The 288358-nt window shown below is 36.2% G+C and overlaps 1 protein-coding gene across 2 annotated transcripts; it reads right to left on the bottom strand.

The window, feature by feature from the left end:
* Positions 1 to 44432: 44432 nt before the first annotated feature.
* RPS6KA6 (ribosomal protein S6 kinase A6) lies at positions 44433 to 179495 on the bottom strand. Of its 2 annotated transcripts, none has more exons than XM_012738662.2 (22): positions 179139 to 179495; positions 153782 to 153841; positions 125439 to 125555; positions 114366 to 114447; positions 113608 to 113688; positions 112074 to 112153; positions 99184 to 99290; positions 98878 to 98915; positions 92377 to 92519; positions 89659 to 89729; positions 89353 to 89441; positions 88493 to 88551; positions 87645 to 87747; positions 86887 to 87017; positions 86007 to 86129; positions 85442 to 85531; positions 84182 to 84340; positions 78734 to 78895; positions 73142 to 73218; positions 71249 to 71366; positions 45437 to 45577; positions 44433 to 44870 (listed from the first exon to the last, which is right to left on the bottom strand). In XM_012738662.2, exons 1-22 carry the CDS (start codon positions 179220 to 179222, stop codon positions 44745 to 44747), a joined length of 2241 nt encoding a protein of 746 aa, XP_012594116.1. In that variant the 5' UTR covers positions 179223 to 179495; the 3' UTR covers positions 44433 to 44744. The 2 variants fall into 2 exon arrangements, with proteins under 2 accessions (XP_012594116.1, XP_020140520.1); XM_020284931.2 differs by lacking the exon at positions 179139 to 179495 and adding an exon at positions 177378 to 179119.
* Positions 179496 to 288358: the final 108863 nt, after the last annotated feature.

The following is a 288358-nucleotide window of genomic DNA, read 5'->3' on the forward strand; positions in this document are numbered from 1 at the left end:
GCAGTGACTGTTCAAATATTGACTCATATTTTTCAGCCTTTGCAATGAATAGCATCTACTTGGCCTCCTAGGCTAGAAAGTAGTTTTACATCTAGATGATATAGTAATATATTCCATATATATATTATTGTATAAACCTCTAATAGGACAGTCCAAAGCAAACAGCATAGCCACCATCTCCATGTAAATCCAGTGAAGTGGGTACTTGGTCAGATTTTTGTGAGTATAACTTTTTATTTTCCACATAAGTCTGATTTTATTTAACAATTCATTTTTTAATGATTGACACATAATAATTGTATATATTTATAGGGCACAACATGATGTTGCAATATTTATATGCATTGTGTAATGATTAAATCACATGGACAAACCTAGAGGACAATATGTTAAATGAAATAAGCCAGGGACAGAAATGCAAATACTGCACAATCTCACTCATATGTGTAACCTAAAAAGTTAAGCTCACAGAAGTAGAGTTGAATAGTGGTTACCAGAGAATAAGGAGGGAATAGAGTAAGGGAAGTGGTCTGGATATAACTTTTTACCAAGAAATCTGGGTGATTATGGTAAGATACCACCTTACTTTCACTAATGCAAGAGCCACAACATATATTCCAAATGTCCTAGTCTTTGAAATTTACTCAGTGTTATGTCAGCTTGAAAGAACATAGACCAACCTCCTAATAGAAGGTCATAGATTAATTTTTTGGATTTGGTTATGGCTGAGGCATTTGAAATGTCAAAGGTGATCTTCACTGTATATCATTTGATACTATAACTAACATTCATTGAACATTTACTATGCATCAAATTTTATGTTTCAGACTTTAAATGGATTATCTGATTTAATCCCCAAAACAACCCAATAAAGGGTATTATTATTATCTCCATTGTACAAGTGAAGAAACCAAGATTTGGAAAACTTTGGTAATTTTCCTAAGGTCAAAAAGCTAGAAAGTGATAAATCAGACTTTGAAATTTGACAGTCTAACTTCAAAGTCTACATTTTTAATTACTGTGCTACAAACCCTACCTGCAATCTAAATTACAGCATCTATTCACAGCACAAATTGAAGCCACTAGTGAACCTGTTGGTCTGAAGAAGAACCTTGAACCAAGGCAAGATACTTTTGAAGTTATTCCTTCACATTAATCTTAGCCAAAATGAACAGAAAAACTTGGAAAATAAAATACAATTAAGGTGACCTTTGAAAAGTGGACCTGTGGGAATAAGCAGATTCATTGTACATAACAAATTAAACTCCTGTAACTTAGATGATTTCATATGGTGGCTTTTTCTAAGAGAAACTTTTAAAATCCTGGAAATATAAAAAATGTTTCAATATTTACATGTGGGTGAGTACAGTAAAATAAGTAAATAAATAAGTTTGTATAGGTCAAACTAAACCTGTATGGGAGTACTTTTCAGAATGCAGACCATTGCTTTGCAATCTACAACCAATATGTTCATGTTTTAAATGAATTTTCTCATTTAATCCTCAAAAATGACCCAAAAAGTGTGTTATTATCTACATTTTATAAAGTAAATCACTAAGATTCTGCGAAGTTTAGCAGTTTGCCAAAATTGCCAAAGCTAGCAGAGGATATGCTTTTTGTATATGTTTGATTACTTATTTTATGTCCTACCAAAGCCATGACACTATCTTCAATCTGGTGGACACACTGCCTAAGGTATCCCAATAAGTGTTTGATCATCATCAAACATGGGTGGTACAGTCTGGATTATAACTGATGTCTTCCAGCTTCACAAACAGACCAAGTATAATGATTAAGACTGGAGCTCTAAAATATATCTTAATTTTCAGGAACCTTGTTTAGGTCATTGTGAATGTTTTCTTGTTTTGTTTTGTTTTCCTTTTAGCATATTTTTATATTTTTCATTTTTTAATTTAAAATTTTTTTATTTCAGCATATTATGGGGTTATAAATGTTTAGGCTATGTATATTAGCTTTGCCCAAACTGAGTCAGAGCTTCAAGTATGTCCATATCCCAGACAGTGTACACTGATCCATTAGGTGTGTACACCCATCTCCTCTACCCCCCCCCATCTGCCAATACCCAATGAATGTTATTACTATAAGTGTACTTAAGTGTTGATAAATTAATAGCAATTTGATGGTGAGTACATGTGGTGCTTGTTTTTCCATTCTTGGGATACTTCACTTAGTAGAATGGGTTCCAGATCTATTCAAGTTAATATAAGAAGTGCTGTATCAACATATCTTTGGGGGGCTGAGAAGAACTCCATGGTATACATATACCACATTTTATTAATCCACTGATGTATTGATGGGCAATTGGTTGTTTCAACATCTATGCAATTGTGAATTGTGCTGCTATAAACATTTGAGTGCAGATGTCTTTTTTACAGAATGTCTTTTCTTCATTTACAATTGTAAATCCACATTTTCATTGTACATTAATCTCAAATGAACAATTAGATGTGGTGATAAATTGTGTCATGTAGGAAGACACATATGTGCTTCATTCATTCATTCTTTCTTTCATTCATTCATTCACATGAACACATTAAATGTCAAGCACTGTGCTGGGCAATAGCTTAAAAAACATGATCCAAATATATACTGTTTGCAAGAAACTTACCTTATCCATAAACACATATATAGATTGAAAATAAAGGGGTGTTTAGACATGAGGGTCTTGTGTAAAAAAAAAAAAAAAAAGAAAAAGAAAATAAAGGGGTGGAAAAAGATATTCCATACAAATGGGGGGAAAAGTGAGGAGAATTAGTTATATTTATGTCAGATAAAATGGACTTTATATCAAAAACAGTAATAAAAAAAGAAAATAAGGTCATTATATAATGATAAAGGATTGACTCAGCAAGGGGATATAACAATCCTAAATATATATGCACCCAGAATGGGGGACTTCAAGATTCCACTTACAGTACTAGAGAGATCATTGAGATAGAAAATCAACAGACTAACATTAGTCTCAAATTGGATTTCAGACCCAGTGGACTTAACAGATATTTACATAAAATTTCCCCCAAAACTACAAAATACACATTCTTTTTTTTATGTCAGCATATTATGGAGGTACAAATGTTTAGGTTATGTATATTGCCCTTGCCCAAACTAAGTCAGAGCTTCAGGCTTGCCCATCCCCCAGACAGTGTGCACCACACCCATTAGGTGTGTATATGCCCATTTCCTCCCCCCATCTCCCTGACACCAGATGAATGTTACTACTATATATGCACTTAAGTGTTGATCAATTAAAACCAGTTTGATGGTGAGTACCTGTGGTGCTTGTTTTTACATTAATAGGATACTTCACTTAGTAGAATGGGTTCCAGCTCTATCCAGGATAATACAAGAGGTGCTAGATTACCATTGGTTTTGTGGCTGAATAGAACTGATGGTATACATACACCACATTTTATTAATCCACCCATGTATTGATGGTCACTTGGGTTGTTTCAACTTCAATACAATTGTGAATTGTGTTGCTGTAAATATTTGCGTACAGATGTCTTTTTTATAGAATGTCTTTGGCTCTTTTGCATAGATGTCCAGTAATGGGATTACTGGATCAAATGGTATTTCTGCTTTTAGCTCTTTGAGGTATTTCCATATTGCTTTCTACAGAGGTTGTACTAGTTTGCAATCGCACGAGCAGTGCATGAGTGTTCCTATCTCTCTGCAAACACACCAAAATTTATTGTTTTGCGATTTTTTGGAAAAGGCCATTTTCACTGGAAATAATATCTCATTGTGGTTTTTATTTGCATTTCCCTGATGATTAGAGATGTTCAGCATTTTTTCATATGTTTGTTGGCCATTATTCTGTATTCTTTTGAAAAGTTTCTGTTCATGTCCTTTGCCCACTTTTTTATAGTTTTTTTTCTTGCTGATGTTCCTGAGTTCTATATTCTATATAGATTCTAATTATTATTATAGATTCTAATTATTAGCCCTTTATTGAAAGTGTACCATCTGAATATTTTCTCTGATTCTGTGGGCTGTCTGTTTGCTCTAGTGATAGTTGCTTTGGCTGTACAGAGGAAGTTTTTCATTTGATCAGATCCCATTTATTTATTTTTCTTGTTGCTGTGATTGTCTTTAGTGTCTTCTTCATAAATTCTTTGCCTAGGCAAATGTCCATAAGAGTTTTTCCAACATTTTCTTCTAGAATTTTTACCGTTTCGTACCTTATGTTTAAGTCTGTTATTCACCATGAGTTGATTTTTGTGAATGGTGAAAGGTTTGGATACTGTTCCAGTCTTCTACATGTGACTATTCGGTTTTCCCAGAAACAATTATTTAATAAGTACTCTTTTTCCCAGTGTATGTTTTATCTGCTTTGTCAAAGATTAGGTGGCTATATGAGGCTGTTTTATATCTGGGTTCCCTGTTCTGGTCCATTGGTCTATGTCTCTGTTCTTGTGCCAGTCCATGCTGTTTTACTTACTATAGCCTTGTAGTATAACTTAGTATAATGATGCCTCCCAATTTGTTCTTTTTCCTTAAGGTTAATTTTGTTATATAGGTTCTTCTCTGGTTCCATATGAAGTGTAGAATTATTTTTTCTAGATCTGTGAAAAATGATGTTGGTATTTTAATAAGGATTGCACTGAATCTTGTAGATCACTTTGGGTAGCATAGACATTTTTTTTTTATTTCAGAGTATTATGAAAATAAAATCATTTTGGTTACATTTTATGTCTTTGCCTCTCCATAACAAGGGTTAGAGGCATGTGCTTCCGCTCTACAATGCTTCACCGTGTCCTTTAGTTGTGAGTTTATACCCCCCAAACCCCTAATCCCTGGAGAATAGACATTTGAACAATGTTGATTCTGCTGACCCACGAGCGTGGTATGGTTTTCCATCTGTTTACGTCCTCTGCTATTTCCTTCCTCAGTGTTTCACAGTTGTCCCTGTAGAGGTCTTTTACCTCCTTAGTTAAATATTTTCCTAGGTACTTTATAATTTTTGTTGCTATTTTGAAGGGTATTGAGTCTTTGATTTGGTTCTCAATTTGACTGTTGTTGGCATATAGAAATGCTACTGATTTCTGTACATTGATTTTGTAACCTGAGACTTTGCTAAATGGGTTTATCCATTACAATAATCTCATGGCATTATCTTGGGGATTTTCTGGATATAAAATCATATCATCATTTTATTTAGGATTTTTGCATCTATATTCATGAGGGATATTGGTCTGTAATTTTCTTTTTTTGTTGTGTCCTTTCCTGGCTTTGGTATCAAAGTGATATTGGCTTCGTAGAATGAATTTGGAAGGATACCATCCTTCTCAATGGTGTGGAATAGTTTCTGTAGTATAGGTATGATTTCATCTTTGTATGTTTGGTAGAACTCTGAAGCATAGCCGTCTGGCTCGGGACTTTTCTGTTTGTGGAGGTTTTTGATTACTGCTTCAATTTCTAAGCTTGAGATTGGTCTGTTCAAGAATTCTGATACCTCCTGGGTGAACTTAGGGAGGTTGTATGAGTCCAGGAATCTGTCCATTTCATCTTCATTCTGTAGTTTTGGGGCATATAGATTTCTATAGTAGTCAAACATAATGTGTTGTATTTCTATGGAGTCTGTTGTGATCTCTCCTTTTTCATTTCTTACTAAGTTTATTATAGTCCTTTCCCTTTGAGATCTGATCAGCCTAACCAGAGGACCGTCAATTTTGTTGATCTTTTAAAAAAAAACAGCTTCTGGTTTTGTTAATCTTCCATATAATTCTCTTGTTCTCCATTTCATTTACTTGAGCTTTGATCTTAGATATTTATTTTATTCTGTTAGGATTGGAATTGGTTTGCTCTTCTTTTTCCAATTCCTTGAGTCTATTCATTAGGTTGTTGGTGTCTAATCTTTCTGTTTCTTGGATGTGAGCATTTATTGCTATTAGTTTTCCTTTCAGATATGCTTTTTCTGTATCCCACAGATTTTGGTACGATGTGGCTCCATTGTAATTTTGTTCAAAGAAACTCTTGATTTCCCTCTGAATTTCTTCCATGACCCAATAGTTACTCAACAGTAGATTGTTTAGTTTCCATGACTTAGTGACCTGGTGTGTATTTATGTTAGAATTGAACTCTAATTTTTTTTTATTTCGGCATATTATGGGGGTACAGATTTTAATGTTTCAATAAATGCCCTTCCCTCCATCCCCCCACAAGTCTGAGTCTCCAGCGTGACCATCCCTCAGATGGTGCGCCTTTCGCTCGTTATGTATGTATATACCATCCCCCCACCCCCCTCCCCAATACCCTATTACTGTAGTACCTATGTGTCCACTTAGGTGCTACTCAGTTAATACCAGTTTGCTGGAGAATATATCTGGTGCTTGTTTTTAGATTCTTGAGATACTTCAGTTAGTAATATGGGTTCCAGCTCTAACCAGGAAAATATAAGATGTGCTATATCACCATTGATTCTTAGAGCAGAATAGTACTCCATGGTATACATATACCACATTTTATTAATCCATTCTTGAATTGATGGGCACTTGGGCTGTTTCCACAGCCTTGCAATTATAAATTGTGCTGCTATGAACATTCGAGTGCAGGTGTCTTTTTTGTAGAGTGTCATTGGATCATTTGGGTAGATGCCCAGCAATGGGATTGCTGGATCAAATGGTAGATTCACTTGTATCGCTTTAAGGTATCTCCATATTGCTTTCCACAGAGGTTGAACTAGTTTGCAGTCCCACCAGCAGTGTAGGAGTGTTCCTCTCTCTCCACATTCACGCCAGCATTTGTTATTTGCAGACTTTTTGATAAAGGCCATTCTCACTGGAGTTAAGTGATATCTCATTGTAGTTTTGATTTGCATTTCCCTGATGATTAGGGATGTTGAGCATTTTTTCATATGTTTGTTGGCCATTCTTCTGTCTTCTTTAGAAAAGTTTCTGTTCAAGTCCTTTGCCCACTTTTTAATAGGGTTATTTGATTTTTTCTTGCTGATTTTCGTGAGTTCTAAGTATATTCTAGTTATCAGTCCTTTATCAGATGCATAGGATGCAAAAATTTTCTCCCATTCTGTAGGTTGTCTGTTTACTTTCATGACTGTTTCTTTGGCTGTGCAGAAGCTTTGTAGTTTGATCATGTCCCATTTATTTATTTTTGTTGCTGCTTTGATTGCCTTTGGGGATTTCTTCATAAACTCTTTGTCTAGGCCGATGGCTAGGAGAGTCTTTCCAACATTTTCCTCTAGAATTCTAATGGTTTCATACCTGGGATTTAAGTCTGTTATCCAGCGTGAGTTGATTTTTGTGAGAGGTGAAAGGTGTGGGTCCTGTTTTAACCTTCTACAAGTGGCTATCCAGTTTTCTCAGCACCATTTATTGAAAAAGGATTCTTTTCCCCAGTGTATGTTTTTGTCTGCTTTGTCAAAGATTAGATGGCTATATGAGGATGGTTTTATAACAGGATTCTCACATCTGTTCCACTGGTCAATAATCTTATTTTTGTGCCAATACCAGATTGTTTTAATTACAACAGCTTTGTAGTATAGTTTGATATCTGGCATATTAATGCCTCCCAATTTGTTTTTGTTGCCTAAAATTGCTCTTGATATTCGGGGTCTTCTTTGGTTCCATACGAAGAGTAAAATTATTTTTTCTATATCTGTGAAGAATGCTGATGGGATTTTAATAGGTATTGCATTGAATCTGTAGATCAGTTTGGGTAGTATAGACATTTTAATGATGTTGAGTCTGCCGATCCACGAGCATGGAATGGATTTCCATCTGTTTATATCCTGTGCTATTTCCTTCCTCAGTGTTTCATAGTTCTCTCTATAGAGGTCTTTTACCTCCTTGGATAAGTATACTCCTAGGTACTTTAATTTCTTTGTTGCTATTGTGAAGGGTATTGAGTCTTTAATTTGGTTCTCGATTTGATTGTTGTTGGCATATACGAATGCCTCTGATTTCTGTGTATTGATTTTGTATCCTGAGACTTTGCTAAATTCATTGATCAGTTCCAGGAGTTTCCTGGTTGAATCTTTGGGGTTTTCTAGATATAATATCATATCATCCGCAAACAGTGAAAGTTTGATCTCTTCTGCCCCTATTTGGATACCTTTATTTCCACTTTCCTGTCTGATTGCTTTAGCCAGGACTTCCAGTACTATGTTGAATAGAAGTGGAGATAGTGGGCAGCCTTGTCTGGTTCCAGTTCTAAGTGGGAATGCTTTCAGTTTTTCCCCATTCAGTATGATGTTGGCTATGGGTCTGTCATAAATGGCTTGTATCATTTTTAGGTATGTCCCTTCTATGCCTATTTTCTTCAGTGTTCGTATCATGAAAGGGTGTTGAATTTTGTCAAAAGCCTTTTCTGCATCTATTGAGAGAATCATGTGGTCTTTGTTTTTGCTTCTGTTTATGTGGTGAATTGCATTTATAGATTTGCATATGTTGAACCATCCCTGCATTCCTGAGATGAAGCCCACTTGGTCATGATGAATTATTTTTTTGATAAGCGTCTGGATTCGGTTAGCTAAGATTTTCTTGAAAATTTTTGCACCTATATTCATTAGGGATATTGGTCTGTAGTTTTCTTTTATTTGTTGGATTCTTTCCTGGTTTTGGTATCAGAGTAATATTCACTTCATAAAAGGTGTCAGGGAGGTTACCATTCTTCTCAATGTTGTGGAATAGTTTCTGCAAGATAGGTATTAGTTCTTCTTTGTAAGTGTGGTAAAATTCGGGTGTGAAGCCATCTAGACCGGGACTTTTCTTTTTAGGGAGATTTTTAATTGTTGTTTCTATTTCACCTGTTGAGATTGGTCTGTTCAGGGAATCTATTTCTTCCTGGTTGAGCCTAGGGAGGCTGTGTGTTTCTAGAAATTTGTCCATTTCCTCCACATTTTCCAGTTTGTGTGCATAAAGATTTTTGTAGTATTCATAAATTGTATCTTGTATCTCTTTGGGATCAGTTGTGATGTCTCCTTTTTTATTCCTGATGGAGCTTATTAAAGATTTCTCTTTCCTCTTTTCGTTAGCTTAGCCAGTGGCGTGTCAATTTTGTTTATTTTTTCAAAGAACCAACTTTTTGTTTTGTTAATCTCCTGAATAGCTTTCCTGTTTTCAATTTCATTTAGTTCTGATTTGATCTTGTTGATTTCACTCCTTCTGCTGGGTTTGGGGCTGGTCTGTTCTTCTTTTTCCAGCTCTTTGAGTCGTTTCATTAGATTGTCTATTTGTGATCTTTTTGACTTTTGGTTATAGGCATTTATGGAGATAAACTTTCCTCTCAGAACTGCTTTAGCTGTGTCCCAGAGGAGTTGATAACTTGTCTCTCCATTGTCGTTTTCTTCATAGAATTTTTTTATTTCTGTCTTGATTTCTTCATTTATGAAGTAATCATTTAGTAGAAGGTTGTTTAATTTCTACGTTTTTGTGTAGAAATGTGAGTTTCTGTTAGGGTTGATTTCTACCCTTATTCCATTGTGATCTGAGAAGATACATGGTATGATTTCTATTTTTTAAAAATTTCTTGAGGTTTACTTTGTGTCCTAGTATACGGTCAATCTTAGAGAATGTCCCGTGAGCTGATGAGAAGAACGTATATTCAGTGGCTTTGGGGTAAAATGTCCTGTAGATGTCAGTCAGACCCAATTGTTCTAGAGTTTTGTTTAAGTCCATTATTTCTTTATTAATTTTCTCTTTGGAGGATCTGTCTTGAGCCGTCAGTGGGGTGCTGAAATCTCCGGTGATTATGGAGCTGCTATTAATCCATTTGCTTAGATCCAGTAAGGTTTGCTTTATGAATCTGGGTGCACCTAAGTTGGGTGCATATATATTTAAAATTGTTGTCTCTTCTTGTTGAACTGTGCCCTTCACCATTATGTAATGACCCTCTTTGTCTTTCACTACCTTTGTTGGTTTAAAAACTAAATCATCTGAGATTAGAACTGCCACACCAGCCTTCTTTTGGCTTCCACTTGCCTGGAATACTGATCTCCACCCTCTTACTTTTAGTCTATATGCATCCTTGCAGGTTAGATGTGTTTCCTGAAGACAGCATAGACTTGGCCTGTATTTTCTTATCCATTCAGCCAGCCTATGTCTCTTGAGTGGAGAGTTTAAGCCATTCACATTTATTGAGAGAACTGATAGGTAAGGTAGATTACTGATCATTCTGTTGGGTTGGATGTTGTTGCTTTGATTTCTCTCTTGAGCCAAAGAGATATCTGGCCTTTAATCTTTGGGTGTTTTTTTTTAATTTTTTTTTATTTATTTATTTATTTTTTTATATTCGTGAGTTTCTATTATGGTGTTCCATGTGTAACACTCTTTTGAGAACTTCTTGTAGGGCTGGTCTTGTCTTGGTGAATTCTCTGAGGCTTTGCTTGTCTGGGAATGTCTTTATTTTCCTTCATATATGAAGCTTAGCTTTGCAGGGAATAATATTCTAGGCTGGGCATTGTTTTGTTTCAGAAGAGTGAGAATGGGGCCCCAGTCTCTCCTTGCTTGTAAAGTCTCATTAGAGAAGTCTGATGTTATTCGAATTGGCTTTCCCTTGTATGTCACTTGCTTCTTTTGTCTTACAGCTCTTAGAAGGGCCTCTTTAGTTGATACTTTGGTCAGTCTGATGACTGCATGATGTGACGTCTTCCTGTTTGCAGTGAATCTCCCAGGGGTCCTCTGGGCTTCTTGAACTTGTATATCGAGATTTTGAGCAAGGCCTGGGAAATTTTCCTCTATTATGTCTTCAAAAACTTGTCCAGCCCTTGAGTGTTGTCTTCCTCCCCTTTGGCTAACCCTATGACCCTCACGTTAGGTTTTTTCACATAATCCCACAGCTCTGGTAGGCTTTGGTCTTTTCTCTTGTTTCTCTGCTGTATTTCTGTGACTGTTTTATTTAATTGGAAGGTGTTACCTTCAATCTCTGAGATTCTTTCTTCTGCTTGATCTACCCTGTTCTTGAGACTTTCCACAGTGTTTTGTAGTTCCCTGAGTTGATTCTTCATCTCCAGGACTTCGGTTAAAGTTTTCTTCACTGTGTCAATCTCTTTGTTGAACCTTTGTTCCATTTCCTGGAGGCTTTTTGTGGTTTCTTGGTGTTGGGTATTGAGTTGTTGTTGCAGGTCAGTGAGTGTTCTTATGATCCACATTCGAAATTCCTCTTCTGTCATTTTAGTTGCTAGGTTTTGGTTGTTGTCTCTTTCTAAGGGGCAGGTGCTCCTCTTTGGGGCTGTGTTTTCCATTTGTTTCTTCATATTTCCAGAGTTCCTTCGCTGATTTCTTCCCATTTTGCTCGGTTGTTGTTTGTTTCCTTTAGGTTTTCGTTTGGGTATTCACACGTCTTGTTTAGTTTCTGAGCCAGTAGATGGAGTTGCTCTCTGTCAGCAGCCTTCGCTGGGGTGGTGTCTGCAGGTCTCTCAACCCGCTGGGGAGCCAGCAGTCCGAGGTGTAGCTCTGGGGAGCCAGCAATCCGAGGTGTAGTGGGGGGGAAACAGCTAATTACCCTACCCTTCCTGCTGGTCTCCTTAATTACACAGGTGGAAATAGATGGCAGGAACCGGAGCAGTTCCTCTCTCAACTCCATCCCCAAGGCGGGGCTAGAGACTTTGGAGTCACCAGAGTGTGTGGGTTGTAATGTCTCTCTGTCTAGTATTCACCAAGGGCTGCTTCCTACAAGGCTCGGCTGTGCCCAGGCAAACTCCAGGGCCTGGACACCGAGCGCAGAAGACCTGTGCAGACAGAGATTGGCCTGAAGCCAGCAGGCCCGTAGCCAAACCCAGGGAACCCCGTCTTCTGTCTCTTTAATTGCACAGGTGGAGGTAAGCGGTAGGAATGGGAACAGTTCCTATCTCAGCTTTGCCCCCAAGGAGGGGACAGAAACTTTGGAGCCAAGGCTCAGCCACAAGAAACAGGATGGTGGTAGACGTAAAGACTCTCTGCCTTATAGCAGCTAAGGGCAGCTTCTTTCATGGGTATCTTCTGCCAGATGGGCTCTGCACTCTGGACACAGAGCGCGAGAGACCTGTGCAGTGAGAGATTGTCCTGAAGCCAGACCCACCAGGTCTCTTGTTCTGTCTCTTTAATTCCATAGGTGGAGATAAGCGGCAGGAAAGGGAGCAGTTTCTATCTCGGCTCCACCCCCAAGGCGGGGATACAAACTTTGGAGCCAAAAGCCTAGCCCCAAATCCCCGGATGTGGGGGTCGTAAAATATCTCTGCCTTATAACCACTGACAGCTGCCTCCTGCAAGGCCCAGCGCTCCACACTCTGGGCACAGCGTATGCGCCGGAGACCTGTGCAGGGTGAGACTGACCAAAAGTTGGCAGGCAGTCAATGGGACCCACCTGTCCCTGCCTTTTGTCTCTTGAATTACCCAGGTGGAGATAAGCGGCAGGAATGAGAACAGTTTCTATCTCAGCTCCGCCCCCAAGGCTGGGGCAGAGACTTTGGAGCCCAGGGCAGGGCTCCGGGTCACAGGAGAGTGTGGAAGGCACCCTTTCTCTGCCTTAAATTCGCCAAGGGCAATCAATCTCCCCTGTAGCTCTGCCCCGTCCAGGCAGGGTCCACTCTCTGAGCACAGAGTCAGTGCCGCTTGTGCAGCAAGTGACGGTCCAATATCAAATTGGTGGAGCAGCGGCGCGTACTAGCGGTTTCTCTGCGCCTCCTCTCCAAACCCCCAGCGCAAGTCAGCGCTGGAATGCTGAGTCAGCGCCGGAAAGCAGGGGCGGAGCGGTGCCGGAGGGGCAGAGGGAGGGGGGGGTCCTAATGGATCAAGGAGTCTAACTTTGCGCACTCTGACCTCTCAGTGCTATCCCAAACCTCCTCCAAATCCAAAGTCAAAGCCTCCTGCTGTGTAAACTCCCCTTACCCTTGACCTGGGAGTGTTCGGTAGGGAAATGCCCGAGCGGGCTCTGGTTTCTGATGCGTGGAGAGTGGTTGCTGCGCGTGAAGACCCTCCCCCGCCTTAAACCGCGGCCGCTGTGTGCTCTGGCGAACTCAGCTCGTTCCCTACCCTAGTCTCTTCTCCACACAGCTTAATCCCGCGCTGCCACTTCTCACCAACTTCAGGCACCTCCCAGCCTACGTGGGAGTGGAGCTCGGTGTAGGAAGGGGTGTTTCTCAGCGCCAGTTAGGGCTGGTGCCACTGCCCGCCGGCAATGGCTTAATCTGCGCCTCGCTCCCTCCCTGATGTGTGCCTCCGAATCCCCGAGTTTTGCGGAAGAATGATCGGTTCACCTTTGCTTTAGGCTGTAAATGGTCTTATCCCTCCATTTCCTGTTGGATATTCTGCAGGCTTGCAAAGCTGGTCTCGTGGAAGTGTAGATCGCTGGAGTGTGGCTATCCGCTTTCTTCACTATTTGCTCTGGGAGCAGAGAGCCAGGAGGGCACCTCTACTCCGCCATTTTCTCCGACCTCTGAACTCTAATTTTATACCACTATGGTCAGAGAAGACACATGGTATTATTTCTATTTTCTTGAATTTTTTGAGATCTGCTTTGCGGCCTAGTATGTGATCAATTTTGGAGAAGGATACATAGGCTGCTGAGAAGGATGCAAATTCAACTTTATTGGGGTGGAATGTTCTGTGGAGATCTGTCAAACATTTTGGTCAAGAGCTTTGTTTAAGTCCCTTATTTCTTTACTTAATTTCTGTTTGAAGGATCTATTCAGTTCGTTTAGTGGTGTGTTGAAGTCTCCTGCTACTATGGCAGTATTGTTTAAAGTGGTATTTAGTTCAGGTAAGGTTTGCTGTATGCCATTGGGTGCTTCTGCATTGGGTGCATAAATATTAATAATTGTTACATTTTCTTGTTGGATCTTCCCTTTTGACATTATAAACTGGCCATCTTTAATTCACCATGACCAAATGGGCTTTATTCCCAGGATGCAAAGCTGGTTAAACATACACAATTCTATAAATGCAATTCACTTTATAAATAAAATCAAGAACAAAGATCATATGATTATGTCAATAGATGCAGAAAAAGCATTTGACAAAGTCCAACATACCTTTATGATAAAAACTCTTAACAAAATAGGCATAGATGATCCATACCTTAAATTTATCAAATCCATTTATGACAAACCAACTGATAATATCATTCTAAATGGGGAAAAATTGAAATTATTCCTTCTTCGAACCAGAACTAGACAAGGATGCCCACTATCTCCCTTCCTATTCAACATAGTGCTCGAAGTTCTAGCTATAGCAATCAGGCAAGAGAGGGGTATCAAGGGCATCCAAATTGGGGCAGATGAGATCAAACACTCACTCTTTGCCGATGATATGATCTTATACCTAGAAAACCCCATGGATTCATCAAAGAGACTCCTAGAATTGATAGCTGAATTTGGTAAAGTTTCAGGTTATAATTTCAATATACACAAATCAGAAGCATTCATATATGCCAAGAGCCATCAAGCAGAAACTCAAATAAAAAATGCAATATCCTTTACTATATCCCCAAAGAAAATTAAATACCTAGGAGTATACTTAACAAAAGATACGAAAGATTGATACAAGGAGAACTATGAAACACCAAAAAAAAAAAATTGCAGATGATTTAAACAGATGGAAAAATCTACCATGCTCATGGCTTGGTAGAATCAATATTGTTAAAATGTTAATATTACCTAATTTGATGTATAGAATCAATGCAATCCCCATCAAAATGCCATCAGCATTCTTTACAGATCTAGAAAAAAATAATTCTTCTCTTTGTATGGAACCAAAGAAAATCATGTATAGCCAAAGCAATCTTAAGTAAAAAGAACAAACTGGGAGGCATCCATCTTCCTGACTTCAAACTGTACTATAAAGCAATAATAGTTTAATCTGCCTGGACTGGCACAATAACAGAAGCATCAATATCTGGAATAGATCTGAGATACCAGAGATGAAACCATCAATATATGGTAACCTAATCTTGGATAAAGCAGACAAAATTATACTATAGGGAAAAGATTCTCTCTTCAATAAATGGTGCTGGGAAAACTGGTTAGCAACATGCAGAAGAGTGAATCAGAATCCCAACCTCTCACCTCTCACAAAAATTTACTCAAGACGGATAACAGACCTAAACCTAAGGCATGAAACCTTAAGAATCCTAGAAGAAGATGTTGGGAAAAACCTATCAGATATTGGCCTAGGCAAAGAATTTTTGAGGAAGACCCCCAAAACAATCGCCACCGCATCAAAAATAAACAAATGGGATCTGATCGAATTAAAGTTTCTGCACAGCCAAGGGAACTATCATTAGAGCAAATAGACAACCCACATAGTGGGAGAAAATATTCACTCTTTACACTTCTGATAAAGGTCTAATAACAAAAAAATCTATCTAGAACTTAAAAGAATAAACAAGAAAAAATCAAACAACCCCATCAAGAAATTGGCAATGGAAATGAATAGAAACTTCTCCAAAGAAGACAGAAATGGCCAGCAAACATATAAAAAAATGTTCAATATCTCTAATCATTAGAGAAATGCAAATCAAAACCACAATGAGATACCACCTAACTCCAGTAAGAATGGCCTGTATCAGGAAAACCCAAAACAACTAATGCTGGTGAGGATGTGGAGAGACAGGAACACTCTTACACTGTTGGTGGGACTGCAAATTAGTACAACCTTTATGGAAAAGAATTTGGAGATGGCTCAAACAGCTAGAAAAAGAAATACCATTCGACTCAGCAATACCATTGTTGGACATCTACCCAAAAGAACATAAGTCACTCTATTATAAAGACATCTGTACCCGAATGTTTATGGCAGCATAATTCACTGTTGCACGGTCATGGAAACAACCCAAGTGCCTGTCAATTCATGAGTGGATAACTAAAATGTGGTATATGCTCACAATGGAATACTACTCAATTATAAGAAACGACAGCTAGCACCGTTTATGCTAGTTTAAGCCCATTATACAAAGTGAGGCAATAGAAGTTCTTGAAAATGGGCTACCCATCTACTCGCTATCAAATTGGTACTGACTGATTAAAACTACCGTGCTCAAAAGATGGTAGTGTCCACCAGGGATTGGGGGGGCAGACCCACATCTTACGGATGTGGCAAGCATTGTGGGGGGGAAGGGATTACCTCTAATCCTTTTTAGGGAGAGGCAAAGATATACATTGTAACCAAAATGTCTAAAAAGAAACCTGTTATCGGGAGGTGGGCAGGCAGAAGGGGGGAGTAGGGGAAGGTTGTGTACTTACATAATGGTTGTGGTGCGCACCACCTGGGGGTTGGACACGCTTGAAGCTCTGGCATGGCAGGGTGGCGGAGGGGCAGCAGGGGCAATATATGTAACCCTAACAATATTTGTACCCCCATAATATGAGGAAATAAAAGAAAATTTATTTAAAAAATCATATCATCAGCAAAGAACGATGGTTTCACCTCCTCTGCCCCCATTTGGAAGCTTTTGATTTGTGTATCTTTTCTGATTGCTCTGGCTAGAGCTTCCAGCACTATGTTGAATGGAAGCCATGATAGAGGGCAAACTTGAGTGGTTCCAGTTCTAAGCGGGAATGCTTTCAGCCTTTCTCCATTCAGTGTGATGTTGGCTGTGGGTTTGTCATATGTAGCTTGTATCATTTTAAAAAAAATATATTTTTTTCCTTTTATTTCCTCATATTATGGGAGTACAAATATTGTTAGGGTCACATATATTGCCCCTGCCACCCCTCCCCCACCCTGCCATGCCAGAGCTTCAAGTATGTCCAACCCCAGGTGGTGTGCACCTCACCCATTATGTAAGTATACTCCCTTCCCTTCCTCCCCCCTCCAACCTGCCCAACTCCCGATAACAGGTTTTTTTTTAGACATTTTGGTTACATTGTATATCTTTGCCTCTCCCTAAAAAAGGTTAGAGGTAATCCCTTCCTGTATCAAGAAAGGACAAATGCTGGCAAGGATGTGTAGAGACAGGAACACTCTTACACTGCTGGTGGGACTGCAAATTAGTGCAACCTTTGTGGAAAAGAATTTGGATATACCTCAAACAGCTAGAAATAGAAATACCATTTGACCCAGCAATAGCATTGCTTGTATCATTTTTAGATATGACCCATCTATGCTTAGTTTGTTAAGCATTCTTAACATAAAAGAGTGTTGAATTTTGTGGAATGCTTTTTCTGTCTATTGATAGGATCATATGGTCTTTGTTTTTGCTTCTATTTATGTGGTGAATTAAATTCATAGATTTGCATATGGTGAAACATCCCTGCATCTCTGGGATGAAGCTCACTGTGTCATGATGGATTATTGTTTCAATAAGCATGTAAATTCTCTTTACTAGGATTATGTTCAGAATTTTTGCATCTATATTCATAAGGGATATTGGTCTATAGTTCTATTTTTTGGCTATGTCCTTTCTGGGTTTTGGTATCAGGGTGATGTTGGCTTCATATAATGTGTTTAGGAAGATTCCGTCATTCTCAATGTTATGGAATAATTTCTGCAGGATAGGTACCAGCTATTTTTTGCAGTTCTGGTAATATTTGGGTGTGAAACCATCCAGACCAGGACTATTCCTTTCAGGAAGGTTTTTTATTGCTGTATCAATTTCAGTACTTGATATTGGTTTGTTCAGGAATTCTATTTCTTCCTGATTGAGTCTAGGGAGTCTGTTTGTTTCTAAGAATTTGTCCATTTTCTTCAAGTATTCCAGTTTATGTGCATAGATTTTTTTTACAGTATTCATATATGTTACTTTGTATTTCTGTGGCATAAGTTGTAATTTCTCATTTTTCATTCTTGAGCTCATTAGACTTCTTTCTTTTCTGCTTTTCATTGATCTAGCCAGAGGCATGTCAATTTTGTTTGTTTTTTCCAAGAACCAACTTTTGTTTTATTAATCTTATGTATAGTTTTCTGTTATCAATTTCATTTAGTTCTGCTCAGATCTTGGTTATTTTATTTCTGCTGGGTTTGGGGTCAGTTTACTCATCCTTTCCAGTTCTTTGAGATGATTCACTAGATTGTTTATTTGTGATCCTTCGGTCTTTGGGGTGTAGGCATTCATAGATATAAATTTGACTCTCAGGACTGCTTTAACAGAGTCCCACAGATTTGGATAACTTTTGTCTCTTTTCTCATTTATTTCAAAGAATCTTTTTTATTTCTATCCAGATTTCCTTCTTAATAAAATAATTGTTTAGCATAAGCTTCTTTAGTTTCCATGACTTTGTTTAGAGATGGGACTTTCTGTTGGAGTTGATTTCTAATTTTATTCCAGTGTGGTCTGAGAAGATGCATGGCATAATTTCTGTTTTTTAAAAACTTTTTGAGACATACTTTGTGAACTAAAATATGATATGATTAATCTTAGAGAATACTCCTTTAGCTGATTAGTAAAATGTATATTCGGTGGTTTTGGGGTAGAATGTTCTGTAAATGTAAGCAGGCTGAATTGTTCTAGGGTTCTGTTTAAATACATTGTTTATTTGTTAATTTTCTGTTTTGAGGATCTCTCCTGTGCTTTCAGAGGGGTCTTGAACTCCCTGGCTCTTATGGTGTTCCTGTTTATCATTGTCTTTAGATCAAGTAGGATTTGCTTTATGAATCTGGGTTCATCTGAGTTAGATGAATAAATATTTATAATTGTTATGTCTTCTTGTTGAAATATACCTTTCACCATGATATAGTGACCTTCTTTGTTTTTCATTACTTTTGTTTTGAAGACTAGTTCATCTGAAATCAGAACCAACATGCCGAATTTCTTTTGCCTTCCGTTTGCTTGAAATATTGTTTTGTCCATGTCTTTACCTTGAGTCTGAGTCATCCTTGTGGGTTAGATGTGTTTTCTGAAGAATGCAGATACTTTTCTTGTGTATATTTAACCATTTCACTAGCCTATGTCTCTTGAGTGGACAGTTCAACTCATTCACATTTATTGAAATAACTGATAAATGGGGCACATTTCTGTCATCCTGTTGAGTTGAACTTTACTGCTTTTTTTTTTTATTTCAGCGTATTATGGGGGTACAGATTTTAAGGTTTCAATAAATGCCCCAACCTCTTCACAAGTCTGAGTTTCCAGCATGACCATCCTCCAGATGGTGCACATCTCACTCATTATGTATATACACGCCCCGTCCCCCTCCCCCCTGCCCAATACCCTATTAATGTAGTACCTATGTGTCCACTTAGGTGCTACTCCGTTAATATCAGTTTGCTGGTGAATATATGTGGTGCTTGTTATTCCATTCTTGGAATACTTCACTTAGTAGTATGGGTTCCAGCTCTAACCAGGAAAATATAAGATGTGTTATATCACCATTGTTTCTTAGAGCTGAACAGTACTCCATGGTATACATATACCACATTTTATTAATCCATTCTTGGATTGATGGGCACCTGGACTGTTTCCACAGCCTTGCAATTATGAATTCTGCTGCTATAAACATTCGAGTGCAGATGTCTTTTTTGTAGAATGTCATTGGACCTTTTAGGCAGATGCCCAGCAAAGGGATTGCTGGATCAAATGGTAGATTCACCTGTATCGCTTTAAGATATCTCCATATTGCTTTCCACAGAGGTTGAACTACTTTGTAGTCCCACCAGCAGTGTAGGAGTGTTGTCTCTCTCCGCATCAACGTCAGCATTTGTTATTTGCAGACTTTTTGATAAAGGCCATTATCACTGGAGCGAAGTGATATCTCATTGTAGTTTTGATTTGCATTTCCCTGATGATTAGAGATGATGAGCATTTTTTCATATGTTTGTTGGCCATTCTTCTGTCTTCTTTAGAAAAGTTTCTGTTCAAGTCCTTTGCCCACTTTTTAATAGGGTTATTTGATTTTTTCTTGCTGATTTTCGTGAGTTCTAAGTATATTCTAGTTATCAACCCTTTATCAGATACGTAGGATGCAAAAATTTTCTCCCATTCTGTAGGTTGTCGGTTTACTTTCATGACTGTTTCTTTGGCAGTGCAGAAGATTTTTAGTTTCATCATGTCCCATTTATTTATCTTTGTGGCTGCTTTGATTGCCTTTGGGGACTTCTTCATAAACTCTTTGCCTAGGCCGATGACTAGGAGAGTGTTTCCAACATTTTCCTCTAGAATTCTAACAGTTTCATACCTTAGGTTTAAGTCTGTTATCCACCATGAGTTGATTTTTGTGAGGGGTGAAAGGTGTGGGTCCTGCTTTAGCCTTCTACAAGTGGCTATCCAGTTTTCCCAGCACCATTTATTGAAAAGGGATTCTTTTCTCCAGCGTATGTTATTGTCTGCTTTGTCAAAGATTAGATGGATGTATGAGGATGGTTTTATATCAGGATTCTCTCCTCTGCTCCACTGGTCAATATTCCTATTTTTGTGCCAATACCAGATTGTTTTAATCACTACAGCTTTGTAGTATAGTTTGATATCTGGCATATTAATGCCTCCCATTTTGTTTTTGATGTCTAGAATTCCTCTTGACATTCAGGGTCTTCTTTGGTTCCATACAAAGAGTAAAATTATTTTTTCTATATCTGTGAAGAATGCTGATGGGATTTTAATAGGCATTGCATTGAATCTGTAGATCAGTTTGAGTAGTATAGACATTTTAATGATGTTGAGTCTGCTGATCCACGAGTATGGATTGGTTTTCCATCTGTTTACATCCTCTGCTATTTCCTTCCTCAGTGTTTCATAGTTCTCCCTGTAGAGGTCTTTTACCTCCTTGGTTAAGTATACTCCTAGGTACTTTAATTTCTTTGTTGCTATTGTGAAGGGTATTGAGTCTTTGATTTGGTTCTCAATTTAATTGTTGTTGGCATATACGAATGCCTCTGATTTCTGTGTATTGATTTTGTATCCTGAGACTTTACTAAATTCATTGATCTGTTCCAGGAGTTTCTTGGTTGAATCTTTAGGATTTTCTAGATACAATATCATATCATCAGCAAACAGTGAAAGTTTGATCTCTTCTGCCCCTATTTGGATACCTTTAATTCCACTTTCCTGTCTGATTGCTGTAGCCAGGACTTCCAGCACTATGTTGAATAGAAGTGGAGATAGTGGGCAGCCTTGTCTGGTTCCAGTTCTAATTGGGAATGCTTTCAATTTTCCCCCATTCAGTATGATGTTGGCTATGGGTCTGTCATAAATGGCTTGTATCATTTTTAGGTATGTCAATTCTATGCCTATTTTCTTAAGTGTTCATATCATGAAAGGGTGTTGACTTTTGTCAAAAGCTTTTTCTGCATCTATTTATTGAAAGAATCATGTGGTCTTTGTTTTTGCTTCTGTTTATTTGGTGAATTGCATCTATAGATTTATGTATGTTGAACCATCCCTGCATCCCTGGGATGAAGCCTACTTGGTCGTGATGGATTATTTTTTTGATAAGCGTCTGGATTCATTTAGCTAAGATTTTGTTTAAAATTTTTGCATCTATATTCATTAGGGATATTGATCTGTAGTTTTCTTTTTTTGTTGCATCCTTTCCTGGTTTTGGTATCAGAGTAATATTCGCTTCATAAAAGGTGTTGGGGAGGTTTCCGTTCTTCTCGATTTTGTGGAATATTTTTTGCAAGATAGGTACTAGTAATTCTTTGTAAGTGTGGTAAAATTCGGGTGTGAAGCCATGTGGACCGGGACTTTTGTTTTTAGGGAGATTTTTAGATGCTGTTTCTATTTCAACTGTAGAGATTGGTCTGTTCAAGGAATCTATTTCTTACTGATTGAGCCTAGGGAGGCTGTGTGTTTCTAGAAATTTGTCAATTTCCTCCATAGTTTCCAATTTGTGTTCGTAAAGATTTTTGTAGTACTCATAAATTATATCTTATATCTCTTTGGTATCAGTTGTGATATCTCCTTTTTTGTTCCTGATGGAGCTTATTATAGATTTCTCTTTTCTGCTTTTCATTAGCTTAGCCAGTGGTGTGTCAGCTTTGTTTATTTTTTCAAAGAACCTACTTTTTGTTTTGTTAATCTCCTAAATAGCTTCCCTGTTTTCTATTTCGTTTAGTTCTGATTTGATCTTGTTTATTTCACTTCAACTGCTGGGTTTGGGTCTGGTCTGTTCTTCTTTATCCAGCTCTTTGAGTCGTTTCCTTAGATTGTCTATTTGTGATCTTTTTGTCTTTTGGTTGTAGGCATTTATGGAGATAAACTTTCCTCTCAGAACTGCTTTAGCTGTGTCCCAGAAGATTTGATAACTTGTCTCTCCATTGTCAATTTCTTCATAGAATTTTTTTATTTCCATCTTGATTTCTTCATTTATGAAGTAATCATTTAGTAGGAGGTTGCTTAATTTCTACGTTTTTGTGTAGAAATGTGAGTTTCTGTTAGGGTTGATTTCTAATTTTATTCCACTGTGATCTGAGAAGATACATGACATGATTTCTATATTTTTAAATTTCTTGAGGGTTACTTTGTGTCCTAGGATATGGTCGATCTTAGAGAATGTCCCGTGAGCTGATGAGAAGATCTTATATTCAGTGGATTTTGGGTAGAATGTCCTGTAGATGTCAGTCAGACCCAGTTGTTCTAGGGTTTTGTTTAAGTTCATTATTTCTTTATTAATTTTCTGTTTGGAGAATATGTCTTGTGCCATCAGTGGGGTGCTGAAATCTCTGGTGATTATGGAGTTGCTATTAATCCATTTGCCTAGATCCAGTAAGGTTTGCTTTGTGAATCTGGGTGCACCTAAGTTGGGTGCATATAGATTTAAAATTGTTATCTCTTCTTGTTGAAGTGTGCCCTTCACCATTATATAATGACCCTGTTTGTCTTTCACTACTTTTGTTGGTTTAAAAACTAAATCATCTGAAATTAGAACTGCCACGCAAGCCTTCTTTTGGCTTCCACTTGACTGGAATACTGATCTCCACCCTCTTACTTTTAGTCTATATGCATCCTTGCAGGTTCGATGTGCTTCCTGAAGACAGTGTATACTTGGCCTATATTTTCTTATCCATTCAGCCAGCCTATGTCTCTTGAGTGGAGAGTGTAAGCCATTCACATTTATTGAGAGAACTGATAGGTAAGGTAGATTAGTGTTCATTCTGTTGGGTTGGATGTTGTTGCTATGATTTCTGTCTTGAGCCATTATAATATATGGCCTTTAATCTCTAGGTTTTCGTTGTTTTTATATTCGTAGGTTATTATTATGATGTTCGACGTAATGCTGCTTTGAGTACTTCTTTTAAGGCTGGTCTTGTCTTGGTGAATTCTCTGAACCTTTGCTTGTCTGAGAATGTCTTTATTTCTCCTTCATATACAAAGCTTAGTTTTGTAGGGAATAAGATTCTAGGCTGGGCATTGTTTTGCTTCAAGAGTGAGAATGGGGCCCCAGTTTCTCCTTGCTTGTAAAGTCTCATTAGAGTAGTCTGGTGTTATTCGAATTGGGTTTCCCTTGTATGTTACTTGCTTCTTTCATCTTACAGCTCTTAGAAGGGCCTCTTTAGTTGATATTTTGGTCAGTCTAATGAGTGCATGTCGTAATGTCTTCGTGTTTGCATTAATTCTCCAGGGGGTCCTCTGAGCTTCTTGAACCTGTATATCGAGATTTTGAGCAAGGCCTGGGAAATTTTCCTCTATTATATCTTCAAACAGCTTGTCCAACTCTTGATTGTTGTCTTCTTCCTCTTCTGGTAACCCTATGACCCTCACATTAGGTTTCTTCACATAATCCCACAGCTCTTGTAGGCTTTGCTCTTTTTTCTTGTTTCTCTGCTCTATTTCTGTGACTGATTCATTTAATTGGAGGGTGTTATCTTCAATCTCTGAGATTCTTTCTTCTGTTTGATCTACCCTGGTCTTGAGACTTTCCACTGTATTTCATAATTCCCTGAATTGATTCTTCATTTCCAGGAGTTCGGTTAAACTTTTCTTCATTGTGTCTATTTCTTTAGTGAATTTTTTTCCAGATCCTGGATGCTTTTTGTGGTTTCTTTGTGTTGGTTATTGATTTGTTCTTGCAGGTTGGTGAGTGTTCTTATGATTCACATATGAAATTCCCTTCTGTCATTTTGGCTAGCTGATTTTGATTGGTGCCCGTTTCTAGGGGGCTGAGGCTCCTCTTTGGGGGTATGTTTTCCGTTTGGTTCTTCATATTTCCTGAGTTCCTTCGCTGATTTCTTCCCATGTTGATCCATTGTTGTTTCTTTTCTTTAGGTTTTTGTTTGGGTATTCACACACCTTGTTTAGTTTCTGAGCCGATAGGTGGTGTCTGTGGGTGAGATTCGACCACTCCCTGTATAATGAGTCAGTAGGTGTCGTGAAAAGGGTGTGCAGGATGCTCTCCCTGTCAGTAGGTGGCCCTTGCTTGGAGGAACAGGCTATGCTGTTATTTTTATGTCCTGTCATCAGCTCTTGTTCCTGTAGAGAGAACTCTTTTGCCTCAGGTGGTGGGTGGGGCCCTGGGACTTCCAGGTGTGTCCTTTTCTACCCTTCAGTGAGGACTGTTCTAGGAGAGAGTCTGGGTGGAGCTGGGTTGGGTAAGCCTGCCCACAGGCACCACAAATGTCATTAGCAGGGGTTAAATTTCTGTTCTCTGCTTCCAGGCAAAGCTGACAAAGAGGGGCTGGAATGGCCCAGCTAAATAAGAGAGTTTGCGTGGTCGGGGGCGGCTGTTTTAGACTCGCAGTCGGGAGCAGGCCTGGCTTCTTTCCACCGTCCCCAACTCTGCAGCTACTCCTGGGCCTCTGCTAGCAGGCCAGACCACACACCACCAGGCCTCCCCTGGCTGTGATGCCGGCGGGGAGGTTCCCTGTGCAGGAACGCCACCTAAGCTGGGCGCACGGCCTCCCTTTGGGGGGAGGGTTGCCCTCTAGCTTTTGCTTGAATATCTCTAGTATTGGAATACTCACCTTAGGTGACTTCTCTATGATATTATATGTCAGGTCTAAGTTGTATATCTATAAAGAAAAGATCAAGAGGAAAAAAACAACAGATAATAATAATAGTAATAAATATGTGGATTATGATCAAAGGAAAACCCCAAGTTATAGTAATACACTAGAGCATAGCCAACCTAACCATAGGTACTGGTGTTGCTTTCCCATGATTACAACTATAGATACACAGGAAAGATTTAGTCCTGACAGAGAAGGTCATCCCCTCTCACAAAGTCTTCAAACATGAAGTCTCAGTTTGATAAGAAAAGTGCTCCTAAAAAATGTCTTTACTTGCCCTGCTCAAAATTTCATCTTTCAGAAGACAGAAAAACACAAGAAAACTGACACTCTAAATTAAAATTTGAAATACAGGAAAAGATCACCACTGATATTAAGTGATAGAGGCAGAGGACCAAAATGACTAACTATAGAAGCAGCCCACACACTGCTCAGTAGGAGAGGATGAAAAACTGCGAGTGAATGCCCACCTATGGATGGATCCTGTTGGAGAGAGCATTGTAAATCATAGAGAACTGAGAGGAGACACACTCAGAGTGAAGGAGACAGGAATGGGGCTATTCACTCACCAAGATCAGGTACCTGGGCGATCCCCTTACATGTGGGGAAGTGATAAAGGAGAGAACCCCAGGTTTCCACACTCCCCACATGGGAACTACAACTCGAGCTATAAGGGCCACCTTGCACTACTACCATGGGCCTTTGTACTGATCAGGTAACTGCTTGGAGATAGTAAAGTGAAGTTGCATCAGAGAACAGGCTCAGCAGTGACCTGCTGGCCTTGGTTCCCAGGTTGTCACAGCCGACAGCACTCTGAGAACTTGTGTCTAGAGCACTCAGTCTACACCAGGATCAGTTTCACTGCAAAATGCCCCCTTTCTGGGGATGAGAGGGAGCAGGTAGAGCTTATACTCTCACACTCCCTTCTCTAGAAGCTAGGTGTCTCCACAACAAGGAGCTCAAACTGCCATGGTAGCAGCCTCAGCTGGACATGTGTGACAAGAAAGCCCCAGCCCTCCAGCAGCATAGCTCCCAGGACCCCATGTTCTGATCAATGAAGCAGGCACATCAGCCACATGCACCAAGATCCATGCTATCACAGATCCTGATGCCCTCATGCCCCCCTGTACCCATATGCCAAGCAGAGGCCCATATCCCTCACTCTGCATGCCAGTGGGCAGGCCACAGCCCTTCAGACACATATGCTGGGTGGGGGACCAACTCCCCAGGGTTTATGTGCCAGCTGGCAGGCCATACCCCACGGCCCTGCATGCCTCAAAGCAGGCCATGCTCCCTGGCTTTGTACTCCAGCTGGCAATCCATGCCCTCATGGCCCTGAGCACCAACTAGCAGAACAAGCCCCTTACCCTGCATGCTAGCTGGTCAGTGAAACAGGCACCTAAGCCCCATGCACCACTGCACCAAGACCCATGCCTTCACAGACTATGATGCCCAGCACAGGTCAATGCCACAACATATCCATGTGGCCATGCCCCCACAACTATGAAATGCCATGCCTGTGATCCAGCATTCCACCATACACCCACTAGCCATAAGCTGCCCTCTGCCACATATTGCCATTACACCTAGGCCTGGATAAAGTGAATGCTTGTAGCCCTAATACCTGTGGCCACTGCCTATATAGCATTACCAAACAGCCACTGCCCCCACCACTGGTGACCCAGGCAGGACAATTTCCTGTAAAAACCACCTCAGTGGAGACAGACTCACCCAGCCCCCTTCCCAAGCTTCCAAAATTGGCCAATGGACCAAATCATCACTGCACACAAAGACCCCTCAGCAGTGGCCCAGGTCTCATGACCCACCCAGGTACTTGGTGAGGTCAAGTGATATATCTAGGCACCTGCTAAGGTCCCACAACCAACCTCCATGGATAAGGATTTATGCAGCCTTTTGCTTGAGTTTCCAACAGTGGCCTAGGGACCATCTCATCAATCTGAACAAATATCCCCCACCACCAGATTAGACTGTGACAACTAGAGAGGATCAAGATGATGTAGGAGAACAGCGATGTTACAGACTCACAGTGTATCTGCTCCTCTCACACCAGGTCAATCCTCCAGAGTAGGACACAAAAGCATTATCTAGGGATCTCTCCTCATTTTCACTGAATAGGAGAGTTCCCAGCAAAGAACAGGTGTGCTGTAAACCTATCATGCCAGAACTGAGAGAAAAGGTATCAGATGAGAAGAAACCAGCATAAAAATCCTTTCAAAATGATAAAACAAGCTAGTTTGACACCCCCAAAGTTTCAAAATAGATCCACAGTAATAGACCCCCAACCATAAGGAAATTATAGAAATGTCAGAAATGGAATTCAGAATATGGATGGCAAACAAGATGAATGGAATTGAAGAGAAAGTTGAAAACCAACACAAACAAACCAAAAAATATTTCAGTATATGTATGAAAAATATGAAAAACTTGCTAAACAGAAAAACAGCATAAGAAAAGACATAACAGAACTTAGAGAAATGAAAAAATCATTTAGAGAACAAAATACAGCAGAAAGCTTCAACAACAGGCTAGACATAACAGAAGAATTACTGAGCTTGAAGACAAGGCTTTTGAACTAACCCAGACAGTCAATGATGCGGATAAAGAATAAAGAAGAATAAACAATCACTCAGAGAAATAATGGCACTACATGGAAAGAGCCAATATACAAATCATAGGTATCCCAGAGAGAAAAGAAGAAAAGCAAAAAGCATGGAAAATCTATCCAAGGGATGAGGAGAACTTCTTTGGTATGGCCAGAGATTCAGATATCCAGATAAAGATCATCACTGAACACGAGGAAGATTCATAGCACATTGGACATAGCCAAGACACACAGTCATCAATCTTGACAAAGTCAAAATGAAGGAAAAAATTCTATTTCATTTTAGTTTCTGCAAAACGAAAGCAACAACTAAACTACAAGGGAAAACCCATCAGGCTAATAGCAAATGTCTCAGCAGAGATCTTACAATCAAAAAGTGACTGGGACTCCATTTATACTCTTCTCAAACAGAATAATTGTCAGCAAAAAACTGTGTATCTTGCCAAACTAAGATTCGTAAATGATGGAGAAATAAAGACTTTTCAGATAAGTAAACACTAAGGGAATTGGTCACTACTTGACCTGCCCTTAAGGAAATGCTCAAAAGTGCATTATACATGCAAAAGACAAAAAGATATCCACCAGTGTAAAAGCACCCAAAAGTTATAGCTCAAACTCATGTAAAAGAATAGCAGAAGATGGAAAAGAAAACAAGAAGATATCATCCAACCTCATGAGCAGAAGAGGATCCCACATATTGATACTAATACTCAACATGAACAGTCTTAATGCCCTACTGAAAAGACATAGACTGGCTGAATGGATTAAAAACACAACACAAGTATTACCTAGCTCCAAGAAACACATCTAAACCACAAGGACTTACCCAGACTCAAGGTTACAGGGTGTAAAATGTTTTAGGCAAATGGAAAACAGAAAGAAAGAAAGAAAGAAGAAGAAAGAAAGAAAGAAAGAAAGAAAGAAAGAAAGAAAGAAAGAAAGAAAGAAAGAAAGGAAGGAAGGAAGGAAGGAAGGAAGGAAGGAAGGAAGGAAGGAAGGAAGGAAGGAAGGAAGGAAGGAAGGAAGGAAGGAAGGAAGGAAGGTTATTCTTACATCAGAGAAAATTTACTTTAAATGAACAATGGTAATAAAAGACAAAGATTGTAAAGAAAGCAATTCAACAAGAAGAAATAACAATCCTAAGTATATATGCACCTAACACAGGAGTTCCCAGTTTCATAAAGGGAATGCTTCTAGATCTAATGAAAGAAATAAACAGTAGCATCTTAATTGTTGGGGACTTCAACACTCAAAGACAGAACTGGACATTTAATTAAAGCAGAAAATAATGAAACAGTATACTTAAACAGGACTCTAGAATAAACGGACCTAACACATATTTACAGAACATTCTGCCCCAAAACTACTGAATATGCATTCTTCTCATCACCATATGGGACATGTTCCAGGATTGATTATATCTTAGGCCACAAAGCAAGTCTCAGAAAAATTAAAAAAAACAAAAAATAAGTCATACCATGTATCTTCTAAGACCACCATGGAATTAAACCAGGAATCAATTCCAAAAGAAACTCTTTAATCTACACAAAGTCATTGAAATTAAAGAACATGCTGCTGAATGATCATTGAGCCAAGGATGAAATTAAGATGGAAGCCAAAAGATTCCTTGAACTGAATGAAGAAGGTGACACAAACTTTCAAAATCCATGGGATAAGCCAAAGGCAGTCCTAAGGCAAAGTTCATAGCCTTAATTTATTGAAACCAGAAAAAAAAAAAAAAACAACACTAGAAAGGAGCAATGAAAAAAAGAGTTAGTTCTTTGAAAAGATAAACAACATTGATGGACCACTAGCCAGATTAACCAGAAATAGAAGAGAAAGACATGAGTAAGCTCAATCAGAAATGAAAAAAAGGATATTACTACTGATGCATCAGAAATGCAACATTACATCTGTGAATACAACAAAAATCTCTATGCACAAAAACTAGAAAACATACAAGAAATGCATACATTTCTGGAAACACACACTTATCAAGCCTGAATCAGGAAGAAACAGAAATCCTGAACACACCAATAACTAGCAGTTAAATTGTATCAGTAAAAAAAATCTGAGCAACAACAACAAAAAAACTCAGAACAGATTCACAACAAAAGTCTATTGGACCTACAAAGAAGAACTGGCCCCTATCCTACACAAATTGTTTCATAATATTAAGAAGGTGGGAATCCTCCCTAATTCATTCTACAAAGATAATATCACCTTGATACCAAAGACAGGAAACAATTCAACCAAAAAAGAAAACTACAGACTAATATCCCTTATCAACATAGATGCAAAAATTGTCAAGAAAATACTAGCAAACCAAATCATCAAGTGAGTTTCATACCAGGGAAGCAGGAATGGTTCAACATATGCAAATCAATGAATGTATTCACTACATAAACAGAAACAAAAACAAAGATCATATGATTATCTCAATAGATGCAGAAAAAAGCATTCAATGAAATCCAGCACTCTTTCATGATAAAAACCCTCAACAAATTAGGCATAAAAAGAACATACCTAAAAATGATAAAAAGCCATATATGACAAACCCACAGATAATATCACACTGAATGAGGATAAGTTGGAAGCATTCTCCCTAAGAAGACAAGGGTGTATATTGTCACCACATCTATTCAACATAGTATGGTAAGTCCTACACAGAGCAATAAGGCAAGATGAAAGAAATAAAGGGCACCCAAATCACAAAGGAGGAGATCAATCTATTTGTGACTGTTGATGATATGATCTTTAATATAGAAAACCCTAAAGCTACCACAAAAATAATCTTGGAATTGAAAAATAGATTCAGGAAAGTCTCAGGTTACAACATCTATGTATACAAATCAGTAGCATTTCTATATACTAATAACACTCAAGATGAGAATCAACTCAAGGACACAATATCATTCACACGGGGTACAAAGAAAATAAAATACCTAGAAATATACTCAAAAAAGGTGGTGAAAGATCTTTACAAGGAGAACTACAAAACAATGATGAAAGAAATTGCAGATGACACAAACAAATGGAAAAATATCCCTTGTTCATGGATTGGTAAAATCCACATAGTTAAAATGTCCATATTGCCCAAAGTGATTTACAGATTCAATATAGTACCCATCAAAATACCAATATCATGTTTCAAAGATCTAGAAAAAATAATACTAAGTTCCATTTGGAACCATAAAATAGCCAAAGCAATCTTAAACAAAAATAACAAATCTGGTGGCATCGCATTACCTAACTTCAAATTATACTACAAGGCAAAAGTAACCAAAACTGCATGGTACTAGTATAAATTTAGAGACATTGACCAATGGAACAGAATAGAGAACCCAGATATAAAACTATCTACAACCACAGGATCTTCGACAAAGCAGACAACAACATTCACTGGGGAAAATAAGCCCTATTCAGTAAAGGTTCTTTGAAAATTGGATAGGCATATGCAGAAGCATGAAACAGGGCCCATATCTCTCACCATATACAAAAATGAATTCAAGATTGATAAGAGACTTAAATTCAAGGCATGAAACCATAAAAGTTCATTGTGAAAATATGGAAAAAAAAAAAACTCTTTATAGACATCAGCCTAGGCAAGGAATTTATGACTAAGACCTCAAAGGCAAATCCACCACCAACAAGAATAAATAAATGGGATTTAATTAAATCAAAAAGCTTCATGGCCAGGCATGGTGGCTCACACCTGTAATCTTAGCACTCTGGGAGGCTGAGACGGGTGTATCATTTGAACTTAGGAGTTTTAGATCAGCCTGAGCAAGAGCAAGACTCCAGCTCTCAAAAAAAAAAAAAAAGAAAAGAAAAGAAAAGAAAGAAAGAAAGAAAGAAAGAAAGAAAGAAAGAAAGAAAGAAAGAAAGAAAGAAAGAAAGAAAGAAAGAAAAAAGGAAAAATTAGGTGGACAACTAAAAATATATATAGAAAAAATTAGCTGGGCATGGTGGCGCATGCCTGTAGTCCCAGATACTCAGGAGCCTGAGGCAGAAGGATAGCTTGAGCCCAGGTGTCTGAGATTGCTGTGAGCAAGGCTGATGCCACGGCACCCTAGCCCAGGCAACAGAATGAGACTCTGTCACAAACACACACACACACACACACACACACACACACACACACACACACACACACACACAAACACGGAGAAGATAAAGAAAAAAAAAAGCATAGCAAAGGAAATAATCAAGAGAGTGAATAGACAACTTACAGAATGGGAGAAAACATTCATAAACTATTCATCCAGCAAAGGACTGATCTCCAGTAACTAGAAATAACTCAAATAAATCACCAAGAATAAAACAAACAATCCCACCAAAAGGTGGGCAAAAGACATTAACAGAAGTTTTGAAAGAAGATAGACAAACAAATGTCCAACAACCATATGAAAAAATGCTAAACATCACTAATCATCAGGGAAATTCAAATTAAAATTACAACGAGATACCACCTTACTCCTATCAGAATTGCCATTATTAAAATATCAAAAAATAGATACTGTTGTGGATACAGAGATAAAGGAACATTAATACAATGTTGGTGGGACTGCAAATTCGTACCTCTATTGAAAACAGTATGGAGATTCCTCAAAGAGCTAAAATTAAACCAACCATTCGATCTAATATTCCCACTGATGGATATCTATCCAAAAAAAAAAAAGTATGTCTTGTTAAAAAGACACCTGCAGTCTAATGTTTATTATAACACAGTTCACAATTGCAAAGATGTGGAATCAATCTTAGTCTCCATCTATTCATAATTGAATAAAAAATGTGAGATACACACACACACACACACACACACACACACACATTTCAGTAATGGAAAACCTAACAGTGTATGTTCTCACTAAGTGAGAGCTAAACAATGGCTACATATTGGCACAAAGCGATACGAAGAACATAAGAAACCAAAAAGGGGTGAGGGTTGGTGGGTGAGGGATAAAATCTTACCTATTGGGTACAATGAACACTATTTTGGTGATGGACACAACAAAAGCCCTAACTTTAGCAATATAGAAGGTAACCATGTAACAAAAACACATGTATCTCCTTAATATTTTGAAATTTAAACAAAGTAATAAAAAGAAAGTGATAGGAACCTTGACCAAAAGGGATTATTATCATGTTAAGTTTGTGATAGCAAATTAAGAGAATACTGGGGATAGTCATGCACATAACTCCAGATTAAAGGAGAGTCAACTTGGAAAATTTCACAAATCAGATATTTGTAATCCAAAGCTTATAACAGGAAAATAATTCAATACATACAATTCAATCAATAACATAGGCTAGATTCATCCAAAATAATACAAAATAAAAAGGGATTTGATTGCTGAGAGGGAGCTTCTGGAAGAGCTTAAATATAAACAAAATGACAAACTGAATTTTTAAAAAATAATAAAATGTTAATTATTTCTGTGGTATCAATAACTAGAGATATTATCTACTCAGGCTAAAATGAACCAAAGTTTATAAAAATGCTAAAACAACAAAGGGAATCTTCTTTTGTTTTCCAGTAGATGTTAATAGAAAAATAGGAAAGGGACAGAAACATTTTTTTATTACCTCATATTATGAGGGTACAAATATTGTTAGGGTTACATATCTTGCCCCTGTCCTCCCTCCCCACCCCGCTATGCAAGAGATTCAAGCGTGCCCAGCCTCCAAGTGGTGCGCACCGCACCCACCTTGTAAGTGCATACTCTTCCCCTCCTCTCCCCTCCCACCTGCACACTTCCCGATTATAGATTTTTTTTTCAGACATTTTGGTTACAATGTATATCTTTACCTCTCCCTACAAAGGGGTAGAGGTAATCCCTTCCCCCACACAATGCTCGCCACTTCCTTAGGGCCCCCCCCCAAAAAAATCCCCGTTGAACACTACCATTTTTTGAGCACCATAGTTTTAGTCTGTCAGTACCAATTTGATGGTGAGTAGATGTGTAGCACATTTTCCAGGTCTTGTGTTGTCTCGCTTTGTATTATGGGCTTAAGCTTAATCCAGGATAGCATAAACGGTGCTAGCTCACTATCATTTATTAGGATTGAGTAATATTCCATTGTGAGCATATACCACATTTTAGTTATCCACTCATGAACTGATGGAAACTTGGGTAGTTTCCATGACCATACCATGCAATAGTGAATTGTGCTGCCATAAACATTCAGGTGCAGATGTCTTTATAATAGAGTGACTTATGTTCTTTTGGGTAGATGCCCAACAATGCTATTGCTGGGTGGAATGGTATTTCTATTTCTAGTTGTTTGAGCTATCTTCAAATTCTTTTCCATAAAGGTTGCACTAATTTGCAGTCCCACCACCAGTGTAAGAGTGTTCCTGTCTCTCCACATCCTCGCCAGCATTTGTTCTTTTGGGATTTCTTGATACAGGCCATTCTCGCTGGGGTTAGGTGGTATCTCATTGTGGCTTTGATTTGCATTTCTCTAATGATTAGAGATGGTGAGCATTTTTTATATATTTGCAGGCCATTATTCTGTCTTCTTTGGAGAAGTTTCTGTTCATTTCCATTGCCCATTTCTTGATGGGGTTAATTTTTTCTTGTTTATTCTTTTAAGTTCTAGATAGATTCTTGTTATTAGACCTTTATCTGAAGTGTAGAGAGCAAATATTTTCTCCCATTCTGTGGGTTGTCTATTTGATCTAATGATTGTTTCCTTGACAGTGCAGAAACTTTTTAATTTGATCAGATCTCATTTGTTTATTTTTGATGTGGTGGTGATTGCCTTGGGGCTCTTCCTCATAAATTCTTTCCCTAGACCAATATCTGATAGGGTTTTCCCAACATCTTCTTCTAGGATTCTTAAGGTTTCATGCCTTAGGTTTAGGTCTGTTATCCATCTTGAGTGAATTTTTGTGAGAGGTGAGAGGTTGGGATCCTGATTCGCTCTTCTGCGTGTTGCTAACCAGTTTTCCCAGCACCATTTATTGAAGAGAGAATCTTTTCCCCATAGTATATTTTTGTCTGCTTTATCCAAGATTAGGTTACCATATACAGATGGTTTGATCTCTGTAATCTCAGATCTATTCCAGGTATCGATGTTTCTGTTCTTGTGCCAGTCCAGGCAGATTTTATTATTGTCTTATAGTACAGCTTGAAGTCAGGAAGACTGATCCCTCCCAGTTTATTCTTTTTACTTAAGATTGCTTTGGCTATACGTGGTTTTCTCTGGTTCCATACAAAGCGAAGAATTATTTTTTCTAGATCTGTAAAGAATGGTAGTGGTATTTTGATGGGGATTGCATTGATTCTGTAGATCACCTTAGGTAATATTGACATTGTAACAATATTCATTCTACCAAGCCATGAGCATGGTAGATTTTTCCATCTGTTTAAATCATCTGCAATTTTTTTTTTTTTTTAGTGTTTCATAGTTCTCCTTGTATCAATCTTTCGTATCTCTTGTTAAGTATACTCCTAGGTATTTAATTTTCTTTGGGGCTATAGTAAAGGGTATTGAATTTTTTATTTGAGTTTCTGCTTGATGGTTCTTGGCATATATAAATGCTTCTGATGTGTATATTGATTTTATATCCTGAAACTTTACCAAATTCATTTATCAAATCTAGGAGTCTCTTGGATAAGTCCATGGGGTTTTCTAGATATAATGTCATATCATCAGCGAAGAGTGAGAGTTTGATCTTATCTGCCCTGACTTGGATGCCCTTAATACCCCCTTATGCCTGATTGCTATAGGAAAGACTTCAAGCACTATGGTGAATAGGAGAGGGAAAAGTGGGCATCCTTGTCTGGTTCCAGTTTGAAGGGGTAATGATTTCAATTTTTCCCCATTTAGAATGATGTTAGCCATTGGTTTGTCATAAATGATTTTGATAAATTTAAGGTGTGGGCCCTCTATGCATATTTTGTTAATAGTTTTTATCATAAAGGTATGTTGGACTTTATCAAATGCTTTTTCTGCATCTATTGACAGAAACATATGGTCTTTGTTATTGTCTTTATTTATAAAGTGGATTGTATTTATAGACTTGCGTATGTTGAACCAGCCTTGCATGCCAAGAATAAATCCCACTTGGTCACGGTGAATTATTTTTTTGATGTGCTGCTGAATTCTATTTGCTAAAATTTGTTTAGGATTTTTGCATCTATGTTCATGATGGATATTGGTCTGTAATTTTCTTTTTTGTTGCATCCTTACCTCGCTTTGGTATCAAGGTGATATTGGCTTCGTAAAATGAGTTAGGAAGAATACCATCCTTCTCAATGGTGTGGAAGTTTCTGTAGTATAGGTATGAGTTCATATTTGAATGTTTGGTAGAACTCTGGAGTGTAGCCATCTGGCCCAGGACTTTTCCATTTGGGGAGGTTTTTAATTACTGCTTCAATTTCTGAACTTGTGATTGGTCTGTTCAAGAACTCAGTTTCCTCCTGGGTGAACTTAGGGAGGTTGTGTGATTCCAGGAATCTGTCCATTTCATCTTCATTTGGGACAGAAACATTTTTAAAGGAAGATTACATGATTTTAAGAAATGATGGTGAGAAAACAGAATTTATTAACTCATATTACTTATATTTTGTCCACCAGAGAAAATAAGCTTCAGTTTAGGAACCTGAAGTTAATTACAGTTTAGGAGACATAAAAATAACAATAAAAGAAGTAAAAATTACTCCCAGGCTGTATTGTATGTTGTATGTTCTAGTCATAATTCTAAGATTATGACTTATCAAAGTCTCTAGGTTTGATTCTAATTCTAGGTGTTCAGCAAATGAAAATAAGCAAAAATAATGTTAAACTTTTAAAGGTGCTATTTTGTCAGAGAATCCCCGAACCAGGTAAATAACTTGTGCTTAATCAACCCCTAAAATAATAGTTCTCAAATTTGAACATGCCTGCAAATCACCTGAAGAATCGCCTTGTTAAACTACAGATTTTTTTTGGTCCCAGTATTAGTTTCTGATTCAGTAGATCTAAAGAGGGCCCCAGAATCTGCATTTCTAATAAGTTCTCCAATGACATGGATGCTGTTGATCCAGGAGCCAGAATTTGAGAAACACTGACCCAAGTGTCTCTCTCTTTTGCCTAGGGACACTGAGAGAAAGTAAGCTGCTAATGAGAACACTTCATTAAGGTCTTCTAAATACTGGAAATTATGTGTCAAAGGATAGGAGTTTGGTTGAATAAACTATAACACAAATACACAATTACCTACTATATAGCTGTAAAAAGGAATATGGAGAATATGAATCAATATGAATTTACAAAATATATTAATTAAAAAAGCAAAGTGTAAGAGAACACATAGAGTATGCTACCTTTTGCATAAGATAAAGGGGAAAATAAGAAAGAATACATATATACATTTACCTTTACATAAAGAATCACAGAAAGTATAAACCAGAAAACAATGAAGTTGGTTAACTACAAGGGATGTGGAAAAATGGGGTGAAGTATTTCCATATATTTTGGACTTTTGAAAACATGTTAATATTCTACATATTTAAAAAATAAAATTAAATCAGTAAGAATAGGAGAATAAACTTGAAAGCAAGTTGAAACAAATAAGCCTAACTAACTTTCAAATGAAAGACATAATAATATTGAAGAGAAACAACAACAAAAACTTAGCTATAAGTCATCCATCATCCTTCCCTGAGGCAATTGTACATCATGTAGAGATTTTGGTCATGAAGATACATTACAGAAGTGGAGGAGACCTCAGGTATTCTCTGTTTGGGGAAGGGTAATATATTCATTTTATGTAGGCATAGGCATTTTAAAAAGTGTATTATAAGGAGGATATTGGGTAGCCAGAAGGAAAATAGGAAACATAATTTGCTACCCACCATCTATTTGCTCTTATCTGGGTTACAATATATTACTTTTCATCAGAATGATTACTTCTCTTCCCACTTTCAAGTCAAGAATTTCTTATGGAGTTGACTCTACCCCCAGGAGCTAGATATAAGAGAGGATGTAAGGTTTGGACTTGTTACTGCCATCTTGCCATTGTAGAACCTGAGAAAGGGCCAGCATTGAAAAGATATCCGAGAGAGAAGAAAATGTCTCTATGACACTAAGACATGAATGTAGCCAACAAATTCCCTTTGGGTAAGCCAGTTTGGCTTAGGTACTAGCATTTGCAATTAACAAGGTCCTAATTGATTTGCTGCAAAACCAAATACATCCAGTTCACTACCCCTTGTATAAGTACCTTCTGTTAAATATTTTGTTTTAAATTTTAGTATCAGCAACAAAGTATCTCTTGAAGAATTAGCATGCTTTCTGCCACATAATTATTATGTAAACTGATGAGTTTCTCTTCTTGCCTGTTGTGTCAAGAAGCTCAGAGCTAAATTTAATGTTCAAGTAAATTACCTGTTAACCCTGGATGTTGGCATATTTTTTTAAATAATTTTCATGATTTTATTTTTATATTTCAATTTTAACATCCTTTTTATATGCATGCATGTTACCACAAACAATCTTGACTCTCTTTTAAAAGAATAAAATCAGTGTCTGGCACAACACTGCACTCATTTATTGAGTAAAAACATGCATGTATTAATGAAGAGAAAATGTTTTTGTCAGAAACTGTATAACAGATGATGTCAAATACAGTAGCTTACTTTAAAATACTTTCTGTAAAAAATTAAAAAATCAAGAATACTGTACCTACATTCAGAAAATATACTAAATATATCTGAGAGTCTTGAAGCAGAAGGAGAGAAATGGCAAGGCCTGCGTCCTAACCTGTGCTTAGGCAGGGAGGTGGGGCAGAGGGCAGCATTTTCAGTTAATTTATTTCTTCAAGTAAAGAGGACACTGGAGATTATCATGGAAGACACAAATTGTAGTCTTGATTCTTCTATCCCTCATGCTACCCTTAAAGTCACTCAAAGAAGATTAAGGCATGTTTAGCTTTGTAAACCTAAATTATTTCAGGGCCACACTGATCAAAAAATGCATTCCCTATTTTGAGAGATAATGCTTAAAAGACACCAGCAGAATGAGGTATCAATACTTTAGTGAGAATAAGTTTCTTAAAGTATTATAATGTATAAATGGTGATAAGATATTTTATTAAGGGGTTGGAAGATAGGAGGTATGAAAGAAGCAGAAGCAGAAGAGAGATTAAAAAGAGATGGACAGTGGGAAAGTAGTTTCTGCAAACTTTCCAAAGTTAGCCTAGGGTCTGTCTGTCCTATTTACCTTTAAAAAGCTGATTGAGAAAAACAGAAAAAGTACATGGAGATTTTGATCTCCAGGCTCCAAATGCATTTCTGAACTTCACATGAAATCAAGTTCCTATGTGTGTATGTATAGCCATTATAAATTAACATGGCCTACACATGTGTGGCTTCTTTTTGGCTAAATTTGTTATTCTACTTGATTCTATGCTTAAAACAATTTTGCCAATCCTCAGAGACTAAAGTTTTAATTTGTTTTTAATGCAGAAAGGGTTGTCACTTTAATTTGCAGACAAATGCATTTTCCTGGAATGTCCTAAAAATATTGTAAGTTTTTAAACTCATTTTATTGAATTTCCTTGCCTTATAAGAACAATAGAAATCAAAGTGAGAAAAATATTACAGTTCATAAAATTATCAAAGTATATGCATAAACAATATCCTGAAATGCTTGTTAAATCTGGCTCCTGAACAACGTTTATCATTTCCAGTGAATTCTGCAATTAGCTGTACATGTTCAATAAAAGCAGACACAAAGATTTATATCCATAAATGATCAAGCAAGGTCAACTGTAAAATGTTAGAAAGTTGCAGACTTTTTATTTAGTATCCAGAGAATGCTAGTCATTTAAAATGATATCTTGATAATTGTTGCTCACAGAGTTTTAACAAGAACAAAAATAAATATAATTTCTATGTAATCTTTGGCATGTTGTAAATTCAAAATGATAGCCATTTCCTTAGCAGCACTGTGAGGGGAAAAGCACTGCAAAATACACTACTGGATTTGGTCTTACATGATGAAAAATTTTAGTACAATGAATGAAAACTTTAATGTCAAAAGGAAGAATGCTTTAAAGAAAACATTTATAAAATAAATGATGGTATAAAATCCATAATATAGTCAGAAAAATATAGTTATCAGAACACTGGGACCTTTTCTTTCAATTGCATCTTTTAAGTACATGTGAATCAAATTTACATACAACTGCTATTTAGCGCCATTTCAGACTTGAGAAATGCAATGAAATGCCAGTAAATATATTTTCTATATTCAAAAATAAGTTTAGGAATTCAAAAGTGCTTGGAAAGTGTTGGCAATCCAACTGTTTACAAAGGTGGCTATAGCAAAGTATACTCTCTCTGCATAAACCCTATGTAATTCACAACTACCAACACTACTTCCTATTTAAAATAAAATCAAACACAGAAAAATACATTATCCTATTTTTTTGTACTATGGAATGCAAGATGAATTCTCATTTCCAAATCATGCTGGTATTTGGATATTTAATTAAGATTTATGTATAACTTTTAAAATGGCTGTTTCTTGCTAGACTGCTTTTCAGCTGTTAAAAATCATTTTATCATACTGAAAAACTTACATTATTTTTTTGCTATAAGTGGTATCAATTTCAGAGGGAATGAATTTTAAAAGGGAAATCAAATGTGACCTGAGCAATATTAGTTGATAGTAAAGGTAAAAGCAAATAATCTAATTGGTCACATTATGACAACTTACTATGAAACTAATATACTTAGTACATTCTCTAGAACTGTCCACATAAAATTAGTGCTTAATAAATACCTTTTGAAGAGTAGTTTCCACAATTAAACAACTAGAATGAAAGCAAAATAGTCATCCAAGGAAGCTCTATTGTTCAGGGTTTAGAAATGTGAATACAAATCAAACCTTAAGTTGGAAATTACCTACATATTTATTTCTAAGCATTTAAGCTAAAGTTTCTTGCTGATCAATAATTGAAATTTGCTAATATAATGTAAGTAAGCTTGGATTTTTGTACTCTAAAAATACTTTTCCTTTATATTTTTCTTCATATTTCAAAGAAACTCATGCCTATTATTAAGAAGTTACTATATCTTCAAATATAATTTCCTCATGTCTTAGCAACCAAATAGAATTTTAAGTGATCAAGCATTATCATTTTATTCAAATTATATGATGGACTTCATTATAAGACTAAAATCAGGAACAGTGCATTCATGAGTATAATCTATGTTGTGAATAATCACTACTAATGCCACTACATTCCTGCATAGGAAGGCAAATAGCACACTATTGATTCATTCTAATATCAGAAATCATTGATCTTGAGATACACGCCAAAAATGCCTGAATAAGCTTTAAAATGTACAGCACTGTTCTAAAGAATTTTAATTGCAATGGCCAATTTATACTTAATATGGCTTGCGTTCTTGTTGAAATAACATTGTGATAAATAGGATCTCTAGGTCTTGAAATCTAGACAGAGGATCTGGACACTTGACTCCATGAATTGTTTACATTCAACTTTTCTGTGCTTTTCTCTATCAATACAGTAGGAACAGGGGCAGAGGGAATAAAACTCCTTATGTTACATAGGTCATGTACTGTGAGAAACAAGAATGCAGATAAATATGGGCTTAACAACATCTATGGAAACAATTGCCAATCTCTGCCTCCCTTTACACCATTTCATCACAGAAGTTAAATGTGATTAAAAAGTTTGCAAGTTTTTAAGAGAAAATGTAGATTAAGAAGTAGAAAGGAAGGAACTGTGCAAAGCGTTTTAGATAATCTGACCTTGGGACATACTGTGTAAATTCATTCCCCTTAAAATACTTTCCCTGATAATAACTGAATTTAAAATTATTCTCATTTGGTCAGATCGCTGGAAGCTCCAGCAACTAGAAATTTGATTGATTAATGGACATCTTCCTTGAAAAAATGCCAACTATCTATTAGACACTGACAGAAAAATGTGAATTAATTTAATGTGATAGCCTTCCTTTTACCTTTTACATGAAAAGAGCTGCTCTGAAGGATGGATATTCTGATATGGGGAACAGGAAGGGAAAGGTAGTAAGGCCCTTTTGATGTATAGAATCCTCTGGGGATAGCATAAACCTTAATGATGGAGTACTGCTAGGAGGTGCTCAAGTAGGATAGATAGCATGAGGGGGCTGGAAAGCCAGGAGAAAGATAATGTAGAGAATGCCAAAGATAAACTTTGCTCGGTTTAAAGCCTAAGTTTTCCAGTGGGTCTTAGGGCCAAGGTAAGCATTTCTTTTCCTTCTTTATACATGAAGGGCCTCTTACTGTCTGGAAAATACTATTAAATCTCCATGAATAAATTTCTGTGGGCAATACTATTTTAATACGTTGTTTCAATGGGGAGACATTATAAACACCAAACATCTGTTCTTAAGTTTGTGGGTTGCCTAAACATATGGAATCCCTTTGAGCTAACCAGAGGTGCTATAAAAAATGTTTTATTATGTTTAATTACCAATGGTATTAATAAATTATAAAAATCAATGTTTAGGCATTCTTGTGTCTAACAAAATAGGCTTAAGTTTGATCTTCATGAAAGGACTTAAACCATTGCTTTTCCCTACAAAATCACTTTTGCCCAGCACTGCATTCTAATTTTCTTCCAAATAGTCTGAGTTTATTCATGGTAATATGTGCTTTAGGAAAATAGATTGTTAGTCTATTTGAGCAAACCTGGTTTTTTTTTCTCTTTGAGAAAAATAAGTTCAATATCATCTCACTTCCAGAACAATAATATCCTCAAACTGTGCTATCATTAAATACTACACAAAACCATGAACTAGAGAGAAAAACAATGCAAATAAATGTTCATGAATCTATGAAAAATCATGGTATTCTAAAGTCTTATCGAAAGGATTTTTTTTTTACTGGTTAAGCATTTATAGAAGCCCCATCAAAAAATATGTTCCACTCAAATTTGCATTTGTGGCTAATAGAGTTCTAGGCAAAATTGACATGATTGGGCATCCGTACCTGGGGTCCTTCTACAAAATGGTGGCATAGTTTAAAGCTTTCCCTTATAAAAAAGTTGCCCTCTACTACTATTATGCTAGCATATTTGAATTTTTCAGCAGAAAACGCTCACACAATTATTGAGTACATCTACTAGCATACCTGTGTCTGTTACACACTGTCAATCCTCATTGGTTGATAAGGAGTCATACTGTTTATTGTTTTATTCTTATAGTGTTCCTTTCATGATAGGACTGTATGACATGATCCTTCTGAGCATGCTAAATGAAAATTAAGACTGTCTACTTTTTAAAGCTATTGATTATTGAAACCCTAAAGATTATTTTGTGATTATTTTAATTTTCCAATTTAACTTCCCCTAATTTTACTACTTAAAAGCATACATGGATATAGTATCTCTGTCCTGAAAAGCTCAACACCTCAGAGTTTGACATATCAATTCTGATAGGAAGAAGGTATAATAGCTAAACAAGATAATGACAGGAGGAAAATAAGTCATAATATATGGACACACATTTTTACATGCAAATGCTTATAGTAATAAAGCAAAATGAGGAAAAGAAAATGCCAATTTGGAACATAGAAAGCCATAAGACATGATACCAGTCTATTTCTAAGTATTTTTTTACATGTGGCATTAGATGTTCTTTAAGCTCTTTCAACTATATCAAAAAGACATCTCAAAATAAGAATACATACTTTATGTATCACATCCAAGAAACAGATCTTTGTGCATGGGGTATAGATCACTTACATTATAAAGAGAATATATATAGCTTCTTTTATTAAATACCAAAGTTACAAGTCTCCTAGCCTAAATTGTATACTTCAGCACTCAGTAATCAATTCTCTCTCTCTGAACTAAGGAAAATAAAACACACAGCAAACAGTACACCTAGCACTCACAAGTAGTTCACGAATATTGACTAAACAAAAATTGTGATATCCTCAGGTTTACATTCATGAATTCTGTCAGTAGTAGCAGTAGTAGTAATAGCATTTTCTTCAACAACACAAAACAATTCTTTAAAATTTCATCATTTAGAGAAAACAATACATATTACACAGTGGTTCTGAAATCATAAATTTAATAAGACCAATTTGGTCAGATCTTTTTTATAAATATGGTTTTAAAATATGCTCAAATTTTACGTAGACCATGTATATTATTCCTATTTAAAATGTTAATCTTCTTGAAGTATAACTATCATGTAGCATTGTCTAAAGTTCACTGTAATACATTATACTATATCCTGTGTGCTAAGTGCACAAGTCTACTATAGTAACATTTCAACTATATTACCATAAGACTGAAGGTAGATTAATATGCTACACTGTAACTCAAAGCACATGGAAGTCATAAAAATAGTGTAATTCATTTATAAAGGGGACAGATAATAATTAAATCCAATTGGTTAACCTGAAATTCAGCTTACATAACATCAAGATAGTGTCAACACCATGTACTTTATTTTCAAAGGCTTAACTATGAACTATTTAGAATATTACACCTCCAATGTAAAGCCGTTGGCTAAAAAATTCTTCACCTGTACCACAATTTAATTAGATGTAAAATGTACAGAAGCCATATGGAAACCTGTATTTCTAGATGAGGCCATATATGGGTCACATACAGGTCTGTCTATACACATTATGTGTGATTTAATTCTTCTCTAAAAACTTTGGCACCAACCATAACAGAAATTAATATATTAGCACAAATGTATTTTGTTCTGGCACCAAAGTACTATGTCTACATTTTAGTAACTACAGACACTCAAATAAATGGAGTCCTTTGGTTGTGCACAACAAGCTTCTACAATACTTTTTTTGTTTTTGTTTGGAAAAAAAGAGAGCTTACTCTTCAGGATCTGAAATTTAAAAAAAAAAATACTGATATTGTTTGTCATTATATCGTCATATATGCATCTTGATTGTTGGTAATTTTTCCCAAAACCATTATTATATGAAACAAGAAATACTTTTAAAGTAACTTTATTTGAAATAAACTTAGAAGTTAGTGTGCAGAGTTGTTATGACCTTGTGGACACCAATTATATGCTTAAATGAACACTTGGACACTACTGCAAAACAACATAGTATGAATATTGTGAACTTGTGTATGTTTTTTTTTTTTTTTTTTTGAAAATCTCATTCCCCCTAAAAATGGGGACTTAAACAGAATATTCAAGTAATGTAGCAGAAAAAAGATGCCTTTGATATAAGATTAGGCAGAAAACCACACATTTAATTTTATCTTCATCCAGTTTGGTTGAGGAACACTACAAATCTTACAGGCCAGTTGATGTTCGCTTTTTCATGCTTCGTCGCTGAGCTAAGCTTGAAGCAGCAACAGGCTCTAGGAGTGGTGGAAAGGTCTTGTGAGTCAGGGCAGAATATGTGGCAACCACTGCTCCCTAAAATAATAAGAAAATGTCAAAAATTGAGTAACAATCTGTGGAGATAAGAAAAGAAAAAGTTCACATTATATCATAAGACATTTAACTAGAACAAAACTTTTCTGCTGGATAATAAGTCAATATACTTGATCTGTACATTGATGTTCCCTTGATGAATTAATATCTGGTTAATTATATATTTCTCATTTCAATAACTATTCTTCTTATAAAATTTGTTAAAACTTTAACATTTAAAATCTAGGTTCAATATCTGTGAATATAAGGAACTGGTATGAATGATTATAATTTAGAAACTAAGAGAAATCTTTTGTTTCCACATGACAATTGCATTTAGTCCACTCCTACCCCAGTTTCTCTCAAGAGCAAGACAAGTACAATCAAGAAATTTTTATTTTAGAGAGGTAGTAGGAAAGAAAGTTTAAAAAGAGTACATGGTTGTTATTAAAACAAAACAAAACAAAACAAAAATCTATCTTTAAAAATCTATCTTTAATCAGTGAACGGCATACGATGGCTTTACTAGGTATCAAATATTTAGAACACAGGTAAAAGGTTTCTTTTACCTTAACAACATGCACTGCATCATTTCTCTTTGGCTGATCATTTGGCAACTGGTCTCTGTGGATTATCCATGCGTGCTTTAATACTTGTTCAGTGGTGTACCTCTGATGTGGGTCCATATGAAGCATATGGGAAAGCAAATCCTAAATTAAAATGAAATGTGTGTGTATATGAAACATTTCATTTCACATTTTCTCAAAATATGAAATCATCAGTAGTTTCTCAATTTTTTTATTTGGCATACACTTAGGGGAAAAAAAACAACCTATAACCTGCACAGTTAACTGTCAAAAGAGAATCTTGAAATGTCTAGGGGATGGACACGCTTGAAGCTCTGACTTGGGGGTGGGGGGCAAGGGAAATATACGTAACCTAAACATTTATACCCCTATTATATGCTGAAAGAAAAATTTAAAAAGTATAAAATATACAGTAAATCCTTACTTGTCACTTTTAAATTGGGGATGCCAAATCTGTGGAACTCTCTCCTACTGAGGGAGAAGGAAATGTAAGTGGCAGGAGTTATCCTGGAATGTGCTAAATAGTCAGGAGGAGAAAGGATCTATTGAATTTTGCTACTAAGCTGGGCTCTAAAGTATAAGGTTATGTGTATACAGACATAACATAGAAGAGAGGGTTCCATGTTGTTAATCCACTCAACTGGGGGCTTGCTGTGTAACATACCAAAGAGAGCAAGACATAAATCCAACATTAGAAACTGGATTCTAGGATAGTCAGGTCAGAGCATCATAAGTTTTTCATCAGTGTAACTATGATATGCTTATTTTATCTCTGTTATAATAAAAAGTTGTGAATTTAACATAATCTCACAATAAAACACTATTTTAAATATATTAAATGATGTAATACATTTAAATAAGCTCTCTCTACCAAGTACCTTTTAGAGAAAGGAGAAGTAACTCTCCTTAACAATCATTTTCTAATGTAGAAACAAAATCACCATTTGTAAACTTTTCATCAATAGCAGCAGCAGTGAAATTAAAGACTCTAAGTAGTACTATCAGATTCTGAGGAATAACATAATTGGTTGAAACTATGCAAAGGAGCAGGGCAGCCATTCAAAAAATCTGGGAAAACAGTATATGTATGAAAATAAATGAAAAATATTAAAAAAAATATAACAATGAATTATTTTGATACAACAAACCTAAATAGTAATTATAAAAATGATAAAGTTTCAACAGTCCAAGTATTTCTGTTTCTGGTCAAGATGGAATAAGAGAAACTAGATTTACCTGCCTACCTGAAAAAGCAAGAAAAACAAACAAAAACCATAAGTTACATGAAACAATAATTTTTAGGAGATCATATGTTAAGCAATGAAGGAGAGTGATTCGTAAGAGATGGGAAATGGTAAGCCTAGCATTATGATTGTTTCAGCTTACCACCTTGATAAAGTTTTCAGGCTGTTGTGCAGGTAAAGGAACCCAGGCAGAGCCTGGTGAATTTAAACTGAGGAGACAGAACTGAGAGTCACGGTAGACAAAGGCAGTTAGAGATGGCAGGGCAGAGTACCAAAGGGATAAAAGGAGCAGAGAGAATTACAAAAATTTGTAAAGAGTCTCCCTCAAGTATTTAGCAGATTACTACTAATAAACACATGTGTGAGGAAACAACTGAAGGCCTGAGAAGAACTATCTGGAAGAATTGGAGGGAAATAAAAACTCATGCAGGGTGGGGAATATTGCCTGTTATGACCAGACAAAAAGGGGAAAACCTCATAATTCATGAAGTATTAGATAGAGTACTTAGTAGCATCTTTCTTCAATAGTGAGTAGTCTAAATACGTCTCTGGTCCCCCCCTAGCAAATCTTAAAAGGAAGACCCAAAAGTATCAAACTGTTTCCAGTAACTCAACTATTGCTAAGAATAAAAAGATCAAGAATGTTTAAAGCAGGGGTACCCTACATATGGTACGATGTATAACTATTTCATTATATATTACAATGTAATAATAATAGAAATAAAATACACAATAAATGTAATGCGCTTGAATCATCCAGAAACAATCCCCCCACACACGGTCTGTGGAAAAACCATCTTCCATTAAAATGGTCCCTGGTGCCAAAAAGGCTGGGGACAACCGGTTTAAATGAAAAACAAGAAGAAACTTAAGAAGAACAGGTGCCTATTCTGCAAAATTACTTCACAATATCCATCATGACAAACTGGGCTTCATCACAGAGATGAGGGGATGGTTCAACATACGCAAATCTATAAGTCTAATTCAAGACATAAATAGAAACAAAAACAAAGACCGTAAGATCCTCTCAATAGATGCAGAAAAAACATTCGACAAAATTCAGCACCCTTTTATGATAAGATGCATAACAAAATAGGCATAGGCAGGACTTACCTAAAAATCATACAAGGCATATATGACAAACCAACAGCCAACATCATACTGAACTGGGAAAAATTGAAAGCATTTACACTTAGAACTGCAACCAGACAAGGTTGCCCTCTATCACCACTTCTAGTCAACATAGTGCTGGGTGTCCTAGCCATAGCAATCAGACAAAAGAAGAAAAGCAAAAGGCATCCATATGGGGCAGAAAAGGTCAAACCATCGCTCTTTGCTGACTATATGATCGTATATCTAGAAAACCCCAAAGATTCTGCCATGAAACTACTGGAATTGATAAACAAATTCAGCAAAGTCTCAGGTTACAAAATCAAAGTACAGAAATTAGTAGCATTCCTATACACCAGGCATCCTCAAACTATGGCCTGCAGGCCACATGCGGCCCGCCAAGGACATTTATCAGGCCCACCGGGTATTTTTGCCACCTGCCTGTCCTGCTTAGCAGCCAACTCGTCCCAGGCTCACAGTGCACATGTGTGGAATGTGTGCCGCACTCTCCAATGGCCCTCCAACAGTCTCAGGGACAGTGAACTGGCCCCCTGTTTAAAAAGTTTGAGGACCCCTGCTATACGCCAACAACTATCAAAGTGGTAACCAAATCAAAAACTCAATACCCTTCACAATAGCAACACAGAAAATAAAATACCTGATAATATATTAACTAAGGAGGAGAAAGACCTCTACAAGGAAAACTATGAAAAACTGAGGAAGGAAATGGCATAGGATTTAAACAGGTGGAAAACCATATCATGCTGATGGGTTGGCAGAATCAACATTGTTAAAATGTCTATACTATCCAAAGTGATCTACAGATTCAATGCAATTCCTATTAAAATACCAACATAATTTTTGACAGATTTTGAAAAAATAATTCTATGCTTTGTATGGAACCAGAGAAGATGCCTTATAGCAAAAGCAGTCTTAGGTGAAAAGAAGAAATTGGGAGGTATCAATTTACCAGATTTCAAGCTATCCTACAAAGCTATAGTTACTAAAACAACATTGTACTGACACAAGAACAGAACCACAGAACAATGGAACAGAACTGAGAACCCAGATATAAAACCATCCTCATATAGCCATCTAACCTTTGACAAAGCAGACAAAAACATACACTGGGGAAAAGAATCCTTATTCAATATATGGTGCTGGGAAAGCTGGATAGCCACATTTGGACGACTGAAACAGGATCCACACCTCTCACAAAAATCAATTCATGGTGGATGATAGACTTAAATCTAAGGCACAAAATCATAAGAATTCTACAAGAAAATGTTGGAAAAACTCTTTTAGACGTTGGCTAAGGCAAAGAATTTATGAAGAAGACCCCAAAGGCAATCACAGCAACAACTAAAATAAATAAATGGGATCTGATCAAATGAAAAACCTTCTCTACAGTCAAGGAAACTATCATGAGAGCAATCAGACAACCTACAGAATGGGAGAAAATATTTGCATGCTACACATCTGAGAAAGGGCTGATAACTATAATCTATATAGAACTCAGGAAAATCAGCAAGAAAAATTCAAACAACCCTATCAAAATGTGGGTAAAGGACATGAACAGAAAATTTTCAAAAGAAGATAGACTAACGGCCAACAAACATATGAAAAACTGCTCAACATCTCTAATTGTCAGGGAAAGGCAAATCAAAACCACAATGGGATATCATCACTCATCTCTAGCGAGAATGGCCTTTATCCAAAATTCCCCAAACAATAAATGTTGGCATGGATGCGGAGAGATAAGAACACTCATATACTGCTGGTGGGACTGAAAACTAGTACAACATCTGTAGAATGTACTATGGAGATATCTCAAAGAGCTAAAAGTAGAAATATCATTTGAACCAGCAATCCCATTACTGGGCATCTACTGAAAGGAAAAAATAAGACATTCTAAAAAAAAGACATCTCCACTAGAATGTTTATAGCAGCACAATTCACTATTGCAAAGATGTGGAAACAACCCAAGTGTCCATCAATACATGAGTGTGGATTGATAAAATGTGGTATATGTATACCATGGAGTTCTACACAGCCACAAGAAACAATGGTGATCTAGCACCTCTTGTATTACCCTGGATTGAGCTGGAGCATATTCTACTAAGTATCACAAGAATGGAAAAACAAGCACCACATGTACTCACCATCAAATTGGTATGAACAGACTAAATTGACCAACACTTAAGTGCACATATAGTAGTAACATTCATAGAGTTTTGGGCAGGTGGGGGTGGCGGAGAAGGGGATGGGTATATTCACACCTAATGGGAGCAGTGTGCACCATCTGGGGGATGGACATGCTTGAAGCTCTGACTCATGTGGGGCAAAGGCAACATATGTAACCTAAACATTTGTACCCCCATAATATGCTGAAAGAAAAACAAATAATAAATAAATAAGAACTCAATGTAAAATTAGTAGAAAATAAATATCAGAGAAGAAATAAAGAAAATAAAGACTAAAAAATAAAAAAAGATCAATGAAATAAAGAGTTGGTTTTCTTGAAGATGAAATTGACAATGTATAACTAGACTAAGAAAAAAAGAGAAAACACAGATAAATAAAATCCAATGAAAATGAAGACATTACAACTAATACCACTGAAATATAAAGAATCATAAGAGACTATTAGGAACAACTATATGGCAACAAATCGGAAAACTTGGAAGAAATGAATAAATTCATGGACATATAAAAATACTAAAATTGAGTCATAAAGAAACAGAAAATCTAAAAGGATAAATAATAAGTCAGAAGACTAAAGCAGTAATAAAAATTCCTGTATTAAAGGAACGCCTATGACCTGATGTCTTCACTGCTAAATTCTAAAGAGCTAACACTCATCCTTTCCAAACCATATCAAAAAAAAAAAAAACAAATGAAGAGGAGCAAATTCTTCCAAACGAATTCTACAAAGCCAGCATCACTCTAATGCTCAAACCAGATAAGAACACAACAACAACAACAAAAAGAAAACTAAAAGCAAATATCCCCAATGAACACAGACACAAAAATCATCAATAAAATGTGAGCAAACTGAGTTTAACAAAAAATTTTAAAAGATCATTTACAATGACCAAGTGGGGTTAATCCCAGGAATGCAAAGATGGTTCAACATATGCAAATCAATAAACAGGATATATCACATAAGCAGAATCGAAGACAAAACCATATAATTATTTCAATTGATGCAGAAAAAGCATTGGATAATATTTAACATCTATTCATAATAACAACTTTCAACAAATTAGGCATAGAAGTAACATACCTTAACACATCAAAAGTTATATATGACAAACACAGAGCTGAAATTATAATGAATGTGGAAAAGTCAAAAAGCTTTTCCTCCATGATCTGGAACAAGACAAAGATGTCCACTTTTACCACTTTTACTGGATAAAGTACTGGAAGTTCTAGCCAGAGCAATCAGGCAAAAGAAAACATAAAGGGCATCCAAATCAGAAAAGAGGAAGTAAAATTATCACTGTTTGCAGGCAACACGATGTTATATATAGAGAACCCAACGACTTCACCAAAGAAGATTAAAACTAATAAACTAAATTCAGTAAAGTTGCAGGATATAAAACCAACATACAAAAATCACTAACGTTTCTATATGCCACCGTGAACTATGTGAAAAAGATATCAAGAAGGCAATTCCATTTACAAGAATACAAAAAGACCAAAATGGTTACTGATAAATTTAACCAAGGAGGTAAAAGATCTCTACAATGAAAACTGTAAAACACAACTGGATAAAACTGAAGAAGATACAAATTCAAAGATACTCCATGTTCATGAATTGGGAGAATTAATATTGTTACTCAAGGTGTTCTACAGATTCAATGCAATCCCTATGAAAATATCAATGACATTCTTCACAGAAATGGAAAAAAAATCCTAACATTCATATAGAATCACAAAAGACCCTTAATAGCCAAAGTAATTTTAAGCAAAAAGAACAAAGCTGGAGGCATCACACCACCTAACTACAAAATATACTAAAAAGCTATAGTAACCAAAACAGCATGGTATTGGCATAAAAATAGGCACATAGACCCAACGGACAGAATAGAGAAAACAGAAATAAATATAACCACTTACTGCCAACTGATTTTCAAAAAAGGTGCCAAGAACACATGCTGGGGAAAGGACAGTATATTTAATAAATGTTGCTGAGAAAACTGGATATCCATATGAAGAACAAAACTAGAGCCCTATCTTTCATCATGTACAAAAAAATCAACTCAAAATGGATTAAAGACTTAAATGTAAGACCTCAAACTATAAAACTACTAGAAGACAACATGGGGAAAATGCTTCATGTCATTGGTCTGGGTAAAGATGTTTCGGATAAGAATTGAAAAATCCAGGGAACAAAAGCAAACATAGAGAAATAGAATTACATAAAACTAAAAAGCTTCTGTACAACAAAGGAAACAATCAACACAGGGAAGAGACAGCCTACAAAGTGGGAGAAAATATTTGCATGTTATTCATCTGATAAAGGGCTGATAACTGGAATCTAAAGAGCTCAGGCAAACCAGAAAGAAAAAATCAAACAACCCCATTAAAAAGTAGACAAACAATATGAACAGAAACTTTTCAAAATATTTTCAAAATAATGGCCAACAAAAATATGAAAAAATGCTCAACATCTTTAATCATCAGGGAAATATAAATCAAAACCACAATGAGATATCACTTAATTCCAGTGACAATGACTTTTATCAAAAAGTCCCAAAACGATAAATGTTGGCATGGATGCAGAGAGATAGGAACACTCATACACTGCTGGTGGTACTGCAAACTAGTACAACCTTTAGAGAAAGTATGAGGATACCTCAACAAACTTAAATTGGAACTACCATTTGATCCAGCAATCCTACTGCCGGGTATTTCACCAAATGAAACAAAAAAAGACATTCTATAAAAAGATATCTGCACTCAAATGTTTACAGGGGCACAACTCACAATTGCAAAGATGTGGAAACAACCCAAGTTACCATCAATACATGAGTGGATTAATAAAATGTGTTATATGTATACCATGGAGTACTATTCATCCATAACAATGGTGAACTAACACCTCTTTTATTATCTAAGATGGAACTTGAGCCCATTCTTTTAAGTGGGGTATCACAAGAATGGAAAAACAAACACCATATGTACTCATCATTAAATTGGTACTAATGGGTCAACATTTATGTGCACATATGGAAGTAACATTCATCGGGGATCAGGCATGTGGGGGTGGAGGGGATGGAATTCACACCTAATGGATGCTATGCACACTTTCTAGGAGATGGGCCCGCTTGTAGCTTTGATGTGGGTGATGCAAGAGAAATTTATGTGACCAAAGCATTTGCACCCCTGTAATATTCTGAAATAAAACATAATTAAAGTAAAAAATAGAAAAAAAGATATACAAATGGCCAATAGGTACATAAAAAAGTGTTCAATAGCACTCATCAGGTAAATACAAATCAAAGCTACAGTGAGCTATCACCTCACCCCAATTAGAATGGCACTTATCAAAAAGACAAAAAACAGTAATTGCTGACCAGGATGTGATGAAATAGGAACCCTTATACACTGTTGGTGGGAATATAAATTAATACAGCCACTAGAGAAAACAGCATGAAGGTTTATCTAAAATTAAAGATAGAACATATGATCCAGCAATCCTGCTACTGGGTATTTACCCCAATGGAATGAAATCAGTAAGTCAAAGAGTATCTGCATCTCCATGTTTACTGCAGCAATATTTATAATAGCTGAGACAAGGAATCAACCTAAGTGTCCTTCAATGGATGAATAAATAAAGAAAATGTGGTATATCTACAGATGTGGTATATATACATATTATTCAGCCATAAAAATAAAATTATTTCATTTGTACCAACATGGTTGAACCTGGAAGACACTATACTAAGTGAAATAAGCCAGGGAGAAAAAAATGACAAATACCAGATGATCAAACTCACTTGCATAATTTTAAAAATCTGATCTTATAGAAGTACAGTGCAGAATAGAAGTTACCAGAGGCTGGGGAGGTTAGTGGGGAAGAGAAAATGGGTAGATATTGGTCAATGGATGCAAAATTACAGGTAGGAGGAATAAGGTCCAGTGTTCTATTGCACAGTAGGGTGAATATAGTTAACAATATTTTATTGCATATTTCAAAATAAGTAGAAGAGAGGATTTTGCATGTTCCTCCCACCAAGAAATGATAAATGTTAGAAGAGATGGATAAACTAATTACCCTGATTTGATCATTACATAAAGTGTACATGTATCAAAACATCACAGTGTACCCTATAGATATATACATTATGTGTTAGATTAAAATAAAATAAAACTTAAACAACAAAGATGACATTTTATAAAATATATACATACAGGAATACAAAAGTATGTAGCAATTACCAAAGTAAAATTCACTATGTCTGGTATCTTATCAAAAATTAACAGGCAAAAACATAGGAAAATAAAATAAAGAGAATAAAGGCAATCAATCGAAACTAACCCAGAACTGACACATATGTTAGAATAAGTAGAGAAGTACATTAAACAGCCATAATAACTGTATTCCTGATGTTAAAAAGCTAAGTAGAGACACAGAAGTTATAAAAAGACTGAAATCATACTTGAAGATATGAAGATTAAAATGAGAGATAAAAAATAAACTGAATGAGATTAACAGTAAATCTGGCCTAAAAAGCAGATTGGTGAAGACAGAGAAATAGACACTAAAAAGAAACAGAGGGCATAAAACCATTAGCAAAAGATTAGAGCATCGTTGAGCTGTGGAACAACTTCACATTGCTCAATACATATGTGCAACTGGAGTCCCAGAAGGAAATGGGAACAGATAAGAAATATTTGAATAAAAATGTCCCCCAAATTTTCCAAATTTGAAGAATACCATAAATCTACAAATCCAAGAATCTCAATGAACCCCAAGTACAAGGAAAATCAATAAAATTACCTCAAGGCACATCAAAACCAAATTGCTCAAAACCCAAGATACAAAGAAAACCTTAAAAGCAGTTAGGGTAAAAAAAAAAAAATTATATATATATAATGAAATAAAGACAATTACAAATTTCTTGTAGGAAAAAAAATCAAAGGAGAATACTGCAGAGCAGTATATTTAAAGTATATTTAAAGTACTGAAAGAAAAGAATTATATACCTAGAATTTTATAATGAATTTTATAATGAATGCACATATCTTAAAGCTGGGGATAAAGAAGGTCATTTCATAAATGATAAAGGGGACAGTTAAGTAAAATGACAAACTTACAAACATTTATTCATGTAAAAACAGAGCTTCAAAATACATGAAGAAAAAATGTTTTAACTGTAAAGAGAAATAAACAAATCCATAATTATAGTTGAAATGAGAAAGTAGACAACACTACAGAGTCTATAGACACTAACTATATAAGAAAATATTATGAAAAATTTTATGCCAATATAGATGCCCAAGACAAATCCCTTGAAATAAAAAAAAAATGCCAGTGCTCACTCAAGAAGAAACAGGTGACCTGAACAACCATATACCTATTTAGGAAATTGAATTTATAGTTTTAAACCCCCAACAACATCAACAACAACAACAAAAAACTGTAGGCCAAGATGGCTTCATTGGTGAATTGTAACAAACATTTAAGAATAAGTAACTCCAATTCTAAATAACTATTGTAGAAATTGAAGAGGAAGTTATGTTTCTCAACTTACTTAAGGCCAGTATTACCCAATACCAAAATCAGATAAAAATATTACAAGAAAATAAAACAAGATCCCTCATCAACACAGATGCAAAAATTATCAACAAAAATTTAACAAATCAAATTCAGCTATGTATAAAGTATAATCTATCGTGATCAATTGATATTCATCCTGGGAATAGAAGGTTGGCTTAACACTTGAAAATCAGTATAATTCAGATGTATATCAATGTAACCAAAAAAGAAAAACCATGTGATTACCTAAATAGACAAATAAAAGCCTTTGATGGAATCCAACATTCATCTCTAATAAAAATTTTCATAACACCAGGAACAGAATGAAATTCCCTCAACTAATTAAAAGCATGTATGTAAAGCCTACAGCTAACATTATCCTTAATGGTGAAAAATAAATGCCATATATTCCATAAATATCAGAAACAAAACAAAAATGTCTACTCTCCACTTCTATAGCACTCTACTGGGAGTTCCAGGCATTGAAATAAAGACAGACATTCATATCACAAATAAAGAAGTAAAACTATCTTTATTACAAATGATATATTATCATCTATGTAGAAAAACTGATGGAAGAATCAGAAAAGGTTTTTATTGAATGTATAATTGGTAACACACCATCATAAAGTCAAAAAATCATAAGTTGAATCATAATAACTTAGGCACCACAAAAAGCTACTTGAATTAATAAGTTTAAAACATACTATCGACAAAAATTGGAAAATGAATTTTAAACAATGCCATTTACAATAGTATCAAACACAGAAAAAACTTTTGGAAAATATGCAATAAAATATGTGTGTACCCTGAAACCTGTAAAACTTTGGTGATAGAATTTAAAGAAGACTTAAGTAATTGGAGAGAGATAACTGTCTTTATAGATGAGAAATTTAACATTGTTAAAATGCCAATTATCCAAAAATTAATCTATAGATCCAGCACCATCTCATTCAAAATCCTACCAGGCTTTGTTTTTTTGGTAGAAATTGACAAGCTGATTCTAAATTTCATATGGAAATGCAAAGGACAGGGAATAGCTAAAAACCAAGCAATGAACCAACTGACCAATCAGAAACCCCACAAAATTCTGAAAAAAATAAAACAGTTGTAAGACTAACAATACCTGATTTCAAAACTTAATTATAAAGCAACAGTAATGAAGACAGTGTTTAAACACAGATAAGTATATCAATAGAACAGAACAGACAGCATAGAAATAGAAACATGAATATTTGGACAGTTGATTTTTGATAAAGGTAGAAATGCAATTCAATGAAGAAAGGATAGTATTTTCAACAAGGAGTATTGTAACAATTAGATATTCACATGGAAAAATGAACTTTGACCATATCTTGTCCCATATACAAATGTTAAACTGAAATGGATAATAGACCTAAAGGTAAAACCTAAAACTATAAAAACTTCTAGAAGAAAACACAGGAGAAAATCTAGATGCTTGACTTATGAGGAGGTTACATCCCAATAAATCATAAGTTGAATATATTGTGAGTGGAAAATACGGAGTATCAGTTGTATACCCTTGCAGTCACAGGAATGACTGGGAGCTGAGGCTGGCTGCTGCTCCCAGCATCACCAAAGAATATTGTACTGCATATCAGTACCCTAGGAAAAGATCAACATTCAAAACTTAAAGTTTCCATTGAATACATATTGGTTTCAAAACATAAAGTCAAAAAATGATAAGTTGAACAATCATAAGTTGGGGAACACCTATATTTGAAATCATGTGAAAAGAAAAATATTTCTTAGCTATCACACACAATACATAGAGGAAGAAAAAAATGACCTTTATCAAATTAGAAACATCTGCCCTTCAAAACACACTTAGAGAATTAAAAGACAATCCACAGATGGAAAGAAAATACCAGCAAAGCATACATCTGACTGTGGACTTGCATCCTAAATATTTTATGAATTCTCAAAACTCAATAAAAAGAAAACAAACCAATAAAAGGGGGAGGGCAAAATATAAATGGATGGCAAATAAGCACATGAAATATGCAGAACATAATAGTTACTAGGGAAATGCAAATTAAAACCACTATGAAATAGTATTACATACTTTTTAAATAGGTAAAATTTAACAAGAATGGCAATATGAAGAGGTCATTGGCAAGGATTTGGAAGAACTAAACTCTCATACACTGCTGGTGGGAATGTAAAATGATGCAGGCAATTTGAAAAACAAATGGGTCTTTTCTTAAAACACTAAACATATAATCCAATTATTCTGCTCCACAGATGAAAGATATACATCAATACAAATAACTGTACATGAATATTCACAGCAGCTTTACTGGTAATATCAGAAAACTTCAAACAACTCAAATGTCCATTAGCAGATGAATGGATGAACTGTGGTGTATAAATACAAAGAAATACTATTCAGCAATGAAAAGGAATAAACTATTGATATATTCCAACAACATGAATGAACCTCAAAAATAATTATGATGTGTGAAAGGGATAAAAAAAGAGTACAACTATATGAATCTACTTATAAATATTTCTAAAAAATTAAAAACTAACTTATAGGGTTACATAGCAGGTCCATGGTTGCCAGGGAATGAGGGGGGCAAGACATTATAAATTGGGGATGTAGGGCAGTAGGGAAGGATTACGTAGGACTACATGGGAAACTTTTAGGGGTGATGGATATGTTCATTATCTTGATTTTCATGATGGTTTCATGGGTGTGTACACATGTCATTATATACTATAAATCCATGTATTTCATTGTATAACAATTACATCCCATTACAGTTTTTTTAAAAAAATAAATTGTCTAGCTCATAAGAATAGGTCCCTCTACTCCCACTCATCAAAGTATGTTTCAGCATATAAATCATCAATACGTACTAAAAGTTCATAAGGAAAAAATCATACTTTGCTCATGACTAAACCTTATATGATCTTTTCTGAGTGATTATTGAAAGGTACAGATAATGATAAAGGTGAGAGAATAAAGAGGAATTTAGGAGACAGGCCTCTACAAGTATTGAAATATACTTTTATGTCTTACATTTTATACCTGAGGGTCTCTACTACTAATAGGAAGTCCAAAAATAACATGTGATTGTTTGTCAGGGTGCTTTATGCATTCTTAATAATATCATCTAACACTTACTGAACACTTACTATGTGCCATATAATCTTTTTTTATACATACACACATACTTATATAACACAAATAAGCTGTTTAATCTTTCTAAAGACTCTGAGAGGTAGGTACTATTACTATCTTCACTTTACAGATGTGGAAACTGAGGCACAAAATGGTTAAAGAACATTCCCAAGGCACAAAAAGGTTAAGCAATATCCCCAAGGCATGAAAAATTTGAGCAACACACAGAAGCCTGACTAAAAAGTAACAGAGCCAGGCTGTGCATTTAGGCAGCCTCACACATAAGTCATGATCTTAAGTGCTACACTATATTCCCTCTCATTCTTCCCCCTTTAAACTCAAATGTGATGCCTGGGAAGATGGCTGACTAGAGACACAGCTTGACCAACCATCCTGGCAAAAGAGTTGAGGGTTGGATTGAGGAGAATGGAGAGTGATCACTGCTTGGAAGCAGACCACAGGGACAACAGTGGATTCCAGGGACACCACCAGGAAAAACTGTGCAGCTGAGAGAGGGGAGGACAGAAGAGAGAAATCAGTAGTGTGAACCAAATCCAGGGAGTTCTGGAGCCCAGGGAAAGGGTAAGGGTCTTTCTTTTCTCCACTCTGGTGTCTCAAGCCAGCAATGGGACACAGGACTCTCATTCCACAGGGGAGTGCTGGGAGGGACCAAAGAGCTGTCATCCCTGCATCTGGATGCCTCCTCCTCTGCACCTCCTCCACTCCTGGCATCCCAGAAAGTAACTTTGGCTCAAGCAGGCTCGGAATGATGTGGTCGCACACTCCATATAGCAACTTCCAAAGTGCATTGCGCTGAGAGAGACGGTTCCCCACAACCTGGGTGGATTTCTAGCCAAACCTGCCTTGGAGAGGAGGGAAGGACCTGGTACCCCAGGGACAGGAGAGTGGTGCAGTGAGACCACAGCCCCTGTCCCTACCATAGCAGCTGATAGAGTTCCTGTGCTGAGTGACTGGCTTTCACCACTGGGGGTACGTTTGTGCCTAAGCCAGTGGGACAGCTGCAGTTTGCAATCTCCCTGCTCACAGGAGTTTAGTGTGTTCACCTACTGACAGCACAGACAGTGGGGTAGAGAGGGATAGGGAATAGGTATTGGTTCTAGGGTCAGATGGCAAGAGAGAGCTCTTACCCATCAGAAGGGTGTGGAGGAGCACAGGAGAACAAGGGGATGTAAGCATGCCCCATCTCCCACCACCCCCTGCTGTAGAACCTTCATACGGTATTAGGCTGAGGCAAAGAGACTGAATTTGCATAAGTACTGATTCCCATGGAAATAAAAAAATCCTCAGGCACCACAGACTGAATCAGAGTAGCTGCCCCTCTCAACACCACTGATTTCAACAGGGCGGACGGCTTGATCCAAGAGTTTCCTGAGCTGCCACTATGTCCCTGGAAGAAGGGTCCCCCTGGTGCAGACTTCTGTGGATAGAGAGGTCCTCCTGTCTCACCTTGAGGTCTAGTGGCGGAAAAGGGGTGCATAATTGGAGGTTCCACTAGCCACCAGCATCACGTGGAGATGCAACCAAGCAGGTCAGACACACAAAATGTGGGGAAGCTCAAGAGCCTACCTTGGGCAGAGAGAGGAAACACAAGTGCACCAATCAGAGGGGGAAATGTCCGGGCTTGTGGACAGGCACATATAAAGTCTGACTAGGGGCCTCAGTAATCACACTATTAGACTCCTCTCATTAGGAGGAGCCCTCCAGGTTTAGAACCACAGCCAAGAACTCCATATGGGAAGCTCCTCCTAGCGTCCAGATAACCAACTTCTAAGCTCCACAGAGGCTCAGCAAAGCCCCACACCCAGGCTCTCACACTCCAGCTATGATCATTTTTGTTCCTACCCTCCACCTAAGTGGGGATCAGGGTCCAGGCAACCCCTAGGAGCTACAAGGACCCTCCCAAATCTTGGGGTCTTTGTATACCCCAAATGGGGTACCAGAGCCTATCACAGGCACAACAGATTATGTCAGTAACTGGCTCCTCCAGGCAAACTCCAATCAATGACAGTGGGAACAACCCCATAGCTTAACATACTGCCTACCATCTCAAGCTATTAGAGAGCAATAGATTTATTCCCATGAGTAAAAGCCACCAGCTCAGAGCTTAACCTGGGGGACCAAACTCACTAAACTCCAGTGGGAAGAGATGAAGACGACAGGTCAGAGGTAACCCAAGAGGTTCAATAAACCTGTTAAAAACACCACAAAGGCAATTCATGACCAGTACCCTCTCCCCTGCATGGTCAGAGATAAATCTTTGGGGACTCAGAGACAGGGCCATAAACCGGCCCTAACACCACCAGCTCTTGACCAAGAGGCCACAAGAGAAGGAATCAGTGAAAAAATTCTGGAAGCATGAAAAATCAGAGTGAAAATTTGCCTCCAAAAGAAATCAATGGCTCCCGAGCAATGGATACCAAACTAAATGAAATTGTTAAAATGACAGATGAAGAATTTCAAATATAGATTGTAAGAAAGCTCAATGAAACACAAGTGAAAATAGGAATACAACACAAAGAAGCCACAATAACAATGTGAGAAATGCATAAAATAGTCTCTAAAGAAATCAAAGCATTAAGGATAAAACAAACAAAAATTCCAGAAATGAAAAATATATTAAAGGAATTATAAAACACAGTGGAAAGACTTAAGAATAGGCTGGATCACACAGATGAAAGAATCTCAGGGCTTATAGATAACAACTATGAGCTAAACAAATCAGTCAAGGAGAAAGAACACAGAAACAAGAGGTTTGAACAAAGCATACAAGAAATGTGAAATTATGTAAAGAGTCCAGACATAAGAATCATAAGCATCCCTGAGAGTGAAGAAGAAAATACACAAGAGATGGATACTATACTTCCCTGGCCTTGCTAGAAATATATATATATATATATATATATATATATATATATATATATATATCTCCAAGTATAAGAAGCACACAGGACTCCTGGGAGATTCAATGAGAAAAGGCAATCACCAGATCATATAGTTATTAGGCTGGCCAAAGTAAACACTAAAGAGGCACTTCTATGAGCAATAAGGCAAAAACAGTAGGTGACCGACAAAGGAAAACCTATCAGACTAACTGCAGAATTCTCAATGGAAGCCTTCCAACCCAAAGGGACTGGGGACTCATCCTCAGTCTTCTAAAACATAATAATGGCCAACCTAGAATTCTGTATCCTACAAAACTAAGTTTCTTATATGATGGAGAGATGAAGAGTTTCCCAGACAAGAAAGCACTGAGGAAATTTGCAAACAACAGACCTGCCCTGCAGGAAGTTTTAGACCTACATTATACACTGACCAGCACAACAGACACCCACCAGTGTAAAATCACCTAAAAACTAAAGTACAGAACCCAGATTACATAATGGCTCAGGAGAAAAATAAGACATTAACAGTCTACCCAAAAGGATGACCAGAAATCTCCCTCTAATATCAATTCTCTCAATAAATGTGAATGGCTGGAACTGCTTAGTGAAGAGACATAGGATGTCTGAATGGATAAAAAGAAAAACAAAACAAAATAATACAAAAAACAAGCAAAGAAGCTACTGTCTCCAGGAAACACATCAAGGACTCATTCAGACTCAAGGTGAAGGGATGGAAAACAATATTCCAGGCAAACTGAAACCAAAAGAAAGCTCGTATGGCCATTCTCATATCAGCTAACATAAACTTAAATCAACAAAACTAAAGAAAAACAAAGATGGTCACTATATACTGGTGGAGGGAAAAATTCAACAAGAAGACTTAACAATCCCAAATAGTTATGCACCTAAGACAGACGTGCCCAGATACATAAAACAAATACTGTTTAATGTAAACAAAATTATAAACGGTAATGCAATAATAGCCAGAGAACTGAGCAACCCACTGACAGAAAGGGACAGATATTCCAAACAGAAAATAAGCAAAAAACAATGGACTTAAATTGAACTTTAGAACAAGTGGGCCTAATATCTACAGAACATTCCACCCAAATAACACTGAATATACATTCTTCTCTTTAGCTCATGGAACTTTCTCTAAAATTGATAACATCCCTAGTAACAAAACAGATCTCAAAAAACAGAAATTATACCATGTATCTTATCAGCCAACAGTGGAATAAAATTGGAAATCAATTAAACTAGACACTCATCTCTACACAAAGTTACAGAAGCTAAAGAACTTGTTGCTGAATGATTATTGGTTCAAACAGGAAATTCAGATGTAAATCCAAAGATTCTTTGAACTAAATGATAATGGGGACCCAAGTTATCCAAATCTGTGGGTTACAACAAAACCAGTCCTGATAGGAAAACTCATAGCCTAAATGACCACATCTAAAACACAGACTACAAATCAACAATGTAATGAATTATCACAAGGAACTCGAAAAGGAAGAGCAAACCAATCCCAAATCCACCAGAAGAAAAGAAAATAACCAAGATCAATCAGAACTAAATGAAATTGATAACAAAAGAACTAAACAGAAGATTAATGAAACAAAAAGTTGGTCCTTTGAAAATATAAACAAAACTGATAGGCCTCTTGCTAGATTGAGAAGAAGCAGAAAGGAAGGGACTATAATAAGCTCAAATACAAATGAAAAAAAGAAGTCGCAACTGATATAATGGAAATACAAAATATGACCTTTGAATATTATAAAACTCTCTATCCCCAAAAACTTGAAGACAAAGAGAAAATGGAACAATTCTTTAAAAAAAAAACACAACCTTCTTAGGCTCAATCAGTAAGAAATAAAATTCCTGAAAATACCACAATATCAATCACTGGAATTGAATCAGCAATAAAATGTCTTCCAAAAAGAAATACTTCTGAACTAGACAGGTTCACACCTAAAGTTTACCAAACCTATAAAGAAGAACTGGTAACTATACTACAAAAATTATTCCACAACATTGAGAAGGAAAGAATCTTCCCCAACTCATTTTACGAAGCCAATATCACCTTGATACAATAGCCTGGAAAGGACACACACACAAAAAAAGAAACCTAGAGACCAATATCCCTTATACATGGAAAATTTTCAATAAAATCTTACCAAACCAAATTTAACTGCATATCCTCAAAATAATTATTCATCACCAGATGGCCTTCCTCCCAGGGATGCAAGGATGGTTCATTATATAAAAATCTACACATGCAATTCACCATCTAAGTAAACGTAAAATCGAAGATTATATGATTCTCTCAATGGACACGGAAAAGGCACTGACAAAATTCAGCACCCTTTTATGATAAGAACTAGTAATAAAACAGGCATAGATGACACATACCTCAAAATTATTAAAGATGTGTATGATAAACCCACAGTCAACACCACACTGAATGGGGAAAAATTGAGAGCATACTTGCTTAGAACTGGAACCAGACAAGGTTTCCCACTATCACCACTTCCATTAGTATTGGTAGTCCCTGCCAGATCAAACAGGCAAGAGAAGGAAACCAAGGTTATCCAAATGGGAAAACAAGAGGTCAAACTATCACTCTTTCCTGATGATATGCTGTTATATATAGAAAAGCCCAAAGATTCAACCAAGAAACTCCTGGAATTGATAAAGGAATTCAGCAAATTCTCAGGCTATAAAGTCAATGTACAGATATCAGTAGCTTTCATATATGTGAATAAAAGTTAAGTGGCAAATAAAATCAAAGATGCAATGCCTTTCAAAATAGTATAAAAATACTTAGGAATATATTTAACTAAGGAGGTGAGAGAACTATATAGGGAAAACTGCAAAACACTGAGGAAAGAAATTGCAGAGGATATAAACAGATAGAAAAACATACCATATTCATGGATTGGCAGAATCGATATTGTTAAAATATCTATACTACCCAAAGTAATCTACAGATTCAATGAAATCATACTAAAACACCAATATCATTATTTGAAGTTCTAGAAAATATAATTCTATGCTTCAGATGGAACCAGAGAAGACCCATATAGTCGATGCAACCTTAAGCAAAAGGAATAAATTGGGATGCATCAATCTATCAGACATTAAGTTCTATACAAGTCTGTAATAACCAAAACAGCATGATACATGCACAAGAACAGAGACACAGAACAATGGATCAGAACAGAGAACCCAGATATAAAACCATCCTCTTACTGTCATCTGATCTTTCAAAAAGCAAACAAAAACATACAGTGGGAAGAGAAACCCTATTCAATAAATGGTGCTAGAAAAATTGGATAGCGACAGGTAGAAGACTGAAACAGGATCCACACCTCTCACCTCTCACCAAAATTAATTCACAATGGATAACAGACTTAAACCTAAGGCATGAAGCTATAAGAATTGGACAAGAAAATGTTGGAAAAAAAACTCTTATAGATATCAGCCTAGGCAAAGAATTTATGAAGACCACAAAGGCAATCACAGAAACAAGATAATTAAATAAATGGGACCTTATAAAGTTAAAAAGTTTCTGCACAGCCAATGACAAAATCAATAGAGCAAATAAACACCCTACATGATGGAAGAAAATAATTTACATGCTATAAAGCTGATAAAGGGCTGATAACCAAAATCTACAGAGAACTCAAGCAAATCAGCAAAGAAAAAAACCAAACAACACAATTAAAAAGTGAGAAAAAGACATGAAGATAAACTTTTCAAATGAAGATAAGACTAATGGCCAAAAAACACATGAAAAAATGCTCGCCATTAATCATCAGGGAAATGCACATCAAAACTACAATGAGATATCACATAAATCCAATGAGAATGGCTTTTATCAAAAAGTTCCAAAACAACAGATGTTGGTATGGATGTACAGAGGGAGAAAAACTTATACACTGTTTGTGGGACTGCAAACTAGTACAATCTCTATGGAGAGTAGTATGGAGCTTCCTCAAAGAACTAAAAGTAGACTTACCATTTGATTCAGCAATCCGACTAGTGGGTATTTTCCCAAAGGCAAAAAAAAAAAAAAAAAAAAAAAAAAGAAAAGGATATTTTATGAAAAAAGACACTTGTACTGGAATATTAATAGCAGCATAGTTCAAAATCACTAAGATGAAGAAACAACCCAAGTACCCATCAATACATGAGTGGATTAATAAAATGTGGTATAGAGAGAAAAAAATGACAGAATAAAAGGTAACACCATGAATTCCTGTACCCAGAGAAGGAGACACAGATCTTGGTCTCCTACATGCAAGTGTAACTCCCACGTACAAGGAAAGCATTGAGAATCTGCAGAGGTTCAGCACGGATTCTCAAAAAAGGAAAAAAAAAAAGCAAGGTTATCAGGAAATAAGATCGCATTCTCTGGAGAGAAACAAACCAGAGAGCATAGAGGATGGGAGGGTGCCAGCCTGCAAGGCCAGGGGGTTAAGTGGTAGCAGACCCACAGGAGAACTCCTTGCTTCCCCATTGAAGCACCCACACCCACCCAGCCAGGGACCTGTCTAAAGTTGGTGTGAAATCACAGCAGGAGAAGAGGGTGCTGGAGAGTTGGTCATTAGAGCCCTGTGAACTCCCTGGAGCCTCGTGCTAGGACAGCTCCAAGAGGGGAGGAAACCGGACTGAGCTGATGAGGGGGCAGTTAGATATCTTGCCTCTGATAACCAGCGGGGCCAGTCCTACAGAGCTGTTCACTAAGTCAGGGACTCTAAGCTGGAACTGCCTCAGGCGAACAGGCATGCACAGGGTGGGTCAGTAAGAGTGAGAACTATGGCTGAACAGGCGTGAGTCAATGGGAAGGTGGCACAGAGGGGGCAATGGGGCGTCCTGATGACCCAGAGCCCTAACCTGGCACCTGCCACTCTCACCCTGACCTAGGGTGAATCCACTGGGCCTGTGCACAGATTGAAAGCGGGCAGCCAAAGGACATTGCTTTCCAGAACAGTTTAGGTCAGCCAGTTGATAAAAACCCTGGGGCTGGATGTCCTCCTCCTGTCAGTGGCCAACAGTCAGAGCCTTGGTCAAGGAACAAATCCTCCACAAGTGGCCACAATAGACTCCACAATTAACCCCTCGCATCAGATGTACCTTCCAAGTGTGGTGGAAGATCAAGAGACCACACATGAGAGGAACCCTGGGCAACATAGGAAAAATACATCAGCTGATCCAGATGGGTAAGGCTCAGTGAAAGAATTCTGGAACTTCGAAGTATCAAACTAAAAACACTCCCCCAAAGAGATACACTAGCTCTCAAGAAATGGAGACTGACCACACCCAAAACACTAAAATGACAGAAGTATTCCAAAATTGGATTGTAAGAAAGCTCTATGATATGCAAGAAAAAAATGGATAACCAACACAAAGAAACCACAAAGAAAATTCAGGAATTGGAACAAAAATTCACTAAGGAAATTGAGATCTTAAAGAAAAATCAATCCGAACTCCTAGAAATGAAGAATTTCTTAAGGTAAATAAAAAATACAGTGGAAAGCCTCAAAAATAGGGTGGACCAAACAGAAGAAAGAATCTCAGAGACTGAAGATAACACCTTCAAATTAAATAAGTTAATCACTGAGATAGAGCAGAAAAATAGGAGACATGAACAAAGCTTATGAGAATTGTGGGATTATATGAAGAAAAATAACCTGCAGCTCCACTGGATTCTGGAGAAAGAGAAGAAAACACCCAAGGGTTGGATACATTATTTGAAGAAATAATTGAGGAAAATTTCCCAGGTCTGGTCAATAACTAAGAATTAGAAATACAAGAGGTCCAAAGTACTCCTGAGAGATACAATGCAAACATAAAAACATCACGACACACAGTCATCAGACTGACCAAAATATCAACAAAAAGGAACCTCCTAGAAGTTGTAAGGTAAAAAAAGCAAGTTATATATACAAAGGAAAACCAATGCGAATAACGCCAGATTTCTCAACTGAAACATTAAAAGCAAGGAGAGACTGGGGCCCCATTCTCACTCTTTTGACACAAAATAATGCCCACCCTAGAATCTTGTACCCTGCAAAACTAAACTTTATATATAAAGGAGAAATTAAGACATTCTCCTATATATCTGAGGGAATTTATCAAGATAAGACCAGCCCTACAAGAAGTACTCAAAACAGTGTTACACATGGAACAGCAAAATAAATACTCACAAACATAAAAAAAAAACAAATATAAAGATTAAAGGTCAGATATTACAGTGGCTCAAGAGAGAAAACAAAGCAACAGTACTGAACTCAAAAGAATGAACAGTAATCTGCATCACCTGTCAGTTCTCTCAATAAATGTGAATGGATTAAACTCCCCACTCAAGAGACATAGGCTGGATGAATGGATAAGAAAATACAAGCAAGTATCTGCTGTCTTCAGGAAACACATCTAAACTGCAAGGATGCATATAGACTAAAAGTAAAGGGTTTAAGATCAGTATTTCAAGAAAGTGGAAGCCAAAAGAAGGCTGGAATGGCAGTTATGATCTCAGATCATTTAGTTTTTAAACCAACAAAAGCAGTGAAAGACAAAGAGGGTCATTATATAATGGTGAGGGGTACGGTTCAATAAGAAGATATAACAATTTTAAATATATGTGCATACAAATTAGGTACACCCAGATTCATAAAGCAAACCTTACTGGATCTAAGTAAATTGATAAAGAGCACCCCCATAATAACCAGAGATTTCAACACCCCACTGACTGTACAGGATGGATCCTCCAAACAGAAAATTAATAAAGAAATAATGGACTTAAACAAAACTCTAGAACAATTGGGTCTGATTGACATTTACAGGACATTCTACCCAAAATACACTGAATATACTTTCTTCTCATCAGCTCATGGGACATTCTCTAAGGCTTACCATACCATAGGACACAAAGAAAGTCCCAAAAAATTAAAAAAAATAGAAATCGTACCATGTATCATCTCAGATCACAGTGGAATAAAAGTAAAAATCAACCCTAACGGAAACTCACATTTCTACACAAAAATGTGGAAATTAAACACCCTTCTACTAAACGATTATTTCATAAATGAAGAAATCAAGATAGAAATATAAAAATTATTTGAACATAATGACAACAGAGAGACAAGTTATTAAATCCTCTGGGACACAGCTAAGGCAGTACTGAGAGGAAAGTTTATTTCCATAAATGCCTATAAGCAAAAGTCAAAAAGATCACAAATAGACAATCTAATGAATCCACTCAAAGAGCTAGAAAAAGAAGAATAGAACAACCCCAAGCCCAGCAGAAGAAGGGAAATTAACAAGATCGAATCAGAACTAAATGAAATTGACAACAGGGAAGCTATACAGAAGATTAATGAAACAAAAAGTTGGTTCTTCAAAAAAATAAACAAAATTGACATACTTTTGGCTAGACTAATGAAAAGCAGAAAAGAGAAATCTCTAATAACCTCCATCAGGAACAAAAAAAGGAGATATCATAACTGATCCCAAGGAAATACAACATATAATTTACGAATACTACAAAAACCTTTATGCACACAAACTGGAAAATGTGGAGGAAATGGACACATTTCTAGAAACACACAGCCTCCCTAGACTCAACCAGGAAGAAATAGAATTCCTGAACAGACCAATATCAAGAGCTGAAATAGAAACAGCAATTAAAAATCTTCCTAAAAACAAAAGTCCCAGCCCAGATGGTTTGACACCCAAATTTTACCACACCTCCAAAGAAGAATTGGTAGCTATACTGCAGAAATTATTCCACAACATCAAGAAGAATGGGAACCTCCCCAACACCTTTTATGAAGTGAACATAACCCTGATACCAAAACCAGGAAAGGATGCAACAAAAAAAGAAAACTACGGACCAATATCCCTTATGAATATAGATGCAAAACTTTTCAACAAAATCCTAGCTAACCAAATCCAGATGCTTATCAAGAAAATAATCCATCACGACCAAGTGGGCTTCATCCCGGGGATGCAGTAATGGTGCAACACATGCAAATCTATAAATGTAATTCACCACATAAACAGAAGCAAAAACAAAGACCATATATATGATTCTTTCAATAGATGCAGAAAAAGCTTTTGACAAAATTCAACACCCTTTCATGATATGAAAACTTAATAAAATAAGCATAGAAGGGACATACCTAAAAATGATAAAAGCTATATATGACAGACCCATAGCCAACATCATACTGAATGGAGAAAAATTGAAAGCATTCCCACTTGGAACTGGATCCAGGCAAGGTTGTCCACTATCTCCACTTCTATTCAACATAGTGCTGGAAGTCCTGGCTATAGCAATCAGACTGAAAGAGGAGTTAAAGGTACCCAAATTGGGGCAGAAGAGATCAAACTTTCACTGTTTGCTGATGATATAATATTATATTTAGAAAACCCCAAGTTCAACCAAGAGACTCCTGTAATTGATAAAAAATAGATATTAAAAAGAAAAAAAAAGATCCAAACACAATCCTTTCATTTCTTTAATATTTAAAAGGTTTATTTATTCTGATAATGATCAAGATATTACACTTACTTCGAAATATACTCTACAGATTGGCTAATGTTCTTGAGATAATTAGCATTTTTTATCATTAGCATGTATAATAACTATGAGAAGTTACTTTTGCCTTTAAAATTTATTATAATTTAAATCATAGCTTAAAAGCTTCAGGGCATAGAAAGCTATATGCTGATAATCTTTGGATTTTTCATTTTAAAACTTCAGATTTAAAAATTACTAGTTTAAGAAATTATTATTCAAGCCTTGATTATTTTTTCCCTAAATTAAATAAGGTCAGTTACTCTGAAACTGCCTTAATTTGGCAGTCACTAGCCACATGGCTATTAAAATGTACACAGTTCCATTCACATGACATGTATTTGTAAATTACACACCATATTTTGAAGACTCAGTAAGAAAATAGGATATAAAATATCTCACTAATATTTTTACATTGGTTAGATGTTGAATGGATATTTTGGATGTAGTAGATGAAATAACATATTAAAATTAATTTTACTTTTTTAGTTTTTAATGTAGCTACTAGAAAGTTTAAAATTACATATCTGGCTCACATTATATTAGACTATTATATATTGGACATTATCTTGCACCTATTGGACTGCTCTAAGACATCAATAATAAATGTCTAGGTGCTACTGATAAATAGTCCATATATATTCTTTAAGAATATCATTATAAAAATTACCTACACACTCATTTATTTCTGTGCTAAACAGAAAAATTTCTGTATAAAAATACACTACATGTAGACAAAAACTTTAGTTGCCTTTAAATATGTATTGTTACATTTTTGGTGTTGGTTAATACAGAAACTAGTTTATACTCCCCACACATATATACACAGACAAGAAAGAACGGTGGCCCAGAAAAATGGCAGAAGCAAAAGTCAGTCTTTGCCTTGATCAATCCACACACAGATATTGACTTAATTAAAAACAAATACTGACATATGACACCATCAGATATTTGGCAAAGAAACATCAGGCTATAACTTAAAGATTTTAGCAATTTCACATGAATGCAACAGAACAAAGCATATTTACAATTTATACCTTCGCTCCATCTGAAATATTGTCCCAATTTCCACCACTCAAAGAGAACTTTCCATTGCCTATACGCAGCAGTATCTCTTCAGGAGTATCATTGGGGCCATTAGCAAATGGAGTATAGCTATTAATAAAATAGATTTTTAACAGATATGAGAGGCTAACATACATATAATTAAAAGTGATGAATATAAGACTACATGAAACATTTACTACAGCAAATTAAGAATAGCATCTAACATTTCCCCTCATTGTTAATAGCAAATTTTATATTTCAAACGATGAATTTAATCTTAACAAATTATTTGATAAAATGGAAAATCTTGCCTACATCAATTCTTTCTTTTGTCTTTGATCCATGTAAAATAAAATAAAGGTGGGTTTTCATGTAAAGCTACAGTCTTAGAACCAGTCCAGAATAAAACATACAAATTTTATATTGTCCTACACATAAGTTAGCAAATAAATATAACTACTAAGGAGAAAATGTTAATTTTATATATTTATAATGTATTTATTGTATTGGTTTGATTTATTCATTAATATTTTATGAATAGTATCAGTATAAACAGGTTAATAATACTTTTAATTAATATCTATGAAAGTGGGTTGGTTAAATATGTATATTAAAAAATTCCATAGCCACTGAAATTATATAGATTAACATTCATGGCTGAGAAGATGAATACATAAAGTTAAACAGTTTTTAAAAATTAATTATAGAAAGACAAAAAATATTCATTTTTGTACCATTTTTAACAGATGGAACTGAAATTGCTATTCAAATTTGGGAATGAGAAGACTGATTATGGTTAAAAGTATGAGGAACATATCTTAATGTGTTAATGTCTTAATCTCCTTATGTAACAATTAAAGTGAAATAACACTAAACACACATTTATACATATATAATCACTTTTTGTTTCATCATAAAGTAAATATTTGAAAGTAACAAGGGAAATCGTATCCCATGGTTTAAAACCAATAATGTTAATTGCACTTGGAATGCAAACTTTAGCTACCATTAATTTCAGCACTTGCTGTGGTCTATAACTAAATATTCTGCATACGTTTGTATTATCTAAAAGTGCATGAACTATACTGACATATGTAATTATCACCAAGCCAATAAATAATTTAGAGTCACCATTTTTATAACATAAAGCTTTTGGTATGCCAAACATACTAAAATTATACTAAATGCGCTCTTTAAAACATTACACCTGGGTACATTATAAATACTTGCTAAACCTGGCCTTTTTCTCTATTACAATTCTCTTAGAATAATGTCTACAGTCATAAGTTTTCACTTCTAAATATAATAAAAGTGCTACTCATTACTAAGACTAAGATAGTACTTGTATTATTTGTAAATTACCAACATTAACAAAGTCTAATTGTTATTACATTTGGAGCTTTTCTTTATCCTTTTAAGGGACAGCAGCTGTGTGAGTTTCTGCAGTTTATCATTGTTATTACTCATATTTGTACAATCTTACTAAATCTCTATTCCCAAGAGAGCCAGCATTCAAGTACTTTAAAAAAAAAATTAACTCAATATCAACGAATTCAGTGAGCAAGTTCCTGGTGAAACATGCAATTATTTTATGACTGAGTAAACATTTTCTAGAAATAATGCACTCAATGTAAAAAATCAAAATAAAAATGCATGCTTTAGTTTTAAAGTTTTAGTTCTAGTTGAAAACAGCCTTTTAATTACTATATCTTAAAAGTGCCTCATTATGTATCTTACTTTATGTTTTTTAATAAGTAAAAATATATATTTTAAAATGTTAGCAAAGCATTTCTCTTCAAGTTATTTTAATCTGTCCACTTTCTAGATGAAGGTATACAGGTGAAATTCAAATAACGATATGAACACGTTTATAAGCTTCTTACCCAGCCAACATTGTGTAAAAAAGGACTCCTAAACTCCAAATATCACAAGCAGCATCATATCCCTGTTGCATAAGAACCTAAGAAAGAAACAGTCATTATGTGGTATTACTCAATATAAAATCAATTTTCTCATGTAAAAGAAAGTTGTTTTGCTTCTAATAATTTAACAAATGTTCACAATATAACAACTAACATTATTTTATTTACTTAATGTTAAAAGTAAAGCCTTCTGCAATTAGCAAGCATTGAATAAATGGGTATTATTATGAGGTGATTAACTTGAGCCATGCCAAAAAACAACCTTGTAAGACATGATCTCTGACCTCAATGCATCTTTCATTCCTTCTCTTAGGAAACCAGCTATACAGATATGTACAGAGAGCTTAATATATATTATAAACAGTAATAAGGCTTTCAATTCTGACACTGACTCTGTAAGGTAGAGATTATTATTCTAATTTTGAAGATGATAAAACTGACATGAATGTTAAGTAACTGGCCCAACATCACAAAACTAGTAATAGAGCAGGCATTTTTACTCTAGAGGCCATATTTTGAATATTTATGATAATTGCCTCCTTACTACAAAAGAGATAGTAAGATAATATATGATTTTACCAAAGCAGTATGAATTTATATTTTACATACAAGGCTGATGTCCTGAAAAGAGCAGTGTATTTTTGGACCACAGACACATATTTCATAAATTCTAAATGACTCCATTAATTTTTCATACAATAATTTAGGTAGCTGTTTTTAGTTCTTGAGGCCAGTCTTAATAAAAATCAAATGATATAATTTTATTATATATTCACATAATATTATGAAGTTAATAGTTTGTTAGAAAAATAAAGAGATGAAATGAGGCCTTTTGTCATTTAGAAAAACAAGCCAACTGCTAAAGCCTCTAGGCATAGAAACAAAATAGAAACATTATTAATGTCTTAACACTGGGGAACTGCATAATCACCAGCATGGACTGTTCATCTGTAAAAGGCCCAAAATATTAATGTTTGGCTTTGACAATTGTCAGGCATAAATAATGAATCTGTAACTAAAGATTTGAGATATGATGCTTTTTCCTAATCAAAGTGTATTTATAAAAACACCATGTGCACAAGATTGAGAAGCTAAAGAGGATATCAAATACATATATTCATTGGTGGTCCCTAACATTTTTTTTACCATGGATCAGTTTCATGGAAGATAATTTTTCCACATACTGGGGGCGGGGGATGGTTTTAGGATGATTAAAGTGCATTGTAATTATTGTGCAGTCAAACCTCACCTATCTGCTAATGATAATGTGTATTTTCTGCTGCTTCCCAGCGCTAGCATCAGCACCTCAGCTCCACCTCAGATCATCAGGCATTAGATTCTCTTAAGGAGTGTGCAACCTAGATCCCTCACATGCACAGTTTACAATACAGTTTGTGCTCCTATGAGAATCTAATGCCACTGCTGATCTGACAGGAGATGGAGCTTATGTAGTGACATGAGCAACGGTGAGCGACTGTAAATACAGATGAAGCTTTGCTTACTTGCCTGCCACTAACATCCTGCTGTGTGGCCCAGTTTCTAAAAGGCCACAGACCACTATAGGTCTGTGGCCCAGGGACTAGGGAGCACAGATATATATAATTGGCTTATGTAAATAATACCAGTAGAGACTACAAAAGGACCTAATAAATAACAAAGTACAGCTAAAGCAAAACTGTACTGTAAAGTAATACTGTAGTAAAACACAAACTTCTACTATTTTATTCCCCTATCCTTTTCTCATCACCTCTTACACTTCTGGGCATCACCATGTTTTCTCTGGTTCCCTTAGTAAGCATTTATTATTATTATTATTTCAGGGTACTATGAGGGTACAAACATTTTGGTTACATTTTATGTCTTTGCCTCACCCAAGCAAGGATTAGAGGCATGCCCTTCCCCTCTACAATGCTCACCATGTCCTTTAGTTGTGAGTTTACCCCCACAACCCCCTAATCCCTGGAGAATATTACTACCATGTGAGCACCATAGTGTTAATCAGTCAGTGCCAATTTGATGATGAGTACAAGTGGAGCCTATTCTTCCGATCTTGTGATACCTCACTTCGGATAATGGGACTCAAATTCAATCCAGGAAAATATAAGAGGTGCTAGATCACTGTCGTTTCTTATAATTGATTAATATCCCATTGTATACATATACCAAATTTTAATAATCCACTCATGAATTGACAGGTACTTGGATTGTTTCCACATCCTTGCAATAGTGAATTATGCTGCCATAAACATTCAGGTAAAGATGTCTTTTTTATAGAATATCTTTTGTTCTTTAGGGTAAATGCCTAATAGTGCTAAAGCTGGATTGAATGGTATTTCTACTTTTAGCTCATTGAGGTATCTCCAAATTCTCTTCCACAGAGGTTACACTAATTTGTCTCACCAGCAGTGTAAGAGTGTTCCTGTCTCTCCACATACTTGCCAGCATTCGTTGTGGGATTTTTTGATAGAGGCCAATCTCACTGGGGTTAGGTGATATTTCATTGTGGTTTTGATTTGCATTTCTCTAATAATTAGAGAATGTTGAACATTTTTTATATGTTTACTGGCCATTATTCTGTCTTATTTTGAAAAGTTTCTGTTCATTTCCTTTGCCCATTTATTGATGGGGTTGTTAGATTTTTTTCTTGTCGATTTTTTAAAGTTCTAGATAGATTCTTGTTATCAGCCCTTTATTGGATATGTAGAGAGAAAATATTTTCTCCCATTCTGTAGGTTGTCTGTTTGCTCTCATGATAGTTTCCTTAGCTGTGCAGAAGCTTTTTAATTTGATTAGGTCCCATTTATTTATTTTTGTTGCTGCAGTGATTGCTTTAGGGGTCCTTTTTCAAAAATTCTTTGCCTAGGCTGATGTCTGAAAGGGTCTTCCCAGTATCTTCTAGAATTCTTAAGGTTTCATGCCTTAGGTATGTCTGTTGTCCATCTTGAATTGATTTTTGTGAGAGGTGAGAGGTGGGGGTTCAGGTTCATTCTTCTGCATGTAGCTATCCAGTTTTCCCAGCACCATTTATGGAAAAGAGATTATTTTCCCTAGTGTGTATTTTTGTCTGCTTTGTCAGAGATTAGGTTACCATATGCAGATGGTTTTATCTCTGGATTCTCAGTCTTGTTCCAAAGGTCTATGTCTCTGTTCTTGTGTCATTGTCATGCTGTTTTAGTTATTATAGCCTTGTAGTACAGCTTGAAGTCTGGTAAACTGATATCTCTCAGCTTGTTCTTTTTACTTAAGACTGCTTTGGCTATACGAGTCAGCTGTAGATATTTTATATTCCCATAATCTTCCTAGTTATGAGAAGGACAAAGTTTCACAGGAAGTATTACATTGCTTATATGGTTGACCATGAAAAAAATTGTTTTAGATTTACCACATACTTAAACATATTTTGTATGGGTGAAGAAGAGGCAGTCCACTTTTGTTATAGATCTAGTCTCAACACCCTATAATATGAGAACAGTTGTCGGAATTTTCCTAACACAAAGTAGTGAAAAATTGTTGAGGTGATGGATATCTCAATTGCTCTGATTTGATTATTATGCACTGTATGCTTGTATCCAAATATCACATGTGCCCCATTAATATGTACAATATGTATCCATAATAATTAAAAAAAACATCAAAAATATAAAAATGGGAGTGGGTTAGTTATCACAAGAGTAGAATTGCTATAAAAGTGAGTCTGGCCTCGTCTTGTTCTCTTGTGTACTCTCTCTTGCCATGTGATGCTTTTTACAATGGGATGATGTAGCAACAAGGCCCTCACCAGACATGGTCACTTGATCTGACCTTGGATTTCCCAGCCTCCAGAACCATGAGCCAAATAAATTTCTATTGTTTATAAATTATTTAAAATTAAAAAAATAAAGAAATAAGTCAGGGTGGTGGGATGAGTGAAAGAGCACAGAGGGAATGGTTCACACCTTTTTACTTGCATCACGTTAAATACAAAGATAGAGGTCATAATTAAAGTAGTCAATACCATAATATCTTTTACATTTGGCTCCCCAAATCAGCAGAAAGTAACATACACAGAGATTCTCATTCTCTTTGCTCAAAAGTTCAAATTAATTCATATTACTTGTGGCAAAATATATGATAGACCACAGCAAGAGCAAAGAAAGGTAACTTCAAAATCACTTTATCAAGAGCTGCAGACAAAGCATCCTTTAACTTTACTATAAACTCCACTAATTCAGAAACATTCTTAGAATTAAGTAGGTACTAAATATCTATTGAATAATAAAACAATGGTACAATGGAATACTACTCAATTATAAAAAAAGATAGTGATCTAGCACCTCTTATATTTTCCTGGATGGAGCTTCAGCCCATCCTCCGAAGTGAGGTATCACAAGAATGGAAGAATAGGCACCACATGTACTCGCCATCAAATTGGCCCTGATTGATCAATACTAAGGTGCTCACACAGTAGTAATATTCGTTAAGGGTAGGGGATTGGGCGTGGGTAAACTTACAACTAACGGATGCAGTGAGAGATGTGGGGTGGGGGAGACCACGTCTCAAATCATGGTGGGGATGTGGCAAAGTCATAACATGTAACTAAAATGCTTAAACTCCCATAATTTTCTGAAATAAAAAAAATAAAAATAACAATAAAATTGCCTTTATAAAAAATAAAACATTTTAGAGATATAGTACCTTTTACAACACACGTATAGTAGAAAAACACATCTACTAAGTAAACCTTAATAGGTTGATTGAACTGATGCATATCCTAAAAAGTGAATGAATATTCTCTCCTTATTGCTAAGCTAAAATTTCAATAATCTGTTGATCTTTTAAATCACCAACCTTACTTTCACTACTATGAAGTTGATACTGTCAAAGTGCCCATTCCCATGGTCAGAACTGACTGCTGTAGCTTCCCAGATGTGAAATCTGTACCTCTGAGCCCCTCCGTCTCACCTTTCCTGGCTCTTCCTCCTAAGATATATGTATAAATATTATTTGCCAAGGAAAGTCCCTAATGCTGATAAAAAAAGAAAAGAAAAATCAGTGAGGGTATTTTCTCCAGTAATTAGAAGATCCTAAAAACAACAGGGGATGGCACTGCCCCATATGTTGTTATGTTTAATGCTAACTGATATAAATTATCTCCTGTTCAGCACAAACTAAAACATCTGATACTCTATCCTAGCTTTGTTATTAAGTGAATGCTGAGTCTTGAATAAGCCATTTAAGTAATTTGAACCTTAGTTTCCTCCTACAGAATATGTAATATATTGAAGTTGTGGCTGTCTTTACCCTACTTTCCAGTTCTAAAATGGTCATGTTCTCTAAATAACTCAATAGAAAAATAATAGTCTGATTATTACATTCAGGCTGGTTTTAGATGCCAGTTACTAGTCTGCATATTTATATTAGGTGTTACTAGAATTCACTGATTTAAAGAGCTTTATAGTTGGGAAAGGACAAGATAACTCAGCTTTTACCTACCTACTATAACATATACATGGTATCATATACATTCAACTAAAGGAAAAGACTGAAAGAAAATATTGACGTTTTAAAGAATACCTCAGGTGCTACAAAGTTTGCAGTATAACATGGAGTTAAGAGAAGTCCATTTTCTCCTCGAAGTTGTTTTGCGAACCCAAAGTCACAGATCCTAATTGAATCTGCATTGGCCAATTCATCCATATATAAAATATTACTAGGTTTAAGATCACGATGAACAACCTTGAACATAAAAGAAAAAAAAACATTAAATTTCCATAACTAAATATTTACAAAATAAAACATTTTAAATATATTTTCCAGAAAAGAAACTTTCCTAATAAGATTTTGAAAATTACATTTTATCCAATCTTAACAGCCAAAAATGTACACAGGAAATTACCTCTATCAGATTGACACTCTAATTTCTATTAAGATACCAGTTTTATTAACCACTTCCAATCTCAAAAGTCTCCAAACTCAATTCTCAGATCCACTTTTGGATATAATAGACTAAGACTCTACCCAATACCCACTTCCCTGCAGCAAACAATTATAAAACCTGGATATATAATTTAAAAAATCAACTACCTGAAGGTACTGGAGAATGAACAGAAGCAGAGAGACTCTGGTGAGAAGTACATATTTGGTTGAAAGAGGGAATACAGGGAGCTATACAAGTAGGTTCCCATATATGTGGCTTTTGGCCTGAGGTTAAGTGCATTTCCTATGGTACACAGTGGTGGTAAAGACACTTGTGGAAAAACCCAGAGTTTTTCTGGCCTGGAGGACCACAAAAGAGATACTGCAAAATTGTGAATGATGAATGGGTGAAAAATATTGCAAAGGAAAGAGCCAGAACTGATCCTTGTATCAAAAATGTGTGGAAAAGGGTCAAAACAGTTCATATAAAGACAAATGATATGAACAATGATCAGAGCTCTGCCCCCAAAAAGAATCAAGCCAAGAAAATTAGCAACTTAAACAAAACAAACAATAACCATTGGAGAAAATTAACAGAATGCAAAAATCTCCATAATTTACTATTATAATGTTAAAAATGTAATCCAAAATTATCTGATATACAAACAGCCAAGAAAACAGAAGTCTAAAAAAAATCAATAAATTCTGACTCTAAGATGAACCATGCTGGAACTAACAGACAAGGATTTTAAAGTAGCTATTACAACTATCCCCAATAAAGTAAAACCAAACATGCTTTCACTGCACAACATTCTCAGCAAAATTGGGAAGTCTCAGCAAAAAATAGAAATAATGAAAAATAACCAATTGAGGCTGGGTGTGGTGGTGGATCACGCCTGTAATCCTAGCACTTTGGGAGGCTAAGGCAGGAGGATCACTTGAGGCCAGGAGTTTCAGACCAGCCTGAGCAATATAGTAAGGCCCCATCTCTACAAAAGATAGAAAATTAGCTGGGCATGATGGCACGCCTGTAGTCCCAGCTACTGGAGAGACTGATGTAGGAGGATAGCTTGACCCAGGAGTTTGAGCTTGCCACTGAACTGCAGCCCAGGCAACAGAGCAAGATTTTGTCTCAAAAAAAGAAAAGAAAAGAAAAGAAAAAAAGATGTAGAACCAGAAAAAATTCTGAAATTCCCTATGTGATGATTTTCCTGCTACAACTACCCACTTCATTTAATTTAGCCTTACCTTTAATCAGAGTTTACTACTCTGAAAACACTTTAAGGACAAGAACCAAGTCTTACTCATATTTGATTCTGTAACACCTTTTACAATGGTTGGCATGTAGAAATGCTCAATATATGACTGCTGTTAATTGATGTAAGAACTGGAAGATTTACAAAATAATATAGAAGATATGCTTATTACTTTCCTCCTTTCAAAAATTTTGGTCTTGCTTTACTTTACAGAGTGTTGCTAGAGACAACCAAGAAATTAAATTATAATAGAACTACTCCTTTAGCACTACATAATTCATTTCAAAATACTGAAAATGTACTCCATGAAACCACACACAAAACTGAATACCAGCTGATTTTTATTAATTATAAAAGAGGCCCATGTAGACTTTTCTGTTTCAATTCTGAATTGTCATTTTTTAATTGTTTACTGTTAAGTGGGCACTATCCACTATTATGACTGATTCAAATTTTAAAATTTTTAAATTATTTGCTACATTGTTTCCTTTTACAACTATATATAATAAAAGTTTACTTTTTTATTTCACCATATTACAGGGGTACAAATGTTTATGTTACATATATTGCTTTTGCCATACTTTAGTCAGAACTTAAAGCATGTCCATCTCCCAGACGATGTGTACCACACCTACTAGGTGTCAATATACCCATCCTCTTCTCCCCATTCCCACCTGCCCGACACTTGATGAATGTTACTACTATATGTGCACATAATACCAATATGATGGTAAGGACATATGGTGCTTGTTTTTCCATTCTTGTGACACTTCACTTAGTAGAATGGGCTCCAGCTCTGTCTAGAATATACAAAAGGTGCTATGTCACCATTGATTTTTGTGGCTGAGTAGAACTCCATAGTGTAGGTGTATGTATGTGTATGTGTATATGTGTGTGTGCATATCACATTTTACTAATCCACTCATGTTGATGGGCTCTTGGGTTGTTTCCACATCTTTACAACTGTGAATTGTGGCGCTATAATCATTCTAATGCAGATATCTTTTTTATAGAATGCTTTTTTTTTTCCTTTGGGTAGATGCCCAGTAACAGGATTGCTCAATCAAATGGCAGTTCTACTTTTCTCTCTTTCAGGTATCTCCATGTTACTTTCCACAAAGGTTGTATTCATTTGCAGTCCCACCAGCAGTGTATGAGCATTTCCGTCCCTCCACATCCACACCAACATTTATTATTTTGGGACTTTTTGGTAAAAGCCATTCTCACTGGAGTAAAGTGATATCTCATTGTGGTTTTTATTTGCATTTTCCTGATGATTACAGGTATTAAGCATGTTTTCATATGTTTGTTGGCCATTAGTCTGTCTTCTTTTGAAACGTGGAGGAAATGGACAAATTCTTAGAAACAAACACACAGTCTTCCTAGGCACAATCAGGAAGAAACTGAATTCCTAAACAGACCAATATCAAGGACCGAAATTGGGGCAGCAATAAAAATTCTCCCTAAAAAGAAAAGTCCCAGGCCAGATGGCCTCACACTCAAATTTTACCAGACGTAAAAGAGGAATTGGTGCCTATCCTGAGAAATCCTCCACAACATTGAGAAGGAAGGGATCTTTCCCAACAGGTTTTATGAAGCCAATATCACCCTGATATACCCAAACCAGGAAAATATGCAACAAAAAAGAAAACTACAGACCAGTATCTCTTATGAATATAGGTGCAAAAATTCTCAACAAAATCCTAGCAAACCGAATTCAGGTGCTTATCAAAAAATAATCCATCACGACCAAGGGGCTTCATCCCAGAGATGCAAGGATGGTTCAACATATACAAACTGTAAATGTAATTCAATACATAAATAGAAGTAAAGATAAAGACCATATGATCCTCTCAATAGACTCAGAAAAAGCATTTAACAAATTTCAACAACCTTTTATGATAAGTACGCTAAACAAAATAGGCACAGAAAGAAGTTACCCAATAATGATACAAGGCACATATGACCAACCCACAGCCAACATCATACTGAACTGGGAAAAACTGAAAGCATTCTAGAACTGGAACCAGAAAAGGTTGCCCTCTATCACCACTTCTATTTAACATAGCGCTGGAAGTCCTAGACAGAGCAATCAAACAAGAGAAGGAAATCAAGGACATCCAAATGGGGGCAGAAGAGGTCAAACTATCACTCTTTGCTGAAAGTATGATCTTATATCTAGAAAATGCCAAAGATTCCTCTATGAGACTACTGGAATTGATAAGCAAATTCAACAAATCTCAGATTACAAAATCAATGTACAGAAATCAGTAGCATTCCTATATACCAACAACAGTCAAACTGAGAACCAAACCAAAGACTCAATACCCTTCACAATAACAACAAAGAAAATAAAATACCTGGGAATATATTTAACTAAGGAGGTGAAAGACCTTTACAGGGAGAACCATAAAACACTGAGGAAGGGAATAGCAGAAAACGCAAACTGGTGAGAAATCATATCCTGCTCATTGGTCGGCAGAGTCAACATTGTTTAAATGTCTATACTACTCAAAGTGATCTACAGATTCAAAGCAATCCCTATTAAATTACCAACATCATTTTTCTCAGACCTAGAAAAAATAATTCTACGTTTTGTATGGAAGCAGAGAAGACCCAATATAGCAAAAGCAGTCTTATCAAAAAGAACAAATTGGGAGGCATCTATTTTCCAGACTTTATATTATACTACAAGGCTACGGTAACTCAAAGAGCATTAAATTGGCATAAGAACAGAGACAGACCAATGGAACAGAACAGAGAACCCAGATATAAAACCATCCTCATATATATAGCCATCTAATCTTTGACAAAGTAGACAAAGACATACACTGAGGAAAAGAATTCTTATTCAGTAAATGGTGCTGGTAAATTGGATAGCCACATGTGGAAGATTGAAATAGGATCCACTCCTCTCACCTCTCACAAGAAACAACTCATGGTGGATAACAGACTTAAACTTAAGGCGTGAAGTCATAAGAATTCTAGAAGAAAATGTTGGAAAAACTCTCACAGACATTGGCCTAGGCATAGAATTTATGAAGAAGACCCCAAAGGCAATCACAGCAACAACAAAAATAAATAAATGAGACCCGATCAAATTAAAAAGCACAGCCAAGGAAACTATCAAAAGAGCAACAGACAACCTATAGAATGGGAGGAAATACTTGCATGGTGCACATCAGATAAAGGGCTGACAACTGTAATCTATATAGAACTCAGGAAAATCAGCAAGAAAAAAATCAAACAACCCCATTACAAAGTGGGGAAAGGACATGAACAGAAAAGTTGACTTGTATATAACTCGATTTATTTGCCTTCTTTATCAAGAGACAGGAAGCAACATAACAAGCCTGCCTCTCCACAATAAAATTTAATGTATTAATACATCAAATGCTTAGAATATAAATTTCTTATTGTATTTAGGGGAAGAGTTGGCAAGGATCAGGATATACAGTTCCGCTTCTGGCAGAATTTTATATGTTAGGTATTGTACAATTTGAATAATATTCACAATATCTTTGGTTAATTCTTTATGTCTCACTTTTAAGTTTCATTAAGTTTAATAATTTCAAAGTCAAGGTTAGTTACATTTATAAAATTCACATAAGTTTTAATATTTATATGCTATAAAATCAGGGCCAACAGGCAGAAAGAGGAGAATTAATAAAGCATTAGCCAATTTCCTAAATCCATAACCTTTGCTACATTATGAGTTTTATTAGGATAGTTTCTGTAAAAATTTATGTGACAGAGAAAGAAGTTCATTTTAGGTACCATCATGTCCTATATATAATTTTATAAAGATGTAGGTCCCAGAATTACAAGGAACAATATAACTACAACTTACTCCTTGACAATGAAGATAGTCAACTGTCTTAGTTACTACATACAACACATCACTAGCCTCCCGTTCTGAGAAACATTTTTGTTTGAGAATACGATCAAGTAGTTCTCCTCCTTTCATCAAATCTGTAACAAGGTAAATGTATCTACCGTCATCAAAGACCTAAAAAAAGAATGCAGATTTAAAATGTTATTATTTATAATTATAATTCTAAAATGTTTAAATTGTATTTGCTTTTCTACTAAATCTCTAGTATTAAAAAAAAGACATTAATCCTTTATGGTTAACATAGTACAGGCTGTACTGAAGGTTGAGTCAGCTAAACAACCTCCTACACAGTCCTGTGAGACCATGTTAAACATATAATTTTATTAACTTTTCAAGTTGTAGGTTACAGGTCACCAAAGAATGTAAATGAAAAAAAAAACAGCACTCTGTGCCTCTTAAATGATATATATCTAATTTTTTACTGCACAATAGCTACTTCTCTAACAGTAATCTTCCAAGAGTAAATATATTATTTGTTTTTATACCCTCAGTCCATTATCTTAAATAGTGTCTTAAATGTTTGTTGAATTAAAATAGTATATACAGGAGAATAAATAAAAATATGTATACCCTTTTCACTCAGGGCATGTGAGATATACATTATATATACAAATCTAAACTATTGTTTAAAGATTACAAATCAAAATGCATATCATATCATCTGAAAAAAACTGATCAAGATGATGACTGATTTTTCTGCCTTCTCTAAAGAGAAAAGAACATTATCTTCTTATGTGAAAAGTCAGCATCCATGTACATCTATTACTAGGAATTATATATTCATTTTATAAAAATGATAGACTAATATCATTTAACTCAAAGAATAATCCCTAATATTATAGTCAACTACTGTACAGTAAAGAAAGTAAAATCTTCAAGAATCTGGCAGATTCCTAATCTCCTGTATCTTCTATATTTATAGTACTACAGAATAATAAATGGTAAATGATGCTAGTTACAATGTTAACAAGCCAGTCAGAATATATTAAACTAATCAGGACACTCTTATTTAGCAACCATCCTAGTTCATTTTTGATATTCTGTAAGAAGAGTGTAGAATCATAAGAAAAAACTATGAAAGTGGCAAATATAAGGATTTTGGAATTTTGTGGCATGAATTAAATATATCAGATACACAAAATTTCAATAAGAAAGATAAAGTTCCAGGTCATAACTTCATCAGCTTAGCTGACACCTTGATTTTAAAATACCTACATCTTTTAAAGTGATAATATTGGGGTGTTGTCCATAGCGCATCAAAATTTCAATTTCTTCTGAGGGGTCACGCTTACTTTTGTCAATGATCTAAGAAATAACAGAAAAATCTCAGAGGAAAATAAATTACTTTGTCTAAAAATAAATGAAATATTTTCAATTTGGTTACATTTTTAAACAAATACTTCTTTTAACATTTAAAAATTTTCTATAACTAAAACTTAATAGAAAAAAAAATAAGCCAATGTACTTTCTTTAACATTATATCCCATTTCACTGAAACTATACTAAATGATAATGTGATTCAAATGTGATTGTAATTATCACAATTGTTCAATCTTCACATACTAGATTAAAATAAAATTATTCAAATACAAAAAGTCATTAAATATGTGATTCCTCTAAAATAAAGCCTTTAAAAAACTCAAAGTGAAAATATTAAGTCTTAGAGCTCTCTCTCATCATCTTTCTTATCTTCATTTGTTCCACTGACAATGTCTGTCACTGAACTTATAATTTAAATTACATGCATAAAATAAACAAAAGTCACCCTCAGAGACAATACCTTCACAGCAAATTCCATGTTGGTAGTTGCATGTATGCATCGCTTGCAAACAGAATAGGAGCCAACGCCAATATCCTCTTTCAATTCATATACTTCACTAAATTGTGCTGCATTTCCATTTATCTGTTTTTTTAAAAAAGTAAAATACTAAGGAGAATGAAACATTTTCACATTTTCTCTTTTGTCCTAAATATACATTCCTCTTAAATCTTAAAAGAAATCAAGAATAACTCATTTTAGAGAAGTTTTATCAATATTTATAAATGGCTTAAACATATTCTGAACCAATCCTAAATTGTAGGCTTTCTGCATCCCCAAGGCCAATACAATAAATCAATTAGCTTATACATCTCATTTACATTTTCTTCACAACAGACCACATAATGTATTTAAAGGTCACTACTGTCTGATCTTTTCCAAATTATATAGAGACATCTTTAACTCATGATTATGCCAAGAGACAAAAAAAAAAAAGGAGTTAAAAATCACTTTTTAAAAAACTATTAAAAATCCAGTGGCTGGGTACAGCGGCTCACACCTATAATCCCAGCACTTTGGGAGGCCAAGGTGGGAGGATCACTTGAGGTCAAGAGTTTGAGAACAGCCTAGGCAACATAGTGAGACCTCATCTATACAAAAATAATAATAATAATAATAATTAGCCAGACGTGGTGGCATGTGGCCACAGTCCCAGCTACTGGTGAGGCTGAGGCAGGAGGATCACTTGAGCCCAGGAGTTTCACTCTAGCCCAGGTTACAAAGTGAGATCCTGTCTCTAAAAAATAAAGAAAATGAAAATCCATTAGCAATAACTAATAGAAATAATTATCCCCAAAGTGATATATCTCTAAACAGAATAATGTGATTAAGTGGAATTTACCTGAACAATTGGTAATACATTTGCACTTGTGATAGGAGTGATTTTATATTCTTCTGCAATAGAAGCTGCAACAAAGCTGAATCCTTTGAAGAGTTGATGAGCATTTGCACTGGCTGGCAAACCAGGAGAATCTAATGTTCAAATAATTAAATTTAATTAGAACTACACAGAATTCTATGATATAAGATGTCATAATTTTTTAAATATAAAGAAAACCATTAAATGTCACCATCTGACATATTATATGTTTGATTTATTATATATTTTCTGTCTCCCACCACTCATATATATGTTTCATGTAGTCAGTAATTTTTATCTGTTCTGTTCATTGCTGTATCCTCATTGCTTACTATGGAGTAGGCATTCAATATTTGTCGAATACATGCACAAAACAGATGACACTAAAAGTAAACCACATTAAATTCTAAACTGTAAGAGTCAGAGTAATATATTTCATCTTCAATCTCTTATCCCCTACTCTGTAAATCATTAGCGTGTCAAAGAACTTATAAAAGAAGAAGAAGAAAAAAAAAAACCTGCCACATTTTTCCCTAGTCCTTGCTCTTCTGGTAAATATTTACCATGTAAACCCTCTACTTGACAGGTGCTCATATAATGTTGTACATAGAATCCATACTTCCAGAAGGGCACCAATGCTCTGCAAACTTATCATTCTTTTAGTTTTTGAACTAAGACGGTTTATTTTTTATCTACCTCCTGGAATAAAAGCCCTGATTTTACACATAAACATGCATTACCTTTAGGTGTTTTTGCAGTAAATTCAGGATCAAAACAAAAAGTATCATCTGGTTTTCCAGAAGCAGGCTTAAAAGGAGGTTGAACTTCTCTTTTATATAATTTCTAGAAGAAACAACAGGATAATAGAAAAAGATATTAAGATTTTAAAAAAATTATTATACTTTGTAAGGTAAAGCAGAATATTCACAGTCCTTAGTAAAAGACTCATAATTCCATAAAAGAAATTTCAACAGACTTCAAATATCTGTTAATAAAATTATAAAATTTTGAGAGATAATGTCCAAAATCTATTAAGGCCACTAAACACAGCAGCAACGTCACAAGTTGCATTCACAAAAGATAATGATGTTCAATTTTGAGTATCAAAAACTGATTTGAATTCTCACTGATAATATAACCATACAGAATATATTACAATGTTACCATACAGAAGTAACTAATAATGCTCAAAACAAATAGACTATTTTCAAGAAATATATTTCAACTAAAATATTTTGTTTTCATATAAAATATACATTGAATGTACTGTTTAGGGCTCCTATCATAGAGTGTAAAAAATTAATCTTGTCTAACAATCTAACTTGCTGAATTGATATTTTTTTGAAAGACAGAGAATATCTTATATGAAAGTCTTCTTTGTTGGGAAACCCACTTTTTGAAAAGTTCATGGTCCTACAGTGGGGAAAAACAAATCAGGAATTACATTAAAGCAATTTTCATTCACTTAAATACGTAAACATTCCACTGACTTGTTATTTAAATTAAAAACAATGAACATATTTACTCATCAGTTTTTTACTCATATTAATATAAAGTTATTCAATGACAAACTATATACTCAACTTACATTCCAGTCAATATTTGCAAAAAAAAGATGTCTTTTGATTTCTTCAACACCTTCTGACCCTATAAAAATGGAAATAATTTTTTATTGGTATGATTTCTTTTAATCTTGCTTCCTGGCTTTCAAGCTAGCTGTAACCAAAAGTATATATATTTCAAAGATTCCTTGAAGTGAACAGTCTATGATTTCTTATATGGCATTTTATTAATTTATCCTTTCACTTTGCTATGATAAAATATGATGTTCGTTTTTAACTACAAAGGGTATCATGAAATACTAAAGTATCTCCCAAATGAAATCAAAATAATGTTGAACATAACATTAACATTTAGGATATTTTCTTTTATTTATAACTTATATAATTACCTCATATTTATATGCCAAATTAGAAAGTACAAAGGAATAAAGTGACATTGAAATGTTAACATAAGGACATAAATAGGATAATAGGATCATATCTGAACCCAGGGAAAGGGTACCAGAAAGTGGTCAAAAACCAAGCAGTTATAGAAACATAATATTTAGTTTAAAGACTATTGGGATAGACAAAATAATTATATTCAAATATCTAAAAAGATTACCCATACAAGGGAAAGTTCTGTGAATTATTTAAAAATAGGTGATCCATATTATACACATAATAATATATGTTAAACAAAAATTTTAATTAACTAGACTACTTAATTTTTAAATCATGGATATAACAGAGTTTACTGCTTCTGGAATGCAAACACAAAATGAAAAATTCCAGGTATAAACATATAGCAGCAGTAATCAACTTAAATTAAACCATAATATATAAAGATATAATTATTCTCTCAAAACATGTAGTATACTGATATAAAAGCTAAGAAAATAAATACCCAATCTATTTGCTGGATTCCTTTTGAATAACATCCTTAGAAGACTTTGTGCTTCAGGACTAAGAAACTGAGGCATTCCAAGTTTTGCTCTGGAAAAGAAAAGTTTAGAAAATTTCACTTAAATCTAGCCACATTTCTAACAATGGCAAGCTATTTCATGTCTTGTCATGTCATGTCTTCCCTTGTCATATCAAGGGAAAGAGTGTAAAAAATGTTCTTTTGTGTCAATTTAAAATAATAATAAATTTCTCAAAATAAAAAGCAAAAGATTTTTTCCCAAAAGAAAAAGATAGCACTTATACTTACTTTAATATCATATTCATGGTCTCATTTCTGTCTTTACCTTGAAATGGCAGAGTACCAGTAAGCATTTCAAACTATAACAAACAAAATTAACACATAGTCAATTTAGCATAAAACTTAGAAAATATAATAAAATTATTTAGAAAAATACATGAGACTTGTACTGCATGATCATCAAATCATGCAGGATCTACACGATTAACAGTGAGTCAAAATGGAACCAGAAAACTCGGTCACTTCAGGACATATACTTCTGGTACTCCCACTATATACATAGCTCAACTGATAGATGACCTGTAGCAGATGAAACCAATTTATTTCAGTTCTAATTTGGCTAAATTCCCAAAGCCAAAGTAATTTGAAAATACACACAAGACATTTTGTTTTAAAACAAAGATATACTTTTAAAGCAAATGTCTAATAATAAAGGAAAAGGAAAAATAAGCACAAAACCCTTTTAAATGTATACATGCTCAAGAAAGATTTAACCATTTTCATTCTCCCTATTCCTCAAAAAATAGGAACTAAAAAAAGAGCAGCAAAAGAAGCAGAACACACACACATTTGCCAATACCTTCAAAAAAGAAAAATATTGAGACAGTTGTACATAGCAGAAGGAAAACATTTTCCCAATGAGATCTGACTGCAATGCAGATAACTAGAACATTAAATGATGGTATAAAAATAGGTCTAAAAATAAAGATCATAATAGCTCATTAAAGATAATTTTTCATATTTCTCATATTTAAGTCTCCAACTCAGTCTCAAAAAGGCTTTGGACTCAATCCTTTACTCATATATCTGAATTCACAACCTAAGTTAGCTTATCCATTCAATTCTCTCCTGTATCTTGATGACTCCCAAATCTGCTGCTCAAGCATTAATCTCTCTCAAGCTCCAGTTTTCCTTCCAGAATCTTTAGTAATGGTACGCCACCAGAGACTAGAGGGGTAGAGGTAACAGTGGCAGGGAGAGAAAGAAGAGAAGGAGAGTGTATCGTAATCACACTTTCCCTCAAAGAAACTAAAAGTTGAGTACATATAGCAATATGGTCGTCAAATGATTCTGATTCTCTCTCCACTGCCCCTGCTAATTTATCACCACCCAGGATTTAGCCACTAACCTATAGTAACCTATGCTAACTGTTAAAAATAAATTATTTCCCGCTTCCAGAACCAGCTGTCCTCAGCTCTCTCTTTACTATTAACCTGCCATTGTTTCAATAACCTAAAGTTTATAAAATTTTAGAAGTATCTTAATTTTTGACCCTTCCCCTCTGTTTCACCTGTGTCATATAATCTGTTACTAAGGTTAGTCACTTCTTCTTTTTAATGTCTTTAAAGTTTCCTCTTTTTTTTACTCTTAATATTACGACTGTTTTATAAGAAGACATTTTCGTTCTTCCTGCTTCTAGTTTCTTCTATTTTCAATCCATTTATATAATGCTGCCAAGGCTAATCTTTCTAAACTACAATGTTTTTAATCGCCATCCTGTTTAAGAATCTACAATAGCTTCATAATAGCCAGAGAATTACATGCAAATGCTTATAGGTTTATAGGTTCACTTCCTCCACCTTTACCCTCATTCTCCACTACTCTAGACAAACTGGTTCTCCAAGCCTTTGCTAATATAATCACAATACTCTCCTTCTTGACATGAAACTATTTAAATTTTATCTATCCTTCAGGGCTTAATTTAAGTTCTGACTCCTCCAGTTTTCCTACATCAACTTATACATTAAGTCTTCTCCGAAGTCCTAAGCTGCTTCTTGACAGTTTATTAAGCTACACCAATTGCTTCCCCACCAGACTGTATACTTTCTTGGGTCTTGGAAAATGCCAAATACTGTACTTTGAATCAGTTCCCATCCCACAGCCCTCCACAAATGCCAGGCTTATAATAGGAACTTAATATACTGATGTGTCATACAGTGTGCCATTCAGTGATAAATGGGCAAAATGAATCAGACCTCCCGTACCACTAGGGAATTGGACACGCTTGAATCTCTGGCATATCGGGGGGCGAGGGGAGGAAGGGAGGCAGGAGGAGGGGTAATATTTGTAACCCTATCGATATTTGTACCCCCATAATATGATGAAATAAAAGGAAGAAAAAAAAATGAATCAGACCTCAAAAGCAAATTACGTCTGATTCAATAGCTATTCATGTATCATCCTACTGACTATTGCAAATGCTACACTGTAATTTCATACCAAATTAGTCAGTCTGTATTAAGCATCTATTATATGCTCACTATGCTAGGTAATGTGGGAAATGAAAAGTAGTATAAAACATGATTCCTTTCCTCAGGAGGATTATAATCTTTCTAGGGCATGTTTGAAACTATCTGACAATAAGACATTATCTAGTAAGATGCTAAATTATGTGGTAGCTAATTAAAATGTCATATAACTGCTAAACTCAGCATTCTGAAACCTAAAATCTGACAGACCTTTTTCTAAGGTTCAAATATGAATATTTTATATAACAATGCTGGAATTTACATTTTCACTACCAAATTTAAAATAAATCAGAACACCACAACCCTAATTCTCATTGTACAGCAGCTATCCAATCACAAGTTTTTAAATGTTAATCATGAATTTTCAGAACCCATTTCTTACCTAACTCATTCCCAAATTTAAATTAAAATAAAATTCTAAGTAATAGGATTAGTCATATCATATATTGGCATAAAGAAGAAAAATAATGCTACTTACCATAAGTACACCATATGACCACCAGTCAGCACTCTGAGAATGGCCTCTCCTATTTACTACTTCAGGAGCCATATATTCCACTGTACCACAAAATGAGTAGGCCTTCTTTTCTTGATCTACTGACTCCTTGCTGAGTCCAAAATCTATAACAGTATCACAAAAAAATATATCTGAAAAACTTCAGAAAATAGAAAACATACAAAAACCCCAAAATGATATATTAAAAATTAAAACTATTTATGGATGGCCTACAATTATTCTTAAGAAAATCCCTGTGAGACCAATAATGGAAAGCAGTCTGTATATCATAATGATACTCTTTAAGAGCATTTAAAGGTTGCTCAGTTAAATCTTATCCTCCAAATACATGCTTTCAGGTCTGTATTAGGATATCATGCAACAATTTTGATAGAACAACAATTAAATCAAAGTTGTAATATTGATCTAAGTTTTAAAATAGACTGAAAAATCAAAGCTAGAACCTTATAATTTTAAAATATTAAAAAAGCAAATTTTGCTTTGGTTTTGGTGAGCGTCCATTTTTGTTCAAAGCCTTCAAAGAGCTAAAAGTATCAATATATATAAATCAATCTTATTTCTATATAGTAGCAATGAACTAAAAGATGAAATTTAAAAAGTAAATTTATAATACCACCAAAAAAACCAAAACATGAGATCCATATTTATAAATATATAATCACAAGTATAAATATACAAAATGTATGTAAGACTTATATGTTGAAAACTAGAAATGCTGATGAAAGAAATCAAAGTAGATCTAAATAAAAGGAGAAATATACTGTGTTCATGGACTGGACGATTCAATGTTGTTAAGATGTCAATTCTCCCAAAACTGATATATAGATTCAATGAAACTTCAATAAAAATCCCAGCAAGATTTTTTTAATAAAAATCAACAAGCTGATTCTAAAAATTGTATGAAAAGGAAAAGAAAATAGAATAACCAAAACAATTTTGAAAAAGAAGAAAAAAAGTTGAAGGACTTACACCTGACTTCAAGACTTACTATAAAGCTATAATAATCAAGGCAGTAGGGTACTGGAGAAAGGCTAGACATATGTATCGATGGTACAGAACAGTATCCAATAATAAATAGACTAACATATATAGTTATTTATTCTATAATGCTTATTTTGAAAATGTAAATTTGTTCCAATGCAATCATTATATAAGCAAACAATTTGAACAAAACACAAATTTCATGTTGGCTTATATGCAATTTTATCTGCAAGAAACAGGCAGTGAACACAGAAAACTGCACCTGAGCTTAGTCAAGTAGAAATAAATATAAAGCACACATGCACATACCTCAAACATCTACCAGCTACTTCAGTTCATTGTGTTTGTTACTAGCCATTCCTGTCCACCTCCATTGTTACAACTTTACTTCCAATTTCAGATAATCTACCTTCCACTACTTCATTATAATTTACAAACTGCAACTTTTCTGACACCCACTTCAACAAGCAAACTTCAGGTCTTTTTCAAGGTAAAGTACCATAATTATTGGAGTCTTTATATATTTATCATTTATAACATGTAAAACAGGGCTATCATTTTTACTAGCTTTCTTTTTTAGTGTTTCACTTACTAAACATTTTGATGTTACACCATTACCCCACCTTTCAGATATGCCCTGTGCTTTTTAACTATGATATTTTGTATAGTGCAGTGATTAAAATCATATATGTCACATTATAACATAACTGGCTGTGTACTGTCAATTGATTTGTGACAAAAGTACAAAAGCAATTCCATGAAAGGACAGTTTTTTCAACAAATGGTGCCAGAACAAATAAGGTATCTATATGGAAAAGTCTATCCTCATGCCATAAGCAAGTATTAACTCAAAATGGATCACAAACCAACATGTAAAATCTAAAACTAAGAAAAACATAGGAGAAAAGAAAATACAGGAGAAAATCTTTTCAGGTAGGGATTTCTTAGGTATATCAAAAGTATAATCCATAAAAGAAAAGAGTTGATAAACTGGACTGCATCAAAATAAAAAAAAAAAAGTTCTTCAAACAATATTGTTTAGAAGATTCAAAAAAAGATACAGACTGGAAGAAAATCTATGCAAATCACATATCTGATACAGGACTTTTATTCAGAGTATATTAAAAAACTCAAAATACAATAAGAGTATGAACAATCCAATTTTTAAAAAGGGGCAAAAGATCTGAACAGATACTTCTCCAAAGAAATAAACATGAAAAGATGCTCAGTGTCATTAGTTATTGGGAAAATACAAATCAAAACAATGATGAGATCCACTTCATGCCTATTAGAATAGCTAAAATAACAACTACTGACAATATCAAGTATTGATGAGGATTCAGAGCAAATGGAGCTCGCATACATTACTGGTGGGTATGCAAAATGGTACAACCACATTGGAAAAGAGTTCGCAGGTTTCTCATTAACTTAAACACACTTACCATATGACCAAGTAACCCCAATCCTTAGGTATTTATTCAAGTTAAATAAAAATTTATGTTCACATAAAAACCTGTACATGAATGTTTATAATGGCTTTATTCATCATCGCCAAAACCAGGAATCTGTGGTACCACCATTAAATGGAATACTACTTAGCAATTTAAAAATGAATCATTGATATACACACAATGATATGGACGAATCTCAAATGTACTATGCTTAGTAAATGAAGCCAGACTCAAAAGGCTATATATTGAATGCCTCTGTTTATATTACATTATGGAAAAGAAAAAAAATATATAGGGTCAGAAGGTAGAGTGGTGGTTGGTTTGGGGTAAAGAGAATACTAACTTTTAATGGGAAAACTTTGGGGTTAGGGAACTGTTCTATATTTTTATTTTGGTGGTACTTACAAGACTCAGCATTTGTGAAACCTTGTAGAACTACACACAAAAATGTTTTTTTAAATTAAACTTTATATTTTGAGGTAATTGAAGATTCACATGCAATTACAGCAAATACTATAGAGACCCCATTTACTCTTTACTCAGTTTCTCCCATGGTAACATCTTACAAAACTGTAGTATGATAACACAGCCAGGATACTGATGTTGAGGTGGTCAAGATACAGAATAGTTCCACCACCAAAGGGTATCAGAAGGATGAATTTTACTGTATGTAAATTATACCTTAATTTTGAAAATAAAAAAGTTGTAAGCCCTATTTTGCTCTTTTGCAATAAAATACCACCATTAGCACTTAATTTTAGGGCCCCTCAAAACTTAATTTCTAACCATGCTCAATATTTTCATTTTAAAAATAACTTATCCTTGTATAATAGCTTAATGCATTATAACTTTCAGTATAAATTTTAAAAATCTTTTCAATGTGCCACTATGTGTTTTTCTCCATATTTTGAGACTTCTACCTCTATACATTTCATTTAGCAAGTTAAATGTAGGAAGAGCTAGGCTTCAAGATCAGTGCAGCTGAACATAATATAGTTTGTAGAGAAGAATACTGGCTTCTCTGACCATTCTAGAGAGAAAGGAGAAAAGATAATTTTCTTATCCTTCCGTTACCTTTCAGAGATTTATGCCAATCCATAGAGTTTCTTTACTGTACTATTTATGACAAAACTGATATTTTAACCTTAGGATTTGCTCAGCAATCAATTCAGAAATATTTTACAATTATAGAACTAGCTACAAGATTAAATAAGACATATGTTACACCAAACAACTAATTTAAAAATAAAATAAAATGTAGTTAAACAGAAACTTTTCTAAAGAAGACAGAAGAATGGCCAACAAACATATGAAAAAATGCTCAACATCCCTAATCATCAGGGAAATGCAAATCAAAACTACAATGAGATATCACTTAACTCCAGTGAGAATGGCCTTTATCAAAAAGTCTCCAAATAACAAATGCTGGCATGGATGTGGAGAGAGAGGAACACTCCTACACTGCTGGTGGGACTGCAAACTAGTTCAACCTCTGTGGAAAGCAATATGGAGATACCTTAAAGCGATACAAGTGAATCTACCATTTGATCCAGCAATCCCATTGCTGGGCATCTACCCAAATGATCCAATGACACTCTACAAAAAAGACACCTGCACTCGAATGTTCATAGCAGCACAATTCATAATCGCAAGGCTGTGGAAACAGCCCAAGTGCCCATCAATTCAAGAATGGATTAATAAAATGTGGTATATGTATACCATGGAGTACTATTCAGCTCTAAGAAACAATGGTGATATAGCGCATCTTATATTTTCCTGGTTAGAGCTGGAACCCATATTACTAAGTGAAGTATCCCAAGAATGGAAAAACAAGCACCAGATATATTCTCCAGCAAACTGGTATTAACTGAGTAGCACCTAAGTGGACACATAGGTACTACAGTAATAGAGTATTGGGGAGGGGGGGGTATATACATACATAACGAGTGATAGGCGCACCATCTGAGGGATGGTCATGCTGGAGACTCAGACTTGTGGGGGGAGGGGGGAAGGGCATTTATTGAAACTTTAAAATCTGTACCCCCATAATATGCCGAAATAAAAAAAAAATAAAAAATAAATAAAATGTAGGATTCAACTATATATAGGAAAGGGTTTCTTTGGGGAGAGGGGTGAGGGGTGGTATTTTTATATCTTTGTAATCTTAAGTAACTATTTTATAAGGCTTTAAATTTTAAAAGCACACCCAGAACACAATAATTTGATGAGTATTTACTATAAGTAATCTCAGTGATTAATTTGTAAGTAGTCATAAAGACTACTTAAAATTTTTTTGTTGTGTACATATTTTCATCTTAAATACTCAGTTCAAGTATGGTTTGATTTACATTTCTGACCACTGTACATTTGTTTCTTCCCTCTATTTACAGACATTACCCCTGAATTATATCCCTCAGAGAACACACTATAGCAACCATGGACAGTTCAAATCAATTCTGTTTTCAAGTTATAGTTTTTAACAAAATATTAAATATCTTTTATAAACAGGCAAGTCATATTATATAGATTTTATATAGACTATGGGAGGGATGAAGAGTTCAGGAAAAATTAACTATTAAGGACATTATAAATAACATATTAGCAAATATGCAGATACTTAGAGGTATCCACTCATTCTACTGACCTTTTGCTATACAATCATAATCTCAGTATGAGGCCAATCAGGCTCAAAACACAGTTATAGCAGGAACCTTCCTATAGCCCATTGCCAATCAAGAGTAGCCTGCTAAACATTAGATCCATTCCTTATGTCTGGAGGATTTCTAAATTGGACAGGTGAAAAAAAATAGTATTGCCATTTCCCTAAGATTATTCTGAGAAAACACAGGATGCTGGGGAAGACCCTGCCTATATGAGAGATTCCTAAATCACTGCGGCCCATACACAGCCTACTAGTATCAATGACAAATAGAGATCAGTCTGGTACTTTTGACTATAATATTAAAAATGGAAGGAAGGAGATAAGAAGAGAAGGATAGGAGGGAGAAAAGATACAAAGAAGTTAATAATGGAAGAAAAATGAAAGAGAAAAAGAGGAAAATAATAGAAAATAAAGGAAACAATGAAAAAGAATGAAAATGAAAAAAGTTTTATAATACTTTCTGTGAATGGTTATACTTCAACCAATCTCACTGGAATACTGTAAGGTTAAATCCAAAAGTTTACTTACTTATTCTAAAACCTTGAATTAGGTTATAACCATACTGTAAGTTACCTAATATTTACTATTGTTTACTTTGTACCATTGTAAGTAAAATCGATTGAATTGTTTTATATATATATATATATGAAGCACATTTTCTTCTTGTTGCATGCCTTGTGGCTTGTTCAGCATAACACCCTTGAGATCCATCCAAGTTGTCTAGCATATAAAAATTCTTCCCTTTTTATTGCTGAGTAGTATTCTATTGTATGGAGGTATCACAGTTTGGTTATCCATACACCCTTTGCAGGACATCTGGGTCATTTCCAGTCTTTGAACATTCAAGTATAGGTTTTTGTGTGAACACAGATTTTTATTTCTCTGGGATAAATGCTCAGGAGTGTGACTACTGTATGGTTCTATTTACATAACACTCTCAAGATAACAAAATTATAGAGATGTAAAACATACAAGTGGTTGCTAGGAGTTAAGAAAGGGGAAGATAGGGTGGCACTATGTTTCAAACATGATGACTACTTATCATAAATCTTTCCATCTAGACTAAAAGTAAGATGATATATTTCTATCTAGAAAACTAAATGCCATTTCTTAATTAGGATACATACCTCCATTGTATACTTTTTAATATTATAATTACAATGTATTGATAGCTATATAACATTTAAATTAACTTTAGTCCACTAAAGAAACAAATATTAATAAAATACAAATCAAATCAAGAAAGAGAAAAAAGAAAACAGGCTTAAACGTGTGTGTGTGTGTGTGTGTGTGTGTGTGTGTGTGTGTGTGTGTGTATTGAAAAACACAAAACGATTGGCTTAGGGAATAATAAGAAAATGTGCATACCTGTTAACTTGATATGTCCTATTTCATCAAGCAAAATGCTGTAAATCAAAATTCACATTCAACAAGATGGAATAAAATATTTTGTACAAAATATTTACATAAAAATAATAAACTTAGATATATTAGGAAAATTTAAAATGATTAACTTAAAATCAATGCATGTCTTACAAAGAATAGTTTTTACAAATAAGTATCATTTAATTAATACAAAATTTCATATAATATTTAAAAGACTTAATGAAGTATGCCAAAAAGTACTTCTAGAAATCCAGACAACAGGAATACAGAAGGAGAATATAGCTTTACTTTTCAGGCTTCAGGTCTCTATACACAATTCCTAATCGGTGCAGATGATCCAAAGCGAGGGCCAGTTCTGCAAGGTAGAATTTCACGTCTTCCTCTGTAAACAGAACCTAGAATAAAATAATGATTTCACATTTGGTCTCTCTTCCAATATTGAGTATATTTAAAATCTATTTCTTTAAAAACCAGTAGACATATAAATCTAGGCAAATAAAAAGACAAAGAGCATAGCAAATTCTTATTTGACTGGCATGATTATTGGGAAGTAACATTTCTATACAGATGAAACTAATCTCTTTAAGAATACTTTTCTTCACACTTACAAGGAAGAACTAGTACCTATCTTGCAGAAACTATTCCACAACATCGAGAAGAACGGAAACCTTCCCGACACCTTTTATGAAGCGAATATTACTCTGATACCCAAACCAGGAAAGGATGCAACAAAAAAAGAAGACTATAGACCAATATCCCTAATGAATATAGATGCAATAATTCTCAACAAAATCTTAGCTAACCGAATCCAGACGCTTATCAAAAAATTAATCCATCACGACCAAGTGGGCTTCATCCCAGGGATGCAGGGATGGTTCAACATACGTAAATCTATAAATGCAATTCATCACATAAAGAGAAACAAAAACAAAGACCACATGGTTCTTTCAATAGATGCAGAAAAAGCTTTTGACAAAATTCAACACCTTTTCATGATACAAACACTTAATAAAATAGGCATAGAAGGAACATACCTAAAACTGATACAAACCATATATGACAGACCCATAGCCAACATCATACTGAATGGGGAAAAATTGAAAGCATTCCCAATTAGAACTGGAACCAGACAAGGCTGCCCACTATCTCCACTTCTATTCAACATAGTACTGGAAGTCCTAGCTACAGCAATCAGACAGGAAAGTGGAATTAAAAGTATCCAAATAGGGGCAGAAGAGATCAAACTTTCACTATTTGCTGATAATATGATATTGTATCTAGAAAATCCTAAAGATTCAACCAAGAAACTCCTGGAACTGATCAATGAATTTAGTAAAGTCTCGGGATACAAAATCAATACGCAGAAATCAGAGGCATTCATATACGCCAACAACAATCAAAACGAGAACCAAATCAAAGACTCAATTCCCTTCACAATAGCAACAAAGAAATTAAAGTACCTAGGAATATACTTAACCAAGGGGGTAAAAGACCTCAACAGGAAGAACTATGAAACACTAAGGAAGGAAATAGCAGAAGATGTAAACAGATGGAAATCCATACCATGCTCGTGGATTGGCAGACTCAACATCATTAAAATGTCTATACTACCCAAACTGATCTACAGATTCAATGCAATACCTATTAAAATCCCATCAGCATTCTTTACAGATATAGAAAAAAATAATTTTACACTTCATATGGAACCAAAGAAGACCCCAAATATCAAAAGCAATTCTGGGCAACAAAAACAAAATGGGAGGTATTAATATGCCAGATATCAAACTATACTACAAAGCTGTAGTGATTAAAACAATCTGGTATTGGCATAAAAATAGGAACATTGACCAATGGAACAGAACTGAGAATCCTGATATAAAACCATCCTCATATAGTCAACTAATCTTTGACAAAACAGACAAAAACATACGCTGGGGAAAAGAATCCTTTTCAATAAATGGTGCTGGGAAAACTGGATAGCCACTTGTAGAAGGCTAAAGCAGGACCGACACCTTTCACCTGTCACAAAAATCAACTCATGCTGGATAACAGACTTAAACCTAAGGTACGAAACTATTAGAATTCTAGAGGAAAATGTTGGAAACACTCTCCTAGACATCGGCCTAGGCAAAGAGTTTATGAAGAAGTCCCCAAAGGCAATCACAGCAGCAACAAAAATAAATAAATGGGACATGATGAAACTAAAAAGCTTCTGCACAGCCAAAGAAACCGTCATGAGAGTAAACAAACAACCTACAGAGTGGGAGAAAATTTTTGCATCCTATGCATCCGATAAGGGGTTAACTAGAATATACTTAGAACTCACGAAAATCAGCAAGAGAAAGTCAAATAACCCTATTAAAAAATGGGCAAAGAACTTGAACAGAAATTTTTCTAAAGAAGACAGAAGAATGGCCAACAAACATATGAAAAAATGCTCAACATCTCTAATCATCAGAGAAATGCAAATCAAAACCACAATGAGCTATCACTTCACTCCAGTGATAATGGCCTTTATCAAAATTACCCCAAACAACAAATGCTGGCGTGGATGTGGAGAGAGAGGAACACTCCTACACTGCTGGTGGGACTGCAAACTAGTTCAACCTCTGTGTAAAGCAATTTGGAGATACCTTAAAGCGATACAAGTGAATCTACCATTTGATCCAGCAATCCCATTCCTGGGCATCTACCCAAAAGATCCAATGACACTCTACAAAAAAGACACCTGCACTCGAATGTTTGTAGCAGCACAATTCATAATTGCAAGACTGTGGAAGCAGCCCAAGTGCCCATCAATCTAAGAATGGATTAATAAAATGTGGTATATGTATACCATGGAGTACTATTCAGCTCTAAGAAACAACAGTGATATAGCACATCTTATATTTTCCTGGTTAGAGCTGGAACCCATACTACTAAGTTAAGTATCCCAAGAATGGAAAAACAAGAATCACATACATTCACCAGCAAACTGGTATTAACTGAGCAGCACCTAAGTGGACACATAGGTACTACAGTAATATGGTATTGGGCAGGGGGGCAGGCGGTGGGTATATACATACATAATGAGTGAGATGTGCACCGTCTGGGGGATGGTCATGCTGGAGACTCAGACTTGTTGGGGGAGAGGGGAAAGGGCATTTATTGAAACCTTAAAATCTGTACCCCCTTCATATGCCAACATAAAAAAAAGAAAAAAAAAAGATTACTTTTCTTCAATGTTAACCAATTTAATATAAATCTTTATAAAATATATTGTGTTGTTTGTATACGTTCTTACACTAAATGCACGGCACAAGATTCACCTTTATTTAATGACTTGGTGTCATAATACCAATATAAATTTTAGTACTCTGCTACAATACAGTGATGCCCTTACGAAATTTGAAATATATAGAATATTTCATTTTAGCACTGGTAATTCCACTATTTCTACTATTCTTTCTTTTGCAGTCTACTATTACTTCTCAGGAATTTCACTTTTAGCAGCTCTATCAACCTAAAGCTTCTAATACAGCACTCCAAGTTGTTAAATTAGTAACCCTTATACTACACACAATTGTAACCTCATCTGTGATCTAAAGGTTAGCCTAAAGCCTCTTCTGTTAGTAATGTATATGAGTTTAATAGCACTATATCCTTCAATCCTTTTGTGCCTGAAAATAGATCTGTTATGATGAAGTGAAAACAGTATTGGACTTGACATCAGAATTGGCAGTGTAACATCAGAAATGTCACTTAGGGTTCTGGACTTTAGTTTCTAAATCTATAAAATAGAATAATAATATCTACTATATTCTATATAATAAGGTTGTTATAAGAATAAAATTAATTAATGTGGAAAAAAGTGTTTTAAACCATAAAAAGTTATTTGCACAATTATAAGGTATCCGCATTATAGGTTTATGTCTATATTCATAAGTGAGTGTTAATTTACACAGAGAATTGGGTACTACTCAACCATTAGATGTAACTTTTAAGGTTTACCAAGGGCTTCAGATGGGCAAAACCAAATATTTTTTTCTATAAATGTTTATTTTTGTCATCAAAGAAACCTCTGGATTACTAAGAAGACTCATATTGAATAAAATATGTGTCATAAAATCTTATAGCTGGCTTGCCCATTTAAAATTATGGCTACTACATTTCACAATGCAGATTCAGGCTACCTGTAAAAATGGAGAGAATGAGTAGTTAAAGATAACTTTGGATACCCCATCCTTTGAAAAATTATCAGTAGAAAAACAGAGATTATTCATTAAGTTTTGGGAGCATTAATTTGAATATCATAATGGTAAAAGTATAAGAACATCATTTCCACTTAACTTTTCATTAAGAATAATACTTCTAACTTATTCAACTTCTAGGTAAGGACAACCAAACTGTTCATTGAAGCCTAAAACATAAGAAAATACAAAATAAAATATTTTAAAACTCTTGAAAAATTAAGAAGGAAATTTTTGCCTAGGTTACAGTTTATGGCAAACCTATCACTTTGTCCTGAAGTTGTCTTTGGATGGATGGAAATAATAAACTTACTAAGTAGTAATTGTGTGACAGGCACTGAATATTCATATAATCTTCCAAACAACTCTAGGAGGCAGGCATTATCAACAACTTGCATATAGAGAAAGGGATTTGGAGTAATTAAGTAACTTGCCAAAGTAACATAACTAGTGAGAAGGAGGCCCAGAATTTTAACTCAGGAATACTTGTCCCTACAAATGGCCTATTCCCCAGAAGCTACTTCTGTGGCTTGCTATAAATTTTTTGTTAAGTTTTAGGTTCACTAACAATAATGCTCTCCTATTTACTAATCATCCTACTTATAAACTTCCCCCACAAATGAAAATCATCCCAAACTCCAGTAACCTGAGATAAGCACTCTTAATCTTTTATTGTATACTTTTAAACCATCTGTGCATGTATATGTGTGTGAACGTGCATTTGAGTGTATGTGTGTATGTTTTAACATAGTTGAAATCATACCACTGTACATAATACTATTTAGTGGCCTCATTTATCCCCACTTAATATTATATCATAAGCATTCTCTGACATATTTAAAATTTATTTGTAAACAGTTTTCAACAGTTGTACAGTATCAACCAATTTACCATGATTTACCTAAACATTCTCCTTCTGGGTGTTTCTATTACTTTCAGTTTTTCACTATTTTAAATAACTCTGCAATATGCATATTTATTTAATCTATCTTTATTGATATTCATGATTATTTCCCCAAATAGATTCCTAAGAAATAAAATAGGAAATACCAGGTCATGGGGCATAAATAATCCAAGACTCCTGACATGAACAACGGAATTATTTTCCAAAAAGGTTACAGTAATTTCCACTCCCATCAGCAGTTTGTAAAAGTATTTGTTTTATACCACATTCATAATAGCACTGAATGCATCCTTTAAAAAGATCTTTTCAAACTCAATATACAAAAATGGCATCAATTTTGTTTTAAAGTTTGATTCTTAGGTTGAACATATTTTTCATGTTTAGTGCCTTTTCTATTTTTTTCATAAATTATTAACAATGTTTTATCTATTTTCCACTATTGACTTACTATTTGTGAATTGGTATAAATCCTTTAAATATTAAAAATGTCAGATCAGAATTAGAATGCTCCTAACACAAAAATATTATAAATGCTTGAAGTGATGGATATCTCAATTACCCTGAATTTCATCAGTACATGTTGTATGCTTGTATCAAGATTTTAAATGTACTCCCTAAATATATACAAGTATCATATATCCATAATTAAAAATAGAAAATTAAAAAATAAAATGTCAGTTCTCCATCATAATTATTTTCAAATATTTTCCAACATTGTACTGGTTTTTGATGTTCAGTAATTCTTAAATTTCTGTAGTCAAATTTATATATCATTTCTTTATGATTTTTCTTCATTATTGTAACGCTTAAGGAGACCTTTTCCATTCAATGGTCAACTAAATATTAAACTATATTTTATTTTAGGATAAGTCTTTTTTCCAGATTTAGCTTTTTAATATAAGTAACATTTATTTTTGTACATCGTAGAGACTGTATTTTTAAATGATTTCTTTGAAATATCTAAATAATTTCTCAAATACCATTTACTGAACAATCAATCTCTTTGTCACTAATTTGTGATTCTTCTTTTATCATAATAATGTATGGTAAGACTTACATAACGGGATATTCTTGGGCTATTCAGTATGTTTCTAGTCTTGTGCTGATACTCTAATATGAAATATTTTTCTCATAGAAGCTTTATAATGCTTTAAACAAGAGGTAGAACAAGAAAAAGGTGCTCTTTATTTTCAAAATGTATCAGCTCTTTTCATTTGTTTACATTTCTATATATACTGTAAAATAATTATGTCAATTTCAACCAAACAAAAATTTCTATTGTGACTTTGTCTGGAATTTTGTTAAGTCAATAAATTAATTTTGTAAGAATTGACATCTTTATAATAATCAGCCATCCATCCCACTGTATTTTCTTGATACTAGCAAAGTAGGAAATGGTTTAGAGTTTTGTGTGTTTATATGTGTATTTTTGTGTTTAAGTGTGTGTGCATTTGGAGGAGAAAACTTGGGGGAGCTACATTTCTCTTTAAAATATAAATGGAATACATTAGAAAATTCTTAAACACACACAAAAATGTACTTTAAGAAGTCTTTTTCTAAGGCATAAAAAATAAGTCCTCATTTTGGATTATTGAACAGTTTTTTGTACATGCAAGTGAAGCAAAACCAACAAACAACTACTTATTAATAAACTGCCTATAAAGTAATCATTGAATCATTTTTAAAAGCCTGTTCAATGAATGCGCTAATTTATTATCTTTTGGGAAATTCACTTAAAATGCTTGCTCTTACCTAATATTCCACACTTAGGAATCAAAACTTACTGACTGCTTCTCTGTGCTAGTATGGGTTTAGATAGTCCCACATCGAGAATGGAAGTCTGAAGAGTTTAAAAGAAAATTAGAAATGACTACAAGAAGTTCTCAAACACATGTGACAATTCTGCAATCTAACACAAGAAATCATGAATATTGGAGCCTTATTAAACTGTTGGCCTTCTATGCCTTGGGGCCAGCTTTAATAAGCCCCTTTAAAGGCCCTTCTTGGACGGGGGTCTTAAACAGATCCTACCACATTCCGTTCTATAGTGAATAATATATCAAGAACACACTCTGCTCATGCATGACACATTCTGCACTGGAGGTAGACAGATATACGCGAAAGAGCTTAGCCACTTAAGCACTGGCTAACATCCCAGAAACACAGTGTACCCCTTTCAGAGCAAGTTCCAGAGCTCTGGGAACCAACAGTAGCTCTGCCACACTCAACACTGTAAATTCTGGAAGTAAAATCTTGAACCACTAGCACCCAATTAAAATACTACTCTCAGACTACCACATCAAGACAAAATGAAATAGATGACAGGGTTTGATATCCTGCCTGAAACATCTAAAACATAGGACAAAATATATGAAATGATCCTTTTCAAGACACTGAACATCAGGGAACTAACGACAACGAATACTGAGAGATGGGGAACAAATAAGGTATGCCCTACAACTGCCCTAGCTTACTCAATTGGGAAGATAGTAAAGGGAGGACTAAGTCAGGTGGAGCCCGAAAGACTTACTGAGTTGATGAGTCGAAACTATGTGTCTAGGAGAAGCAAGAGGATAGAATTCACAGGATCAAGTACTGGAGAAGAGAGGATTACACAGAGAGAACTCTAGAGATAAGTAGTTCAGACTCCCTCAGATATTCAGCAGAGAAATGTTCAGCACATATGAGTGAGGCTACTATCCCTGAACCAGGAAAACAACCAAGGATTTGAGGGACCAATATATGGAATTCACACTGGGCTTGAAATATTTCCTGTTATCTCCAGCCAGAGCAGAAAACCTCATAATTCACAGGGTATCCGATAAGGTAAGCACAAGGGCTTTGCTTCAGTAGTGGAGCAAAATTAACCCCTGACTAAATGCCGTCTGGTCTAGTCTAACCAACTTTAAAGGTTAGACCTGAAAAGACTGAATTAATTTTACATCCCCGAACAAGGCTCAATAACATTTATAGAAATACAAAAATATCCATCACCTTAGGTAAATTTCATAGTATCAGCCATCCAATAAAAAATTGCTAATCATGGATCTGAGGAAATTAGCTGAGCTCAGGAAAAGAAAATCCCTAAAGGATTAAACGGATCCACTGAGCTCATAAAGGACCAGGATAGCTCCTATTTCCAACAGTGAGAATGAAAATCCTCATAATTCAATGGGTGCATGTTAGAATACCAAGAGCCATGCTTAAATATTGGGGAACAATGAGCCCTTAACTAAATACTGCCCTGGTACCATATGACAAAGCTTAAAAGCAAGACCCAAAATGATGAAAGTGTTTCCAAAGAAATTAACTGCATTCGAAATCAAAGCTAAATACTATTTATAGGAAAACAAAAGTATCTAGCATCCAAGAAAATTAAGTTCACATGTCTGCCATCCAATAAAAATGACCATGCAAATGTTCGGCCATTGAAGTGTGAAAGAAATCATAGACAATGCTTAAACAAATGAGTATGGCTGCATTCCAATGAACCAGTTTCAAAGACAAGAAACTGGCCAAATTGAGCCTAGAGACCATAACTTCCTAACCCCTGAGTTAAAGATTTTTACTAAAAACCCTAAAGCAACTACAAAAATAATGCGACAAAGTGTTATAGATAATACTGGCAAACTAACAGCAGAGATAAAAATGAAATTGTAAAAAAAAATTAATAAGGCAGAAAAAGAGAGAAAAGAGAACACAGAACAGATGACACAAAAAAAATAGCAAGATAGCTGATTTAAATACAACCATATCAATAATCATATTAAATATAAAAGTCGAACATCCCTATTAAAAGACATAAACTTTCAGATTGAATCTAAAGCAAGGAGATCATATGATTCCTTAAGTAACACATATTAAATATAAAGACACATAGGTTAAAGTTAAAATATGACAAAAGATATACCAAGCTAACACAAATTTATTAACAAAAAAAACCAGCTGGAGTGACTATATTAATATCAAAGTGGATTTCAAAGCAAAGAACATTATTAGGGGTAAAGTAAGTCATCTCATCATGACAAATGGGCCAATACATCAAGAAGGAATAATAATTCTAAAGGTTTATATACCTAATAACAGAACTTTGAAATACATGAAGCAAAAATTAACAGAAATTCAAGAAGAAATATACAAATTCATAATTATATTCAAAGGTTTCAATCTGTCTTAAACTTTTATAGAGCAAGTAGGCAGAAAATTAGGAAGAATATAGTAGAGTTAATAGCACTATCAACCAACTTGAGCTAATTGACCTTTATAGACACTTCCACCACCCAACAACTGCAGAGTACATATTCTTCTCAAGTGCACATGGGACATTTACCAAAATATATCATATTCTGAAGCATAAAGCAATTGTAAATAAATTTAAGAGAATTCAATTCATAGAAAGTATGCTTTATGATCATAATGATATAAAATTAGAAGTTAATAGGAAGATATCTCAAAATCCTAATATTCATAAATTAAATAATATACTTCTAAATATCAAATGAATCAATGAAATAAAAAAGGAAATTATAAAGTATGTTAAATGGAGAGAAAATAAAAATACCACATATTAAAATTTGTGGGACAGCACTAAAGCAGTATTTAGAGGGGAATTTATAACATTAAATACCTACATTAGAAAAGAGAGGCCTCAAATCAATAATGTTAGCTTCCATCTTAAACAACAGAAAAAAAAAAAAGCCAGTAAAACACAAAGCAAGCAGCAATAAAGATTAAAACAGAAAACAGTGTAATAGAATACAGAAATAGAATAAAGAAAAATCAATGAAACCAAAAGGTGGTTTCTGAGAAGAACAATAAAATTGATAAACTAGTGAGGCTAAGCAGGACAAAAACAGAGAAGATATAGATTACCAACATTAGGAATGAGAACAGTGACATCATTAACAATTCCCCAGCTATAAAAAAGACAATAAGTGAATGTGATGCACTTTATGCCAATAAATTTGATAACTTTGATTAAATGGACAAATTCTTTAAAAGACAGAAGCTAGCATATCTCACTCAAAAAGAAAAATAACCTGAATAGCCCTAAGCCTATTGTATAAATTGAATTTGTAGTTAAACACTTTATTGTAAAGAAAACTTCAGACTTGGATAGCTTCACTGTTGAATTCTATCAATCATTTAAGAACAACTTAGCATTGAAACTATATAAACATTTCTAGAAAGTTGAAAAGGAAAATATTCTGCTCAACACATTCTATGAATCCAGAATTACTCTTATAGCAAAAACAGAGAAAAATACAAGAAAACTACAAATATCCCTCATGAAAAAGATGTGAGAATTCTTAACAAACTTTCAGTAAATATTATCCAACAATATACAAAAAGAATAACAAATCCATATTAAGTAGGGTTCATCCACAAATGCAAGGTCGGTTCAAATTTGACAATCAAACAATGTAACTCACCATATTGAAAGACTAAAGAATAAAAAAAAATATATGATGATCTCAATAAATGTAGAAAAAGCATTTCACAAAATCAAACATTTATTTGTGATTTAAAAAAACTCTCTAAAAATAGTAACAGAAGGCAACTTTCTCAACCCAATAAAGAATATCTGAAAATACCTATACTTAACTTTATAATTTATATGGAAATTATTCTTTTCCCTAAGATCAGAAATAAGGCAAGAATGCCTGCTCCCACTAATTATAGTCAACACTGAAGTGGAGGTTTAAGCCAATGTAACAAAGACAAATTAAAAAATAAATAATATCTATAATAGGAAAGAAGAAGGAAAGCTCCTTATTCACAGGTAACAAACAGAAAATTCTTTGAAATCTACAAAAAAGATGCTAGAATAAGTAAATTTACCTGAATTGTAGGATATAAGCTCAATATATGAACAATTAATTGTATTTCTAAGCAATTTAAAACTGAGATTAAGAAATCAATTCTATTTACAATAGCATCAAAAATAGGAACAATTTAGAGATAAATCTGACAAAAGATGTTCAAGATCTACACTCTTAAAACAAGACGTTGTTGAGAAAAATGAAAGAAGATACGTAAACAGAGAAAGATATCATGTTCATGTATTGAAAGATTCAATATTGTTAAAATGTCAATTATCTGCAAATTGATTCAATGCAATTTCAATCAAAAATCCTACAGTCTTTTTGTAGAAAGTAAAAAGCTGATTTTAAAATTAATAAGAAAATTCAATGGACCTAGAAGAGCCAAAATAACTTCAAAAACACAAGCAAAGTTCAAGAGAATTTACACTGCCTAATTTTAAGACATATTATTAACATAAAGGTACAGTAATCAGAACAGTGTGATATTGTTATAAAGACAAATGGATCAATTAACAGAATAGAACATCCAAAAATAGACCGTTCATATAAATGATCAATCGACTTTCAACAAAATGCAAGGTAATTCAGTGAAGAAAGGATAGTCTTCTTCCAATGATAATGCTAGAACAACTGGATATCTATATGCAAATAAAAGAACTTCAACACATACCTATAACATATACTAAAATGAACTCAAAATGGATCATATACCTAGATGTAAAACCTAAACTACAAACTCTCTAGAAAACATAGGAAAAAATCTTTACCTGAGATTATACAAATATTCTTTAAAGAGAACACTAAAAACACAATTAATAGAAGGAAAAAAAAGTATAAATCAGACTTCATCAAAATTAACAACTTCTCCTTCTCAACACTGTTAGGAGAATCAAAAGACAAACTGTAGTCCAGAAGAAAATATTTGCAAATAACACATGATCGAAAAAGCAAAACAAAACAAAAATACAAAAATAAAAACAAAAAACAAAACAAAACAAAATAACATAAGATCAAAGACTCACACCCAAAGTATATGAAAAACTCTTAAAAATCTATAAGAAAATAAACAATCCAATAAAATATGGTAAAAATATTTAAACAGACATTTTACCAAGAAGATAGATAAAGGGCAAATAAGTACATGAAAAGATGCTCAGCATCATTTGTCATTAGCATGATCTAATCGAAAACTACAATGAGATACCACTGCATACTTATCACATGTCCAACATTTTAAAAGACTACACCAAGTGTTGGCAAGGGTGTAGAGCAACTGAAAGTATCATATGCTGCTGGTGGGAATGTAAAAATTATATAACCGCTTTGGAAAACAGTTTGGTAATATCTTTAAATGTTAAAACAAACACCTACCATGACCCAGTCATTATACTCCTAGGTATTTACCCATGAGAAATGAAAACATATGTCCATACAATCACTTGTACATGAACCTTTATAGCAGCTTTATTGGTAATATACAAAAACTGCAAGAATGCAAACATCCATCAACAGGTAAATGGATAAACAATCATGATGTATCCATACGATCAGTAATACTACCCAGCAGTAAAACTAGATGAACTATTAATACATACAACAACATGAGTGAATCTCAAAATAATTATGCTGATTTAAATAAGCCAGACAAAAAAAAAGAGAATATATACTGTATGATTCCATTCATATAAACTCCTAGAAAATGCAAACTAAATAGTAACAGAGAGTAGATTCAGGGGGTTAGGGCAAGAGGAAGACATTACAAAGGGATACAAGAAAACTTTTGGGAATGATGGCTATGCTAATTATTTTTATTGTAATGACTGTTTCACAGGCATATACAGACGTCAAAATTTATCAAATTGTATACTTTAGTATGTGAAGTTTATTGTATGTCAATTATACCTCTATAAATCTATTTTTTAAATGAATAAATTAAACACTACAGTAGTATTTAGGTAGCTTGAGTAGCTAAAGCCATAGGCTTGCCCCTATCTACTTCATCCAGTTATTGATACTGTTCTTGTGCCTAAGAGAATAATGAGTTGCACAAATACCAAGCAGACAGAAAATACCATTAACTCCTACATTACTAAATACGACCCAATAAAAAAAATAATTAACATTTAAAATTTCTATAAGAAAATGTAATTAACAAAAGAACAAAAATGATTTTCTTAGTTTTGTTTCAATAAAATATAATAAAAATTTACAGATAATCACCTCTTTGGATAATCTTGTGAAGACGTCTCCTCCCCTGAGAAAATCCAATATTAAATACAGCTTCCCTTCTGTCTGAAAGGCTGAGTAGAAATTAGAATGTAGTAATAGAACAATCTTAAAGGCTTAAAAAGCTTAATATATTTGTTATTTAGTATATTTGTTTAGAATTTTATCTCTAAACCCCATAAAGCAATTAAGTATTTACTCACATGGTCGACTATTAGATAACAGTATCTCAAAATTAAATCCAGTGTTTAATCCAGCATTGAAATAGCTATAAACCCCTTCCCAGAATATAATCAACCTTGCATGTGGCTTTACAGAGAAACTTCTACCACTATTTTCCTAATTTATGAGGCATGTTCTATTGCAATTCCCTAAACTTTGCTCTCAATCATCTATTGAAAATCTACTAATCCTATAAAGTCCTAAAATCCTAAAATCTACTAATCCTATAAAGCTCAACAAAAAAGCTACCTCCTCTAATAAGCTTTCCAGAATTTCTCCCTTTTTTCATTTCCCTGTAGCATCCATACCCTCTTCCCCATCAGAATTACTTGCTACTACTTTTGAGATCTCATATTATATCTCCCTCATGGTACTTATTCCATTTTGATTTCTAAAATTAATTTATTTGCACGTCTGTATTCCCTATAGGTTATAAATTTCACAAGGTCAGAAATTTTTCCATTTCTACATCCCAGTGAATTTAATATAGTATTTTATATACAATAGGTGTTTACTGATTGATATAATGGAGATTCAAAAAGGTCATTACATACTACTACTTTTATCCATTAGGATAACAGGGAGTGAAAGAATAATGGGTGAGAACTCCATTGAGTACATATTTTAATGCATTATTTGTTAAAATTACACTAAGAATAAAAGCAATAGCTGCTACTCTTTTAAATCTAGAACATTGAAAGTGATGTAGTAGACTGTATCAGTGATTTAAAGACAGATATTATTTATTTCCCAGAGAAGCCATACTACATAATCTCATCCATATATTCAATTAGCAATGGAGCCACTATTCAAATTCAGAAATGTGACTCCAAAGCTCATGTTCTTTCCATTGTATCTACTGCTTCTTACTGGCACTCCTCTCTCTCTAAGTATATAAAAAAAAAAAAAACTCAAATAGACTAATATGATGACTAATAGACATGGTCTTCTTGAACAGACCCGTGGAGTAAGATCAATATAGTCATTATGAACATACAGTTGAATGTTTTACATAAATTACCACAATAGTTTATAGCCTAAGATCACTAAGGGTAGCTGATAGAGTACAGAAATACTATAACACAAGTAAGTAGAAGATACTCTCTTGTTACCTTAGTCAAGTTAACCAACTTAGACAAATGAAGGAAATATGACCAAAAGTTGAATATTGATACTTATTTCAGATAAATTAATTTTGCATAGTTGAATATATTAAATAAGTCTGAATTATGTATTTTATGTTATAGTACTGTCTTAAAGAAAATCTTAATTCTCTAATTACATAAATAAAAGAAATATTACATACCATAGTGCAATTTGACAATAAATGGATGATTTACTTCTACCAGTATATCCCTTTCCATCTTTGTTCGAACTCTGTCTCGAACTAAAAATTACATAAGGGTAGAATATATTACTCTTATGTAAAATTTCAGTAAAGATATATTCAATAATTTGTCAAACAAAAACATAAAAGTATAAAATATAATTTCCTAAGTGTCTAAATTTTTAGTCTACATTTCCTAGATAATAATGATCATATTCTCAGAAAGCCAATAAATTCAGTTTAGATTTAGAGATGGTTTTAAGTGGCTTAAATAGGTATTTGGCTAATATTCATTTATTATATATGTGTATTTAATTGTTCAAATGGATTTCTTAATTAAAACTGAGTACAGTGGTATTTTTATCACAGCCTAGAAAACTGTATATATAAGTATATGCAGGTGGTTGTACTTTCTCAATATACAATATTGACACAGACAGAACAGAAAAAAAAACCAAGAGTCTTGAAAGAAATGAGCAGAGATTAATCAAATTAATACATTTACTTTAAAGTAAATAACATATGTTACTTTTTCTAGCATCAAATTTTTAGCATGGTACACTCAGTAAATTAAGGCATATGCTAATATCAAATCTAGAAATATCTCTTACGGGCTAGAAAACTGTAACAAATATGAATGTTATAAAGAAAATACATCTACTCACCTTATATAAGCAACATATTTCTTAAAATAAGCATTGCCAAATTCTATTTTAATAAACTTTCTAATTTTCTACCTTTTAAAGAAGCTTTTTTTAACACCTTCATTGCATAGAGCTGCCCAGCATCAGGACCGGTCTTCTTTCTAACGAGAAAAACCTAATAGGGGAATAAAAAAATTAAAATGCATAGTTTAGTTATTATTGCTCTATGCATGCACACACCTGTATCGTTGCATTTTCTCTAATTTTATGTATACCTTTCCTATAATTATACCATCCCTTGATCTTTTATAAAGATATACCTCACCCTATAAATCACACAATAATTTATATTCTTAATATTTTCTCACTTTCCTTCATTTAGTAAATTATACTATGCATACATACGATTATAGAAAAGAAAATTTTAAAAATAGGTGACATGGTCCTAGACTTTAAGAAGTTTGTGATGTAAAACAGTGGTCCCAAACCTTCCTGATAGAGGAGATGGGTTTCCTGTAAAATAGTCTTTCCATGGATTGGGGGGGTGGGGGGTAGAAGGGGGTGTACCCATCTCAGCTCCACCTCAGACCATCAGTTATTGGATTCTCCTGGGGAGTGCATGCCAAACTGGATCGCCCCCATGTGCAGTTTGCAGTGTGGTTCCAGCTCCAATGAGGGTCTCATGCCCCTGCTGATCTGATTGAGGGAGGAGGGTAGGGCTCAGACAGTGATAGGAGCTATGGGGAGCAGCTGTGGGTACAGGCAGCGCTTCACTTCCCTCCTTAGCCACTTGCTTCCTGCTGTGCCACCCAGTTCCTGGCAGTCCAGGGGTTAGGGAATTCAGATATAAGAGACAAATAGCGTAACAAAACACTAAAATATATGACATAGTATTTGTAGCAATTAACAGATTCACCTATTAAAGGATCAGTGACTCACCTACCTATATTCTTATACTGCATGGGATGTCTGTTTTCTTCTATCCTGAAAGTAAAGCTTTAGATCAGACCTAAAGTAAAGGACCATTTCAGGCTTAGAGTTTTCACATTTATCCAGTGCAGTGCTTCTTACACTTTGTGTAGAAGAATCAATATTTCTTTTTCCCTTTCCTCCAATCCACTGCAAATCATACTTTTATAAAATATAATCAAAATGAATCTTTTAGAAAATGAAATTAAAAAGTCATACAAAATATGACCCTTTTTAATACTAATAGATTTCACAGGTATAAAATTACTCTGTCAAATTATTATTAAGGTTTCTAAATGCTTGCTTTCAGTTTTTGAACATTTCTCATAGTGAATTAGCAACAGTTTATACCTCACTTGGAGTATCCTAATCAAGAGAGTGCACATATTAATAAATGGTTTTTTTTCACTATATAAAACTATCTTTGGCAAAAAGAATAGAGGTTGAATTAAATCATCATCTTACAGATCACCACAAATATTGCTGTACTGAAAGGGCCAGCAGATTAAAACTATTACCCTATGTCACTTTTTTGTCTCAGTTCTAGTTTGAATTCTAAACAGATTTCCCCAAACAATACAGAATCCTGAGAAAGTGTGAGTATTACTATGTAAGATTTCAATGGTTTTATTCCATGGAGTTATTTTTACTGGATTTTTAACTTGGAAAGGAAGTTCATAAAAGTCCATGAATTTTCACTAATGAAAATGGTATGCATTTGAACAAAGGGTGTCAAATTTAAATATACAAATAATCTATCCTCAGTGTCCTTTATAATGGAAGTATTAGAAAACAAAATTGACATTTTATACCTTAACAGTACAAAATCAGGCTTTTTATTCATAGAAGTATATCATACAAGCTGGGTTAGATAGAACACACACACAAACTGGATTATCATGGGTCCTAAATGTCATATAATACCTATTAATTAAGCTATAGAAGCTACAACTCCAGATGCATATTTACTCAAGTGTTGGTTTTTTTTTTCAAGTTTTCAGGAGTTGGCAAAAAGATAGGCTTGTATGTGTTTGCACAGCTGATATAAGAGGCAGTGTTTAACCACTTTATAAAGTAGTAGATTAAATGAATTGTTACAATACACACACAAACACACACACATACACACATGCACACACACACACACACACACACAAAGACAAAACTAAGCAAATGGTATTAACCATAAGCACCAGGCTCAAAGTCTCCACTCAATTTTACTGACAATACCAAATAAATACAGGTAACCAGTTTCCTTTTTCTTACTCAAAATCATGGAATCAGGTGACAACAACAAAGGAGACAAGTCATTTTACTAGTGATCACTTCACCACCAGTATGAGGACTTTCTTGATCAGTATTTTCCAGAAAAGCAGTTCTAAATATTTTTGGTCTCAGGAATCATCTACAATCTTAAAAATTATGAAAGACCCCCAAGAGTTTTTGTATACTTGGGTTGGATCTCTTGATATTTACCATATTAGAAATTAGGACAGAAAAATTAAATATGCAAACATTTTTAAACAACCCTATTAAATTTGGGGCAAAGGACATGAACAGAAACTTTTCAAAAGATGACAGACTAACGGCCAACAAACATATAAAAAAATTCTGAACATCTCTAACCATCAGGGAAATACAAAGAAAAACCATAATGAGGTATCACTTAACTCCAGTAAGTATGTTTTTTTTATCAAAAAGTCCCAAAACAATAAATGTTGGCATGCATGCTGAGAGACAGAAACACTCATATACTGCTGGTGGGACTGCAAACTAGCACAACCTCTATGGAAAGTAATATGGAGATACCTCAAAGAGCTACAAGTAGAACTAATTACCATTTGATCCAGGAATCCCACTACTGGGCATCTACCCAAAGAAATAAAAGACATTCTATAAAAAAGATATCTGCATGTGAATGTTTATAGAAGCACAATTCACAATTGCACAAATGTGTAAACAATCCAAGTGTCCATCAATACATGTGTGGATTAATAAAATGTGCTATATGTATACCATGGAGTTCTACACAGTCACAACAAACAATGGTGATCTAGCACTTCTTGTATTACCCTGGATAGAGCTGGAGCCCATTCTACTGAGTGAAGTATCACAAGAATGGAAAAACAAGCACCACATGTACTCACCAGCAAATTGGTATTAATTGATCAACACTTATGTGCACATATAGTAGTAATATTTATTGAGTGTCCAACAGGTGGGAGTGGGGATGGGTAGATTCACACCTAATGGGTGCAGTGCACACCATCTGGGGGACAGACATGTTTGAAGCTCTGACTCAGCCAGGGCAAAGGCAATATACGTAACCTAAACATATATACCCCCACAATATGCTAAAAATAAATAAATAAATAAGCATTAATTTTTAAAACCTACTACATGTGAACATAAATATTTTATAAAGATAATTATATTTTCCAAAATAAAATAAAATAATGAAACACTTATTTACCTTTCTGCAAATTTCTAACATCTGCCTTAACAGAAGACAGTTGGATTCTCACACTGCTTGTTCATTCAATCTGTTACATTTGTTTTGCTTGAAGTATAGGTGGAAAATTAGGCCTTATAAGATATGATTTGGAAAAGGGAGGAGTATTTTAATAGCCTTCTCATCTAACTGTGGATACTGACCTTTGATGCAACAACAGAACCTAACAATGGCAGCTTCTTAAATGTGTGTTGCAATGGAAAATCTGAAACCATATGAATTAACTGTCCATATTCTGATACACAAAAATCCATTGGTCTACTTTGCATTTTGAATGGATTTTTGTACCTGTATCTGATTTGTTAATATCATGTGTTGGTCAACTGAAAAATATTGATTCACTTAGTCAGGCAGATCTTCCAAATGGTAACACAGCAATGTCATCAAAAAAGTCTTTACAATACTGGCATACCGTGGATATATTATGAGTTTTGTTCCAGATCACTGCAAAAAAAGCGAATATGGCAATAAAGTGAGTCACAAAAATTTACTGGTTTCCCACTACACATAAAGGTTATGTTTCCACTATACCATAGTCTATTGGGTGAGCAATACCATTATGTTTCAAAAAATGATCATACCTTAATTAAAATATACTTTATTGCTAAATAAATGCTAATGATAATCTGAGCCTTCAGCAAGTTGCAATCTTTATCCTGGTGGAAGGTCTGGCCTCAGTGTTGATGGCTGATGACTGATCAGCATGGTGGTTGATGAAGGCTGGGGTGGCTTTGACAATTTCTTAAAGTAAGACAACAGTGAAGTTTGCCACATTGATTGACTCTTCTTTTCAGGAAGGGTTTCTCTGTAGCATACAGTACTGTTTGATAGTATTTTACACAAGTAGAACTTCTTTCAAAATTGCAGTCAATCCTCTCAAACCCTGCCATCAACTAAGTTCATATAATATTCTGAATCCTTTGCTGTCATTTCAGTGATGTTCACAACATCTTCACCAGGAGTAGATTTCATCTCAGAAAACTAGTTTCTTTGCTCATCCATAATGAAGCAATTTTCCATTCATTCAAGTTTTATCATGAGATTCCAGCAATTCAGCCACATCTTCAGACTACATTTCTAATTCTAGTTCTCTTGTTATTTCTACCACTTCTGCAACTAATTCCTTGACTGAAGTTTTGAATCCCTCAAAGTCATCCATGAGGGTTGGAGTCAACTTCTTCCAAATGCCTGTTAAAGTTGATATTTTGATTTCCTCCCATGAATTTCAAATGTTCTTACTGACATCCAGAATGGTGAATCCTTTTCAGAGGTTTTCAATTTACTTTTTCTAGATACATCAGAGGAATCACTATTTATGGTATCTATAGCCTTACAAAATATATTTCTTAAATAATAAGACTTGAAAGTCAAAATTACTCCTTGATCCATGGGCTTCGGAATGGATGTTGTGATAGCAGGCATGAAAACAACATTAATGTCATTGGACATCTACATCAGAGTTCTTGAGTGATTAAGCACACTTTCACTCAGGCAGTAATGGTTTGAAAGGAATCTTTTTTTCTGAGCAGTAGATCTCAACAGTGGACTTAAAATATTCAGTAAACCATGCTATCAACATATGTGACGTCATCCAGGCTTTTTTGTTCCATTTATAGAGCACAGGTACAGTAGATTTAACAAAATTCTTAAGGCCCCTATGATTTTCAGGATGGTAAGTGAGCAGTGACTTCAACTTAAAATCACCAGGATCACTAGCCCCTGATAAGAGAGTCAGCCTGTCCTTCAAAGCTTTGAAGCCAGGAATCGACTTTTTCTGTCCAGATATAAAAGTCCTAGATGGCAACTTCTTCCAATAGAAGGCAGTTTCATCTGCATTGAAAATCTGCTGTTTAGTGTAGCCACTTCCATCAATTATCTTAGGTAGATCTGGATAACTTGCTGTAGCTTCTACATCAAGCACTGGCTGCATCATCTTGTACTTTTAAGCTATGGAGACGGCTTCTTTCCTTAAACCTCATTCTGCTACCATCAAACTTTTCTCCTGCAACTTACCCACCTCTTTTAGCCTTCACAGAATTGAAGACGGCTTTGGCTTAAGGGAATATTATGGCTGGTTTGTTCTTCTACTCAGACCACTCAAACTTTCTCCAATAAGGCTGTTTTTCTTCCACATCATTCATGTGTTCACTAGAGTAGCACTTTTAATTTCCTTCAAGAACTATTCCTTTGTACTCACAACTTGGTTAACTGGCACAAGAGGCTGACTTTTCTGCCTGTCTTGGTTTTTGGCATTCCTTCCTTAATAAGCTTAATCGTTTCAAGCTTTTGATTTAAAGTGAGAGATGTGAAACTCTTCCTTTAATTTGAACACTTATAGACCATTGTAGGGTTATTAGTTGGCCTAATTTCAATATTGCTGTGTCTCAGGAAATAGGAAGGCCAGAGGAGAGGGAGAGGAGAGGGAGTGAGGTGGGGGATCAGATAGTTGGTGGAGCAGTCAGAACACACATACCCTTTATTAAGTTTGCCATGTTACACAGACACAGTTTGTGGCACCCCAAAACAATGGTGATAGTAACATCAAAGATTACTGATCAGAGATTATCAGAACAGACATAATAATAAAATATGAAATACTATGAGAATTATCAAGATATGACACAGAGACTCAAAATGAGCATATGCTGTTGGAAAAATGGCTCCCACAAACTTACTAGATACAGGGTTGCTATAAACTTTCAATTTGTAAAAAACACAGTATCTGCTAAGCATAATAAAATGAAATGCAATAAAAAGAGGTATGCCCTATTAAGAAGATGACAAGGCCGGGCGCTGTGGCTCACGCCTGTAATCCTAGCTCTTGGGAGGCCGAGGCGGGCGGATTGCTCAAGGTCAGGAGTTCAAAACCAGCCTGAGCAAGAGCGAGACCCCGTCTCTACTATAAATAGAAAGAAATTAATTGGCCAACTGATATATATATAAAAAAAAAATTAGCCGGGCATGGTGGCGCATGCTTGTAGTCCCAGCTACTCGGGAGGCTGAGGCAGGAGGATCGCTTGAGCCCAGGAGTTTGAGGTTGCTGTGAGCTAGGCTGACGCCACGGCACTCACTCTAGCCTGGACAACAAAGTGAGACTCTGTCTCAAAAAAAAAAAAAAAAAAAAAAAAAAAAAAAAAAAAAAAAAAAAAAAAGAAGATGACAAGATCAAGGTAGTAAATAAAAATTTTCCAAAATTCTTTTTTCTTGAAAGCTGAGATTTTATCACTGATAAAAATATTGTCCATATGCATACCATGCTTTTGAGAATCACTGTTCTAGAGAATAGCTCTTAGTAAGATTGAAAAGAATGGAGTATAAAGAACAAAAAGAGGCATTTTTTTAAAAAGCCATTCTAACAGGGGTAAGATAATCAACGAAGAAAAAGAAGGATAGTCCAGACTTTTAGGAGACATTGTTACACAAAGATGCCATTTTTTTCCTAGCTCTCCTAACACTCACTAGTATCCCAATATGGCATCTAATAGAAACCACAATTTACAGTTCAGAGAAGTTAATGTTTATTTTCATAGCCTGATCTGTTTTTTTTTCTTTTTTAATTTTTTTTTCGGGTTTATGGGTGAACTTTTATAGCATAAGAAATTATGATTTCTCTCTGCCCTCTTCCTACAATCAACTACAAAACTAGTTACATGCCTTCAAGCTACTGCATGTAACACCATATATGTGAAAGGATTCTTTTCAGTTACCCTAATCCAATCATGGGAAACTCTCCAGAAGAGAAATGAGTTGCAGCAATATATTTTTTTTTCTCAATCACATGACTTTTATATTTTCCAATAAGAATACTAAATAACTGTAGTGAACTGGAAAATCACATATTTTTAAATGCTGATTGAAGAAAAAGGATCAAGTATAGGAAATTTTAAGATATAAGGATATAGTTTTAAAACTATCACTTAATAGTTCATCAATTATTTAAAAGAACAAGGGTTCAGTATCTTCAAAAATTCATTTTTAATAGTATAGTTAAAGGCTTTACTAACACAAATACAAAACTATCATCTGTTTCATTATCCATGAATGTTAAAATGTGTGCTTTGTACAAATATTATTTGGCATATGATAATATACTTGATATCAGTCAAAAGGTTGAAAAGCAATGGCATATGATATATAAGAAAGGCTACTCAGACAATTTCAAACATATTTTCATGGATTTGATTAAAATAATTAATGTAAATTGTTTGGTATACATTTCAACTCATAAAGTAATGAACATTAATACATGGTATACTTAGTACAGAATTTTATATGCACCTTTCATGATAATAATGAATGTGTCCTTAAATTTTAAGCTATATTTAGTAGGGTTCCTCCCACCATTAAATAGATTATAAAGATATTTAATGTTATAAGGCTTTTATATGGGCTAAAATCCTATTTATTGCAGTTTAACAATGGAAGATTTGCAGAAAAAACTTAAATAAGATTCTTCAGCCCAAAGTTCCTTGGAATTGCTCCCACATTTATCTGATTCACAGTCTTGGAAAAATTCCTGTATAGGTTCAGCATATAACAAGTCACACCTACACAATGCCTACGCAAATGATGTAATACTGACAAGCAAGTATGTTCACATCCCAGGAAGAAAAAGAAAGAGAGAAAGAGATAAAAGAAAAGAAAAGGAAAGGAAAGAAATGGAAAGGGAAAGGGAAAAGGAAAATGGAAAAGGGAAAAGAGAAATGAAAAGAAAAAGGGAAAATTAAAGGAAAGGAAAATGAAAATAAATAAAAAGAAAAAAAAAAGAGAAAATAAAGCCACCTCTGTAATAGCTCTTGGGTTAGTGAGTTGCATAAAGATCTCTATACTATATTTTAATATTAGGAATCTTCACAAGGCTTCAATAATAACCTTGTTAAACCAAAATTCCTGCACAGACAAAGCTGAGAGTTGCCTGAATTTAAGGACTATATTAACAACTTGTCAGCATGTTCCTATTTGAGAATATGTTACTGAAGACATTTTATTATGTTATACAGTATTTTCTTTATGAAGATCCATGAGAGCAATCTCTCTGGTCTGTTTGATCTGTTTCTACCTTAAAAACACTGTCAATAATCATACACTTGAATATACCAGTTTCTTTATAAAACTGCCAGCAACTTAAGTCTTCATTTTTGGCCCCACTTCTAAAAGACAAATAGACCCTTAGGTCATGCATATGTGAACAAAGTACAACTGGCTTCATCTATTCTTTCCTGTTCTGAGTTTTCTCTGTTTCTATCATCTTCACTATATATTTTTAATTTTATTTAGTATTCATCTATGAAAGCCTTAAATCCTTTCTGGAGCAAAGCTGGAGATAAATAAGTACTTACATCAAATGACAAAATAACTAGTTTTAACGGCTTGAAATGTCTGTCTGGTGAGATTTTTACTGAAGTCAAATATTTAAGCATACATACATTTGGGATATACATGTATAAAACTTTCCTTTAAAATTAACACCATAAAACAGCTGTATAGTGCAAAATAGTCAAAAGAATATTGTACTTTCAGAAATTTAAAATAAAGGTGTGCAGAATGCAAGAGCCTACTCTACAAGTCAGTTCTAAACTGACTTGTCAGTATAAACACTTGCCACCACCACCACCACTGATCTATTAACATTTCCTTCTAGCTTTTCTCTCCCCAGCACACTGTTCAAAGTCCTATTTCCTTGTCTTATATATCTCCTGTACCAATTCACTGCCAAGACATAATCCTTTTTTTTAAAGATCTGTTGGCTTTATTTGCAATTCTAGAATTGCACAGCACCTCAGTCTATGAAATAATATGAATGTTCCAATGAGCTGAGCAAAAGAGTCTGGCTTTACAGGCAGAAAATGACTGAAGAAAGCAGAAACAGAACAAAAAGTAGATTGGTCATTTCAAAGTTAATTTCCTTATAGGGTTTCAACAGAGGGAACTTTATTATCATTCCAGCTCAGATAAACTGGGCTCCTTCTGATTGGTTGTTGTGAATTTCCTATTTATAAGGGGAACTGGCCCATTTCACAGTTCAGTTTCATTATGTGGCACTTAGCACAAGTGATTTCATTCTGGTTTGTTCTAGTCTGCTGGGACTAGTACAGGAGGCTAGTACAAAATAATGACCAATCATAAACCTTGCATAGCAGGGTTAAATTACAGTATAAAATAATAGGGAATGAAAAAAAGAAAAATGTGATGCTTTCTTCCAAAAATTGGTTTATGGGGCTTTAAAATAATTTTTTGTATTGGGTCAATGATGAATTAGGATGTGGTATGAAAGAAAATAATAGCGGTCAGAGATATTTAGAGATCTTTTGTCCATTTTTAAATCAGATTTTTTTGTGGGTTTTTAAAAATCCATTTGTTTTGTTTTTTGCTATTGAGTTGTTTGGGTTTCTTATATATTCTGGTTATTAACACATTGTTGGATGAATAGTTTGCAGATATTTTCTCCCATTCTATAGGTTATCTCTTCATTTTGTTGATTGTTTCCTTTGCTGTGCAGAAGCTTTTTAAACTTGACGTAGTCCCATTTGTCCATTGTTGCTTTTTGTTTCTTGTGCTTTTGATTGCCCAGACCAACATTCTGGAGTGTTTCTCCAATGTTTTCTTCTAATAGTTTCAAAGAGCACTTGTGATTAAACAAAGCAAATTAATCAAATCATTTTGACATAATCCTTCTTAGTTTATTCTCTTTGTGCCCTGAAATATTTCATGTTATATATTTCATGTTATATTCTATACTGCATAGATATCAGGCCACTTTAAAACAATTAATGTCTATTTTATATTCACTGATACTGATTTTATTACTGTCACACACACACTGAGTGCTTAATAATTGTCTTTCTTTTAAAATGTTCTAGAACATCAAAAATAATTGCTGCTCAATTGCCTTACTTTTCTCCTTTAAAACTAAACTTCAGCCACTCTGAAATTAGTAGTTTCTCTTTCTCCCTGTAAATTGTGGTTGTTGCTGTTTTCCTAAAGGCTATTATTTTCTGCAATAATTTTTATGTCTTAATGTTAGGTGTACAAATGTCAGGAAGCAGACCTACATGCTTCTCTTCCAAGAACCATATGCAATTAAGAACTTAATAAACAACTCTAATTATGAGTGTAAGAGTGAGTTAACCTTTCACAATTTTGCTTTTCCCATTGAAATTTAAGCTTCTTGAGTTTCACACAATCTATATATCATCTAGTACCTACTTTGTTGTACTTTACCCACCCTTATTCTATTTTCCTTTAACAGATAATAGATAAACTTATGAATTAATACATGAATTAAGACATAAATTCTGACTTCTGTTATAAAGCTAAGATATATAGATGAAATCAACAGGAAAGAGCAAGCTGTGTTCATACCAGCACGAGAACAGGGAGATAAGGAAAACCAGTTTTACAAAAATCAAACTATCTTGATTTACGCAGCTAATAAAGAACATGCTACATTTTCCCCTAGATAAACGAGTAAGCCCAGAAGAATGGAAAACCTTGATTATTACAGAGAAGTATAAAGAAATGGGAATAAAAATATAACAGAAATAAAAGGAATAAAATTAAAGAAATACCTTTGTGTACATCCTTTGAGAAGTTCAGGAATGGCACATTTGGACTTCTACTGTTTATGTGTACACTTTTTTCTAAATGTTTAGAAGAGAAACAAATGTGGAAAAAATATTCATTACCTTTCCAAATGATCCCTGACCAAGAACCTTGAGCAACTCAAACTGTGCAGGATCTGCTTTCTCATATCCTTCCTTAACATGATGAGTAATAGGGATTTCTTTAACAACTCCTTCATCCTGTAAAAAGAAATCCAAATAACATTCAAATCAGGTTCCAACATCTTATGATTAATTAGCTCCATTTAGAACCAGAAATCATGTAATACCCAACTCCCTCAATCTAGCATAGTTTTATGGGCTACAAATATCCCCATTTCCCCGTTTTGTAACACATACTGATAAACCACCTTCCCTACTGTATGCCATGTAAATAAAAGCATGTAACATAAAGTTTGTTTCAGGTTTTCCTCACAACTGGGTAGCGATATAATAAAAGCATTTACAACCAAGATTCTCAAGACCCTCACTGGAGTGTGACTTATGAGGAAGAGTCAGAAACAGTCAAGATAAAACCTTGTAAGTAGTCAGGCATGAGAAAAAATGTGAGCCACAAGAGCTCTTTTAAATAGTATTTCATTATACCCTTTTAAATATTTAAATGTTCAACAAGCCACAACCATGAAAAAGAAACTAGTATAGACAGACAAAATCTGCAGAACCCAAGCAAATGTTTCCAGGCCGTGGCCCCAATTTTACTGAAGTTTTGTATATAAATTATAAGCCAAATTCCCTAATACTTGTATCAGGCTGAAAGGAAGCCACCCAGCGAGTATTTCTGCCTCTTGATGCAGTACTCTACTCAATTGTGATGACTCAAGTGAGTTGTAATTCTAGTCCCAAACAAATCACAATAGCAAGGATGAAAAAAACCTCAGATGTATTGCATATCACAAAAAAATAGAGCTGGAAGGGATATCTTATCCAATCCTCTGACTGTATAAAAAAGAAAACTAATACCCATACAGTTTAAGTTCACATGACTAGTTAATCACAATGTCTGGAAGTCTTGGTAGCTCTCCATTATACCATATTAATTTTGGTCTGGATGGCAAGAATGTTCTCAATCAATTCACCTTTCAATTAATTGATTAATCAATGGTGACTCTCGCCAAAGTGGACAAGAGTATAGTCCGAAATATGCAAGGCTTCATGGTGGCTAAAATAATGCCCACGTCACACAAGTAGTCAGACATACACTCTGGAGAGAGAGTATCTAGGCAGAGGAATTTTAGTTAATAAAATCAATCAGAAATAAAGAATAATCAGCTCTGAAAGTATATCAGTGGATGTTTCTTATACATCAAAACAGTATTTCACCAGATCCTTTTAAATAGTCATATGTTTTTAAACATAAAACTTAAATTAAAATAAATAAATCTGCTATGAGAATGAATGTAATGAATTTTCCCGTTTGAAAGGGGCCTTTTTAAAAAAGCCAAGAACCATTTTAAATATAAATATTAATATATATGCATTGTAGTTGATATTTGGGGATCATGTTAAAGTATGGTTTATCTATATGTACCTTTGTAATATATGTATACCCAAAGCAACAAAAGATTGTATACTCTCCTTAATATTATAGTTTATGATTAACTGAGTTTTCACCATACATTATGAATGTATTATTGGTTTTCAAAGCACAAAATATAACAAAAACATAATTTTTGGAAGTTTTATACAGTGGAAAGAATACTAGAGGAAGAATAAATAGAATCTTAAAGCCAACAGACTTTAAGTTTTGTTCCTAGCTCTGCCATGCATAAGCTAAGCAGCCTTGGCCAAATCACAAACTACTCTCTACTTCGTTTTCTCACATGACAAAAGGGTTGTTATATGGGATTCTAAGGTCCCCTCAATGTCTGTGATTCTATATTTAACACAATACCCAATTTTCCTGGTTAAGAAAGCACTTCAGGTCCCAGACATGTTTAAGATCATTGTGATAAGCATGGATCATAATGACATCAGTTTTTAAAAAAAGTGTTCTGAGATAGGAAACAACTGTACTCTAGTTTCACTAAAACTAAGCAAGTCTTCTAAATAAAAATCTTTGTCCAATGTCCCTTTTTCCTTTTATTAAATTCCATACATTGCCATTCTTTTAAAATGCAATGTGTCTTTCAATTTCCAGCAGCAGAACCATAAAAAGCTCCCAACATGAAAATGCTACTAGATGAGAAAGACCACTTTTCCCACTAGACAGCCACCATATAATATTGTTACACTGTGTCCTAAAAACTCTTTCCCAATGGACTGTGAGTTTCTTGAATGCAGGTATTACCACATTCATCTCTGTATTCCTAATGCTTAGCAAAATACTTATTTGATCTTACAGGAGCAGAAAGCCAAAGAAATTCTCTCAATTGTATAAAAACAGGAAAAAAAAAATTTGAAAAACAAAGATCTTATCACAGAAAAAGGGTAATTTTGTGAGATGATGGATATGCTAATTTTCTTGACTATAGTAATCATTTCACTATATAATCAAAATATCATGCTGTACACCTTAAATATATACAATAAAAAGATTATAAAAAGTAAAATTAACTCAAAAGAAATCTCAAAATTATTTTCAAATAACTTTTAATAAAACAAAAAAATATGCTTACAGTTTTACTATATAACTTTTTTATTTCAGAGTATTATGGGGGTACAAATTCTTTGGTTACATAAATTGCCTTTGCACCGCCTAACAAGCATGCCTATCCCCCGGACACTGAGCACCCCATCTGTTAGATATGGATTTACTCATCCCCTCCTCCCTGCTCCCACCTGCCCAACACCCAATGAATGTTACTTCCCATATGTGCATATTAGTGTTGATCAATTAGTACCAATTTAATGGTGAGCACATTTGGTATTTGGTTTTCCATTCTTGTAATAGTTCACTTAGAAGAATGGACTCCAGCTCCATCCAGGATAATACAATACATAGTTCATCATTTTTTACAGCTGAGTAGTACTCCGTTGTGTGTGTGTGTGTGTATATGTGTATATATATATATATATATATATATATATACACACACACAGACCACATTTTATTCATCCACTCATGTATTGATGGTCACTTGAGTTGTTTTCACATATTTGTAATTATGAATTGTGCTGCTATAAGCATTCGAGTATAGATGTCTTTTTTATAGAATGTCTTTTTTTTTCTGTTGGGTAGATACCCAGTAGTGGGATTGCTGGATCAAATAGTATTTCTGCTTTTAGCTCTTTGAGGTATCTCCATATTACTTTCCATAGAGGTTGTACCAGTTTGAAGTCCCACCAGCAGTGTATGAGTGTTCCTAACTCTCCACATCACCGTGAACATTTGTTGTTTGGGAACTTTTTGATAAAAGTAATTCTCATTGGAGTTAAGTTGCATCTCATTGTGGTTTTGATTTGCATTTCCCTAATGATTAGAAATGTTAAATATTTTCCACCTCTCTTCAGGTTCTGCACCATTCTATTAATGAATTTTAAGAGTATCAGTAATCTAGCTTGAAATAAGGTGATAATGTACTTATCAGCAATCCATTTATTTTTTCTGAGGAGTTAATCATCTTTGAAAAAAATGTCCCTATCCTCATCTAATAAATTTGTGCTATATCACCTCATTTTCTCATATATATGTTCTTTTTAACCACTTCGGTACGGCGTTCACCAGCCGGGAAACCGTGCCCACAGCCGGCACTCATAGTCCGCATGATTGTTTGTGCTGTGCATTGACGATGAATCCGTTTTGCTCTTGTGTGATGAGGAAAGCTTTAAAGCACTGAAAGCTTGTTTTACTTTACAGGCAGCTTTACTTGTAATGTAAATCAGAATAGGTTATATATATATATATATATATATATATATATATATATATATATATATATATATATGTTTTTATTACGTCATTTTTAAATGTTCACAATCTTATTTTGATAAATGAAAAATTAGAAAAGTCAATTCAAAATTATAGACTAAAGTCAACACTCGGCTGTGCGCCTTCATATCACCGCTGTCAGCTATACTCGATGCATGGCTGTGTATGTTCATCTGTGGCTATTGACTATAGTCGATGCTTGGACTGAAGTGGTTAAATTATTTACTCACTCAACAAATCAACAACATTCATTAAGTACATATTCTGCATGAGACACTCTGCTATACACTGGGGATACAGAAATAAAATGTGAACTTCAGGATAGAGAATCTGTCAGAACCATCATAGCCTTTAAAGAAACAAAAAGATGCAAGTATGCTATGGGCTAACATTGTGTACCCCCAAAATTAATATGTTGAAGTCTTAACACCCAGTACCTCAGAATAACACCATATTCGGGGATAGGGCCTTTAAAGAATTAAGGTCATATAGGTGGGCCCCAATCCAATATAACTGGCATCCTCAAAAGAAGAAGAAATTAGAAGAACACATACACACACAGAGGAAATCTCATGTGAAGAGAAGAGAGCCATGTATAAGCTAAGGAGAGAAGCCACAGAAAAACAAACTCTGCCAACACCTTGATCTCAAATTTATAGATTATAAAATTGTGGGAAAACAAATTTCTGTCATTCAAGCCACCCGATCTGTGGTACTTTGTTAGGGTAGCTTTAGTAAACTCATAGATAGTATGTAATAGTAAGTTGATCTGTAAAAAGAAAGTTACTACTATGAAATGAACATTGAATAACTTCCAGATAGGAACCATTATTCTTTCCACATTTAAAGACAAGTCTGAATCTGAGGCAAGGATAACTATGAGTTAGGTTTTATTAATTTTTTATAACCTCATAATTGGTTATAAACAGAAAACCTATGATAGCTCAATCATAACCAGAATAGTATGCTCTGATCTCTATAATCTGTGATCATCTTTTTAATCCAGGGGGACAATGCTTTACACTGGAAAAATATACTGATAACGTACAAAATGAACTGTCAAATATATTACTGCTCCATGCATTTGAAATATGATTTGTTTAGGAGGAAGAAACCACATGACAATTGAGAAAGAACTGCTGACAACCTATTAGCAATATAGTATACTCAATTACAACAGTTTCAGAGGACTATGGAACTAACCTTCAGAAAATAAGTCTAAAGAAAAGGAGAGAATTTTTAAATCCGAAATTTATTCATTTTTATGTAATAATACAACATCCATCTGCTCAAACATTTGCTGTATTTGCTAGTAGACAGGCCAGTTTGATGAAAGATCTCCCTGAAATTCCATGAAGCATTTAGCTACAGATTCATTAAAACATATATGCAGAGACCTGGAAGAGCAGCTTGATGTACACTTGTCATGCAGTGAATAACCCAGGGTCACTAAAAACCAAGCCAAATATTAGCATACTTTGAAAGAAGGCTAACAATAACAACAATGTAAATGTTAAAATGCCACTAAGGTGAACTAAATACAACAAAATGTTGTACACATTGGAAGATAACAGCAGAATATTTAGGTTTCTGAGAGTTTGCATTGATGACTGAAAACCAAAATAGGGTGGAAACTAGTTCCCACTTGGGTCAGCTCTGTAGTCTCTCATCTGTAAGTGGTAATAATACCTGCTATATCTATTTTAGATCTCAGTTATAAGGATCAACTGAGAATACCGAAAGCCACAAAAAATCTATAAAAATTGAACTTATGGAACTTATTTATAAGATGCTCCTAGACTTACAATGGGGTTACATCCCCATAACCCCATTGTAACTTCAAAATATCTAAATTGAAAATACACATTCAACTTACAATGGGTTTATCCAGACATAAGCCCATTGTAAGTCAAGGAGCATTCTGAACCCATATCACTTTCACGTCACTATGAAGTTGAAAACTGTCAGTCAAACCATCCTAAGTTGTGGAGCATGCACTATTTAGGTCATTAAATGTGAAATGTCTGATTCTGAATCAGACATGTACTTTATTATATCTCAAACAAGAAGCAGTGCAATTAATCAAAGTATGCACTGAAACGATGGACATGGTTTTGCCATCTTAACAGTAGCTTGTGTATGCCAGTAGTAAAGAAGCCTGGAGAGTGAGTGGTGATGAAATCACGAAAGGCAATTTCCACAGCTTGTTGAAAATTGAATATTCTCCTTGCAAGAGGTGTTTCAAAACCTGGAAGAAGTGGTAGTCAGTTGGACCAAGGTCTGGTGAATACGGTGGCTGACTAAGAGTTTACAAGTCTAACTGCTGTACCTTGAGCAGCGTTGTTTATATGACATATGGTCGAGCATTGTCTTGCAAGATTGGCCTGCCTCTATTGACCAATCTAGGCTACTTAATAGCAAACATCTTTACAATTTCATCCAATTGGTTGCAGCAGACATCTGCTCTAATCGATTGACCAGGTTTCATGAAACGGTAGTTAATATGAGCACTGGACCACCAAACAGACACCATTAGCTTTTCATGATGAATATTCAGTTTTGGACTATATTTCAGTACTTAATCTGTATAGAGACATTGTATAAAATGCTTGTGATTGTCAAAAAGGATCCATTTTTCATCACACATAATAATACAGTGTAGAAATGTTTTGCCTTTATGTTGCGACAGCAAAGGAAGGTAAGCTTCAAGACAATTCCTGTGCTCTTGCTTGTTTAATTCGTAGGGGACCCATCTATTCAGCTTCTTCACCTTGCTGAGTTGTTTCAAATGGTCCAATATTGTTGGAATAGTAATGTCAAACTTTGCTGCTAATTCACATGTAGGTAGAGATGGATTTGCTTCCACTATAACTTTCAGCTCATCATTATACACCATGGTCTCAGGTCATTCACATGGCTCATTTTCAAGATTAAAATACCCAGAATAGAACTTCTCAAACTATAAATGTACTTCAGATTAATGAGCCACATTCTTCCCACTTTCTTGATATTTCAAGCTGCCTGCACTGCATTAGTTCCATGATGGAACTCATATTCCAAAATAGTAAAAATTTTTGACTTATCCATGGTTTCACAAAAATTACTCTAAAAATTATTGAAAGATAATTACGAATCAAAATGTGTTTCAAAGACTGATCATGTACTTTCACAATAAACAGTGTCAAAGTGAAATGTCAGAAATATTAACTATCAAACTTAGTACTTAAGTAAATCAGACATTATTTTTATTTCGGCATATTATGGGGGTACAGATTTTAAGGTTTAAATAAATGCCCATTTCGCCCCCCGCCCCCCAAAAGTCTGAGTCTCCATCATGACCATCCCCTAGATGGTGCACATCTCACTCATTATGTATGTATATACCCGCCCCCCTCCCACCTGCCCAATACCCTATTACTGTAGCACCTATGTGTCCACTTAGGTGCTACTCAGTTAATACCAGTTTGCTGGAGAATATATCTGGTGCTTGTTTTTCCATTCTTGGGATACTTCACTTAGTAGTATGGGTTCCAGCTCTAACCAGGAAAATATAAGATGTGCTATATCACCATTGTTTCTTAGAGCTGAATAGTACTCCATGGTATACATATACCACATTTTATTAATCCATTCTTGGATTGATGGGCACTTGGGCTGTATCCACAACCTTGCAATTATGAATTGTGCTGCTATAAACATTCAAATGCAGGTGTCTTTTTTGTAGAGTGTCATTGGATCATTTGGGTAGATGCCCAGCAATGGGATTGCTGGATCAAATGGTAGATTCACTTGTATCGCTTTAAGGTATCTCCATATTGCTTTCCACAGAGGTTGAACTAGTTTGCAGTCCCACCAGCAGTGTAGAAGTGTTCCTCTCTCTCCGCAACCACGCCAGCATTTATTGTTTGGAGATTTTTTGATAAAGGTTATTCTCACTGGGGTTAAGTGATATCTCATTGTGGTTTTGATTTGCATTTCCCTGATGATTAGAGATGTTGAGCATTTCTTCATATGTTTGTTGGCCATTCTTGTATTCTTTAGAAAAATTTCTGTTCAAGTCCTTTGCCCACATTTTAATGGGGTTATTTGATTTTTTCTTCCTAATTTTCGTGAGTTCTAAGTATATTCTAGTTATCAGTCCCTTATCGGATGCATAGGATGCAAAAATTTTCTCCCATTCTGTAGGTTGTCTGTTTACTTTCATGACTATTTCTTTGGCTGTGCAGAAGCTTTGTAGTTTGATCATGACCCATTTATTTATTTTTGTTGCTGCTTTGATTGCCTTTGGGGACTTCTTCATAAACTCTTTGCCCAGGCCAATGTCTAGGAGAGTGTTTCCAACTTTTTCCTCTAGAGTTCTAATAGTTTCATACATTAGGTTTAAGTCTGTTATCCAGTGTGAGTTGATTTTTGTGAGAGGTGAAAGTTGTTGGTCCTGTTTTAGCCTTCTACAGGTGGCTATCCAGTTTTCCCAGCACCATTTATTGAATAGGGATTCTTTTCCCCAGCGTATGTTTTTGTCTGCTTTATCAAAGATTAGATGGCTATATGAGGATGGTTTTATATCAGGATTCTCACATCTGTTCCACTGGTCCATATTCCTATTTTTGTGCCAATACCATATTGATTTAATTACTACAGCTTTGTAGTATAGTTTGATATCTGGCATATTAATGCCTCCCATTTTGTTTTTGTTGCCTAGAATTGCACTTGATATTTGGGGTCTTCTTTGGTTCCATACGAAGTGTAAAATTATTTTTTCTATATCTGTGAAGAATGCTGATGGGATTTTAATAGGTATTTCACTGAATCTGTACATCAGTTTGGGTAATATAGACATTTTGATGATATTGAGCCTGCTGATCCACGAGCATGGTATGGATTTCCATCTGTTTACATCCTCTACTATTTCCTTCCTCAATGTTTCATAGTTCTCCCTGTAGAGGTCTTTTTCGTCCTTGGTCAAGTATATTCTTAGGTACTTTAATTTCTTTGTTGCTATTGTGAAGGTAATTGAGTCTTTGATTTGGTTCTCAATTAGATTGTTGTTGGCGTATATGAATGCCTCTGATTTCTGTGTATTGATTTTGTATCCTGAGACTTTACTAAATTCATTGATCAGTTCCAGGAGTTTCTTGGTTGAATCCTTGGGGTTTTCTAGTTACAATATCATATCATCAGCAAACAGTGAAAGTTTGATCGCTTCTGCCCTTATTTGGCTACCTTTGATTCCGTTTTCCTGTCTGATTGCTGTAGCCAAGACTTCAAGTACTATGTTGAACAGAAGTGGAGATAGTGGGCAGCCTTGTCTGGTTCCAGTTCTAAGTGGGAATGATTTCAATTTTTCCCCATTCAGTATGATATTGGCTATGGGTCTGTCATATATGGCTTGTATCATTTTTAGGTATGTCCCTTCTATGCCTATTTTCTTAAGTGTTCGTATCATGAAAGGGTGTTGAATTTTGTCAAAAGCTTTCTCTGCATCTATTGAAAGAATCATGTGGACTTTGTTTTTGCTTCTGTTTATGTGGTGAATTACATTTATAGTTTACGTATGTTGAACCATCCCTGCATCCCTGGGATGAAACCCACTTGGTCGTGGTGGGTTATTTTTTTGATAAGTGTCTGGATTCGGTTAGCTAAGATTTTGTTGAAAATTTTTGCATCTATATTCATTAGGGATATTGGTCTGTAGTTTTCTTTTTTTGTTGCATCCTTTCCTGGTTTTGGTATCAGAATAATATTCGCTTCATAAAAGATGTCGGGAAGGATTCCGTTCTTCTCGATGTTGTGGAATAGTTTCTGCAAGATAGGTACTAGTTCTTCTTTGTAAGTATGGTAAAATTCAGGTGTGAAGCCATCTGGACCGGGACTTTTCTTTTTAGGGAGATATTTAATTGCTGTTTCTATTTCAGCTGTTGAGATTGGTCTGTTCAGGGAATCTATTTCTTCCTGGTTGAGCTTGGGGAGGCTGTGTGTTTCTAGAACATTGTCCATTTCCTCCACATTTTCCAGTTTGTGTGCATAAAGATTTTTGTAGTATTCATAAATTGTATCTTGTATCTCTTTGAGATCAGTTGTGATATCTCCTTTTTTATTCCTGATGGAGCTTATTAGAGATTTCTCTTTTCTGCTTTTCGTTAGCTTAGCCAATGGTGTGTCAATTTTGTTTATTTTTTCAAAGAACAAACTTTTTGTTTTATTAATCTCCTGAATAGCTTCCCTGTTTTCAATTTTGTTTAGTTCTGATTTGATCTTGTTGATTTCACTTCTTCTGCTGGGTTTGGGGTTGGTCTGTTCTTTTGTTTCAACTCTTGGAGGCGTTTCATTAGACTGTCTATTTGTGATCTTCTTGTCTTTTGGTTATAGGCATTTATGGAGATAAACTTTCCTCTCAGAACTGCTTTAGCTGTGTCCCAGAGGAGTTGATAACTTGTCTCTCCATTGTCTTTTTCTTCATAGAACTTTTTTATTTCCGTCTTGATTTCTTCATTTACGAAGTAATCATTTATTAGGAGGTTGTTTAATTTCCACGTTTTTGTGTAGAAATGTGAGTTTCTGTTAGGGTTGATTTCTACTTTTATTCCACTGTGGTCTGAGAAGGTACATGGTATGATTTCTATTTTTTTAAATTTCTTGAGATTTTCTTTGTGTCCTAGGATATGGTCAATCTTAGAGAATGTCCCGTGAGCTGATGAGAAGAATGTATATTCAGTGGATTTTGGGTAGAATGTTCTGTAGATGTCTGTCAGACCCAATTGTTCTAGAGTTTTGTTTAAGTCCATTATTTCTTTATTAATTTTCTGTTTGGAGGATCTGTCTCATGCCGTCAGTGGGGTGTTGAAATCTCCGGTGATTATGGAGTTGCTATTAATCCATTTGCTTAGCTCCAGTAAGGTTTGCTTTATGAATCTGGGTGCACCTAAGTTGGGTGCATATATATTTAAAATTGTTATCTCTTCTTGTTGGACTGTGCCCTTCACCATTATATAATGATCCTCTTTGTCTTTTACTACTTTTGTTGGTTTAAAAACTAAATCGTCTGAAATTAGAACTGCCACACCAGCCTTCTTTTGGCTTTTATTTGCTTGGAATATTGATCTCCACCCTTTTATTTTTAGTCTATATGCATCCTTGCAGGTTAGATGTGTTTCCTGAAGACAGCATAGACTTGGCCTGTATTTTCTTATCCATTCATCCTGCCTATGTCTCTTGAGTGGAGAGTTTAAGCCATTCACATTTATTGAGAGAACTGATAGGTAAGATAGATTACTGATCATTCTGTTGGGTTGGATGTTGTTGCTATGATTTCTGTCTTCAACCATTGTAATATCTCGCCTTTAATATCTTTGGGTTTTGGTTGTTTTTATATTCGTGGGTTATTATTATGATGTTCTGTGCGTAACGCTGTTTTAAGTACTTCTTGTAGGGCTGGTCTTGTCTTGGTGAATTCTCTGAGCCTTTGCTTGTCTGAGAATGTTTTTATTTCTCCTTCATATACGAAGCTTAGTTTTGCAGGGAATAATATTCTAGGCTGGGCATTGTTTTGTTTCAAAAGAGTGAGAATGGGGCCCAAGTCTCTACTTGCTTGTAAAGTCTCATTAGAGAAGTCTGATGTTATTCGAATTGGCTTTCCCTTGTATGTTACTTGCTTCTTTTGTCTTTCAGCTCTTAGAAGGGCCTCTTTAGTTGATACTTTGCTCAGTCTGATGACTGCATGTCGTGACGTCTTCCTGTTTCCATTGAATCTCCCAGGGGTCCTCTGAGCTTCTTGAACTTGTATATCGAGATTTTGAGCAAGGCCTGGGAAATTTTCCTCTATTATATCTTCAAACAGCTCTTCCAACCCTTGAATGTTGTCTTCTTCCCCTTCCTGTAACCCTATGACCCTCACATTAGGTTTTTTCACATAATCCCACAGCTCTTGTAGGCTTTGCTCTTTTCTCTTGTTTCTCTGCTCTATTTCTGTGACTGATTTATTTAATTGGAGGGTGTTATCTTCAAGCTCTGAGATTCTTTCTTCTGTTTCTTCTACCCTGCTCTTGAGACTTTCCACTGTATTTTGTAGTTCCTTGAATTGATTCTTCATTTCCCGGAGTTCGGTTACACTTTTCTTCATTGTGTCTATTTCTTTTCCCATATCCTGGAGACTTTTTGTGGTTTCTTTGTGTTGGTTACTGAGTTGTTTTTGCAGCTGGGTGAGTATTCTTATGATCCACATACGAAATTCCTCTTCTGTCATATTGGTTGCCTGATTTTGGTTGGTGTCCGTTTCTAGGGGGCTGGTACTCCTCTTTGGGGGTGTGTTTTCCGTTTGGTTCTTCATATTTCCTGAGTTCTTTCGCTGATTTCTTCCCATGTCGATCAGTTGTTGTTTCTTTCCTTAGGTTATTGTTTGGGTATTCACACACCTTGTTTAGTTTCTGAGGCATTAGGTCGTGTCTGTGGGTGAATTGTACCACTCCCTGCATATTGAGTCAGTGGGTGCCGTGGAAAGGCTGTGCAAGATGCCGTCCCTGTCAGTAGGTGGTGTTTGCTTGGAGGAACAGGCTATACTGTTGATTTTGTGCCCTGTTAACAGCTCTTGTTCTGGGCGGAGCTGGGTTGGGTAAGCCTGCCCTCAGGCCGTTAGCAGGGGTCAAAGTTCTGTTCTCTGCTTCCAGGGAAAGCTGTCAAGGCGGGGCTGGAATGGTCCCGCTCAGCCAGAAAGTCTGTGTGGGGGGGTAGGGCTGTCTGAGACCCGCAGTCTGGAATGGGCCTCGCTTCTTTCCACCCTCCCCAACTCCGCAGCTACTCCTGGGCCTCTGCCAGCAGGCCAGACCACAAGCCACTAGGCCTCCCTGGACTGTGATGCCGGCGGGGAGGTTCCCTGCACAGGAACACCACCAGGGTTGGGCGTACGGCCTCCTCCTGGGAGGAGGGTTGCCCTCTAGGACACCGATCCGTCCCTGGAGGCACACACACCTCAGTAGGCTGTTCCCGTATAACCCTTCTGTGCCCCGGGCAATGCTAGCCCTCGGTGAAGGGGATCTGGTCTGCAGGTCTGACCTCTGGGTCCCAGAGTTCAAACTGTATCCCCACCAGGTACAGGATTTCCGGTCCCAATTCACCCACAGGGAGCCCAAGCTGAGTCTATGTCTCTCAGCCTCTCAGTCAGCACCGTTCTCCTGGGAACAGAGTGCCAGCAGCACCTGGGAGGGCGGGCGGGTAGGGAGCTCACAGTCTAAGTTCCCCTGAGTCAGGTGTAGGGTCCCAAACAGGAAGGTTCTGTTTCCTGGAGGTGCCTCCGGCTGGTGGCTGTATTGTCTCTCTGGGGAGCCGTGGGTAGGGTTGGCGGAGGGGAGGAGGAGGCAATATGGCGCCTGCCGCGCGGTTCGGGTCTGTGCACATAGAGGTGCCCGGAGGAAGTTGGGAACCTGGTGCCTCGTCTGCTACAGGCTCACCGTTGGCAGGCGGCGGCGGTCTCTGGGCTGGTGTCCGCAGGTCTCTCCACCCGCTGGGGAGCCCACCAGCAGTCCCGAATGCAGGGGAGGGGAAACAGCAAATCCACCTACCCTTCCCGCTGGTCTCCGGGCTGGTCCGGTGGTCTCAGCCTCCAGTTCTCCTCCACAGCCTCCTCCCGTGGAGTCTCCCGGGGTCTCAGGTGCCCCTCCTTTCGGTCCTTGTCCGCTGTATGCTCGTCTTCTTGCTTCTTTCCTCTAATTTCTGCTAGAATCTGTCTTTTCTGCAGAGACCTCTGTCTAGCGGTGTTATCCGTCTGCCATCTTGCTCCGCCAACCCAGACATTTCATACTTAATAACTTAATACTTATCTTTGCATACTTCAAGATGTGGCACAAACTCCACATTGTACTGGCTGCCCAACAACATTTAGTTGAACAATAATTATTCACCTGAGACTTTTGCATAGCTGTAGTACAAGGGTTCTAAATTTATTTTAAAACTAAATGAATCGAAAGTGGAAGTACACACAAGTATTCCAAGGGCCAAAAATATTGAAGCAGCAAGGTTAAATATCCATCAGAATGCAAAAAAAAAAAAAAAAAAGAGGACGGAAAAATCCACCATACAGGAAGCAGGCATCCCCAGCTAAAATAGTCCTACTTATGGCTCCACATGAGTTTAACTAAGCAAAACATATTTGTGAAAAAGTATTTTTTTAAAGAAATCTTATAGGATACATATGTCAAGAATGGATTTTAAAATTAAAACTTTAGGTAATCAGAAATATACAACAGGGAGGGAGCGAGGCACGGATTGAATGGCTTCTTGTTGGCGGTGGCATCGACTCTATCTTGCCTGGGAGATGTCCCCTCCAACCCAATCTCCACACCCACACAGGCCAGGAAATGCCTGAAGTTGGTGGGAAGTGGTAGCGCTGGGCGAAGCTGTGTGGAGAGGAGACTGAAGCAGGGAACATTTTGAACTCTCCTTAGTGCTCAGCTGAGGCAGTTTCAGGTGGGGGAGGGTCCGAACCCAGTAGTTGCTCACCTGCTCAGCAGGAGCGAGAGCCCAGTCTGGCCTCTCACTGCAGGACACTTCCAGGTCCAGTTTGAGGGGAGTATAACTGAAAGGAGGCTTTGACCTTGGATATACTTGAGGTTTTGGCTGGCGCTGAGTGGACAAAGAGCGCAAAGCTGGGTTCCTTGAACCATGGAGACTCCATGAGTTGAGGGAAGTCCCTCTGTTCCTCCAACAATGCCCCTGATCTTCCTAGTCCCTCGGCTTAACTTGGACTCTGTTTGGAGGGGTGGTGGGGGAGAGTGGCGGTTCATGCGGCTGCCCCACCAGATTGATCTTGGGCAGCCTCTTGTTGCACAAGCCACCTGTGCTCTATGTCCAGAGATCAGAGCCTGTCTTGGGAAGGGCAAGGTGGAGTTGCAAAGGAGGCTGCTATCCAGATATAACCTGGAGAGACATTAACACTCATACCCTCCTGTGACTTAGGACCAGGTGCTTCACACCAAAGGGTCTGATTCCACCTCTGGGTGGAGCTGAGAAAGAGGCTGTTCCCATTCCTGCCACTTGCCTTGAATTCTATGTTTAAAGGGGCAGAAGGCACAGAGGGGCAGTTCATGCAGCTTGCCCCATCAGATTGCTATTGGGCGGTCTCTCGCTAAACAAGCCACCTGTGCTCTGTGTCCAGAGAGCAGAGCCTGTCTTGGCAAGGCGGAGTTGTGAAGGAGGCTGCTTTTCCAGATATAACCTGGGGAGACATCATCACCGACACCCTCCTATGACTTGGGTCAGGGTGCTTCACGCCAAAGAATCTGACTCTGCCTCTGGGCAGAGATCAGAAAGAAGCTGTTCAACCCGAAACCCAGGTTGCCAGACTGTCACCTCCACTTCGCTTCCACCTCCCAGCTGGCACTGGCCATGGAAAGGTGGCTCTAACAGCCTATCAGGACAGCCTATGAAGCTGATTCCCCTCTTTACCTCTTTACTGTGGCCTAATACCCGGTGCCTCCAGCCAAAGGGGAAGCCCCATTCCTAGGAATTGCAGAGGGGTGTGGGAATCTGGTGTCTGGGGTGAGATCTGCTGGGGTTGAAGAAGACCCTTGGCAGCGACCAGCCCACTGGAATTTCATGCAGAAGGGACTGACCTCACCCCAGCAGGGGCTAAGCGACATGGCAGATCTCTTTCTGGTTTGGAACTCTCAGAAGCCTCAGATAACAAAATAGAGAGTAATCACAGAGCCTATTATACTGCCTCCTACTTCAACCTAGGGGTTGAGAGTGAACTCGCTCTCATAAGAGTGATCTAACCCCAGAGTCCCTAAGCAAGGGGCCTAAATACATTAATCTCTATAGACAGAAGGTGAAGACATTAGATCAAAGATAAACAAACAGACTCAAACTCCTCTGAGACGATACAGGACCAGAGCACATATTCCCAGCCCTGTCAAAAGTCATTCCTTTGGAATCCCAGAATTTGGCTTATAACCCATTCCCAATGCCTCTGGTCCTCGGCAAAACATCCAGATGAGAAAAAACCAACAGAAGATCACAAAGAAACATGAAGGAGCAGAGAGAAAGGTCACCTCCAAAAGAAAATACTTGACCTCCATCAACCAACATCAACTTACATGATAAGATTAAACTGACGGAGGAAGAATTCTGAATATGGATTGTTAGAAAACTGAACGAAATTGAAGAGAATATAGAACCCCATCATAGAGAAACCACAAGAACAATTCAAGAAATGAATGAAAAAATCTCTAAAGAAATTGAAATTATACAGAAAAAAAACAATGAGAAATTATGGCAATGAAGGAAACAATCAAGGATCTTCATAATACAGGGGAAAGCATCAAGAACAGGATGGACCATGCAGAGGAAAGAATCTCAGAACTTGAAGATTATGCTTATGCGCTAAACAAATCAGAGGAAGAAAGGGAACACAAAAACAAGAGACAAGACCAAAGCTTACAAGAAGTGTGGGATTATGTAAAAAAGCCAAATCTCAAGGTGATCAGGATTCTGTAAGGGGAAGAGGAACAATCACAAGGGCTGGAAAACTTATTTCATGGAATACTGGAGGAAAATATGCTGGGCCAGGCCAGAAATCTTGATATCCAAATACAAGAAGTACACAAAACTCCTGGGTGACTCAACATGAAAAGGCAATCACCTCATCACATGGTCATTAGGCTGACCAAAGTAAAGGTGAAAGAAACAATCCTCCATGCAGCGAGGCAAAAACAACAATTAACCTGTAAAGGGAAACCCATCAGACTAACAGCATACTTCTCATCTGAAACCTTATAAGCCAGGAGGGATTGGGTGCCTATCCTTAATCTTCTACAACAAAACAAAGCCCAACCTAGAATTCTTTATATGGCAAAATTAAGTTTCACCTATGGGGGAGAAATAAAGTCCTTCTCAGACAAGCAATCACTGAAGGAATTTGCAAAGTCCAGACCAGTCCTACAGGAAGTTGTCAGACCCGCATTTCTAACTGAACAGGGCAATAGACACTCCTCAAAGTAAAATCTTCAAAGAATTAAAGCTTAATCTCGAACTACATGATGGCTCAAGGAGTAAGACAAAGCAACAAGACTTCACCCAACAATATGAATGGAAATCTTCCTCCAATTTCAATCCTCTCAATAAATGTAAATAGCTTAAACTCTCTTCCAAAAAGACACAGACTGGCAGTGTGGATAAAAATCAACAAGCCTAGTATCTTCTGTCTACAGAAAACACATCTAGCCCACAAAGATGCCTTCCAGCTTAAGGTCAAGGGATGGAAAACTATCATCCAGTCGAACAGAAGTCAAAAGAAAGCTGGGTTAGCTATACTATTTGCAGATAACATAAGCTTTGAAATAGCAAAAGTGAAAAAGGATAAAGATGGGCATTTTATAATGGTGAAAGGGAAAATCCAACAAGAAGATTTAACAATTCTTAATATTTATGCACCCAGTACAGGAGCACCCAATTAAATAAAGCAAACCTTTTCTAATCTAAACACCATATTACACAACACTGCCATAGTACCGGGGAACTTTAACACTCCACTGAATAATCTAGATAGATCCTCCAAACAGAAAATAAGAAAAAAAAAATAATGGACCTGAACAGAGCCCTTGATCCAAAAGGTTTGACAGATCTCTACATTCAACCCAAATAAAGTTGAATTTACATTCTTCTCAGCAGCCCATGGATCCTTCTCCAAAATTAATCACATCCTAGGCCGCAAATCAGATAACAACAAATTCAAGAAAATAGAAACTATACCTTGCATCTTTTCTGACCATAGTGGTATAAAATTACAGTTCAATTCCTATTGAAGCACTCAATGCCTCACAAAATCACGGACACTAAACAATGTATTATTGAAAAATTATTGGGTCAAGGAAGAAATTCAGAGGGAAATCAAAAGTTTATTCAAACAAAATAACGGAGACACTTGTTACCAAAACCTGTGGGATACAGCAAAAGCTTATCTGAGAGGGAAACTAATAGCAATAAATGTTCACATCCAAAAACAGAAAGCTTAGATACTGACAACCTAATGAATGGACTCAAGGAATTGGAAAAAGAAGAGAAAACCAATTCCAATCATAGCAGAAGAAAAGAAATAACGAAGATCAAAGCAGAACTAAATGAAATGGAGAACAAGATAATTATATGGAAGATCAACAAAACCAGAAGCTGGTTGTTTGAAAAGATAAACACAATTGATGGCCTTCTTGCTAGATTGACAAGGACTCAAAGGGAAAGGACTCTAATAAATTCAATAAGAAATGAAAAAGGAGAGATAACAACAAACACCACAGAAATACAAAACATTATGTTTTACTACTATAAAAAACTATATGCCCAAAAATTACATAATGAGGAGGAAATGAACAAATTCCTGGATTCATACCTCTTTAAGTTCACCCAGGAGGTAACAGAATTCCTGAATAGACCAATCTCCAGCTCAGAAATTGGAGCAGTAACTGATAACCTTCCCAAATGAAAAAGTCCTGGGACAGATGGCTACATTTCAGAGTTCTACCAAACATACAAAGATGAACTCATACCTATACTACAGAAACTATTCCACACCATTAGAAGGATGGTATCCTTCCTAACTCATTCTATGAAGCCAATGTAAACTTGATACCAAAGCCAGGAAAGAACACAACAAAAAAAAAAGAGAATTACAGACCAATATCCCTCATGAATACAGATACAAAAATCGTCAACAAAATTTTAGATAACAGAATTCAGCAGTACATCAAAAAAATAATTCACCAGGACCAGGTGGGCTTTATTCCAGGGATGCAAGTCTGGTTCAACATACGCAATTCACCTCATAATGCAATTCACCTCATAAATAAAAACAAGAACAAAGACCATATGATTCTCTTAATAGATGCAGAAAAAAACATTTGACAAAGTCCAACACAACTTTATGATAAAAACTCTTAACAAAATAGGCATAGATGGCCCATACCTTAAATTTATCAAATCCATTTATGACAAACCCACTGTCAATATCATTCTGAATGGGGAAAACGTGAAACCATTCCCTCTTTGAACCGGAACTAGACAAGGATGCCGACTATCTCCTCTTCTATTCAACATAGTGCTCAAAGTCCTAGCCATAGCAATTAGGCATGAGAGGGGTATTAAAGGAATCCAAGTGGGGGCAGATGAGATAAAACTATTGCTCTCTGCTGATGATATGATATTATACCTACAAATCCCCATGGATTCATCCAAGAGACTCCTGGATATGATAAATGAAGTCGGTTTCAGGTTTCAAAGTCAATATATACAAATCAGAAGCATTCATATATGCCAAGAATCGTCAAGCAGAAACTCAAAAGCAATACCTTTTACTATAGCCCCAAAGAAAATGAAATATCTAGGAGTATATATAACAAAAGATACAAAAGACTTACACAAGGAGAACTACAAAACACTAAAGAGGGAAATTGTAGAAGATGTAAAGAGATAGAAAAATCTACCTTATGCATGGGTTGGTAGAATCAATATTATTAAAATGTCAAAATTACCTAAAGTGATCTACAGAATTAATGCAATTCCCATCAAAGTACCACTGTCATTTTTTTACAGATCTAGAAAAAATATTTCTTCACTTTGTATGGAACCAGAAAAAACATCATATAGCCAAAGCAATCTTAAGTAAAAAGTACAAACTGGGAGGCATCAGTCTTCCTGACTTCAAGCTGTAATATGAAGCAATCATAGTTAAATCAGCCTGTTACTGGCATAAGAACAGAAGTATCAACATTTGGAACAGAACTGAGATTCCAGAGATGAAACCATCTGCATATGGTAACCTAATCTTTGATAAAGCAGACAAAAATATACAATGGGGAAAAGAATCTCTCTACAATAAATGGTGCTGGGAAAACTGGATGGCTACATGCAGAAGATTGAATCAGGATCCCTACCTCTCACCTCTCTCAAAAATCCACTCAAGATGGATAACAGATTTAAACGTAAGGTATAAAACCTTAAGAATACTAGAAGAAGATATTGGAAAAACCCTATCAGACATTGGCCTAGGCGAAGAATTCTTGAGGAAGACCTCCAAGGCAATCACCGCAGCATCAACAATAAACAAATGGGATTTGATCAAATTGAAAAGCTTCTGAACAGCCAAGAAAACTATCATTAGAGCAAATAAACAACCCACAGAATGGGAGAAAATATTTGCTCTCTACACTTCTGATAAAGGTCTAATAACAAGAATCTGTCTAGAACTCAAAAGAATTAACAAGAGAAATCAAACAACCCCACCAAGAAATGGGAAATGGAAATGAACATAAACTTCTCCAAAAAGACAGACTAATGGCCTGCAAACACATAAAAAATGTTCAATGTCTCTAATGATCAGAGAAATGCAAATCAAAACCACAATGAGATACCACCTAACCCCAGTGAGAATGGCCTGTATCAAGAAATCCCAAAAGAACAAATGCTGGTGAGGATGTGGAAAGACAGGAACACTCTTACACAGCTGGTGGGACTGAAATTAGTTCAACTTCTGTGGAAAAGAATTTGGAGATACCTCAAACAGCTAAAAATAGAAATACCATTCGACTCAGCAATAGCAGTATTAGACATCTACCCCAAAGAGCAAAATACATTCTACAATAAAGACATCTGCACCTGAATGTTTATGGCAACACAATTCACTATTGCAAGGTCATGTAAACAACCCAAGTGCCCGTCAATTCAGAAGTGCATAATTAAAATTTGGTATATGTTCAATGGATTATTACTCAATTCTAAGAAACGACAGTGAGCTAGCACTGCTTATACTATCCTGGATTAAACTTAAGCCCATTATCCAAAGTGAGGCGACACAAGATCAGGAAAACGGGCTCCACATGTACTCGCCATCAAACTGTCACTAACTGATCAGCACTATGATGCTCATACGATAGTAGTATTTTACAGGGATTGAGGGGTGTGTGTGTGGGGGTAAACTCACAACTGATGGATGTGATGAGCATTGTAGAGGGGCAGGGCATGCCACTAATCCTCGCTTCTGTGAGGCAAAGACATAAAATGTAACCAAAATGTTTGTACCCTCATAATATCCTGAAATTAAAAAAGGATTATGCAATGATACAAGGAAGAAATATGTATTTTATTTCAGAGAATAGCAAATATTACATACAACCTTTAAAAGTAAACACAAATGGATTATAAACTACCAAATATGAGACAGCTATGTGTATTTTGACAACAAATAGGAAATTAACTCATGTCAGCTATCTACTAAAAGAGAACCATAATATATTTTTTCTAACCTTGACTTTGTTAGGAAAGGTAGGGGACAGAATAGTGAAATGTGATGTCAGGTATCCTTTATCAGTGACCTGTTACTTAATACTTACTTATGAAGGTTTTCTTGAAAAAAATGGAACAATGCTTCATAAGTCTGAATATATTAAATTTATTAAATTATAGTGACAATAATCCAGCTTTGCTGGGCATATGCTAGATATTCATGGAGTGTGAGAAGCCTTTTATTTAAGTTTGCTTATTTTAACTGAAGAAAAAAGAATCAAAGGAAAGCTTAAAGCAACAATAATTGATGGAGTAGACTGTCCAAATCACTCAATTACAAAACAGCATCATGCCACAGAGGCAATTCTTACAGTTCAAAATTGAAGAACACTATTAAAAGCAATGCTCCTCAACCTATTTGGCACTGGGGACTGGTTTCCAATTTTCCCAGCACCATTTATTGAATAGGGTAATCCTTTCCCCAGTGTAAGCTTTTGTCTGTTCTGTAGAAGATCAGTAGGTCATAGCTATATGATTTTATTTACGTGTTCTCTATTCTGTTCCATTGGTCTAAGTCTCTACTTTTATACCATTTCTATGCTGTTTTTGTTACTGTAGCCTTGTAGTATAATTTGAATTCAGGTAATCTGATGCCATGAATTTGTTCTTTTTGATCAAGATTGCTTTGCCTATTCAGGCCCTTTTGTGGTTCCAAAGGAAGCATAGGACTATTTTTTTCTAGATCTGTGAAGTGCCTAGAATGTTGGTATTTTGATGAGAACTGCATTGAGTCCATAAATGGCTTTGGGTAGATGGACATTTCAACAATGTTGATTTTACCAATCCATGAGCAAGGGATGTATTTCCATTTGTTTGTGTCCTCTACTATTCTTTCATCAGAGTTGTAGTTTTCCTTGTAGAGAACTTTCACCTATCTCCCTGTTTACATATTAATATATCCCAAAGTATTTTTTTTCATGGCTATTGTAAATGATATTGAGTCCCTGCTTTGAATCTCAGCTTGACTGTTAACAGTACATAGAAATGCTACTGATTTGTGTACACTGATTTTATAATCTGAGACTTTGCTCCGGATATCAATTCCAGGAATTTTTTGGTGGAGTCTTCAGGGATTTTTAGATACAGGATCCTATCATCAGCAAACACGGATAGTACAATATCCACTTTCCCAGTTAGGATACCCTTTATTTCTTTCTCATGCTTGACTGCTCTGACTAGGATTTCCAGTACTATGTTTTACAGAAGTGGCAACAGTGGGTAGCCTTGTCTTGTTCCAGTTCTTAGGGGTAATGCTTTCAACTTTTCCCTACTCAGTATGATGTTTGCTGTGGGTCTGTCACATATGGCTGCTATAATTTTGAGGTATGCTCCTTCTATGCTTAGTTTGTTGAGGGTATTTATCATGAAAGGGTACTAGATTTTATTAAATGCTATTCCTGCATCTATTGATATGATCATATGGTCTTCATTTTTCCTTCTATATATGTGGTAAATCACATCTACTGATTTGCATATATTAAACCATTCTTGCATCCCTGGGATAAAAGCCATGTCATCATGGTGAATTATCATTTTGATGTGCTGTTGAATTTGGTTTGCTAGTATGCTGTTGAGGATTTTTGTGTCAATGTTCATAAGGGATATTTGTCTGTAGTTTTCTTTTTTTGTTTTGTTCATTCCTGGCTTTGCTATCACGGTGATACTGCCTTCCTATAATGAGTTAGGGAGAATTCCCATCATCTCAATGTTACGGAATAGTATCTGTAGGATTGGTACCAGTTCTTTGTAGATCTGCTAGCATTTGGCTGTGATCCAACTGGTCTAGGTCTTTTTGTTGTTGTTGTTAGGAGTTTTGTTTTTGTTTTGTTTGTTTGTTGTATTACTGCTTCAATCTAGCTATCAATAACTATCAAGTTATCGGTCTGTTCAAGATTTCTATTTCTTCCTGATTCAGCCTTGAGAGTTTCTATGTTTCCAGGTATTTATCCATTTCCTCTAGTTTCTCTACTTTGTGTGCATAAAGATATTTGTAGTACTGATGGATGATATTTTGTATTTTTGATGTTTCAGTTGTAATGTCTCCTTTGTCATTTCTGAAGCTTATCTGAGTCCATACTCTTCTATTTCTGGTTAATCTGGCTAGTGGTCTATTAATATTTTGATCTTTTCAAAGAACCAATGTTTTGTTCCATTGGTAATCTGTATTATTTTTTGGGTTTCCATTTCATTCAGTTCTACTCTGAGCTTTGTTATTTCTTTCCTTCTCCTAGTTTTTGGTTTGGTTTGTTCCTCTTTTTCTAGTTCTTTGAGATGTGACATCTGGTTGATAATTTATGATGTTTCTGTCTTTTTTGTTTCACAGTATTACTGGGGTACAAACATTTTGGTTACATAAATTGCCTTTGTACAGTTTGAGTCAAAGTTATAAGTGTGTCCCATTACCCAGTGTGCATTATACCCATTAGGTGTGAATAATACTCATCCCCTCCTCCTCCCTCCCACTTGCTTGATTTCTGATGAGTTTTATTTCCATATGTGCACATAAGGCTTGTTTGATTAGTTCCAATTTAATAGTGAGTACATGTGATGTTTGGAGACCATTCTTGCAGTCTTTCTGATACAAGCATTTAGGGCTGTAAATTTTCCTCTTATAGCTGCTTTTACTGTATCCTGTATATTTTGGTAGCTGTTATCCCTTTTGTCATTCAAAGTATCCTTTGGTTTCCATCTTAATTTCCTCATTGACCCAAGGATCCTTTAGCATCAGGTTGTTTAATTTCTATGACTTTGTGTGGATCTGATTGTTTCTCTTGAAATTGATTTCTAGTTTCATTCCACTGTGGTCTGAGAAGATCTCTAGCATGATTTTGATTTTTCTGAATTTGCTGAGACATGTTTTGTGACCTAGGTTATGAGAAATCTTGGAAAACGTCCCATGTGCTGCTGAGAAGAATGTATAATTCTGTAGTTTTCAGATAGAACATTCTGTAAATGTCTACTAGGTCCATTTGTTCTAGATTTTCATTTAAGTCCAGTATTTCCTTTTTAGTATTTTCTGCTTCAGTCATCTGTCCAGTTTTATTAGGTTATTAAGTATGAAGTGTCTGATTTCCTTAAGTAATACATTTCACAGTTAACACCTCTGGCATTTCACTTTGATTCTTCCTGTTCTATTTTTATTATGAAGGTACATCCTCAGTCATTCAAACTCAGGTTGTAGCATGTGATTATCTTTCAAATTTTACTTCAGAGCAATGTTTGTGAAACCAAGGATAAGTCAAAAATTCAACTTATTTTCAAATATGAGTTCCATCATAGAACTAATGCAGCATGGACAGCTAGAAAAATCAAAGAAGTGTTTTGGAAGAATGTGGCTAATGAACGCACAGTATGTCGATGATTTGAGAAGTTCCATTCTGGTGATTTTAATCTTGAAAATGACCCATGTGGGTGACCTGAGACCAAAGTGGATAATGATGAGCTGAAAGCTGTAGTGGAAGCAAATCCTTATCAACCTATGCGTGAATTAGCAGCAAGGTTCGACATTATTATTCCAACAACATTGGACCATTTGAAACAAATCAGCAAGGTAAAAAAGGTGGATAGATGGGTTCCCCACTAATTAAATGAGCATCAGAAGAGAAATTATCTCAAAGCTTGCCTTTCTTTGCCATCACAACATACAGGTGAACCATTTCTACCCCATATTTTTACAATAGATAAAAAAATGCCTTCTTTTTGATGATTACAAGTGTTCAGCACAATGGCTGGATAAAGATGAAGTGCTAAAACATAGTCCAAAACCAAATGTTCATCAAAGAAAGCTAATGGTGTCTATTTGGTGGTCCAGGGCTGGTACTATCCACTACAGCTTCGTGAAACCTGGTCAATCAATTACAGCAGATGTCTACTGCAAGCAATTGGATAAAATGGTGAGGATGCTTGTGATTAAGCAGCTGAGACTGGTCAACAGAGACAGGCTGATTCTCTTGCAAGACAATGCCTGACCACACATTGCACAAACAACACTACCCAAATTAAAGCAGCTAGACTTGGAAACTCTCTGTCATCTACCGTATTCACCAGACCTTGTACTGACTATGACTTCTTGCAAGGAAAAATATTCAATTCTCAAAAAGCTGTGGAAAACACCTTTCAGGATTTCATCACCACTCTCTCTCCAGGCTTCTTTGCTGCTGGCATACACAAGCTACCATTAAGATGGCAAAACTGTGTCAATAGTTTAGGCACATACTTTGATTAATTGTACTGCTTCTTGTTTAAGATATAATAAACTACACTTTTGATTGGATATCAGATATTTCATATTTAATGGCCTAACATCATTGGTGTGTTCAAGTCCCCAGTGATTATGATGCTACTGTTTATTTCTTTTCTTAGCTCTAGTAGAATTTGCTTTATGAACCTGGGAGCTCCTGTGTTAGATACTATATATTTAGGATTGTTATGTCTTCTTTCTGAATTGCTCCCTTTATCATTACATAATGACCATCTTTTACTTGTTTTAACATTATTGATTTAATGTCAATTTACCTGGTATGAAAATGACTATACCAGATTGGTTTTGGTTTCAATTTGCTTGAAATAATTTTTCCCATCTCTTTACCTTGAGTCTGTGTGTGTCCTTGTGTGTTACATGGGTTTTTAGAGACAACACATACTTGGGAATGATTTTGATCCATTCAGTCAGTTTATGTCTTTTAATTGGAGCAGTAAGGCCATTCACACTCACTGTTAGTACTGATATGTGGGGTACTCTTCTGTTTGCTGTTGAATGACATATTGTTGTTTTATTTCCCCTCTTGGGTTATTATTTTATAAGAGCTGTGAGCCTTAATTTTGGGATGTTTTTAAACTTGCGAGTATCTATTACGCTCTTCCATATATAGTGCACTACTGAGCATTTCCTCTATGGCAGGTCTAGTAGTGACACATTCCCTTAGTGTTTGCTTTTCTGGAAAAATCTTTATTTCTCCATCATTTATGAAACTTAGTTTAGCAGGATACAAAATTCTTAGCTGGCAGTTGTTGTGTTCAAGGAAATGAGATACCAATCCCTTTGGCTTATAAGGTCTTTGCTAAGAATTCTTCTGTTAGCCAGATGGGCTTTTCTTTGTAGGTTACTTGTTGCTTTCATCTTGTAGCTTGTAGAATTTTCTCCTTCATTTGAACTTTGGGTAGGTTTCTATGTTTCTTGGAGATGTCCTATTAGCTATAGAATCTTAACTGGTGTTTGATGATCATCCTGCATCTGGATATCTGAATCTCTGGTGATATCAGGTCAATGGGGCATGGCCTGCTGGCTAGTGCATAAAACCAGGAAGCATGGCCTACTGCACAGCATGCAGATCTTCTGGGGAGTTGCCTGCTATGCAGTACGCAGGGTTCGGGGATATAGCCTGCTGGCTGCAGCATATAACCAAGGATTGTAGCCCACCACAGAGCACCGGATTCCACAGTAGTGTTGCCCACCAGTTGGCAGGCAGGGATGTGGGGCTTGCACTCTGGTTGGTGTTTCTTGTCATTGATACAGTTTTACTAACACAAATTGAGTATTTTAACCATCACACTTCAAAAGTACATGGTTTTAAGTCCATATAACTCAGACCACAAACTCAATGAAATCTATGGAAGTGATTCTAGATCCCTTATTCTCCAAAACTTCAGGCTCCACTTGTTACCCACTGAAGTTGACTGCATAAGGTAAATTAAATTAACATCTAGCACTGTATATTTTTACTGTCTTTCCACTAAACACTGTACTTCTTGCCTCATCTATTAAAATTATATATAGGTATAGGTAAATATTTGGTATATAGGTAAATATTTGACAATCACCCTCTGTTTATGTATGTTTATGAGTTTACGTTGGCTAAACATACATATACACACACGCATGCATGCACACATAATTTTTTCCTTTCTTGTGTGATATAGGGCATGGTGTTCCTTGTTAATTTATTAATGCTAAAATATAATAAGGCAGTCTTCCCCACTGCCTTTTGTAGTTCTTTATACTCCTTGTCTTTTATAATAAAACTATCAAAATAAATATTACTATGCCTCTTAGTCCATATGATCTTTAGATAAATCTCTAGATGATTTTGATAGTTTATGTATAATTATACTCAACATTAAAATGCTATTTGTATTAAGTAAATTGCAAAAGCTAAAATAACAACAATATATCTCTCATCTTGTCAATCTGAGCTGAGAGCTTTGTTACATGGTCACGATTTGCAGAGGTAGTTACATAGAACATTTCAAAGGGATGTCTTGTACAATCCCAATTTAAATCCCTTTGCTGATTTCTATCTGAGATAAATCCACTTATGAACAAGTTTCATGGGCTGGGGGAGCCATCAGGTTGATTTCATCCACAACTAAACAGGAAAAGGATAGTGTTCTCCTCGTTTTCTATTTCTTTGGGTCTACACAATATAGCTGACCTAACAGCTTGTTAAGCTGTTGATTCTGATACTTTCTAGTTTTATCACCTAGGATAAATCACAACCACTCCAGGTTTCAGTAAACTAATCTATACAATGAAGGTATTATAGATATTATCTCGGAGGGTCCTTCCAGGTTAAAAAAAATCTATAACTCTATGAAAATACTTACCCATAAAATAACAACATAAATGGAGAGAGTTACATTATTCAGACTATCTATAAAATTTTAAGAACACTCTTCTGTAAAAGTAGATCTTGTAAAATGAGAGTCTAGTATATACGCCTTGCATCAAATGGCCTAATAGCTAAGCAGTCTTTAAAATTCTTCTGAAATAATTTAGATATAATCCTTTCTGAAATCCAGGAAATAGATTTTAAATGATTTCAAGTTATCCTTATAGTTCAATATTTCCAAGTTAGATATCCTCTCTATCCTGAAGTTGGTGACAATCTTATTTAGTTTAATTCAGTGAATTCTATATTTAAGTAATTCAGTTACTCATATACTGACAAGTGAAAATTGTACCATTACACTTAAAATGAGTGAATTTTATGGCATATAAATTATATCTCAATAAAACTGTTTAACTTTATCAGAATTTCTCACAGGAAAACTGCCCTATATTTTGAGCTGTAGGTTATTTATTAGTAATTGCATTTGCTTGTTACAAACTTGCCTGAAAAAGTTTCTTTAATTGACAAGAGCTTTTCTCCTTTCCCTTCATTCTCTTTCCTTATATGCTAAAATGTGGCTTAATAAAGAAATTAACATGAATACTTACATGGCAAGAATCTGCTTCTCCCTCTTCCATTGGCTCATCAATCATTTTAAGACCATTTACCTGAAAAACATTGTTTAAAAACTGAAATTCAGGAGTATTAAAACAGAGTAATAACTTAAAAAAAAAACCTAGGCATTTCCCTCCACAATCTAACAAGACCCATGGTTTCTGAAAAACAAAAGGACAAAAGACACATAGAAGGTACTTTGAAAAGGAATGCTATTAACATGGTTTTAAGATTGTCCTTGAGAAACCTTGATTTTCAGAGCATTATGTTTCATTTAATATTGTTTAGAGCTCTGCAATAACAGATGATGATATACTAAGCATATGATCTATGTATTTTTCTTAGGATTGTCCAACCAAATATTTATGACAGGAAAAATAAATGCCATAGATTCTACCATATAGATACATTCAAAACAAATTACAATGAGAAGAGTTTTATATAATTGCATTGCTGTGTATTCCTCTCCTTTCATTTAGTTCAATTAAACTTCATGAGATACTATACAGAATAAAGAATAAATTATCAGGGAGAGATATAAGTGGTCACAGAAACAAAAGTATTTCAACATGCAAAGCTCATTAGGTAATACTATTCATTCTTCAACCTCTACTTCAAGAAAAAGTATAGAGGACTTAGATAGAGGGTCTACAAACTATTAACATAACCCAGGGGCCAAATCTGGCCTGCTGCCTATTTCTGCATAAAATTTTACTGGAACACAGCTGCACCCATTTGTTTCCATATTACTCATGGCTGCTTTCCTCTATAACAGCAGAGTTGAGCAGTTATGACAAAGACCTGGAAAGCCTAAAAATATTTACTATATTTGCCTCTTTACTTCAGAAAAAGTCCACCAAGCACTGATATAAGATGTTTCAAGGAACTTTACCACAGCCCATCTATAAATTTAAAAAGCAAATTAAATAGAGCATTTACTAACAGCCAAAATGGAATAAGCCTGTTAAGGCTCTTTCTTCCTGATTATAAACTAAAACTCCTAGAATACAAAAAGAAACTACTCAAGGATTCTGCAAACTGAACAATATCTAGTGTATTAGGGAGGGAAATCAAAATTTGAAAAATAACTCTGAATTCCTAGGGCTTATTTTTCCACCTTTATCTGCTGAATTTTACCTTAGGAAAAAATTATTCATAGAACTCCACAGTAGACATGAACAAAAATTCTAAAAGAAATCCCATGTTCTGTATAAGAACCAGCAAAATATGCACTTTTGAGCTTGGGATCATAAAAAGAACCCAAGTCTTCTTTTGTGTCCCCAATTTTCTCTTTTTCAACTCCCAGTCCTACTGCAAGGTAAGTTCTAATCAAGAGAAAACCGATCTCTCTGGCCAGAGGAAGGAGGGAAACAGGACCCTTTCATAAGTGTGAGGGTGATACTTATTTTTTTTTTCTTTCTCTTCTTCACTTTATCTAAAGGGCAGCTCCAATAGTGTAAAGCTATGTGACAGCACGAAAAGCTAAGACTCTGAGAGAAACTCATGTTTCTGGCCAGAGTAAAAGAATAAAGGGATCTATGGGAACTGAAGAAAGTGGAAGAAATCACACAGGATAGAATAGGAGAGAAGGAGATCCCCTAATTCTGTGTATGAACCAAGACAAGTCCCGGTTTCAACAAGAAACTGCATGTGTGCAGGAAAGAACTAAAGAAGCATAGCAAAATCTTTGAGAATTGAACTTCAATATCAACTATTGCTCAAGTCTCAGACTAATCACTGAATTAGAACACAGACTGCATGGCACACACAGAGTGCTGACTCAAACACTCTGAAAATCGAATTAACATTGGAACCATTACCCAGAGAGGGTGAGACAGGACTTGGAAGTGAGAACCTAAACAAGTAGATTGCCTAATGAAATAAACAAATAAACAAACAAAATATCAACAGGTATCAATTCCAGGATGGCTCCAATGTTGAAATATCTGGCAAAGACTTTAAAGCAGTTATTATAAGTATGATAACACACCTGAATGAAATAATTAAAAGGTTTCACCAGAGAAACAGAAACTATAAAAATGAATCAAATTTAAATAATTATAGAACTAAAAATCTTAATGGCTGAACACTTTAAAAAATATTAGATAGGTTCAATAATAATGCCTAATAGGTATAATGTACACTATCTGGGTGATGGACATACTTATAACTTTGACTCAAGCAGTACAAAAGTAATCCATGTAACCAAAGCATTTGTACCCATGTAACAGTCTGAAATTAAAAATCGAGACAGCAGAGAAAACAGGAAACTCGAAGATAGATCAATATAAATCATCCAATAGGAAGAAAGAGAATGAGAATGTTTAAAAACAAATGAGCCTCAGGGACATGTAGAACAGTACCAGAAGATAACTGAAATCCATGTCATTATTATCCCGTTAAAAAACAGAGAGTAATACAGAAAAATTAAAGAAATGAAAGCAATTTCATTCATATGAAACTATTAGACAAAGAAATGTATAGAGACAGAAAGTAGTTTAGTGGTTGCTTAGGTCAAGGGTATGGGAAAATGGAAAAAATAGCTAAAAGGTGCAATGTTCCTTTTTGATTTGATGAAGAAATTCTAAAATTGACTGTGGTGATGGTTGCACATATTTGTGAATATAAGAAAAACATTAGATTGTAATTTTTTTTTTTTTTTTTTTTGAGACAGAGTCTCACTTTGTTGCCCAGGCTAGAGTGAGTGCCGTGGCGTCAGCCTAGCTCACAGCAACCTCAAACTCCTGGGCTCGAGTGATCCTTCTGCCTCAGCCTCCCAGGTAGCTGGGACTACAGGCATGCGCCACCATGCCCGGCTAATTTTTTATATATATATCAGTTGGCCAATTAATTTCTTTCTATTTATAGTAGAGACGGGGTCTCGCTCTTGCTCAGGCTGGTTTTGAACTCCTGACCTTGAGCAATCCGCCCGCCTCGGCCTCCCAAGAGCTAGGATTACAGGCGTGAGCCACAGCGCCCGGCCTAGATTGTAAATTTAAATAAGTACATTATGTGAATTACATCTCAATGAAGCTGCTTTTACAAGATAAATTACTGAAATTTTCCCAAATTTGAAAATGTACAGTTTCAAGAAGCTCAATGAACCCCAAATAGAATAAAATTAAAGAAAGCCACCCCAAGACAAATCTTAAACTACTCTGAACCAAAAGAAAAATGGGGAAAAATTCTTAAAAGAAGTGAAAGAAAACAACACATTACATAAATGGGAATGTCAGATTGAACAATTGTAGAATTCTCATAAGAAATCATGGAGGACAGAAAATAGGAACATCCACCTGAAATAAATGGAAACTTATGTTAATACACAACTCTGTACATGAATGTTTATAGTAGCTTTATTCATAATTGTTATAAATTGTAAACAATCCAAATGTCCTTCAACTAGTGAGTATATAAATAGAATATTACTCATCAATAAAAAGAGAACTATTGATACTTGTAAGAGCATGGATGAATCTTAACAGTGCTTTGCTAACTGAAGGAAGCCACACCCAAAAGACTAAATATTATATGACTCTATGCACAAGTCACTCTGAAAAAAGGCAAAATTATAGGGAAATAATTCATATCATTTATTTCCAGGGGTTAGGGGTAGAAGAAGGGGAATACCCCTGAGAAATCAAAAAGAATAATCTATTGACACATTCAACAACATAGATGAATCCCAAAGGCATTATTGTAAAGAAAAGAAACTAAATTCAAAAGGCTAATACTGTAGGGTTCCATTTATATGACATTCTGAAAAGGAAAAATTATAAGGGTTGGAGAAAGATTAGTGGTGGCCAGGGGTTAGGGCTAGGGCTAGGGGTTGACTATAAAGAGGCATCACATGGGAATTATATGTGTGTTGGGGGGGAGGGGTGGTGGAACTATTCTTTATCTTGATTGTGGTGGTGGTTACACAAGTCTATGTATAACCTCAGAGCCATATGTGATAAAAAGTGAATTTTATCATATGAAAAATGTGTTCATATGGTAGTAATACTCACTGGGTGGTGGTCAGGTTGGGGGGAGTAAACCCATAGCTAATTGAAATGGGGCACACTGTATAGGGGAAGGACATGCTTGTAGCCCTGGCTTAAGTGTGGCAAATGCATTTCATGCAACCAAAATGTTTGTACCCCCATGATATCCTGAATTTAAAAAAAATGTCTTCTAATCCAAAAAAGAAAAAAAAAAGAAAAATGTTAAATCAATTTACTAAAAAGTAAATTATTCAGCATTATTTATTCAAATAGCGTCTTTATTCTAAACAAAAAAAAAAATGGAAAACACATAAAGTTACCAATGATGTCTATTTCGCTAATAGATCAATCAGTCCTTATCTTACTTTTTCTCTTTGCAGTATATCACAGGTGACCGCTCTCCTATTTGAGTTTTTAGTTCCTGTGATATCACACTCTCATTTTATCTAACTCCAATTTCTTTTACTGTTATTTTTTAATATCCTTGATACACTATAACTCCCCAGAAATGTACTCGCCTTCTCATCTCACTCCACATTCTTTACCCAGGCAGCTAATTTATTGACATGACTCACATTTACTCAGAGACTACTGTTCTGAGATCCTGATCTATATATCCAACTGCCTACTTAAAATTTCTACTTGTTAATCTCACGTCTCTCAAAAATAGCCAGTACAAAAAGGATTTAGTGATTCCCCTAATTCTGCTCTTCCTCCCGAGTTTCCCATTTAAATAAATGGCACTACTATCTACCATCTTACCTCAACAGAAAAAAGCAGGAAAAAAAAAAAACTGTGACAGATTTATCATAAAAATAGAGAAAGGAGAATAGCAAAACAGTCCAGAAACCAATATTAAGACAGAATCCTGATAAGTAAAAGTTCAGTATAAAATGACTCTTAGAATGATCCACAGAAAAAGGATTATGCATTTAAAAGGATTTAAAAGGATTATCCATAGAAAAAGAAAAATACTGCTTTCCTCTGTTACCTTAGTTACTGGTTACTTCCTATTCATACCATCTTATGACTAATTTATCAGAAAGCCGTGGGTCTCAAAGAACTAGAAATAAAATGAATCTGAATGAGTCAAAAGGATCACTCTATCCTGGAAATTATTTCAGTCACCAGAAATGGCCTTTAAAAACAGAACACTCCGGCCGGGCGCGGTGGCTCACGCCTGTAATCCTAGCACTTTGGGAGGCCGAGGCGGGTGGATTGCTCAAGGTCAGGAGTTCGAAACCAGCCTGAGCGAGACCTCGTCTCTACCAAAAATAGAAAGAAATTAATTGACCAACTAAAAATATATATACAAAAAATTGGCCGGGCATGGTGGCGCATGCCTGTAGTCCCAGCTACTCGGGAGGCTGAGGCAGGAGGATTGCTTGAGCCCAGGAGTTTGAGGTTGCTGTGAGCGAGGCTGACGCCATGGCACTCACTCTAGCCTGGGCAACAAAGTGAGACTCTGTCTCAAAAAAAAAAAAAAAAAAAAGAACACTCCATTACTCCCACTTCATTTACTAGGTACCAAGTTTTAATATAAGAACAATATAAGAATATTTATTCCCACAGAGGACCACAGCATTCACTGATACTTACTAAAATTTAAATCATTTTTATCTATGTGAAAAAAAACATTTTTGAATTCTCTATGATAATAAACCTTTATTTCAAAAATAAAGCATAAGTTGAAAAGATAAGTGAAAAAGCTGCTTCCCCCAATTAAGTGCCAAATGTGGAAGAAATAATTTGTTATAGAGGATTCTGGAAATTTATCAACAGTAATAAAAGCAGTAATAATTTACTCAGATACTTCAAAGCCTATGTGAACAAACTCTCCTAACAGAGCCTACTGAAGAATAATTTAAATATTTTATCAGAAAATAATTCAATAAATCATTTTCAAGTATGTTAGACAGAAATACTAAAATGAATCTCAGAAAATAACATGGGGCACTTCAAATCCACAGTTTTCTTACTACTATTGAGAAAAGCAGCTCACCAAGGAAAACTGTACTGAAAAAGAAAAAAAATATTTTCTCTTTCTGATCCTTGGAATTCAAGGTGGTATGGGAAACTGAATGTACAAATACATATAGTTTTGTAAAAAAAGGCTTATTGTTATCTGGTCATAATTTTAAGATACATACACCTAGCCTCAGTGTTAAACAAAGAAGTAATTTTAGCCGGGCGCGGTGGCTCACGCCTGTAATCCTAGCTCTTGGGAGGCCGAGGCGGGCAGATTGCTCAAGGTCAGGAGTTCAAAACCAGCCTGAGCGAGACCCCGTCTCTACTATAAATAGAAAGAAATTAATTGGCCAACTGATATATATATATAAAAAAAATTAGCCGGGCATGGTGGCTCATGCCTGTAGTCCCAGCTACTCGGGAGGCTGAGGCAGAAGGATCGCTCGAGCCTAGGAGTTTGAGGTTGCTGTGAGCTAGGCTGACGCCACGGCACTCACTCTAGCCTGGACAAAAAAGTGAGACTCTGTCTCAAAAAAAAAAAAAAAAAAAAAAAAAAAAAAAAAAAAAAGAAGTAATTTAACAGCACTCATGGCTTGGTGCTGAAAGATATACTGAAGAAGAAAGTAGAAAGATACACAACTAAGGAAAAGCTAGGTAGAAAGTAATAAGAAATATGGGTAACAAAACATACATAGGACACCAGTTTCCACAACAAATTCAATAGTATACAAATTTTCAAGCAGTCTCCAGGATCCACAAAATCCACCTAGAAAAAAAAAAACAAAAAAACTAGTACTTAACATTAAAAGTATGCTTAAGAAGATGATATTCTAAAGAAAATTTATCTCTCAAATAAGCTTCATGTTTACATGTTAGTCACTGACAGCTTTTGTAAAGAAGAGTCCTTCAATTCATTTTTTTTATTTCATTTAAATAACTGAAGTAAATTATATCTAAACTTAGAGGTGGGTCCACATCTATCTGCAATAAAGGTCTATGTCCATAAATTGAACTAAGCCCATAACAAAATAAAACAAAGAAAACTACCAGTTCATCAATGTAGTGGACACTCTAAGATGGGCCCCCATGATCATCATCTGTTGGTGTTCATGAACTTGTATAATCCCTATCCCCTTGAGTCTGAACAAGACCTACCACTGGATTTCAACCAACATAACATGACAAAGGTGATGGGATTTTACATATATGATTACATTATATCATATAAAACTCTACAGACTCTCCTTGCTGATTTGATTTAAGTAAGTGGTCATGTTGAGGAAGCCCACATAACAAGAGACCGTAACCAACCTCTCGGAGCTACAGGAATCCTCTAGGAGCTGAGCTCAATACCTAGCAAGAAGCCAAGGACCTCAGTCCTACAATCACAAGAAAAGGAATTCTGCCAAGAAGCTGAAGGAGTTTAGAATTAGATTTTTTCTAAGTCAAGCCTCCAGATAAGAATGCAGGACAATTGAAAACCTTGATTACAGATCTGTGGAACTCTAAGCAGAGGACCTAGCTGAACCATGCCCAGATTCCTCACTAACAGAAACTGTGAAATAATAAATGTGTTTTGGTTAAAGCTGCTAAATTTGTGGTAATTTGTTTTGCAGTAATAAATAATACAATCAATATCATTGGACAATAGTGCCTATGGTTTAAAATTCTCCCTATAACAGACTTTCTAGAGACAGATTTTATAGTTTAATACTTTGAAAATATATCTTTACTTATTAAACTCATGTATTTGCTCTTATTTGGTAGGCATGAAACTGTAGATCAGTGACCTAGGAAAAAATAATCAAGTAGAGCCAAATTTTTATAAAACATTTGGCCAATAAGGCAACATAATTAATTTTGGTTTTAATAAACTTAAGATTGAACAATTATATTTTTGACTTTTAATCCTGTTTTCTGAAAAAAAATCATTCATTAACTTAATAAACAGTACAGAGAACACAATTTCATATTCCTTTAACAATTGGGGATATTTCAGTATCTTAATAGCTATCCCTCTGAACCTGAATTATCAATGGTGCAACTTTGTTGCTATTAAAGATGCAGAAGATGAAATAAAAATCCAATGTATACTAAAACCAGAATATGCTAGAATTTACTTTTTCAAAATAATTCCATCATAGGAAAGGATGTGGAGATAATAAAGCCTTTGTGCACTGTTGGTGACCATATAAAATGGTATAGCTGCTATGAAATAAACAGTATAGCAGTCCTCAAAAAATTTAACATAGAATTACCATATGACCCAGCAAATCCACTTCTAGTTACAGAATCAAAAATTGAAAGCAGGGTTTCAAAGAGATATTTGTACACCCATGTTTACAGCAGCATTATTCACAACAGCCAAAAAGTGGAAGAAACCCAAATATCTAAACAACAGATGAATAAACAAAATATGGTATATGCATACAATGGATTACTCAGCCTTAAAAAGGAAATTCTGACATATGCTACAACATGAATGAACCCTGAAGACATTATGCTAAGTAAAATATGCCAGTGTCAAAAAGACAAATACCATATGACTCCACTTATTTGAGGTACCTAGAATAGACAAATTAATAGAGATAGAAAGAATAGGGCAAAAAGTAGAATGGTGGTTGCTAGGGATGGGGTCAAAAGGAGAATAGGAAGCTTTGGTTTAATGTGTCAAGAATTCCAACTTTGCAAGAAGAAAAGAATTCTGGAGATTGGTTACAAAATAATGTTGATGATGCTCAATACTTTTGAACTGTACACTTAAAAATGGTTAAGATGGCAAATTTTATGTCATGTATTTTATAACAATTAAATTTCTAATGATAAAAAATAATAATATTTCACCATATCTGGTAGATTTCTTGTCATATGTACCTAGACTCACCTGAATGTTTATAGCAGCACAATTCTCAATTGCAAAGCTGTGGAAACAACTCAAGTGCCCATCAATTCATGAGTAGATTGATAAAATGTGGTATATGTCCACCATGGAGTACTATTCAGCTTTAAGAAACAATGGTGAGAGCTGGATAGAGCTGGAACCCATGCTACTAAGTGAAGTATCTCAAGAATGGAAAAACAAGCACCACATGTACTCATCAGCAAATTGGTATTAATGGATCAACACTTCAGTGGACACAGAGGAATAACATTTATCGGGTGTCGGGCAAGTGGGAGGGGGGAGAAGGGGATGGGTATATACAAACACAATGAGTGAGATGTGCAACATCTGGGGGATGATAACACTTGAGGGTCTGGCTCAAGGGGGTAGAGGGGCATGGGCAATATACGTAACCTTAACACTTGTACCCCCATAATACGCTAAAAGAAAAAAAAGAAAAGCTCCTTGAGGACAGTTTTATTCACAAAACAGGCAAAATATATCATGAGAAAAGCAATCCTTTGGTGTCAAGCAGGCCTAGATTCAAATTCTAAAGCTCTACTTTTACTATCTTGGAAAAGTTTATTAAACTTTCTAGGTCTCAATTTCTTCCTCCATAAAATAAGCAACCTAGGGTTTTTGTCAGGATTAATACGATGTTCCTAAAACAGCTGGCATAGTGTCTGACATGTGCTCAATAAATGCCTGATGTGTGAATGTTTTATGTCAAAAACCAGAATACAGAAAAAAAGGCATATCAATCATTTTAGTTAATAATTCACCAAAGATGAATAATGCTATCTGTATACAAAATAATATATCCATGAATCAAAACTTACTACATAATTATCACAATGCTATTAACTTAATAATTTTAGTTGTGATATGTCATACTACTGTGGGAAGATCACTTTTAAAATAACGATAAAATCATTTTTTGGTCAACTTGAAAAGAATCTCTCAAATCAACCCATAAATATATATACAAACTCATGGATATACTCCTTGCTTTAAGAACCACAAACTGGAGAGAAGTGAAAAAGTGTCTGTATATATTTTTACTATAACATACTCTACTAATTCACATAACATATTTAGATCCTCTCATATACTTTAAATCATCTCTAGATTACTAATAATAGCTAATATAATGTACATGCTATATAATTATACTATATTATACAATATTGTTTAGGAAATGATGACAAGGAAAAAAGTGTACATGTTCAGTACAGGTGCAACCATCCACTTGTTCTGTATATTTTCAATTCATGGTTGGTTGACTCCAAAGATGCAGAACCCATGGATATGGACAGCTGACTGTAACTCAAAGGGTTATATATTTTTTTTCAGAGTTAGATTCCTAACCCTTAACTTTGTCAGCAGGATTAGTACAAACTTAGCTTCATAAGCCACATTCTAAAGTCATTTGTCTAAACTACAGCCCAATGGGCCAAATTTGACTCATTTTTGTATGGTCCACGAACTAAGAATTTTTTTTTTCTTTTACATTTTAAAAGGCTTGTTAAAAAGAAAAACGAACAAGAAGAAGAATATGTGGCAGAGGTTATATGTGGCTCACACTCTAAGATATTTACTATCTGGTTCTTAATTTTAAAAGTTTACCATTCTCTGGATTAAACTATGTAATTTTAAAGTAATTATAACCATAAACTTAAAAAATGCACAAGACAGCATCAAGTTAGCCTAGAAATGAACAAAGAAACTAAAATTATCTACTCTATGTGATTATAATTGTCACAGTACACACAACATATTGCTTTACCCAGAATACATGCATAATTTCATAAAACTCTACCTATATTTTTAATTACTCTACTGTCCCTGTACCTTTATAAATTAAGAAAAATGGCCAGTAAAAAGTATTCATGTTTTTCAATGCATTTTGAATACTAATAAGATAATCAGACTTTTATTGGCAGAAACTTGCAAATACAGCTCCCTGAAGACAGGAAGAAGAGTACATTAGGTTTTAGAAGCTATTAATCCTAATAAGAGACTAATGGGTAAGAATATTTAGTTCACTTTTTGGAACTGCCATAATACAGCCAAATCACTTTCAATTTTACTTGTATCATAAAGTCAAACACACCACTTTCAAAGAATGTAGAATTTAAGACCATAAAAACTAAAATAATGGTGACAACAGTTACATTTCTCTCAAATTAAAAAAAGATGATGACTCTTAAGTTACAATATTTACCCAATGTAATAAGTTTCCAAAACACTACCCTAATTCATGCATCATTCTCTATCTTCAGAGATGCATTTATTTCTAGAAAAGGGGCCATGCCATGGTCCCTTAATTATCTATTTGCAATACTGCATCTAATAGTTTAAATAAAAGGGAAATATTCAGCCCTATGTTATCTAATCAATATTATGTTTACCAGGAACTGCTTACACACATCTGTTAAAATGGGTCACATAAGCTATTGTACACCTTGCTATCCAGGTTCCATACAACTTCATTATGAAAATAATGAGAATAAATTCAATTTCAAAATTATCCTGCTATTGCTACAATTTCCATAAATTCAGCACACACCTCAGCAAGTTTAAGGTAGAATATACTAAATCAAACATCACTGAATTGAGAACTATCACTAGCAACTTGAACGAGGACTTGCTAATCTAGAAAACCAACCTCTAGAAATCTCATAATTTCGACATCAATGTAGCGAGTCCGAGGTAATAAAAGACCCAAATCCAAAAGCAATTCATTAGTAAAAACAAGTTCCCTTCCTCATGTGCCAAAAATGACTGTAGAGGAATATTTAATAAAAGCAAGAGGGACATATGCTCAAATGTAATAATCCCCTCTCACTGCCATAATCTAATGCCAGGAGTAAGGGGTGCTAATGTAAGGCAAGAATAAGGCACAAACTAAATTGCCATATGTACCAGGCTCCACTTTCTTGATAGCTTATTTGAGTAGGAGGAAATCAGTTATTAATATTTTACAAAACACAAAAGGGTGGGAAGGATCTTCAGTGAATCTGTGAGCAATGCCACAGGAGTATAGAATTAAAACATTAACACCCCCAAAATACTTTTTATTAATAAAATGCTTTCCATAAGCCTAAATTTGTTGGTATTTGTGACATAATATATTGTTCTGTTCAGACATTTCTTTGTGATTATGGAAGAATGGATAGATAAGAAGTTAATTGTTTTTCAGTTATCAAGGCAGAAACCTGGAGCAATAGTCAAATGAACCCTATCTAGTAATTAACACTACACCTTACACACAGAGATATTTAATAATAATTTGGTGAATGAGTACATGTAAAATAATATTTAGAACCAATTGGTTCTAAATATTTAAATTAATTAAAACCAATCCAAGTATCTTTATGCTTAAAAAAAAAAAAAAGGACTACTAGTTATACTACCACTGGGTGACTACTGAATTCAACTAAACATATCAATATTACACACATTAGAAGGTATTTGTGTAATATCTGAGTTTTTAAAACTTTGGTTCAATGATGGAAAAGCAAACCCCTGGTTTCTGTTTAGGCAAGAATTTGTTTACTCTGCTTAGCTTAAAATTAGAGCTAATGACTTTAATAGTTTTGAATAGCTCCAACATGCTCCCAATGCCAAGGCACTGGCCATCTGGCCAGTCTCACATGGGCTACAACATATGCATTTGGAAAGTTTACTTTCAAAAAATACATGTATTATATATGGTATAGATGAATGCACATTGTATACATAACCCATGTACATACATGGCATTCTTCAGTAGTAATTCTTCTCACTGTAGTAACCTCTTAGAAATATGAGGTTCATGTAATTTTACTGAAATACTACTTGAGGATACAAAATAAGTTTAAATCGTCTATTGAGTTATTTATCAGGGTAAAATAAGCATTTTTGTAGGATACCTAAATCTTTAGTTACTTTTTGAAAAGAACAATAACTTTATTATTCATGTCAAACATTACATACAAAGTACAATTGTTTTACTTCTCAAAATACTCATAAACACATTAATTTCCATTTTATATATGAAGAAACTGAAAATTTTTTTTTTTTTTTTTTTTTTTTTTTTTTTTTTTGAGACAGAGTCTCACTTTGTTGCCCAGGCTAGAGTGAGTGCCGTGGCATCAGCCTAGCTCACAGCAACCTCAAACTCCTGGGCTCGAGTGATCCTTCTACCTCAGCCTCCCGGGTAGCTGGGACTACAGGCATGCGCCACCATGCCCGGCTAATTTTTTATATATATATTAGTTGGCCAATTAATTTCTTTCTATTTATAGTAGAGACGGGGTCTCGCTCTTGCTCAGGCTGGTTTTGAACTCCTGACCTTGAGCAATCCGCCCGCCTCGGCCTCCCAAGAGCTAGGATTACAGGCGTGAGCCACAGCGCCCGGCCGAAACTGAAAAATTAATAACACCTAAAAAGCACACAGCAAGCTAGTGACAGGAAACCTATTTGTCCTAGTGAGTCACAGTTCCTAAACATCTTACATCGTATTACTTTTCTTTCTTTTTTATTTTGTCACTTCAATAAAATGGAGAGAAAAGAAAAAAAGAATTTGAAAATAACCAAATGGGTTTCTACGTAGGGAAAGGCCAAAAGTAGATAGCTACTATACAACTATTAGCTTGAGGTCAAATGCTACCTGATATGTGTTTTTTATTCTATTGATAAACACTTGCTGTCAAAAGACTGACTGGAGAAAATCAGGAGTCAACAGATGACAGAAAACAGGAGCTTGGTGAATATAGAAAATAGAGGCTCAGTGAATGTAGCACTATCCTCTTGAGGAATAAATAAGAAAAAATACAACAGCCTTACTATAGCTAATCAAGGAAGAATGCAATGTTTCAAAGTTAAAGCCACATGGAGAATCAAATGGTCAAAAGAAATGTGTATTTGTGAATAAAGTTCCTTTAAACAAAAAGAAACACTAATACATATTTATGTAGGATGCTTAAAATCATCATGCAATTATTGATTTTTTTTTTTTTTTTTTTTTGAGACAGAGTCTCACTTTGTTGCCCAGGCTAGAGTGAGTGCCGTGGTGTCAGCCTAGCTCACGGCAACCTCAAACTCCTGGGCTCAAGCAATCCTGCTGCCTCAGCCTCCTGAGTAGCTGGGACTACAAGCATGTGTCACCATGCCTGGCTAATTTTTTCTATATATATTAGTTGGCCAATTAATTTCTTTCTATTTTTAGTAGAGACAGGGTCTCGCTCTTCCTCAGGCTGGTTTCAAACTCCTGACCTCAAGCAATCCACCCGCCTTGGCTTCCCAAAATGCTAGGATTTCAGGCATGAGCCACCTCGCCCAGCCAATTGATTTTTTTTTTTCTAATTGGAAACCTGTTAACCTTCAACAACTCAGATTACAGATGAGATACATTTAAAAGTAATAATAACTAACATTTACTGAGTGGTTACAATGGAAAAGACACTCTTCAAAGTGCTTTACACATACTATGTTATACTGTTATCCCCATTTTACAGATAAGAGCAACCAAGTAAGGTACAGAGAAGTAACTTCTCAAAGTTACACAGTAAATAAACGGAGGAGCCAGGATTTAAACTCAGGCATTCTAGCTTCAGAGCACTTGCTCTTAACCTCTATGCTGTTCTGAGTTTTTAAAGAATCTGAGATGGCAAACTAATTGTTTATTCTTCCTTAAGTTTAAAAATAGCAGCCAACTTAATTAGCACAATATTCTCAATACAACCCCAACCTACATTATTCTTATAATTCCTCTTTCACATAGGAAGGCATGAGGCCCCTAGTATCATTTAGGCTTTAAAAAGGTAGTTAAATGTTTCTCACAGAACTAATGTCATTCTCCTCTTAAGAGCAAAAGGAATGTATACTTTTTGTCAATTTTAAAAAATAAAATATTTTTTTTAAAAAAGAACAAAAACAAGTCTATGTTAATGATGATTAACAAAGCCCCAACATTCCAGGCTCCCATTTTCTTGGCAAATAAACAGTTTCTAGAATATGAGCTGAAGTTTAGTATTGTAGCTTTCATGTCTAGTACTAAACAACTAACAGGCCACTAGCTACTGCATAATAAATGGGGAGTAATGTATAGATGTAGGGAAGGAGATATGCAGAAAAGTATCACTGCAGAGTGAGAAAGTTCACATAAAAAATTACAGCACCATTAGGTTTCCTCATCTTTAAAGGAGGCTAAAAAGAATCACTTAATATTTTGAAAATTAATGACTACAAGTACATCATAGAAATTATTTTATCTATTAATAAATAATATTTCATTAAACCCCATACAGAAATAACCTCAAGAATTTTATTAAAACCATATATCTATGCTCAGTAAGTGTAGTTCTGAGGTTCTATAAGTCTAATTCATTAAAATTATTAGGAAAACCATATACATGACAAAATGATTTTTGATGCAGTGTAAACGCAATTCAACGGAGAACATTTAAGTCTTTTCAACAAATGATGCCAGAACTGGACATCCATATTTAATAAAGTAGATCTCAATGCATACTGTTCACCACATAGAAAAAAATAACTAGAAATAGACAAACTGCCTAAGTTAAGGTATACAACTAAAAAACTTCTAGAAGAAAACAGAGTAGAAAATTTTTGTAACTCTGGATTAAGCAAAGATTTCTTAGATATAGCACCAAAAGCATGATTCATAAAATTGAAAAATTGATAAACTGGACTTAAGATCAAAAACCTCTACTCTTTGTTAAGGAAACAGAAAACACAAACCACAGAATGAGAGAAAATATTTGTAAATCAATACCTGATAAAGGACTTGTCCAGAATAAAGAACTCTCAAAATTCAATAGTAAGATACAGCCCACTTTAAAGAAAAGCAAAAAAATTGAAAAGGCAACTCACCAGAGAAAATATAAGCACATGAAAAAATGCTTAGCAACATTTGTCATTAGAGAACTACAGGTTAAAATCACAATTAGATACTACTACACTCCCATTAGAATGGCTAAATTATTTTTAAAAACTTTAATCTGGCAATACCAAGTGCTGGCAAGTGTTCAAAGAAATTGGGACTCTTATACAGCAACCCCACGCATAAGTATTTACTCAACATAAATGAAAAGTTATGTTAAAACTAAAATCTGCACTCAAATGTGTATAATGGCTTTATTCATAATCAACAAATGCTGGTAATTACCCAAATGTCCTTCAACTGATTAACAGATAAACCAACTGTGGTGCATTCACACAAATAGGATACTGCACAACAATAAAATAAAAAACTACTGTTATATACAACATTATAAGGACCAAATCAAATCAAATTAATATTGTTTATAGATATGAAGTTGCTAAATGATTTTGTCTTTTCTGAAAATATATATTGACTTCCCTTCAGAAGTTCTGTAAGTATTCATTTATTCTTACATGATTGCTCTACATATGATAAACACAAATGTTTTATGATTGGACCAGAAGGTATACTCTTCTCCATTTGTAAAATATATTATAAAATCAAATACAAATTATTTCTATGTATATTCCATTATTCTAGTATATATCTACATAATCAATGTATGGTTTTCTGTATATGCCCATATAAGTTTGAAACGGAATTATTTCTGACCACATTTATTTGTCATTGCAGCTGCTCCAGGTGAACAATCATGAACACAATGGACTTTTATCAAATCAGACCAAAAGGCTTATCCATTTCGCTTAGTTCTGAATTATGGCTATTCTCAATTAATACAATTTCTTTATCACATACCCCCAAACTCTCTCATGATGCTGTATTTAAGAAAAAATAAAAGTAATATGCAACCTGATATTCAGTCCACATAACCCATCATATAAAGTTTTTATCTTTCATTTTCTGAAGTTTTGTCTGCTCTGATCCTCTGGGAAGTTTAATAAACCCATAAACTCACCTTTCATACAGCTTATGCTTTTAGGAGCATTCATGTTCTGTTTTTGCCTACTTATATCTTAATGACAAATTTCAAGTATATAGTTGAAAACAGTAAAAATATTTTATGTAATCATTTCCCAAGAATCCTCAGTAAGGAAGTACAAATAAATTTTAAGTTCTAATTTTTGGGGAAAAAAAGCATGTTTCCTCCTAAAATTTCCTCAGATTTTAAAAACTGATCTTAAACTTTGTTTCTGTATTTTTCTCAAAATTTAGTCGAGCACGTTTGTTTGGTCTATTTCTGGGTTCTCTATGTTGTTCCATTGGTCTATGTGTCTATCATTTCACCAATACCATGCTGTCTTAATTACAGCTACATAGTAAAGCTTCATATCCAGTAGAGCAATTTCTTTCATTTTATTTTTCTTTTTAAAAATTGTTTTAGAGCTTCTAGGTCCTGTGCTTTTACACATGGATTTTATTATACAATAAGCTTGTCTATGTCTACAAAAAACAAAAACAAAAAAACATCATTGCTGGGATTTTGTTGACCTTTATTTATATCAGTAGACATGTCTGGCTATTGAATCAGCGATGTGATTGCTAATCTGATATGACTGTCAACAACTTGTCTATAGTCTGTCCTTACTTTCAATATTGTCCTTATCGGGGAGATAGCAATGTATAGAGAAAAAAGCATGAATTTAATATAATCTAGGTTCAAATTCCAGATGCAGCTCCCACTGATTTGCATGTATCTTTCCCATCTGTTAAAAAAGAGACACTATCATACCAAGCTATTTTTGAAAAATGAATAAAACTGAATGAGGCAATCTATGTGAGCATCTAGTATTGTCTGGTTCATTGTACATGTTCAATAAATGCCACATCTCTTTCTCCCTTAAGTTTAAATACATTTATTAAATGGAATGGATTTCAATGTCTTTTCAGATAAAATATTTACCTTGGGGCTCCAGCTCCATCCAGGATAATACAAGAGATACTAATTCCCTATTTTTTATGGCTGAGTAGTACTCCATGGTATACATATACCACATTTTATCAATAAACTTATGTATTGATGGGTGAAGTATGACAAGAATGGAAAAACAAACACCACATGTACTCACCATTAAATTAGTACTGATTGATCAACACTTATGTGCACACATGAAGTAACATTCATTGGGGATCAGGCGGGGAGTAAGAGGTGATGGGTAAATTTACACCTAATGGGTGCTATGCATGCTGTCTGGGGGATGGGCATGCTTGTAGCTTTGACTCAGGTGGTACAAACACAATTTATGTTACCAAAGTAGTTGTACCCCTGTAATATTCTGAAATTTAAAAAAAAGTATATTGGGTGTTAAAATTGCTATATTTCCTCTTAAAATTTGTCCTCAACCATTTTATAAGAAAAGCAGAGGGGTCATATAGTAATGATAATTAACAGTAGCCTTTGAAAATTGTTTTAGAGATGTAATGTGATATATGTTATTCAAAACAGTGTCGCTATCCCCTTACTTAGCTAGTATATATAATAAGGCACATGAGTATAAGTACACTTAACCTAATTATTATATACGGCTAAACTATATCAAAATCAGCTAGTACGCTAAAATTTTGATTTTACGCTAATGAAAAAAATCCTCAAAACTAAACAGTAAGAGAATGCAAGACAGCTCAAACATCTTCTTTTGAGGGGCACATCTTAAAGCAATAACAGAATGAAACACACTGAAAATTTATTGTAGAGCTCATTGCTAGTTTAGGGACTGATATGCTTTTTTATTGATCTTGTTGAACAACAAAAACTATATGGCTACTTCTTTTAACTTTGGCCTATAGCTGTTCTTTAACCTGGCTGTACATCATAATCATCTGGGGAATGATGTCCAGAACACCCCCCTCCAGATCAGTTAAATGTGAATCTCTATGAGTGGAGCATTGGCATGGATAATTTTTTAAAACTCCAAGGTAAATCTAATATACACCAGAGTTAAGAACAACCAGCCCAGAGTAACTCAAGACCAAATTTACAATTCAACTATATTTTAAACATATAGTAGACCCTTAAAGCCTGCTTACCTGTGTCTTATTTCATCCTTCATTCCCACTGTCCACCCTTTCCCTAGATCTTTTACTCTATGTTTTCTCTTACCCTGAATATCAATAGTTTGTTACTGGATTATATTTCTCGTAAACTGTCTCCAATACTTTGTGAAATGAAGCAAGGCATAAGTAACATATATGCACTCTGCCACCCTCTTCTCTCCTCTCTCTCCTCTCTCCACCTCCCTGCCTGCCTCCTTCTCTCTCTCTCTCTCTCTCTCTCTCTGTCTCTCTCTCTCAAACACACACACACACACACACACACACACAGAGAGAGAGAGAGAGAGAGAGCAGTATCTGCTTTAAATGTACAAATAACAGGTTAAAATTTAGCAGTAAAATCAGTTACACTGAATGCCTCCAGGGTAATTCAGAAAACATCTCCATTATCTGCAAAAGCCAGATTAAGTTTAGCTCTAAATCTCTCTCCCATCCAACTCTTTTACCACCAAAAGCCAAGTAAACATACAAAAACAAAAGAAAATACACAAAGAAAAAAAATATCAACAAGAACAGTAAATAATCCTTGGAAATAACATAAACAGATAAACATTATATAGCAAATTCTAACAAAGTATAAAATGTTTACCTCAAGATTCCACATGCTTACCAAATCATCAGAACTTCTGTTAAATACAATGACAACACCCACCAAAAAAGAAATGACAGGAAGACGGAAAAAATCTTGTATTTCTTCATCAAAATTATAGATAAGAGAGATTATGAGAGGGTGAGTATTGAAGCAATAAGCCTCAATAAAGCAACTATACCATTGGCAGGCCTTATTATGGAACAGCAAGGTAATGATTCACTCTGTTGATTAACTTATCAAGATAGAGAAATACAGAGGCCCTGCCCTGAAAGAACTGACCTGCATATTTCTAGATCAGACTGGTTTAACACACTGACTGCCACACTAACAACATTTTTTCCCCATTGGGACCATGGTGATTTATTACAAAAATAGAATAAAAACTTTGAAAACAAAATGATCCTTTCCAATTTAATGAAAAATGTTATTTTTATTGTTTTCTGTGTTTTTTCAATTAAAAAGTAATATAAAAACTTGAAATTAATGTAAAAAGTAATGTGAAAACTTGAAAAAATAGTTCATAAGGGTAAAGTGTTTTTCTTGACTTGTTAGTCTTAAGTGTAATTTAAAGATAAACATAAATAGAAAAACAACATTTATTGACTTCTATTCCTTTAATCCATATTTTTAGAATTAAATTGTCAACATTAATTGTAACAATAAGAACATCAACAAGTAAGATTTTCACAAACCAGTTGCAGAGTTTTACCCAGGTTTTACTTCAGAAGGCCCAGGGCTCAAAACCAGCATGAGTTAACTACAATTCACATGGCAGTTAATGTTTTAAAGAAAGACAGACTTGGAGAAACTGAGAGGGCATCTGTGTCAGGGAGGGCCCAGGCCCTACTGATCCCTCCCCCCATATCTATTCCAAATAAACCTGGTGAAAGCATACAAGAAATAAAGGTGTCCCTGCTCTTTTTTACACATTCCAGAAGCAAGCACTGGTCACTATTTTCAGAACAGCCCTCCGTACCCAAGGGCTGATGACTATTTAATGTTGGTGAAACAAGAATTATAGGCCTAAGGCCCATTTAAAAAGCATGAAAAACTTTTTGGCTAGTAATAAGTGCACTCACCTTTGGTAGCAAAGATTTTAAGCATTGCAAGCATGACCATAAATTTTTAGTGGTCTGCTTTGTTTAAGACAATATTAGAAAGGGGGGAGTTCATTTTAGCTTTCTGTCTCCCTATGCTGAAAAGATCTGTTTATCTTTGTACCCATTGAGTAGACAGTATAGAGACTTATATTGGCAGGTGTGCATTAAATGTTTCTTAAATTGAATTAACTCCTACCACAATGCTCATCTCAGTTATTTATTTTCCCCTCTTACTCCTCAATATCTAATCAGTTACCAAATTCTAAATATTCTACTTCTGCCAGGTCTCTCACATCAGGCATCTCTTTCTTCCCCTTCTGTCCTAGCTCAAAAATCTCACTATTTCCACTAATACAACAGTCTCCTATCTGATACTCCCTACCTTAAATATCTCCCCCACTCCAATTAATCCTATATACTATCAGTTATTTTTCAAAACACAAATCTGATGTCATTCATGTCATCAAAAACCTTCAGCAGCTCCCATTTATAAACTAAAATTGAACCTTTAAAATGGCTTTAAAAGTCCCACAAAAACTGGGCCTAGCCTACCTTTAATACATTTCTTATCTTATCTCATACCATATCCCTGCTCCCACACCACAGACTTATATCATAGCAGTATCAGATTCCTCTGTCTTTCAGAACACCTTCATGCCTTTGTTTATGTTGTCCCCACCGACCTGAAATATACCCCTGTCATCTCTGTCTGTGAAAATATTGCCACTCTCTAATGCCCTGCTCAAATTCTCCCTCCTTTGCAAGGACATACCAGATCCATCCCTAAGCCATCATCATCACCATATTACTGATGGCCTTGTGTTTTATAGTAACAATTTCCACACATGCCTGTCTTAAAACTGTGGCAGTATGGTGGGACTCTGTGGTATATTTTTAGGCATTTCACATTACAGCACTATGTGCTACAGTGCCTTGTACTCTCAATAAACACTGGATGGACTCAAGCAATTTCTACCATAACAAGAGTTCAGAATAGGAAAAAAAAAAAAATGTCAACAAAACACCTCATTCGCCTGATATAATAAATGAAATTACTTGTCTTATTATCCTTCAAAGTCTTTCTAAATATAACCCCATATTTTAACCCTGAATCACCCCGTGATTACAAATGTGCAGAGTGAGGGCTCCACTATACTTACATGAAATGATCAGATCTAGGAAGGAGGTCTTAAGAAAAACTGCTCATAATAGGGAAAGCTGGGGCTATGGTTGTGGCTATCTATTATAAATCCCAAGGTTTTAATATAGCTGATAATAATTCAAAGTTTAAGGGCAGGTAAAAAGGCATGATGACGACTATGGGAAAACAGAAGGAACTGTTGTATACGAGAGACCTACTATGTGAAAACACCTTGCTAAGTTTATCAAACCCAGCACTTCATTTTCTTTACATAACAACTTTTCATGATGGTTTTTCTCCCATTTACAAATAAAGAAACTAAGGCTCAGAAAGCTTAGATAATATGCACTGGGTCACACAGCTAGTATGAGGTGGAGGTAGGATTGGAAACCAGATGTATGTGCCTCCAAAGCTCATGTGCTTTCCTTTATTACTACAAGGTATCATGAAAATTATTGAAACTAGCAGTTTTCCCCAATCTGGATGTATTTGTTATCCTGGTTAATTTTTTTAAGTCTGTGGCTTTAATCCCAAACTGATTTTACCAGTGAACTGCATTATTCTCAAAAAACTAACTAGCTTAGCCAGTCATCATGGCAAGTGCCTATAGTCCCAACTACCAGAGAGACTAAAGCAGGAGGATGGCTTCAGCCCAAGAGTTTGAGGCCAGCCTGGGCAAAATTAGTGAGCCCATGTCTCAAGGGGGAAAAAAACTAACTTGCTTAAATAAAAGTAGCAGTAAAGAAATAATATAAAAATACCAGAGTTTTAATATGATATGCAACTTGAAAACTATATAATCAACTCCCCCACAAGGAAGTAGGCACTCCCTGATCAAAAAATAAATAAATAAATAAACTGTAATGTTCATGGCACTAACTTGTGAAAAGTTTCTATTACTGAAACAGGCTGGTCATTATGACCAATACTCATGCCCAGAATGACCAATACTCATGCCACCTTAAGTAACACCTCTTACCTGATCCTGACAGAATCCAGGCAAGATGGACAACTGTGGCTGCCTGAGGAGTGATACCCTTTGAAGTTCCTCTTCCCAATAGACCTAATTGAGACAGTCCCTGCAAGAGCTCTCACAATCAGAGTTTCCTGCTTAAACTATTTCCCCTCTTTCAAGAACTTTCTTCCCAGAAGCCAAAAGAGCCCAAGTTTCTCTTGTTCAGGCTCATTCTCCACCTCTCCCTGAAACCAAGCTAATTTTTTGTTGAAACCTCAACACATTTTACCATAGAATAATTTCACAAACAGTAGTTAGGCTCTTCATCATTATTCCTTGCCATTGTGTACTGAGCTAAAAATGTAACTACTCTTAATAAGTTTTTCCCATGGGAGAACATGTTAAGTGTTTCAAACAACCAACTTACACACTTCTGAACAATAATTCAAAGGTTAACAACTACCCATGCGAGCAAGACAGGTAAAAGATACAAGAGACTCCAAAATATATGGTAGTGTCTATAATCTTTAATCTTACCAAGATTAACACACACAGAAATTGACAGAAATTATTTGCTTTGACATTAAAGTCAACAAATTCTTACCTATTTTTTAAGGATTCCAGGACATTTTGAAAATATATAGTCTACAATGAAAACACTTTTAGTTATAAAAACTATCACAATTGAGGGTTGTAAAGCTCATACTCAAAGTTAACATTTTTAAAGGCAACATCAACAAACAGGTAATTAAAATTAATATAAATTCTCAAAAGTAATATTGTTTCCTTCTTATCAAAATAATATAATTAAAACAAAATTTTTCTAAGTACTAAGGTGAGTCTGTTCAAATGTAACATTTAGTTTTCACCTAGACCATTTTTAATTAAGTCACTTGCAGGGTTAAATCTAACCAATCATAACTATTTTAGAGAAAGAAGGCAGAAATACTATCTTCACCACATTACCTTCACCTTTCGTTTTACTTCATAGGGATTAACAATTTCCATTCGATTATTTTTCCAAATTGCTGAGGTAGAGAGACCCATTGTTAAATCTCTACAATACCTAAAACATACTGCAAACAATAAAAAAAACCATATGTGGTAATTACAATTTAAAACATACTGCATTCAAAGTTAACAAAATAATAAAATAGTAGTCATGCGAAAGGCTCCCCACCCCCATCCCATACTTATATCAAAGTATTTGACTGTTTTTATAAACTAAACGCCTGTGGCTGTAAGTCAATAGATTACATACAATAATAAAACAAAATTCCTGTCCCCTTCAATAGACTTGCTAGAAAATTCATGCAAGCAGTTAGCATACCACATTTCAAGAAGAAATGAACTTTTCTTCATTTATCCCATTCATAAGAGATGTACAATATTAAAACATATTTCTGAATTGCTAAATTTACTAATAAAATATTCCTGTAAGTATAGATGGTTCAACTTTAGGGTACTTTTAAATTTATTTCCACTTCATTTCTTGTTACATGTTATTCTAGCATGTAATCTTAACAACAGCTTAGTTGAAAAAATTTTCAAAGAAAGAAAAAAGAACAAGGTAATCATACAACAGTCCAAGTGTATTCTTAAAGGATGGAGTAATTACTTGAAAACAAAGTTGCACCCTTGATATGTTGAGGATTGTAAGTCTTACCTCAAAATATCCTACTGTGAATCAATTTGACATTCACCAATTATTTTTAGGAGGTGTATGGTGGCCTCTACTGGAGTAGTATGCAGTCGATTATGTTATCAGAAAAGGATCCGACTTTCTATCACAAAAGACACGTTTTTGTTTTTAAATGCTGACCTGTTTTTTAACAACAATAAAAACAAAGTACCTGTGCATATCTAAGTTTTCAAGGCACAGCTGCCCAAAGCCCAGCCAGAACAGTTTCAGAAGTAAGAAGAGTGGGAAGAGAGGAGAACCAAAATATTTTGGTTGAACCTCACTAAGTCTTACCAAAGATTCCTCTTGTAAGAGCTGGGGTTTACTTTGCGTCCTCTTTTACTGGCCAATGAGGCGGGAACAGTGCTTGGGAAAAGGAGAAGGGGTGGAGGAAAAGGGCAGTAGAATGAAGGGATGGGAGAGGACGCAGCAGAACATCACTTGAAGCCTGGCGACTGGAGATAAGTTGCCAGTTTAACTCAACTTGAGCATTACAAAGAATTGTAATAAGCCACATAGAATTAAGAAAGATAATTTACCAGGGAATACTCAACCCTATATGCAAATGTCCCCAGAGTAACTTAGTCACCTTGCTGTGGTTTTTGTTGCGCTGGGTTCCTAAAGTGCCTGGGGCTCAACAACCAGCTGGAGTCCACAGCTGTCCCCCAAAGTGTTCCCAGCAAGCAAACCGGGCACAGCGGAGAAAGAGGGATGCATACGGAGTTAGGGGCGGCACCCCGCGCGTCCCCCAGTCCCACTTTGGGTCAAAAAGTGAAGAAACTTAAGTCACAACAACTCCAGCGTGCCCTCGAGGCAGGCGCTCCACCAAAGGCCGAGCCCGGGCCCCAGTTGCACTCATTCTGCTCACCGGAGCCCGCTGTCTCTTCCCCGCCCGCTCTCGAGCGAAAACGCAGTTGAGGCAGCCTCTAGGCGGCCTGCCCTGGCACCCCGCTCCCTAGCCCCACACCCCTTCTCTCTCCACCCCTGGGCAGGGTCCTGAGGGGAAGGAGGGGGATTGCTCCAGCCCGTTTGGCCACCACACTAACCTCGCCGCTGCTCGCGCCGCCGCCGTCGCGGAACACCTCCATTTCTTGGTCCCAGGGCTCGTCCTGAGGAGTGAACGGTAGCATCGCCCCTTCAGGAGCACTCAAACAGGAGCTGTCGACCGCCGGCGCGGCGGTGCATCCCGTCTATCGAATTGACCCGCCGCCGCTATGATCCCCCAAACCCTTCTTCAGCGACCGTAGCCCTCGCCGCGGGATCCCTCAGAGGCTGGGAGCCGGGGGTCGCCTCCGCCGCCGCCGTGGAAGGCTGCTGCTTCCCATAGAGAAGACAACTCTATGCTGCCTCTCTGAGAGTTGTCGCTCAGCTCGCGCTCAGCAGTGCCGCTGCCGCCACGACGGCCGCTCCGCAGTGACTCCCCCCCACCCCGCTTCTTCGGGCCCCCTCCCCGCCCCCAACTCTGTCAATATGGCGGCAGCAGCGGCTTTACCTGTGCGGCGCCCAGAACCCCCCACGGCGGCGGCACAACGGCGTCACCCAAACGTCAGTGGAGATTCCCCACCCTGGGGTGAAGGGGGTTGGGAAAGTGGGGCGGGGTGGATGCGGGGAACCGCGTGGTGGGGGATGAGATACAGGGGAGGGGGACTGCTGGGCGGGGGAGGCTGTGAAGAGTAGTAGAATCCACTGCTATCGCCCTGGTAAACCTGCCCACTCTACGGAGCATGCGCGGCTCTCTTCACACATGCTCAGCAGGCCCTCTCAGGTCTAGGGAGCAACCTTGCTGGCGGGAGGATTCCCAAAAAGGGTGAGGGAACTAGGGGACCCTCCCAAACGCTTGAAGACTCAGTGTCTGGGAGGGCTCCAAGAGTATCTGCTTGCAAAGCTCAGGAAAAGCAAGTGTCCTATACGCCGAACCACGCCCATTTCTGTATTTAGTGACAAATACTAGGGCGGGGATTTTAGTCCATTATACATTAGCCTCCTATAAGCTAGAGGCAGGATAAAACACATTTAAAAGAAATAAGTATACCTGTGCTCCCTAACCCCCACCTCCCTTGTCCTCCTGATCCTCCCGCTGATTGCCCTTACACTATTGGTGACATACTGTTTTTCCTGTTCACACATACATACACACATGCACACACACGCCATTTATTGGACTGTACCGTGGCAACAAAGACAGGATGTCCAAAGCTAAGCTTTCCCCCACCCTGCTCCGAGAATATCGGATCTGTAGTGACAGTATTCATAAATTTTTTGCCTTCTTCAAATCAAGCTTTACTGCTTTGCTACTCTAAGCCACGCTCTACTGCGCGCTAGCGATATAACGGAGACAAATGAAGTGCAGCCTCATATACGAGGAATAACCAAGATCCTGCTGATTAAAATTCTACAGAACTCAAAAAGTTATTCCACCTTTGACACTCCACAGAGACTTAGAGCAACTGTAACAGCGCCTAAGCCCGCTCAGTACCTTGGAGAAGTTTCTAATGTTCTCCGTAAAACACATGCCACTCCTGTCCCTTTTCTGCACCTAGGACTGTTGTGTACTCCTGGAGAACACTGAACTATGCCCTCCATTTATTTCACCATCTGGCATGGAAAGCTAACAAAGCAGAGGTTGACACTGAATTGCAAACAAGGATCACTAATAGTGCCCTCCCACTTACTCTGCTTAAAATCTCAAGGAGAAAGTGAGCTTTAGGGACATGGTTCTGTAAAAGTGAAAGCAATGAAAGTAGTGGGTGCATAGAGCTATAAACCCTGAAAGTGTGTGAGAGTGTGTGCACACATGCGCATAAACTTGTTTCACCGAACTGACACTGTTCTTAACTAAAGCCAATCATTTGAACACTGAGCCTTATCCCCTCCACCCTTGCTTACTGAAAGCCTTTGTTCTGCAACCCTGATTCTTCTCTTCCACATCATCTATTTTCCTCCCTATACTGGACCTTTCCCATCAGCAAAAATCATGTTGTTATTAACGTCAACTTGCTGGAACATTCACTAGCATTTGATGCAATCCATGACTTCCTCTTTCTTTAAACATTTTCTTCAATTGGCCCACTGAACAAAGCTGTGTTCATTTTTCTCCCACTTAATTGGCCATTACTTCTCAGTTTCCTTTGTTGGCTCACCCCTCATATTGCCAATTTCTGACTGTTGGAACTTCAGGGCTCAGTACTCCGCCTCTGTTTTCCCCCAAATTCTAGGTATCCCCATATCTAATCCAGACCCATGACTCAAATCCCATCTGTATGTGAGGATGTCCAAAATTATATCCAACCACAAACTCTTTTTTTTTTAAGTCAAGACTTGTACCTGCAACTGCCTGTTCAACATCTCTACTTGGATACCAAAACATATCACAAACTTAACCTATTCAACACTGAATTTGATCCCTAGTCTTCTCCAGGGAAATTAATGTCCTCCACCATCCATCTAATTTCCGGATTATATGTCACTTCAAAGAGTCCTTCCATGACCATTCTATCTAACATAGCACCCCCATAACTCTCTAGCCTTGCTCTGCTTTTTCCTCATAAAATCAATCAACACATGGTATATTTGCTTATTAAATACCCCCAGCACCTAGCATAATTCCTGGAACATAATGGGGCTCAGTAAATATTTTCTGAATGAATGAATCTGTCCTTTGGCATTGTCATGTGCATTTAATAAATATACTGTATCACCAATATTAAGAACCTACCTTAGAATGAGTGTAGAGTGTATTACTTTGCTTCATATATAACATTTAACCTTCACATGTGTTCATTCATTAAACATTCTCTTTAGCACATAACCATACATATATCTCCCATATTAAAAAAACAATCAAAACTCTATGGTTTTACTAGACTACTATTTCTCACAGATTTCAAATTAGCAAGCCCTTTTAATCCTATCTCAAATATTTTTAAATGTCTGCTGCATCCCCACTGCCATTGTCTCCGTTCACCTCTTAGAATATTTCCTTAAACTAATGTTAAACCCTGTTGTCTTTCTGACCCTAAATTTATAATCTCTCTTGCCACCAATCCATCCTCCCCACTGCCAACCCAGCTATCAAAATTATTCAGTAATTCTTCATTATCTCCTATAAAATATCCAAACTCCTTTGCTCTGAATGCAAATGTTTTCACCATGTGCCTTCTGACTATCTTTACAGCTTCATTCCATCTTCACTATTTGCCACCTCATACTATGGTCAAATCTATGCACATGTTATTGCCTCTTCCCTATCCTTAGCCTCCCTATGCAACATTTTTTTTTTGAGACAGAGTCTTATTCTGTTGCCCTGGGTAGAGTACAGTGGCATCATTGTAGCTCACTGCAACCTCAAACTCCTGTGCTCAAGTGATCCTCTTGCCTTAGCCCCCCAAGTAGCCGGGACTACAGGTGCTCCCCATGACACCCAACTAATTTTTCTATTTTTAGTAGAGGCAGCATCTCCTCTACAACTCCTGAGCTCAAGCAATCCTCCCACCTTGGCCTCCTAGAGTGCTAGGATTATAGGCATGAGCCACCACAACTGGCCACTATGCAACTTAATAGCAATCAATATTAACAACTATTTATTGAGAGCCCACTATGCTCCAGGCATACACTCTTGATGAATTCACTTAGCCCTCATAACAATTTATAAAAATTTACATTATCTTTATTTTACAGATAAGAAAGTTGAGTCTGGGAAAGGTTCAGTGATTTTCTCCAAGTCCTCACAGCTATTAAGTAGAAAATATTTAATTAAAATCAGGTCTGCCTGAGACCAAATCTTCTATCTGACTCTGCTGCTCTGTGAAGGCTCTCTGATCCTACCTTCCTCCTCTCCAAACCTTTTCTCCACTTGTCCCCTGGGGAAAATTAGCCACTCATTCCTCTGTGCCTTTGTAATATCTTTTCCATATCCTTATTTCAGCACTTTTTTCTTCAGACAGGGTCATGCTCTGCAGCCTGTTAGAGTGCAGTGGCATCATCATAGCTCACTGTAAGCTCAAACTCATGGGCTCTAGCGATCCTCCTGCCTCAGCCTCCCAAGTAGCTAGGATTAGAGGTATGCACCACCACACCCAACTATTTTTTTTAAAGTTGTATAAAATTCAAATTTCAGTCCCCGTAAGTAAAGTTTTTTGGAGCACACACACACACACACACACAGACACACACAAAATTTTCTTGTAGAGACAGGAACTGCCAGTATCACCCAGGCTGGTCTCAAACTCCTGGTCTCAAACAATCCTCCTGCCTCAGCTTCCCAAAGTACTGGTATTACAGGCATAAGCCATTGCACCTGGTCCTCCATCACTTCTTAATCTTTCTTTAACAGCAATCTTTAAGTTTTTCTTAATGTTGTTGAATTAATTAAATTAAATTATTAAATTCTGCATTCACAGCATATGATTAGTGTTCAATAAATATGTTGGATAGACAAACAGCACTTCTCTACTCTAGCCACATTATGTTAAAGCTGTGGGCTGACACAAAAAAAATGAGTAAGACAGTACTTAACTCTGCAGAGCTTAATATTTATTTTTAATGTGTTGACTCTATCAGAGACATCATTCTGATTTTAAATTACTAGTAAACAGGGCCCATATGACATAATTTCTACTAGCCCAGAAGGCCCTTGGACTGTTGGTGAAAAATATGGACATTTTACTTAAGCACAAGAACAGGTATTAGTGAAGACTTGAGCTTCTCAGTCTTCTGCAAAGTATACACAGCAGAAGTTATTGCTTTCTTTTTAGTATTCAGAAAATTTTTAGGCTGAAATTGACCATAAGACTATGCATCTCTGAATTTCCATTACTGTAGCATAGCATTTAAACCATACTCAATGGTTTGCAATTTGGTGGCTCTGGAGATAGGATTAACTATATATAGTTTCTAAATAATATATTATTTATCGTAAAAGATGATGATATGGGCTCTACCACCATTAGATCATGTGTTTTGAGTATTTGTAGGACTAGGGAAAAGGTACACATAAACCTCCACACTGACATTTTTACCCTGTAAAAAATGGCACACATTGAATGACCAGGGTCACGGTGAAAGTCAGTGGTCATGTAATTTAACTAAAAAACGTTAACTGACCCATGTTGGCCCCACTATAAGTGGGTGTGAAATATGAACCAAGGGCCTTTGATCAGCAGATCATAGACCACCCACAGTTCCTACACTGTGACTCTGATTTCTAAACTGTGACATATACAAAGTCATGCATATTTGGGGTATAATTATAGAAAGAGCCACAGTCTCTCAGTATTCTCTGCTTTTTTCCCCAAATGATTATAATCCAAATATATGAAAAATGGTGAGCCAACACAGAATATAAAAATGCTATTAGAAAAATATTCAAATATCTTATTTTGGAGATATTCTGATTTAAGAATATAAAAATAGAGCTCATATACAGAAACATGGAACTTGTGCTTAAGTATTAATAAATACTCAGTATCTTTAAATAATACCTTAAGAGTTTCCAGAGAACTTTCATTGTCTAAAAATACTGAGTAACATTGGGCCCCTACAAATCAATTGCAAAAATGTGAGCAATTCACACATATTTGTGAAATGTAAACTCATTATTCCCTGTATGTTTAAATGAATTAGATTAAGCAATAAATAAATGATAACTATGATTATAATTCAATATTTTTTCCTCTTTGGACAGCAACTGAAGTTTATAATATAGAGAGAATGAAATTCTTAATAATACTAGCAAGTGGGAGGAACAGTAATTGTTATTTATTGTCTAACTCCCAATTATTTTATGAAAGATACTTCTATTTTATGATTTAACTAAAACTCCAACTACATTTTATTCTAATAATAGCACCTGTTACAAAAGAGTTCTGCTATATTATATGTAAGCAAAGTATGAAACAGTAAAACTTTATTTCTAAATCTCTTTAAATCAGGTCAAAATACTTGGTTATAATGTTATTATCTGGAAAAGTAGTAGATCTTACTACTGGGTTTGCCAAAATGTTAGAATAATCAAACTACTAAACAGGAAATGAATTGTAAGGCTTCTATAAATAAATGCAATAACTAGCCATAGTTGAGAAATAATCCTTATAAGCAAAGCAGTGACACCAGATATGAAGATAATATGGCTGTAATATGCTTCACAGCGTCATTCGCCAAGATTGAATCAGCCAATTTGACTTGTTATTTGATGTCTCTTCCCTAACTGACAATTGTTTTTTTTTTTTGTTTTTTTTTTGAGAAAGAGTCTCACATTGTTGCCCAGGCTAGAATGAGTGCCATGGTGTCAGCCTAGCTCACAGCAACTTCAAACTCCTGGGCTCAAGCAATCCTACTGCCTCAGCCTCCCGAGTAGCTAGGCATGCACCACCATGCCCGGCTAATATATATATGTTGGCCAATTAATTTCTTTCCATTTTTATAGTAGAAACGGGGTCTCGCTCAGGCTGGTTTTGAACTCCTAACTTTGAGCAATCCGCCTGCCTCAGCCTCCCAGAGTGCTAGGATTACAGGCGTGAGCCACCGCGCTCAGCCACTGACAATTTTCAATTTCAGTTCCTTCCCAATCTTGGAACTTTGGTGAAGGGAGTTCCTTATGAGATACGAGTGAAGGATTATTTGGTTAAGGATATGGAAGTAGCTGTTACCATGCTCAAACTTTAAACATGTTCCTAAATATGTAAATCAATAAAAATTATAAACTTATGCATCTACCAATTTGCCTAGTTTCAGACTGTATTTTGCATGTAATTTGCAAGATTATTGCCACTTACAATAAAACCTGTGATCAGAGTTCCCACCATTGAAGTACTAATAAAGGATTTCCTTGGACCCATCACCTGTGCATTATGTTCCCTTAGCATTTAAGGTTTCTAAATAGAATTTATATCAAACTTAAACAGATAATTTCAGATAAGAAATTATGGTATTATTAACACCTGACTTTAATTCATCAGTAAGTGTGCATCAGAATCATCTGCAAGTCCTGTCAAAACACAGATTGCTGAGCCCACCCTAAATCCTAAATATTTCTGATTCAGGAAATCTGGGTTGGGGACTGAGTACCTGCAATTCTACCAAGATCTCAGGTGATTTTCATGATGTTGGTTTGGAGATCACACTTTGAGAACTGCTGCTGTAAGTTATTAGTCAAAGCAAGTGAGATACTTTATTTTAAAAAGTTAGCATACTAATAGCAACTTATTATTAGTTTACATAGTTGAACATAATTAAATTACATTTTTCCCTGATGACATGTTTAGGAATTCAACTAGGAAAGTGGGCAAATTTGGAGTTGTCTACAGAATATATATGTGTGTGTGTATATACATAATTCATTTAGCTTGGGAACATATGAGGCAAGTGACAGGCTTCTAGGTTACCTGTAGTCAACAACTCAGAGATAAGCAGGTTGAAGTTAGGAAAATAGGTAGACATTGATCTTGGCAGAGGGTTCTTGCCCAGTGGGTCAGAACAACTGTAGGTAGACGTGGTCTAGTACCCTGGATATCTCCCTGGAAGAGAATTTTATTTGAGTCTAAGCCTGGCCTCACTAAATAAGCTATTTTGTTTTTTTTTGTTTGTTTGTTTTTTTAATATGGAATCTCAACCATTGCTAAAATTCTGAATTTTAAAGACACACATTTATGTAAAATTGAGTCTCTGAAAAGTAGGAGTATAAAATTATTTTAATTTACCAAGTATCATTCAGACTCCCATCACATGAAACGGGCATACATATTGGCCTAATTTGGAGCAACACAGAGATTATCCATAATCCCAAGCAGGCCTATGTCAGAGTCATTAGACAAAACAAGACTTTTAACCAAGTGTTGGTTTTCTGTACTAAAACTGAGAATTATTTTCATTATCATCTTTCTTCATGTAGTGATTCAGAGTTCATTCAGATACTAAATTATTTCTTGAGTTGACCTAATGGTTTTCAGAGATTTTCAAAGTGAATGTTATACAAAATAATCTTACAATTTGTTAACATATAAAAAAAAAGAATCCTATGTAACCATAGGAAATTCTCCAAAGATAACAGAGCTTCTATCTAACTTCACTGCCACTTACATCTTCAAGCATGATCTAGTATATTTGAATGGAAATTTAATTAATGCAAGATTAAAACCTACTCTTAATTGAAGGTTCAACAATAGAATTTCTTGTCTTAGAAATTGTTTTTTGTTTTTATTGATACATAATTGCATATATTTATAGGGTACATGTGATATACTGATATAAACGTACAATGTGTAATGATCAAATCGGGGTATTTAGGATATCCATCACCTCAAACATTTATCACTTCTCTGTGTTGGGAACACTTTAAATCTTCTCTTATAGCTATTTTTAAATATACATGGAATCATTGTTAACTACATTCACCCTAATGTGCTATTGAACACTGGAACTCCTTCTATCTAACTGAATATTTTACACATTAACCAACCTCTTTTCATCCTCCCCCCAAGTCTTCCCAGCCTCTGATAACCATTATTCTACTTTCTACCTCCATGATATCAACTTTTAAGTCAAATATATGAGAGAAAACATGTGATATTTATCTTTCTTGTGTGGCTTATGTCACTTAACATAACAACATCAAATTCCATCCACGTTGCTGCAAATTAGAAAATTTCATTCTTTTTTATGGATGAATAATATTTCATTGCACACCACATTTTCTTTATCCGTTCATCCACTGATGGACACTTAGGTTGATTTCATATCTTGGCTACTGTGAATCATGCTGCAATAAACACGGGGTGCAGGTATCCCTTTGATATACTAATTTATTCTTCCCATTGGATGGATATCTAATACTGAGATTGCTGAATCATATGGTAATTTAGTTTTTAGTTTTTTGAGAAACCAACATACTGTTTCTTATAAGGGCTTCACTACTTTACATTCGTACCAACAGCATATAAGAATTCCCTTCTCTCAGCATCCTCACTAGCCCTTCTAACTGGGCTGAGATGATATTTCATGGTGGTTCTGATTGCATTTCCCTGATGGATTAGTGATACTGAGCATTTTTTCATATACCCGGTGGCAATTTGTATGTCTTCTTTGAGAAATTTCTATTCAAGTAATTCACTCACTTTTAAATGGGATTATTTGTATTTTTGCTGTTGAGTTGTTTGAGTTCTTTGTATATTGTGGATATTAGTCTCTTGTCAGATGAATACTTTGCAAATATTTTCTCCCATTCTACGTGTTGTCTCTTCACTCTGTTGATTGTTTCCTTTGCTGTGCAGAGCTTTTTATTTTAGTAAAGTTTCATTTGTCTATTTTTCAGTTTACCATCTGTACTTGTAAAGTCTCAGCCATAAAACCGTTGCCAAACCAATATCCTGAAGTATTTCCACCATATTTTCTTCTAGTATTTTTATAGTTTCAGGTCTTACATTTAAGTCTCTAATCCACTTTCAGTTTATTTCTTGTATATGGTGAAAGAAAGGAATCTAGTTTCATTCTTATACATATGGATATCCAGTTTTCTTGGCACCATTTGTTGAAGACGGTGTCCTTTACCCAGTGTATATTTTGGCAGCCTTCTCGAAAATCAGTTGGATATAAATATATGGGTTTATTTCTGGGTTTGCTATTGTGTTCCATTGGTCTATGTGTCTGTTTTCATACCACTATCATACTGTATTGTTTACTATAGCTTTGTAGTATATTTTGAAGTTAGGTAGTGTGATGTCTCTACCTTTCTCCTTTTTTGTTCAGGATTTCTATGGGTATTTGGAGCCTTTTGTAGTTCCACATAAATTTTTGGATTATTTTTTCTATATCTATGAGAAAACCTACCTTTATTTTGATAGGGGTTAGATTGCTTTGGTTACTATCATCACTTTAACAATATTAATTCTTCCAATCCATGAATATAATGTATCTTTCCATTTGTTTGTGTCCTCTTTAATTTCTTTCATCAGTGTTTTGTAGGGTTTTTTTCTTAAGCAGAACTTGATGATCTTTAATCTTTTTTTATTTTTATTTCAGCATATTATGGGGGTACAAATGTTTAGGTTACGTATATGGCCCATGCATGCCCCCCAGAATCAAGGCTTCAAATGTGTCCATCCCCCAGACGGTGCTCATCGCTCTCATTATGAATGTATATACCCATCCCATCATCCCGCCCCTCATCTGCCTGATGGCTGATAAATGTTATTCCTATATGTGCATTAGGTGTTGATCAGTGAAATCAATATCATGGGGAGTACATGTGGTGCTTATTTTTCCATTCTTAGGATACTTCACTTAGTAAAATGGGTTCCAGTTCTGTCCAGGAAAATACAAGAGGTGCTATATCACCATTGTTTCTCATAGCTTAAAAGTACTCCATGGTGTGTGTGTGTGTGTGTGTGTGTGTGTGTGTGTATTACATTTGATTACTCTACTCATGTATTGATGGGCAGTTGGGTTGTTTCCACATCTTTTCAATCGTGAATTGTGCTGTTATATACATTCGAGTACGGATGTCTTTTTAATAGAATGTCATTTGTTCTTTTGGAAATATGCTGCCCAGTAATGGGATTGCTGGATCAAATGGTACATCTACTTGAATGTATCACTTTAAGATATCTTCATATTTCTTTCCACAGAGGTTGCACTAGTTTGCAGTCCCACCAGCAGTGTAGGAGTGTTCCTGTTTCTCCTATTCCATGCCAACATTTATTGATTGGGGACTTTTTGATAAAGGCCATTCTCAGTGGAGATAAGTGGTATCTCATTATGGTTTTTATTTGCATTTCCCTGATGATTAGAGATATTGAACATTTTTTCATATCTTTGTTGGCCATTATTCTGACTTCTTTTGAAAAGTTTCTGTTCATGTCCTTCACCCACTTTTTATTTGATTTGTTCTTGTTGATTTTCCTGAGTTCTAAATAGATTCTAGTTATCAGCCCTTTATTGGATGTGTAGAATGCGAATATTTTCTACCAATGTGTAGGTTGTCTGTTTGCTGTCATGACAGTTTCTTTGGCTGCACAGAAGACTTTTTCTTTTATCAGGTCCAATTTATTTATTTCTGTTGTTGCTATGATTGCCTTTGGGGTCTTCTTCATAAATTCTATGTGTAGGCCAAGGTCTAGAAGAGTATTGCCAAACTTATCCTCTGAAATTCTTATAGTTTCACACCTTAGATTTAAGTCCATTGTCTACCGTGAATTGATTTTTTTGAGAGGTGAAAGGTGTGGATCCTGTTTCAGTCCTCTACATGTGGCTATCCAGTTTTCCCAGCACCATTTATTTCTTTCCCCAGTGTATGTTTTTGTCTGCTTTGTCAAAGATTAGTTGGTGATATGAGGCTGGTTTTATTTCTGGGTTATCAGTTCTATTTCAGAGGTCTATGTCCCTGTTCTTGTGCCAGTAAAATACTGTTTTGATTACTATAGCCTTGTAGTATAGTTTCAAATATGGTAAATTGATGCCTCTCATTTTATTATTTTTGCCTAGGATTGCTTTTACTATACGGGGTCTTCTCTGTTTCCATAGGAAGAGTAAAATTATTTTTTCTATATCTGTGAAAAATGATGTTGGTATTTTAAATAGGATTGCATTAAAAAGATTCTGCACAGCCAAAGAAACTATAACTATAGCAAACAGACAACCTACAAAATGGGAGAAAATATTCACATGCTACACATCTGATAAAGGGCTGATAGCTAGAATCTATTTAGAACTCAGGAAAATCAGAAAGAAAAAAATCAAAACAACCCTATCAAAAAGTGGGCAAAGGAAATGAACAGAAACTTTTCAAAAGTAGAAAGAATAATGGCCAACAAATATGAAAAAATGCTCAACATGTCTAATCACCAGGGAAATACAAAACCAAACCACAATGAGATATCACTTATCTGCAGTGAGGAAGGCCTTTATCAAAAAGTCCCCAAACAATAAATGTTGGTGTGGATGTTTAGAGATAGGAATATTCATACACTGCTGGTGGGACTGCAAACTAGTGCAACCTCTTTGGAAAGCAATATGGAGATACCTCAAGGAGCTACAAGTAGAACTACAATTTGATCAGCAATCCCATTACTGGGCATCTACCCAAAAGAACAAAAGACCTGAACATTTGTATCCCCGTAATATGCTGAAATAAAACAATTTAGAAAAACAGCAATGAAAAAATCTTCCAACACAAAAATGTCATGGACCAAATGGTTTCACAACTGAATTTCATTAAAGCTACAAAGAACAATTGGTACCCATAGTGCAGAATTTATTTCATAACATCGGGAAGGAAGGAATCCTCTCCAACTCATTCTGTGAAACTCATATCACCTTGATATCAAAGCCAGGAAAGGACAATAGAAAAAAGAGAACACTATAGACCAATTATCCTCATGAATATAAATGCAAAAATCCTGAATAAAATCAAGCAAAGTGAATTCAGTGGCATATCAAAAAACAAAAATAATCCACCACAACCAAGTGGGCCTCATCCCAGATATGCAAGGATGGTTCAACATATGTAAATCCATAAATGTGATTCACCACAGAAACAGAAGCAAAAACAAGGATCATTATGTTCATCTCAATAGATGCAGAAAAAGCATTTAATTAAATTCAGCACACTTTTAAGATAAAAACTCTTAAGAAAATTGCTATAAATGGAATATATCTTGAAATTATCAAATTTATATATGCCAAACCCACAGCCTACATCATGATGAATGGGGAATAGTTGAAAGCATTCCCACTCAGAACTGGAACATGACAAGGATGCACACTGTCACCACTTATTTTCAATATAACTCTGAAAGTCCTAGCCAGAACAATCAGGCAATAGAAGGAAATCAAGGGCATCCACATTGGGTAAGAGGAGGTCAAATTATCTGTATTTACTGGTTATATGATTTTATATCTAGAAAACCCTAACGATTCCACCAAGAGACTCCTGGAATTGATAAGTAAATTCAGAAAAGCCTCAGGTTACAAAATCAATGTATACATGTCAGTAGCATTCCTATACAACAACAACAGTCAAGCTGAGAATCAAATCCAAGACTCTGTACCTTTCACAGGAGCTACAAAGAAAATAAAATACCTGGGAATATATTTAAACAAGGAGAGAAAATATCTTTACAAAGAGAACTATGAATCACTGAAGAAGGAAATTGCAGATGATGTATACAAATTGGTAAACATATTATGCTCATGGATCAGCAAAATCAACATTGTTAAAATTTCCATACTATGCAAAATGATTTACATATTCAATGCAATACCCATCCATATACCAATGTTATTTTTCACATATTTAGAGAAAGTAATTCCATGTTTCATTTCAAACCAGAGAAGAGCCTGAATATGCAAAGCAACCTTAAGAAAAGGACCAAATTTGGAGGCATCAATTTAGCAGACTTTACACTATACTACAGGGCTATTTTAACCAAAAAATCATGGTAATGGCACAAAAATACAGACATAAACCAATGGAACAGAATAGAGAACCCAGACATAAAACCATCCATATATTACCATCTGATCTTTGACAAAGTAGACAGCAATACCCACTGGGCAAAAATCCATATACAATAAGTGGTGCTGGGATAATCAGATAGCCACATGTAGATGATTGACACAAGATCTTTATCCATTATCACTCATGAAAATTAATTCAAGATGGATTACAGACTTACATCTAAGACATAAAACCATAAGAATTCTACAGGAAGACACCAAGGGCAATCAGAGACACAAGAAGAATAAATAAATAAGACTTTATTAAATTAAAAAGCTTCTGCACAGCCAAGGAAACAATCAACAGAGCAAATAGACAATCTACAGAGTGGGAGAAAATATTTCCATGCTATACATCTCATAATGGGCTAATAACAAGAATCTATGAAGAACTCAGAAAAATCAGCAAGAAAAAAATCAAACGACCCCATTAAAAAGTGGGCAAAAGACATGAACAAAAGATTTTCAAAAAAAAAAAAAAATAGACAAATGGTCAATAACATATGAAAAATTGATCAATGTCTCTAATCATCAGAGACATGCAAATCAAAACCACAATGAGATAACACCTAAAATCATAGTGAGAATGGATCTTATCAAAAAGTCCCCAAACAATAGATGCTGTCATGTTTGTGGAGAGAAAGGGACACTTTACACTGTTTATGGGATTTCAAACTAGTGTAACATCTATGGAAAATAGCATGGAGATTCCTCAAAGAACTAAAAGTAGACCTACCATTTGATCCAGCAATCCTATTACTGGGTATTTAGCCCAGGGAGAAAAAAAAAGTCATTTTATCAAAAAGACACTTACACCAGAATGTTTATTGCAGCACAGTTCACAGTCACAAAGATAAGAAATCAACCCAAGTGCCCATCAATTCATGAGTAGATTAATAATATGTGGTATATGTATACCATGGAGTACTACTCAGTCATAAAAAACTGAATTAATACCTTTTGCAACAATCTGGACAGAACTGGAGGCCATTTTTTCCTAAATGAAGCATCACAAGAATGGAAAAACAAACATCACATGTACTCACTATTAAATTGGAACTAACAGATTAGCACTCATGTGCACACATGGAAGTAAAAGTCAACAGAAACCATGCAAGTGGGAGGTGGGAGGTGGGGATGGGTGAAGTTATACCTAATGAATACAATGTATACTATCTGGGTGATGGGCAAACTTATAACTTTGGCTCAAGTGGCACAAAAGTAATTTATGTAACCAAAACATTTGTGTCCTAGTAATATCCTAAAATAAAAATGAATAAATAAATAAATGCAACATCAAAGTCACGATCCAAAAAAAATTAATTGATAAATTGGACTTCATCAAATTTATTTTTTAATTTTGAAAAATATGCTGTGAAGAGTACGAAAATATAAATCATACACTAGGCAAAACTATTTGCAAATCACATATATGTCAAAGGCTTTGCATCCAGAATACATAAACAATTCTATAAACTCAACAGGAAGAAAAAAATCCAAGTAGAAAATAGAAAAAAATACTGTAACAGACACATCAGTAAACATGACATAGGCACATGAAAAGATATGTAACACTGACAACACAAAATCCTGGCAGAGATGTAGAGCAATAGGAACTCTCATTCATAGCTGGTGTGTATGCAAAATGGTATAACCACTTGGAAAAACTGATAATTTCTTATAAATCTAAACATACTCTTATGATACGATCTAGCAATCGTACTCTTTGGCATTTTCCTAAAGGAGCTGAAAACTTAGGTCCACACAAAAACCTCTACATAGATGTTTATAGCAGCTTAAGTCATAATTGCCAAAACTTGGGAGGAACCAAGATGATCTTCAATAGGTGAATGGATAAACAGACTATGGTGCATCCAGACTATGGAATATAATTTAGCACTAAAAAGAAATGAGGTATCAAGCAAGGGAATGAAATAAACTTAAATGCATATTACTGAATGAAAGAAGGCAATCTGAAAATGCTATATACTATATGATTCCAACTATATGAGATTTTGGAAAATGGAAAACTATGTAGACAGTAAAAAGATCAGTTGTTACTAGAGATTAGGGAAAGGGAAGAATGAATAGGCAGAGCACAGAGGATTTTTAAGGCAGTGAAACTGTTCTGTGTAACACTATAATGGTGCATACATGTCATTCTACATTTGTCAAAACCTATAGAATATATAATACCAAGAGTGACCTTAATATAAACTATGGAATTTGCATGATGATGATTAAATTTAGGTTCATCAATTATAACAAATGTACTACTGTGGTGCAGCAATAAGGCAGTCTGTATGTGTTTAAGTGGAAGGGGGTACACAGGAACTCTCTGGACTTTCTGCTTAATCTTACTGAGTACTTAAAACTGTTCTAAAATACAAAATCTATTTCATTAAAAAATATATCCAACATCATTACCAATTAGGTAAATGTTAACCATAAGTAGATTCCATGGCACATTTATTAAAAAAAACATGCTTCTCAGTAACCCAATGATTAAAGAGGAGGTCACAAAGAAAATTTTTAATATTTTAATTGAATAAAATAAAATTAAATGCATAGAAATTGGAAGAATGCAGCAAAAAACAGTACCTAAAGAGAAATTGATAGCATTAAATGTTTATATTAGAAAATAAAAAGTTCCAAATCGATAACATAAAATTTTACCTTAAGAAAGTAGAAAAACAGAACAAATTGAACTCAGAGCAAGCAGAAAAAGGAAATAATAAAAATCAGATTGGAAATCAATGAAATTAAAGACAGAAAAACAAAGAAAATCAGTAAAACCAAATCTGATGTTTCTTTGAAAAGGTGAATCAAACTGGTAAACTCTAATCTGCACCAATCAAGAAAAAAGAAGACACAAGTTTTCAATATAAAAAATGAAATACAGAATAGCACTAAAAATCCTAGAAATATGAAAAATATAATAAGGATATATTAAAAACAACTTTATATTCATAAATCCAACAACTTAAATAAAAGGACCTATTTCTTGAAAGAAACAAAAACTCATTCAACACAAAATAAATATTCAATGGAATATTATTCAGCCATAAATGGAACTAAGTACAGCTTCATCCTACACCATAGAAGAACTTTGAAAACAGTATGCTAAATTAAAGAAACCAGACAACAAAAGACCACATATTATATTGTATCTTTTATATGAAATGTCCAGATAGACAAATCTATAACGACAGAAAGTAGATTAATAGTTTCCAGGAGAGAGGAGGAAATGAGAGGTGAATACTAATAAGTACTGGGTGTTTTTGTAGAGTGATGAAAATGTTCTGAAATAATACAGTTGTGGTGGTTATAAATCTTGAGAATATACTAAAATCCACTAAATTGGAAATTTACAATAGCAAAAGAAACAATGAAATGTTTAGATATAAATCTAATAAAATGCGGCCAGGCTTTGTATGACAAAACTACACAATACTGATGAGAGAAATCAGACAAGAACTAAATAAATGGAAAGATGTACTTCTTTCGTGGATTCAGATATGACAACTCAATATTGTTAAGACGTTAATTCTCCCTAATTTGATCTACAGATTCTATGTAATTCCAATGAAAATTTCAGCATGATTTTATTTTTGAAAATGCATAAGCTGATCCTATAATTGACATGGAAAGGCAAAGGTCTTGAATAGCCAAAACAACTTTTATAAATAATGATTTTCACTACCAGACTTCAAGACTTATAAAGATACAGTCATCAGGAGAGTGTGCCATTAGGGTAAAAATAGACAAAGAGATCAGAATATATACTTCAGAAATAAGTCCATACATGCATGGTCAACCAACTTTTTATAAAGTTGGAAAAGTATGTCAGTGGAGAAAGAATGGACTTTTCAACAAGGGTACTGGAGAAGTTGGCTATCCATGTGGAAGAAAATGAATTCTGATCTATTCCTTTCAACATATACAAAGAGTAACTCAAATGTATTATAAACATAATGTAAAACATAAAAACTATAAAATTTATAGTTTTTTATAGAGGAAAGAATGTAAAAAATAACATTTCTGAGACCCTTGGTTAGGCAAAGATTTCTTAGATTTGACACACAAAAAAAATGATTCATAAATGAAAAAAATGAACTTCATCAAAATCTAAAATATCTGTTCTTGTAAGACACTATTTAGAGGATGAAAAGACAGGCCATAGGGTGGAGAAAAGATTTTCAAATTATATATCTGAAAAAGACTTTGTATCCAGAATATATAAGAAACTCTCAAAATCCAACAATAAGCAAAACATTTTTTCAAATGTACAAATGATTTCACAAACACTCCATCAAGAAAAGATATAACAACAGGAAAAAAAAAAACAAGCATGAGAAATTGTTAAGCATCATTAGCTACTAGGGAAATCCACATTAAAGCTACAATAAGATACCACTACACTCTACTAGAATGACTAAAAATCAAACAACTAAAAAAAAAAAAACCCCAAAATACCAAGCGTTGAAGAGAAAGAGCATCAGCTGGAACTCTCTGACATTGCTGGTGGGAATGCAAAATGAATACAACCACTTTGGAAAACAGTTTGGGTGTTTCCTACAAAGTTAAACATACACTTATATAACCTAGCATCCCATTCATAGATATTTACCCAAGGAAATAGAATCATATATTCACACAATTCATCTGTATGTAAATGTCTATAGCAGCTTTACTAATAATTTCCAAAAACAGGAACCACCAAAATACCCTTCAACTACAGAATGGAGAAACAAAGTGTCTTGTATCCATTCTAAGGAATACTACTGAGCGATAAAAAAGGAACTACTAGTACCTATAACAGATTAGATAAATTGAAAATACATCACTCTCAATGACAAAAGCCAGCCTTGAAAAACTTCATACTTTATTATTCCATCTGTATGACATCATGGGAAAGGGAAACTGTAGGGGCAGAAAACAGTGGTTGGAGATGAAGGATGAAGAGGAAAGGTTTTGTTCAAATGGCCAGAAGTTTTGGGGATGATGGAAATGTTCTGTAGCTGTGGTCACATGATTGTATGTGTTTTTGAAAACTTCTAGAACTGCATCCTAAAAATGGTGTGTTTTATTGAACAAAAGATATTCTCCAATAAACCTGACTTATAAAAAAGGATATCAAACAAGCCAAAAGAAAGGAAATATACACACATAGATACATGAAATGTGGAGAGTAGTACAGTTAAGAGGGGTGAGCATGAAGAAGAGAAGTACAAAAAGTAGATTTTGAAAAAGGGTATTTTGAGGTTCAAGGAAAATATTTAAAGGTGAGGAAACTTAAGTGACCAAACTAGCCCTTATTCTCTTGATTATGGGTGGGAATGTTTAACATGGTGATCATATAAGAACACCTCAAATACTTTTTAGCAATATCCTGTTATGTCACCTGCTTTTCCCTCCCACTAACATACTAAGTCACTATACTTCCAGAGTATCTGTGCAGAACAAGCAACGTATTCCCTGCAATAGTGCAGAGCATCTGAAAATGGGTGGTCCAGAGTGATTGCCCTGATATGCTATACTCCAGGGCCAATTTCTCCACTTAAATATATTTTGATAGATACCTTCAGAAAGAAGCACACCCAAATTTAGAAATTTTAAACTTTATATCTGTTATTTGGGTGTGACCACAGTATAACTTAGTTTGCTGTATTAAATGGCAGATAAATGACTTGCCTTTCTTAAATGTATTTTACTTACACTCATTTAACATATACAAGAGAAATGGAAAGCATTATTTGAGTGCTCTTTGATTCATTTTCTTTATAATTGATTTCAAATATATGGGTAAAATGTGTATTTGAGAAAAACATATCTTTAAAATGTAATATCCATATTCAACATCATAGAAAAAACATGTTTTATGTGTAGATACAATGAATACTTTTGCTGAAAATATTTTCTTAAAGTAAAAGGTGATGCTGCTTCTTATGTACTGCCTTTTGTAGTTTCTTATGATCATTTGGGTCTATGCTACTGACTTTCTGATTATCACATTATAATATTTTCACATTATCACAAAATCAAGATGGAAGTATTTTAGAAAGAAAAGCAATGTTTGAAACTTCTTCAAAGAGACAAAATAGACATAATACTAATCTGTTCAGTAACTGACACCCCTCCCAACCAGGTGGCTACATGCCATTGCTAATTATCCCATTGTTTAATCTTAATTATACCCTTTTTGGGGGTAAGGTAAATTAGTAGTGGAAGAGTTAGAATTATTTATTAATACATGTTTACATACATAATTTATTTACATTGCCTAGGCCCCAAAATAATGAGAGGCCAGATTGCTTATATTCACTGGAGCAAAGAAATGGGAATTAAATAAATGATTCAAATTAATAGAAGTTCAATTATCCACAGATGCCATCCCATCCTCTTTACTTGGAGTACATCACATTGTAATAACCAGCTGGTTTCCTCCACAATACCCCACCTCCCTCGATGTCCCTTCCTTCTTTGTCTAATCCCTTCCCACTTCTAAATCCTTCTCTCCCAGCTCTGGATTCAGGCTCTCTTAGACCCTTTGCATTCCCTCTTGACTCCTTTATCCCATTCCCACCCTCCACCAACAACCCACCCCTTCTCCCTCCTTTGCTTTCTCTCTTTACCCTCATTCCCTTCTCAACAGGCCCAGCATCCTCCCTTTTTTCCCTTCTCACTCATGCCTTATGCCTTCCCTACACTCATGCCCCCAGCTTCTTTTCCTTTTAGTCCCTACTCTGATTTTAGGAACATTCACCTACTTCCTCCCTAATGCTTCTTTTTTTTTGATAGCTACTATCATTTTTATTATTTTTCAAAATAGTTTCAATTACCAATGATAAAAGAAAAACCATATAGTACATAATTAATTGTTAGCTGAGTTCATAAAATTAATTAATCTGATAGTCAAGAATCTTATACTCATCCAAGTGGCTTTTTATATGAATGGGTACAACAAAACATTCTTAGGTATATGTAGATATAGAGCAAACAATACTAAGTGGTTATATTATAATAGAAGAAAAACTAAATGTGATTAAAATAAAATGATGGAATCAATAGAGTCTATTTTATTCTTAGGACTGAATATTTTTTTTTCTTTTTTTTATTTCATCATATTATGGGGGTACAAATATTGTTAAGGTTACATATATTGCCCTTGCCATCCTCCCCACCCCCCACCCCCGCGAGTCTGAGCTTCCAGCGAGTCCATCCTCCAGGTGGTACGCGTGGCCCTCATTATGTGAGTTTACACCCATCCCCTCCTCCCTCCTCCCACCCGCCTGACACCTGATAAATGTTTCTTTTCTTTCTTTTTTTTTTTTTTTTTGACATTTTGGTTATTTGCCTAATGCTTCTTTGATTACCAGCTATTAGCTGCCACTATGCCCTATGGACATTTCTACTTGCCTTCTACTATATCTTTTTGTTATTTGCAGCTAAGCCTGTATCAAAGTGGCCATCCCACCTTGCTGGGCATGTTAAGTTCCAGCTACTCACCTCTCATGGCACATGGCCCATTGTGCTTTTGACTGAGTTCTCATTCTGATATCAACAGTGCTAATATATGTTCTGACTGCTATCTTACAACAGAATATCATATAAATATGGGATACTAGAACAGCTGAGTATATTTAATAAAATGGATCAGGGATAATTTATAACATATTGTATATTAAATAATCCAATTTCCAAATTTATGAAGTTGGTGGAAATAATATTCTCTTACCAATCAACAGCATGCTTTTAATAGAAGGAATTTAAGGGAAAAAAATCACATCTCCTAATATACACTTATTTCAATAAAGAAATGATATGTACAATATAAGTTGCATATAGAAATCTTCCTATTCTACCCATGTTCTATAATAATAATTTATATTACTTGAATAAAATAGTAATTTCTCCTTTAATCACTAGGATAAAGAATTGGTGGTAGCTAAGCTACAAAAAGCATAAAGATCATCACTAATATATGTAAGTGGAAAAGAACTTGGGGCCACATTCTCTTCAAACTCTTAAGATGTGGTAGCTATCATAAAACCTCCAGCAAGCAACTCAGTTTGCAATACTGAACTCTTGTAACCTGTAACAGTCAGTATAGAACATTATTTAGTAAAAAAAAAAATTGATCCTACCATCAGCAAATAGGCAGGGGCTATCAGAGTGTCGGGCCAACAAAATAGCCCACCCATGGCTACCATCTGCTATTGGCAGGAGGCATGCTCAGTCTGTGTAGCCACCCACACTATACTTTTTTCCTTCCTGGCATGCTGAATCTCTCTCCTTATATTACAGAGAAATGTAAGGCCCTTGCTATTTTGATAAACTCTACACAAATGACTAGATAGGTGAGTGGAGTCTTTAGAATTCATTTATTCAGTTCTTGCATCCATGTTAACTTCTCAAATAATGATACTTATTTGTCCTAATTGTCTTATTCTGATATGGCTATCTATCTACTCAGGCCTGAATTAATGCCATCCATTTATTTCCTTTACACTATAGAAAAGGAACACTGCACTATTGATCTCAATTTGACAAGAAACGACACTAAAACCTTTATCAGAAGCACAGGGCTCTGTTTACATTAGATGATCTCCATCTAGCATAGAAGATAATATGCTTGAAATTTTAAAAGCAAATAACTTTTACTTTTCCACTTATACTTCTAAAAGTAACCTGCATTTTGATTTAGATACCTCATTGATAAATTATAGTTAGATACATTGTATATGGTGTGTCCTATTTACTTGAGTAAAGAGCCTGATTTAGAAATATTCATTCATCATAATAAATAATCCCATCTTGTTTTCAGAGATAAAAATCAAGCTGCTAGAAAATATTTAATCAACCTGGCTTTATAGCTATTATAGAAATGAACTGTGTATCATCATTGATGCATGCTCTGGCAGATCTTCTTTTTCAATTATTGGGGAGGATAATTTGTTTATAGCTAAAATATTTATGGTGTTTCCTGCCTTAGTCTTCCCTGGAACTAACCAAATAAAATGAATAAGCATAATTTACAGAAATAAAATCATGATTAAAATAGCATAATATAAAACTCGTTTTACATCATGGATATTTTCCCCATTGAGCCTAAGTTGTCAATATCCTGGTCAAATGTGATGCTTTAAGGAAGCTGGCATGACCCAAAATGATAACCTGGAGAGTGACAACTTCCAGGTACTTCAACTCCCTTCTAGTCCCTGTCAAAATTTCCAGAATGCTTTTTTTTAATTTGTCAGATTAGGGGCAAGGGGCAAGGCAGGGACTCCTGGACTAAAGAAAGCTTAGCCTCTTGTCCCCAAAGGCTGGCTCTCTTTATAGACAGAACAACTCATTCAGTGCCTTAGCAATCCTATTGCAGCAATAGTTGGCTACAAACTACTATCGGCACAATTAGTCCATTTGTGGAATTCCCCTATTGCAGCATTTAGTCCAGAATCATCTGCTTTTTCCTTAAAAACCTCAACCAAATATCTCTGCCAAACCCTATCCTCCATCCCTTTACTTTCACTTTCAGCCCTTTTACTTAGATAAAACCCTCTTTACTATTTGTTCCCTCCAGACCTAATTTCTAGCAGACCTAATCAGGTCTATTACTTTTGAATATTCATTTAAATTATCCTCTTTCTTGACCAGCTTAAGACCAGCTCTACAGGGAAGATGCTAGCACTCATCCTGGATACAAGCCCCTGGGTCATTCATAGTTATTCTGTGTAGCAATAGAAATTAGCTGCTAACACTCTTGTTTTGGCCACATGGTTTATGAAATTTTCCTTTCACAATGTCCTAAGTGTGTACAGGAATCTTCAAGAGTTTCACTTTGATTCTGCTCTGTTCATCTGAGCCTTGCCAGCATAATTGATATTTATTAGCCCCTACTGGGCAGTGCTGTGCTAGTCTGAGAGTTGTACCTTTTATTACATCTGTGTCACTACAGCAGTATTCTTGGCAATGGAGTCTTAAAATATTACATGTAAAGATATCGCACAGGGTTGTTGTGAAGCTCAGGTAAAATAACACATGTGTAAAAGCTTTGAAAAGAATCAAGTATTACAGAAATACAAGGAATATTACATCATTTAATTATTTTGTTTTCTGTTTCAATGGATTATTTTTCCAGTTGACCTTTATAGTCATTTTGAACAACTGATTTTATAATTGGAGATTTAATCATGTGTAGTATAGTATAAAATCTGCAATTTGTTTTAAGTCGGTATAGTTGAAGTCATAAGTCTATTCTACCATGATATTACTATCAGCAGAGATAAAAGTTTTCCTTGGTGGAGACTATATTATTTCTTTGATTCGATTCTCCTCTTTTTTGGGGGGTGGGGGCAGACAGAGTTCCCTCTGTTCCTCGGGCTTGATTCTCTTCTTTAAAGTAAAAAGAGAGAGAGGGAGAGAGAGAATATCACTCTACACTTGATACTATTTTGCATTATATTATTCACCAATTTATACATTCATTCTTTCATTAATCCAACACATATTTCCTGAGCATTTAGCATCTACAGACACTCTATTAGGTATTTGTAATAGTGCAATGAACAAGATATAGCAGCTCATCTCAAGAAACAATCTAGTAAAGGTAATGTAATATCCTGGCTGAGAACTTGGAACAAAAAAAAAAAGAACATTAGATAAAAACTAAGGAGATCTGAATGAAGTATGGTCTTTAGCTAGTAATTATGTATCAATAACAGTTGTGACTAATGCACCATATTAATGTAAAATTTTAACAATAGAGGAAATTTTGTGTGGGGTACATGGGAACTCTGTACCATCTTGACAACTTTTCTGTAAATCTACAACTATTCAAACATAAAATGTTTATTAGAAAAATAAATATAAAAGCATATCTGAGTTATACATTTTATAATATAAATATGTATAAGGTGGTTTAAGAATATAGAAGATGGGCACAATACTCAGTACTATGGCAACATGTGAGTGGGTTGAGTGAGGGAGATGTTTGAAGGGTTTCCAAGAGATAAGTGTTTAAGGGAAAATGGCAATTTGTTTGACATGAAATGTGTGTGCCCTGAGGGGATAGCAGGGAGAAAGGATGATTAGCAGAGATAAGAATGTTCCAGGACTTTCATGGTGGGTGCAGGGCACACCACTTGAAGACTGGACACGCTTGAAGCTCTGGCAGAGCGGGGTGGGGAAGGGGGCAGGGGCAAGATATGTAACCCTAACAATATTTGTACCCACAGAATTTGGGAAAAAAATAAAAAAAAAAGAATGTTCCAGGAAAAGGAAACGTGTGAAGGTCCTGAGGCATGAGAAAGCTTTTGTTCTTGGAAACTTATTGGAGAAAAGGGTGATTTTATGTGTATGTATGTGTGTGTACTTTTGCATGCATGATTCATAATGTTTCTGAAAAATACGGATTTACAATACCATCACTTGTATTCATGTTCATTGAATTTACTCTAGCAATTTGACCATTTTCTTTTGGTAAAATACTTGTTCTACCTTTTCTCTGTGTTCTTTCATCCACATATAATTATCCAGGTAGTTAAATAATGGAAATTAGCAATATTTGCCACTTAATTGAGATAATTTATTTGCTCAAGAATGAATGCTATTTTTTTTTCAGGATGATATGAAAAGTAAGTTTGGAGTTGGACTGACTTTTGAAAGATTCCAAACAACTAGATTACAGATTTCATAAGGAAAATATGTATTATAAATGTTTATGCCCCAGTGCTCACAAAATATATTCAGCACGATAATCTATTTCAGAATGTGTCTGGATGACTGTAAAATATATTTGGTCTTTACTATATTTCATCTTAGCTTCTCTCCCAATGTATCCTTTAGATTCCCTTATAACTTTCTGACCCTTTCTCAGTCTTCTGTGACAATTTTTTTTCTCTGAGAACCTCATAGATATAGACATTATTTTCTTTTCATTTTGCGCACACACAAACACACACACACATAGCCTCTGTTTCTGATCCTATCCATCTACTCCTACAGCTTCAACCACCCCATTATATACTAATGATTCCTAAATCATTATTTTCAGCCAGACCACTGTCCTGGGCACTAATAATCTCTAAATGCCTGCAAAAAATCTTTACATGAAATTCCTTAGCCATCTCAAATTCAATGTTTTCCACGTTTAACAAATGTTAGCCACACTAACACTTTTTCCACCTTCTTCCCTCTATGCCCCAGATTTTGCTTAGCTAATTTCTACTCATCTGTGAGGTCTCAATGTAACTGCTTCCTTCCTTGTCTTAGGAAAGTTTTTACTAACCCCATTTCTTCCACTAGATAAGAATGTCCTGCTAAGCACTTTGAAGGCACTCTGTATTTTACATTTGTATTACTTATCATGGTAATTATTACTAATATCTGTTGAGAACTTAATATGAGATGGATGATATTTGTACCTGCATTTAGTAGATAAGGTTTTGAAAGGTTAAGTAATTTATCTTAGGTCACACAACTAATAAATACTATAATAGAATCTGAGTTCAAATTGCAGCAATTCTAGAACCAACACTCTGAACCACCATGTTATATACTGCTTCCAAATTTATTGGGACAGGAATTATATCTATCTTGCTCAATGCTGTATCTTCAACAGCTAAATTGGTCCCTGGCACATAGGAGGTGCTCAATAAATATTTGTTGAAAGAATAAATTCATGTGTGAATGAATTACTTGGATCTGTTCTCTCCCATCCATTACTCCTTTTACTGCTCACAGCCTAGTCATTTATTATTTCTCACCTGGACTAATTTGAGAGCCTCCAAGTGATCTCCTTGACTTGCTTTCTGGACCTAGTCTGGGAGTCCAGCTTGCAATGCCTCTGAAACTTTTCTCTCCTAATCTCTTTGACTTCTCACAAATGTCTTTCCCTTGCAGATGTGCTTCAGAGGAAGCCAACATATCTCCTGACCTTCAGAAATCCACAATTTAACGTGGGAGACAGACTCATATGTCAGTAAATACTGATAGCAATGTCTAGGGGATAGACACCCTTGAAGCTCTGACTTAGGTGGGGCAAAGGCAATATATATAACCTAAACATTTGTACCCCTGTAATATGCTGAAATAAAAAATAAATAAAAAATAATAAAAAATAAAACAGACTTCATGCTGTCAGTGTGAAAAAGGAAAATATTTATTCTTATCAGACAATGAAAAGTGTTTTGTTTTTTTTAGAATTTAAGATTTAAGTTGGATATTGATGGAAGGGTAAAACGATCTTCATAACACATATATCTGATTAGATATAAGTGATCATGTTATCTCCTGGCTTAAAAACTTTTAATGACTCTCTATCACATTCAGGATTAAATCTAAACTCAGTAGCATGTAAGAACCTCTATGAAATGGTGCCTGCATACATCTCCAGCCTCATCTTCTAATAGTTCCCCATTTTATTGCTTATACTTTTTTAACTATGCCATGTTGCTTAAACTTATATGTCTGTATAAATCATTCCTGTAGCCCCTTTCTCTTTTTATCTAGTCAACTGACTCCTACGTTTTTGCATAGCCTATTTCAAGTACCCCTCCTCTCTGAAGTATCTTTAACTGACAGATTATGTCAAATTCCTTTGCTTTTTATTCTAATAGCATCACATACCTTTCTTTTATAGCACTTATATTCAGTATACATGTATTTATTGCGAAATTATTTGATTATTGTCTGATTCCTCCACTAAATGTAAGCTATAAGATGGCATGGCCATGTCTACTTTTTCTCACACTGTGTATCTCCATCATCCAGCAGAAGAGCATATACTAGATGCTCAATAAATAATGGTTGAATGAATGAATACTTATCCTTTATGACAAATCTTTAATTTTCACATACCTATCTTATTGGACACATCTTTGTACATGTCTATTTACCCTATTACCTTAAAGGCAAGAAGGCTTTGATGAAATCACATACATCGTAAAGATGGAAGCACCAAGGACAGTTTTCATAGATTTGCATGCTTTCTCTATAAATGAGAAAAATTGGTCTCAAAAAGTTTAAAAGATTTGCCCAAAGCCACATGGCCAGTAAATATTCCAAATTGAGTCCAAATAAATTTTCATAACATAATAAATGTATTCATAAATGATGGCATCAATTCACAAAAAATTGTTCCAATGGATACTTATCTATTTATATGTCCTTTCTTCCATCAACGAGTAGCAGTGTGACATCTGACAGATTTGGATTTAAATCATGGTTTGTACCACATGCTAGCTGTGTGACTTTGGGCAAGTTACTCAGGCTTTCTTAGCTTCTATTTCTTCAATTTTTAAATTTATATAATTAAACTTATCTTGTGGAGTAGTTGTGAGGATTATAAAAGATAATGCATGAAAATGCCTAGCATTTGATAATGCCTAGCATTTCAGGTGGAGAGGAAGTTGGGGAATGGAGGGTGCCATATTAATGGTTAATGGTTACTGTACAAATATATACATTCTGTTACTGATTTGTATTGATCACACTGGGCCAAAATTCAAATAGTTGTATGGTCTGTTTTGTTTTTGTTTTTGTTTTGTTTGTTTTTTTTTAAAGACATCTTAAATTTTAAAATTCTAAATTCATTGAATCTACAACTTGTTCCATAGTCATATTATCTGGGTTGATTTGCTAACCTGGTTTCTCAATTTGCTAAGTAATGATGACAAATTAATTACATTGTACTTTCTATTGTTTTAAAGCATGGTTTAGTATTTAAAAAGACTATTGCCTTGTTTCTGTTCATAGTTTCAATTAACTGATGTTGGAGTAAAGATACAGGTTTGTAGTGTAGAAAAGCCCTGCTAATTGTTAAGCCACCACTCTTTGTAGCTGCTTGTTGATATTCTCTGTATTATTTGACTTGATGCCATTTTTAATGTTAATTTTAGACTTCGTTTTTTCCTTATTACACATTTTGTAGCATACTACACCAGTACTATAAAAGACAGCTTAGAATCTATGCCACCTTTTCTCCTTTCCTAATAAGGTTGTTCTCACAAGGATAATTTAAAATTGTTATTTGTCTTCAAACAACACCTTTCTTATCAGGAATCAGTATACTATGTATTCCATTAATTCGCACTATTGTATTTAATATTCAGACACACATAAACCAACACAGAAGTTGAGGATTTAGTCTGCTTTCTAAACAAATGCTACATTTGTAAATACTTAACACTAACACCTTTCTAGTTTGCAAGCAAAACTCACATCATGCTTAAAATATCTACTAGGTGCTATAATTGAAGGCAAAGAGGCCATCTTTTTGTTTAAATCATGGGGATAATTGCTCCGATTCTCCACTTCACTTTGCATGAAGCAACCAATTGAATGAAATTTCCACTGAAATATTCAGAGGGAAATAAAAAAAACAAAACAGTCAAAAATAAGCGTTAAGTATCTTTAAGCACAAAAAAGTAGTTTATTGCCTAAAATAACCAGTTACTTGGTTATACAACCTTGGTGCATTACCATATAGCCCTGGTGGAATTAGAATAAAGAAAAATAAACACCCCTTTAGCATGCCTATCGCACTACTTAGTCATATATACTCAGTGAGTTAGTAGCACACTAAAAATTCTCACTTTAATTTCTCATTTTGTATCTTGAAGTAAGTATATGTTGTTAAAATTTATGTCAGTACAGAATAAAACATGATTTGAGAGCAGTTTAGTAGTTCTGTTTATTTCAGCCAATTGTCACAAACATCTGCTTTGGACTTGGAGGAAAATTCTAGAGGTAGAAAACCAAGCAAGAACTAGAGTAATCTGATGAACCAGAAATATGATGATTAACTAGAAATTTTTTCACATATATCATTTTCATTTTGCTAGAACACAGCCTAGGAAGTCAGATAAACAAATGACAAGTGTGTAGGCACACTGAAAACTGGAAAAAAAAAAGTTGGTGTTAAATATTTACAAATGTAAAAGAGATCTGGGAAATCTTAAAGTCTGTGAAACTGGCTGTTTAAAAACACCCCTGAGGGCAAATGCTATCAAAATTATAATGAGAAACAAAATGGATCTTTAGCAATTCAATTTTCCCCTTCAAACTGGTGAACGAACCTTATTTCACAGACTTCTATTACTTAAAAAGCTTTCTAAAAATCTATTAATAGACTCACTTTACCATATAGCCAATCTGTACTAAAGTCATTTTATAAAGGTGGCTGTTTGCCTTATTCAGAGAAATATCAAAGGGGAAAAAAATTTTAAATCTATCTTTGCTTTTAAATAATTTTACTTGTTCAGTATAGTGGAGTAAGGACAAATGTTACATAAAAAATAAACTTCTGACTTGCTCCACTATAATTAAATCTTATCTCATCTGCTCTGACTTGGGTGGAAATGTTGAACAGCTGTCTGATCCCCTCTATTCTACCCCTCATATGAAATCTCTCCAACTATTTGAAGACTTGTGGTTAAGCTAACCCTTCAGTTCTCTCCTGCTTCTTTTGCCAGGGCAATTATATAAGACATTCAAAGGAATCAGTTTGGCTAGCTTATGCTGGCCCCTCTCTAAATACTCCATATCTCACTTGAGTCAGATAGGCTAAAACTGAATACATTATTCCACATGGAAAATGCAATAAAAACCTAACTAATGCAGAGTATACCAAGAAAATTACATTTCATCCCGTTTGTGTTATTAATGTATCTCTATATAAGATAATGTTCACCATTTATAACCATAGGGCTTTCTATTACTGGCTTTTTGACCTATGACTCCCACAAGCCCAACACAATTAATTGCTATACTTATACATAACAAATCCAGGACCATCTTGTACTCATTTCTGTAATCTGGTATTCCTCTGTAAGTGAGCTTGCCTTAAATAGATTTGTCTTATTTATTTTTACCCACTTCAGCTTGTCAAAGTAGTATGGAATCCCAATCTTATCCCACCTCCCCAAACCCCCATAATGACAAAGACAGAATAAATTGAACCTGTATAAATTCCTCAGAGAAAGTCTCAAACATGAGACACCTATTTGCTAGGTCTGCACACAGTCATGACACTAAGACATTCAACATTCCCCACTCTTCTTCCACTTAGTCACAGCCTAATAAAATCCAAAGGCTTGTTTCTAAATGCTCTTACCTGATTCTCAGGTCTCTGCTGATGTTCCAAGAATGGGAGGCAACAGCACAGGCTTAAATTGGAGTCAGCCCTATAGCCAGATGCTCTATGATGTGTCCTTCTAGAACTCATTGCACCTCAAAGCAGGTACTGTCTATAAATGTGTTCCCCCTGGAGTACAGCCTGGAAAAAAAACATATGACTTGGGGTGGGATAATGGTGGAACTGGGAAACAAAGCAACTCAATACAAGAGGAAGGGGAGGAGATGGGATGGGGGAAGAAGTTCCCAGAACCCGAAATCTCACCTTAACCCTTGGTCTCTGGGGATGCAGAGAAAGCTTTATGCTGGCTGTAATAAATTAAAAAGCAAAGAAACAAACAAACATAAACCACAGCAACTCTTTAGGTCAACTCTATCTCTTGGACAAGAGGAAGAGAATGCAGAAGAAAGGGTGAGGGAGACTCCACCCACTACAAAGCCTAAGCTTTGCATACTCCTCAGGCATGGAAGGGAAAGGAAAAATAGTCCTGAAGGGGAAAATAGGCTGAGTTATTCCCTCTTCTTCTATTTTCTCCGGGGATGTTCACTTACTTGTTCTTACTCAAATTCCTGGCATTCCGTCTCAGTACTGCTTCTATCCCTTGGTTGTTCCTAGCATAAATATATCCTTCACTCTCAGCAGAGACCTTCTGGGCCACCAGCCAATTGGCCATGTCCCCTCTATCAATAATTAGATTGTCCCTAATTATACAGCATTTAGTTGCTACAAATATCAACAGGAGTAATTAACTTGGACTGTGAACCCGATTGACAGCATCTAGTATGTCATAGCATTCAATACATATTAAGTCATTATTATGACTTAATATAGTCATATCAGAGTCAAATCAGTGTATTGTTATGTCAATGTAAGTTTGTGGTAAAACTTAAAAAAATAGATTACACCAAAGTGTTCGGGTTTTTGAGAGATTAAAGTGTTTACCAATTGAAAAGGTACTTGACATTTTAATTTCCATAGTATAGATGTAAGTAAAGTTAATTTGCAACTTTAAGCACTTGGATTTATGTGGAACAGAGTACAGCTGGAGTCTGATATTGGATTTTTGTTTTATTTATTTAAAAGTTATACTCCATATAATTCTAAAAAGGATTCAAGGCAGCTGACATTGAATTGGAGATGTGCACTATTGTCAATCATACATTAAATTATTTCATTCAAATATTTTAAAAAAGAATGATTCTACATATTTTTACCATTCCTATCCTTATTTAAATGCCTCCAAATATACTAACTAGGTTGAAAAACAGTTTTTATCCTTTTTAGAGAACATTTGGTGATGAGGGGGATTGCAAAGAATATTGCTGAAAAGGCATACCTCCATTCTAATGAATGGTGGCAGAACATTTTTCTCCATCAAACTAATGTGTTCCTATCTCCTGCCTTTTCAACTCTCCCCAATAATGTAATGTAATGTAATGTAATGTAATAGAAAAAAACATGTTCTCCCCATTAGAGGTAAATATCATTGCTACTATATGATGGTATATGATGGTGTCTTTTTTCCACATTGTCCAAAGATACCCTTTGAAAACATTTCCTCACATTAGCTGTTAGAATCAATTACGAAGACATGAAACTCATGATTGCTAGTGACCCTGGACTGAGTTAATAGTGGGCTATCAGGATTGTGGCTTATATGAATAAAAACAACGAAAATAGCATCCAATTTTATAGACAAGAGTGGTCAGTTTGAAGAAGAGCAAAATGTAAGAAAAATGGGAGAAAAAAATCCAGGTTAGGCAATATACTAGATGTTTTACATGTTACCTCATTAAATCCTCAAAATTCTACAAAGTGGATATCACTATCCCCATTTTGCAGATAAGAAAACTAAAGTTCAAAGAGGTTGAATACCCACAGCTAATTAGTGGCATAGCTCAAACTAGAATTGAAATCTGTCTGAGTCCAAAGGCTGTGTCTTTCTCAACACTCACCACTGTGGTAAAGGGAAAACATAAAATATAAGAACAATTGATCTCATAAAGACAGAGAGTAGAATAATGGTTACCAGAGTCTAGGAAGGGTAGTGTGGAGGGGGGCATAAAGTAGGGACGTTTAATGGGTACAAAAATATAGTTAGGTATTTAGATAGTATGAACAATATTTGATAGCACAACAAGGCAACTATTATAAACAACAAGTTAGGGCATACTTTAAAATAACTAAAAGAGTGAAATTGGAATGTCCCTACTACAAAGAAATGATAAATGCCTGAGGCAATTATCATTGATAATCAATTATCAATGATCCTGATTTGATTAATTTACATTGTACGCCTGTATCAAAACATTACATGTACCCTATGAATGATAGTATAAACTATCATGTATCCATAATAATTAAAATTTTAAAAAAAACTTTAAAAAAAGAATGAGGCACAAAAACAGAAGCTAATTTCCAACAGAGTGGCTACTCATTCCTTTCTGCACTGTTCTTACACTCTGCCCCAAAAATAAAACAAAATAATATGGAGTCTCTATTCAGTTCCAAAGTATATTTACATAGTTGAACTGCTTCTAAATAAATTATTTTTATAAAAGTTTATGATGATTTTTGCATTTATGCATCCATAAATAAGGGAAAAAATTAATTTTAATCACTAAGTCTTAGAACTGTTAGTTTAAAGCATTAAATATTATTAGTATTCCAAGTCCCCAAAGTTAGCCTGTGTGTTTCTAATATAATCATTTATTCTGCCACATAAACTCTTGGGATGCTATTCCAAAAAAAATCAAATTAACAAAAAACATTGTCAGGTAAATTATTAATATAAATGATTAAACATGAGCTGACATGGATGTAGCCTTAATATTCTAATACCAATGCATAATCAACTAAAGATCTTTATTGGCTCTGTACATTGGTTGATGGCTTGACGGATTTGGTGAATAACTAGAAGATTTTACAACAAGAGTATACATGTAATAATAATCAAATATTTCAATCTTTAATAACTTCCTGGGGTCATAAGCATGTCCAATCTGGAAAACAACTTTTATTTAATCTTATTGTTCCCTCTAGATATCACCTTATTTACTTTTCTTTCCTTAATCTAAAATGGTCTATATAAGCTTACTCCACTTTCTATGTAACTTCTCCCTATATATACCACTTCAGTTTTATTTCTGCTCCACTTCACTATGGCAACTGCTTTCTCAGAGTTTATCAATGATCTCCTTCTTAAGCAGTCCACATTCTCTCTTCGGAGTATGTTGTTATCCATCACCTTCACATTGAAAGTCTTTCATTGACCTCCATAATACTACCATGATTCTTTTTTTTCCACACACTCATACTTTGTTTACTTCACTGGTTATTCTTTCTTCTATACTTTTTTATGGAGTTAGATTTTTATGCTCTTGCCCTTTTTTATTTTTTTATCCTAGAAATTTCATTCATTTTCATGGCTTCTATAACATCTATATTGATGAAAGCTAAAGGTAGATCTTCAGGCTAATTCCAGTCTCATACTTCCTACTGAAAATGTTTATATGACTAGTAAGCATTACTATGGATTCCTCAAATCCAAATAGAAATCACTCATCATATTTTTCACATAAATATCCTTTTCCTAACTCTCCCCTCCCCAATTATAACATTCTCTCATCTGTGATTAATCACTTACCTTTACCCATTATGTCAAGTCAGTCACCAAGTCCTATCAAATTCTTCCTTTCTCACTCTTCTTATTCCTCTAAATCAACTGTACACACCTGTTTAAAGCAAGAGCTGGACTAACATGCAAAGCTGACACCAGCACTTTGCATTAGGCCTTCAGAATCTCACCAAGTCTAAATCTTATGCTTTTGCTCTGCTACTTGCTCTATCATGTCAGATCGGTTCATATTGACCACTTTTCTCTGCCAAGTCCCTTCAACTAAAGTATTAGTTTCAGGGAGCTAACATTTTAGATTTAACATTTATTCCCTTGCAGCACATAATTTCCATCTTTGCCCTTCTGATAAGACTGTATGGTGTACCTAGTAACCTTGCCATGCAATAAAGATTACTGATGCTTTGACATATTTCAAGAACTTAAAAACAATGTAATTCTACCGCCTGCCTGATTGCTTGAACTACAACTCCCTTGGAAACACAATCAGGGAAAAGTAGAATACATCATTCTCATCTTAACTTTTCTATTTAGCCTAGATCCCATTATCTATCATTTCAATTATTCTCTTACCAATTTCCTCACCTTTCATTTTCCATTGTCGTTATATAGCATTCAAATGATAAAATCCAAGCCATATATCAATCCAAATGTCCATCTATTTTGCCCTACTGTGTTGAGCTCCTCAATTCTATTGGAGAAAAATGACAAATTGGTCTAATGCAAAGTCTTGGTCTCTAATCTCAACTTGCTTCCAATGCCACCCAGTAATCTTCCTATCTTCCTCTCTTTATGACAGCTTTTTCCAACATTCTCTACTTTCCTACTATCACTATCCCTCTGGCCCATAGTCTCTTAAGACAATCTCACCTCCCACTATGTGGAGAAATTAAAAACTATTATAAGAGCATTCCTCAAAATCTCTGCCACGTATCTATAAACATGCATGCTCAGCACTTAGCTTTTCTTGTCTTAACTTGTCTATAAACATATCTGCTTGGAACTCAGTCTGTCTTTCTCTCATCCTTCTATCTCTGGTCTAAGGCAAATACTTCTACATATGCTATTGATCCTATTGTTTCCTGATGTCTCAGGGGTTGCCACCACTCCAACAAGTTCTCCACTCTAAGTGCACTCATGTTTGCATTCTTTCTCTCTCTTACCTCTGCCCTGTGTCTTTAAATTTTCTCTCTCTACTAGTTCCTTCCAACAACATTTGCTTAAATCTTTATCTTAAAAAACATGGCTCCCCTTGATCTTATGCCTCCTCTATTTACTGCAACATTCATTGCTTCTATATATTAGCCAAGTTTCTTTAAACAGTTGTCTACACACATTGTTTCAATATCCAACCCTCAAATTCACTAATTTAATATAATTTTCTTTTTATCCCATTGAATGAGTGAAATTGCCAAAGTCAATGATGACCAAATTATTGCTATATCCAATGGTCACACTGACCTGTCCCTCTTACTTCTTTTGGTGGCTAAGACACTATCCTGCTTTTCCTCCTATCTATACATGTCGCGCCCGCCTCGCCAGCAAGGAAGACGTGGCAACTGGAGTTCTTCTGACAGTGCTTTAATGGGGTTCCCTTTAGACTTACATGATGCGGAATACCCAGCCTGGCAGCACGCAGGCTGCTATATACCCTAGAAGCACAACCCCTAAGCTGGGATAGGCCGCTCAGCTGTCAAGCCGCCAAAGCATTGGTCCATAGTAGGATCCTTCATTTGCATGCTTGCGCCACAGGGTAACCGACAATTGCGCGTGCGCTGAACTTGTTTACTGCTCTAGGCAGAGCCAGAAACAGGCGCCATCTTGTAATGGCGTTGACACCGCGCCCCACATCTCCCCCTGTTTTATTAATTTAATGAGAGCTGAGCAACCGTTCAGCACCGTCCTTCGACCGTGCGATCAAGGTTGCAGAGCCTCATTATCACCAGCAACCACCTTACCTCGTGCAATGAGCAAAACTCGGAGGTGTGCAAAGGCTGGCTGTGGGATAGGAGACATGCCTTATCTGGTGCAATGGGAGAGATCCCTCAGAGTGCAAAGGCCATGTCTGCTAAAATACCTGGGGGTAGGAGCGGGTGCAACCCAAAACTAGGCTAACCTTTTAGCATGGTCAACCACACCTGTGTAGGCTGTCCCAGTTCAAGCGCAGCAAATGCCTGTGCCAATACCACATGGTCCCTCTGTCTCTGGGCCTGCAGCCTACAGATGGCCCACAGCCCGCCGCCAGCCGCAGCAAGCAGCAAGACGGCCGTGGCTGCAAGACCGAAACAGAGTCACAGAGCTAGGAGCTTCAACAGGAACAGGAATGTATCTAGGCAAGCGGGTAACAATGGCAGAGGGGTGAGACGTGGCATTCCAACACAATGTATAATTGCACGTATTAGAGGAACAGTTCACATGTGTACCAGAGGGTTTTTCCGTGGATTCCACCCAGATAAACGGGGGCCAAACACAGACAGGTGTAGGGGCAAAGGTCGCGTTTCGCCCTCCCGCAATCACCCTCACAGAACCCTCAAAAGAGTCGCTAAGATTCCATGCGAAACTAGCATTCCCTGCCATACCCCCGGCCACTATGGACAGGGGAGCCAAGTCTGTGCAGCTTCCGTTAACCCCACACAAAACACAAAGTCCCCTTCAAGGAGAAGGATCTATTTCCCTCCAGTTTACTACTCTGCGTGTCCAACGGCAGGTACGCAGTGCCCAGGGAAACATTAGTAGAAAAGAGGCGGGGGAAAATTGGTGAGTTATGTGTCACAGGCATCGGCAGGGGAAGTACTGACAGGATCCCCCAGCGTGGCTCCGCTGCCATCCTCGCGATCATCCATGCTGTCGTCAGGAGGAGTAGCCAGCACGTCTTCATGCTGCTCCAGAGGCTGCTGCACCGTTCTAGTCAGCCGCGTGGGCACCCAGATGGGATTGTCCTGGTCCTGTGGAAAAATACAAATAGCTCCCCTGGATCTCATTATTACTGGATCCGGGCCTTTCCATAGATTAGACAACACATCTTTCCACTTCACTAATTCTTTCTGTGGCGGAGCAGGCGTGACATGCCTGTCTGCTGCCGAACGTCCCTTGACATCTAAATTTAAAAAATTTAAAGTAAAGAGAGCAAAGGAGAGGCGTCCTTTGGGTGATAGCCCTAGCTGTAGGGCATCTCCCCCCTTTTGTTTTTGTAAGTACATTTTGAGCGTGCCGTGAGCACGCTCCACGATGCCTTGCGCTTGAGGGTTATAGGGGAGACCTGTACGGTGCTCCACACCCAAGCGAGTGCAAAACTGCTGAAAATATTTTGAGGTATAAGCCGGGCCATTATCTGTCTTAATAACCTGGGGCTTGCCCCAGGCTGCCCAAGCTTCTAGGCAGTGAATGATAACGTAACTTGCCTTTTCTCCAGCCAGAGGCGTGCCATGAAGGACGCCTGAGCACGTGTCAACAGACACGTGAACATACTGAAGCTTCCCAAAAGATGGGACATGAGTTACATCCATTTGCCACAGTTGTAGAGGACGCAAACCCCTAGGATTTACGCCCGTATGAACAACGGTGCGAAAAGGAGCACAATTTGGACATTGCAGTACAATCTCACGAGCATCTGCACGTGTGATGTTGAACTTAAGTCGTAAGGTTTCGGCTGGCACATGATAAAGTTTATGAAAGTCTATGGCGGCGGCGTGGCCATCAGACACCCAGAGGGCGCGAGTGGCGTGATCTGCCATAGCATTTCCCGCAGCCATAGGTCCAGGTAACAAGGAATGAGCTCTGATATGCTGAGTGGAAAATGGGTTTTTCCTATTTTGAATAGTATTCCTAATTTCTGTAAATACAGAAAAGACAGTACTCTTGGCAAGAATGTGAAAGGAGTTCTCTAACTGTTTAACTGCATTGACCACATAAAAGGAGTCTGAGATGATGTTGATAGGTTCAGTGATGGTACTGAGAACCAGACCGACTACCGCACACTCTACTAGCTGAGGAGAAGAATAGTTAAACTGTTTTGTATACACCTTGTCCTGAATGACATAGCTCCCAATACCTGTCTTAGAGCCATCGGTATACACATCTAAGGCATCAACCAGAGGTTGCAGCGAAGTTACTCTTGGGAAAATAAGCTCGTTCCGCATTGCAAACTGCAGTAAGGCATGTCTGGGATAATGGTTATCAATGCTCCCCGGAAAGGTGCATCTCAATATGGCCCATGCATCAAGAGTGGCACATAAGGTGTTCACCTGATTGGCAGTATATGGGCAAATCAGGCTATCAGGGTGACGTCCAAAATGGGACACAGCCAAACTAATACCCTTTAAAGCTATCTCGGCCACACAGGTAGGATAGTGGCCAATCACCTTTCCTGGAGAGGCTTGAGGATGCACCCATAAAAGGGGGCCATCCTGCCAAAGCACTGCCGTAGGGAACGTAGGAGAAGGGAGTACACAGAGGGAGAAAGGATCATGGTGTTGAATGCGCACTAGTTGCACCTTTTGAATGGCTTCTTCTACCTTATGAAGAGCCCTTAGGGCCTCAGGAGTCAAAGTTCTAGGAGACGTGATGTGTGAGTCTCCCTCTAGAATCTGAAATAATAGCTTCAGTTCTGCTGTGGTAAGACATAGGAAAGGTCGAAGCCAATTGATATCTCCTAGTAGCCTTTGGAAATCATTTAATGTTTTTAAGGCATCTCTTCGGATGGACAGTCTTTGGGGCACGATTTTGTCAGGGAGAATGCTACTACCAAGAAACGCACCCACTTCTCCCTCTTGCACCTTCTCAGGGGCGACCAGCAAGCCTTTTTCCCTTAAGTGAGCCTGAAGGGACGCATAAGCCTGGCGAAGTACGCCATCATCACAATGACACAAGAGAATATCATCCATATAGTGTATAATTTTTACCTTTGAAAACTTCTGCCTAACCGGCTGGATAGCCGAGGCCACATAAAGTTGGCACATAGTGGGACTGTTAGCCATGCCCTGAGGTAAAACCTGCCATTGATATCTTGCATCAGGCTGCTCATGGTTTATGGAAGGAAGCGTGAATGCAAATCTGCTTTTATCTTGTGGGTGCAGGGGAATAGAGAAAAAACAGTCTTTGATGTCCAAGATAATTAGACTCCAATGTTTAGGCAAAGCAGAGAGAAGGGGCAGTCCTCTTTGAACAGGCCCCATAAGCTGCATCTGGGCATTAATTGCTCTAAGGTCATGCAACAGTCTCCATTTACCAGACCTTTTCTTAATCACAAAAATAGGGGTATTCCAAGGAGATTGAGAGGGTTCAAGATGCCCAAGAGTAAGCTGCTCTTGCACTAGATTATGGGCCGCGAGTAACTTTTCAGAGGGTAAGGGCCACTGAGGTACCCACACTGGCTCCTCTGTTTTCCAGGGTATGGGCAGAGGATCCCCAGTGGCCCCTAAGAAAAACCCAGCCCTTGCCTAGAGGGTCGTGGCACAGGCTCTATAGGTTCAGTTCTTCCCTGCAAGTTCCTCCCAAGCCCTTTACCTGGGACACAGCCCATGCTTTTCATCAGCTTTTGACTTTGAACAGAATAGTCATTAGTCAATTTGAAGTCCAATTGCCATAGCAAATCTCTACCCCAAAGATTCACAGGCAAAGGCAGAACATAAGGTTGAAAACTACCCTCTCTACCCTCCTTATCCTTCCATTTCAGGGTCTGGGCGCTGATCACTGGAGAGGATGCATATCCCAGTCCCTGCAGAGTCTGAGCTGAGGGGGCCAATGGCCACGTTTTTGGCCACCAGCGTTCAGAAATTATACTAGTGTCAGCTCCTGTATCTAGGAGGCCTGTAAATGTCTTTCCTTGTATGGTTAAGTCCATAGTAGGACGTTCATCTAAATTCAATAACAAATATGCACAGTTTCCTCCAGAGGAGCCAAAACCTTTTTCTCCTCTGATTTTTTGTTTACTAGGGAATAAAGAATGGAGGCTAGGTAAAATTAGCAACTGTGCTATCCGGTCTCCTGGATATATGGAAACTATGCCTCTAGTGGAAGAGCAAAGAATTTTTACTTGCCCTTCAAAATCTGAATCAATAACTCCTGGGTGAATTATTAATCCCTGCAGAGGTGATGAAGACCTGCCAAGGACGAGTCCTACAGTATTATCAGGTAACGGCCCCTTAAAATCAGATGGGACCGGTTGGCACCCCATGAGGGGGGTTAATACTGTTGTGGTGGTGGCACAGAGGTCCAGTCTTGCGGAACCTTTAGTGGCTCTCCTTGGCTCCCTGGAGGCGCTAGGAGCGACCTCTCCTGGGTATTCCCCTGCATGGCCCCATATATTTGCGGGCCCTGGGGTCGGGGGCCCCGCCATCCGTTTTTTTGCTTAGGTACAGGTTTTCCATTTTGATCCCGAACTATGGGATTTCCATCCTTATCCTTCATCGAGTGACATTCAGAAGCCCAATGTCGCCCCTTGCCACAGGTAGGGCAGATGCCTGGCTGTTTGTTAGAGGAGCTCCCTTGCTTAGGAGGTGCTCTACATTGCCTTTTAAGGTGCCCAGGTTTGCCACAACTGTAGCAATTGCGTTCCTGCTTTGCTTGAGCTGCTAAAACAGCGGCCGCCAGGCCACTACTGGTCAGGGGGCCCCCTATCTCTCTGCATGCTTTTAGCCAGGCATTAAGGCCTTTGTTCTTCCAAGGGGCAATTGCATTACGGCATTCCGTAGTGCACTGCTCAAAGGCAAGCTGCTCAATGAGCGGCATGGCTGTATCTAGATCCCCAAATACCTTTCCTGCTGCCTCTACTAGCCTAGCTACAAAGTCTGAGAATGGTTCAGCAGGGGCCTGGACGATTTTTGTCAAGTTACCCTTGACCTCCCCACGATTGGGCAAGCTCTTCCACGCCTTGATGGCTATGGAGTTGATCTGGGCATATACCTCCTCTGGGTAGGCGACCTGATTGTTGACCCACTGCCCCTGCCCTGTGAGCATGTCAAAATTCCATGCTGGTTGCCCGCGCTGGGCGTTTCTCCGGGATTGCTCCATGCACTCTTCCTGGTTAATGGACTTCCAATCTAAATACTGACCTGTAGTCAGTACTGCCTTGACGAGCTGACTCCAATCTCTGGGCGTCATTGATGTATTGCCCAGTCTCTCTACCAAAGATAAGGTGTAGGAGGCCCCGTGTCCCCAGTTTCGGACAGCCTCCGCCAGCTCTTTCAATTGCTTGGCGTTCACTGGCTCCCAGCCCCTTTGATTATTATTCTCAAAGACAGGAAAGGTAAGGAACAGCTCTTTTCGCTCTTCAGGGTGGATGAATGAGTCACCCTGCCGTGCACCTCTCTGCCTGGGGCGAGCGCCTAGTTCCTCATAAGGCGGGGCATACGGAGGCGGGCGGTACCACCCATTCCTGTCTACTTCCTGAAAACCTTGTACCTCTTTCTTTTCTAGTTCCTCATCTGACTCTGGGCCCTCTCCGCACTCTGACTCAGAGTCAGCAGTGTCCGACAAGTGAAGATTGTCAAAATCTGGTAAGGGGTCACAATTAGGCAGATCGGGCTGCGCTTTCCCTCCCTGCATTTCCTTTTCTAGAGCTCTACATTTTCTTATTCCCGCGGTCCCTCCCCTACTGCTTCTCTCCGAACTTGCGTCTTGCAAGTCATCTAAGGCTTTTTGGCTAGCCGCTACGCGCGGGCCTGAGCTTTCATCATGCAGGCACTCCATAATTAGGTTGTGAACAAGGAGAGTGCCTGGCCTCAGAGTCCCCGCACTACGAAGGTCCCGTCCTAACTTTCCCCAAGAGGGAATAGTCAAAGAACCCGAGTGGAGGAACCAAGGAGCTACATGGTCCACCTCCTTCAAAAATTTTATGAGGGTCTTTTCCTCGCAGTGCACTCCTTGTGATGATAAAAGATCTCTTATAGGCCACATAAAGCGCCGCAGTGGAATATTACCCATTATGGAAGCGGGGGGTTTTGGCTGTCCCACACGTCAGTTCTGAACTCACCTCTGTCGAGGTCGTCTCCGCTGGTGCTTCAAAGTTGTTTCGGTTCCCGGGTTTCGGCACCACTTGTCACGCCTGCCTCACCAGCAAGGAAGACGCGGCAACTGGAGTTCTTCTGACAGTGCTTTAATGGGGTTCCCTTTAGACTTACATGATGCGGAAGACCCAGCCTGGCAGCACGCAGGCTGCTATATACCCTAGAAGCACAACCCCTAAGCTGGGATAGGCCGCTCAGCTGTCGAGCCGCCAAAGCATTGGTCCATAGTAGGATCCTTCATTTGCATGCTTGCGCCACAGGGTAACCGACAATTGCGCGTGCGCTGAACTTGTTTACTGCTCTAGGCAGAGCCGGAAACAGGCGCCATCTTGTAATGGCGTTGACTCCGTGCCCCACATATACAGCTACTGCCTCTCTGGCTTTTGTGTGTGTGTGTGGTGGGGTGCCTCTACTTCCTTCAAAATTCCTTTAAATGTTGGTGTTTCTTAGTGTTCTATCCTCAGCCCTTGACTTTTCTCATTTTATATCCTCTTCTTTATGTGATCTTATTCCTATATGCTAATAAATCATAAATTTCTTCTCCAACCCAGATATCCCTTCCTATTAGATATATTCCACTTGAACTTGCCTCAGACTACTTCATTGAACATATCCAAAATGGAATTTATCAACCTCCATATCCAACCCCAAACTGTGAGAACTGCTCCTCCCACTTTGTTTCTATTTTCAGTAAATAGACTCTTCATCTACTTTGTTGTCTTAACTCAGAAACCTAGATGTCAACCTTAATTCTTTCTTCACCAAACTTCTTACCACTGCCTAGATATGGCCAGCCTTTTCACAATGTTGTGCTTTTTCAAATAGTGCTTCCTGCACCTATAATACCTTCTCTTCTTCCTCTTTGCCTAGGACATTTCCTACTCATCTCATCCAGATTTATTCTTGCTGATATGATATTAAGTACTCCTCTAGGACTTCACTCTCCTGACCTTCCATAATTGCCTATATAAATTTGCCGTGATAATTACTCCATCGTTTTATTCATTTTTTTCAGGTATTTTGGTTTTTTATTTCAAAATACTAAGGGGATACAAATGTTTTAGGTTACATAGATCGCTTCTGTAATGCTTGAGTCCCAGCTATAGGTGTGCCCATCACCCAAATAGTGTTCTTTGTATACATTAGGTAGGTTTTCTCTCCTTCCCTACTTCTACCTCCCCCTACTTGATTTCCACTGAGTTTCACTTCCCTCTGTGTAGATGTGTGCTCATGGGTTAGTTACAATTTAATAGTGAGTATATGTGGTGTTTGCTTTTCTGTTCTTGAGATACTTCATTTAGGAGAATGGTCTCCAGTTCCATCCAGATTATTGCAAGAGGTATTAATTCATCTTTTCTATGACTAAGTAGTACTCCATGGTATACATATACCACATTTTTTAATCCACTCATGAATTGATGGGCACTTGAGTTGATTCCATATCTTTGCAACTGTGAATTGTGCTACAATAAACATTCTAGTGCAGGTATCTTTTTTATGAAAAGTCTTCTTTTCCTTTGGGTAGTTACTGAATAGTGGGATTACTGGATTGAATGGTAGTTCTACTTTTAGTTCTTTAAGGAAACTCCATATTGTTTCCCATATGGGGTTGTACTAATTCGTCATCCCACCAACAGTGTATAAATATTCCTTTCTGTCTGCATCCATGCCAATATCTATTGTTTTTGAACTTTTTTTATTTATTGTTTTCAGTATATTATGGGGGTACAAATGTTAAGGTTATATATATTGCCCTTGCAGGGATCATTTCTATAGTCCATTATTCAATTTTTTATGTTCTCCAGAAGACTGTAAATAATGTGAAGGTAGACGCTTGTGCTTCAGTCATATTCATACTCATGTACTTAATACAGTACAACATTGACATTTAAAAAGAGTTATTGAATAATTTTTTTAAAGATTAGCAGAATAAAGAAGGCAGACAGAAAGTAAAACTAGAGAAAATTATCAAGGTTTTGGTAGGAAAATGTAGAAATGTCCAATCTATAGAAAATATAGATCTTTCCTTCATCTCTCAGCATTAACACCTTTTAGTCACTTTTTATGTGATTATAAAAAGTATGTTCACTGTAGGACTATGGGAAAATACAGATCTTTTTTTAAAAATAATATCCCTTCACTGAAATAATGTTGCAAAAAAAAGAGGGAAAAAATAATATCCCACAATGGTTTCATTATTCTTGGATTATTTTTAAATATCTTCATAATAGAAAATTATGAATATTTGATATACTCCAGTATATACTATGATTATTATTCCTCAAGAACTCTTAGAGACTCTATAATCTTTTTCACATAGTTTTCATTCTCATGGGTTTCTTTTTTTCAATGTAATGGGAGAAAAATTGTTCGTGATCAACAAAGAACTGTCCTGCTTTAAACTTAAGTACTTGATTGTCCCTCAGCAAAGTCTTTCATAATCATAGAAGACAAGTGATCAGTATCTCCCTTTTCTCTACATAAACCCTTTTCATTTTCTTGCAGGCAACAATTACATTATCCCTTATCCTTCTCTTCTTCAGACAGAATAGTCTTAATTATGTTAGGGCCTAGTCTCCATCTTGTTGATTTTTTAGGTCCATTTTCAGTTTTGCCAGGTCATAAACCAAATAGAATGCTATTTCCAAAAAGCAAATAAGCTAATGAGCCATTCGATAATAATAAAAGAGATATCCAGCTTAGAAGATGAGAACCTGCATTTTAACAAAGCTCCAGGAATGATTTTGTCTTTTCCAATCCTCTATTCAGACCCACAAACAGGCAACGTCTTTTCTTTTTCTTATTAATTCATGCCTGAAAATGAAGGTGTTCAGGGATTAAAAAACACTCATGAATTACTCATCATATACGATTTCAAGCTCTTTATCAATGTCACTCTTCTTTTTCACAGACATATTTCATGAAAAGGCAACATTTTAAAGATTAATAATAAAGGATTTCTGCAAGCTGATTGATTTGCTGCTGACTTACTCTACTTGGTTGAGGCTGATTTCTTTTTCCCTAAACTTCCATAGCTACCTACACCATAGAGACAAAAGTTTTTCATCACTCCATAAACTTTCTTATAGATGGCTCTTCACTAAGTTTATTAACCAACTCAAAAATTTTGGCAACATTATTTCCAATTAATTGATATTATACTCCACTTGACTTTTCTCCTCAGCTTTATTATGCAGTGCCCACAGGGGAGGACAATATCCTGGCCTCCTGTGAGCCAGGCTGGTTTATATCTTTCTTGCCTGTCTGTCACCCTGGAAAAAAAAAAAGGATTAGAAAGGCAGAGGAGGTGTCCTGTAGTTGTTAAATGTCTTTTACTACTATAACCATCCCATGTTCAACAATGCCTGAAGAAAATAGATACCATATGAAAAAGGACATTATATTAGACTAAACTAGTGTGTTTAGCTAAGTTATAAATAAGGAAGATAGGCTTTTTGGCCTTGTACTTTTGTATTCTTTCTTTCTCTCTTCTTTTCTAGCCCTTGCCCTTATGATGCTTAGGCCCCCATTGCCTTTGTATTAATATTAATATCATCTCCCCAACTGCCCATGTTCCCCACCCAAACCCATTTGTCTGGAAGAACCATCTATGCTCTGGACCTTTCTCCTCCTATTTCTCACTAGCCACCCCTAACTGTAGTGTTCTTTCCTCTCAAGGACTTCCTAGGAGATTGAACTTGATTTGAGAAAATAACTAACAATAAGATATTAATAGATAATAAAGGCCTAATGAGTTTCCACTCTGAGACAGAAAATAAGGACCATGATAAAAGCCTTCCTTGTCTTAACTCCAAAGTGTGGTATTTTCAGGCACTGTGAATGACTTTTGAGAGATAAATTTGGGGCTTTCTCTGATACCCCTTAAATTATATCCCACAGACATCAGCCAGAATCTCTTGAGCTTCTGCTATAGATTGATAGCAGCCATACAGTCTCATTTTTATCTTCTTTTTATCCTTACTTTTCAAATCCCATCCCCTGTCAGATGCAATCAGTGACAGAAAAGGACCTCTATAGTTTATCAAATACTGCCTGGGGACTTCTCTTCCCTTTCTTTTCCTTCCTAATAATGTGATTCTCCTTGTTTGGCAAGTGCTTAAGTGCCTGGACAAAGAAGCCTGTGTTATTAATTATGTATATATATTCAGGAGCTTCTGCAATGAGCTCTTTTTATAAACTGAAAGAATAAGCAAACCAGTAAAAGGATCATGTTGGTTAGCACTCAGGGGCAAATGGACCCTCTGGGTTCAGTGCTCCTTTCAATACCCCAGTCCTGGAAATACCCAATTAGTGCTTGTGCATTGCAGGAAAGGCCAAATGGAAATGTGCCTTGCCAGGCCTCTGTACAACCCTTGGAGAGCTACTCACTGCTACACTAATCAAATCATTAGGCTGCACTCTGCAACTTACATGCATGCTAGAGATGGCATTTTAAAATGTTAATACCATGGATAAATGCAAGCCCATTTGAGAACTGCTCATATGCTCAATTGAAAGCACTCAAGTTCAAAGTATGTTTAATTATTTCCCATAAACACAATTTTGAAAGTTTTTTGCTTATTTCAAGTGAAGAAAATCCATTTTCTCCCCACTGTTATTAACTCAAATAGTGTATGGGAAAAGATTTTATTTATTTTTATTTTTTATTACCTTACCTCAAATTTGTCTAGCTTTAGATTTGTCTTTAGATTTGTCTAGCTTTAGTGATCATATAACACTAGTCATAGAAATTCTAAAACAAAAAGTCATACAAATCATCCAAACAGGGTTTTTGAAGGAAAAATTTTTGTTAGTTTTAAGATCAACAATTTCTCCTTGGTGACGAGTTAAAGAGAATTATTTTATAGATTATCACCCACTGCTTTTAAAATTACTTCTGTTTTTATTCTTGCCATGAATCACTATTAGCTTTCCATTTCCCTTTCTATGTCTAGGTCTCTTTTCTCCCTCATACTCACAGCTACACATTAATTTACAGTCTACATTGTCAAAGCCTAAATGATCATTTTTTGAAGCTGCTGCAACCAATGTCCCTTGTATTTTCTGAGTCATTGGAGTCAGCAAGAGGTGCTAGGACCCTTCTTGCCTATCTGCCTAATTAAATGACCATGCACCGCATCAGAAATTGCAATAAGTAATCACACAGAAAATGCAAAAGGTATCAATGTCTTGGGAGAGGGTGAACAAATAGTCAGAGATGATGAACCATGTTTCCCTTGGATTTTACCTGATATTTGTATTTAAATGAACAGCTTCTTAAAAGCCATCCATCAGTTTGTACCTGAGATCTGGTGTGCATTTTGCAGCAACATTTCTTAGTACCTAGGAAAAGGGAATGATATATTGCTGCAGTAAAAATGAAAATGCTAATGTGCATATGAGTAATGTTCTTCTCCTTTGAATAGTGTATACTAACTCAGGCTATATGCAATCATTTACTGATGCATGTACTGATTTAAAATGTAATATCCATTAAAATTAATAACCTATTCAACATTCCTGGGGAAGATTATGGCCGTGAAAACAAATGTTATTGTCTTTCTTGAAGAAATATTCCCCAAATAGTGAAATCTCTTAGATTTGCAATTAAAGTAGAAATCTGTAGTAGGCTCTGATTTGAAAAATACTTTACAAAACATACAAATTGCCTGGCTCAAAGTTTTATCCCAATAAGCTCAGTGCATACACAAACAGGTATTCCAAGGGCTTCCCTATATGAGTAATGGATGAGATTCAAGCTTTCATTTTAGTTGGTGGTTTTGAATATCCAGCCTGGCAGAAACTTATGTGCTTTTAGAAGGAACAGCTGTTTTAAGGGTAAATATAATGTTTAATTGGTTTCTGGATATTATTTTTTGTTCCCATGAATGTAGTCCCTGCGCTGACTTAAAGGGTGGACTCTGAAGTGAGAAGCAGAGAGGTCCAAGGGGAAATAGAATGGAAAAATAAGGACCACATGTATTCACCAGCAAATTGGTATTAACTGATCAACGCATAAGTGGACATATAGGAATAACATCTATCAGGTGTTGGGCAGGTGTGGGGGGAGGGAATGTGTATATACATACATAATGAGTGTGATGTGCAACAACGGGGGGTTCGACACACTTGAAGTTTTGACTCGAGGGGGGAGGGGGCAAGGGAAATATATGTAACCTTAACATTTGTACCCCCCATAATATGCTGAGAAAAAAAATAAAAGAACAAAAAAAAAAGAAGAAGAAAAGAGAAGCAAAGAGCTCAGAGGTGAAAAGTAGGTGGAACCTAACACAAGTGAGACACAGTGGCCTTGTTGTAAAGGCATTTGGGGGGACAAAGGATGATACTGCTGAGCAGTATTCACCACAGAGAAAGGATCAATGTAAGACAAGAGGAAAATATGGGGCTTGGAGGAGGATCCACACTATTCAGGGGCCTTTGGCAAGGAGGAGTGCACAACAACAAAATAAATAAATAAATAAAATAGGACACTCAGTTCCCTCTCAACCCCTACGTTTTACCTCCTTTCCTCTACATGCAGAGTAATAGAAGAAAATCACTTAACTGCATCGTACCTACTATTTCATACCCTATAATACTGGTCAAAGAAGAAAGTATTCCACATCTAAATTAGGTACTCCTTAAAAAGTCCAATCTGCATTATGTGATCAATAAATACTTGTTGACAAGAGTATAAAGTTTCAAAAGAAATCACAAGCTCCAAACTGAATCCTCACACTGCCATTTTGCCCCTCTGGCTTTGTCTTCTCAAGTTACAAACAGGGTCTACACCCTAAAGTTGTAGGAAAAATCTAATGTCTCATACTTGTAAAGCAGTAATAACAAAAGGACCTAGGGATAAAGCAGTCCACAAACCAGAATCCCTTGTTTCTGAATGTACCTAAAAGCTCAGTTTACTGTAAACAGATATGAAGTTCTAGAGAGAAATAGACAAAACAGTTCATTATTCATCACTGAAGGCAGTCATAAAAAGGGACACATTTTCATTAACATCAGGTTAAGTCATTAGAAAACCTGAGCTACTCAATTCATATTCAATGCTTGCTCTGCTCTGCTTTGCTAAGTGAATACTGTGGGAGTGGGTAGATTGCTGTTAAATATGATTCCAGTTTCTTTGTGAACCCAAACCAAGAGCTCAAAACTTCAGAGGTAGTTAATTTTGACCAACTTTTTAGCAGGATAAAGTTTTGAGTTCAGCTCAAAGATTTCAGATGTCTTAATAATCCATTTTATCAAACAATAACTTAGAAGTTGTAAATTCTTACCATATTCACTTTTCTCCAGTGTTACCCTATGATTATGACAGTTACCATTGCTTTCCATCCACCCCATTCCCTGTCCCTTCATTTTCACATCTTTCCTGAAAGGCACATGCTCCAAACTATCTCCTTCACATATAGTTGAAATCTCATCCTTAGGAATTCATTAAATTAAGGGTTTCAAAGCTTGCAGGTTTCAGCAATTCCCTCATCCCCAAATAAAAATGTTATTATTCCTAAGGAGGGTCAAGAGATTATCTTTCTGCAGTCATCAGTTATTTTTTTTTCCTCTAATACGTGCAATTATATCATCAGTTATTAATACCATAGTACTTTATCAACTGTGCTTACAAATATGACCACTAGTTGAGAGAACTACACTCTAAGTTGGAAAGTAGCCCTAGGGCAATATTGCAGCAGGAGAGGATATTAAAATAAAGGAGAGAGGAAGAATACTTTGTTTACTTCATTTGCCATTTTGTCAAATATTGTTCCTGCCTATAGACATGGATAACAGATGAAGCAAAATTCGAATAAAGGCAGAGTAAGAGTAAAATTAGGGACATGGGTATAGAGATTAATATTAGTGTCCTAAATAAATGAAGGGCACTTATTGCATGGATAGAATAGAATGTGAAAATGATGCAGAGTGAAAGATAGAGATTTGAGTTAGAGAGAAGAAAAAGTTGCAGAGGCTGATTATATAAATATCTGCTTGGCAATGTCAGTGTAAGTACTGTTGAGAGGTAAAGTGATGAAGATGGCATTTAGGACTTAAGGATATTAGAAATTGTTAGGAAGTGTGATAGAGGTTTATAAAGAATCTCAACTTCCTTTGGTGACACTTGATTGCCTAGATATAGGAATATAGAAAACAGAAGGGTCAGATTACTAATGACAAAATATCATATATCTCACCTGAAAACCACAATTGAACAATGGCTTTTCAAATGTAGACAGAGAAGAAATAATTAATATCGATAATTTAAATTGCCCCCAAACTCTCACACTTGAAGTAAACCTTTTAGATAAAGTACTATTATGATCTATATAATAGTGTCAGGAAAATGACTAGCTCTATACCACTAAAATGAAGAGTAAGAGATGGTATATTAGTTCCTAATAGCAAAATCAGCCTTGAAAACTAAGTTTCACTGTTCTGAGTTATATTGATTTAGCCAAGGTTTTAATTATAAAGCTATATCAAATTGTCTTAAGGCTAAAAACACCTCGAAGGGCTTGGTGAGTTAGAATAGTGATGATTATTTTAAATGGTCATTAAAAGCAACATTAAGACCAATTCTTTTGAAATTTATAAAAAAGAAAATACCATACGCCCTTTAGCAAAACTAGAAGATTACAAATGTCTTTCAATGGTAAAGTGAACCACATATTTAACTTAAAAATATATGTGGAAATTCTTAAATTATGTTTGGTCAAAATATGGGTAATGGTCCTAAGATTCATCAGCAAATTAAGAGAGACTGACATATGAGAAACACAGGGTTGATTTAAAACAAAAGACAAGACCTCACTGTATTTGGTTCACCAGCAATTAGCTTTCAAACAAGCTGTATGATCATTACCATAACATGCACTGAGAAGGAACTATCACAACAAACCAATAAAATTTGACCAAAAGAAAAATAATTTGGCCATTAAGCAAAATCTCTAACACAGTTTAAACATTAAATAGCAATTTCACTTTTTACAAAGCACTTTCACAAACATTGACTCTGTTCATCATCACAGCAACCCATTTAAGATTGGCTCTCCATAGACTAAGTAGTGTGCCCAAGGTCACAGCAACAGAGCCAGAACATGAAACCTGATCTTCAGTTCCCAAGTCCCTCTAACTCTGTTGTTCCACAGTTATCTCTCAATAGGCACAGTAAAAAAAAACCTTACACAAAACAAACAAGTACGTAGCTTTAGCAAGAGGAGAGAGAAATTTCTAGGCATCATCCTGGTAACTACAGAGGGTTCAAAAACCTTGGTTATAGATCATGTTCCAGTGACAATCTACAAAGTGACATTTAGAGATACTATTTCATCTTATCAGGATATTTCTAGTCCAAAAGAAAATCACTGTAATAATATTGGGCAACCGATTTCATGTTATGAAGAATTTACACCAGATTATTCTGAGGGTTTTTAATTTATGTTTAGATCACCATAACAACAATTGCATAAATCAAATAACAACTATTTTCCCATTTTTGCTAAACAAAAGTAATACAGCACCCTTTTAGGAGATAACTTCTTCTTGGGTGCTTGTATTAATGTTTGGGTCCAGATAGGGGGTAATTCATCCATTCTAATCATTAATAATTCAAGAAGACTAAGGGGTCCAATGACAACTCTGCCCTTTACTATTTGTGACCTTAGATGAGTGACTTCACATCTGTAGCCTTTACTTCTTTCACTTGTGAAATGAGGATTGTAGTGGGGATGAATGGCTATAGGTTTTAAAATACATCATCCACATAATGCCATTTTTATAAAATTAATTATTTTTCTAGTCCGAGGATCAGAGAACAAACTCACTCTTTAGTATAAACAGAATATAGAAGGAGGCAGAACAAAGGCATTTCCTCTCCTTGTGAGCATAGCAGCATTGAATATAGTTGATCTTAAAATAACATAAAGTGTTGGTCCCCTGTACATGGGCCTCTGCTGTTAAGAATCTATGCAAACACCACCAGAAAGCCAGCAGGAAAGAGTACCAATGAGAACCAATTTATGTATTTACTTTGATTAGTTTTTTTTTTTTTGGTTGTTGTTTGTCTGTTTGTTTTTGTTTAATGCTTTCCAAAACCAAAGATATAAGCTAGGTCTGCTCTCATAAGGTTTGAGGGTCCAAATTTGGGGAACAAATTAACTTCATTCCCTAGTTGTCCAAAGTATGTTATGTTTACCATCATATGAATTTTTCTAATTCCTTCACACAGGAAAATACCAACATAGCAATAAATTCCTATTCCCAACATTCATGGAAGTTTCAAAAAATCTCAGTGCTGAAAAGAAACCAAGATCCTGAAATGAGGCAAGATGGTGGACAAGAAACACCTCCAGCCAGATTGTCTCAGCAAGAAGGAGAAATTGTAGATGAGAGAGAAAAAAAACAAATAAGCAGACAAATATAGATCATATGAAGGTCAGAAGGAAGGGTGCCTAAACCTATAGGAGACTTCATGGGAAGAGGTTGTGGAGCAGAACTGGAAGGAGAAAGGCATTGGCAGGGATTAAGCCCCAAGAGGCTTGGAGACCAGCAAAAAGGGTAGATGAAGCAGTTAAAATTCCCCTCCCTTGCATGTTAGACTGCTGATGGGCTCCCTAGCTGCTAGAGATACCTGCTGACACCAGCCCAGAGACTGCTGCTGCCAGTGAGTCTCTTGTGGACAGAGCACCAGGTTCCCAGCTCCCTCGAGGAACCTCCTGCCCCACAGACAAGAGCCAATTGGCAGGCACTATAGTGTTTCATTCTCCCCATCCCCTCCCCTACCCATTGCTGCTGAGAGAGACAATTTAGCCACTACCTGGAGATATCCATAAGGAACGGGACCTTTTCTTTTAGGGCACTGCACTGAAATAAAGGGTGCTCAGACTGTGAGCTCCCTACCTGGTGGCCCTTCCTAGTGCTGCTTGCCTGGTGACTCCAGCAGAGTGAGTTAAACCCTGAGGCAGAGAGGCATCAATCTAGCTTTGGCACTCCATGGATGACTTGCTACCACCATTCTTCTCCCTGGCATGGTAAAGGATTGATCTCTAGGGCCCAAAGAACAGTCATGCAGGCTAGATACTGTATACCAAGGTCGCAATTGCATTGCCTAGGAGCACAAAATATTTGTTAATTAGTTTACTGAGGCATGTATGCCTTCAGGGGCAGATCAGAGTGGGTCTGTCAGCGTTCTTGAGGGGCACCTCTCCTCCCATGGGAGGGCCACACTTCCAGCTCAGGCCATGATCCTGTGCAGGGAACCTTCTGGCACACCTCACAGTCGTGGGGAGCTCAGCTGGCTTCACATCCTGCCTGCTGGCAGAGGTTTCAGAGAAACCACTGAATAGGGGAGCGTGGAAAGGAGCGAGGCCTGCTCCAGACTGCCAGACTGTGGGTCCCAGATGACCCCACCTCTAAAAGCATACTTTCTGGTTGAGTGGGGCCACTTCAGCCCCTCCCTGGATGCTTTGCCCAGAGGGTAGGAACAGACATTTGACTCTGCTAAAAGCATTTCAGAGTTAAAGGGCAGGCTCACCCAATGAAGGCTCACTCCCACACCCATCCCTACTAAGGTGGAGAATAGGACACATCTGGAAGTACCAGGGCCCCAACCACCACCTGAGGCACTAGAGTGCCTCTCCAGAGAAATGAGAGATGGTTACAGGGCCCCAAAACAACATTGCAGCTTGCTCCTCCTGGCAAGTACCATCTACTGACAGAGAGGTAAACTTGCATGTCCTTTTACTGCATTTACTGACTCATCATCATATAGAGTGTGATCAATTCTTGCCCATAAGCACCATCTACTGGCTCAGAGACTAAAGTGTGTCATTATGTAAACAAAAATCCAAAGGTAAGAAGCAATAGGTGCTCCAGATAGGAAGGAATCAGATCACCCCCAAATGGTAACACCACCTGTCTAGCAATAGATACCAACCAAAATCAGAACACTGATATGACAAAAGAAGAAATTCAAACACAGATCATAAGAAAACTCAATGAAATGTGAGAGAACGTGGATACCCCACAGAAAAATCCAGGACATGGAGGAAAAATTCACTAAAGAAATTGAAATATTAAATAAAAATAAAACAGAACTTCTGGAAATGAAGAATTTATTTAAGGCATTACAAAACACAGTGGAAAGCCTCAAGAATAGGGTAGATAAGGCAGAAAAAAGAATTTCAGTGATGGAAGACAACACCTTTCAATTAAACAAGTCAGTCACAGAGATAGAGCAGAGAAATAAGAGAAAAGAGAAAAGCATACAAGGTATGTGGGATTATGTGAAGAGGCTGAATATAATAATCATATAAATCCATGAGGGTGAAGAAGAAAATACCCAATGGTTGGATAAAGTATTTGAGGATATAGTGGAAGAAAATTTCCCTGGTCTTGCTAGAAATCTAGATATGCTGGTACAAGAAGCTCAAAGGACTTCTGGAATATTCATTGCTAACAGGAAGATACCATGACACATAGTCATTAGACTGGCCAAAATAAACACAAAAGAGGCCCTTCTATGAGCCGTAAGGTAAAAGAAGCAGGTATCCTACAAAGGAAATCCCATCAGACCAAATGCAGAATTCTCAACTGAGACCTTACAGGCCAGAAGAGACTGGAACCCCATTTTCAGTCTTCTCAAACAGAATAATGCCCAGGATAGAATTTTATATCCCACAAAACTAAGGGTTTTAATTTTTTTTTATTTCAGCATATTACAGGGTATAAATGTTTAAGTTATGTATATTGCGTTCTCCCCCTCCCCAGAGTCAGAGCTTGAAGCATGTCCATCCCCCAGATGGTGCACACTGCACCCATTGTGTGTGTATATACTCTCCCCTCCTCCTTGCTCCCATCTGCCTGACACCCAATGAATGTTATTACTATATGTGTCCTTAAGTTTTGATATGAAGAAGAAATAAAAAACTTCTCAATAAGGAAAGACTGGGAGAATTCATCAAGATAAGAGATGCCCTCCAGGAAGTACTCAGAACACCATTACACTTGGATCCATGGATCAGCACAATAGACACTCACCAATGTAAAATCATCCAGAAGCTAATGGTCACATGCCAGAAAGCACAATGGCTGAAGAGAGAAAACAAAGCAGCAGAGTTCAACTCAACAGGAAGAACAAAAGTCTGCCTCACTTATCAATTTTTTCAATAAATGTGAATGACTTGAACTACCCACTGAACAGGCATGGGTTGGCTGAATATATGACTATACATCATCCAAGAATCTGCTGTCTTCAGGAAACACATCTAACCCATAACAATGCATTCATACTCAAGGTCAAGGGATGGGAAACAATATTCCTTTTAAATGAAAACAAAAAGAAAGCTGCCATAGCAGTTATCATAAATCAGTTCTGATTTATGATTAACTTAGTCTTCAAATCAACAAAAGTAACAAAAGGCATAGATGGTTACTATATAATGCTGAAGGGTACAATTTATCAAGAAGATATAACTGTTCTAAATATTTATGCATTTAACTCAGGTGTACCCAGATTCATGAAAGAAATCCTACTTGATCTAAACAAAATGATAAACAGCAGCACCATAATAGCCAGGGACTTCAACACCCCTCTGACAGAACAGGACAGATTCTCCAAACAGAAAATAAACAAAGAAACAATGGACTTAAACACAACTCTAGAACAAATGGGCCTGACAGACATTTACAGATCATTCTACTCAAAACCATTGTATATATGTATTTCTCATCAGCTCATGGGACATTCTCTAATATTGACTATATCCTAGGCCACAATACATGTCTCAACAAATTAAAAAAAACAAAAACAAAAACACAAAAATTATACCATACATCTTCTCAGATCACAGTGGAATAAAATTAGAAACCAACTCCAACAGAAACTCTCATCTCTACACAATGTCATGGAAACTAAACAACCTTCTCCTGAACAATTATTGGGTTAAGGAGGAAATAATGATGGAAATCAAAACACTCTTTGAGCTAAATGATAAAGGAGACACAAGTTATCAAAATCCTTGTGACACAACTAAAACAATCCAGAAAGGAAATGTTATATCCATAAATGCTTACATCCAAAAGACAGAAATGTCACAAATAAACAATCTAATGAATCTTCTCAAAGAACTGGAAAAGGATGAGCAAACCAACCCAAAAATCAGCAGAAGAAAATGAATAGCTAAAATCAGAGCAGAAGTAAATGAAATTGATAACAAAAAAACAATAGGGGATATTAATAAAACAAAAAGTTAATTATTTAAAAAAATTAACAAAATTGACATGTTTCTTGCTAGATTAAAGAGCAGCAGAAAAGAAAGGACTCTAATAAGCTCAACCAGAAATGAAAACTGGGAAATTACAACTGATACCACAGAAATACAATAAAAATCTCTATGAAATAAATTTGAAAATGTGGAGGAAATGAACAAATTCTTAGAAACACACAGCCTCCCTAGGCTTAATTAGAAAGAAATAGAATTCCTGAGCAGACCAAAATCAAGTACCGAATTGAAGCAGCAATAAAAAATCTTCCTAAAAAATAAAGTCCCAGACAGGATGGTTTCACACCTGAATTTTAACAGACCTACAAAGAAGAACTGGTGCCTATCCTGTAGAAATTATTCCACAAAATCAGGAAGGAAAGAATCCTCCACAACATGTTCTTTGAAGCCAATATCCACCCTGATACCAAAAACAGGCAAGGAAACAACAAAAAATAAAACTATAGACCAATATCCTTTATGAATATAGATGCAAATATTCTCAAAGAATCCTAGCAAACCAAAATCTAATGTTTATCAAGGAAATAATGGATCACGAGCAAGTGGGCTTCATCCCAGAAGCAAATCTATAAATATAATTCACCACATAAATAGAAGTAAAAACAAAAACCATATGATCCCCTCAATAGACACAGAAAAAGCATTTGACAACATTCAGCAACCTTTTATGATAAGAATGCTTAAAAATAGAGGCATAGACAGGACTTATCTAAAAATGATAAGAATGACAAACCCACAGCCAATGTCATACTAAATGGGGGAAAATTAGAAGCATTCCCACTTAGAACTAGAACCAGAAAAGGTTGTCCTCTATCACCCATTCTATTCAATATAGTGCTGGAATACTTAGACAGAACAATCAGATGAGAGAAGAAAATGAAAGGCAGCCAAATGGAGGCAGAAGAGGTCAAATTATTGCTCTTTCTGATGATAAGATTTTATAGGTAGAAAAACCAAAAAAAATTCTGCTGTGAGACTACTGGAATTGATAAATTCAATAAAATCTCAGTTTGAAAAATCAATGAAAACAAATGAGTAGCATTTCTACATGCCAACAACAGACAAAGGTAGAACCAAATAAATGACTCAACAGTACCCTTCACAATATCAACAAAGAAAATAAAATGCCTAGGAACAAATTTAACTAAGCAGGTGAAAATCGTCTACAGGGAGAATTACCAAACACTGGGGAAAAAAATAGAAGAGGACATAAACGAGTGGAAAATCATACTATGCTCGTGGGTCTGCAGAATCAACATTGTTAAAATGTCTATACTACTCAAAGTGATCTACAGATTCAATGCAATTCCTATTAAAACACCAACCTAATTATTTGAAGGTCTAGAAAAAACATTTGTATACTTCATATGAAGCCAGAGAAGACTTCTTATAGCAAAAGCAATCTTACACAAAAGAACAAATTAGGAGGCATCAATTTACCAGATTTCAAGCTATTCTGCAAGGCTGTAGTAACTAAAACAACATTGTACTGGAAAAAAAACAGAGACATAGAACAATGGAAAAGAGGTGAGAACACAGATATAAAACCATCCTCATATAGCCATCTAATCTTTGACAAAACAGATAAAGCCTACAGTGGGGAAAAGAATCCTTATTCAGCACATAGTGCTGGGGAAATTGGATAGCCACATATAGAAGACTGAAATAGGATCCACACCTCTCACTTCTCACATAAATCAACTCATGGTGGATAACCAACTTAAACCTAAGGCATGAAACTATAAGAATTCTAGAAGAAAATGTTGGAAACACTATTGTAGACATTTGCCTAGGGAAAAAAAAAATATGGAAGAGACCCCAAAGGCAATCACAGAAACAACAAAAATAAATAAATAGTACCTGATCAAATAAAAACCTGAACAGCCAAGGATACTATCTTGAGAGCAAACAGATAACCTACAGAACGAGAGAAAATATATGCATGCTACACATCTGATAAATGGATGATAAGTAGAATCTATACACAACTAAGGAAAACCAGTAAGAAAAAATCAAACAACCCCATTAAAAAGTGGGCAAAGGACATTAACAGCAACTTTTCAAAAGAAAACAGACTAATGGCCAACAAACATGAATAAATGCTCAGTATCTCTAATCATGTGGGAAATACAAAGCAAACCCACAGTGAGCTATCACTTAACTCCAGTGAGAATGGCTTTATCAAAAAGCCCAAAAACAATAAATGTTGGCGTGGATGTGGAGAGATAGGTACACTCATACGCTGCTGGTGGGACTGCAAACTATTACAACCTCTATAGAAAGTAATATGGAGATGCCTCAAAGAGGTAAAAGTGGAACTACCACTTTATCCAGCAATCTCATTACTGGGCATCTACCCAAAGGAAAAAAAAATGGCTTTCTTTAAAAAATACATCTGCACTAGAATGTTTATAGCAGCACAACTCACTATTGCAAAGATGTGGAAACAACCCAAGTGCCCATCAGTACAGAAGTGGATTTATAAAATGTGGTACATATATACCTTGGAGTACTACACAGCTACAATAAACAATGGTGATCTAGCACCTCTTCTATTATCCTGGTTAGAGCTGTAGCCCATTCTACTAAGTGAAGTATTACAAGAATGGAAAAACAAGCACCATATGCATTCACTATCAAAATGGTATTAACTGATCAACACTTATGTGCACATACAGTAGTAACATTCATCAGCTATTGACCAGGTTGGAGGGGGGAGCGGGTGATGGGTATATTCGCATCTAATATGTGTAGTGTGCATCATCTGGGGGATGGGCATGCTTGAAACTCTGACTTGGGTGGTGCAAAGACAATATTTATAATCTTAACATTTGTACCCCTGTAATATGCTGATTAAGAAAAAACCAATAAATCAAGATTCCATCCTCCTCAATACTGTGAAGTTATTTGTATTCTCCAAGCCTGAAATATCTTGATAAACATGACACTTGCAGAAATTTGTTCATATATCTTTGTAAGTAATCTAATTCTGTGGTGAAGTACATTTGATAGAATTAGAGCTCAGGCACTCTGTTATAATAATAATCTTTGGTGAGAAAGATTGAATAGAAACAACTTTAGAGACCATAACAACTCCAGAGAAAAATGCCTTACCGAACTACAACTACCAAAAGGAGTATATCAAAGGCAAAATATAATTCCCACATATTAGAAGCTGGAAAGGAAATGCCTCTGGGATTTTATTAGTTTGAAATGACTAAAAGAACATATTCCCTTCAACAATTGAGTATTGCTTAGACATTTGTTACAATAACCACTCAGAAATGATTTGCAACAAGTATCCTACATGAAGTAGCCACACAGTATGGTATACTTTCTTGCATTTTTTACCATTTTTTATTCTGCATGTATTGTTATATGACTGTCAAATAAAAATGAATGTAAAAGGATCACATCATCTAATCACGTGGCTAGGTGCACCCATGCATTATACCCAGGCTTACTAATGATTTTTTAAAATATCTGATTGATGTGGCAGCTTAGAAACCAATTGCATCCTTGTAGCGTCAAGTTGCAAAAATCAATTTTGCACTGATTTAACAGATTGCTGTAGCGTGGGACAAACAGAGCAATCAATGGTGATGTCAGCAGCCTCTTTGTCATGTAGACCTAAAGGAGTTAGCTATCATCAGTCAGAAGCAAAAAGCAGCCACTGCTGCCAATATTAGCTTTGGGTGTTCAGTTTCTTTGGTGTTGAAACAATCTGATAAAAACAAAAGGAAGAGGTCTTAGGGGCTTGAAACATACAGCTAGAAATGAAGGATATATATATATATATATATATATATATATGTTAAATATGTTAGCGAATTGGTGTTTAAAATGAAAATGGGAGAGATTTATAGAAAGAACATGGCTTATATTTTAAACACAATATGAAAATTAATTGGAATTATTAAGGGGAACTCAAAGGGAAATAGTAGAGCTCTTGGCTAGAGAGGCTGAGGGATAATGTTCAGAAAATAAAATTCCCGTAATTTTTATTTGGAAGAATTGTGAATTTAAAGGAGGTTCATATGTGTAATTACAGCTGTGAAGGAAAATGTTGGCAGAAGGAAAAAGTTATTTTTATATTCAGTACTTGGCAGAATTCACCAAGTGTTTTTGTAACAAATGGGAAAGAATATAGGAATTACTATCTATTCATTCAATAAGTCCTTTACAGTGAGACTACTTGATACACACCATTTCTGGTGGTCTTTGAACAAACTAACAACAAAAATCTATAGTTATACAAGAATGAGCCACTTAGATATTATTTTCACTCCCTTTTATTCCCAGGAGGCAGCTTCATCACATTGCTCTGAATTTGTAAAGAGTTTTTCTTCAGAGAATCCTGAGTCATATCAGATGTAGGATCACATTTCTTCCATCCCTATAAGTTAGCTAGAGGAAAGTAGGGAAAGGGGGAAGGGAGGGAAGACCTGAGTATTTCTGTAAATACTCAGAAGACTGAGCAAGCTTATAAGATTTGTTGCAATTCACCCAGGCAATCACAAGAAGTTGGTAATAAAGTATATCCCAGAATTCAACTCTGACTTCCAAGACAGGGGCAAAAAATGAGAGTAAATTCTCCTCGTGAGCATATCTTAGAAAAGAGAAGTAGCATTTCATCCATGACACACTTATTTTCTTCATGAAACGTTTTTCCCATATAAAGTTATATTCTGCAGAGTAGCTAACAAGAATAAGTAAATATCTGAGTATGAACTTAGGAAGCACTGCTTCCTTTAACCTTGCTTGATTGTATAAATTAGGAAGAGTTATGTGAGTTCCAAACCACAAGGCATGAACCCTAACTCTCAATTCTAGAAAGAAAATTAAATCCCAATCTAATTTTATCCATTTAGAAACATTTGAGTGCCTACCATATGCAATGCACCATGGAGGAATAAAGCAGCTGTCCCTAACATTTTTGGCACCAGAGACCAGTTTCACGGAAGACAATTTTACATGGACTGGGTGGGGATGGGGATCAGTGGTTTGGGGATGATTCAAATGTATTACATTTATTGTACAGTCAAACCTTACTGTTAATGATAATCTTTATTTGCAGCCACTCCCCAGTGCTAGCATCACTGCCTCAGCTCCACCTCAGATCATCAGGCATTAGTATCTCATAAGGAGCGTGCAACCTAGATCCTTCACATGTGCAATTTACAGTAGGGTCCCTGATCCTATGAAAATCTAATGCTGCCTACCGGTCTGACAGCAGGCAGAGCATATGCGGTGTTGCCAGCGATGGTGAGTGTTTGTAAATACAGATGAAGTTTTGCTTGCTGGCTTGCTGCTTACCTCCTGCTGTGTGGCCTTGTTCCTAACAGGCTACTGATGGGTACTGGTCAGCTACCCAGGGGTTGGGGCCCACAGAGATAAAGGACACTGCCCATGTCTGCTTGCCTTTAAGTAGTCTATAATTTAATCATAGGGATGAGGCATGCAAAAAAATGCATAGGTTACATTGGGTAAGAGACAGGAGGCAGCTAGGAGATTATTACAATATTGCAGTAGAACACATTAAAAAAAATCCAAACTAATTAAAACATGAACTAGTGTGGTGGCTGTAGAATCAGAAAAAAAAGAGGCAGATATTAAGGATGTTTCAGAAGTAGACTTGGCCACTAATTTTATGTGATGGATGGGGGTGGAGGAGGAAAAAATGACTCCTAAGTGTTTAGTTTGGGTAACTAGGAGAATGGTTATATAAATGATAGAAATAAGTAGGTAAAGAGGAGAAGCACATTTATGGGGGAAACTGAGGCAATTGATTTCAGGCATGATTAATCTGTAAAAAAATGTTCTGTGATCTTATTTCTATCCTCTTCCAAACCAGTGATCTCTATGCTTTGTGTATTCCATGAGTAAATAAATTTTGGGTACACACAGCACCATGTTTTTAGGTCAATTATATTAATGTATTAATCTCTCTCTCTCTCTCTATATATATATATACATACACACACGCATATACACACATATACAAAATGCAGAAAATGTAAAGAATGAGTTAAAAATGCCTATAAATAGTAGTTAGACCATTTTTATTCCCATACCCCAATAGCTTGTTCTGTACAATCCATATAGGAGATTGCTTATCTAAACAATTTAACTATATCTTATCTTTTCAATTTGAACATAGAAAAAATATTGATTTGCCTAACCCACATTAGTGATAAGAAATTCAGATTATAGAAAAAAACTTGTTTTGCATCATTTTAAGGTAAAACATATTTAGTAAAATGCCTACCATTTATAATGTGCTATCTTTCAAATTTTGGCATTAATTCAAAAGGCATGGAGATTTCTGTAACCTTGATAGAGTTCACATGTGCATCTTGCACTAATGAAACCTTACAAAATAGAAAGTTAAAACTCCCATAAAAGGACAGACTTTCCAAATAGAACACGAAAGTGAATCCCTATGGGACACAGTTTCTCTTGGCTTTTATACTTTGTGAAGAAAGGATTTGAGCGTCTGGGGCATATGCTGTTTTAAACTTCACAACAACTTCATGGTGCACTGTACATTAGAACAAAAATCCAAAAACACATATATCAGGGCTCAAAACAATTAAATGATTTCCCCAAGGATATTCAGCTAGTATGTGCTAGAGCTAGTATGTGCTAGAGCTTTTACTAGACTACAGCTGCCTAAAGTTCCTCTGCCTCTTTTTCTTTTTAAGGCTGCTTCAGTCCTCTTATCAATACACATTCTTTAAATTTCCACCTGTCTCTACCCCAAACTACAGAGAAGAAGGAAACACGATCATTCTAAAAGGATAGGAAATGTGACAGACCAATATTTCTCTTGTCTGTCTCCTTTTCTTTCCTAGAAGGCTAAGTTTATCTTCTCTCAATTTTCAAGCTTTTATTTTTGTCTATTATACTGACTTTTAGGTCAATTTTGTGTTGAAAATGACTGCTTCTTAAACTTGAGCTCTGTCAACTGGAATTTACATTCCACTTCTGGGGTGGTCAGAATAGTACAAGTGCTCTGAAATCTAAGGGCATGAAATTTCTCCTTGTTAAATCCAGATAACTTGAACTGGCAAGACAGAGACCCATTTCCTCTTCAATAGGTTAGCATGGCTTCATGGAGAACAAGTTGGGCCAAACTAACCACATTTCGTTTTCAATAGTATGAATAGCCTTAAAGATAAAATGAATGTCTTATAGGTAGTATATCTGAATTGAACAAAATATAATTTCCCTGTTGTTAGGACAGACAAATGTGAGTTGATATAATAGGAGGATTTATTGTTAGGTGACTGAGCATTCTCACCAAATGAATTAGTTAATTCTGTTGACAACAGTGGGAAAGTATAAGGTTCTCCTATTTTATTCACATTCTTTTCAGAGTCTCAAATAAAAGTAGAAAAGGAAGAAAAGGAATTCTGTCTAAATTGGCAGATGACAAAAGTGCCAGGGAGAGCAAGTTGCTCTGATACCAATCTGAAAGGATGGGTAAAATCTAGCCACATGAAATATTAAAAGTAATTAATGTAAAATATTTTAATTTAGTTTAGAAAATTAACTATACAAGGAGACCTGCTTTAAAAGTCATATGGACAAAGAGGTCACTGAAGCTTTTCTTGTTGATTATGAGCACAACAAACCAGTAGTGTAAGGTGGCTGCTAAAAAACAAAATAACAAAACAGAAAACACCACCACCCAAAGGCAAAGCCAAAGCAATTTAAAATAAGACAAGTCTAGTTACAGCGGCTCATGCCTGTAATCCCAGAGATTTGGGAGGCCAAGGTGGGAGGATCGCTTAAGACCAGGAGTTCTAGACCAGCCTAGGCATGCAGTGAGACCCTGCTTTCCCCTTGCCTCTGCAAAAAGTTTAAAAAATTATCCAAGTATGGTTGTGCATGCCTGTAATCCCAGCTACTCAGGAGGCTGATGCAGGAGGATCACTTGAGCCCAAGATTTCCAGGTTGCAGTGAGCTTTTATCTCTCAACTGCACTCCCCACCTGGATGACAGCATGAGATCCTGTCTCAAAGAAAACAAACAAAAAAGACTAATGTCATCTAAAACACTACAGAGTCCAGATCAAACTTTTACATAGAACAGACCATACTATATTCCATGTGTAAGTATCTGGAGGGCACATATTTGAAGGACATTGACAAACTGGAATGCAAAGGAAGGCAGAAAACCATCCTTGAGGAAGAGACTATAGGGCTGGGAAGGTGATTATACACAGGACCCAGTAGCAACTTCCGAAAGTTTTAAGGTCTGTGAAATAAAGATTGAATTTATTCTCATTTTAATAAGGCAAATATCTAAATCATCAATTCATAGCACTATTAGTGTTTTCATTAACTAAAATATGAAACCCAATGGGGTAGAGTAATATAAGTCAGTTTTCTCCCAGAGTATGAGTCTGACTATACATGATGTGCTCTTAGAACTTTCACTTATTCTTTCAGATACTATGATTTTATGCTCTCATTCAGTTTTAAATAATAGTGACTTATCTTGGGAGCTGGAAAATTCCAAGTTAAATTGCCTTCTTTAATCATAGAGTTGCTTGATTCTGAAAAGAAGCTTTGCTATTCATGCGGTTGTGGATAGACTGAAGGGCCATATCACAACTATGAAGTGGGAAGAAGAGTGAATAGACAGTCTGCCCAGGTACATCTGTGCTCAACAAATTACCTAAAGACAGGTCATCTCTAAGAGTTTGAGGACATGAAGGAAATCACATTGTGTTCTCCTCTCTTAACAATTGAGTTATAGAGAATAAAAAGGAAAGCCTGTGAGTAAAAGAATAGTCACTTAGATGTCAGCCTGATGGTATAGTCATGAAAAAGAGGAAAGATAAGGCCACCTCTGGCTGCTTTGCCTTGGAGCATGAGGTAGGAGTGACTGCAGAGGGGGAATTGGGTGTTCATGTGTTTGCATATGTATGCTTCAGGTATTTTAGTGCTAGTTGATGAATTCCTTTCCTTACTCCCTATCCACCCACAGAGGTACATCAAAGTTATAGTCCAAGGGAGATTAGGCCTACTTGTAATATTCTTTTTTTTATTTTTAACGTATTATGGTAGTACAAGTGTTAAGGTTACGTATATTGCACATGACCCCCCTCCCCCTTTGAGTCAGAGCTTCAAGCGTGTCCATCCCTGAAACGTTGTACATCTTACACGTTGTGTATGTATATACCCATTCCCTCTTCCCCCCTCCCACCTGCCTGACACCCGCTAAATATTATTCCTATATGTCCACTTAGGTGTTGATCTGTTAATAGCAATTTGCTGGTGAGTACATATGGTGCTTGTTTTTACATTCTTGAGATACTTCACTTAGTAGAATGGGTTCCAGCTCTAGCCAGGAATATACAAGAGGTGTTATATCACCATTGTTTCTTAAAGCTGAGTAGTACTCCATGGTATACATATACTACATTTCATTAATACACTCATGAATTCATGGGCACTTTAATTGTTTCCACAGCTTTGCAAATGTGAATTGTGGTGCTATAAACATACGAGTGTAAGTGTCTTTTTCATAAAGTGACTTTTGATCTTTTGGGTAGATGCCTAGTAGTGGAATTGCTGGATCAAATGATAGATCTACTTGTATCACTTTAAGGTATCTCCATATTGCTTTCCAAAGAGTATGTACTAGTTTGCAGTTCCACCAGCAGTGTAGGAGTGTTCCTGTCTCTCTACATCCATGCCAGCATTTATTGTTTGAGGACTTTTTGATAAAGGCCATTCTCACTGGAGTTAAGTGATATCTCATTGTGGTTTTGATTTGCATTTCCCTGATGATTAAAGATGTTGAGCATTTTTTTTCATATGTTTGTGGGCCATTATTCTGTCTTCTTTTGAAAAGTTTCTGTTCATGTGCTTTGCCCATTTTTTGGTGGAGTTGTTTGATTTTTTCTTGCTGATTTTCCTGAGTTCTAAAGAGATTCTAGTTATTAGCCCTTTACCAGATGTGTAGCTTGCAAAATTTTTCTCCCATTCTGTGGGTTGTCTGTTTGCTCTCTTGAGAGTTTCTTTGGCTGTGTGGAAGCTTTTTAATTTTATCAGGTCCCATTTGTTTATTTTTGTTGCTGCTGTGCTTGCCTTTATGGTCTTCTTTATAAATTCTTTGCCTAGGCCAATGTCTAGAAGAGTATTTCCAACATTTTCCTCTAGAATTCTAATAGTTTCACACCTAAGGTTCAAGTCTGTTACCAAGTGTGAGTTGATTTTTGTGAGAGCTTAAAGGTGTGGGTCTTGTTTCAGTCTTCTACATGTAGCTATCCAGTTTTCCCAGAACCATTTATTGAATAAGGATTATTTTCCCCAGTGTATGTTTTTGTCTGCTTTGTCAAAGATAAGTTGGCTATATTAGGATGGTTTTATATCTGGGTACTCGGTTCTGTTCCACTGGTCAATGTCCCTGTTCTCATGCTAGTTCCAAGCTGTTTTAATGACTATAGCCTTGTAGTATAGATAAAAGTCTGGTAAATTGATGCCTCCTATTTTGTTTTTATTGCCTAGGATTGATTTTGCTATATGGGGTCTTCTCTGGTTCCATACAAAGTGTAAAATTATTTTTTCTATATCTGTGAAAAATGATGATGGTATTTTGATAGGGATTGAATTGACTCTGTACGTCACTTTGGGTAGTATAGACATTTTATCAATGTTGATTCTGCTGACCTATGAGCATGGTATATTATTCCAACTATTTATATATTCTGCTATTTCCTTCCTCAGTGTTTCATAGTTATCCCTGTATAGGTCTTTTACCTCCATAGTTAAATATATTCCAAGGTACTTTATTTTCTTTGTTGCTATTTTGAAGGGAATTGAGTCTTTGATTCGGTTCTCACTTTTACTGTTTTTGGCGTATATGAATGCCTCTGATTTCTGTGTATTGATTTTGTATCCTGAGACTTTACCAAATTCATTTATCAATTCAAGGAGTCTCTTGGTTGAATCCTTGGGGTTTTCTAGGTATAATACCATGTCATCCGCAAAGAGCGAGAGTTTTATCTCTTCTGCTCCCATATGGATGCCCTTAATTCTGCTCTCTTGTCTGATTGCTCTAGCAATGACTTCCAACACTTTGTTGAATAGAAGTGGACATAGTGGACAATCTTGTCTTCTTCCAGTTCTATGTGGGAATGCTTTCAATTCAAAGTATGATATTGGCTGTCGGTTTGTCATATATGGCTTCTATCATTTTTAGGTAAGCCCCATCTATGCCTATTTTGTTGAGCGTTCTTATCATAAAAGGGTGTTGAATTTTGTCAAATGCTTTTTCTGCATCTATTGAGAGGGTCATATTGTCTTTGTTTTGCTTCTGCTTATATGGTGAATTACATTTATATATTTGCTTATGTTGAACCATCCCTGCATCCCTGGGATGAAGCCCACTTGGTTGTGATGGATTATTATCTTGCCAAGCACCTGGATTCGATTGGCTAGGATTTTTTTTGAGTATTTTTGCATCTATATTCATAAAGTATATTGGTCTATAGTTTTCTTTTTTTGTTGCATCCTTTCCTGGTTTTGGTATCATGGTTATGTTTGCTTCATAAAATGTGTTTGGGAGGTTTCCATCCTTCTCGATATTGTGGAATAATTTCTTCAGGATAGGCACCAGTTCTTCCTTGTAGGTGTGGTCAAATTTGGGTGTGAAACCATCTGGTCCAGGAATTTTCTTTTTAGGAAGGTTTTTTTTTTTTTATTGTTGTTTCAATTTCAGTACTTGATATTGGTATGTTCAGGAATTCTATTTATTCCTAGTTGAGCCTAGGGGTGCTGTGTGTTTCTAAGAAATTGTCTATTTCCTCAAAATTTTCCAGTTTGTGTGCATAGAAGTTTTTGTAGTATTCATGAATTATATCTTGTATCTCTGTGGCATCCGTTGTAATTTCTCCCTTATTGTTCCTGATGGAGCTTATTAGAGATTTTTCTTTTCTGCTTTTTGTTAGTCTAGCCAAAGGTGTGTCAATTGTGTTTATTTTTTCAAAGAACCAACTTTTTGTTTTGTTAATCTTCTGTATAGTTTCCCTGTTGTCAATTTCATTTAGTTCTGATTTGATCTTAATGATTTCACTTATTTTGCTGGGTTTGGCGTTGGTCTGTTCTTCTTTTTCTAGCTCTTTGAGACTATTCATTAGATTGTCTATTTGTGATCTTTTAGACTTTTGGATATAGGCATTTATGGAAATAAACTTTCCTCTCAGGACTGCTTTGGCTGTGTCCCACAGGTTTTGATAACTTATGTCTCCTTTGTCATTTAGTTCAAAGAATCTTTTGATTTCCACCTTAATTACCTCATTTATGATGTGGTCATTCAGCAGAAGGTTGTTTAGTTTCCATGACTTTGTTTAGAAATGAGAGTTCCTGTTAGGGTTGATTTCTACTTTTATTCCATTGTGATATGAAAATATACATGGTATAATTTCCATTTTTTAAAATTGTTTGAGATATGCTTTATGTCCTAGAATATGGTCAATCTTAGAGAATGACCCATGAACTGATGAGAACATATATTCAGTGGTTTGGGGGTAGAATGTGCTGTAAATGTCAGTTATGCCCATTTGTTCTAGAGTTCTATTTAAGTCCATTATTTCTTTGTTGATTTTCTGTTTGGAGGATCTGTTCTGTGCTATCAGTGGGGTGTTAAAGTCTATGACTATTATGGTGTTGTTGTTTGTCCATTTGTTTAGATCAAGTAGAGTTAGCTTTATGAATCTGGGTGAACCAAGGTTGGGTGAATATATATTTAGAATTGTTATGTCTTCTTGTTTAACTGTATGCTTCACCATTATATAGTGACCTTCTTTGTCTTTTATTACCTTTGTTGATTTAAAAACTAAGTTTCTGTAATTAGCACCACCACACCAGCTTTCTTTTGGCTTCCATTTGCTTGAAATATTTTTCTCCACCCTTTTACCTTTAATCTAACTGCATTCTTGCAGGTTAGATGTGTTTCCTGAAGGCAGTAGACACTTGGCTTGTATTTTTTTTATCCATTCATCCAGCCTATGTCTCTTGATTGGGGAGTTCAAGCCATTCAAATTTGCTGAGATAACTGATAGGTGGGGCAGATTTCTGTTCATTATGTTGGGTTGAACTTTGTTGCTTTGTTTTCTCATTTGAGCCATTGTGGTTTCTTGGCTTTGATCTTTAGCTTTTGAGTAGATTTACATTCATGACTGTTTATTGTGATGATCCCTGGGTAACGCTGTTTTGAGTACTTCTTGAAGGGCTTGTCTTGGCTTGGTGAATTCCCTCAGTCTTTGTTTATCTGAGAATGTCTTGGTTTCTCCTTCATATACAAAACCTTCTTTTGAAAGGAATAAGATAATACAAAGCGACGACACAAGACCTGGAAAATGGGCTACATATCTACTCACCATCAAATTGGTACTGACAGCCTAAAACTATGGTGTTCAAATAATTTTAGTGTTCAACAGGGATCTGAGGGGGGATACCCACATCTTAAGGATGTAATGAGCATTGTAGGGGGGAAAGAATTACCTCTATCCCTTTTTAGGGAGAGGCAAAGAAACACATTGTAACCAAAATGTCTAAAAAAAAGAAAAACATTTTTTTGTTGTTGTTGTTAATGGGAGGTGAACAGGTGGAAGGGGGGAGAAGGGGAAGGGTACACACTTTCATGGTGGGTGCAGGGCGCAGCACTTGAAGACTGGACACGCTTGAAGCTCTGGCAGAGCGGGGTGGGCAGGGGGGCAGGGACAAGATATGTAATCCTAACAATATTTGTACTCACAGAATTTGGGGAAAAAATAAATTAATTAATTAAAAAAAGATTCTAGGCTGGGCATTATTCTGTTTCAGAATAGTGAGAATGGGGCCTCAGTCTCTCCTTGCTTGTAAAGTTTAAGTAGGAAGTCTGGCATTATTCTGATTGGCTTTCTTTGTATGTAACTTGCTTCTTTTGCCTTACAGCTCGTTGAAGGGCCTCTTTATTTGATATTTTAGTCAGTCTGATGACTGCATGCTGTGATGTTTTCCTATTTGCATTGAATTTCCCAGGGGTCCTCTGAGCTTCTTGAACTTGTATATCGAGATTTTTACCAAGGCCTGGGAAATTTTCCTCTATTATATCTTCAAATAGCTTATCCAACCCTTGAGTGTTTTCTTCTTCCCCTTCGGGTCACCCTATAACTCTCACATTAGGTTTCTTCACATAATTCCACATCTCTTGTAGGCTTTTCTCTTTTCTCTTGTTTCCCACTCTATCTCTGTGACTGATTTATTTAATTGGAAGATGTTATCTTAAATCTCTGAGATTCTTTCTTCTGTTTGATCTACCTTGTTCTTGATGCTTTCCACTGTGTTTTGTAGTTCCCTGAATTGATTTTTCATTTCCAGTTCAGTTAGACTTTTCTTCATTGTTTCAATTTCTTTAGTGAATTTTTCTTCCAGGTCCTGGAGTCTTTTTGCGTTTGTTGTTGTTGTTGTTGATTATCCAGTTTTTCTTGCAACTCGTTGAATTTTCTTACGATCCACGTTCCAAATTCTTCTGTCATTTTAGTGGTCTGATTTTGGTTGGTGTCCATTTCTAAGGGGCGGGTGTTCCTCTTTGGGGGTGTGCTTTCCATATGAGTTTTCATATTTCCAGAGTTCCTTTGCTGATTTCTTCCCATCTGGATCAGTTGTTGCTTCTTTACTTTAGGTTTTCGTTTGGGTAATGACACACCCTGTTTAGTCTCTGAGCCAGTAGGTGGTGTTTGTGGGGGAGATTCGACCATACCCTGTATGATGAGTCAGTAGGTCCCCTGAAAAGGGTGTGCAGAATGTCCTCCCTGTTAGGTGGCGCTTGCTCGGAGGAGCAGGCTACACTGTTGTTTTTGTGTCCTGTAACCAGCTGTTGTTTTTCTGGAGAAGCACTCTAGTGCCTCAGGTGGTGGGTGGGGCTCTGGGACTTCCAGGTGTGTCCTTTTCTCCCCCTCAGTGAGGGATGGTCTGGGAGTGAGTCTGGGCAGAGCTTGGTTGTGTAAGCTTGCCCTCAGACACCACAAATGCTGTTAGCACAGGTCAAAGTTCTGTTCTCTGCTCCCATAAAGGCTGTCAGGAAGGGGCTGGAATGGCCCTACTCAGTCAGAAAGTCTGTGTGTGAGGGTGAGGCTGTCTGAGTCCTGCAGTCTGGAGCAGGCCTCACCCCTTTCCACACTTCCCAACTCTGCAGCTTCTCCTGGGCCTCTGCCAGGAGGCCAGACCTCATGCCACCAGGCCTCCCCTGGAAGTGATACCAGCCGGGAGGTTCCCTGTGCAGTGTCGCTGCCTGGGCTGGGCACACGGCCCTGCCTTGGGAGGAGAGTTGCCCTCAAGTATGCTGATCTGCCCTTAAAGGCACACACACCTCAGTAAGCTGTTCACGAATATGCCTTCTGTGCCCCGGGCCATTCGAGACCTGGGTGCACAGGATCTGGCCCACAGGTTTGACCTCTAGGCCCCGGAATTCAATCCCTGACCCCACCAGGGAGAGGAGTGCCAGTCCCAATTCACCCACGGGAGCCCAAGCTGGTTCAATGTCTCTCGGCCTTAGGGTCTGCCCCGTTCTCCTGGAATCACCAGGCCAGCAGCCCCTGGGAGAGCTGGCGGGTAGGGAGCTCACAGTCTGAGTACCCCTCAGTCAGCTAAAGGGCCCCAAAAGGGAAGGTCCCGTTCCCTGGTGATGCCTCTGGCTTGTGGCTATATTGTCTCATTTGGCAGCTGCGATTAGAGTCAGGGGAGGGGAGAATGGAGCAATATGGCACCCGCCACATGGCTCGGGTCTGTGCACATGGAGGTGCCTCAAGGTAGTTGAGAGCTTGGTGCCATGTCTGCTACAAGCTTACTGCTCGCTGGCAGTGGCCATCTCTGGCCTGGTGTCTTCAGGTCTCTCCTCCTGCTGGGGAGCCCACCAGCAGTCCAAGATGCAAGGGAGGGGAAAGTTAATCACTCCATCTACCCTTGCCACTAGTCTCCAAGCTTCTTGGGAGGTCTGTGCTTCCAGTTCTCCTCTTCAACCTCCACCTGTGGAGTCTCCCGTAGTCTCTGGTACCCCTCCTTCCGACTCTCAGCTGATGTATGCTCGTCTGCTTGCTTCTTTCTTCTAATTTGTTCTAGAAACTGACTATTTTGCAGAGACACTCTGTCTGGCAGTGTTTCTCATCTGCCATCTTGCTTCGCCCCCCTACTTGTAATATTCTAGGAAAAAGTTCTGCCTACTGCTTTGGGGAGAGGAAATGCCTATTTTCCAGCTCACCTTAACAACCAGAGTGGAGCTTGAAGAGAATGTTTTGAAGAAAGATTTAACTTCTAAATCTGAGTCTCTCAGTTTCTGAGTGCCATTCCTAGTGTCCTCTTGAAACTGCAACCATGCTTCAAATGGCTGGCTGTGATCAGGAATCAGCCTAGTGGCCGTGGAAAGGGCCGATACTCTCTAGTTTAATGCCAAAGCTTTACAGGAATAAAAATTAATGAGTTTAGGAAGATTTTCAGCTTAAACATCAGAAATGGACATTTTCTTATTTAAGAAACCAATAACTTTTAGGAAAGAAGGGAGAGATTGGCTGCTAATGAAAGCAAAATGGAATGCTGGAAAGCTCTTCAAGTATACTGAGACAAAGTAGCCTAAGTTTCCAGGAATACCAGTGAAAGCTTAGTCCTTCACTCTGGGGCTTCCATATCTATTCTAAGAATACTTATGAAAAACTACTCAACACAGAGAAGCTGGGCCCTTAATATTCATCTAGAGGTAGCCAGGATCCTGCAGTGGGAGGGTACAGAACTGGGAAGTAGGGGCTCCAGGTTTTTAGTTCCACCTCTTCCACTTACTCATTTTGTGGCCTTGAGTGAGATTCTTTACCTCTAACACGAGGATCTAACCACCTCACAGAGGTGCTGGAAGAACCCAATGAAATCATGATTATGGAAGTACTTCACAAAGCATAAAGCACTATTTAATTGTGAGGGATTATTATCCAAATAAGTTTTATGCCAACACATTTGGTATCACACTCAAAGCCTCCTCAGCTTTGGCACAAGATTCCCAACTCTCTGGTTCCTCCCTCCAAGCCCTATCTGGCTTGGGAATAGGATGTGTCACCCTCCCTTTTTTTGTCAGCTTCCTCTTTAATGGGGACAATTGAATATAGTTATTCATTATTAGTTCTAGTCTCTTGTAGAGAGGCCCGATATTCCTCAAGAAAAAACTTCACCTTTCTATGAACACCAACAACTTTTCAGGCACAATCTACCCATGTGGTAGTTTGAGGCAGTGGAGAAAGAATACTGGAGCAATCTACAGTTCCAGGGGGAAAATCTGTGATTTGAGTGCAACTTGTGTGTGTGTATGTGTGTGTGTGTATTCCGGACACTTTATTTTCACACACACAGACACACACACACACACACACCCTTTAATGAAAGACTTAGGCCAGTATACATACCACAACAATCAGAAATCTTACCAGATTGCTCTTCTCTGCTCCTCAGCCTGTGCTGTTCACTCTATCTTCACTCTACCACCTGTGAAAATTCTAATTCAGTGTTGCCAATTTGTATCCTTGTGGGAGTGGCAGGACTATAGGAATCTCTGTTCCCACCAATCATAATTCATAACTCCCAAATCTTTGGCCAAGTCTGATTTAACCCTGTCTGAGTAGACATTACATTTGTGTTGTCAGCTTCCTAACTGGGGGCAAGACTTGACCTCAAAATCAAGAAACTGCTCTCATGCCTGCTGTCTAGACTCTGGACGTGCTTTCCCCAATTCCCACAGAAAACTGTGTGTGCCAGTGAGGCAGAAATAATACTCTGAAAATATTCATAGGCAATATGAGGAGAATGGAGGAGAAGAAATAAAGTCCTACAGAATGAGGTGCTTAAGTGGATACAAAGGGAAGAACTAAGGTCAGGACCTTGGGTGTCATATTAAAACAGAGGGAACAGGATATGGACAGAGTTAAAATAGGCAGTGGGTTAAATGCTTACAGATCCAGGCTTGGCACAAGAGCACATACCAAAGCAGGGTTCTAATATGCAAAGAGAATTTGGTAACTTGGCATCCTAACTGGCATGGACAGAAGTAAAGTCTAAAGATAAGACATGGGGAAAACTGAGGGTACAAACTGAGTCTAAGAATAGTGTCCTAACCTATAATACACCTCAATAGGTCCCTAGAGTAGAGAAGCCATAGAATGTCTGAAATTCTTAGGCCAGAAGTTCCAATTTTCAGCACCTTACCTTGTATGAACAAACAAGAACCCTAGACAAGTGAGTAAGGCTATCCAGGGCTCAGAACTGAAGTTCAAGCAGGATACAGGGTTCTGGGGATACTTTATTTGGTCTAACTAAATCTTAGGGCAAATGCCCTATCAGAATAGAATATAGAGTTTGCCTTTATGGTTTGAAGATTGGGGCATCTCAATTCATATTCAGTCTTGGAGACATGGCTGGTAGGCAGAATACTTCTTTTTCCCTCCATTTATGTTCTCTACTGATTCTTGCTCAATTACCTTAGCTCTTAGTCCAAGTTCAATCCTGTTTGTCCCAGAATATAATTCAGGACTTGTATTGGTATGCCAGGAAAGAGGTCTGCTTTGGTGAGTCTACTCCACAGCACATGTAAATGGCCACTGGGGACAAAAACTGCAGGGACAAATGGAAATGGTATTAACTCTTGGCAGGACTTGTCATGGCAAAACTGGTTCCTACCAGAGGTGTCTAGGGACTACATCTGATATAAAGAATGCTTCTCATTCATAAAAACAAATATTTAATATAAGCATCCCTGTTCTCCATGGAAGTGGGAACAGATAAAAGACATTTGGCAAAGTAGGGCCCAGATGGTAGTAAGATACTATACCAAGTGCTAAAGGTGTGAAATGGTGACCAGATGTTGGAATAGATTGTGTAGAAAGAATCACATGTAAAGAATTGCATCTGTTCTTAAGTGGCTCCATTTAAAATAATACCCATATGACATTATTCTTGTAATAACTGGCATAGTGACTACCTACCACAGAGCCTGACAAATAGTAGCCACTCAATAAATGGTTGTTGATTTAATGAATCATAAATTACACACTGAAACAGCCAGGCAAAACTTCCAAGCTCTTTAATCAAAGCTGTTAAAATGATGTAAAGTTGTAGTAAAATTCCTCATATATTGAATGAACTACTTTGAGAAGTAATTTTACATAGCTAAAGTTTAATTTTTTCCTCTCATGATTTCAAGGCCTACAACTATTTCCTTAGGTATAATGGGGGAAACTATCTAAGATCTACTGAGATCAGAGGAAAATTGAGGAAAGAGGAAGGCAACCAAACAAAGGTAAGAAGGAATCCAAGCATATTAGACTGGGACAGAACTATCCCTCACCTTGTTAATGTGACTATGAAAGTTCGTTCTTGAAAAAAGCAATAGCTGAGGAAAAAAGGGGATATATCCATAGATTTCTACAGTGAAAAATTATTTCTCTAAACTCCCTTAATTCTGTTCAATTTAAGCTCCATTCCAAGTCTACAGTATTCTAATTATTTACTACACCTTGGCACATGAAGTAAAAGAAGACTGCTAGCTCTGGGAGGCCAAGGCGGGCGGATTGGTCAAGTCAGGAGTTCGAAACCAGCCTGAGCAAGAGCAAGACTCCATCTCTACTAAAAATAGAAAGAAATTAATTGGCCAACTAAAAATATATAGAAAAAATTAGCCAGGCATGGTGGTTCATGCCTGTAGTCTCAGCTACTTATGAGGCTGAGGCAGGAGGATCACTTGAGCCCAGGAGTTTGAGGTTGCTGTGAGCTAGGCTAATGCCATGGCACTCTAGCCCAGGCAACAGAGTGAGATGCTGACTCAAAACAAAAACAAAAAACAAAAACAAACAAACAAACAAACAAAAAACAAAACAAACAAATGAAAGAAACAATACTGCTAGGTAGGCAAATGTTCAGGCCTAAATTGAGGCATAGGTTGGTTCTCCACGCAAGAAGTGTTCAGAGACCTAAAGGTCTAAAAGTTGTCAAGAGGATCACAGGTGTTCAGGTCTAATTATTTTTAATATGAGGGAAGAAGCTATCTGTTTCTGCTTGATTTTAAACTAATGCTGGGTGTGTTTGTACCTGTGTGAATTACAGCTAGAAGAAATTAAGAAGCCTATAGGTGAATTTCACTACTATCAAAGAGCTAGGAAAAGAGATGACAGAATCACTTCTGTCTCTTTTCATCTGGATCCTTCTCTGAGAGTAAAAGAGTAGTCAGTCACTTAGAAGTCTTCTTCTGCATCTTAGTGCCAACCTTTGGGGCCTATCTCTTTGCTGAGCCAACTCTTTTTATTTCCCCAAGTTTTCTGCCTTTTCCATGCTCCAGTTCCTCCTTTATTGGCTGTTTTACTGTGTTTCTCCTCTCTCTGCTCCCCCTCCCATTTCTTGCCCTTTCCTTTGGTCCCTGGAACGTGTTGGCCTCACACAGCTCTGAACGATCACTCTCTCTAAAGTTGTTTTAAACATGGATCTTTCAGGATGCCCTTGGCCCATAGTTCATTTGTAATCCCATAAATACAAAGTTGACAGGAAAGACTGGACAGCAAGAGAATCAAATCCAAATCTTGAGAAAAATTTTCCACGTTTTCATTTTGTATTTTTCTTGTTTCTTAATGCTGTTTTCCTTTATTCTAATTGTGGATTATGGAGATTTGAATGTCATTTATTTATTTTTTTAATTTTTATTTATTTCAGCATATTATGGGGGTAGAAATGTTTAGGTTACCTGCATTGCCTTTGCCCCCTCCCCCGAGTCAGAGCTTTAAGCGTGTCCATCCCCCAGATGGTGCACATCACACTCATTATGTATGAATATACCCAGACCTTTCTCCCCTCTCCCATCTGCCCAACACCTGGTGAATGTTATTACTATAAGTGCACTTAAGTGTTGATCAGTTAATATCAATTTGATAGTGAGTGCATGTGGTGCTTATTTTACTATTCCTGCGATACGTCGATCAATAGAAAAGGCTCCAGCTCTATCTAGGATAATACAAGAGTGCTATATCATACCATTGTTTTTTTGTGGCTGAGTATAACTCCATGATATACATATACCACATTTTATTAATCCACTTATGCATTATATTGACTATATGGTCAGAAATGTCTATTCTCAGAATGTTGAAAATAACAATATCAAACATCAAATACTAAAATTCAGTTGTATTGAGGAGGACTTGGAGATTTCTTCAAAAAACTCTTCATGGAGAAGAGGCCTAGTATGGAGGAAAGATCACTAAACTAGGAGTTGAGACACGCATTCTAGTCCCAGATGTGTAATTTAATTCTGGGGTAACTTTTGGAAAGTTACTCTGACAGCAACAGCAATAGTAAATGTCTTTTATATATTTTACTATGAGTCAAGCAATGAAGGGAGTATGTTATATCCCATTTAATCCTTAGAATACCCCTACAAGGTAGAAACTATTATAATCACCACTTTACAGATTAGGTAAGTGAAGCTCAGAGAGTTGAAAAAATTGTTCAATGTTATACAGGACTATGCAGAGTTTTAGAATTGCAATTCAAGCAGCTAGTAAGTATCAAGACTAGTATTCAACCTCACATCTATCTGACTTTTGAGATCACATTTTTTTTTATTTCGGCATATTATGTATGTATACTATGGAGTACTATTCAGCTCTAAGAAACAATGGTGATATAGCACATCTTATATTTTCCTGGTTAGAGCTGGAACCCATACTACTAAGTGAAGTATCACAATTTTAACTGTTATGAAATGCTGCTGCATTACCATATTATATTCAGCCTTAGTTTCCACATCCATAAAAATGAGGGGGTTGAGCTGATCTCTAAGGTCTCTTTAATCTGTAACAGATTCATAGTCTAATATTAAAGGAATATTGAGATCTCCAGTGGCAGGTGAAATAGCAAATAAGAGCCATAAACCAGGCATCATTTTTTTCCCCTCACATCACATGGAAAGGGATTTGTCATGCCATTGCTTTTCTTAGTGATTTTGGGAAGAAGCAGGAATACATAGCATCAATAAGATTTTGAGTTATTATGTCAAAGAGAAAGAACCTAGCATTTCCATCAGAAAACTAAAGATCTGGCAGAAAAATAGCTTCTCTGTTCAAGAATATAGTAAATTTGCCAGGGAAAAATGGACATTCTCTTCCAAGAGTGAAGAAGACAAGCTGGTATGCAAATTGGTAACCATAACAATGTAGCAAAAACCCTCTGAATCTACTGATGATAATTCATCAAAGCTTGGCTTTCAAGGAAGGTAAGCTTTGGTATATTAACTTAAGTGTCATAAATAACAAATTACTACTAGGGAGTAATAGTCCAGAAGAGAAATTTGTGCCTTTTGTTGATATACCAAAAAGGCATGGAGCACTGGTGAGGCCAAGAGTTATTCTGGGAGTTAGCCTCTCTCCACATTCTCTTCCTTTAAGACCTTGCCCACTAACATGGGTTCAACTATCACATCTATGTGGATGATTCCCAAATCTATATCTGCAGTCCTATCCTATCACACTAACTCCAAATCTGTATCTCAGCTGCCTCTGAGACATTTCCACACTGACATTTCGATGCCAGTTCAAATCAATCAAATGCCAAACTAGATTCATTACCTTCTGTTCCAAGCCAGTTTCCTATAAAATGAGAAAAATGCTTTTATGTCTGTAAGGACAAGTGCAAATATAAAGCACTATTATTTTTCTTAGTAAATGTCAATGACAACATTGCACTTTCAGGCACCTACCTAGTCCTGGGACTTTGGAGTACTTATCTAAATCCAGGTATTCACTAAATCTACTAGATCGTTGGTTTGTGAGATCTTTCTATTCTCAGCATCATAACCACCAGCCTGATGAATCCTAAATCTTTATCTCTCATCTTATTTAAATAAATTTAAATTTATAAATCCCCTGGAACACAGTAGGTGATCAAATAATGTTAGATGTATTTTCAAGTACAAGACCTCTCCACTTAGATATTTCTCCAGCACTTCAAACTAAACATGTCCTGAACTAAATGAATTTCTTTCCCTAAACCAATTTTTTCCTTTTACTTCTAAATATCAATTATTGATACCATAGTCTACTCAGTCACTCAACTAAAAATCCTGCGGATGAATTAACACGGAATTTTTTCTTTCTTTTGGTACCTACATCTCATTTCTCATTAAGTCTAATCAATTCTGCCTCTGCTTTCTTTACCCCAATATATCCCCTTCTCTATATCCCCATATGTACCAGCCTAAAGAAAAGGATTTTGACTCAGACATACCTAGATTTGAATTTAGCTTGGCAACTTACTATCTGATTGTGGGCACATTTTTTAACCTCTTCGAGCCACAGTTTATTCCTCTGTAAAATGGTCATGACATACCTATTTCATGAAGTTTTTCCCTGCATTAAATGCAATTATTGCATATACAGTCCTGAAAACAAAGCTCATCAAACTGTATTTCTCTTTCCCCACTTCATAACTAGATTACAAATATATTCTTTTCTCTATTTCATTTATTTCTGCTCTAATGTTTATTATTTCTTTTCTTTTGCTAACTTTCAGTTTGGTGTGCTCTTTTTTTTCAAGTTCCTTATGGTATAGAGTTAGGCTGTTGATTTGCGATCTTTCTTTATTTTGATGTAGGCATTTACAGCCATAAATTACTCTCTGAGTACTGATTTCACTGCATCACATAAATTTTGGTATGTTGTGCTTTCAAGGTATGTTCTAATTTCCCTAGTGATTTTTTTGACCCATTGGCCGTTTACAAATGCATTGCTTCATTTCCATGTATTTGTCAATTTTCCAGTTTTCATTCTCTTATTGATTTCTAGCTTCATTCCATTGTGGGTAGAGATGATATTAAGTATGCTTTCAATCTTTTTAAATTTTTTTTGGAATATTATAGGGGTACAGATTTTAAGGTTTCAATAAATGCCCATTTCCCCCTCTCCTCCCACAAGTCTGAGTCTCCATCATGACCATCCCCCAGATGGTGCACATCTCACTCATTATGTGTGTATATACCCACCCCTCCCCACTCCCAACTGCCCAATACCCTATTACTGTAGTACCTATGTGAACACTTAGGTGCTGTTCAGTTAATACCAATTTGCTGGTGAGTATATGTGGTTCTTGTTTTTCCATTCTTGGGAAATTTCACTTAATAGTATGGGTTCCATCTCTAACCAGGAAAATATAAGATGTGCTATGTCACCATTGTTTCTTAGAGCTGAAGAGTACTCCATGGTATACATATACCACATTTTATTAATCCATTCTTGGATTGATGGACACTTGGGCTGTTTCCACAGCCTTGCAATTATGAATTGTGCTGCTATAAACATTCGAGTGCAGGTGTCTTTTTTGAAGAGTGTCATTGGATCTTTTGGGTAGATGCCCAGGAATGGGATTGCTGGATCAAATGGTAGAATCACTTGTATCGCTTTAGATATTTCCATTTTGCTTTCCACAGAGGTTGAACTAGTTTGCAGTCCCACCAGCAGTGTAGGAGTGTTCCTCTCTCTCCACATCCATGCCAGCATTTATTGTTTGGAGATTTTTTGATAAAGGCCATTGTAACTGTGGTTAAGTGATATCTCATTGTGGTTTTGATTTGCATTTCCCTGATGATTAGAGATGTTGAGCATTTCTTCATATGTTTGTTGGCCATTCTTCTGTCTTCTTCAGAAAAGTTTCTGTTCAAGTCCTTTGCCCAATTTTTAATGGGGTTATTTGATTTTTTCTTGCTGATTTTCATGAGTTCTAAGTATATTCTAGTTATCAGTCCCTTATCGGATGCATAGGATGCAAAAATTTTCTCCCATTCTGTAAGTTGTCTGTTTACTTTCATGACTATTTCTTTGGCTGTGCAGAAGCTTTGTAGTTTGATCATGTCCCATTTATTTATTTTTGTTGCTGCTTTGATTGCCTTTGGGGACTTTGTCATAAATTCTTTGCCTCATGTCTAGGAGAGTGTTTCCAACTTTTTCTTCTAGAGTTCTAATAGTTTCATACCTTAGGTTTAAGTCTGTTATCCAGCGTGAGTTGGTTTTTGTGAGAGGTGAAAGTTGTGGGTCCTGTTTTAGCCTTCTACAGGTGGCTATCCAGTTTTCCCAGCACCATTTATTGAAGAGGGATTCTGTTCCCCAGTGTATGTTTTTGTTTGTTTTGTCAAAGATTAGATGGCTATATGATGATGGTTTTATATCAGGATTCTCACATCTGTTCCACTGATCAATATTCCTATTTTTGTGACAATACCATATTGATTTAATTACTACAGCTTTGTAGTATAGTTTGATATCTGGCATATTAATGCCTCCCATTTTGTTTTTGTTGCCTAGAATTGCTCTTGATATTCGGGGTCTTCTTTGGTTCCAAACGAAGCGTAAAATTATTTTTTCTATATCTGTGAAGAATGCTGATGGGATTTTAATAGGTATTGCATTGAATGTGTTGATCAGTTTGGGTATTATAGATATTTTGATGATATTGAGTCTGCCGATCCACGAGCATGGTATGGATTTCCATCTGTTTACATCCTCTGCTATTTCCTTCCTCAATGTTTCATAGTTCTCCCTGTAGAGGTCTTTTACGTCCTTGGTTAAGTATATTCCTAGGTACTTTAATTACTTTGTTGCTACTGTGAAGGTAATTGAGTCTTTGATTTGGTTCTCAATTAGATTGTTGTTGGCGTATATGAATGCCTCTGCTTTCTGTGTGTTGATTTTGTATCCTAAAACTTTACTAAATTCATTGATCAGTTCCAGGAGTTTCTTGGTTGAATCTTTGGGGTTTTCTAGATACAATATCATCACATCAGCAAAGAGTGAGAGTTTGATCTCTTCTGCCCCTATTTGGATGCTTTTGATTCCATTTTTCTCTCTGATTGCTGTAGCCAAGACTTCAAGCACTATGTTGAACAGAAGTAGAGATAGTGGGCAGCCTTGTCTGGTTCCAGTTCTAAGTGGGAATGCTTTCAATTTTTCCCCATTCAGTATGATGTTGGCTATGGGTCTGTCATATATGGCTTGTATCATTTTTAGGTATGTCTCTTCTATGCCTATTTTCTTAAGTGTTCATATCATGAAAGGGTGTTGAATTTTGTCAAAAGCTTATTCTGCATCTATGGAAAGAATCATGTGGTCTTTGTTTTTGCTTCTGTTTATGTGGTGAATTGCATTTATAGATTTACGTATGCTGAACCATCCCTGCATCCCTGGGATGAAGCCCACATTGTCGTGGTGGATTATTTTTTTCATAAGTGTCTGGATTCGGTTAGCTAAGATTTTGTTGAAAAATTTTGCATCTATATTCATTAGGGATATTGGTCTGTAGTTTTCTTTTTTTTGTTACATCCTTTCCTGGTTTTAGTATCAAAGTAATATTCGCTTCATAAAAGGTGTCGGGGAGGTTTCCGTTCTTCTCGATGTTGTGGAATAGTTTCTGCAAGATAGGTACTAGTTCTTCTTTGTAAGTGTGGTAAAATTCAGGTGTGAAGCCATCTGGACCGGGACTTTTCTTTTTAGGGAGATTTTTAATTGCTGTTTCTATTTCAGCTGTTGAGATTGGTCTGTTCAGGGAATCTATTTCTTCCTGGTTGAGCCTGGGGAGGCTGTGTGTTTCTAGAAAATTGTCCATTTCCTCCACATTTTCCAGTTTGTATGCATAAAGATTTTTGTAGTATTCATAAATTGTATCTTGTATCTCTTTGGGATCAGTTGTGATATCTCCTTTTTTATTCCTGATGGAGCTTATTAGAGATTTCTCTTTTCTGCTTTTCGTTAGCTTAGCCAATGGTGTGTCAATTTTGTTTATTTTTTCAAAGAACCAACTTTTTGTTTTATTAATCTCCTGAATAGCTTCCCTGTTTTCAATTTCGTTTAGTTCTGATTTCATCTTGTTGATTTCACTTCTTCTGCTGGGTTTGGGGTTGGTCTGTTCTTCTTTTTCCAGCTCTTGGAGTCGTTTCATTAGATTGTCTATTTGTGATCTTCTTGTCTTTCGGTTATAGGCATTTATGGAGATAAACTTTCCTCTCAGAACTGCTTTAGCTGTGTCCCAGAGGAGTTGATAACTTGTCTCTCCATTGTCGTTTTCTTCATAGAACTTTTTTATTTCCATCTTGATTTCTTCATTTATGAAGTAATCCTGTAGTAGGAGGTTGTTTAATTTCCACGTTTTTGTGTAGAAATGTGAGTTTCTGTTAGGGTCGATTTCTACTTTTATTCCACTGTGATCTGAGAAGGTACATGGTATGATTTCTATTTTTTTAAATTTCTTGAGATTTTCTTTGTGTCTAGGATATGGTCAATCTTAGAGAATGTCCCGTGAGCTGATCAGAAGAACGTATATTCAGTGTATTTGGGATAGAATGTTCTGTAGATGTCTGTCAGATCCAATTGTTCTTTTTGTTTACGTCCATTTTTCTTTATTAATTTTCTGTTTGGAGGATCTGTCTCGTGCCGTCAGTGCGGTGTTGAAATCTCCGGTGATTATGGAGTTGCTATTAATCCATTTGCTTAGCTCCAGTAAGGTTTGCTTTATGAATCTCGGTGCACCTAAGTTGGGTGCATATATATTTAAAATTGTTATCTCTTCTTGTTGGACTGTGCCCTTCACCATTATATAATGACCCTCTTTGTCTTTTACTACTTTTGTTGGTTTAAAAACTAAATAGTCTGAAATTAGAACTGCCACACCTGCCTTCTTTTGGCTTCTATTTGCTTGGAATATTGATCTCCACCCTTTTATTTTTAGTCTGTATGCATCCTTGCAGGTTAGATGTGTTTCCTGAAGACAGCATATAGTTATCCTTTATTTTCTTATCCATTCAGCCAGCGTATGTCTCTTGAGTGGAGTTTTAGCCATTCACATATATTGAGAGAACTGATAGGTCAGGTAGATTACTGTTCATTCTGTTGGGTTGAATGTTGTTGCTATGATTTCTGTTTTGAGCCATTGTAATATCTGGCCTTTAATATCTTTGGGTTTGGGTTGTTTTTATATTCGTGGGTTATTATTATGATGTTCCGTGCGTAACGCTGTTTTAAGTACTTCTTGTAGGGCTGGTTTTGTCTTGGTGAATTCTCTGAGCCTTTGCTTGTCTGAGAATGTTTTTATTTCTCCTTCATATATGAAGCTTAGCTTTGCAGGGAATAATATTCTAGGCTGGGCATTGTTTTGTTTCATAAGAGTGAGAATGGGGCCCCAGTCTCTCTTTGCTTGTAAAGTCTCATTAGAGAAGTCTGATGTTATTTGAATTGGCTTTCCCTTGAATGTTACTTGCTTCTTTTGTCTTACAGCTCTTAGAAGGGCCTCTTTAGTTGATACTTTGGTTGATACCCTTCTGTACCCCGGGCAATGCTAGCCCTCCGTGCAGGGGATCTGGTCTGCAGGTCCGACCTCTGGGTCCCAGAGTTCAAACTGTATCCCCACCAGGGAAAGAATTTCCGGTCCCAATTCACCCACAGGGAGCCCAAGCTGGATCTATGTCTCTCAGCCTCTTTGTCGGCACCGTTCTCCTGGGAACACCTTGCCAGCAGCACCTGGGAGGGCTGGCGGGTAGGGAGCTCACAGCCTGAGTTCCCCTGAGTTAGCTGTAGGGTCCCCAAAGGGAAAGTCCAATTCCCTGGAAGTGCCTCTGGCTGGTGGCTGTATTGTCTCTGGGCAGCCGCGCAGAGAGGTAGGGTTGGCAGAGGGGAGGAGGAGGCAATATGGTGCCTGCCGCGCGGCTGGGGTCTGTGCACACGGAGGTTTGGGAGGAAATTCAGAACCTGGTGCCACGTCTGCTACAGGCTCACCACTGGCTGGCGGTGGCCGTCTCAGGGCTGGTGTCCGCATGTCTCTCCACCCGCTGGGGAGCCCCCCAGCAGTCCCAAATGCAAGGGAGGGGAAACAGCAAATCCACCTACCCTTGCCGCTGGTCTCCGGGCTGCTCTGGTGGTCTCATCCTCCAGTTCTCCTCTGCAGCCTCCTCCCGTGGAGTCTCCCGCGGTCTCAGGTACCCCTCCTTCCAGCCCTCGTCCTCTGTATGCTCGTCTTCTTGCTTCTTTTTTCTAATTTCTGCTAGAATCTGTCTTTTCTGCAGAAACACTCTGTCTGGCGGTGTTTCTCCTCCGCCATCTTGCTCCACCCCTCAATCTTTTAAAATTTATTAAGACTTCTTTTGTGGCCTAACATAGGGTCTGGGAAAAATATTCCAACTCTACTTGAGAAGAACGTCCAGTCTGCTATTGGGAAAAATGCTCCATATATGTCATATCTAGTTGGATTATAGAGTTGGTCAAGTACTCTCTTTCCTTATTGATTTTTTATCTTGATATTCTATCCATTATTGAACGTGTGGTATTGAAGTCTCCAATTATTAATGTAGAATTATCTATATCTTCATTACATTCTATTAGGTTTTGCTACATATATTTTAAGAATCTGTTACAAATTATGTAAACATTTATAGTTCTATCTTCTGGCCATATTGAATCTTTTATTAATATGTTATTCTTCATCTCTTCTAACTATTTTGAATAGAAAGTCTATTTTGTCTGATATTAGTATAGTTTTCTCAGCTCTCTTTTGGTTATACTTATATGGAAAATATTTTTCCATCCTTTCAGTTTCAACTTACTTGTATCTTTGGGAATAAAGTGAGTAGCCTTTTTTCCTATTTCCTCCATAACTGCTTAATAAAATGAATACCTTATAAGCAGCATGTAGTGTTATCATGAGATTTACACATTTTGCCAATCTGCCTTTTAATTGGTGAGTTTAATCCATTTACAGTTAAAGTGCTTAGTGTTAGTGAAAGACTTACTTTTGCCATTTTGCTATTTTTTTTATATTTCCCTTTTTTTGTTCCTCAATTCCTTCAATACTATCATCTTTTGTCTTTGATTTTTTTCCAATAAATCATTATGAATCCCTCTTCATTTTACTTTCTGTATATTCTTATTTATTGTCTTAGTAGTTACCATGGAAATTATACTTAATATCCTAAATTTATAATAATCTAAATATCTAGTTTGAATTTATACCAAATTAGCTTCAAGATTCATGTGATAACTCTGTTCCCTTTAGCTCCATGCCTCTCCTTTAAATTGTTATTATCAAAAATTTAATCCTTATACTTTGTGTGCACATTAACATAGATGTTCAATTATTGCTTTGTTCATTTGTCTCTTAAATTATATAAGAAACAAAAAGAGGAGTTACAAACTAAAAACATAATAATACTAAATTTTATATTTATCTACATGGTTACCTTGAACAAAGATCTATATTTTTTTGTACAACTTTGAGTTACCATGTAATTTCCTTTCATTTCAGCCTGAAGGACTTCTCTTAGCATTTCTTGTAGGGGACGTCAACTAGTGACAAACTCCCCTCACTGTCATTTATCTGGAATGGTCTTAATTTCCACCTCATTTTTGAAGGATAGTGTTTCCAGGTATAACATTTTTAGTTGACATTTGACCCAGCAATTCTACTCCGGTATATATATCCAAAAGAATTGAAAGCAGGACCTTGACTTGTACAAAGCCAAGGAAACAAATTGAGACCAACCAACCAACCAACAAACAAGATCCACCATGTGAAAACCAATACACTAGAAATGGCAAGGAACATAGAATTACTATAAATCAAATTAATGAAATAGAGAACAATTCTGAGATATTCACAGTGAATGCAGAGGATAATGAAAAAATTAATTAGAGAGAAAATAGTAGAGCTGAAGAACAAAATATTATAGTAAGGATAATGCTAACAGAGAATAACTTCAATTCCACGAATAGAGAATTCATTAGAAGATATAACAGCAGAAAAATCCCCTGAATGAATTGAAGAACCGAATTTACAAATCTAAAGTCCATACTCTGTGTTTCAGGTGAATCTGACAGATATTGATTGAAATATGGTCATATTCATATTACATTATAACAATTGAGAATGAAGAAGGCAGCCAGGCACACCAGGCAGTCATGTGCACAAGGAAATAAAAAATTGGCTAATGTGATGCTTCTCCAAAGATACAGCTAATATCAGAAGGCAATGAGAAAATGTTTATAATATTCTAATAGAAAGTGTGATTTAAGAATACTAGCCAAGTTTCAGATCATATGTAAATTTAACAGACAGATATTCTAAAGCAGGAAAGCTCTCAGAAAATCTTCTTCGAGGAGAAAAAAGAAAGTACTGAATAATGAAGTATTGCATTTAAAACACTAGCAAGTGATAAATGGCTGACTAACTGAAAAGAAGAATGGAGACACTGTAGAAAAAGAATTGGTAGTGAATATTTATTCCATTTAATCATAGCCTCAAGAATAAACTTAGGGGTTTATGGTTACAGGATCTAATACAAATGTTCATGTATTCTGATAAAGTTATACATGTTATATACTGTGATTATGATATGTATGTGTGTGTACATATAATGCATATATGTTTAAAAATGTCACAAAAATCAGAAAGAGGTAGAGGGGAGTATAGGAAGTATAAGAGTACTATTTTCTTCATCTTTAAAGTCAGAGAATCAATACATACTGTGTAAAATTGAAGTATAAAATTTAAAAATTCATGACCACAAAATAAAAAAACAAATTAAAGTTATCTTCCTTTACTGAGAAACAAATATATTTAGACTTACATTATGTATTTTATATTACTATTATTATGATTAGTTATAAAATTATCACTACAATAACTATCTATAAGTACAGTTCTACATTCTTTAATACAGGTTGTGCATCAAACATTCCATGCATAGTCCCACCTCCCCAACAGATAATGTGATTATGAGAGTCACCAATTTCCAATCCGAAAACCAAAGGAAGAAGGTGCATTGGAAGACAAAGGTAAGATATATGGAATTCCAAGTCACGGTGTGTTATTCACTCATCAAATTCCATTACTACATGATATTTTCTAAAATTTGACAACTCCACCAGGGCCTGGAATGCAAGAACAAAAATGAAAAATCTGACTCATTAGAGGTTTAGGTGAACTAAAGCAATAAATGAAAAATGTTTAAGTGGCACTGCCTCCTTAAGGAAAGTGATTTGAGAAGACCTTTCTGACTGAGGGGAGGAAAGATAGTGCTGCTTTAAGACAATGGCTGGCATAAGAATGATTAAATGAATTAAGCAAAGCCTCAGGATACAAAATCAAGTCACACAAATCAGTAGCTTACATATATGCCAATAACAGTCAAGCAGAAAATCAAATCAAAGATGCAATAGCTTTCACAATAGCATGAAAGAAAATAAAAAAATTAGGAATATATTTAACTAAAGAAGTGAAAGACCTATAGAGGGAGAACTATGAAACACTGACAAAAGAAATCACAGAAGATGTAAGCAGATATAAAACCATACCATGCCCATGGATCTGCAGAATCAATAGTGATAAAATGTCTATACTACCCAAAGTGATCTACAGATTCAATGAAATCTCTATGAAAATACAAACATCATTTTTTACAGATCTAGAAAAAATAATTCTATTTTTCTTATGGAACCAGAGAAGACCCTGAATACCCAAAGCAACATTAATCAAAAAGAACAAATTAGGAGGCATCAATTTACACCAGACTTCAAGATATACTACAAGGCTATAGTAACCAAAATAGCATGGTAATGACACAATAACAGAGACATAGACCAATGGAACAGGACTGTGAATCCAGATATTAAACCATCCTCATATTGTCATCTGATCTTTGACAAAAAAAAACCAAAAACATACAATGCGAAAAAGAATCCCCATTCAATAAATGGTGCTGGAAAAATTGGATAGCCACATGTAGAAGATGGAAATAGGATCTGCACCTCTCACAATTCACAAAAATTAACTCATGATGGATAATGTACTTTAACCTAAGGCATGAAACCATAAGAATTTTAGAAGAAAATGTTGGAAAAAACTCTTATAGACATGAGCCTAGGCAAAGAATTTATGAAGAAGACCCCAAAAGCAATCACAGCAGCAACAAAAATAAATAAATGGACCTGATCAAATTAAAAAGCTTCTGCACAATCAAGGAAATAGTCATTAGAAGGAATAGATAACCTACGGAAAGGGAGAGAATATTTGCATGCTACACATCCGAGAAAGGGCTGATGACTAGAATCTGTATAGAACTCAGGAAAATTAACAAGAAAAAATCAAACAACCCTATCAAAAAGTGGGCAAAGGACATGAACAGAAACTTTTCAAAAGAAGAAGGATTAGTGGACAACAAACATGAAAAAATGCTGAACATCTCTAATCATCAGGGAAATGCAAATTAAAACCACAGCGAGATACCACTTAACTCCAGTGAGAATGACTTTTACCAAAAAGTGCCAAAACAAGAAATGCTGGCGTGAATGTGGAGAGAGAGGACTACTCATACATTGGTGGTGGGACTGCAAATTAGGACAACCTCTGTGGAAAATAATATGGAGATACCTCAAACATATAAAAGTAGAATTACCATTTTATCCAGCAATCCCATCACTGAGTGTTTACCCAATGGAAAAAAAGACATTATGTAAAAAAGACATCTGCACTCAAATATTTATAGCAGCACAATTCACAATTGCAAAGATGTGGAAACAACCCAAGTGCCCATCAATCCATTGGATTCATAAAATGTGGTATATGTATACCATGGAGTCCTACTCAAGTATGAAAAACCAATGGTGCACTCTTATAATATCCTGGATGGAACTGGAGCCCATTCTTCATTGTGAAGTATCACAACAATAGAAGAACAAGCACCACATATACTTGCCATTAAATTGACACTAATTGATCAACACTTATATGCACATATGGAAGTAACATGTATCAGGTGTGGGGCAGGTGGTAGGGAGAAGGAGGATGGGTAAATTCACACCTAGTGGGTGCAGTGCTCACTTTCTGGGGGATGGGCACTCTTGTAGCTCTGGCTCGAGTGGTTCAAGGGCAGTATATGTAACCAAACTGCTTGTACTCTCATAATTTTTTGAAATTAGAAAACATAAATATGAAAATAATCTTGTAAGAAAAAAAGAGAAATATTTATGCGGTAAACTCTGGGTCAGAGGTGAAAACTAGATTGGAGGATGGGGTGGCATGAGCAAAGGCTCTAGGTATACAGACAAGGCATGGCTTCACAGGGCAAAGTTCCTCCTGTTGGGAGCTTCAAGAGCAGTGAACTATGGAACAAGTCCCGATTCTGCCACAATACTACCTATATGATTTTGACTATTGTCACTTTCTCTCTGTAGACCTCAATTTTATGACTTCTAGGGATATTTTTGATTCTTTTGTATTCCTGAGTCTGATACTCATAGGCCTACTTTTACTGTCTAGGCTGAAATTGGGACAAAGCTTTCTGATTGGTGACTACTAGACATCCATTTCAAACACAGTTTTTGAGAAGAGCATGAGATTGGCAAAGCTTATCTCTGGAACCCTTTCACTCTCCTAATTTGGTGGGCAGGCCTCAGGTACATCTTGCTGCTTATTTCAATTTCTGCCCCAGTCCTCCAATAGCTAATCTAATTCCTTCAAAGGTTAGCTAATAAAGGTTTAAATGCTGAAGGTCGGGTGGTTGTCAGAGATTGGGGAAGCATTTATGGAGAGGTGAGGTTAACATTTGAAGTGGGAGTATCTGGATCAAAGGGAATAACCCAGTTTGCTGGACACAAGGACACACAGGGTAGATTTCTGGGAGAAACTGCCTAGAAAAGTTAAAATGGGATCAGATTGGGGGGGCTTTATTACCCAGGGTTGAGGTATTTGAAATTAATTTGATTGACAATGGGGAGCCTTTGAAGATTTTTTTCCAGGGGTGACAAGAACAAAATGAAGCACAATTCTTTAAAAACCCTCAGTTAAAATGCAAATTATGTTCCCTGGGAAGGTAATACATTAGTTTGTTAGCACTTATGAACACCTTAGAGAGATTTATTATCAAGGAGCAAAATGTCCTGAGGGACTGGGTCACAGGCACAGCACAGAGACATATGGATTAAGAAGGAAAAGGGAGAAAACAAGCTTCAGAGAACAAGCAGTACCAGATTGTATATTCGATGGGGGCCTGGAACAGAGAAAACAACAGGAGAGTGGCATTCAGCCTGGGGTGGAAAGACATAGGGAACCAGGAACCTAGAGTTAGGATGTGAGGATAGGTCCTGGGCTAAAGTATAGTGATCTGAAGATCTGAAGACAACTTCTTGCTGAGAATCTGTCTTCTGCTAGCTGGAAATCATATCATGAAAGATTAATTAATTGTTTAGGATCTGGCAAGATTTGTTTTTCTTTTTTTTTTTTTCCAGAGTGTTATGAGGATACAAATATTTTAGTTACATGAATTCCTTTTGTGACATTTCAGTCAAAGTTATAAGTGTGCCCATCACCAAGATAGTGTGCACTGTACCTATTAGGTGTGAATTTACCTGTCCCCTCCTGCCGCCTCCCACCTACTCGGTTTCTACTGCGTTTTACTAACATATGTGCACATGAGTGTTGATCCGTTTGTTCCAGTTTAACAGTGAGTACGTGTGGTTTGTTTTTCCATTCTTGGGATATTTCTCTTAGAAGAATGGTGTCCAGTTCCATCCAGGTTGTTACAAAGGGTATTAACTCGCCAGTTTTTTTATGGCTCAGTATACTCCCTAATATACATATACCAATCCAAATACCCATAAATACAGTAGTGGATTAATAAAATGTGATATATATGTATACTATGGAGGTTTCTTTAAGGTATCTGGAGACCCCTAAGTAAACTCAAATACCCTATAGAAATAAAACATCTAATATGTTATTGTATTCTAGTCTCATCAGTTCTTGTAGCTTCCCTTTTCACATATGCAAAATGGGGATAATGCGTGTTTTGTGGAACTCATATGTTTAAGATAAGAGAGATAATGAGAGGGTCATATGAAATAGTAGGTGTTACACAATTTCATAAATAACAAAATGTTGGACCACTGTAAGTGATTATGAGTATTTTTATAGTTTTACTTTTCCCTCCACAATATCTAGCAGGGAGCTGGGCATTTTGTCATATGTATTTATGAAGACTGGTTAAATTGAAGAAAATTGCTATAACTTAATATATGTAGCTAAAAATATCTAACAATAGTAAGGACAAAAAAGCCTTTCTTAAGGAAAGGTAGACTGTGATCGATCTAACAAGATTTCAGAAGGTATATGGACACTTGAGAGAAAGCAATTATTTACCTTTACTCTTGAAGTAGCCTCTGGAATATTTATGGCTAGGCTGATGAATATCTAAATTGTGCTTCAGACTATCACCACTTCCTAATGAAATGTAAGTTTAGAGTACTACTGTATGCTATTTCACTTTAAAGATGTGATCCAGTACAATTGGCTTATTGAAACAATTTGTAGTGTTTAATTTTTGATATAAGAAAATGGCTAAGTATTTTGCTGAAAATGCTTTATATCAATAGTTATCATTGGTTTCACTTTATCTGGATATATTTTTAATGATGGTTTTTGATCATTGCAATACTTTCTTTAAATTTAAGGGCAGAAGCCTAACAGTCTTTAAATGTAAAAATATAGCCTACTGATTTTCAAGTCATAGTCAATTTTATAGGCCCTAGATCCTGGTATTTCAAAGCACCCTGAAGGTCACTGGTGTTGCAGTGGTTTTGTAATGGTTCTAGCTCTTCATATTCCTCTTCCTTCTCTACTTCTTTAACTACATACCAAACTGGCTGGGCACCCCCATCATCAACAAATTCTTCAATATTGACATAGGTCAGTGAAAGGACAAAGGTGTAAAGGAAAAAAAAAAAAAAAGATCATCTTATGGAAAGCTCAGTTTTCAGAAGAGCAAAGGATAAAATTTAAGTTAGCCAAATTGAATTGTAGTCCTGGCCCAGATACTTACTACTTTAGGCAAGTCACTTTTTCCTAAAGGGCCATGATTTCTCCATATGAATGAATTACTGGAGTAGGAGATATCTAAGGTCTCTCTCACTTCCATCAATTGAATTTCAATGCTTGAGAACATAAAATAAAATTCTGCCACTGGCCTAGGAGGGTGACATGAAAGGACATGCAAATGTGCAGGTGCTCTACCTTATTATTTCATTATATGAGTTTCTTAAAAAGATTTCATGGAAGGAAGGCCACTTGCCTAAGTACTCTCTTGATTGTTGGGTTAGCAATTTTAGATATTGGCACTAGGCCTTTCAGAGTACTTGATATTTAGGTACCTCACCACAACATCTCAAAAGGTATAATCTGAGGATAAACCTCATTAGGATCACCTGGAATGCCTGTTATAATTCATATTCCAGGGTTCCTTTCTAGACCTGAGGAATAAGAACTTCTTGAGTAGGTGGGGATTGGGAAACTGCATATTAACAAGCTCCTCAGCTATTCTAATTCCCACTAAAATTTAAGTCCTGTGGATTATATGGTTAGAGTCAATCAAGCCTTTGTCAGATATAGGGGAGAAGCAGGATAATTGTGCCTTGAACATAGTGCTTGCTGGGGCAGGGAGGAGTGTGGGGGAGGAGATAGTCAGGGCACTCAATATAAGAAAAACAAATCCAATTCTGGTAGCCTCATGGCAGAATATTTGGGGATTTCTAGACAGAAGATCATATCATCAGCAATAGTTTGACCTTTTCTGTCCCCATTTGGATGCCTTTATTTCCTTCTCTTGTCTGATTGCTCTGGCTAGGACTTCCAGTACAATGTTGAATAGAAGTGGTGATAGAGGGTAACCTTGTCTGGTTCTAGCATTAAGCAGGAATGCTTTCCATTTTTCCCGGTTCAGTATGATGTTGGCTGTGGGTTTGTCATATATGGCTTTTGTCAATTTGAGGGAAGTCCCATCTATGCCTATTTTGATAGGTGTTCTTATCATTAAAGGATGCTGAATTTTGTTGAATGTTTTTTCTGTGTCTATTGAGAAGATCATATGATCTTTGTATTTATTTCTATTTATGTAGTGAATTACATTTATGGATTTGCATATGTTGAACCATCCCTGCATCACTGGGATGAAGCCCACTTGGTCATGATGGATTATTATTTTGATAAGCACCTGAATTTGGTTTGCTAGGAATTTTTTGAGAAGTTTTGCATCTATATTCATAAGGGATATTGGTCTGCAGTTTTCTTTTTTTGTTGTGTTGTGTCCTTGCCTTGTTTTGGTATTAGGGTGATGTAGCCTTCATAAAACATGTTGAGAAGGATTTCTTCCTTCTTGGTGCTGTAGAATAATTTCTGTAGGAGGGGCACCAGTTATTATTTGTAGGTCTGGTAAAATTCAGGTGAAACCATCTGGTCCAGGACTTCTTTTTCTAGGAATGTGTTTTATTTGTGCTTCAATTTTGGTACTTGATATTGGTCTGTTCAAGAATTCTATTTCTTCCTGGTTGAGCCTGGGAAGCCTGTGTGATTCTAAGAATTTGTTCATTTCTTCTACATTTTCAAATTTATGTTCATAGAGATTTTCATAGTATTCATAGATGATATTTTGTATTTATGTGGTATGAGTTGTAATTTTTCCTTTTTAATTCCTGATTGAGGTTATTAGAGTTCTTTCTTTTCTGCTTCTCGTTAACATACCAAGAGGCATGTTAATTGTTTATTTTTGGAAAAACTAACTTTTATTTTATTAATCTTCTGTATAGTTTTTTTTTTTTTTGGTTATCCAATTTCATTTAGTTCTGCTCTGATTTTGTTATTTCTATTTTCCACTGGTTTTGGGTGGAAAACCAAAACCAGAATGAACCAGCTTTGTTCATTCTTGTCCAGTTCTTTGAGATGATTTATTAGATTTTTGATTTGTGATCTTTCTGTCTTTTGGATGTAGGCATTTATGGACATAAATTTTCCTCTCAGGATAGATTTGGCTCTGTCCCACAGATTTTAATAACTGAATTCAGCAAAGTCTCAGGTTACAAAATCAAGATACAGAAATCAGTAACATTCTTATACTCCAACAACCATCAAACCAGGAATCAAATCAAAGACTCAATACCCTTCACAATAACAACAAAGAAAATTAAATACCTAGGAATATATTTAACTGAGGAGATGAAAGACTTCTACATGCCGTATTCTGTAAGATATCCTTTTATTTCCTTTGCATGAAGTTTCTGATTCCTAGGTAGGTTGCTAAAATTAATTTTCTTCATTTTTAGAGTCATCAACAAGTCCCATTAAAAAAAGACATTCCTAGCACCTTTTAAATGGTATCACTCAAGTATTTGCCTATGGAGAGGACTTATCCTGAAAGTTGATATGAGTTGTATATAGAAGTGAAGAGTTGTGAGTATAAATTTCTCCACCTGATACTTTTCCCATAGGTCACCCAAATATTTAACTCAGGTGTCAAAATGAGAGGATTCTCCCTTCTAATTCCTCTAAGGAGAGCAGCAGCCATTTTGAGAAGTGTTTGTGCATTGAGATCCAAGGCAGCTCACATTCAACTATTTCATTTGTTTTCAAACTGTTTACCTTGAAATGGAACTCTGAACATAACAATATGTATCAGTGGTCTCCATTTCTCCCCTACCCCTCATTATGAAATGTGAGTCACTAGCCTCATATTGCTATTTCCTTAGGTAACACAAGCCTGTCTGCTTCTTTCTCATTGCTTTAGTCATGCCAGCAAAGAGTCACTTCCCCTGAGAGTTGGAAATTTCAGTTCCTGCTATAACTGATGTATTTGTTAGATGGATTTGTATAACAAAGTCTTTCACTGTCCTGATTGAGGCCAGAATGACAATAAACCAGGCCAGTGGAATGGATATATCAACAGATAGACTTTTAGACTATGAAGAAGTGTCAATATATGTTAACATGTTACCACTCTTCCAAAATGAATTTGAATTTTGCACCTGAACCAAGAATTAAGAACCAAAAATAGCAATATGCCCTTTCCCTCCACAAATCTATCTCTATTCTAGTATATGATCTGAAAGGAAACAAACCATTGAAAGTCAAAATAAAATTAAGAGACTTTAATTAGGCTTCTCTTGATTTTAGGAACTGTACAATAAGTAAGAGGAGAAGGAAGATTCTATATGAAGTGATCTTAGAATATCGTGAGGTGGCACTATTTCCTCCAAAACATCTTCCTCTATTAAACCACTACTGCTCTAATATCTATCATTCAGTCATTCTATAAACACTTTTATTATGTGCTAGGCACTAGTACTGGAAGATGTATGGGGAAGGGGAATGAGAAAGGGATATACCAAGAGAAGAAAAGTTTCAGAGAAGAGACACAGACAGGTTATCTTGGTTTCTCAATTGAAGTGCTAATGGCACTATAATATGTTTGATACATAGCTCCAATTAGCTAGTTCAATTGGTGATCGTACCTTTTGACCAGCTAGTACCCTTCTTAGTTGTGGGAGAGAATTATCCTGTGAAAGTAATATTTCACATTTAGATTTTATTATTTATTTATTTTTTTGAGACAGAGTCTCACTCTGTTGCCTGGGCTAGAGTGCTGTGGCATCAGCCTAACTCACAGCGACCTCAAACTCCTGGGCTCAAGTGATCCTCCTGCCTCAGCCTCCCAAGTAGCTGGGACCACCAGCATGCACCACCATGGCTGGCTAACTTTTTCTGTTTTTAGTTGAGATGGGGTCTCGCTCTTGCTCAGGCTGGTCTCCAACTCCTGAGCTCAAGCAATCCTCCTCAGCCTCCCACAGTGTTAGGATTACAGTTGTGAGCCACCATGCCTAGCCTACATTTAGGTTTTATTTCTTTACTTTAAAGGTTTTGGAATGACTGTTGAATAGGCATTGCATTAATTTAAGATAAATTAAATAATTGAATTTATTGAATTAAATTATTGAATTTACTTCTGTAATTCAACATCCACCCATGTTATTAGCATGTAACTGATTTGGCACTCTTGTTTCTAACATGAGAAAGCAGGGAGATATTTTGGCATACATGTGAAGGTTTTTCACCATGTTTCATTTGTTTCTAATTCCTAAGAAGCATTACCCTAGGGTCTATATTTTTTGTAAGCCAACTTTGAATATGTTCAAAGATCATGAATTATACATTGTTGGCATCTGCAGTTTCCAACAAGAACCTACACTGGTTTTACCAATATTTTATTTTATTTTTACCTGATTCATGAAACCAGTAGGCAATGATACCCAAAATACTACTGGGCCACGCTGGTAAAAATAGCACAGTCTGAGATGATTGACTTTCAAAAATAAGAAATTTCCTTTCTGAATCTTCTTTACTCTATATTTATGTAGTCAACCAAGAAATATAAACTATTCATCTCTTAGTAGAGCTGATACCACAAAATTAAATACAAAATATTTTAAAAGGTGCGATCACAATGAAAGCATTTCTCTAGATTATGAAATGTTATCTTGGCTTATGTATAGTGTACTATTGCTGTTACGTGTAATATAAAAATTATAAAATAAAAATTATAGTGGCGGTACATTTATGTGATAATTTTTTAGTGATGTAAAAGTTGTCAAATTTCTAAGAGTACTACCCAAGAAAAATACTGTCAGGGCCAGATCAATAAGCAGTCCTTAGAAATAATTCCCTTTGAATTCATCAGTTTTGGGAATTGGTTATGTCATGTATAAGGAAAAATCTGTTTATTGAATTTTATTTTATTTTATTTTTTTGAATTTTTTTGGTCTTTTATTATTATTTTTATTTTTTCTTTTGGCAAATTATGGGGGTACAGATTTTAAGGTTTCAATAAATGCCCATTCCCCCGCCCACAAGTCTGAGTCTCCATCATGACCATCAACCACATAGTGCACATCTCACTCATTATGTATGTATATGCCCGCCCCCCTCCCCCCTCCCACCTGCCCAATACCCTATTACTGTAGTACCTATGTAATCACTTAGGTGCTGTTCAGTTAATACCAATTTGCTGGTGAGTATATGTGGTTCTTGTTTTTCCATTCTTGGGAAACTTCACTTAATAGTATGGGTTCCATCTCTAACCAGGAAAATATAAGATGTGCTATGTCACAATTGTTTCTTAGAGCTGAAGAGTACTCCATGGTTTACATATACCACATTTTATTAATCCATTCTTGGATTGATGGACACTTGGGCTGTTTCCACAGCCTTGCAATTATGAATTGTGCTGCTATAAACATTTGAGTGCAGGTGTCTTTTTTTGTAGAGTGTCATTGGATCATTTGGGTAGATGCCCAGCAATGGGATTGCTGGATCAAACGGTAGATTCACTTGTATTGCTTTCAGATATCTCCATATAGCTTTCCACAGAGGTTGAACTAGTTTGCAGTCCCACCAGCAGTGTAAGAGAGTTCCTCTCTCTCCGCAACCACGCCAGCATTTATTGTTTGGAGATTTTTTGATAAAGGCCATTCTCACTGGGGTTAAGTGATATCTCATTGTGGTTTTGATTTGCATTTCCCTGATGATTAGAGATGTTGAGCATTTTTTAATATGTTTGTTGGCCATTCTTCTGTCTTCTTTAGAAAAGTTTCTGTTCAAGTCCTTTGCCCACTTTTTAATGAGGTTATTTGATTTTTTCTTGCTGATTTTCGTGAGTTCTAAGTATATTCTAGTTATCAGTCCCTTATCGGATGCATAGGATGCAAAAATTTTCTCCCATTCTGTAGGTTGTGTGTTTACTTTCATGACTATTTCTTTGGCTGTGCAGAAGCTTTGTAGTTTGATCATGTCCCATTTATTTATTTTTGTTGCTGCTGTGATTGCCTTTGGGGACTTCTTCATAAACTCTTTGCCCAGGCCGATGTCTAGGAGAGTGTTTCCAACTTTTTCCTCTAGAATTATAATAGTTTCATACCTTAGGTTTAAGTCTGTTATCCAGCGTGAGTTGGTTTTTGTGAGAGGTGAAAGGTGTGGGTCCTGTTTAGCCTTCTACAGGTGGCTATCCAGTTTTCCCAGCACCATTTATTGAAAAGGAATTCTTTTCTCCAGTGTATATTTTTGTCTGCTTTGTCAAAGATTAGATGGCTATATGAGGATGGTTTTATATCAGGATTCTCACATCTGTTCCACTGGTCAATATTCCTATTTTTGTGCCAATACCATATTGATTTAATTACTACAGCTTTGTAGTATAGTTTGATATCTGGCATATTAATGCCTCCCATTTTGTTTTTGTTGCCTAGAATTGCTCTTGATATTCGGGGTCTTCTTTGGTTCCATACGAAGCGTAAAATTATTTTTTCTATATCTGTGAAGAATGCTGATGGGATTTTAATAGGTATTGCATTGAATGTGTTGATCAGTTTGGGTAGTATAGACATTTTGATGATATTGAGTCTGCCGATCCACCAGCATGGTATGGATTTCCATCTGTTTACATCTTCTGCCTTTTCCCTCCTCATTGTTTCATAGTTCTCCCTGTAGAGGTCTTTTTCGTCCTTGGTCAGTATATTCCTAGGTACTTTAATTTCTTTGTTGCTACTGTGAAGGTAATTGAGTCTTTGATTTGGTTCTCAATTAGATTGTTGTTGGTGTATATGAATGCCTCTGATTTCTGTGTATTGATTTTGTATCCTGAGACTTTACTAAATTCATTGATCAGTTCCAGGAGTTTCTTGGTTGAATCTTTGGGGTTTTCTAGATACAATATCATATCATCAGCAAACAGTGAAAGTTTGATCTCTTCTGCCCCTAATTGGATACATTTGATTCCATTTTCCTGTCTGATTGCTGTAGCCAAGACTTCCAGCACTATGTTGAACAGAACTGGAGATAGTGGGCAGCCTTGTCTGGTTCCAGTTCTAAGTGGGAATGCTTTCAATTTTTCCCCATTCAGTATGATGTTGACTATGGGTCTGTCATATATGGCTTGTATCATTTTTAGGTATGTCCCTTCTATGCCTATTTTCTTAAGTGTTAATATCATGAAAGGGTGTTGAATTTTGTCAAAAGCTTATTCTGCATCTATGGAAAGAATCATGTGGTCTTTGTTTTTGCTTCTGTTTATGTGGTGAATTGCATTTATAGATTTACGTATGTTGAACCATCCCTGCATCCCTGGGATGAAGCCCACTTGGTCGTGGTAAATTATTTTTTTAAGTGTCTGGATTCGGTTAGCTAAGATTTTGTAGAAAATTTTTGCATCTATATTCATTAGGGACATTGGTCTGTAGTTTTCTTTTTTTGTTGCATCCTTTCCTGGTTTGGGTATCAGAGTAATATTCGCTTCATGAAAGGTGTCAGGGAGGTTTCCGTTCTTCTCGATGTTGTGGAATAGTTTCTGCAAGATAGGTACTAGTTCTTCTTTGTAAGTGTGGTAAAATTCAGGTGTGAAGCCATCTGGACCGGGACTTTTCTTTTTAGGGAGATTTTTAATTGCTGTTTCTATTTCAGCTGTTGAGATTGGTCTGTTCAGGGAATCTACTTCATCCTGGTTGAGCCCAAGAAGGCTGTGTGTTTCTAGAAATTTGTCCATTTCCTCCACATTTTCCAGTTTATGTGCATAAAGATTTTTGTAGTATTCATAAATTGTATCTTGTATCTCTTTGGGATCAGTTGTGATATCTCCTTTTTTATTCCTGATGGAGCTTATTAGAGATTTCCCTTTTCTGCTTTTCGTTAGCTTAGCCAATGGTGTGTCAATTTTGTTTATTTTTTCAAAGAACCAACTTTTTGTTTTATTAATCTCCTGAGTAGATTCCCTGTTTTCAATTTCGTTTAGTTCTGATTTGATCTTGTTGATTTCACTTCTTCTGCTGGGTTTGGGGTTGGTATGTTCTTCATTTTCCAGCTCTTTGAGTCATTTCATTAGATTGTCTATTTGTGATCTTCTTGTCTAGTGGTTATAGGCATTTATGGATATAAACTTTCCTCTCAGAACTGCTTTAGCTGTGTCCCAGAGGAGTTGATAATTTGATTCTCCATTGTCATTTTCTTCATAGAATTTTTTTATTTCCGTCTTGATTTCTTCATTTATGAAGTAATCATTTAGTAGGAGGTTGTTTAATTTCCACGTTTTTGTGTAGAAATGTGAGTTTCTGTTAGGGTTGATTTCTACTTTTATTCCACTGTGATTTGAGAAGGTACATGGTATGATTTCTATTTTTTTAAATTTCTTGAGATTTTCTTTGTGTCCTAGGATATGGTCAATCTTAGAGAATGTCCCATGAGCTGATGAGAAGAACGTATGTTCAGTGGATTTTGGGTAGAATGTTCTGCAAATGTCAGTCAGACCCAAATGTTCTAGAGTTTTGTTTAAGTCCATTATTCCTTTATTAATGTTCCGTTTGGAGGATCTGTCTCGTGCTGTCAGTGGGGTGTTGAAATCTCTGGCGATTATGGAGTTGCTATTAATCCATTTGCTTAGCTCCAGTAAGGTATGCTTTATGAATCTGGGTGCACCTTAGTTGGGTGCATATATATTTAAAATTGTTATCTCTTCTTGATGGACTGTGCCCTTCACCATTATATAATGACCCTCTTTGTCTTTCACTACTTTTGTTGGTTTAAAAAGTAAATCGTCTGCGGGGGCGGAGCAAGATGGCGGACAAATAACACCGCCAAACAGAGTCTCTCTGCAGAAAAGACAGATTCTAGCAGAAATTAGAGGAAAGAAGCAAGAAGACGAGCATACAGTGGACAAGGGCTGGAAGGAGGGGTACCTGAGACCCTGGGAGACCCCACGGGAGGAGGCTGCGGAGGAGATCTGGAGGCTGAGACCACCGGAGCAGCCCGGAGACCAGCGGCAAGGGTAGGTGGATTTGCTGTTTCCCCTCCCCTGCATTTGGGACTGCTGGTGGGCTCCCCAGCGGGTGGAGAGACCTGCGGACACCAGCCCAGAAACCGCCGCCGCCGCCAGCCAGTGGTGAGCCTGTAGCAGACGTGGCACCAGGTTCTGAACTTCCTCCGAGCACCTCCGTGTGCACAGACCCGAGCCGCGAGGCAGGCACCGTATTGCCTCCTCCTCCTCTCCGCCGACCCTACCCACGGCTCTCCAGAGAGACAATACAGCCACCAGCCGGAGGCACCTACAGGGAACGGGACCTTCCCTCTTGGGACCTTACAGCTGAGTCAGGGGAACTAAGATTGTGAGCTCCCTACCCGCCCGCCCTCCCAGGTGCTCCTGGCACTGAGTTACCCAGAGAACGGTGGCGACTCAGAGGCTGAGAGATATAGACCCAGCTTGGGATTCCTGTGGGTGAATTGGGACCGGAAATCCTCTCCCTGTTGGGGATACAGTTTGAACTCTGGGACACAGAGGTTGGACCTGCAGACCAGATCCCCTGCACCAAGGACTAGCATTGCCCAGGGCACAGAAAGGTTATACGTGAACAAACTACTGAGGTGTGTGTGCCTCCAGGGGCGCATTGGCCTCCTAGAGGGCAACCCTCCTCCCAGGAGGAGTCCGTGCACCCAACCCAGGTGGCGTTCCTGTGCAGGGAACCTCCCCGCCGACATCACAGTGCCAGGAGGCCTGGTGGCTTGTGGTCTGGCCTGCTGGCAGAGGCACAGGAGTAGGTGCGGACTTGGGGAGGGTGGAAAGAAGCGAGGCCCACTCCAGACTGCAGGTCTCAGACAGCCCCGCCATCACACCCAGACTTTCTGGCTGAGCGGGACCATTCCAGCACCGCCCTGAACAGCTTTCCCTAGAGAACTTTGATCCCTGCTAATGGTCTGAGGGCAGGCTTACACAAAATCCAAAGCATAGCCTGTTCCTCCAAGCAAACGCTACCTACTGACAAGGACGGCATCCTGCACAGCCTTTTCACAGCACCCACTGACTCAAAATACAGGGAGTGGTCCAATTTCACCCACAGACACCACCTAACGCCTCAGAAACTAAACAAGGTGTGTGAATACCCAAACAATAACTTAAGGAAAGAAACAACAACTGATCGACATGGGAAGAAATCAGCGAAAGAACACAGGAAATACGAAGAACCAAACGGAAAACACACCCCCAAAGAGGAGCACCAGCCCCCGAGAAACAGACACCAACGAAAATCAGGACACCAAATGACAGAAGAGGAATTTCGTATGTGGATCATAAGAACACTCACCGAGCTGCAACAACAACTCAATAATCAACAATAAGAAACCACAAAAAGCCTCCAGGATATTGAGAAAGAAATAGACACAATGAAGAAAAGTTTAACCAAACTCCTGGAAATCAAGAATCAATTCAAGGAACTACAAAATACAGTGGAAAGTCTCAAGAACAGGGTAGATCAAACAGAAGAAAGAATCTCAGAGCTTGAAGATAACACCCTCCAATTAAATAAATCAGTCACAGAAACAGAGCAGAGAAACAAGAGAAAAGAGCAAAGCCTACAAGAGCTGTGGGATTATGTGAAGAAACCCAATGTGAGGGTCATAGGGTTACCAGAAGTGGAAGAAGACAACACTCAAGGGTTGGACAAGCTGTTGTAAGATATAATAGAGGAAAATTTCCCAGACCTTGCTCAAAATCTTGATATACAAGTTCAAGAAGCTCAGAGGACCCCTGGGATATTCAATGCAAACAGGAAAACATCACGACATGCAGTCATCAGACTGAGTAAAGTATCAACTACAGAGGCCCTTCTAAGAGCTGTAAGACAAAAGAAGCAAGTAACATACAAGGGAAAGCCAATTCGAATCACATCAGACTTCTCTAATGAGACTTTACAAGCAAGGAGAGACTGGGGCCCCATTCTCACTCTTTTGAAACAAAACAATGCCCAGCCTAGAATATTATTCCCTGCAAAACTAAGCTTCGTATATGAAGGAGAAATAAAAACATTCTCAGACAAGCAAAGGCTCAGAGAATTTACCAAGACAAGACCGGCCCTACAAGAAGTACTTAAAACAGCATTACGCACGGAACATCATAATAATAACCCACGAATATAAAAACAACCAAAACCCAAAGGTATTAAAGGCCAGATATTACAATGGCTCAAGACAGAAATCATAGCAACAACATTCAACCCAACAGAATGATCAGTAATCTACCTTACCTATCAGTTCTCTTAATAAATGTGTATGTCTAAAACTCTCCACTCAAGAGACATAGGCTGGCTGAATGGATAAGAAAATACAGGCCAAGTCTATGCTGTCTTCAGGAAACACATCTAACCTGCAAGGATGCATATAGACTGAAAATAAAAGGGTGGAGATCAATATTCCAGGCAAATGGAAGCCCAAAGAAGGCTGGTGTGGCAATTCTAATTTCAGACGATTTAGTTTTTAAACTAACAAAAGTAGTGAAAGACAAAGAGGGTCATTATATAATGGTGAAGGGCACACTTCATCAAGAACAGATAACAATTTTAAATATATATGCACCCAACCTAGGTGCACACAGATTCATAAAGCAAACATTACTGGAGCTAAGCAAATGGATTAATAGCAACTCCATAATCTCTGGAGATTTCAACACCCCACTGATGGCACGAGACAGATCCTCCAAACAGAAAATTAATAAAAACATAATGGGCTTAAACAAAACTCTAGAACAATTGGGTCTGACTGACATTTGCAGAACATTCTACGCAAAATCCACTGAACATACGTTCTTCTCATCAGCTCACAAACATTCTCTAAGATTGACCATATCCTAGGACACAAAGAAAATCTCAAGAAATTTAAAGAAATAGAAATCATACCATGTACCTTCTCAGATCACAGTGGAATAAAAGTAGAAATCAACCCTAACAGAAACTCATATTTCTACACAAAAACGTGGAAATTAAACAACCTCCTACTAAATGATTACTTCATAAATGAAGAAATAAAGACGGAAATAAAAAAAATTCTATAAAGAAAACGACAATGGAGAAACAAGTTATCAACTCCTCTGGGACACAGCAAAAGCAGTTCTGAGAGGAAAGTTTATCTCCATAAATGCCTATAACCATAAGTCAAGAAGATCACAAATAGACAATCTAATGAAACGACTCAAACACCTGGAAAAAGAAGAACAGACCAACCCCAAACCCAGCAGAAGAAGTGAAATCAACAAGATCAAATCAGAACTAAACGAAATTGAAAACAGGGAAGCTATTCAGGAGATTAATAAAACAAAAAGTTGGTTCTTTGAAAAATAAACAAAATTGACACACCATTGGCTAAGCTAACGAAAAGCAGAAAAGAGAAATCTCTAATAAGCTCCATCAGGAATAAAAAAGGAGATATCACAACTGATCCCAAAGAGATACAAGATACAATTTATGAATACTACAAAAATCTTTATGCACACAAACTAGAAAATGTGGAGGAAATGGACAAATTTCTAGAAACACACAGCCTCCCTAGGCTCAACCAGGATGAAGTAGATTCCCTGAACAGACCAATCTCAACAGCTGAAATAGATACAGCAATTAAAAATCTCCCTAAAAAGAAAAGTCCCGGTCCAGATGGCTTCACACCTGAATTTTACCACACTTACAAAGAAGAACTAGTACCCATCTTGCAGAAACTATTCCAAAATATCGAGAAGAACGGAAACCTCCCTGACACCTTTCATGAAGCGAATATTACTCTGATACCCAAACCAGGAAAGGATGCAACAAAAAAAGAAAACTACAGACCAATGTCCCTAATGAATATAGATGCAAATATTTTCAACAAAATCTTAGCTAACGGAATCCAGACACTTATCAAAAAAATAATTTACCACGACCAAGTGGGCTTCATCCCAGGGATGCAGGGATGGTTCAACATACGTAAATCTATAAATGCAATTCACCACATAAACAGAAGCAAAAACAAAGACCACATGATTCTTTCCATAGATGCAGAATAAGCTTTTGACAAAATTCAACACCCTTTCATGATATTAACACTTAAGAAAATAGGCATAGAAGGGACATACCTAAAAATGATACAAGCCATATATGACAGACCCATAGTCAACATCATACTGAATGGGGAGAAATTGAAAGCATTCCCACTTAGAACTGGAACCAGACAAGGCTGCCCACTATCTCCAGTTCTGTTCAACATAGTGCTGGAAGTCTTGGCTACAGCAATCAGACAGGAAAATGGAATCAAATGTATCCAATTAGGGGCAGAAGAGATCAAACTTTCACTGTTTGCTGATGATATGATATTGTATCTAGAAAACCCCAAAGATTCAACCAAGAAACTCCTGGAACTGATCAATGAATTTAGTAAAGTCTCAGGATACAAAATCAATACACAGAAATCAGAGGCATTCATATACACCAACAACAATCTAATTGAGAACCAAATCAAAGACTCAATTACCTTCACAGTAGCAACAAAGAAATTAAAGTACCTAGGAATATACTGACCAAGGACGAAAAAGACCTCTACAGGGAGAACTATGAAACAATGAGGAGGGAAAAGGCAGAAGATGTAAACAGATGGAAATCCATACCATGCTCGTGGATCGGCAGACTCAATATCATCAAAAAGTCTATACTACCCAAACTGATCTACAGATTCAATGCAATACCTATTAAAATCCCATCAGTATTCTTCACAGAAATAGAAAAAATAATTTCACGTTTCGTATGGAACCAATGAAGACCCCGAATATCAAGAGCAATTCTAAGCAACAAAAACAAAATGGGAGGCATTAATATGCCAGATATCAAACTATAGTACAAAGCTGTAGTAATTAAAACAATATGGTATTGGCACAAAAACAGGAATATTGACCAGTGGAACAGATGTGAGAATCCTGATATAAAACCATCCTCATATAGCCATCTAATCTTTGATAAAGCAGACAAAAACATATGCTGGGGAAAAGAATCCCTCTTCAATAAATGGTGCTGGGAAAACTGGATAGCCACCTGCAGAAGGCTAAACAGGACCCACACCTTTCACCTCTCACAAAAACCAACTCACGCTGGATAACAGACTTAAACCTAAGGTATGAAACTATTAGAACTCTTGAGGAAAAAGTTGGAAACACTCTCCTAGACATTGGCCTGGGCAAAGAGTTTATGAAGAAGTCCCCAAAGGCAATCACAGGAGCAACAAAAATAAATAAATGGGACATGATCAAACTACAAAGTTTCTGCACAGCCAAAGAAATAGTCATGAAAGTAAACAGACAACATACAGAATGGGAGAAAATTTTTGCATCCTATGCATCCGATAAGGGACTGATAACTAGAATATACTTAGAACTCATGAAAATCAGCAAGAAAAAATCAAATAACCCCATTAAAAATTGGGCAAAGGACTTGAACAGAAATTTTTCTAAAGAAGACAGAAGCTTGGCCAACAAACATATGAAAAAATGCTCAACATCTCTAATCATCAGGGAAATGCAAATCAATACCACAATGAGATATCACTTAACCCCAGTGAGAATGGCCTTTATCAGAAAATCTCCAAACAATAAATGCTGTCATGGTTGTGGAGAGAGAGGAACACTCCTACACTGCTGGTGGGACTGCAAACTAGTTCACCCTCTGTGGAAAGCAATATGGAGATACCTTAAAGCGATACAAGTGAATCTACCATTTGATCCAGCAATCCCATTGCTGGGCATCTACCCAAATGATCCAATGACACTCTACAAAAAAGACACCTGCACTCGAATGTTTATAGCAGCACAATTCATAATTGCAAGGCTGTGGAAACAGCCCAAGTGCCCATCAATCCAAGAATGGATTAATAAAATGTGGTATATGCATACCATGGAGTACTATTCAGCTCTAAGAAACAATGGTGATATAGCACATCTTATATTTTCCTGGTTAGAGCTGGAACCCATACTACTAAGCAAAGTATCCCAAGAATGGAAAAACAAGCACCAGATATATTCTCCAGGAAACTGGTATTAACTGTGTAGCACCTAAGTGGACACATAGGTACTACAGTAATAGGGTATTGGGCAGGTGGGAGTGGGGAGGGGGGCGGGTATATACATACATAATGAGTGAGATGTGCACCATCTGGGGGATGGTCATGATGGAGACTCAGACTTTTGGGGGGGCGGGGGGGATATGGGCATTTATTGAAACTTTAAAATCTGTACCCCCATAATATGCCGAAATAAAAAAAAAAAAACAAAACAAAACAAAAGTAAATCGTCTGAAATTAGAACTGCCACAACAGGCGTATTTTGACTTCTATTTCCTTGGAATATTGATCCCCACCCTTTTATTTTTAGTCTATATGCATCCTTGCAGGTTAGATGTGTTTCCTGAAGATAGCATAGACTTGGCCTGTATTTCTTATCCATTCATCCAGCCCATGTCTCTTGAGTGGAGAGTTTAAGCCATTCACATTTATTGAGAGAACTGATAGGTAAGGTAGATTACTGATCATTCTGTTGGGTTGAATGTTGTTGCTATGATTTCTGTCTTGAGCCATTGTAATATCTGGCCTTTAATATCTTTGGGTTTGGGTTGTTTTTATATTCGTGGGTTATTATTATGATGTTCCGTACGTAACGCTGTTTTAAGTACTTCTTTTAGTGTTGGTCTTCTCTTGGTGAATTCTCTGAGCCTTTGCTTGTCTGAGAATGTTTTTATTTCTCCTTCATATACGAAGCTTAGTTTTGCAGGGAATAATATTCTAGGCTGGGCATTGTTTTGTTTCAAAAGAGTGAGAATGGGGCCCCAGTCTCTCCTTGCTTGTAAAGTCTCATTAGAGAAGTCTGATGTTATTCGAATTGGCTTTCCCTTGAATGTTACTTGCTTCTTTTGTCTTACAGCTCTTAGAAGGGCCTCTTTAGTTGATACTTTACTCAGTCTGATGACTGCATGTCGTGA

Source organism: Microcebus murinus, chromosome X (assembly GCF_040939455.1).
Source record: "Microcebus murinus isolate Inina chromosome X, M.murinus_Inina_mat1.0, whole genome shotgun sequence".
NCBI lineage: Eukaryota > Metazoa > Chordata > Mammalia > Primates > Cheirogaleidae > Microcebus > Microcebus murinus.

Bases quoted from the DNA above. Each gene is read 5' to 3' on its own strand.
- RPS6KA6 (XM_020284931.2), bottom strand. From the start codon at position 177,542: ATGCAGTATGTTTTAAATTGTAATTACCACATATGGTTTTTTTTATTG. The intron at 86,130-86,886 runs GTAAATTCCACT...TTAAAAAAACAG, and splicing joins ATGTATTACCAATTGTTCAG to ATAAATGGAAATGCAGCACA. The intron at 71,367-73,141 runs GTAAGAAGCTTA...TTTTATTAATAG, and splicing joins TTTTACACAATGTTGGCTGG to CTATACTCCATTTGCTAATG.